Source organism: Rhipicephalus microplus, chromosome X (genome assembly GCF_043290135.1).
Source record: "Rhipicephalus microplus isolate Deutch F79 chromosome X, USDA_Rmic, whole genome shotgun sequence".
NCBI classification, from domain to species: domain Eukaryota; kingdom Metazoa; phylum Arthropoda; class Arachnida; order Ixodida; family Ixodidae; genus Rhipicephalus; species Rhipicephalus microplus.
This window is the reverse complement of record NC_134710.1, coordinates 149,728,171-149,979,331: the sequence shown is the minus strand read 5'-3', so window position 1 is coordinate 149,979,331 and position 251,161 is coordinate 149,728,171. Positions and strand designations below refer to the sequence as shown.

General features: G+C 45.1%; 3 protein-coding genes across 9 annotated transcripts in view; 2 read left to right on the top strand and 1 right to left on the bottom strand.

Moving 5' to 3' along the window:
• Window positions 1-60,867, bottom strand: part of LOC119177026 (TOX high mobility group box family member 3) — a 564,847-nt gene extending 503,980 nt beyond the window's left edge. For 3 of the 5 annotated variants that reach the window (XM_075877987.1, XM_037428377.2, XM_075877992.1), the window contains exons 1-2: window positions 60,649-60,864; window positions 55,447-55,545 (exon numbers count right to left, since the gene is read on the bottom strand). The gene's annotated coding sequence lies outside the window, so the exon portion shown is untranslated. Of the gene's footprint in view, window positions 1-55,446; window positions 55,546-60,648 lie in introns of all 5 variants that reach the window. The other 2 variants (XM_075877997.1, XM_075877993.1) reach the window with 2 other exon arrangements.
• Window positions 60,868-89,252: 28,385 nt separating this feature from the next.
• Window positions 89,253-210,125, top strand: mnd (L-type amino acid transporter minidiscs). 2 transcript variants are annotated; one of them, XM_037428374.2, is made up of 10 exons: window positions 89,253-89,962; window positions 170,528-170,653; window positions 172,850-172,949; window positions 173,298-173,342; window positions 179,251-179,374; window positions 180,598-180,701; window positions 185,953-186,049; window positions 189,287-189,436; window positions 194,960-195,137; window positions 209,813-210,125. In XM_037428374.2, exons 1-10 carry the CDS (start codon window positions 89,461-89,463, stop codon window positions 209,881-209,883), a joined length of 1,497 nt encoding a protein of 498 aa, XP_037284271.1. In that variant the 5' UTR covers window positions 89,253-89,460; the 3' UTR covers window positions 209,884-210,125. The 2 variants fall into 2 exon arrangements, with proteins under 2 accessions (XP_037284271.1, XP_075734099.1); XM_075877984.1 differs by lacking the exon at window positions 89,253-89,962 and adding an exon at window positions 169,184-169,816.
• Window positions 210,126-215,039: 4,914 nt separating this feature from the next.
• LOC119177025 (uncharacterized) lies at window positions 215,040-236,984 on the top strand. Of its 2 annotated transcripts, XM_037428375.2 has the most exons (5): window positions 215,147-215,400; window positions 223,480-223,491; window positions 230,049-230,329; window positions 234,910-235,069; window positions 236,131-236,984. In XM_037428375.2, exons 1-5 carry the CDS (start codon window positions 215,381-215,383, stop codon window positions 236,576-236,578), a joined length of 921 nt encoding a protein of 306 aa, XP_037284272.2. In that variant the 5' UTR covers window positions 215,147-215,380; the 3' UTR covers window positions 236,579-236,984. The 2 variants fall into 2 exon arrangements, with proteins under 2 accessions (XP_037284273.2, XP_037284272.2); XM_037428376.2 differs by lacking the exon at window positions 223,480-223,491 and having other exon boundaries at window positions 215,040-215,400.
• Window positions 236,985-251,161: the final 14,177 nt, after the last annotated feature.

Sequence of the window (251,161 nt, the reverse complement as noted above, 5' to 3'; positions counted from 1 at the left end):
GAGAGCCATAGTAAGACGTCGGGAAGCCTTCAGGGAACACAGGTATTCTAAACACTGGGGTGAACCGGAAGATCATGACAAAAGATTGATTAGTATATGGGGTTTAACGTCCCAAAACCAAGATGATAACAAAAGAAAATGGGATAACTTTGTTGAGTTGCAGAAGGGAAGCGTTCAATCTGAGCAATGAAAAGATTAGAAGAAAGGGGGCTCAATGGATGGCGGAAGTAAGCAAAAAAGAAGGGAAAGGCACCTGCAAAGTTTTGGAACGATCTCAATTCTCTGAGTGATAAGACAAGCATGGAACAGAGGTTTATAACTACAGTTCAAGAGGTGAAACTAGAGATGAGGCAATGGAATATATAAGAACAATGATGACAGAAAAGTTTGAACATCAAGAAAGCACTGCATGCACCGGACCAGAAGGGGATGGACCAATTAGCGCAGTTGCTCCACTGGGACAACGAGAGTGGGAAAGGGCAGAGAAAAGGGTTCCCAATAGCACATCAACAGGCCCTGACGGCATCCCAATTATGCTAATAAAGAAACTAGGACCAAGCTCTAAGCAAACATTAAGAGAGACAGCGAGCAAAGCAATAATATATGGTGAAGCCCCCAAAGGGTGGAAAATAAGCAGTATGAGCAGGATCTCTAAAGGAGAGGGGGCAAAGCTGATATAAGCAACGGCCATTCTATAACAGTTACAACAGTAGTTCACGGGCTGGTGATGCAGATAATAAAGGAAAGGCTACACACATGGGTGGAGAATGAGGGGGTACTGGGAGAACTAAAAAATGGGTTGCGTAAACAAAGGAGGTTGGAGAACAATCTGTTTTCATTGATGAAGTGTATTGGAATAGCGGAAAACGAACACAGGTCCCTATGTCTGGCATTTCTAGATATCAAGGGAGCTTACGATGGTGTGATTCAAGCAGACTTGTGGGTAATACTGCACTGGATGTGGAAGGTGAAATAACTAATCTTCGAAAGGATATCTATAAAAGTAACAAGAAACTTATAAAATGGGAAGATCAGGTATCCGAACCTATAGAAATACAACGCGGGCTTCGACAGGGATGTCTCTTGTCACCTTTGTTATTTATGCCGTATCTACAGGGACTATAGACGTCAAATTAGAAGGCTAAATCACTCGCGAGTATACATAAGCACCAAAGAGCGGCGAGAACCACGTTGCTTCCACATGAAAAAAAAAAATGCTGTACAGAGCGATGCAAGCTACAACAAAAGCAGTACGTGATCTAGGCAGAAAATAAGTTTATAAAACTTGGAGAACGCTTGAGCTTTTGCTTCAAGAGTAGAACGCGATAGCCCAATCATACACCGTACGCATCGCCTCTTCGTTCGATAGCCCGGCCTGGATTCTCGGCGGACGCCTCAACAGTGTCGCAAGGAAAGGAACGGCTGAGTTCGCAACATCGAAAGTTATCCTAGAATGCGCACTGCAAGTACAGTAGCGAAGTGCCCACTACACCATATTTATCTTTTTGTTTTTAGGGGCGGCGACAGGATATTTTTACTGAGAGGGAGGAGGGGGCACCCAAGACAAGCGAGTGCCTTGAAGGTAGGCAGGGAACATGTGCGTTGTATTTCGACAATGCTTGCTTCAAGGGGGCCAAGAGTTGCGTGCCCACTGTGCATTTTTGAGGCACCACGTGCACCTATACGCAGCTGCACACTTTGTTGATGCTGCTGCTGCTGCTGCTGATAACTATAATTGATTGTGCCTGAGTGCTTTGCAGTGCGTGGGCTTTTGAACTACAAGGGTGAGATTGGGCGAGTTGGCTCATCGTACCTCCTTTATCGTATAATGCGCTACACCAGTTTAAGCTTTGAACCACCCACTCGTTTCGCAATTCCCATGATGTGACGTGTGGCGCAATTCTACGCTTCTGCGAAGCAATATACTACAGGCCTTAGCACGACCCTTCGCACTAAATGACACTCGTAAAAGTTTCTTTTTCGGAACAGTAATAAGTCCACTACTACGCTGTGGAAGAACAACTGCTTGCCACGCAGAAGGCCTCGGTTGGATTTCGGATCGAACTGATGACATTCATTACTTTCGTCAATCGCGATTTTTCGCTCATAACCAACGACACTTACACCTGAATTACTGAGAAACGAGCTCTAACATTATTTTGTTAATATGGCAACGTTATTCCATATATCATGCTCTGTAAACATGACCGACTCATCACCTTCATCTCCCCAGAAAATTGTCACTTGCACATCTTTATCATCATATGTGTGCACCATCATCGGCGGGACGGCTTTATCTCCCACATCGAGGCTCGAGTTCGGCTCGAACAAAGCGGTTCTACGTATAAATGGTGAAAATGCGGAACAGAACATGGAATTTGCGAAGTTATAAGACCTGTGGTCCGGCCAAGACATACGAGACAACCTTTTCGTGCGCAAGCTCATTTAGTTATGCCCATCACAAGTAAATGCGTGAAATATAGCGAGTACACCATATAAAAAACAAAAAGTTTCCCAAACTGTCAACTCATAACTAGGCGAACACCACTTAAGAGTTTAATTAAATCAAAGACTCTCTCTACTTGCACTTGAAAACAAGCACGGCTTCTTGAGTCAATAAGAGGGTACAAAAAGAGTTGCACGCGGAACTGAACAAAGAGGGGCGGAATAATGCAATGCAACCGAAGGAATCGGTGGGCGCTGACCGCGTTTCTTTCGGTCGATGTCCCTCCCGGTGCTGTTTGCCCCGTGTATGGCCGCGATGCGAGCGCATCCTTTAGCTGTAGATTATGGCTCCTCAACGCGACAACGTGGCCGAGGGCGGTCGTATTTACTTCGCAGCAGTCGAGGTGAGCCGGCCTCGCTGACGCCGGACTTTTGTACCTCCCGTTGACAAGTGAGATCAATATTCATGCGCGCGACGCCGTCGTCGATCCTGGCCACAGTCGAGCTCGCGTCGGAGATAGCAGGCGAGCGACTTTGTTCTCTCTTGCCGACTTCACACGCTGTGAGCCCCGGTGAAAACCTCGAAGTGCCCGAGGCACAGCGCTATGGCCAGCGTCGTCGCCGCCTTTTTTTTATTCGATTACGGAGTGCGCGCAGGGTATCACGCACATACGCACAAGTTCACCGGTTTTAAAAAAACTGACGCCCCGCTGCTGTTTACCAGGACCGGTCCACTCCCCAGGGACGTGCTTAGCCGAAAGAAATCGCGGCCGTCAAGTGAGCGAAGAGCATACTCCGAAGCACGCGTGAGCATAGGCGACAGCAAACGCGAGCGAGGCGGCATGACGAAACACCCGGCGGCAAGCGCCCCCTGGACGTACGCCGAGATTGGGCAGCTGCCGCACAGGTTCTGTTTGCGGCGCAAACACCGCACAAGTTCCGTCCTATCGGTGGCTCTGCGCTGCACGATCGCTAATTGTGAGCGGCCATTGTCGTGTGCGCATCAGCTCGGTCGTCCGGCACATTTAAGTCGCCCACAACAGAATAATTCGGGCGTCACCAACAAACACACACAAGGGTAGAATTATTGGAAGAACTACCGGGACGTAAAATCGAAACGAAGGCACGCATAAAAGAAAAAAAAAAGAAATAAAGAGTGGTGGAGACAGGAGGTAGTGGTCAGCTTCGATCTAAAAGTTCCTTGGAATTAGCGGTAATAAAAACAGGCGGTGTTGAGTTCCCGGCATTGCACCACTCCCAACTTCTAAGGTCTGTAATGAACGAGAACGTATGCTTAAAAGGGGGCCCTGCAACGCTCTGGCGGCATGGTCAGGAACACTGCCGATGGGTAGTCGAATCTCCCGAGAACACGCGATCCAAATATTTTAGCGCACCACCCGACCTCAAGTTTACAATTAATTCTCAAAGTTAGCCAGAAATTGTTCCCCATTCTTTCTACAAAGGATGCCATATACTCCGATGACCGCGCCATACACTCAAATTCACGGCCATTGATTGATTTGAGAACCGTGAGCTGCATATAGTTTCCGTGGTTGCCGCGGGAGGCCGCCCCGTGCCCGCGCACGTTGACCGGTAAATACTTGGAAAACAGCAGGGGGCCAAACCAAAAAGAATTATCGGTTAAGAAGAAGGTGAAGGAAGCTGAGACCGATATGTGGAGAATTGGCATGATTAAGAAGTCCGCACTAGAGATCTATCGAACTTTTAAGCAGGAAATAGCCAAGGAAAAGATCTATGATAATAGTCGGGGTAGTTCTCTACTGTTTGAGGCCAGGACGGGAGTATTGCGAACAAAGAAATATCGGGCCAAATACGAAGAGGTAGACACGGTATGCAGTGCGTGTGGAGAGGAAGAAGAAACTGCCGAACACTTGATAATGTTCTGTAAAGGGCTTCACCCTGTAGTTCAGGTTGATGGCGCAGAGTTTTTCAAAGCACTGGGGTTTAGGGACAGTGAGGGCAAAATAGACTTTAAGCGGGTAGAATTACCTAGAAGGAGGTTATCTGATTGGTGGCTAAAGTCAAGGCACGAGTTAAAATTAAACCCTTCGCTGCAAAGGATGAATCCTCAACCTCACTATTTAAGGGAAAAAAATAAATCTAGTTTTCGGTTCATTAAGTATTACGGCTTGGTGGTGCTAGCCACCACCCGATCTAAAGGGTACAGCCATATCCATCCATCCATCCATCTGTGCTCGCAATCCCACTGACAGTAAGCCACTTCAAGAAAAAAGGAGTAAAACCTGCTCAAAGTGATGACGCGCGTTAAACGTATCTTCTTTCTGCCGTGCCGTCCCCTATACTTGCTTAGTTTCCAGCGCACTGGATCGGTCGAGAGAAGAGAGGAAGCAGTTACAAGAAGTCTCTCCCCTCGTGGCGACTTCAAAAAAATTTTTGTGGCCATGTGAGCCAATTCACTTCTTTAATGAAGTCATTCAATGTTTCCTTAAAATGGTATTGCAGTGTTTCTTTAAGTCCCGCATATAGCACGCATGTCAAGGCCAAAAAATACGTCTATGTCACATTACTAGGCTATTGAGAAGTGAAAAAGCGGATAAACTAACAATGCGCACCACCGGAATGTCACTCATTCAGCCATGGCTTAAAGGAGAACTCCGGTGCGTTTTCGATCATACTGAGATAATGCTGTTTTCAAATAGTATTGACGTTCCAGCTAAAACTAGGATGGCTCATTTCGCCCAGGCACTCGTCAGTAATTTTAATTAAGCGATAAACGACGACTCAAAACACAAACCGAAACAGGGAGCTGCTTCGTGATTCATGGTGGGTATCGGATGACGTCACGAGATCCGCTACACCCCGCTACGGATGGCCAGGGTGTAAACATAGCTCACGTGCCTCTTCTGATGCGCGAAAAGCAAGTTGGCGATGTCATCTGACGCGGAATCAAGCTGTGCCAGCACGTCTTAGTTTACCAGTGACAAGTTCAGCGATCATTGCAGCTACCGTCTTAGCATCGCTTTTTGATTTTGACCGACCGGCACGTGAAGGTTCTGGCATGCCCCTAATCGATTTCCTCGTTGCTGAATATAGTAAGACCCGACGTCAAAGACTTTCACGCTGCATACAGCTGACAAAACTGAACTATGCTCGAACTGTCGTCGCTGGCCGTCACCTCGTAGAAGAAAGCGGACACTGCATACGTCTGGGAAAGGCGGGGTTGTTTGAAACAAAAAAAAAAGGCCATCGTTTACAAGTGTGATTCCAGAATCAGCTACCAAATTCAAAACTTGTTTTCTAGAAAACTAAATGAATTGCGGTTGCATAATTTGGCACATATTACCATGGTACCGACGGGAACACATGTTCAAGGTTTTATTGAACAGCGCACGCGGGACGAGGACGAAGGACAAGAGCACAGACAAGCGCTGTTCAACCAAGATGAACCCACACCAACTCACTCAAGCTTCTATTCTTATGCAGTTTTATTGAAATCGGTCAATATCTAAAAAGCTCAGGAGTTCCCTTTACCTCACGATGACTGGAAGCATCGGGGACACGGTTCCACGGAGAACAAAGAAGACCCATCACATCATTTTCATGACGTTCATCTTCCCCATCATCATAATAATATTATTCAGCCTATATTTAATACACCACAGGACGAAGGCCTATCCCGATGATTAAGTCACCCTATATGCCGCGTGAGCTGATTCGAGCTCACGCCTTCCTACGTCCTGGTTACGTCACACAACCTAACCCTCTGCCGTCCTCGGCAACGTCTCCACCTCTTGGTGTTCATTCCGTAACTGACCTGCAGCCATCAGTCATTCGCGTTAACTTACATGACCTACCCAATTCCTCTTCGTAATGTCAGCTACGATAGCAAGCCGCCGTTCGTTTCATGACCGATCACCCATGGTTGGTAGCGCAGTTCAAAAGGGTCAATATTTCAATCACTGTTCGCTGATCCACTCAGATCTTTTACTGTGCCTTACTGTTTGTGATGCTTATCACTTTCCAGCGAAACTGTGCATGTCAATTGATTGAAAACATTTATTTGAAAACAAAAGAGGGGTGCCGCCCTTAAAAGGGCCCTAAAACACTTTTTCAAGTAACCATAGAATGAATTTACTGGAAGAGCTTATTGCCTCACGAATACCCCGCCGCAAAAATTTTAAGAATCCGTCCAGTGCGAGTGGAGTTACAAAGGTTTGCCGCATGCTGCAATTGCATTCTCTCTTCTCTCGTGCTGACGACAGCGCTGGAAGCTAAGCAGGGAGGGATGGCAGGGCCACATAAAAACGTCACGCGCGCCTCGTGATCTTAAGAACTTTTTCTTTATTTTTTCATCGAATGCGGGACTTTTCAAATGATCGCGCGCGCACACGTGGACAAGTAGCAGCCTCCCCCGGTGATTTCTGTAACGAACAAGCGCGACATGCTCAAATCAGCCAAAGGCTGATAGTCGGCCTTTTTACGAGTGATTTTTGAGCGTCTTCCGTGGTTTGTCGAGAGAAGAGAAAGCAATTTTTAGCTGACTTCGATAATTTATTGTGAATTTCAGGTTGCGTGCTGTGCTATAATATTTGGCTCGCGTGTGGTCGGGAGCCTCCACTACCGATCGGCAGCGTTTTCTGACCATGCTAAAAAGTGTTGCGGGGCCCATTGAAGCCGCTCCGAAATAGGCGGAGTCCCAATTTCGGGACCCCATTGGTATCAGTCACTAGCTTAGCTCTCGGGAACAAGTCCCCTTGGGCCCGAAGCTCTGAGAAACTGAGCAGAGCCGCTTACCACTCCTCTCGGGTTGGGTTAGGGTTGGGGGGGGGGGGGGGGGGGGTGTAAGACGCTGTCCTACGAATGTGTACACAACTGAAAAAAAAACAACACATTACTTGACATGATTTTTGTCGCGAGGCACTGCATGATGGGTTCTCTTCCCCTCATGACTGCAAAGCACAAGCGAAGGCTAGGCGATAAGCGAGAGCAGGAAAGGCTAGAGGAAAGGGTGGTGGATCGCGCGGGAGGCTGGGTAGGGAGCATGTGGCTGGCATTGTCAAAATACAGGAGGCACTGACTGGGCAGACCCGACTCCTCACCACTGAACCAGTGTTGGGAAACGGAGAATTCGGCAAAGAACTGTACGCATGCTTCTCAAATGGCTCCTCAAGATTGTGCACGAAACGCCCATCGCACGCCGGCAAGCCAGAGAACACGACACATGTCACGCCATAAAATTCGGCAGATCCCACGTACCTGGGAATCGACGTTATGTGAAGCATGCGGAGGAAAGGTGACCATGTTGCACTTTTTTGGTTGAGCGACACGTCATGAAATTATGCTAAATATATGTACAAATGTTGCACGCACAGACATATGTTGAAGAGTCGCAGATGTTTATATCACCAGTTGTTTGCACGTGCGCAACTATGCCGAATGGAACATGCGTATTGGCAACACCAGAAGCTTATACGAAGCGCTGATGCTCGCGAAGATGCTGGCCCTGGACCCTGCTACATAAATCAACTTCGGCGCATGCCAACTAACCTTAATTGACGTTAACCCGACGTGACGGCTGTATTAAAAGAGTACATATGTAAGGTTTATAAAATTGGGTAGGCAGCACCGCAACCACTATTGACGTTTCACAAAGATTGGCGTATATTTGAAAAGTAGTTCCGAGACCTGGTGTAGCTCTGTGATAAAATGCTTCATTGTAACGCAGAACGCTTAGGTTCAATTCAAGCTGGGACCCCGACATTTATACTTTACATTCATCTGGTCGACGCTACGGATGTCGGGTATTTCCTAACGCTCGTGCGTTAAAATTACCCATGTCTGTTCTCGTCGTTCCTGGGTAGATACTAAGTGTCAATCACCTGTGACACATACCCGCATACCAGCGGCACATAGCCACCCATGGGTATGTGCCACTGTCTGGCGAGAAGTGTTTGACGACGTACGCGACGGGATTGTGACATTATTCATGTCTTTACCAGCGCGTCATATTCATCAAACCATCTTAACCTCCCATGCTGATTTTGGTTCACGCCAAGTTAAAGGGGTGACCACGAGAGCATCCAAACGTAAGCGGCTAGATAGATAGGTACGCTCAAAGTTGCCGAAGTTCGCTAAGAAATGCTTCGCATTTAAAAGACGCCTGCTGCTCTCGAATGGAAAATTTTAAAGGAGCTACATTCAAAAGGGACTCTCTGTACCTTTTATGAAAAGTGTGTGAATTTCTGTACCTTCCGTCAAAATTTAGTGTCCCCTCTAAGCCATGTGCTACACAGCTTCACTTGTCATCTTCACTCGCATAGTGGAATGGCTCTGCGTTGGACATAAGGGCCGCCGCTTCCAGCTTCGCTAAAGCGAAGACAGACAACAATCTCCACAGGCTGTGTAGGGGCGGTAATTTTTACGCCCCATTGCGTTGTTATTAACTTCATCTAGAGTTTCTCCTTTATACTCTGATGATTGATATGTGGGGTTTAACGTACCGAAACCACCATATGATTACGAGAGACGCCGTAGTGGAGGGCTCCGAAAATTTCAACGATCTGGGGTTCTTTAACGTGCACCGAAATCTGGGCACACGGGCCTACAACATTTCCGCCTCCATCGGAAATGCAGCCGCCGCAGCCGGGATTCGATCCCGCGACCTGCGGGTCAGCAGTCGAGTACCTTAGCCACTAGACAACCGCGGCGGGACCTCCTTTATACTTTAAGTTACCGCCCAATATGGCAGCACGAAGGTATTGTGTACACTTCCCACGTCAGAGACAGCGCTAGATTGCCTATGACTTTCAAAGTGAAAGGATGCGAGCTCATTGGTACGGATCCTTCTGAAAAAAGCAGCACTGATTCGACCACGAACGAAGAAACATCACACGAGCATAAGGACAGCGCCGGTCCTCGTGTGATGTTTCGTCGTCTGTGTTTGAATTAGGGCTATTTTGTTTTTTTCTTCAGATTGGCCATCTTTATTTAGGAATGTCTGCCGCAAGCGCTCCAACCCCACGCTTGTTCTTCGGTATATCTTCGGTATATTTCCGTTTCATGAGCAGTCACGACTATAAGGTCGAGGTGCATAAGATACTTTTTCATCTACAATGTTGTGGAGAATTTATATACGAATGTGCCCCAGGCCATTCTTAAAATTGGTCACACTACATGCGCGCACATACACACACATACACACACACACACACACACACATACATACATACATACATACACACACGCACATACATACATACATACATACATACATACATACATACATACATACATACATACATACATACATACATACATACATACATACATACATACATACATACATGCATGCATGCATACATACATACATACATACACGTACATACATACATACATACATACATACATACATACATACATACATACATACATACATACATACATACATACATACATACATACATACATACATACATACATACATACATACATACATACATGATGTCACGCAGTTTATTTACGTACAGACCTACTGGAAGGCCGAGGAACGCCAGAAGAGCGAGGAACGCCAACAGGCCGAAAATACAAAACAAACGCAAGCTCGGGTCGCGCGTGCACCAACGCTGTGGCTTGCCGTTTCATGCTGCTTCGTCGTCGTTCGCATAGTTCCCTACACTGGCCCCCGGTGAATAGCGTAGCCAACCTGGCGACTTAAGGCGTAGTCACTATAGCGGGGTCGTAATACGGCTTCAGGCGACTCACATGCACAATTTCTCGGCCACGACGGCGTAAGTCATGAGACTGTGTCAATGGCTCAATCTCATAATTGACGGGTGACGTACGGGCGAGAATGCGGTAGGGCCCGTGGTATCGTGCCAGTAATTTCGACGAAAGGGCAGGAGTGCTCGGTGGAACCCAGAGCCAAACGAGAGCACCAGTCGTGAAAGTAGAGAGATGTCGGTCGGTGTCAAGCCGTAGCTTCTGGTGGCCTTGGTCCTCGGTTGTCAGAGAACGGGCCAATCGTCTGCAATCTTCTGCGTACCTGGCAACATCAGAAATTGCAGTGTACACAGAGGAGTCGGGCGTGTATGGGAGGATAGTGTCCAGCGTACACGATGGTTCGCGTCCGTACAACAGAAAGAAAGGGGAGAACCCTGTTGTCGCGTGCGTAGCGGTGTTATACGCATACGTGACGAATGGAAGGACAGTGTCCCAATTAGTCTGGTCTGAAGCTGTGTACATCGTCAACATATCACCGAGAGTGCGATTAAATCGTTCTGTGAGGCCATTCGTCTGCGGGTGATATGCTGCCGTCAGGCGATGACCCATGTTGCACTGAGCGAGCAACGCTTCAATGGCGTCAGACAAGAAAACACGCCCCCGGTCGCTCAAAAGTTCGCGGGGAGCACCATGGCGAAGAACAAAGTTGCGCAAGATGAAAAACGCAACTTCCCTCGCGGTTGCTGCGGGTAGTGCTGCTGTCTCCGCGTAACGCCTGAGGTGGTCCACGCCGACAATTATCCACCTATTTCCAGAAGACGACGTGGGAAGTGGTCCGTATAAGTCAATACCGACGCGGTCAAACGGACGCGCTGGACAAGGCAGAGGCTGAAGTGTACCGGCAGGGCGTTGAGGTGGGACTTTACGTCGCTGGCATGCAGTACAAGCACGTACGTACTTGCGGACAAATGTGTACATGCCGCGCCAGTAGTACCGCTGACGTAGACGGTTGTACGTTTTGAGAGCGCCAGCGTGAGCGCTTTGCGGGTCGTTGTGGAAAGCAGTACAGATTTCCGAGCGCATGTGGTTGGGTATCACTAAAAGCCACTTCCGACCTTCAGACGTGTAATTCCGCCGATAGAGTAGGTCGTCTCGAATAGCGAAATGTGTGGCTTGACGGCGGATAGTTCTTGACACTAAATTAGCTAACGGATCAGTGAGAAAGGCGAGGAGTTGGGAAATCCACACATCTTTGCGTTGTTCCGATGTCATGTCTGTGAAGTCGATTGGTGTTATGACAGCTGAAGAAGGTGACGAGGAGGCTGGGTCAACCGGTAGCGGCGAGCGGGATAGCGCATCAGCGTCGGAGTGCTTGCGGCCGGATCGGTATACAACACGAATGTCGTATTCCTGTAGGCGAAGCGCCCAACGACCAAGGCGCCCCGACGGGTCTTTGAGCGATGATAGCCAGCATAGAGCGTGGTGGTCCGTGACGACTTCGAAAGGGCGGCCATAAAGGTATGGGCGGAACTTCGTCAAAGCCCAGACAATTGCGAGGCACTCTTTCTCCGTGACGGAATAATTACACTCGGCTTTCTTGAGGGTTCGACTCGCGTAAGCGACCACGTATTCTTGGTACCCTGGTTTTCTTTGAGCCAATACAGCACCAAGACCGACACCACTGGCGTCGGTGTGGACCTCCGTAGGCGCATCAGGGTCAAAATGACGTAGTATTGGAGGTGATAATAATAACCGCCGAAGCGCGGTGAAGGATTCGTCGCACTCTTTTGACCAAGCAGAAATGCCTTTGGAAGTTGTCAACAGGTTGGTAAGAGGCGCGATGATGGAAGAGAAGTTGCGCACAAATCGACGAAAGTATGAGCACAGGCTGATAAAACTTCGAAGCGTCTTGATGGAATTGGGCTTCGGATAGTCGGCCACGGCGCGGAGTTTCGCCGGATCCGGAAGAACACCCTCTTTGCAGACGACGTGACCCAGTATAGTGAGCTGACGTGCGGCAAAATGGCACTTCTTGATGTTAAGTTGAAGGCCAGCAGAGGTGAGACACGCGAGAATAGCACGAAGACGAACAAGGTGAGTGGAAAAGTCGCGAGAAAAAACGACGATATCGTCTAGGTAGCAAAGGCACGTGTTCCACTTGTAGCCGCGAAGGATGGTGTCCATCATCCGTTCGAAGGTGGCTGGGGCGTTGCAGAGTCCAAACGGCATGACGTTAAACTCATACAGCCCATCAGGTGTTACAAATGCCGTCTTCGATCGGTCAGGATCAGCCATTGGAACTTGCCAATATCCTGAGCGTAAATCTAAAGAGGAGAAATATTCTTCCCTACAATACATACATACATACATACATACATACATACATACATACATACATACATACATACATACATACATACATACATACATACATACATACATACATACATACACACGCACATACATACATACATACATACATACATACATACATACATACATACATACATACATACATACATACATACATACATACGTACACACACGCACATACATACATACATACATACATACATACATACATACATACATACATACATACATACATACATACATACATACATACATACATACATACATACATACATACATACATACATACATACATACATACATAAATACATACATACATACATACCTACATACCGAGAGTTTAAGCGACGACGGTAAACTACTAAATACTAAGCGCACGCACGGAATGACAGCCTTCGATATACAAGGTTAACTTTATAATCTTAAAGTTCACAACACAGGCGGGCTAAACAAGTCCCAACATATCATTTCGTAGCCATTTCAACTAAAATTCGTTAAACATCAAATTTTGCAGTATTCTTATAACTATTCAAGGTATCTGCCAATATGAAAATGGGCCGTCAATGCCAATTGTACGTTTGAACCTCATGACGAGTTCATAAAAAAATTAAGGCTTCAAACGAATAATGTTTATTAATAGTCGAGCAAATGTGATCAGCTCGGTCCCATATTGCGCCCGAATATCCCCGCATCAGGAGAAGGCGCATTACGACATCCTAAAATGTCCACAGACAATGAGGGCAAAAAAAACCATTACAGAATTTGTCTTTCTTATTTTTTATTCTGTACAATAAGTTAAAGATGGGAATCGATAAAGGTCATTTCCAACGCTAATATTCTTTGCGTCTCTGCTCTATGCAACAGCATTCTGTACTTAGAAGCGCGTGTGATTGACGAGCACTCCTCACGGATTACGCAAAGAAACCAGTTCGTGAAGTTCTCACCGCACATCTAGAAACGACCCACACCATCACGACTCGAAATTTTCGAAGCCTGTTGCAAATGAACACATCATTCGGCCAAATTGTAGCAGCTAAGTCAACAGTAGGGAGTTTTATAATAGCGCACAGCGAGCCCTTGCGGTGCGGTCGCTGCCACTGCGCATGCGTTGTAACGCGAGTCGGCGTTCGCGTTCGCGGACCGTACACAAAAAATCCGAAATTGCGTGCGGTAATGGCGGCCCGTATGTGGCCCGCAAGCGCTGGTTTCGAGGCTACAGTGTCGCTGCGATCGTGCGTTGCGGATCGCAGCAGGGCAAACGCTATTACAAAACTTATATGGCGCCCGCTACGCCCGCAACGCCCGCAACGCCCGCAACGCCCGCAACGCCCGCAACGCCCGCAGCGCTTGCAAACGGTATTCTAGAACTCCCTAGTGATGAAGACATTATAACGCACACCGGCGGTGCTGGAGGTAAAGCGCAGCTGTTTCAATCGGGCCGAGAAACGAAAAGAGTTCGAAGTGTAACCCCAGTATATATATAGGCGAATCTATCTATCTATCTATCTATCTATCTATCTATCTATCTATCTATCTATCTATCTATCTATCTATCTATCTATCTATCTATCTATCTATCTGTCTGTCTCTTCGTCCGTCCGTCCGTCCGTCCGTCTGTCTGTCTGTGTCTGTCTGTCTGTCTGTCTGTCTGTCTGTCTGTCTGTCTGTCTGTCTGTCTGTCTGTCTGTCTGTCTGTCTGTCTGTCTGTCTGTCTGTCTGTCTGTCTGTCTGTCTGTCTGTCTAGCTGCCTAATACATTTAGCTCTCCTGGGCGTTTAGATAATGAGATCTATACCAAAATTGGTATGGCAAGACATCACTGTACAACGAGCATAAGTGATTAGTCATAACATGAAAATCATGACATGTATTTCATGAATGTCATGATTTACATGTCCTTGTGTTTCTGCTCCTGCGTTGGTTTCGTTATCATGGTATATTGCAAAACTGGTATGGTATGACATTTTATTTATTTATTCACAGATACTGCTGTCTCATGTTTGAGACATTGCAGGAGTAGTTACAATAAACGAACAAAAACAGCAGAAATTAAAAAAACATAATATTACGTAATTAGACACCTGTTCAACAAACAATAAATGATTAAAAAAAGGAACAATAGCAAAAGTTAAAAACATCAATTTACATAATTGGACACTTGTTTAACAAACAGCGCATGCGGTAGTCGTTTCAAAGTAGTGTCCAGATTATTCCAAGTGTCAAATGTGCATGGAAAAAAAGAGTATTTATAACAATCAATCTCACATGACTGCATGGCAAACATAAGTCCCAGGCCCTTAAGCAGAAATCATGACATGCGTGTCATGTAAGAACATGACTACATGCCATGCTCATGATGCGCTCGCGGTCGTTTCGCTGACTTCACATATACCAAATTTGGCATTACGTGACGTGAATGAATGAATGACAAAGGTATGTGACTGGTGCAAACATGATAATCCTGACATGCGTGTCATGTGAGAACATGTCTACATACCACGCTCATAGAGCGCTCACGGCTATTTTGCTAGCTTCACATATACCAAACTCGGTATTACGTGACGTGAATGAACGACGAGCACAAATGCCAGGCGCAAGCATGATAATCATGACATACAAGTCGTGTACGTCATTATTTACATCCGCCTCCTAAGCTGTGCTAATTTTAATGTGACGATTCAACCTTCCTCATTCGTGCTTCGCATATCACCGATTCCCGCTGTACGTGGGATCTTCAAATTTGTATCATTTTGTAATACAACCGACTACTTTTAGGGGCGAAGCTCCTTATAGCGGCACCCGTTCGTCCCCCGTAGTTTGTAACAAGTATAACATTTTGACCTCCAAGGTGGTGCCCGTGAGAGACTTCTTTTGTGCGTTGTTGAACAATAAAAAATAGTGCTCAATGTACATGTCAATGGCTGCTAATGGGGAATGAGAGACAGGAGCATTCGGATTTTAGTTAACGCGCAGGCTGCGATCACCATTAGCAGCCATTGGCATGTACATTGAGCACTATCTGACTGAAAAAGTTTGCTACGTCATACTCGCTGGGCGTAACCTCCTTGGTTTTCTAAAGGTTTAGCGAGCGTTCGGCCGCAGTGCCATGAATACAGTGAACTAGTATATACCATGAACTCGAGGTGGTTAAAGGTGGGAAGTGGACACGAAGTGCAAGCTGTAAGAAAGTGTGCGTGAGCCACCTCTCGTTTAGTCCTTGGAATGTCCGCTGGATGGCGGTGCTTCTATATGGGGAATATATGATGAAAAGACGCGAGATGGTGGTACTTGGAGTGTTGAATAGATGGACGAACGGACACATAGACAGATGCATGGATGGACGCATGAACGGACGCAGGGGCGGCTGCATGGACGAACGCAGGGACGGACGCACGAACAGACGCACGCACGGACGGGCTGATGGACGCACGGACGGTCACCCTGACGGACGCATGGATGGACGGAAGCAAGAACAAATGGACGGACGAATTCTTCGCCCCACTCTCCATCATTCACTCCGTGGATATGCTGCCATTTTTTTTTGATACTGTAGCATTCTGAGTATTCTGAGTAATTAAATTTCATTTTGCAATAATTGAGAGCCGGTCAGCAATTATATATATATATATATATATATATATATATATATATATATATATATATATATATATATATATATATATATATATATATATATATATATATATATATATATATATATTATTTGAGAGAGCATTGAGAGAGCGTTCCCTGTACAGCAGCTGAGGAACGTGGAAAAAAACAGCGACGACAATTGAAAGCAACTCTGACTGAAAGACAACACTATATGACAGAAGCCAAGGTAATTAAGGCTTCCAGCCTTGATACAAGTCTCCAGTCTTCTCTCTACCATACAAGGGTGCACGTTAAAGAACCCCAGGTGGTCCAAATTTCCGGATCCCTCCACTACGGCGTCTCTCATAATCAAATGGTGGTTTAAGGACGTTAAACCCCACAAATCAATCAATCAATCAATCAATCAATCAATCTCTCTACCATGCAAGCCACAGTACTTCGTTGTAGTTTAAGTGAAGAATATTACGTTGTCACAGCAATATTTTTTTAAGGAAAGCAATGCGAAGTAATCAATTGCATTTCTGTAATTTCTAAGTTACTTTCCTAGAGCTGTAAATAACCACTGTAATCAACTACATTTTAAAGAAAGTAATTGTAACTGCAATTTTACTCGATGCACGTTTTCTGTAGCGTGTACAAGTCTGGTTAAAAGTACGCCGATACGACACTGTAGAAGATGTCCTAACCACCACAACGAGGGTGCTCAACGTTATATATATGAATCTATATTAGGCGACAATATATGTGACATATACATATGCAAATCATAAACCCCAGCACGTCCCGCCACCACTGTCTGTCGAAACTTTCCAACGTTTTCCACCATGTAATCGAAGCGTACATACGTTACCGTTGACGTCGCGAAACTACGTCGATAGCGTAAAAGCACAACCAGTATACGCCCGAAAAACGGGGGGGATGGGGGGATGATTGTCACTGCGCTGCTCAAATCAGCATTCCCTTACGCAACACCATCGCACGGAGTACGTATATATAAATATATATAAGTGCTCCGTTGCATATAAATATACATGCATGGAGGATGGGGCTTAAGTAAACGGGGATTGCCATAGAACATCATGCATCAGCAGGGTGATACAAGCTATGAAAAATGAGCAGAGTAGAGATAACGCACTCACTGGGTTGCGAGCGCTGTCCTGTATGTTGCAACGTTGCGCAAAAAAAAATTTAAAAAGAGCGCTGAGACTTTAAAATTGTATATAGCTGTACATGCGTCAAGCCCTCCGTACTAAGTCTTTTCTAATAAAATTACATTTCCAGACAGGCCGATCTCATTTTAGTTGGCGAGTTCGGAAAAAAGAAAGCTTTAACGGCATAACGCGAAAATAGGAAAGAAAAAATAGGCCCACAAACAAACACATGTGCCATGAAATGGCATACTCGTAGAGCCGTGCGTCCGAGGCTTCTCGTTTTATTGTTTTCTTTTTTTTTTCTCTCCTCCCCGCGTCCCACTATGCCCAGTTTTATCGCCGAGCAGTATTTCGTGCGCGCTTTTCCTCTATAAGAATTTCTCATGACTAAGGTTTTATGACATGCTCTAAAAGCACCTTGAATATAGGATGCAATAAAAGGGCTTCGAAACGATGAAGCAAAGCACAATGCACGAAATAGCAGCCAGGAGGAAACAGGTAACGACTCCGCGAAACGAGGAAAAGCACACACGGCACTTTTTCATTATTATTTCATCCCATCGGTGCTATTCGCCTGAAGAGAGGAAGGGAGGCTTCGAAAAACATCGTTCTTAAGACGCAAAAACGACGAACACACTTATCGGAAAACTATACCGAAAGGTCACTCATAGCCGCCGAGCCGTTGTAGTAAATGGATTTGTGCCATTCGTTCCTTATACGGACACTGGATAGAAGAGATACAAGAGATTCCACTGCGCAGCTGGAAGCGCTCTAATGTATTACGTTCCGAAGGTTTGCATTCGTAGTCTCCAACACGTATATGAAATGCTTATCCCATGCTATACGTAGTGCCTCTGCATCGCATATACCGCAAAACCGCCCTGTGTCGGAAATGTGAGGGCCCGTTGATGAAAAAATTGTCACAGATAGTTTTCTGGTTTTTCCCGTATATATGAAGACGACCTTTCCGGACTATTTCTTTTTTTCACGTGTGTCATAGATGCACTGAGAAGAATTAAAGCAAGACTCCACCTTGATGCGTCATTCGCGATCAGTATAAGTAGTCTGCATCGTCAATGTCTTATGCTGCGTTTCGAAATGACACGGTTTCTTTAGCAGGGATTGCTACAGGACAGGGTAGCTTAAAAGGCAAAAACGGCGTTTGCCAAGAGTATAATCCGATATACATTGCACGTCTTTGCTTTGGCCGGAGAAATTATGCAACAGAAAGGACAAATTTCGCGCCCTTTTCACCAAGTAAAGATGAGCGATTCGGCGAAAGCGGACATCGCTCGAACATTGCCCAATCGCTAGCACAAAGGGATTTTGGGTTGAAAAGAACACTTTTACTTTGTTTCCTGACGTCACTCTTGTTTCATGTAACTGCACTGTTTCGCGCTTGCTGAAGTAAATCGCGCTCATTTGTTGCACCAGTTTGACGGCAGCAATCAACTAAGCAGACGCAGATAGATACGGGAAGACGCCCTGTACTGCCGCTATCCTCTCTCTGTTAGTCGGGTGCGCGTGCTCTTTCTGTAGAGAACAAAACTAGGCAAATAAATAAATAAATAAACAAATAAATAAATAAATAAATAAATAGGCTAATGCGCGCAGTCATGTCGAGGGATAAGACTAAATCCTCTTGGCGCACGAGGCAAGGTCGCAAATTCAGCCAAAGCAATCCTCTTCGACTTTAATCAAGGAAACGGGCCCCGACGCGGAGCGCCCGGGCGCATTACGGGAACGAAGCGACCGGGCACAAATGTTTAATCAACGCAGCAGCGCTCGTCGCCATTGGAAAACAGGGACGAAGGTGAAGATTTTCGGCGCGGGTGTCGGCGCACACGCGAACTCTCTTCGGCGCAGCGCGATGCTAAAACGCGGCGCACCCATCGACGCCAACGCTGCGGCGCATGCATGAAACAAAAATGATCGCTGCCGGTGTGAACGATATGGTGCGACGACAAAAGACGCCCACTGCATCGGAAATGCTCCGCAGCCACGCGCCGCGTCGTCGTTTATTTGCATGATTTACCCGCATGCGTCGCTCATCGAGCCAGCTAGAACGTGTCCGCAAGTCACCGCTGGTATGCGAAAAAAGAAAAAAAAAAGAAACTATCACAGTTCTTGCGTCTTTGTCTACGTTGGCGCTTCTCCGGTTTTACTTTCGTGCGCTCTCCATACGGAGAGTGGCCACACAGCTTCGCGTAGCCAGGCGCCCTCTCTCTCTACAGGGAGAAATCACAAAGCCGCGCCAAAAAGCCCCGCGCTGACGCGCTGCAAACAGATGCGTATGGTCGGGCCTTTAGTGGTGCACACTGCACACCAGTGGCGCAGCCTGTTGGTGGAACACCGGGACCGTGCCCCCTCCCCCTGAAACTTTCCACTAAGGCATACATAGCGCAAACTAATCATTTGCCTTCCTGGTCCCCACGTCAGATAAAAAAAAAAAAAATCTAGCCTAGGTACACACTTTCAGAATGACAGAGAAGTGGTGCAAACAATGCACTCGCATTACGCGGTGTTCCATTGCGCTATATACGTGACGAATTCACCGTTGCGGCGAGTTAGGTCACCGTGGACGTAACTATCGAGGTCTGCGTTGAAGGCACTTCGTCGAATACACGACAATATCATTTTAGAGGAAGGGAGGGGGGGGGGGAGATTTTAAGCTTATTTTAAGCGATAAGAGAAAGCGCGGATGGCCTCCACACCAACAATGCACTCCGTACCGCCGCGCCATAACGGGAAAGCGGCCCGGTGTGGCCCCTTACAGAAAATAGCCCAAAATTCATTTCGGCCCAAAGGCCAGCGTTGATATTTAACCTTTGTTAAAGAGGCAAGCAAGAGGAAACATCACAAGGGTAAATAGCAGCCATCACCCGCAGACAGAGCAGAAATAATCTGGATCTCGATCACGCTAGAGGTGCTTGCTATATCGCGGTAGTGATTATTTCTTCAGCTTACTAATTGTACACTCATATTATAATCTCACAATGTACTAGTTAAACATTGACAAAGTTAAGTGTCACGCTGACCGTCAAATATTTTCACAAGACCCAATAAGTAGCTGCTTTGATAGCGAAAAAAACTCTCAAGCACATTTAAAATATACTCCAGTTTTTAACGGTTCCCAGATAGACTTTTAATATATAACCCCCGCATTCGGCAACGCTGCTTGACTCTAACTTGGCTCGTCACCGCCTTCAATGCAGCATGAACGCGTTTCAAACGCTGCCTTGAGATGGTGGCAAGTCAAGTCAGGGAGCGTTTCCGAATACGGAGGTAAGTAGGACAAATATTTGCGCATTACATATATATATATATATATATATATATATATATATATATATATATATATATATATATATATATATATATATATATATATATATATATATATATATATATATATAGCGTTTCTTGATCCGAAACTTGAGAATGTAACATCTTTTTACGGTGGTGTATCCATACACCAAACTTTAAGCACTTACTATATGTATTAGGATACCGTATGCCAGCGATTCACGTGCACCCTAAACAAAAATGAGTAACCTGACCCCCCCCCCCCCCGCAACAAAAAATAAGTTTACCACCGCCATTGAACTATATGACATCCGTGGATCACAACACATGGCAGCGCCTCCATATCGCATCAAGCAATCGCAACCATAGAAATTCAGCGGATTAAGCTCAACCACTCACAACATTCATAGGCGTTTTGAGAGGAGCAACGAATTCATTTGTTGTATTACTGTAGTACGTGGCTTCCGATACTTCCGATCGCGAAAAACAAAATACCGAGCGATCAATGCGCCCGCATACACCTAGTGCCGCCATCTAGCCATTTTGCGCCGAACTCGTTAGCAGCCTCCGAAACCTGGCGACGCGCCCGCGCCTGCCATGTTGTCGGAATATCAAAACCAGAAATTGCAATCTCGGAGGCCAGAACTCTGTTCCCGCAGTTGCCGGCAGGATGTGTCTGGTGTTAAGCTACACTAGAGTAACTATATGCTACCTGTAGAGGGCATATACAGTTACTATAACCTACAAGTACTAAAAAGGCGAGCGCGCAGGTTTTCCCAGCCATATTAAGAGCACGAATAGCTCAAAACTATGCGTGTGTGCGAGCCTGCACGCAGTCACGCTATAATTTGATTGATATGTGGGGCTTAACGTCCCAAAACCAACAGATGATTATGAGAGACGCCGCAGTGGAGGGCTCCGGATATTTTGACCACCTGGTCACACTATAATTTAAGGACTGCAATTGCATGTGAGCGCTTTCGCGCGCCTGTGTCCTGACCATGGAGGGAAAAGGGGACTATGGGAGCGTCACGTGAAAATTTTGAAGCGCAGCCATGAAGTATGAAAAAGGAACATGCTGGCAATTGTGACCAGCGTACGGAGAGGGGGGGGGGGGTGCAGGGGCGAGGAAGCGGCATCCGAGGAGTTTGGCTTGTGGACGCTAGGCGCGCATGCACGTCAATTTTTGTTTTTGTTCATGAGCCAGCCAAAAAAGTAAATGTAATAGGAGCGTCATAGGAAATGTGACACGGACGCGGCAAGCAAGCGGGTTCAGGAGAGGTTGTCTTGTAAACACTAGGCGTGCTCCAATTTTCTTGCTTCATGGTCTTAACAATAACTATGCCACTCCCCTTATTTGTTAATATACAAACATAAAACAGGTGCAAATGGCTTCTTAACTACAATTACCTGTTATGCCAATGATATGTAAGATGGTGATAAAGGAACCGGTGCTGATGTAAAGCAAAAATTACGTCCTGCTAATCAAAAGAAAACTTACATTCCTGCTAGGCAATAAGGCTAATTAGTGAACTTGAATTCAAAAAGGACAACACAATAAAACGAATAATTGGAAATAGAATAGGTCTACAGACAATGACAGACTAGAAATTTGGCAGCCAATAAATTAAAATCATTCACGAAGACAGGGCATATTTAAAAAGATGTCATGCATAAATGCTAATTGTTATACTTTTACAGCAAAGGAAGAAATAAAACAATACACAGGTGATTCAAAACATGCAATAACTGGAAAGATCTGGTAGCAGCTTTAGAAGAATCATTGAAAGGTGCCAAGATAACATTCGTGACACTAGAGGTATCATGATTACCGAACCGCAATATAAGAGAACCAGTATATGATATGCAGCCTTTCTGAATATTGTGGGTGCTGTTGTGCAAGAGGCATTGTCTTCATGCGGGAGCCCTTCTTCTCACAGAGACGGCCGGCGAGCCACTCACAGTTCCGGCGAAGTCCTCTCTTCCACCCACCCCCGCACCGGGAACCGGCCTTGGAGAATATACTGGAACCTTCTTTAGGCCGTGCTGGCCCCATGTTTGGAGGATTCACACCAGTCGACGTCGTCGTGCTGGCCGGCTTTGTACCAACAATAATATGCTTTATTAACGTTGCTGTTTTCAAAATGACTGCCTCCCTATTCCCCGTCTGGGTAAAGGCTTCAGTTAACGTCTGGCTGCTCGCCTCTCTCGGCGACCGCTACCACCGCAACACAGAGAAATCCTAACAGTGGTTGGCGGCACTGGGATACGCTACCCTACATTTGGAAAGCCTGATGAGATCCCTGAAAGCCTGAGATGACTGCCATGATAGCTTTTGCTACACTGGGATGCGCTACCCTACGTTTGGCAAGCTGGATCGCATCTCTGGAAGTTGGAGGACGATTGCCCTGTTATCATCCGGCAAGCTTGGATATGCTACCCCGGATCTCAAAATTGGCAAGTTAGACCGGATCCCTGCTGACCCAGAAGACTCCCACAGTACTGTTTGAAAGCGGCTACGAGATGGACCAACGTCGGCTACTTTGGTTGGGTGGGTTCCTAACATTTACTGTTCATTTCACCAGACCTCTCGGGCACAGGCAGATGTTAGGAGTGTGTAGTGTTTTTTGTTGGCTGTAATTAAATATTCACCCGCTTTAAACAATGACACTAGTTTTGAAGTACAGGTGAATATCAGCAGAAGAGCATCATAAAGAATGGAATCACAATGGAGAAGTACCGTGTGCAGGACCTTTTTGAAATGTGCGAATCCTAACAGTGTGCATGATAATGTATATGTATGAAGTTTTGTCGAACACTCTCGAACAAAGACAATGTGAATTGGTCAATGTTAACACAGTGGGCGTAACTGAATGGTGCAAATCATGGGTGTCATGAGGTCCTGACACCCTTGTGTGCTCAGGCTGTGGTTGACAACCCTCACATGTGCCTCCCCCCCCCCCACCAAGATTTATCTTTCAAATATCAAGTTAGAATTTCTTGGCAGTTAAATATAGAGCATTAGCTCTTTGTTGGAAATGGCTGCAAAGTACGATGGGGGAGGAATGCATGAACTGTATGGCTGTGGCACATGTTCTTCAAAACATTGAAAATCTCATACAGCTGCTACAGTTGATAAAACGCTTCATCAGCATGTGCAAGAACCATGCTCTTCTTTATGAAGCCTCTGAAAATGTCAAAATCAAGGAGATCCAAGGACTATACTCATCCAATGCATATTTTGATCTCCTAGGTGTTCATTGCTTGAATTAGATAGCATATAGCTTACTCCATTTTTTTAATGCCTATTTATTAACTGCAAAGCATTTGTTTGCATACTGCAGACACTTTAAACATCTGTCTGTTCGTCTGTCTGTCTAGCCGCCAATGTCTGTGTGCTCTCGTGATCACCCTCTAACGTGGGGTGAATCAAAATTAGTACGGGAGGGTAAGATAGTTTGACAAACAAGACTCGTTGGTCATGACATGGATAATGTCACAATCCTCAAACCCTTTAAAGCCGCCACCTATAAGGCACATACCTGAGGGCGGGTATTTGGCACAAGTGTGCGAGTATGTCACAATGGCTCACCTGACCCACCTGGGTCAAGTGATTGCGTACCTGAGTGATCTACCCAGGAATGGCGAGAACAGACATGGGTAATTTTAACGCACGAGCATGAAGAAAAAGCTGACATCTGCAGCATTGACCCGATGAATGCCAAGAAGAAATGTCAGGGCCCCAGCAGAAATCGATCCCCAGCATTCTACGTGGAAAACAAGTATTCTACCACAAAGCCACATCAGATCTTTGAGCTACTTTTTGCATAGACCCTAATGTTTGTGAAACGTCAATTGTGGTTACAATGCTGCCTATCCAATTTTATGAATATTACATGAGTACTCCTATGATACAGCCATCATGTCGGGTTAACGTCAATCGTAGTTAAGCACCATCCCCTCAAGTTGATTTATGTAGCAGTGTCCAGGGCTACCATCCTCACAAGCACCAGCACTTCGTCAGCTTACTGCTTCTGACATTGCTAAAATTAATGTTGCTGGTGGCATCGTTATGCGACTGTTTAAATTGTGCCTGTGCATGTATGTGTACATATCTTTAGTGCCACTTCGTAACGTTTCATTCAACAACAAAAATTACAACAAAGTCACCTTCCATCCGCATGCTTCACATAACATTTATTCCCAAGGTACATGGGATCTGGCAAATTTTTCGTACTGTGTATTTCTGTTCAATGCCCCTTCAGCCACGTAAGACTGTATTTTAAAAAAACTGCAATTGAAGTTCAGCCAGTGTCCAAAAAGGCTCACTAGCACCCAAAACATCTGAAAATAGGTATGATACGCATAAGCATAACCTCTGGTTAAAGGGACACTAAAAAAAAAATGATGACTTAGTTTAGATTGATAAACTACGAACTCTGATGCCATAAGTTTCATTGTTGTAAGTTTATTATTAGCAGAGAAAATCAAACTTGTTTCAGTTCCAAGTTTCATGCGAAAATCTTCGTGCGTGACATAACAAGTTTAGAAATATATTTTTCATAATTTTGCAATATTGGCTTCAGATAAAATTTACTAAAACTTTGTATGCCAGGTCTATGGCACCCACAGATGACAATTCACTTCAATTTTATCGATTAGAAGCTACATAGGCCCCAGTAGACATCTTCAAAGTTTATGACATTACAGTGTTTGGTGTGGAAACCTAGGTGGCGTCGCCACTTGCATTTTTTTTTTTCGCGTTTCTCGCTTACTAAGCATCATCTCGTGGTGAGAGAGATGTTCACGGGTTTTTGAAATTGTGCTTGACTAATATGCGAAAAATCAATTTGCTTTTTAGTGTTTTTTTGATACCTTGATCAGTAGAGGCCGGATTTATAGGCACTAAAATTGGGTTTTAGGCAGCAGAAATAGACAGGCAAAACACAGTTTTAGGCCCCCAAACTCGTAAATACAGGCACAATAAATTTTTTCATAAGTTCAAATTTTCGAACAAAAACATGTGTGATGTACCTATTACAGGAAAGGAAACACAAATGCTATAGTTGACGAGGGCACGAAGGTGCCAATGGTTCAGCATAGCCATACAATCGTCCTTTTTCTTGCATTGTTTGTAGGACACAATCTCTCCTTTTATAATTCAGCATGGTGAGTTAGGTGTCCACCATCAAATAAACATGCTCCTGGATTTCCTTTTCGGCATAGCTTCAAAGGGCAGCATAGGAGAAAATAGCCGGACTGTTAAAACGCCAGAAGGGTCATTTAGCATTGCATTAACCGAGTCTAATCTCACAGGGTCAATATCCCCTCTGTCTGTCAACACCTTAAAGGGCCAATCACTAGGTTTGAGCATTTCAAGCAGGCAAGATAAATGAATGCACTGAGCACTCACAATCCCGTCTACCAAGAATTGGAACGCCACGCACCCCCGTAAAGAGGTGAAATATCAGACTGACCACCACTTGCCCTTCATCTCACGGGCGCTCACTCCAACATGATGGAGGTTATGTACAACAAGGAGTAGTCCTGCGTACGTCACAGAAGTGCGTGGCACTGCGGCAATTATTCAAGGGGACATGTGTAATGTGTACAAGCTGTTGCTTGAACACAAGAGTCAAAGTTGATAGAAATATTTTAAACATACAACCGATCTCTGTGTGCATTTTCATTTTTTTATTTCAAATCGAGCAAGATGTAACACTGAACTGCTTCTATTTCATTTGCGTTCATGTTCTCGCCGTTCCAACAGCGAGCTGGCCCTAGCACTGAAAACGCTTGGCATGTTTTTGTGCATCGTTCCTTAGAGCAGAGAGCAGTCCCAGTGGTGCGACGCTCTGTATTGTGGTAAAGATACGCGATTCATGCTAGCCTCCCCAAACGTGCACACATAGAGGGATCCATCACACAGAAACAGGCAGTTGACTACAAAGAATGCCGAAACGACACAACACCGCTGGCTTGCAGGACCTGGCTTGAGCATGTCATGCGAATGTAACCGTGCGTGCGCATGACATGTTGATGCGTGTGCCACGTAGAATCTTCCAGCTCCGAGTTGCTCTGATACCGAAGATGGAGAGAAGGAATGTGGCTTGCAAAGGCTACACAAAGGGAGCGGCTTTGTGTAGCCTTCTTCTTTGAAGCTCACCTTCTCGCATCATGCTTTCGCGGCTCATAAGGTACCAGTTCAAAAATTATTGTGATACAAAGCTCTTCACTGGGCATGCAACAACATTCAGAGTCTAAAATTTTAAGATTTGTCATGGGACCTGGTGAAGCACCCTTTAAGATGTAAATTACAAACAAAACAAAAGCAACATAGGCATCTGATGTTTTTTTTTGACCAGCAGGATTTTTTTCGACCAGCAGGATACTTTACCGGGATGCACTTCACAGTTTCGCATTCATTCTCCATCTTCCTGCCACTGCAAAAATGCACCTCCTGTTGCCCTCCCCCCCACACACCCACCCATGTTTTCAAGGAGGTGCTTCAAGTCTTTGGGAACACTGGACTGGAACACCCGCTGCAAAAGCTGCCCGCCATGTCCTCAGCCATAAAGGCCACTCTCTTCTTCCCCTCTCCTCTTCCAGTCTTTATTTTTCTCTCCCCATTCCACTGTATACGCTGGTACGTGCTCCCATTTAGGATTGCAGAAACAGTGTCTTTTCCTCTCTTCTTCCGCTTCCTCCAGTATCTCACACCATATCAGTGCGGCGGTGGCGGGTGGCTGGCACGTCCTAGTTCACTGCTGCTAGCTGTTGCTTTCCGAAAGTTTGTTGAATTTTAGAACTAGGTTGCACCTCATCAAGTTCCAAAAGACCAATTTTGCCCTGTAACATGTATAACAGTCTCCAGCTGTACTCGGAAGCTAAATTTGGGGTTAAATAGTGTTTATATAGGCACCAATTTTCACTTTTATATAGGCACCAATTTATATGGTGCCTATATAAACCACCTGTTTATATAGGCACCAATTTTCAACCCTTCACTTTTATGTATTCACTGCTGTCGCCGTCGGCGACTCGGATGCACATTCAAAAAAGCGCTTCTCTAAGTTGTGATGTGTATTGATGCTGGCGCGATGCTTGTGATAAGTGCAAGCTTTCGTTTACCACAGCTTGTACATAGCTTCACCTCATGCCCCCAGCCCCACCCTTTTGCACTACTGTCCCCCTTGTCTAGACACATGGATGCCTTTGACTGAAACTGCACAAGATATGTGACCAAGCTACTATCCCTCGACTTGTGTAACGTGTTTTGCGTACTTTTGCAGTTCCTAATGCATCTGATGACATCACTTTTATAGGGCACTTATTCTTAACACCATAAACTACCGAGATGCCTTTCCTTTGTTGAGAAATTAAAGGAATGGTATTGAACTGCCCGGCCATTGTCAGAGTGGGAATGGGCTCAGTTTTTTCATTCCAAGGAATTGAAAGGAATAGAATTGTAACAAGTTCATATTCCCTGGAATGTAATTAGAATGGAATGAAGGCGCCCATTCCGCAACACTGGTAAAAATATGCCAATGAATATGAAAACTTGGAACCTGAGAATTATAAGATTTCCAAACTCAACAAGTGGCTAAAATTTGCATCTCGAGAAAAGCACATTTTAAAGGCGAAATTGAAAGCTTGTGTACGCTGCGAAGATGTATTCCTTTACTATTTCTTCCTTCGCGGCAGCTTGAGAATGATGGCTATTTTGAGAATGCAACTTTGATTTGATTGGTTGATATGTGGGGTTTAACGACCCAAAACCACCATATGATTATGAGAGACGCTGTAGTGGAGGGCTCCGGAAATTTCGACCAAATGCAGCCGCCGCAGCCAGGATTCGAACTGGCGACCTGCGGGTCAGCAGCCGAGTATCTTAGCCACTAGACCACCACAGCGGGGCGAGAATGCAACTTTCGTGAACTCCTCGCACGAACTACAATGGCAAGCACACACGGTGTTGGCCAGGGAGCACTACAGAATGTGCATGGAAACTTGGGCAAGTTGGTTGGACATAACTGAATATACGAACAGCACCAACTAGAAGTAGTTACAGTGTAACTATGGAAGCAAAAAACAAGGATATAAAAGAGTGCTAGAAACTGCCCTTTCCAGTTTTTAATACCAAGCTTGTGCTCATTAAATGCAATGCTAACCTATCCCCAGTTTCAATTCAGCTTTGATTTTTATAGTCATGAAAGTTGACAAACCTGTATTTACAATACAAGTAAAGAAAATGATGCAGCTTGCACTAAGCCAAGCAAGGCTTGAAAGAACAGAGCTGGATGATTTTGCAGTCTAATCTGGTTGCTTCTAAGTTATTGTCATGCTTTAGCTCGGCCATACTAGATTGCTTCTAGGTTGCTTTTAAGTTGTTGCTAGGTTTTTGCCATGTTGTTTCTAGGTTGCTCTAATAGCAGGGAGGTTTGAGGTAAACAAGAGATAGCCACTGACACAACATGGATGTCCAAACTCCAGAGACAAAAATGAGTGCTGAAATCAAGCCTTTCTTTCTTCCGTTGATCTACGGCACCGTCACTGTTCGCATGGGGCTTTTATCGCTTCATGGTCTTTTCACAGCAGCCACTCTTTTCCCGTTTCCTAGTATTATCTTCCTGTTTCCTAGTATTCTCTCACTGAATGTACTCAGGGTCTTTGGCGCCTTGCCGTAAATTCGCAGCCATATCTTGGGCTAAACGTGCCAGATATGTTAGTCGCCGACACTGACATTGCCAGTTGGCAGCATGCCGCAATTCTCTGTAAGTGGCTTCTTCCTCAACAGTGCAAACCTTCCTTTGCTTCCCAAGGCTGATTCTAGTGCGCCACCACCCGTGCACAGGCCCTTTTACGGAATGAAAAAAAAAAAATAGTGCATTTGCAGTTGCCAGTGACGTCATGACATTCAGAGAAAAACGAGTACATGCAGTGTCGAGGTCAGTGGGCGGAGTCGCGAGACGGTTTCACAGAGGAAGTGTGGCGCAGCTGTGGCATTAACGGTTGCTATGCACCACAAGGCGCTCCTAAGGGTTTCTTCTACATACCAGTTTTTATGGCCGGCTTCAACAACTTCGCTGTTAAAGAGCCGCAGTTTGGCCGCAAGAGTGAAGCAATAAATAGAATATTAACAAATTGGAATGTTATACAATGTACGACTGGCAGCCAACTTTAGTAGCAACCAACCGGGCATAACTCAAGAACGGAGACATAAAGAAACATGACCGATTGCAGCAACTTATATGCAGTCTATCACTTTATTATAAACTGAGAAGATAACCTTCTCAATTTTCATTAACAGTATTGTTGGAGTGTCAAATGGCCAGATTGGCACGTACAGTCTCTTGATTGTTATTAAAAGTACTGTGCAAAGATTGAACGACCGAACAATCAGCGTCTTCTAACAGCACAAAGCGAGGGAATCAGCAAAAGCACCATGCTCACTTGTAACGCAAGCTTTATCTACTAGGCTCTTCAAACAAGCATGACAAAGCCTCTGGTGTTGGTGAGAGCTCGATGGCTTGTACCACGAGCATGTGGCCTCGGCTTGCGCTGTTTTTTTTTTTCTTTTTTAGCATGGCTGCTTTCGTATACATGCACAGGCAAAAAATGTACATTTTTTTTTTAAATTGGCAAAGCTTGCACCAAGTCGCACAAGGCTTTAAACAGAGAAAGTGGACCATTCTGAAGAGTAATCAGGTAGCTTTTAGGTTATTTTTGGGCCTTATGGTTTTTTCAGGTAGTGGCTTCTGGATGATCGCTATGCTTTAGCTAGGTGATGCAAGGTTGTTTCTATATTGATTCTCACTGCAGAAAGGTTTGTGTAAAACCCAGACAGTCACAGACACAACACGGATGTTTAAACTCCAGACACAGAAACTCCCACTCAAACAAAGCATTCACACTTCTTATAGATCTACGAGCATGTCGTCATTGGCGCAGGCTTTTCATCGCTTCAGGGTTTCCTCGCAGGCGTTGTTGCCTTTCGCGTTCTCTAGTATTCTCTCATTGTACATACTCAGTATCTTTGGCTCACCAATGTGACTTCACAGCCATTTGTCATTGGGCTAACTCCAGCTTTCTTCGTTTTACAGCGAAAGCTGTTATGAGATAACAACTCAAGTCATGCGCAGTTGTCCACCACCACTGCCACTGGTGTTCGTAACCACATCGCGCGAAATTAGAAAAAAATCTAGCACCAAAGACCAGTGGGCCTCAAACCCGGGTCCACTGGGTGCCAGCCGAGTTTTCTACCACTGAGCTACGCTGATGCTTGTGATGTCTTGGAGAACTTGCCTTAGGCAGGCTTTACGTTGGGCAAGCAATCACGCTGATACGACTTATAAAGTGTTTTAAGACAGCGAAAGAACAACCAGTTGTTGCACAATGCGAATAGCATAACATGTGGGCCATCCAATGCTCCAACCCATTACAAAAGCTTGTTCTTGTTCCCTTATTAACTGTGACGCATACCCACTTCAGTCATATTTCCTAATTATTGTCAGCCACTGCATGAACAATTGGCACAAAATTCCTTGCAAGTGTTTAGCGGATACCCCACATCTCAGAAGAATGACAAATACTAGCATAGTGAACGCCAGCCTACTACCCAAAAATTTATTATTAATGCCCTAGTGGGTATCAAGCAAGTGTGCTTGTAGTAGTTACCCAATGAGTGTTTTGAAAAGGCTCTGAAAAAGTTCTGACTGTTCTGAAAAAGGCTTTTCTAGCTTTTGCTGTGACTGTGCTGCGCCTTCCATGCAGGCCTGGCGTTTTTCAGGAGGACTAGTGGTGATTAGTGCGATTTACCTAGTTTCTATGGCACCTACCCATTTATGATGATAATAGTTTTTTTAGCTTGTCTGACAAGGAATAATTTGCTGAAGAGCTTCCCTCTTGTAAGACACATTCGGATGCTTGTCCACTTGCTGTCTCCAATGGGTAGCGGAGCTTTCTACTAGGAAAATCATGAGGGGTTGTGTGATGCCTGTATCAAGAGCCTAGCAAACAAGGCTTGCGCTACAAATGAACTTGGTGCCCATGCGCTACTGCTGCTGATCTCGTTGTTTTCCACCGCCAGAAGGCGTTGGCCGTCCTGTCCTTCTGCAGACAGTGGGTCAGCCTATGCTTGCTCTGTACTACTACAGAGTTGAAATACTACAAAGTTACAAGCCACCTGCTGATGACTGTTAAGTGTGAGTGACGGCACCCGGCTAAACAAACTGTGGAGCCCAGCATCCGCACCTTCACCCCCTGGGCTTTTCACGTGACGAGAGATGGCCAGCGCATTTCCTCCCCACTGGACATGCTACTAGATAAGCATTCGTCACAGGCATTCACACCATGCTTTCACTCGCACATAGAACATACACCACCCGAGGCAGTGTTACTGATTGTAACTTGATACGGAACATCACGGTGGCGACGGAAAAAATCCACTGACAGTTTCTACATAAGTGTTATCGCAATAAAAATCTGTCCTTTTAAAGTAGCAGCTGACCTTACACACATTCATCTGAAAGTGGACATCTCAGCTACTCAACGTCCATCCCACTGTTTAAAGGGACCATGAAACTGTTTTTTGAAGTTTTGTCAGCGTTTAGGCTAGAGCATGATCAAACTATTCACACCACAAATTTAGCGACATGCCATGAACCAAGACTGCTATGGACAATCCTATCGTAATGTTGTGTCCCAAGCCACCCTGGGTTCCAACAAGCGAGCCTCTGAGCGGTACACAATGAAGCAGTGGACGACCAGTTGTAAATGACTACACTCATTAAGACTCCTCCTCTTCCTCCTCCTCTGTCCCCCGCTCGACACAATGATTTGCCGCTCACTTGCCCACGGCAGTTCGGCTGCCGCCCCCGTCTGAGTACGAATAAAGAAATTTTAACCGTTCGAGGTTGCCTATGCCTTTTTACTACTGTTCCAGGAGTACGTGTATGTAACGACGACAATCCCGGACATAACAGTGGCGACAAGGTAGTGGATTTAGACCTGCACTACGCAACGCTCTTGACAGCAAGCCATGGCTACACACGGGCTCCAGAATCAGCCACCCGAATTCAACGGCTCATCCTGGTCATCGTGGTTTAGACGCCTGCAATTTTACTTTGAGGCTAACAACATCCGTGATGCAGCAATGAAGAGAGCCAACCTGCTAACGCTGTGTGGGGAGCAGACATATGACCCCGTCTAGGCCCTGATTCAGCCACGCACTCCAGCAACTGTCGACTACAACGACATCGTAGCTGCGCTACAAAAGCACTATGATCCAAGGCCATCGGAGATGTACAGCCGAGCCCACTTCTAACGGCGAGATCAACTGAAAGGCGAAAAACCGAGCGATTACGTGGCGGCTCTAAAAAAACTCGCAGCTGACTGGAATGTCGGGACGCCGACCTCAGAAACTTTGGCCACTGCGCAGGAGGGAGGATGGAATACCACGCCTGCTAACACAACTACGCTCCCCTTGGACGTTTTGTTGCGGGACCGTTTTGTGTGCGGACTGCATAACGAAGGCCTACAACAACGCCTGTTTACAGAGACGGGTCTCACATTCTTCAAAGCGTAAAAAATCGCCCAGCAAGCGGAGAGTGCTGGTCACCAGCAGAGGCATATCCGACGGATCGTCGAGCCAGTGCACCACACCAGTCAGCAGCCAGGCCATTCTGCTATTACAGCCAACTCAAGGAAAAAAACACAGCGCTGTTGGCAATGCAACGACATGCGCGATCCCCAGGTATATCAATTCAAAACAACTATGTGCAATTTTTGCCAAAAACAAGGACACATCGAAAAGGCATGCATAACCAAGCGCAAACAGCCCAGGCCGGAGGGTTCAGCGCAATGTAACCACAATGTCGACGCTCAAGAGGGCCAGACACAAGAAAGCACAACCATAACATCCCTAATATCAGTGGCTCTATATGACTTAAACGCCGTTGCAAATCTCGGCATGAGACCAAAGATAATGAAAGAAATCATAGTACACCATCGCCCAATCAAGTTTGAGGAGGATTCTGGAGCAGCATGCACGCTCATTAGTGACGACACTTTTTGAGCTACTTGGAGTGAGAACGCATCAACTCTCCAGCAAGACGACAAGCAGTTGAGAACGTGGTCAGGACATTCCCTTCCACTACTGGGTTGTGCAAAGAGGTCTACTACAATGGCCAGACCTACCACCTGCCATTGCTAGTCGTCCACAGCTCTGGACCAAGCCTTTTAGGCCGAAATTGGTTCACCCATCTTGGAATGGTGGTTGGCGGAGTTAACCATGCATCCAGCTATCCGTCAGTAGAGCAGCTCCAAGAGAAGTACAAGGCGGCTTTTTTCGAAGAAATAACAGGCAGCAACAAACCTCCAGTCACACTAGAGCTGCGAGAAGATGCAACGCCGAAATTTTCGAAAGCTAGGTCGGCACCTTTTGCTCTATGAACGTCAGTCCAGAATGAGCTTGACCGACTGCAGGAGCAAGGGATCATCGAACCGACGCAACATTCAGAATGGGCTACACCACTTGTTGTCGTCCGAAAGAAGAACGGTGCCCTACGCCTCTGCGGAGACTACCGGAGCACCGTCAACCTGTCTGCAAAGGCATCATCCTACCCACTGCCGACACCGGAAGAGGTTTTTAGCACGCTTTGGGGTGGAAAGATCTTGAGCACCTTGAATTTGACACAAGCCTATCAGCAACTGAAGGTGAGCGAATCAACATCTGAACTGCTCGCGATAAGCACCAGTAAGAGTCTCTACAAAGTGAAAAGGCTACCATTCGGCATAGCTGCAGCACCAGCAATCTTCCAGAAATTTATGGAGTCTACACTTAGTGAGATCCCTGTAGTTTGCATCTACTTAGATTATGTTATTGTCGGGGGCGCCTCCAATGAAGAGCACACAGAACGTTTCGAGCTTATTCTTGAAAGGCTATGAAATGCTAACTTGCGCATCAGCAAGTAAAAATGTGTTTTTGCGGTGCCTGAACTGAAGTTTCTTGGACATCAGACTAACGCACAGGGTATTCACCCCACTGAAGACAAAGGGCGAGCAATCACTGAAGCATGATCGCCTACTAACAAACAAGAATCACAGTCGTTCTTAGGGCTATTATCGTTCTACGACCAGTTCTTGGAACATCGAGCTACAGTGGCCAACGATCTATACAAGCTCCTGCGGGAAGAAGTCCCATAGACTTGGTCGCCACGCCACCAAGAGTCATTCGTTGCCCTTAAGAAACTGCTACGGAAGTTTACTGCTCTGCGACATTACGACGAAAGGAGACCCCTACTGCAAGGCTGTGATGCACCACCATACAGAGCGGGAGCAGTCCTCTCCCAAGCTGACGACCAGGGACAGGAAGCCCCGATCGCTTTCGTGTCGCGCACCCTATCACAGGCAGAGAGTTATTCCCAGCTAGACAAAGAGAGACTTGCCATCGTCTACGCAGCACATACCACTTTCGACAGTATATTACTGGCAGAAAAGTGACCTTCATAACTGATCACCGGCCCTTATTGGGTACTATGGGCCGCCAGAGACCAATGCCACAGACGTCGCCGCGAATGACACGGTTGTGTATGAAGATGTCGGCGTACGATTATGAACTCGTACATCACACTGGAACCCCAGAACACCGACGCGCTAAGCCGCCTGCCGCTAGACACCACAATAGACGAACTACCCCCGCCAGGTGATATACTCATGTTAAAAGCACTGCCGAACCCTCCACTAAAGGCTAATTCGGTAGCGGCATCAACACAGGAGTGCATGGTCTTGAAAGAAGTCTACGCAGATATACAGGAAGGTAACATGCACAAGCTAAATGGTGAGCACTTCAACGCTTAACGCAAGTGAGCTACAGAGTTGAGCACTCATCGTGGCTGCGTCACTTTGGGATCAAGGGTGGTGATTCCTGCGGCACTTCGCGAACAAGCCATGTCACTTGTCCACGCAGGTCATCGAGGCACTGTTGCCATGAGGAAGTGCGCCAGAAGTTACATGTGGTGGCCGGGTATCAACCGTGACATCGAATCAACAGTTTACGATTGCTAGCCTTGCCAATGCAACCACAGACCCTCACCAAGAGCTCCTATACCGAAATGGGAAAGACCAGAAACGCCTTGGCGCACCCCGCAGATTGACTTTGCTGGACCTATCGAAGGATGCTCATTCCTAGTGGTTGTTGACACATACACCAAATGGCTGGAGGTAAAACAAATGGCCACAACGACATCAGCAGCAGTTATCGACACTCTGCGGTCGTTGTTTGCAACATTCGGACTACTGCGCAAGGTCGTCCTGGACAACGGCACTTCGTTTGAGTCCACAGAGATTTTGAAGTTCTATAGAGACAACGGCACGTCATCTATTACGTCATCTCCATACCAACGGCAACCAATGGGCAAGCAGAGCGCTACATGGCAGAACTCAAATGTGTCCTGGCTAAAGATCAGACTGGGACAATGCAACGCTCCATCGCGCGCTTTCTCTTCATAAAGCACAACACTGTTCAAAGCTCTACAGGAGAAACACCAGCGAAATTGATGTTTGGCCGAGAAATGTGAACCCAGCTGACAGCAATTGTCTCTGCGCCCTCGGTGAAGACATTGTTAGAGGAAGAAAAGCTCCCGCATAGCAGGAGAATTGAAAGTGGGCAGTGCGTATACGCCCGCCAGTTTAACAGAGGGCCTGCCTGGGTTGAAGCGACGGTGCTCAAACGCACAGGTTTGCGGTCATGGCTTGTCGACATTGGAGGAAAGGCCACACGCCCCCACCTTAATCAGCTACATTGTCCAGGTATTTTGTCAAGGAAAGCTTCCATTCAAACAAGCACCCTAACAGTAGCTTCATTCCACTTAGCCTCTCATTTCGCACTGGATGAATCGGCGCCGCCGCCGACCGGCACTGAATACAAGAGATATGACACTCAGCAAGCCGAGGCTCCTGTTCCCCCCAGAGCGCCCACGCGACAACAGCAGCCCCCAGATCACTTCCAAGCGACAATTTAAGGAGGGAGGAGATGTGTCCCAAACCACCTCTGGGTTCTGAGCAAGCCTTCGAGCGGTACACAATGAAGCAATGGACGACCGGTTGCAAACGACTGCGGTCATTAAGACTCCTTCTCTTTCTCCTCCTCCGTACCCCGCTCAACACAATAATCCGCCGCTCACTTGCCCATGGCAGTTCGGCTGCCGCCCCCGTCTGAGTAGAAATAAACGAGTTTTAACCGTTCGAGGTTGCCTACGCCTTTTCACTACAGTTCCAGGAGTACGTGTATGGGACGACGACAACCCAGGACATAACACATACCCTCCTTCTAACTTATGCCTTGCCTCCTCAACTCACGAGACGTGCTAGCATTGCTGGTGATTACAGAGCTTTCATGAGCGCAATCGATTATTTGAGCTTTGTCCAGTCTATACCTCCGAGATCACATGCCGACAGGTTGTGCGCAGTCTCAGTGGCCATCACACAACGCACTCAGCAGCACGCACGCCGTCTGGAAACAGAGACAAAGATTGTGGAGTGGTTGATATTTGCTCTGATAAGTGCTGCTACCCTACGAAACAATCTTTTGCGCATTCTACAACCAATCAGATCAGCATCCTTGGTGACGTCGTGTTACCAAAGCATGTCGTTCTGTGAATGGGCGGTTGAAAATGCGTTTGGCCGAGTCGCAGTGATCTACAGCGATTCCCAGCTTTAAAGCGTTCTAATAAATTACAAAGTTCATGATCTGTAAATGACCCTTAGACCTTAGTCTATTGGTCCAATGTGTTTGTACAGAATTGTCAAAAGTATATCAGTGTTCCTGTCACAATAGCGGCAATGTAATATGGCAAAAATAGTGCTATATAAATGGCTGCAGTTTGTTAGACTAGAGCAAGAGCTATGAGAAAATTCACATAAATGATGAGTGCTTCACAATGCTCAAAACTTTTTATTCTGCGGTTAGGCATAGCAGAGATCCTTATGATAAGTTACCTGCCATAGTAATCTAGCAAAGCAATGCATCTGCGGACAAAATTAATTATGAATGTATTATTTCCCAGATAAAATAAAAATCCACATACCCCTAGGCCATATAGTAGTGTTAGTATATAAATAAAGGTCATATAGCATCTGTGTGAATAATTAGTGTGGAGTGCAACTAGGGCATAAACGGGGTGTGGGATTTACCTGAGTTCGCAGTCCAGTAATGCAAGGCTTACTGACAAATATAAAATGCTGATTACTTAGCCATTCATTTGCTTATGACAAGACTACAATGTAATATAAAAGTTGCCATGGCAATCACTGCAGATAAAAATTTGTATCAGACTGTAAATTAGCAATATCATTGAAGTACTTGTGTAAAATACACATTGCAATGCAGAACCTGATTCTGCAGATACAACAATCACAGTTTTCAGAATTCGAAAGCTGATATAGCTTTTACAAATAAATTGCATCAACTTACCAATTACTATGAGTCTGCTAAGCATATTGGTAGCTTAAAGGTCCATTAAGAAATGCTGGTTAATCAGATGCTACTTATAGTGGCATTCATCACCCATCACCACACAGCTTCCACACGCCTCCAACAAGACTGCAACTTCATTTCAAATTGGCTCTACATATTCAAATATTCCTTATTTAATTGACAAAAATACTTATTGCATGTCTATTACCAGACACTAGTATGCTCAATAAAGTTTTTCTCTTTAGCATCCTGCTTTGATGCCCATGAGCAAATACAATCTTAATAACATACAGGAGAAGCGCTGACAATGTATGGACTTATCAAATCTTCAATTGATTCCACTCGTAAATGCCATGTCCACAAGAGTAGTGAAAATTTGTCTGGAGATTCCTGCAATTGCTGCAGTAATACAGTGCAGTCCACTTATAACGATACCACATATAACGATATATCGGTTATAACGATGGGTCGACTTAACAGTCTCATTTTATGCATTGGGGCTATGGGGAAAAAAACCATATATAACGATATGTTATCCACCGCATATCGGATACAACGATGAAAAGTTTGCCGTGGACGGCATGTTTCATTCAGAATAATCGTAACATTTAGATTGATAAGTTCCTCTGAAACGAACTATGCCGAGACAAGACGAAAAGTTAGCGTAGGCGAGTACGTATCTGCCGCCACTGCAGCACAGCGCCGGCAGCGCGTCCCGGCCGTTCAAAAAGCCGAGGAGAGCATCGCGAGTTGGCGCGACGCGCTACAGATGGCGCCAGCTGTGTCACGTTTTGCGCCTCGCCGCGCGTCGACCGCGGAGAGGCTGAGAGAATTAAAAAAAAAAAGCGAAAAGCAAAGCGCCGCGATCCGCGGCTCCCCGCCTTCTACAACGGCAAGCCGGCAAGCTACTCGTAGCTTGCCGAACGAAAGCGGGAAAGAGATAGAAAATAAAAAAAAGCGAAAAGCAAAGCGGCGCGGCGGCATCGGGGCGGGGCCTCGTTGGCATTCCGGCTGTGTACCTCTGGCTGTGCTTTCTTCCTCCCACTGCTCCCACCCCGCCGTCGGTCAGTCTCTCTTCCTCAGCGAACCCGTGATGCGTTCTTCGGAGTAAGAAATAAAGTCTTCTTGTTTTTGACATCCTACTATCTACAATATTTATTAATTGGTGAAAATAGCGAAATGAAGCCTGGAGCTACAAAAGGTACGTCCGGCGACGATTTTTTGGCGGCAGTCCAGATATAACGATCACCGGTTATAACGATCATATTTTTAGGTTTTCTCGATATCGTTATAAGTGGACTGCACTGTAAAAGCTGCTGATCAAGTGCATACACACATACACACACAAAGGACACACAGTGACACACACACACACAATTTTTATATAACAAAAAACTATCTACATATATCCAGCTGAATATAGAGACTGAGCAAGTCTCTTTTCAGACTGATAGGAGCCTAACTTTCTAGCATTTACATGAAATTCACTGATAACTGCAAGGGTTCTGAAAAGATAGGAGAAAAGTTGAGAATACACACAAATGCTGAGCTTGAAGGATGTGTATTTATGCATTAAATATGACATCAGCCATACTGACGTGTAATATTAACTATCAGGAAAATTTTCGACAAAGTCGTGCCAGCATTTCATGAATAATTCGAGAATAGGTGAGAGAGAAAAAAAAGGTAGAGAAATTAACTAGATGGATGTCTAATCAGCTACCCTAAAAAGTCAAGAAGGAAAATCATATTTAGCGTAGGTATATAATGAGTGATTGGCTATTAAGCTAGTGCGGCAAAAAAAGTGCAGGTGAAACACATCCATAGTTCTTTTCTTTAAAAAACAGCACCTTCAGCAATGTTGGCTTAGAATGCTTGCTGCTCTCTCACTACTGTTATAATTATCCCTTGCACAACTGTTTTACAGGATGAAAACTGACAGCAAACACAATGAACAATCGGACCAACAGTGTGACGAGTGCAGTGCGCACGTTAAATGAGTGCCTCGGAAAAGTGCGCGGCACTAAAAGTAAGAAAACGAGCAGTGCACGCGTAAACATAAAGCGGGTGAAGATGATGATGAGGAACAACGACGCGGGAGCGTTACGCCAACAACGAAAGAGGAAAATCGCCTAATCAGCCGTTACCACAGAGATTTTAAGGATCAATGACCAGTAAACACGGCAACCCAAAAAGCCCCAATAAGAAGCAGCCGAGTCTACCTTGGCTGCGGCCCCTGGTCCACGCATCTGAAGAGAACACTGTCTGACTTCGTCGGCCCTATCTTCGGAACCTACCTGCTCCGTCATGCCAACATCTGAGCGTCGCCCTGCTTTTAGCCGGGGACATCCGACGACGGCATCCCCGGGCTAGTATATGCTCATTGTAGACGTCCCCGAAGCTTTCATTGTAGTCCTCACCGGTGAGACTGTTTCAATTACGCTTGGACTAGACTTTTTTTTGCTACTTTTGAGCTCGGTACATAGGTTCTAAGATATTTTGTTACCATTAGTATGTGATGTGTTTTTTATGTTCGTGTGTTGTTTTGATAAAGTGAGGAAAACACAAAACTGCCTCACCAATTTTATTAAGAGCATTGCTGTCCCCAATGCAACATGCTCTTATAGGTCTATTTATTCTAAAGAACCTCATTACAATGGTGCCCAACGTGGGGCAAGGCTGATTTCTGTTTTTTCAAGAGGAACATAACGACCGCAACATAGATTTATGTGAGCTGAGTAGCATCGCTCACAAGTTAAGCCTAAATGTAGGCCAACTGAGGGAGTGAAGGAGAGAGGAGAAAGCTCGTGACACCGGAGCAGGCCACCGATAGCTAGACCCGATGCGAGCAGGCGAAGCGCAAGGCACAAGCATGTTAGAGCAAGCAGAGTGCGATGACCATGCACAAGAACCCATGCACAAGAACCCACGCTCAAGGTCAAGTAATGTGTGTCACCACAAGGTCGCTTCATGTAAGAAAAAATATCACCAAAAACATAAGTGACATGTGACCCAGATGATGGACCTTCTTGCCATGATGGTGGCCATTTTCCTTAAAACACATTTTACCCAAGGCACATTCTAGACTTCCAGTGCAGCATCGAAGCATAAAGATCCTCCATAATGCTGTTGTTTTGTAAAGTAACCTCACATCTGCCCGAGCCCTGTCAATGGGTGTATCTGGTTTTAGGTTCAACCTCAAGGGACTAACGACACACCACTTCGTAGCACTACCCAGATTCTAATGATGCACAATTAAGAGGTTTGCTGTATTGTACCAGCACATTCAAGGTTTCCTCAATTTTGAATGTGAGGCTAAATGCCAAGCAGGAGTTCTAAATGTCTAGCTGGAACTTCCAGTTTCACACTTCAAAAACTACAGAAATTCATGCTTTTATTCTGAACATGTAAAGAAAAGGCTTCCTTGTAGTTGTTTCATGGCTGAAAAACAGGACGCTGGCTCCATGGCATAACTTACTATCTCACATTGGTAAGCGATGTGAAAATGCAAGTATTTGCCATCTCTTTCACTCCAGCAAGTTTTTCCTACTAGAATGTTAATGTTATGAACTTTAATGGATAGATGGAATAAACTTTATCTTGTATCCGGCGTGTTAGTGGGCTGGGCTCCTGCCTAGGTGTCGGCTAGAAGGTCTTGCCTCCTAGCGGCTTCTTCGGCCCGCTGGATTGCCCATAGCTGATTGTCCAGGGCTGTACTGAGCAGCGCGGCCAGCCAACACGGGCGGAGGCTGTCGGTGGAGGCCACGTTCTCATTACTGTGTTTTAATCTCTGGCATTCCCATAGTGTATGTTCTAAGGAAGCTCGTGCCTGACAATCTTCGCATTGAGCGGTCGCGTAGATCTCTGGACACAGAGCATGTAGTAGCGCTGGATTACTATAGGATCCGGTTTGTAATTGTCGCCATTGGACATACTGTACCCTATTGAGTTTATGGTGAGAAGGGGGGTAAACACGCCTCTGTATGTTATAATGTTTCGTAATTTCATTGAATGTTATCATTTGGCCCTCCAACTCCTACACATTTAGGAATTCTGACGAGGGATCAGCATTTGTCATAGCCCAGAAAGTGAGCCCTCGAGCTACGTTGTGTGCCACCTCATTAAGGTTGATATCTCCTGTGGTGTCCGGTATGTGAGCTGGGAACCAGAGAATGGAAACGCATCTGTCGTCTTGGTTAATTTTGCCTGTTCTAAGAATACGCAGTGCTTCAGGGGAGATTCTGCCATTGGCAAAGTTGCGTACAGCTACTTGTGAATTGCTGATTATATAACACACGTCAGTTTGTGATATGACCAAAGCTATAGCTATCTATTCTGCCGTTTCAACGCGTCTTGCGCGTATAATCAGACTGGTTCTGCATTGTTTCTTGTGGTTAACTACAGTCGCGACGAAGCAGCTTTTGTGTTTGTAACGAGCGGCATCTACGAAGACCGCTTCTTTGTTGTTTGCATAGCTCTTAGTCATTGTCTTTGCTCTGCTTAGCCTTCTACCTGCGTTGTGCACGGGCTGCATGTTTTTAGGTAACGGAGGCACTGTGAGCTTAGCTGGCACGTCACGAGGAATGTCGCATTTGGTGCCATATTGTGTGTGGTAAGTGACGCCTAATTTTTTCAGGATGTATCTACCAGTCTTGCTTTTAGAGAGGTGCTCGTATTGTGCAATACGTTGCACCTCTATCAGTTCCTGAAGTGTATTATGTAAACCTAGCTCTAACAGCTTCTCTGTACTTGTGCTTTACATGAGCCCCAGCACTTGCTTGTAGGTTTTTCTTATCATTTTTTTTCTGCTGCGAACCATCTATGGTATGCAGAAACATACGTAATGTGGCTGATGATAAACGCATGGATGAGCCTTATGCATTTGCCTCTTTTATGCCGCTATGCTTATTCGTAATTCTTTTGGTTAGGCGCATCGTTTGAGAAACCTTCGCTTCGATATTGCGTACCGTTTCCCCGTTGGTGCCTTTGGCTTCTATTATTAACCCCAGTACCCTTATCTTGTCGACAATGGGAATCTCGTGTCCATCTTGTGTTTTAAGTTGTATGTCTGTGTAAGTATGTGTGTTGTGGTGCTTGGCAGGTCAGCCTTTTAATGTCGGTCTATATAGTAGCAGCTCAGACTTTTCGGCTGAGCCCGTGAGACCAGTTCCTTCTACGAATTACTCTACAGTGTCGATCACTTCTTGTAAACGTTGTTTGATTGCCCCATCGCTGCTGTTGCTTACCGACAGAGTGATACCATATATACCATATGCATATATTGTATGGTACAAACCTTCCATCTTTTCTAATCTACTTGGGCCTTGGGGTGTCCCTGCACTACCCATAGATATTTCCTTGGATGTGAGCCCACTTACAACGACTTTGGCTTGTCTATCCGTTAGGAAGTTTCGGATGTAATTATACGTCCGCTCACCTAAACCTAAGTTACTGACATGATTCAGTATGGCTTGGTGGGTGACATTATCAAATGCCTTTTTTAGATCAAGCCTGAGGATGGCTTGAGTTGATCTGCTAGGGTCATCTATGATCTGGTGTTTTAATTGTAGCATGGCATCTTGTGTACAGAAATTTTTCCGAAATCCTATCATTGTACATGGGAGTACGTTGCTGTCCTCTAGGTAGTTAGTCAATCGAGTCAGTAAGGCGTGCTCCATTACCTTACCCAGGCAGAAAGTTAGTGAAATAGGTCTTAGGTTTTCAAGCTGCAAGCGTTTGCCAGGCTTGGGTATAAGCACGACGTGCGCCGTTTTCCATTGCTGCGGTATGTGACCTTGTCTCCAGCATTCATTATAAAGTCTGTTAATTTGCCAATGGACGTATCGCCTAGGTTTCACAGTGTTTTGTTCGTAATGACGTCAGGGTCCGGTGCCGACGTAGTATTTAGTTTTTGTAGAACTGCTGGTATCTCGGCTTTGTTGAATTCTTCATCAAGGTCAGGATTCGGCACTCCTATGTAATCGGCGTGAGTACATGGTGGTGCCTGGGATATGTATTTAAGCGCGACCTCTTTGAGAAAGTCTTTTTCTGTGCCATTACAGGCATGCAGAATTTTGTTCATATTTTGTTTGTGTACCATTTTTGTGTCTTCTGGGTTTAGGAGGTGTCAAAGTAAATTCCACGTTTTGCCTAGGCTCAGTTGATTGTCCATGGGGGTACATGTTTCTTCGCATCGTTGGCAACAAAGATGCTGTGCATATTGTTCGATTTCCTTGTCAAGTGTGGCTATCTTTTTTCTTAGTGTTCTATTATGTTTCTGCGTTTTCCAGCGTTTTTGCAGCCCTTGTTTGGCTTCCCACATATGTAATAGCCTGCTGTCAAGAATTTCAACCTTAGCTTCCAGTGGGACTATTCTTTTTGCCTTTGAAATATCCTTCTCTAGATTAGCTGTCCATTGGTCAATGTTTGTAATGCTTTCTGTGATGCCCTCCTCTCGTATATTTCTGAATTTAACCCAGTCAAGTAGCCTAAGCTGTTTGCTCATGTGTTTGACGGGCCCCTCAATAAGCTGGATTTCAATTACAGAATGATCGCTTCCAAAGTCTTGCTGTGCATTCAGCCATCGCGCATATTGCGCGTTCTTTGTAAAAGTAAGGTCGGGAGTGGTGTCACCACAGACACTATTTCGTTGCGTAGTGAGCATTGTGGTGTCAGTGATGAGTGTTCGGCCTTCCCGCTGCGAGTCGAGCCAGAGATTCCTGCCCTTGGGGTGAACGTGTTTATGACCCCATGTACAATGGGGGGCATTAAAGTCCCCTCCGATTACTAGAACTCGGTCGCTCACTATGGTAAGCGTGCGCTTAAAGAGAGTTAAAAATCTGTGCAGTGTGAATTTCGGGTTACTGTACACGTTTAGGGTGAACACACTGTCCCCTGTTTTTCTTGTGGGTATAATTTCAATCAGTATATTTTCTATATCGGTAACCTGTGTGCTGTGTTGCACTACCCTGTGGCCTCTCGACACTAAATTGTAAGGGCTTTAGTCTCCCCCTTGGCACTGCCGATTGAGCGGTAGCCAGACAACTTAGCGAGGCCATATGCGTCTCCTGTAAGATGATGCTATCTGGTTTTTCTTTATCTTTAATGTAGGATGGCTTTCTTAATTCTGTAACTTCTACTATTACATTGCCATAATACGTATTTGTTGCGTCTGTCCATGGCAGCAATTATTGCTGAGGAGGCGCCGGGTTAATAATAGCCGGCTTTAGTAGCGGAGTTTTGATGATTGTTTTAATGGGCACTACTCCACTGGCTTGTAGGCCTGTAGCAGAGGGGCATTTTTCAAGTTCTGTTGCCCTAGTAGATAAGCTATCTAGTTGCTGCTAGTGAATCTGCTGTTGTTGTATAACTGTGTTAATTTTGCTACATGATAGCCGTTCCCCACTTTTTGATTTGCACTCCCATGGTTTCCTTAATGTCGTTTATAGTCTCAATTTGAGTTTTCACAGCTTCTTCAACTTTGCTTATTCGTAAATCTACGCGTTGTTCAGATTCCTCTTGACATTTGTGCAACATGTTAGCAGTCTTGGTTTTCTTGTGCTTGCTAGTACCATCGTCGTTGTTCTCTACAGCCTTACATTTTAGAAGAGGGGAATCAATGCTCTCCTCCATATTGGTTACACTATCCTGTGTTATAAACATTGCGTCATTGCACTGCACCATGCCTGTTCTGTAGTTATGAATTTCTTCCCGTAATTTTTTTATTCTCCTCCCTTATAACGGCAATTATCTGATTGTTTTGCAGAATAATTTGTTTCAGTTGCACTAATTTTGCCTCGAATTTGGTGACTTTCTGGTCAGAAGCAGCCTCCGTGCGCATCCCTTTGACCCTGTCTGCCCAGCTCACCTTGAACGATGTATCGGCGCCGGGGTTTTGCAGTTCCTTGGCCCTTGACTGAGAGCGTGGCTTTGACCTGGAGAGGTTCCTGGATGTGGAGCGGTTCCTAGACCTTGAGCGGCTTTTCCTAACATGCGGCAAACTGGGGAAGGACTCCAATGTGTTGTCCCTTGCTGCTTTGCTGTGAGATGGCCTATCTTGTGCAGCGAAGTACACATTCTCTTTTTCTTGTCTGGCTCTTCCCCAGCGGCGTTTCCGCACTAGGAATGGCGTCTTATATCTTGCTTTGCAGGTTCGGTCTGCTGTGGGGTGGTCTTCGTCGCACAGCTGGCACCTGGCCTTGCATCGTGGCTTTTGGGAGGATTTGGCATCCTGCAGCCCCGGGCAGATCTTGTCTTTAGGGTTGGGGCAAACATCCGCCCTATGCCCCAAGCGTCCACAGTGGTAGCACACGTCCAGTTTTTTTCTGTACAACGAACATCGTAGCAATACCCCGCCGTATTGCACGTAGCTTGGCCCACGGTAGCCATCGAATAGTACAATTACATTGGTGGCATTGCCCATTCACTTGGCCATGAGCGCAGTTGGGTTCCTGGTGCTTACGACGTTTTCAGTTATATCTTGGGCAGTGTCTTCTAGCGGTATTTCCCGGATAACTCCTCTGGAGGTGTTTTCTGGGGCTGCTTCATAAGCGCTGGCTTCAAAAGCTTGGGTGCCTATTTTGATACAGGCAATTCGCTGGTACCTGTTGGCATGTTCTTCTACAGGAGTGCTCACCACAACGATGTTTTGTAGGTAGTTGAGGCAGATTGTGTTTTGCTCTCGGACTTCCCTTGGTATAATGGCCGCTTCATAGACGCTGTTGGCAATGCGGGCGGCACCGTGGTCGCTGACGCGAAGTCCCCCACGAGGTCGAACAATTATCTTGTAGTCTTCCCTTGGAAGTGGTGGCATTCTGCTACCTCTCATGATTTGGCGAAGCTGTTCTCTCAGTTTTTTGTCCTTCTGCCCTGTCGAATGCTGCTCGCCTGGCTGCTCTAACATTTGCTCTGTAATTTTTCGCTGTCCCACCGATCGCCATCCGGTATTATCCTCAAATTCTTCTTGCGACGCCAAACATGCGCATAAAAAGAGTGGTTCACACTCGTCGCTTGGCTTATAGATGGCGCTAAAACGCTTTCTCCCTCCACGGTCACTTCCATCTGGCCAAAAAACTCGACAGGCAAAGCGTGCAGGGCGCCGCGTTCTTCGTGGTTCCTCGCGATGCCTAGCTGCGTCGCAGCGGTGGAGGCGGTGTCTACGGTGAACGCTATGAAGGTGGCACTTCTGCCGGCGCAGCGAACACAAAACAGGCGTAAAATTATCAAATGTGAGTCCTCCCACCTGATTTTTCGTCAAGATGGTCGCAATGACTTGTGGCGTCAATTCGTTACGAGAAATCCACTGGATATGGTGGTTTCCGCAGAGAAGCATCCAGAAAACACGGAGCCGACAGGATGAGTGACTGCTCCTGCCGGGCACCTCCCCAATTCATCTGAACTTTATTAATTGTAATACATTTTTAGAAAGTTTGCATTAGCGAGACTATGATTTAAAGAGTTTAGTGGCACAAGGGCCATTTTTTGTCAAAGATTGCTATCAAAGACATTAAGTGTCATGTTTCATCAGTGCATGTCCTAGGAACAGTATGTAGATTACATAAAAAATTAACATTGAAAATTCATGGATATCATACAAATATATCAGTGCATACTGCCTGCCAGAGCCACAGCATCATATATATATATTAGTTTCCATTCTTCTTGTTTGCATAACTTTCATCTAATTTAATTTGGCTGCTAATACCGAGAGACTGTAGCCCAACTTAATAATATGCACCTGACTTTTTGTGAGCAGAAATTTAAAATAAAATGTCCCTGGCTGTAAGAAAGCAATATTTATTACATTTGGTTATTCTCTAATCATGTCTATAGACTCCGTGCACTGAGACTGGCGGGCCGCCATCAGAGAAGACAAACGTTGAGAGCCCGAGCAGAACGAAACACTCCCCTAACGTTCGCTAGCACGTAGTTTATCTGAATCATGAACTGCTGCGTAGTCGATTGTACCAACAGGTACACGTCGTGTCCTGCGGGAAAGAAGTTTCAGAGTTTCTCAACTTGTCCCTGCTTTATTGGGCAGCAAAATAAGTGGATCACGGCTGTTGAACGTGAAAAGGTGTTTAGTTCTCGTTCCCTCTGCCATCTCGCGTTCCGCCGATGCGTGTTTGAATTGGTCTGAGACACCCCCCCTACAGGTGTGATGATCTTGTGTGATGTTCCTGCTGTCATAGAGCTGGTGAGAAAAGAAATGCTTGCAAAAAATTTTACTTCAGATCAAGGCTGATGCGACATTTTAATAGACCTTATTAATTACTACCTTGCCTATACCATTTGCAGTTTTGAGGAATGCAATGCGAGGTCAATTAGTGCTTTCCTGAGTTGATGGGTCCATCAGTGAAGGGGCAAACTGAGTTACATAGCATTTTATCGTAAACACAAGTAGCCACCCGACAGCGTATGCACACTCGATAGGATCAAGCTAGGACGTCAGTTGATTGGTTGGTGCTTATTAAACTGGCGCAAGACACCATGGGGAATCGGCCATGAAATAGGCGATGCCTTGTTATTTAAATGATTTTGTTCATAAATCTAAAAATCTTTAGCAACTGATCATTTTCTAAATAACTAATTAGCTTAATTCACGAAAAAACCATAATGTCATTGAAGAATAAGTTTCACTCGCATAACCTTACAATTAAATTCGTTTCGTCTCGCGTAGCAAATAACACATGGCATCACAAACGCTCCTGTGTCTAAAACCAAGTGCTGTAGCTCCAAAGGAAATAACCACTGGAAGTGACGAATTGAATCCCATCCTTCGGATTTGGTTCATTCAAAAAGCCTTTTCTTTGATGGCTAAACAGGCGAAGCGAAAGACGGAACTGAGCATGCGCCATTCTCTCTGGACTAAATCTTCTCGCGTTCTCTTTCTCGCCCACCCCTCAAGCTTTGCATGAGCTGCGCGAGCGGCGAGGTAAAACTATGATCATGATGAGCGACGATGATGCTGCGACAATTTTAAGCAAAGCACTTCGTGAGACTCGGTGGCTGAAAATCGCCGTGGCACGATGCCGCAACAAACGAACACGCCGAATTCCACGGCGAGTGGCCGTGGAGCCTTCGATATTTCTAAAAGCTTCGAGTATTTTGCAAGTACGCGGGCAGTGGGCAAGCACCAATAATAATCTAAGTTCAAAAGAATAGCAGCTTGCCACAATAGTTGGGCAACAAGCCTCATGCTTTACGCACACCTGACACACGCGTTAAGCCATCATTCCTGGCGACGGGAGCAAGGTGCTCACTAAAGTGGAAAACGTGGCCGCTTTCGTGCAGATTGTCCCATTTATTCATGGTGGTATCGCAGAAGATTGTCCCCCTGCGATATCTTTATATTCAGCTCGAAGCACGCGCTAACATGCCGGCTACGGGCGCTTGTGCCACCATAGCTATCAAAGCAATTAGGAACTGCTGTCTGCTACGACTCTCAACGTTGCGCGCCCGCAACACAAGTGGCGCTGCGCGTGCCTATCAAGGCGCCCCTATAGAGTACGGCACGGAGTGTATAGAGCAAGTAAAACTGAGATCTAATTTCAATTTTGCTGGAGGTGCAAGAAGAACATGAATGAAGCCAATGACAAAGCATCTCTAACCCTTTTCATCTTGTAAATAAATCCATCGCATCGTCACAGCTTTGGTGGAAGTGCTGAGTACATCACCCTGGACGACTGAGCTCTACCACCACCTCGACGCAGTAAATGGTTGGCCAGGCTACCACCAGAAAACGTTGCCATAAACAACGCAGACAGATGTGATGGCATTCGAAAAGGAGTCCCGCAAGAGACTGCTCATCCCAGACAGGCGGGCTGCACACCTTATCAGGATCCCCGCACATTCTCAGGAAGCGAGGATGAGGACGTCGGTGACTGGCTGAAGCACTATTAAAGGGTGAACCGCCTCAATGAATGGAATGCTTCTGCACAACTCACTCATGTTGTTCATTACCTAGCCGGAACAGCACTTCTGTGGTTCGACAAAAATTAGAGTGCACCAACAACTTAAGAAAACTTCGTCGGCGAGATAAAGAAGTGCTTCCATGACTCGTTTTTGAAAAAAAAAAAGTTGAGCAGACACTTTCCCGGCAAGCGCAGTTACCTGGAGAGACATGCACGACCTACGTAGAAGAGATCCTGAAGCTCTGCGGAATAGTGAATCTAAATATTACAGACGAGGATAAGGTAGGCCATTCGCTGAAGGGAACAGCCAAAGATGTCTATAATTTTTTTTATTTTCAAGGAAGACATCAGAACGCCACGTGACTTAAGGCTTCACTGCCGTGCGTGTGAAGCGCTCAGAACACGGCGGATATTTCCGAAGTTTGGTAATCTAGACAATGTCACAACCATAGCAAGCGTGGAAGTCTCTCTCTCTGAAAACTTTGCCACAATAGTATGGCGTGTTGTCAGAGACGAACTAGCTAACCTACACGGCGCCAATGCCAAATGTGTGTGTCACCAGTGTGGATTGGATGAGCACTATTTGGAAGTAACACTCACCTGATCCCGACCAGCATATACCAACCACCCAGACGGCGATGAAGTCATTATAGAGGGTACCATGACACCCTCGAGCGATGAGTTTTACATGTTTTCAGGACGTGCCGCCTCGGCGAGTGCCTCCCGAATATGCAATGCGCCGAAGCCCTGTGTCCTACAACGAAAACTACCGCAACCCACGTGTCTGCTTCAACTGCGGAATTCCTGGACACATCTCGAGGTACTGCAGATGTCATTTGCAATGCAATGCAAGAGATCGTGTGTAACCGCCTCACATGCGAGGTGCTGCACCCTGGCGACCATCTGCTCTTTTTCATCCGCCACCTCGAGATTACATGCCCAGGAATGCGTCGTCTCTCGTGTCTGATCATATCCTGACTCTGCCGCCATCCCAGACGCATCGATCACTATCACCACATCACTGCCTGCCTACACCACCCTAGCTGGGAAACTAGCTGATGCAACCGGTGGAGGTGAGGTCGCAGGACGGTCATCTTCGCCGATTCCTCCCCCTGTCATCATGTCAAATAACAGTGTGTGTTTGTGTTGATGGCATTAGTACTGTAGCCTTGATACATACTCGTGCTTCCGTGTCTGATGTCCTTTGCTTCCCAGAATTGCCTAGGACAGAAAGTGATGTTTGCTTAGAACAGGTACTCTACGTTACGGGGAGTTGGCGGCGAGCTGTTGCGACCTGTCGGAGTGTGACCAGTTTTGGTTACCGTGGGTAAACAGGCATTTCAAACTGCATTTATCGTACTAGCAAGTGCTACCCATGATGCAATTCTTGGTATTGACTTTATGCGAGCCTATGGAGCAACACTAAACTGCAGAGCTAGTGAAATTTCTGTGAGAGCTCATACACTGCCACATGTTTTCGACGATGTGTCAAACAAGAACGCTTGTTCCAGTGATTTCATCTCGCCAACGTGAAGGTCTGTCCTGTGGATTGATCAACCCAGTCTATTCAAACCCATTAAAAAAGCAGATTATGGTGCCTCGTTCACATGTCAACCTCGTTGGCAGCTCTACTTGTGCACGGATGGTGATTGTGTCATCCAAGTCGATTTTCCTACCTGCTGGGTTTAAGCTAGCGTACTTTTAAGAAAATACGGCTGTGAGTATCCGTGCAGTTGCTGTCACGACCAACAATACTTCGTCGCTGCCTGACCACATGTTGAAGCACAAGGGCATGATTAACAAATCGCTCCACTCGTCCGACCAGCACATCCTCCAAGAGCTTCTTGCCCAAGAGCTTTCTGTGCGCTATTCTGCCGTCTTCAACATTTCCCAACCTGAACGCCTGCCTACACATCACAATCCCGAGTGCACCACTGCATCGATACCGGAGCTGCGACCCCCCCTCGATAAAACCCTTACCGCGTCTCCCCTGCTGAAAGAAAATTCATCGATCACCAAGTAAAGGAAATGCTACATAAGGGTGTCATCCGAGAGTCCTGTACTTCTTAGGCTGCTCCAGTTATATTAGTGACGAAAAAAGATGATTCGTGGCGATTCTGCATCGACTACAGAAGTCTGAACGCAGTAACTAAAAAGGACGTCTACACGCTTCCACGAATATACGATACCATAGACTGCTTGCACTCCGCTTCATACTTCTCATCCGTTTATTTGCGCTCAGGCTACTGGCTACCTTTGAACCCACAAGACAAAGAGAAGAAAGACCACTTTCAGTACCCCGGATCGCCTCTTTGAGTTTAATGTAATGCCCTTTGGTTTGTGTAATACTCCAGCGATCTTCAAGCGGTTCATTCACACGATCCTTCGCGGACTCCAATGGGAAATATGCATGTCCTACCTAGACGACATGGTTGTCTATGGCAGGACGTTCCACGAGCATAACCAACAGCTTGAACTTGTTCCCAACTGCATCCATCGTACGGGATTCATTTTTAACTCGAAAAAGTGCCACTTCGGTGAGCGTCAAACGCTCGTACTAAGATTTCTTGACAACAAGGAAGGTATCCGTCCTGACCCTGGCAAACTTGCTACCGTCCGCGACTTCGAGCAACCAAAGACAGTGAAAGACTCCCGTAGCTTCCTTGGATTGTGCTCGTATTTCCCCCGTTTCATCAAAGACTTTGCACGTTTAGCTCACCCACTCACGTCGCTGCTTCACAAGGACACACCTTTCACATGGACTGCTGAGTTTGAGTTTGCGCTCGGCGAGCTAATATTTTTACTTACCTCTGCTGGAATTTTATGCCATTTTGATTCTGAAACCCCAACTGAATTTCACACCAATGCTAGTGGTGTGGAAATTGGAGCGGTCGTTGTACAGATACACGGTGGAAGCCAAGAAGTGATCGCTTTTGCAAGCCTTATACTCACAAAGACAGAACGTAATTACACTGTCATCGGAATGGAATGCCTCACTGTCGTGTTCGCCATTCAAAAGTTTCGACCATAACCGTATGGCCCTCACTTAAGTACAGTCACTGACTACAATTCACTTTACTCGTTGGTCGGATTATGCGACCCCGCGAGCTGCTTAGCTCGCTGGTCCTTACGGCTACTGGAATACGACTTTTCTGTCACATACAAAAGTGACCACTGTCACACCGACGCTGACTGTTCATTAAGACTTACATCAACGAGCACTAAAGGTGGAGACGAGACTTGTAAGAATATCTTTTCGCGATATGCGATAAGTTTCCCGATGCGGCGGCCTTCAAGCACAAACAGGAGCAAGGCCCTTCAATAAGGGCTTTCCTTGATGCCACTCGATCAGCACCACAGAGTTCACCTTTCACCATATCTGCAGGTTTACTTTGCACGAAAAACTATACCACTGAAGGTGCTCCACTTCTTCTCGTCGTGACCCAGAACCTTGACTGAATGACTGACTGACTATTGAACTTGAACATTATTTCACATCTATACAAGGTACAGATACCATGTATAGATGCGAGATCTACCGCGCCATCCACGATGACATCACCTCAGGTCATCTTGGCTTTACTCGGACGCTGCACCTAGTGCGTCAGCGTTTCTACTGGCCCAATCTCTGGAAAATGACAAAACAGTACATTGCCATCTGTGCTGTTTGCCAAGTTTACAAATAACCAACGATGCTTTAGCGTGTGCCTTGCAGCCAGATAAACCACCAAACCTTCTCTTTGAACAGAGCAGCGTTGACCTACTTGGCCCCTTACTTAAGTCATCTACTGGGTGTCACTAAATTATTGTGTGCGTGGACTACCTGACCCGATACACTGTGACCGCAGCACTCGTTTCAGCTACAGCAGCTGATGTCTTGTTCCTCCTACACTCTGTCCTTCTCCGCCACAGCGCTCCACATGTTGTGATTAGTGAGCGGGGACGGCAGTTTACAGCGGATGTTGTTGAGGAACTCTTACGTCTCTGTGGGTCTGACTATTGGCACTCGTCACCTTACCACCCTCAAACCAACTACATCACTGAGCGAACGAATCACACATTGACCAACATGCTTGCCATGTACATGTCCAATGATCACAAAATTGGGACTCCATCTTGCAGTTTCTTACGTACACATACAAAACGGCGAAGCACGAAGTCACTGGGTATGCCACTGTTTTCTTGCTTACGCTCCCCATTCGCAAAGTTTTATTGACACAATACTGCCCTTGTCTACACACGAAGACTTCTCAAGAACCCGGACATTCTCTCGCGCTGAGGAAGCTCGTCAATTGGCTTGCCTCAGGACTATTTCAACGCAAAACCATGCCAGAACTCGTAATAACACTCGACACATGCCTGTAACATTTTCCTCAGGAGAGTTTGTTTTGCTTTGAACGCCTGAGAGGAAAAAAAGGCCTATACATGAAGTTTTTGCCCAAGTGTACCGAACGATATGTCATATTGCAGCGTTTAAGTGATGTAACGTTAGTCATTGCTAAAGTGACTTCTGACAACCGGCGGTCACGTCGAACCCAACCACGGGATGCTGCCCGGCTGAAGCATTGCCACCATTGGTCTACATTACTCGCTCGGAGAGCTTCGTCTGCACGCGGCAGGAATTCGCCGGAGCCATGAAAACGAGGAGGAAGAAGGGGGCGCAAGGAGCAAACAGTTGTGGAAATGATCGTCTTGTCCTTTGCGTTGGACAAAGCATCTCTAACCTTTTTCATCATGTAAATAAACCCGTAAAATCGTTACAGTATTATCCCACAGAGAGATTATGGAGATAATTCGCAACTAACGATTGCAGACTTCAAAACCTAAATGGCCTAAGTACTCAGGCTTGAATGTTATCATGCTGAAAACTAAATACTGTTCAATCGTGTGATTAGCAACAGAGGTCTTCGAACTGACAGCTTATACATGCAGAATGGGTACACAAAATTGACCAAGTAATAAACGAAGACCTTCATCACAAGAGACCCTGGGTAAAAACTCAAACTCATTGAAGTGCGTGGATTAACTACTAATTCATAAATACTAGTAGTTGACCTATTCACTTGAAACCTAAGTATGGGATGACTGCTCTCTACCGCTACTAATATACAAGCGCTTGAATTTCAAGGTAAGAAAAGGAAGTGGAAATTAATCTATAAAACATGTTATGAGCTTCTAGTGTTATGAGCAAAATAAAGAAAAATGGTAGTAATATTGACAAGACAAAAAAGTAAGCATTGGCACAGATTGTTAATCAATGTGAATTAGAATGATCATGCAGTTGGGCTTGGTAGTCGGTTAGAATAACAGAATGGGTAACTAGGGAAGAGAAATGCTGGCAAGAGAAACAGACAAGTGCACGAAATCATGACGTCAGGAAATTATGGGCAGATAGAATAGGTTAAATTTGTATAGGACTAAGAGGTGTGAGCGTACATTACAAAAGCCATGCAGAAAGGAATCCTTACTGGAATGCTGAAGGAGGTGCACTTTCCAAGCCTGGCCTTGGGGAGATTGCAGTGAGAGCAGGAGTCAACTGGTAATCAAAGTTGTCGGCAAGCTATGCCCTGTGTAAGTAAAAGAGGCAATAGCTAATAAAGTTGCATCAATGCATGTAACAAACTTGCCTAATTGCTCACGGAACAAATACCCGGGCTGCAATTATGTAGCAATGCCTTCCAGTTGAATTTATATCCTTTCTATTACCCGTTGTTCACAGCTAGACAACCCGACAAATAATGTGGGTAGAGCAACTCTCTGAGCAGTGAGGAAGCACAGAAAGTGCAAGAATAAATGGTATCAGGACAGGCACAGCTGCAGTATTCCAACCCAGACTAACAAAAATCTTATCCGCAGGTGTGGCTTGTGTTCTGTGTGGTTTCTTTATCACTTTGTTCATAATATCACCACGTCCTGGTGCGTCTGCAATGGACAACACAGCAATTTTCGCATAAGACAAACCTTGTTTATATTAAATACTCTGAAGAGTATAAAAAAAATGTTGGCACTGTAAAACCTTCTTCAGCATGGCACACTGAAAATCTTAACCTTCAAGCACAAGTAACAAATCAGGCAAGTTGGGCTTGCACTGCTTAATTTGTCTATTAGTAGAATCATGAACATAAATTGTTCACATGACACAAAACAGTAAAGTATGAAACTACTCGAAAATCTGGACAGGGAAGCAATGGAAGTAATCTCATCAAACACACAACATCACTGAATAATTTATTAGATAATGCTGATCTTCTATACTATAAATACTGCAATTTTGCAATTATTATTATTAGAATTGTAAGTAGTGAAAGTAATTCAAGCAATAGCTACATTTGCGGCATGTAAACAAAAAGCTTACAAGAGAGTCGAACAGTGTTTGGTCATATACTAGCTCTGAATGCAAAGCTAGTAGTCAAGACCACGTTGAAACTCATTGTGTTAACTTTTGGTGCAGATTAGGTGAACTCATTCAGTGGTGCCATAGCAGTTGAGAGAGATTAAGATTAACATACATAACATAGCAATTCTTAAGTTAACCATTTCCCATTTTTCTATTTCAAAACCTACTGTCGATCCTAAATGTTACAAAGTGGCATAAAAAGCTTGAGGCAAAAGGAAATTATGATAGATGCTCCGTTTTTTTTTTTCTTAGCTTCAGTTTGCTGAAAGTGGTAAATGTATTTCATAAATTAAGATGCATCATTATTGTGCAAGTTACATAAATGATTGATTGATATGCAGGGTTTAACATCCCAAAACCACCATATGATTATGAGAGACACCGTAGTGGAGGACTTCGGAAATTTTGACCACCTGGGGTTCTTTAACGTGCGCCCAAATCTGAGCACACTGGCCTACGTCATTTTCGCCTCCATCGAAAGTGCAGCCGGCTAGCCGAAATTCGATTTCGCGACATGCAGGCCAGCAGCCGAGTACCTTAGCCACTAGACTACCGCGTCGGGGCTGCAAGTGACACAAAGAAGCTAGAAATATAGCACTAATATTTATAGACGAAAGGTTCATTAGACACCCAATACTTGTGGATCTTTTTGCGTCTACCGGAACACGAGAGCTGCCAAAGGAAAATGCACAGACCATCAGGTATTACACATGCTATGCAGATGTGAATGTAAACATTCGACAGAAGTCTGTCTGGTAGGGTATGAAACTGAGAGATGATTTAGACTCCAACCAAAAGTTTTGAAAAAACCCGACGTTTCGAAACCGACTTGGTTCCTTCCTCAGGGGTGACAGCGGAGCTACGTAGCAGCGGCGTCTTCAAAGCACTCGCGGGCGGATAATGACCCCCTCTCTCTCTCTCTCCTTATGCCGTGGAGCGCAGTCCATGTGCATGTAGATGTCGATGTGAAATACTACTGATCACAGTGTTATGAAGGGTTCCTTAGTATGTTTGTGTATCTCCCATGTCGAGAAAGCCAGTATACACTCACAAGTGGAAAGCCCACAATGTGCTATAAACTAAACATGAGAGCTGTTTCAAAAAATGAAGAGGGAGCCAAAGCATCACCTCTACAAAACAGTGTGTTCAATTAGAAAGTTGACTTGCAAAGCCTTGAAGTTATTTTACAAATTAATGCCCTAAGTTGAATAATGGAGGGTCACAAAAATTTCTTATGGTGCAAGTAAATGTAAAGTTAGCCTTGTCATAGTGTTGCCAGGCCAGTGACTCAGTGGACAGAAAGGGAAAGATTGCAGCGGTGATTGTGCAACACCGTGACAAGCAAAGAAGCTGAAGTTAAATATTGAAGTGGCTGCAACAAGCATGAGAAGATTTATTAGCTAGAGATAGAAAGGGTAACAACTTCAGCCTTATCTTTCAATTTTGAAAAGGTACCAACTGTATTAAAAGCTGTGAAGAAAAAAAAGAGCATTATACTTCATCTGTTCACAGAAAGAACACTGTACTACAATGAATGCTGACTTACAGCATGCAAGTTCTGTGCAAAAATGTGAAAATCCCTACACAGCTAGAATACTTGAATCCAAAAACATGCAGTTTCAGTAGGAAAAGTGCATTAGGTGCCAGAGCTCGACATCGACATGAGTCCAATTAATGCATGCGAGCAAGCACAGACATATACATATATAACACATGCACACATTTGTACGACAACCTAAATACGTAAACAGTGGAAGTAGGAGGGCATTCTAATTTTGAATCCCTGAAGAACTAATTTGATATGCAATAATGCAGAAAGAAGCAATATAATGAGATATAATACTCAAAACATATCAACTCATAAGAAATGTGGTCAGCTCAGCTTAGTCTCACTGCTTCAGGTTTTTCACTTTTTTGTTTATGCTTTATTGCTGAAGTTGTTTAGGTTTTATATCGGAAAACAAGAGGCTGCTAAATATTTTCCTGCATGTATAATATAGAACGGAGACAGTCAAACTACATTCATCATTACACATGGAAATATCTATTGAATTGTGCATGTGCTAAAATAGGAAGCAGCAAGGAAGTAGTAAGATATGTACAAAAGTCACAATAGTTTAATGCCACGTTCTATTTCTATATTCAGTTTGATAGACTGCAGTCACATGGCTGGATTAATCATATCTAGAAGTGACAAGCTCTCTTACATTGCCTTTAGCAGCACTTATCTTTATTCCTGAGAGGGAGACCCCTTGAAGATGATGCTGGCCCAACACGGTGGTCTCGTGGCTAAGGCATTCAGTTGCTGACCCTCAGGTCATGTGATCGAATACCGCCTGTGGCGGCTGCATTTTTCGTGGAGGCGAAAATGCTCTAGGCCCATGTGCTCAGATTTGCGTGCACGTTGAAGAAGCCCAGGTGGTTCATATTTCCGAAGACCTCCACTACGGCGTCTCTCATAATCAAATGATGGTTTAGGGACGTTAAGCTCCACACATTATTATTGAAGATGATGCCTAAATAGTATTGAGTAAAGATGTTTATTCTCTCTCTTTCTAGGCAGGAAAGCTACAACAACCATAAGCTGTACTGCAGCATTGACCTGTGTAGAATGAGCACTGCTTTGCGCAGCTTTTCTTGAATAAACCATTTTGGCTTTGAACAAAACTGTGGGAAGCATAGCAATGCTTCAGATGTAACCGTGTAATGCCCTGTTACCTTGGCAATGCAAGCTCATTAAAACAAAGCAAAAATTCTTTTTTACATCAATAATATCATATGTATGCACCATAAAAACTATTAAATAAGACACAAAGAATATGCCACAATGCATGCTTCATCCTAACCATGCTGCACACCAGTTATTATGCTACACACTGTTATCTAATGCAAAATATTTTAACCAACTATCTTAAAGCTGTTGATTCTATAATTTAAAAAATTGTAGCAGCAGCTTGAGGTCAACATTAACAGTTTGAGAGAGGATTACTTTTTTGTTGCACATACACTTTTTTTTTTTTGTAACAAGCGATTCTTTAGCCACTGTGCTCCCAAGAAGTTTTGCGAGATAATTTTATAATTGTAAAAATTATGGCACTGACTACTTAATGTTACAGGACAGAGATCAGCGCCAGTTAACTTTTAAATGTAAGCATCACTCATACAAAACTGCAGCAATGCTGCAACAGAGCCCTACAGCACTGTGATATTCCCTTAGTATCAAGGCGATATGGTGACTTGCTTTGCGTGTAAAACAAAGGAACTGCATCGACTATGATAATATAACTATTCCACTACTTCCATTGAAAGCTAGAGTGGATTACGTGAGAATAGACTTCTGTCGTTAGTTTTCTTATGTATGAAACTTACTGAATATGACTAAAACGTATCAAATTGACATCGTGAACACTAGTGCTATTGTGCTACTATCAAAATATTGCAGTCAAACAATGTCGTGCAGTACCTTAGTTGGGCTAAAATAATCAACAAGCACGCACTAAGAAACTGCACCACCACTGCAGAATTTCTTATGCTGGCGAATGCGAGGTTGTATTAAGCAGGTATGATACTAGGAAATCACGAATACTTGATATATCATTATTTAGAGGTATCCACTGGAATGAAATCACTCGGAAATCTTTCGAAGACGGGCTGTGCCTTCATTAAATTGGTACAGGGAGCGTGCCGCGCATGCACACCTTCAGAAGCCCAGTAAACTTCATTTCATATTCACTCAAGACCACACACATACTATGTGAACGTACAGCCTTAAATATTTTTGTGCCTGCCCTCAATTTAACTTCAAATATGATAAGGAAAGTTTACGAAACAAACTCCTCGACCCCCTGCATAAAACAGAAAAGCCCCTTGCTTCACTGACAATGCAAATGATATTAAGCGTCATCTGCCACCGGTACTCTATTTCAGTGAATAATTGCCACATTATTTCACAGACTGTTTATTGACTCCAACTAAAGCTCCGCAAAAACTTTGCACACACCACAGCGCCAGCACCGCCGCTGCTGGCAGAAGTGGAGGAAGCAACAAAAAGGGAGAAGGCAGGGAGGTTAACCAGAAAGACATCCGGTTGGCTACCCTACACTGGGGGATTAAGGAAGGGGACATGAAAGAAGTGAGGTTGTGCAAAACTCGTATGCCTGGCAAAGGTACTTCCCTTTTCAGTCAACAGAACTTAACGAGACTTCGTGGCATGCAAAAGCAGTTTGCTCTTCATGAGGAAATAAACGTATGTATACAACCAGAATAAACGTACACGAACACAGCCGCTATCAACGCGCGTCTTGCGGCGTCACCAAATCGCACCACGGGCGACGTTGTTCGGTCAGACAAGCTTCTGGCACTTAACAGGATAACCGACCACTGGCACAAAAGTTCTCAGCAAGTTCCTAGCCTATTTTATGCTACTACTTTCAGTGCGGCAATGAATGAAGTACGGCAGACCGGCAAAACGTGGTGGAAGCACAGGAAAGTGGCAGCCAATGGTCGTAGGCGTAGCCACCGAGCCAACACAAAGTCGGTATCGATACAACACGACCATAAAATCTAAAACTTTCTCAGCTCTGCAATTTTTTGTAAAATATATTTATGTTTTGATAAAAAACTTTAGTTTAGCACACACGTATAGTTACCATAAAATTTTGTACTTACTTTCAGTTTTAGTGACGTCATATGGCTCTTTTGTTGTCTGCTGCACTAAACGTACAGGGTGATTCCACGAGAGATCGACACGGGTCCAAAAGTTGATATTTTAGATTTCATAGAGTATTTTACATTTCGTGCTGCTCTCACCAGGTAGCCCGAAAGTCAACTTCGTTTTATGATTAACGGCATAACTTACGAGAAAAAAAAAAATATCAAACTTCCCCAACACGGAGGCACCAATTTCGTCACCTGTCATTTTCGGAAATTGCAGATGTTATAAAAAGACAAATATTTTTGTTTCAAGGAAGATATTTTTTACCTGAAATGCATGTCTAATGAAGAATGAATTCATACGGTTTCAAGTTTGTAGACCTTAAGAAAATAGCTTTTAAAAATGTCTAATTTTGCGACAGTTTAAAATAAGTTACGTATTCCCCATTTTTTTTCTCCGAAAGTAATGCAGGCAGCGTTTTCAAACTTGACACATTTTAAGGATATAGTGAGTTAATTAGGTACATAAATTATTGCTGCAGTAGGGCAAATGTAAATTTTTATATATTGCCTCAAATTTCTCATATTGGCAAAGGTGTACTCCACTGAAATTTGAATAATAAAAAAAACGCCATCTTCGATTTTTTTTAAAATCTATTAAATAGACAACCGAAGGCCATCATACAGTAATATAGAAAAACATGTTGCATTATTTTGTTTTTAGCGACAATATTCGTGGTACAAATCAGAGCTTTTCGAGAATGCGCTGATAAGTTGAGAAATCTACAAATCGGAACGGAAAAGCGGCAATAAGCTTCAAACGCGAGTAAACGTGACCGCATTTGGTGAAGAAAGGCTGTTTTAGCAGATAGGAGTAACTATTTTGAACACTGTATTCTACAGTATCTGAATTCACTCTTATACGTAAAGCACTGAGACTTCTAATAAATAGACAACCGAAGGCCATCATACAGTAATATAGAAAAACATGTTGCATTATTTTGTTTTTAGCGACAATATTCGTGGTACAAATCAGAGCTTTTCGAGAATGCGCTGATAAGTTGAGAAATCTACAAATCGGAACGGAAAAGCGGCAATAAGCTTCAAACGCGAGTAAACGTGACCGCATTTGGTGAAGAAAGGCTGTTTTAGCAGATAGGAGTAACTATTTTGAACACGGTATTCTACAGTATCTGAATTCACTCTTATACGTAAAGCACTGAGACTTCTAATATGTGGTGCCCCTCCATTACTGACACACTGATGGTGCTGCTGTGACGGCCATGTGTTTGCAACACGTTGGGTAAGAGAATTGAATGTTGAATGAGTTCATAAACGATTCATAACAAATTTTTATCATTTGGGGCACGAAGACTGCCGCATTAGACTGAAAAACACGCTTTAGGGCAAGTTGTCATCCGTCGTCTGCTCTACAGATGAATTGCTGTGCGCCGCATCTCGGAGGCAATGCTTTAGATTATATGGTTCAAAGTAGGGACAAAGATTACGCCTCCCGTAATTTTATCGACGAAAACATTGTGAAATTCATTTTAACGTACTATACTTCAGTTTTGCATTCACACTGTGGATACTTGCGCACAAGTATCCACAGTGCGAATGGAAAACTGAAGAATACACTCTTAGAAAAAAGGCGGTATACTTGCTAACCTTGGGGTAGTAATGGTTTGTCAGATATGTTACAACCCTGGTAGTAAGCGCAGTTAGTAACGGCGAGGGAGGTAACGGTTACCACCTTTGCTGTTACTACCAGCATTTAGTAACTGTTGCTACCCTAGCCATTACCACCAATGGATAGTAACTTTTAAAGGCTTCAAGAAAAAAAAGTAATATGGGTACTTGTTCATTCATAGTCACACTATTCCTTTACTGGTCTTTACTGGTAATGTTGGTCAGTCATTGTCTCATTACCAGACATTCGGGTAAGGAAGTGTGGTGTGCAATGAATGCGAAGAAAGATTGATTGATTGATATGTGGGGTTTAACGTTCCAAAACCACTATATGATTATGAGAGACGCCGCAGTGGAGGGCTCCGGAAATTTCGACCACCTGGGGTTCTTTAACGTGCGCCCAAATTTGAGCACACGGGCCTACAACATTTCCGCCTCCACCGGAAATGCAGCCACCGCAGCCGGGATTTGAACCCGCGACCTGCGGGTCAGCAGCCGAGTACCTTAGCCACTAGACCACCACGGCGGGGCCATGCGAAGAAGGAATGGACCGAACAAGTTCCCTACTTTTTACGTATACACGTAGTAAGAAGTAAGCATGGGGTATACATAGCCCCTACTTTGCAGGGGCATGTTTGGCACAAGGGAGCACGTGTGTTTCAGGATAAATTATAACTAATTTAAACCTATAGCACTATGATATACTACATGTTTACGTGTGTTTGGTGACGTAGCACAATAATTTTAATCAATATTACTTATAAAAAATATATGTTATATTTATTTATCATAAAAGAGCCACAAAAAGGCATTATGTACAGTAGCCAGAACAAGGTACCGAATTCAATCTCGGTGCATTTGAATGCTTCACACGGCTAATTTATCAGCGTTTAAACGGTAATAATCGTTTTTGGGGTTTGACGCGCCAAAACAATGATAATATTTGGAGACACGTCGCAGTTGAATAACTGTGACTGTCCTCGGGGCTGATTGTGACCGTCTGGTTATTTTGATCTGCCGGTCTTGTTAATATGTGCTGTAATTTACTAAGTTTGTTGTAATTGTCGCGAAGTCGGAGCTGTTGATATATTTGCCCAAACGCCGGGGTGCCAAGCCCAAAGGGTGGAAACCTCCGGCAGAACGCAATATCACCCTCCACACCAGAGATGGTCGTACTATACCCAGGGTGGACACCATCAAGGTCCTCGGCATGATCATCCAGTCCCGCGGAACCAACACCCAAACAGTGCACAAGCTCAGGACTAAGACTGAGAATGCCATACGACTCGTACGTAGAGTAGCCAACAGGCACCATGGTCTCAAAGAAGACAACCTGCTGCGTCTCGTACACGCGTTTGTTTTGTGCCATTTTACCTACGTTGCCGCTATACACAAGTGGCTGCGTGCTGAGCGCGATACACTCAATGCGCTTATTCGCAAGGTGGTCAAACGAGCCCTTGGCCTCCCTATCACCACTCCAACGTACAAACTCCTCGAGCTTGGCGTACATAACACGCTAGAAGAGATCGCCGAAGCTCAGGAACGTGTGCAATTGACCCGACTCACTACCACCAAGGCGGGCCGCCATATTCTGCGCGAGCTCGGCTTCTTCTCCTCGAGGGCCAGGGACCCCCCAGAGTTGACTATAATTCCCCGTAAAATCCGCGATCTTATCACGATCGCTCCCATACCACGAAATGTACACCCCGAATACAACAGAGGCAGGCGCCTTGCGCGGGCGACCGCAATTCTGAAGCGCATAGACACGGAAGCGGACAACGTCTTGTTCGTGGACGCCGCTGCCTATCGCAACAACCAAGCATTCGCCGCGGTCGCGGTATCATCCGCGCAGCAGACTCTTAACTCAGCCACAATCCTCACCCGAAAACCCGAAGTAGCGGAGCAAGTAGCTATAGCTATAGCTATGCTCGACAGCAAACGGGAATTCATCTACAGTGACTCCAGGCCGGCCATCAAAGCCTTCGAACGCGGAGTCATCTCCGATCAGGCGTGTATCCTGCGCAATGCGGACCCGAGTGCCCTGAAGCACCACACTGTCATCTGGTTCCCCGCCCATCTCGGCCAGGTGCCGGGTGCCCTATCCAACCTCAACGAGATTGCCCATGATGCAGCGCGCGCACTTACTGACCGCACTGCCACAGGGCAACCTCATCTTGCTGGGTTAGATACCAATCGGGATGCACCAATTACGTACAATGAAATCACAAAGCACTTCTACTTGGAACGCCGCATTTTTCCACCCCCACATACGAAACTTAACCGACCGCAGGCATTAACCCTACGCCTATTACAGACACACACGTACCCAAACCTTGCGACGCTTCACGTTTATTATCCCGATGCATACCCCAGCAACACATGTCCATTATGTGGACACACAGCGACACTCGCACACATGCTCTGGGAGTGTGGAACAACTCCTCCCGACTCTACTTCAAGCAAGTGGGAGAGGTCCCTCAGGAGCTCACTTCTCGCCGACCAGCAATGGGCCGTCCAGCAGGCCCACGAAGCGGCCGCCAGGTACTCCCTGTCGGTCCCTACGTGGGAGACGCCCGCTACGCGCTAAGCGCGTCCTGCAGGACTTAAATAAAGTTTTTTCATTCCATTGTAATTGTCTATTACAACGCATGTAGCACTTGCTTATGGTTCGTTAACTTGTACTTTTCCGTTTCGACAATATCAGAATGACGTTTACATATCTACGTTGCGTAATTTAAAACAAAAATTATTTTCTTGATCTATGGACACCTTCTGCGTCATTTTTCTGTTTAATTATAATACGTCGAGACAATTCCTCTCATAAATTATCAGAATCGCATTCACACACTATTGTGGAAGCTATAGTCAAAAGCCAGGTATCAAAGAGGTAGTAACAGGGCAAGATAGGTAGTAACGACTGCAGTTACTATTTCTTTCATCCCAGTTACTAACTGTTTACTGAGGTAGGTAGTAAACAGGTCGCAAAAAGCTAGTAACGGTTGCAGGTAGCCACTGTTTACTAACGTAGGTAGTAAACAGGTAGCAAAAGGTTAGTAACGGCCGAAGAAAGGTAGTAAGCACTGCAGTTACTACCTATTTGCTTGCAGTTGCTACCTTTTTACTAACTTTTGTTTAAGGGTGTAGTACGTTAAAAACAATTTCACAATGTTTTTGTCGATAAAATTACGGGAGGCGTAATCTTTGTCCCTACTTTGAACCATATAATCTAAAGCATTGCCTCCGAGATGCGGCGCACAGCAATTCATCTGTAGAGCAGACGACGGATGACAACTTGCCCTAAAGCGTGTTTTTCAGTCTAATGCGGCAGTCTTCGTGCCCCAAATGATAAAAATTTGTTATGAATCGTTTATGAACTCATTCAACATTCAATTCTCTTACCCAACGTGTTGCAAACACATGGCCGTCACAGCAGCACCATCAGTGTGTCAGTAATGGAGGGGCACCACATATTAGAAGTCTCAGTGCTTTACGTATAAGAGTGAATTCAGATACTGTAGAATACCGTGTTCAAAATAGTTACTCCTATCTGCTAAAACAGCCTTTCTTCACCAAATGCGGTCACGTTTACTCGCGTTTGAAGCTTATTGCCGCTTTTCCGTTCCGATTTGTAGATTTCTCAACTTATCAGCGCATTCTCGAAAAGCTCTGATTTGTACCACGAATATTGTCGCTAAGAACAAAATAATGCAACATGTTTTTCTATATTACTGTATGATGGCCTTCGGTTGTCTATTTAATAGATTTAAAAAAAAATCGAAGATGGCGTTTTTTTTATTATTCAAATTTCAGTGGAGTACACCTTTGCCAATATGAGAAATTTGAGGCAATATATAAAAATTTACATTTGCCCTACGGCAGCAATAATTTACGTATTTAATGAACACACTATATCCTTAAAACGTGTCAAGTTTGAAAACGCTGCTTGCATTACTTTCGGCGAAAATATGGGGAATACGTAACTTATTTTAAACTGTTGCAAAATTAGACATTTTTAAAAGCTATTATCTTAAGGTCTACAAACTTGAAACCGTATGAATTCATTCTTCATTAGACATGCATTTCAGGTAAAAAATATCTCCCTTGAAACAAAAATATTTCTTTTTATAGCATCTGCAATTTTCGAAAATGACAGGTGACGAAATTGGTGCCTCCGTTTTGGTAAAGTATTATATTTTTTTTTCTCATAAGTTATGCCGTTTATCATAAAACGAAGTTGACTTTCGGGCTACCTGGTGAGAGGTGCGCGAAATATAAAATACTCAATGAAATCTAAAATATAAACTTTTGGACCCGTGTCGATCTCTCGTGGAATCACCCTACAGCGATATTTTCGGGTACAGTTTACTCGTTCACTGAACATTGTAAGCCTGCCTTGCAAGCCATCACTAAAGATGTTGGCCTAAAATACCGAGAAATAATGAATGTGTGGAGTATAGGGTTAGAAAATCTTGTTGTTGGAAACTATACCACATTGAAAAAACATGAGTCGAAATCAGACTTACAGACACACGAAATACAAACGAAAACAAAATTAAAGCTTGCTCGAATTCAGGCTATCAATGTAGAAAACAACTTGTGGCTGCTGTTATTCCTACAGTCTGTGCGACCACGGGGAACAAGTACACTGAACAATGATATTGAAGCACAGCCTGCACGGTTCAAACACACGCTATCGTACGCCTTCTCCCAATTATTTTTAAAAGTTCAAAGACTGCGGCTGGTGTACAACTTGTGCCTCTAGTTATAAGTACATCTTGTTATCTCCCTTGGATAAGCACATTAGTATCACAACGTTCTCCTGCAGCAAGAAGGGCTCATTGCCTTCTTCGGAGGTCTGCAGGGACAACAAAAACACGTTCGCATGGCGCTGTTACCATGGCTGTCAAACAGGAAACCACCCATGACAAAAGCACAGACATGGAAAAAGCGCATCCAGTAAAAAAAAAAAAACCGTCTGCATCTTCCCGCCGGGGAACTTGAGTAAATGCGTCGCAGAGTGGTGGTAGAGGTATCAGGTGAATGTAGCGTTATGGGGTATGGTTTGGGAATGCTTAATGGTTATTTGGTCTTTATTATTCTTGTTTATTCAACAAAGTAGAAGTAGCCTTCAACGAGGTGTGGGACGCTAAAATTGGGTTGTGCCCCGCTACTGGTCGAAGATACTGCCAATTGCTTCCGTCGCATCTACTCGAGTCAAGCGAAAGCCAAGGAAACACGCCCTTGAGTGGGTTCCGAACGCGTGATCCAGTGCCTACATATACGGGGTTACCAGTGAACGGAGAGTTGCTCCGAGGATTTCAAGCTTAACGGTTGTACCTCCGCGATCTCCGACGCCAGCGTAGCTCCCGCCGACTCTTTCGCCCTTCGGGGTCTCCTGACGCCGTGAAGCTCTTGCCGGGTGGTGCCCCATCCTCGGACTTCTTCGACCGGCTCCCAACTTTCATATCTCCTTCTTTTTACGTCGCTTGCCTTTCCTATCTCTTTACTTATTTCTCTACTCTTCTTTCAATCATTCAGTGTATAGTGAACAATGTGCAGCGCGAGCAGTCGGTTTTTTACTAGCAGACGCTGCCTGCGTCGGCCTTGTGAGGCGAGAGAGGGGAAGGGGAGCGACAGCTGGCACGAGCAATGGCCTCGAGACGCGAGCATGCGCAGTGGGAGTGGGGATGGCACCGCCGACGCCGGATCCGCGACCTCGTGTGACTAAGAAATGCTCCACATTTAGTATTGTATAAGAGGAGGTGGCAGTGGGGAGTCTGCGCCTCTTATATGCATGTTCATGCATGTGTCTGCGTTTGCTTGCATTTATAGACCTCGACACCTTATATACGAACGATTTCGCTCCGTTCTACTGACTGTACTGTCAAGACGTTTTCTTGCCATAGCTTTCACTTTTTCCTTCTTTCCTCTCTTATTTCTATCATTTTTACTTCCCCTTCCCCCATCTCTAAAGGCGTGGAGCCGTGCCCCCACGACGGGAGGCAGAAAAATAGCGTCCTTTTATCTTTTCCTCTTTCATTAAGCCCCCTCCCCCCTCTCGCTCTTGCATAATTGTACATATAAAATGTAAATATTTCAGTGGGCTGGATTTGAACCTCCCAAACTCCACCTATGGCCGAAAATGTCCCCGGTGGCCGCTGTCTCAGAACTGTGGCCGTCTGTGCGTGCGTGTGCAATACATTTTTGGACAATTAGCTTGTCACTGTAGGATATACTTGTGCTAAATACTCTATTGTTGTTTTTACACTGAAAACAATTGAAAAACCCACAGCATTCACATGTCAGAGAGGTGAACCGTAAAGGAGGACATAACTGAAAAAAGTAATAAATTCATTTATTCACTGTAATAATTAATTTCTTAATGGAACCTACATGGTTTATATTAGAGTTATGAATAGAATCATCACGAAAAATTCTCATAAAATATATATAGGCTCACGATGGCGATGATGGTTTCCCAGTTTATAAAATGGCCATCTAGACTGAAATAAGTGGCGTACAAATACTAATTCAGTCCGTCTTGCACACATCTATAGCCTTGTTGATAAATTTTGGACTTTTGGACTGTCCAGCAGGTGAAGGAAGCCACCAAAACTGAATAGCTCTTGGCTGTCGCCTCCAAAGGCAGAACTTTTTGCCCATCCCACAAACTTGAAGGACGTTTCATTAGAGTTATTTGTACGTACGAATGCATAATTATACATCCAAGAATGTGAAGCATAGCTTGCTGTGTAACACCATGTCGTATCTGTATGAAGCTTCGCTGCTGCGTGAAGGAAGGAAAAAAAAGTGTGCGCAATCTGAGTACAGTGGGTAAAGGCAAGCTTCAGTATTGAAGTCGATTGTACGTGAACATATACGTCTAAAAGGACAATTGTGAAAAAAAAAAAAACTAGGTGAAATCAAAATACTGCTTCACGGAAGGACTATATGAAGTCTGATTTCAAATATTCATTAATGAGAAGATGTAGGAACTTCGAAGACATGTAAAGGGCTGCACAGGGTTGACCTTCATACAATATCGGAGTCGAAGCCTAAGAAGGGAGCACAGCCGCCACAACTCAAAGGAAAGGCTCTATTTCACTCATGTGAATTCCGTACTTCAGTGCACGTGTATCAGCTGGGATCCCCATACTCGTCAGTTAGTCGACCTACTCTAAAAAATTCAGAATAGGGTTGTTCGATTCGTCTTGGGAATTTACGACAGCAGCCCTGAAAGCATGCGCGAAAGTAAGCGCGACCAAAGAAAGGCCCTGCGACTCAAGTTTTTTCACAACGCTTGTTATTTATTGATTTATTTTATTTATACATACGACAGACCAGCAGTTTGGTCCAGACAGGAGGGGCATAAAAAACATCAAGTGATTCGTAACACAAAAAAGACCAAAAAAAAAACACACATGTATCTATACGATAACAGAGGTCGCATGTTTGCGAAACAGCAACAAAATGTATAGCACATTTGAACACTCTAATCGCCAAGTGGATAACTTTCCAGCGATCGATATAGAAAAATTGTCAGCCGACAAAATCAAATGAGGCAGTGAATTCCAGTCATGAACTGCTCTGGGAATATAACTGTATTTGTAAGCATAAATTTTTGCAAATATAGGTGCCAAGGATCGATCATGTTCACGGCGGGTATTCCTAGCAGTGGCTGGCTGAATGCAACAAGCCACATTTAACGCAACTTTCCCTGATATAATTTTGTATAAAACCGTTAAACGAGTCAACTTTCGTTTTGTTTCTAACAAAAGAATTTTGTGTAATTTCATTAACATGCTATGGTGAGTCATGTCTTCGATACTTGTCAAAAAATAAATCTGATTGCCTATCGCTGTACTTGTTCAAGAAGCATAACACATTTTCTTGTACAAGAGTCCCATATGACTGCAGCATACTCTAGTTTAGATAAAATGGTGTTATAAGCCAAAATTTTTATGCAACAAGGAGCTCTTTTTTACTTCCTTTTCAGAAACCATATTTTATGATGCACCTTTGTGCAAGTATCTGTTATGTGTGGTGTCATCATTCAAAAACAGGCATAAATAAAAAGAAATACATCAAACTACCTTCATATATTTCGCGTAGAAGGAATCATGTCTTGAATGTTCAAGAATTTTCTTTCAAAGGTGACACTCTTTGCTATTCGTTCTTTTGTAGGACCACGAACGAGTGGAATGCTTTTCCGTCAGATATTGTTGAAATAAAATACAATGAAAATTTTTACTGCGCTTCGCCTACTGAATATCAATGACTGTTCACTTATGATGCATATACCCCCTGCTGTAATGCCTGCTAATGGTGATGCAGGTACCTAATAAAAAATCAATAACATGTGTTTGTGTGTACATATTGCATGAATATTCTGTTTCAACCTGTGTCGTCTGTTAGACAGCCTTGTTGGCCATCACTTTTCAGAGATTAGAATTAGTTATGAATATATTGTCACAAAGAAGGTTTATGACGTGGCACACAAATGATTCAGATAGGAAAATAAATTTTGTGAAAATTGGATGAGCTGGAGTCGATCGCATTACCTCTTGGTGTGTGACAACGGGATGAGGGCCCACACACACGCTATCCGCATATCTGCAACGCATGTGACACCTGCCGCACCCAAGCGGAGGGCGAAAGAGCGTCGCCGATTCGCTCATAAGTCCCCGGCTTGCGCGTGGCAGGTGTCCCGCAACGTGCTTTGCGATTGTGCGGATAGCACAGGCCTTTACGCATTACGAAACAGACGCGCATGCATGGTCTTTTATAAAAGCGTCTGAAGTAGAGTGTACACCTACCTGATGTATTTCATATCTTCTTTTTTTCACAGTTGCTTTGTCGACGCGGGGCGGTGTCGCCATTTCGGAGAGGCAAAGTGAAGTACTGCCTCATGACACCAAAGGCGCGTTTACACTAGGGAGAAACAAAACTGATTTTGGTCTGCGGGCTGTCCTTAAGAGTGTCTTTTCTTTTGTCGTCGGCCTATGTTCACTGCAAAGGCACAAATAGTCCCCGGGTGGTCTTCCGAGGACCCCGCACACGCCTTGTGGTTCTCACAGTATTTCGTTGGCCAATCGTGCAGTGACATTGGGGGCACACGCAGCGACACCGACTAAACTTGCACACTTCATTTTCAGCCATGCTCCTGGCTCTGCCATTGTCCCTATCCGGATAAGCGGCGCAGCCCCCGCCAAAGTCCATGGTAACGAGAGGCGGTGTTGGGGATACACAACAGGGTAGCGAATAAAAGACTTCTGGTGGGGGATTGAGCTGCCTATTAAGACTCCGTGGAAGTCTCGGAGAGGGTATTGTTGACTCCACCAAGATTGCCTGCTTCGTGGTGGTTTGAAGCAAAGACAGGGGGCGAATTTTCGCTCAGCCGCCGATCTCCCGACGACACGCCGACGACAGGTCTGTGGATGCGTTTTGCAGTGGTTTCCGGTCTCTCATCATGTTACACTACGATGAAATGCCGTCTTTTGAGGCGGCGTCGTCGGCCTAGTGTGACCATGAGGTCTGGCGACTTCGTCGGTGGGTGATTCATTTGCCAATGGTTTGCGCCTGCCTCGTGTCTTCGTCGGAGCCATGTCAGTGTCCTGTCTCTCTGGTGTAAACGCGCCGAGAGAGCACCATCGAAACCATTCACAACGCCCATTTCTAAATTGATCGGTTGGTAAACTACTGTTATCAATAGTGTGCCCACGTGAATTAAACATTACCGCTTGTGGCGTTGTGTTTGATCAGGCCAGCAGTTCAAGCAAATCGCAATATATACGGCCACATAACGCCTGGTGACTAGCTGTTTAGAAGAAATATTTACTGAATTCAAGTGCACTATCATCTCAGCATTTCCCTGCACGTTTTGTGTGTGACCGTATACATTATGGATATATTAAAAATTATGGCAGATCATCCAACGTCTCCTTTAGCAAAACGCGCAACTTTTGTCAAATCCCCCGAACGGTATGCCTATAAAAATGCGATGTTCATGGAAATTGGAAACACCCTACTTTTAACATTTGTAACTTTTCGGGGCACATTTTATAATCACGGAGTGCAGGCCAAGTTATAATGAAGTTAGAATCACCAGCGTAAAGACTTTTAGTACCAGTTCCTTGGCGTAAGCAGTGACAACAACGAATGCTTTGCTGTAATGCACCACCATTTTCACGAATGCTTTGCTGTAATGCACCACCATTTTCACTATGAATCTCCCGTTTAGGCGGGACTTTGCACTTTAGATAATCAAAACTTTCTGCGGCTCACTTAACTTTCGATAGCAGTGCGAAAAGCCGCCTTCTACCTTGGTAGATTTGCATCGCAACAATGAACTGTTATCACCACCGCATCGCGTAAGAGCGGGCACACGGAGGGCGCCGAAAAAGGCGATACTCGGCCGTGGAGCAAGCGAGTCCTTGCCGTGACGTCATTTTACCGTGACTGCCGCGCCACCAGAGTTCGTTCAAACGGCGTTACTTAAGACACCATCGATGCGATTTAAATATTTCTTGCCGGTTCAATAATTAGCGTGTCAAGTTTACTGAATTTAATTTCGACTTGTTCTCAAAAAACCCAGTTATGTATATCAGCGCCAGATACACAAGGAAACACTACGCTGCGAAAAGAAGTTTAAACGACGTGCAATTCGCCACTACCTGTGCATGACTTGCTCTTCTGCCGTAATATTGATGGTGAGCGCACCCAGTCTTGCTGAGAAAATCAATGCAGGAGAATGATTACGTAAAGCCGCATGCGAGGCACGGCACACGGCCACGGCTGTACAGGAGCGGCTGTAACTAAGGCAGCAGCGGCGGCGCGCCACCGGCTCGAACTGAGCAAACTGCAAGCTCGTGGCGCGTTACAAGGGGGCGCCACTGTCGCAAACAAAAGAGAAAAAAAAGGAACTCGCTGGATAGGAGGCGGTAAGAGGGAGATCAGATAGCGGTAATTTTACCACGAGGCACTGCGCCGTGTCGCCTGTAGGCAGACAGAAATTAGGTGCCTTCTTCCTTTTCCTTACGAACCACTAACCAACCAACTTTTACCACGACCGGACTGCTCCTGCACGCGAAGGTGCAGTCTAGCCCGGCCGTGCTTTTTCTGGAGGCACACTGACGCTCAAGGCATTCTCACGCATTGCCTCCGAATACCATTTACCGATCTTCTTGCGAGAACATCAAATGAACGTTTTGTTCACTATTATATCGTCTGTCGATGACATATGCAGTGTAACATGCAGATACGGGGCCAATTATTTCTGCTTAAATATCTTGGAAAAATTCTGCACAAGTAATGGTGACGTACATGTTTTTTTTTTTCAGGAGAAATATATATAGATTTTGGTCTAGCACCATGTTGTGAGAGCTGGTGGAAAATAATCCGTGAACGAGTGAAACCAGCTTATATACAAACAAAAAACGTAGTGACAAAGCATTCATAGTGTCAGGAATGCCATTGAATAAATCGACAGGCCTAGTGGGATAACTGTAAGTCTTTGTAAAGAAAATTTAGACGCCCTCAGACCGGTTTAGTGCAGCCATTTACTTTTTTGTTATAAAACTGCAAAGGTTATTTCAATACATAAGAGTTGCGATCATTCTCAACCGTCTAACTATAGGCGAATCTCTGTTTCGAGCATAACTAACATTATCTTAAAAAAATTCTCGCCAATTGTTTCCATAAATTTATTGGGAAATATAGCCTATGCTCTCCAATCAGCAACATGGATTTAGACCAAACTATTCTACGTCAACCGCTATTTTGACCCTTACGCAATTTATAAACACAGCATTGAATGAAGATAAGTTAGTAGCAGTTATCTTTCTGGACCTAAAAAAGAAAAAAAAAAACATTTGATACCATAGACCACAGAATTCTGATAGATTACCACATTGCGGTTTCTGTGGAACCACTTTAAAACTTCTTTCGGACAACCTGAAAGGTCACCAACAGGCTGTATTAATTAATGATTTAATGTCTTCTATGAGTCACTTCAATAATGGTGTTCCCCAAAACTTGGTGCTGGGACCATTGCTATTCCCCTTGTTTATAAATGACCTTCCGCAAATATCGCAGCCTTCTAACGTACTGATGTACGCTGACGATACTTATGTCATAGTAACAGGTCAAAATCTAGGTGATCTTGAGTCGAAGTCTAACATCAAATTAGATGAAGTTACTCATGAGTTATTATATAGTAAACTATCTCTAAATACCAATAAAATCAAATATGTATTACGTTTCACTATACGTTAAAATTCAGTAATGCCATTGATATACACATGGAAATGAATGCGTTTGTGATCAAGCAAGTAACCACAATTAAATATCTTGGTGTCACTATAGATATTAACTTATAAATTGCAGATGAAAACTAAGAAAGTGTGTTCCAAATTACCTTCAGGGTGCCATGCACTTAGGCTCATCAACATTTTAATAGCACTACGTTACGAATGCTTTATTACGCTTTCATTCATTGTCACATCTCATATTGCATTGAGTCTTTGGGTGGCTCGTACACAACTTACCTGCATGCACCCAGTTAGACAACTTCAAAGACAGGCTGTAAGAATTCTTACTCATTCCAAGTATAATGAACCCACTAAACCTTTCTTTCCCTATTACTTATTTTGCCATTCGATAAGCTATGAAAAGTAAAACTAGCCAAATATGTATACATGGTCATTAATTACAACCAATCTTTTAATGTACCGTTGTTTTCCTCCCATTTTCGTTCTACCCGACAATTAACATTTGTTAAATGGAATATTACAATAACTAACAACGTACATAGTGAACGAATTTTACAGTTCACTGGTATTAAGATGTGGAATGCGATACCTCTTGAAATAAAGGTGTGTACGAATTTCACTAAGATTCTAGAAAAATATACTATTTAGAAAAATGTTCTTATTTAATAATGACCAACCGTGCTTAGCGTGATGGATGTCTTAATTTTAGTAATTAGATGTCTTTATTTCTCTTCTTTTTCCTGTGTTGTAACAGTTCTCTTTTTTGCTCTTTTTGTGGTTACGTGATGTACTCTACTGCTTGTTTTCAGATTCTTTATTAGATGTTATGTAACTTCCTTAGTTATGCTTTTCCGAAGTGCCCTTTTAGAATGTTTTTTTTTTGGGGGCCCAAAATGGCCACTGGCTGTGGATCCATACATGTGCGCAAACTTTATGTAACAATTGTGAGCAATAAAATTCAAATAAATTCATTATAGTTACAAGCAATGTGACACAATAATGCAGTCACCTTGCAACATTCGTTGCACAAGCAATATAGAGTTCAAACCCACTCATATGCAAGTATAGAACGCGCAGTCTACGTTTCCAGGAAGAGCTATTCAAAATCTTGTTCATATGAAGACTATCGTACATACCCTCATAATCTGGAGAAGAGAGCTTGCTATTTGGTGATCTCAGCACGTAGGTTTGTGTAGCATGAGTACGCGCCCGGGCAAAACAGTATGTGCGTACACGCCAGTTTCCTACGTCAATGACGCACGAATAAAATCACTGCCAGTAACGCGATCGTCTCCTCGTGACACTGATGGAAAAACGCTGTCGCACGTTTCCGAATGCGCAGTGTGAGCGATGAAGAAGGACGCCAACGAGTCGTCATCGAAATGGTCATTAGGATGTGCGATCTTCATTAAAATGTGCAGCACGCCATTTAATCTCATAATGGTGCATAGTTGGTCTTGAAAATCACGCACATATGGTGTCACGACTGAAAGAAACATCAGCTGGGCGTCCTTTTCCAGCGAAAGCTGTTATGAGATCCCAACTCGGGTCACGCGCAGTTGCCTGCCGGCGCCGGTGTCTATAACCACATCACACGAAACTAGAAAGAAAAATAATCACAGCATATCCACGGAGTGAATGATGATGAATGGGGCGAAGCGTTCGTCAGGCGGTCCGTGCTTCCGTCCGTCCATTCGTTCATGCTTCCGTCCGTCCGCGCGACGTACCATCCGTGCGTCCATCCATGCGTCCATCCGTCTGTCCGTGCGTCCGTCCGTGAGTCCATCCATCCGTCTGTTCGTCCGTACGTCCATGCGTCCACCAATCCGTCCGTCTGCTAGTCTGTCTGTCCGTCCGTGCGTCCATCTAGTGAACACTACAAGTACCGCCATATCCCATCTCGTATCCCCTGTGGAACATACCCGCTCCAGAGCCGGTATGTGCTACCTGTGGCTATCTACTACTACTACTACTACTACTACCACATACATCAGAGGATGTACAGACCCACGCCTTAAGGAGCTTCGCCCCTAAAAAAAAAACCTAGCACCAATGACACAGCTCGAACCCGGGTCCGCTGTGTGCAAGCCCAGTATTCTACCACTGAGCTACGCCAGTGCTTGTGTTTTCTTTAATGCATGAAAGCATCACCAGTAATAGTGAACTATACACAATACCTTCATTAAAAGTCAGGCAAACTCACACAAGCGTCCAGAAGGGGGAAGCAACTCCAGAATGGGGTCAAAGTCTCAACAGCACTGCGCACTTCAGCAGCTGCTTCTCGGAAGACAGATCTCGTCGACCGTGGTGGCTCGGTGTGTCTATCAATATGCGACTTATCCATAGTGAATAAAGTCCCAACAACATAAACAGGTCATATGGAGTATTATCAGTCAGACTCTTTTTGAATGGGAGAAACCTAATACCCTGAGCTGTGATTGGAAGTTCTTTTCTTATTGTTCTTTTTAGAATGTCCCAAAAATAAAATGCATCATGACAATGATTAAAACAATTCTCTATCGTCTCAGGTTGGTTGCAGGGTCTACAATTCACTGTTCAGGGTACATATATTGAGTTTTCATTCAGCCGCGTTTTAACTGGCAGCGTGGAAGTGTGCAGTTTAACGAAAAATGTTTTTGCTGAAGGAGATATCCGCATTCTAGGTCCACGAAATAATACATCGTGACCAGACAAAAGCGAATACGGCTTTTGATAAATGGGTTCGGGGAAAAGGTTAGTAGAGCGGTTAAATTTGTTCTGCTAATAGTACACAAATTTTCTAAGCTAAACCTGGCTTTCAAAAAATTGGCAGTATCAACAATTTCGTTTAGGAATCCCCAATACGTCAATCCCCCAGCAACGCCCGTTGTGACATGAATAAAAAGAAGGTGGTAAGATAGACGGTTTTGAAGAACCGCTAAAATGTATCCCTATCCTTTTTATTCCTCCCTATCTCTTTTATTGCATCCTTACCCCCATCCCTCGTGAGCCACTGTTGAGGTGTCGCACCATGATGCAGACAGTCACAGGGTTCACTTTTCTCTTCTTTACTCTCTTTTAGGAATCACTTACAAGAAATATATTGCACGCTTTCACTCTCACAAAAATGCATTGCACGCTTTCACTCTCACAAAATGGAAAGCTCTCGTCCGTGCCATGTTGCCACCATTCGGCGGGTCGTAGTTCTTGTGACTTGTTGGCAAACATGCCTTAGGGAGGCTTGATGTCGGGAAGCAATCGCGTTAATGTGACTTATAAAGCGTTTTAAAACAGCGAAAGAACAACCAGTCGTCACACAATGCGAATAGCATAACGAGTGGGCCGTCAAATGCTCCAAACCATTACAAAAGCTTGTTCTTGTTCTCCTATTGACTGTGCCGCATAGCCACTTCAGCCATAATTCTTTATCGTCGTCAGCCACTGCATGAACAATTGGCACGAAATTTCTCGTGATAGTTTAGCGGATACCACGCTTCTTAGAAGTATCACGAAAAATAGCAAGGAGAATGCCGGCCTACTACACCGAAAAATCTATTATTAATGCCCTAGTGGGTGTCAAGCAAGTGTACTTGCAGTAGTTGTATACCCTGTTTTGAAAAGTCTCATGAAAGGCCGCTCTTCTAGCTTTCGCTGTGACTGTGCTGCGCCTTCCGCGCAGGCCTTGGATTTTTCTTGTTTCTCTCTATTTTTCTTTCTTTTTCTCTTCATTTGTCTTTCCCGCAGTTTTTATCTCCTTTTTTTGTCTGTATTTATCTATCTATTTGTTTATTGCTCTGTCTATACATTTCTTCCTCCCGATCATCCCACAATCACTCATTGCCACCTAATAAACGTTTTCTCTCTCTCTCTCTCTCTGTCTCTTTCTTTCTCGCTTTCTCTTCTTTCTATGCATCTCTCCCTTTTTTTGTCAACGAGGAAAAGAAGGAGCACTTTATGGTGAGCTGCAATCCGATGCAGTTTTCCGACGACGTTAATGGAGCTCAGACACCCTTCCCCACATACTAGACCACTACCTAAATCTTTTTCTTCCCTTTCTTTCTAGCTACTTCTGCGTTGCTCTTTCTTTCTATCTCTTTCTTTTTCTCTAGCTACTTGCGCTTCGGCTGCTACCGCACGGCGGAACGGGTTCACAGACAGTCGAGACGGGGAGACCCAAACTGCCGTCATTGCCCGCAGGCCGAATCACTCCATCACATTATCTTCAAGTGTGAGGTGTATTCGGACGCGCGCAGATCACTCTTCGATGCTTACAGCAAACTGGGACTCTCCACCACCACTGTTGATGTGATTCTCTTTCCCCGTGTGCACGCATGCCTGGTAAAGCGCGCGCAAGCTGCTGTCATCTCCTTCCTCAAGACTTCTGCGCTATTTGAGCGCTTGTGACCTGAAGGAACATAGTGCCTCCCCATTGAGGTCTACTGGACTCCTATTAGTGAGTGCTACGGACCACAATTTTTTCCGTACAGAGATTACGCGCTTCGGCGAGTGCTTCACGAGCTTTCTACGACGCGCCAATCCAACCCGTTGTCATCCTCTCGATGACGATACCTCTCCGGCCCTTGGGAGCTTTCCTAGTCATGGCGCGTGGGGGCTTGTGAGTCCGTTGCGGGAAGCAGATCGAACGACCCTCACCTCTCTTTTTTTTTTCTCTTTTCCAATCTTACCCTCCCTGTATCTTTTATTCCCCATACCCTATTCCTGTGCTGACCTGTTGAGTTGTCCTTGTAAGGAGAGACAGTTACGGGTCGGCACTTTTCTTTTCTTTTGTTATAAACACTTATATATCTCTCGCTACTCGTTCTCTCACGCATTAGAGTTTGTGCGTCCCACGACGGATAAATAGACGCACGTGTTCTGCGAGCGAAGAAGATGAGGACGAAAAGAGCGCGTACCAGTTCAAGGTATTTTCGCTCGCGAATAACCGCGTTTTGCGAGCTTAAACAGCTACATTGTTGAAAGAAAAAAGAGCGTGTACGGCGGCGTCCTTACGACAGCGAGAGGTGTGCGTGAAGCGCGTCGACGAAGGCGATGGAAGAGGCGACTCTATAGGATTTGATCCACGTATCCGAGAGAGTGCTCGCAAGGACACATATACGCAACTTGGCCCTTGTTCGGGCCGAGTCGCTTAGACTGGCCGGGCTTCCGTTCTCTATAACTAGGTCAGGCCATTGTTATACGAGCAATTTAATAAATCGTGTGCTCTGTTTGTTACGAAGCGACATTGCTCTGAGGACGGCCGTCGGCGGTGAAAACTTTCCTATAGTCGTGTAAACAATGGCGTTGCTGACTGCATACGGAGGGACGATTCGCAATTGAGGGAAGAAGAACAAGAAACAGTAATTCACAGGTGATTGCGCTGTCGTCGACGTGGAAGATGTCGAGGTGAATTCAGGTTACATTTATTGGTTTCAACTAAATGAAAATTGACCTCATCATCTGGCATGAAGTATATATACTTTATGTACGTCATATGCACGCTTAACGGACATGCTGTATTTATGTGTTAGTTAGTTCTCAGCACCGTCATTCTATCTATAAAGAAGTCTGAGGATAGCACGGTGCAAAAACAAAACTGATGCGTGGTTTCAAAGTTTAATATACTGGTTTTAGAGTGCGTGCTGTGCTTCTGGTTATGCTTCTGCGGGTTATTTCAGTATTCCTGAAGGCAAGGGCGAACGCATGGGCGCGCAGGTACGAGTTTTCAGTTATTATGCACAAATCAGCGTAAAAGGAACAATGAGAGAATCTAAATAAATTTTAGCCTATAGGCGTATCTTTATAACGTCACGCACTTTGTGGGGTGGCTCACATGTTATATTGCTTGAATTTATATAAACAGTGGTCAGAGTTAAGTAACTGTTGGCTCCATCATCAGACAGACTGCTACATCAGCTCTTGCCGTTCCGGAACTATATACATGAAAGATATGCGTGCATGGATTGGGTCCTCTCTCGTAGCCGTCGTCAGGCAACGATGTCACCTCATTCATGTATTTTTTTATTTCAGCAAAAAAAAAAGGGGGGGGGGGGGCAGGGTTAACAAAGTCGGGCTGTACCCCTTTTTTCTTCTGTACTTTTTCTGCCGTTGGCCCGAAGCGACTTGGGTAGGGAGAATACAGAGAATACGAAAGGAGCCTGTTGACGCTACGGATTTCAGACCCATATTGTCCGTCGTGGGAGAAGACCCCCAATGTTAATCCGATTAACTCTTCGCATTTGACCTTCGGTCAGCATATGTAGCAAATGCAGCTCTCTTGTCCAAGTGTCTCTATTAGCGCACCCACGTGGAATCGAGTTTCTTTTTGTAGGAAGAATGCGCTCTGTTAAAGAAAAATGTATGCAGCCTTTGACTCAGGAGAGAAGTATTATCTTATGAAGCGATTGCTTATTTATTTTTCTACAAAGTGGGCGATAAATAGGCTTGCACTTACTGGCTCGTTGAATACGAGGTGATCAGCTTGCCGTGTCTGGACATCGAACGAATTTGCGAGTGACGTGAAGTAGCGCGCAACTGCGAACGCTGTGCAGGGCAATGCAATGTAGCCTACAGAGGCCATATTCTTTACTAGCACGGGACAAGGAGAATAACAAATTGTGCCTCTGTGTAAGCCTTTGTAATTTGGTCGGCTGGGACGCGCATCATTATTCAAGTACAGCCAGACCCAAATATGAATTAGTAACGCATCACTGGTTAGCAAATAAAGGCAAATTGAGTTTAGGAAGAACACTTCACCCTTTTGAATTGCTATACGCGGGCTTTAAATGTGTACAGGTATTTTACCTGCGCAACATACGAGTTCTCTTCAGAGGAATTCGTGCCCTCTGGATAAGGTAGATCGGGTGGATAGGCTATTGTAAACGCAATCATTGCCCCGCCGCGGTGGTCTAGTGACTATAACGTACGTACTCGGCTGCTGACCTGCAGGTCACGGGATCGAATCCCGGCTGCGGCTGCTGCATTTTCGAAGGAAGCAAAAATGCTGTATGCCCGTGTGCTAAGATTTGGGTGCATGTTAAAGAACCCCAGGGGGTCGAAATTTCCGGAGCGCTTCACTACGGCGTCTCTCATAATCATATGGTAGTTTTGGGACGTTAAACCTCCCATATCAGTCAATCAAAAACGAATGCAGTTTGATCATTGGGTACCAGCAAATACTGCCTGAAATGGGAACAAGTGAACCGAACATTCGTTACCGACTTGTAGCGGAGAGCACACTTTTTTTTTTTTTCGTTTCCACGCCTCCGAGCTGCTGACGGCGTCTTCGCCATGCACGTGGTGGATGGTTCGCTCTTCCTGAAACCCCAGAGAAAAACAAATACGTTTGCGTGACTTGAGCAGCTTGGATGTACGCAGGCTTTTGCCATTGAATCTTGTCATGTTATTCTGACACATGTACTGGCTGAAAATCGATTTCTTCTTTGGAGTATTTGCAATAACTGCCGCGTATTTTGCTGCGCGGCCATGGTACACATCTAGATAAGCGGTGTTAATACTATTTAGGCTGCAGCGTTCTTGTTTATTGCTTTGACAGCGTTCCTAGTCTAAGTTATCTGAACTGTTGTGTATACTTCGTTGTTTATTTTTTCTATTACTTTAAAATCAGCAGTAACTATTCGATGAGGACTTCTTGTCCGGCTAATTAATGTTTGGGCTAGTTTGTGCTTAAATATACGCCATTCTTACCATTTCTCAACCCCCCCCCCTATTTCTGCGAATGAGGCCTCCTATTAGGATGATGAACGGTAAAAAACTATAAAATTTGCCATTATAAAATTGATCATTACGATAACCACCCTCCTCGCTTTAAACAAGGAACGAGCGCACCTCCCAACGATTTCCATTTGCCCCTCAGTGTATTGTGCGACTTTGTTTAATCTTGCGTCAACAAACTTCGAAATTTCATGACACCACGTAGTTGTGGGCAATCCTCGATAGCGCTACCTTTACTTCCATGCTATAACTCTCTCGTGTGCAAACGACTCTCCCGTGTGCACACGAGAGAATCGGCTATTCCTGTTCTCCCTCTCCCTCTCTACTCTCCACTCTGAACAACCGCCTGTAGACTGCGTGTGCTTACCCAAGTGTGCTCGTTATTGTGTGTATTGTGTGCATCTTTCTTCTCTCTCTTCTATTTCTCTTTTCCGCCTTCCCCCGGTGCAGGGCAGCACATCGGACGTGCGTCTGGTTAACCTCCCTGCCTTTCCTTTCATCTCTCTCTCTCTCTCTCGTGTTGTTACTCCAACAGTTTTCACTCCGTATCACTTCACTGCGTAGTCTTCAAATTATGCGGTAAACATCTAAACTTTTCCACAACATGATGAAACCACTAGAACGCAATTATCGCACACTTTTCCACTGAAGGACAGCGGCCAGCTGCAGGTCCTAATTTGGCGGGACAGACACTCCTGGTGTTTTTCTGTACAATTTTTACAATATGTTGTACCAACCAGTCATGGGCACTTTACCATGCAGTAAAATATAACAGTGTTACAATTACTGTTACATGTATGACAAAAAAGTAACACTGTTGCAGAAATTGTTACCGAGTCTCGAAAAATAATGTGTTACAGTGGCATATTCCGTGAGAAAGTAACGTCGTTACTTTTCCGTCACTGCAAAAAATAAATAATAGATAACAAACCAACTGATATAATTTATTTATTTGAAATTTCCTGATGCTTACGATGCTGCCCAATGCGAATTCTAAGCGCAGCTGTTCAAGTGTCTTTCTTTTGCGATAAGTTGAACAAATGGGCATGCGTGAAAGTGGCGCGGCGCTTTGCGAGTTGGCACTCGCTCGCTGAACTTCGTGCCGACTGGTTGTGCCCCCGCGATCTCCGACGACAGCGCAGCTCTGGCCGACTGGGCTGCCCCTACGCCATCTCCTGGCGCCGACAAAAGCTTTCACCGAGTGGTGCCCCGTCCTCGGACCCCTGCGACCATGTCCATCTTTCCTATCTCCTCTTTATACTTCCATCGTTTTCTGTCGTTCGCTGTCCCTGCGCCTCGCTCTCTCCTTCCTCTATCTATTTACCTTTTAATCCTATCCTTTTAATCCCTCCTCACCCCTATCCCCTTGTGAGCTACTGTTGAGGTGTCGCACTCTGATGCAGACAGTTTACGGGGCTCACTTTTATCTTCTTTAAGAATCACATAAAAAAAAGTTACCAATGCTTGGTTTTCGCGGCAACGTAGTTAACCTGGCATCGCCAACTGCCGCCGCCGCTGGCTAACGCGAACGCTGCGGCGGACTGTAAAGGACCCTCGTCCCACTCGCTAAAGTGTCCCATCCACCAACGCAGGTCTTTTCCCAAGGCTTGCAAGTCAACCCACTTCCTCGTGGCCTCGCACGAGAGGAATGCATTGTGCTGTTACAAGAAGCGCGAGCAGGCACGAGACATTGCAGACGCTAACACTGCATCTCGCTGGCTCTCGAGGTGGAAAACTCATCGGAACAGTCTCTCTTTCGTTCTCGTTCGTTCCATTGGTTACGCCAACAGCGACGCCGCTCACAGCAGGAACGGGTAGCTAAGAGCTGAGCTCTAAAACTTACAAAGGCACATGGGTAGTCGAAATTGCACGTGGTAATACCTATAGGCAGATGAAACCAAAAAGATGGCCTAACACAAGCAGTTGTGGTGCACGTCACGTATTGCCGCATCAATAAACGTCTTTGGATTCTATTTAATTGAATAAAGTGATTGTTGCATTGGAACGACAGCGGTATCCTGCGGCGTTCAACGCCACCCCGAAGTGCATGCGAGAAAGAACGGGGAGTGCTTCACGAGCAAAGATACGCCCATTGTGTCTATTTCATATGTTGTTAAAGTGGATACAACTTTTTAAGTCCACGGCATTTCCTCTTCAATGGTCGATGCACGCAATACTTGCACCAACGAGTGCAAATATTGTGGGCTTGCACTAATTGCAAGCCCACTGGAATCGCACTGGAAGCTCACTGAGCCGCAATAGAAAAATCACACTGGAAACTCCACCACTGGCAAGCACACTGGAAATCACACTGCAAAAACATTGGAAAATCCTGCAAGCGTGGTTCACTCGTCGCGACGTAACGGCTTGCAAGAACATAGACGGGCACTTAGCGGACGTTGGGGGGGGGGGGGGGGGGTTGGAACCTGCATTAGACGTGAACCATCCATATCATTTTATTAATAACTGTCGTGTTAAGTACCATTTAACTACCAGTTCCAAAAAAATGTTAGCAAAAGGTGCTTTGCTAAATCACGGCATTTATGGCCCTCAACCACTTCGCACCCTGCTGCCTTCGAGTCGCCTGTCAAACAAGGTTACTTCGGAGCCTCGGATGAAAAAGACAGCGTCCTAATGTTCCACCGGCCCACCAAGAACACAAGTGGCAAAAAAAAAACAATTAAATAAATAACGTGTACAGCAAGCTGTTCAGTTGCAACATGACTGATTTATGACATGTATTTTACAAGTAAACTTGAAGTTGCATAACCACTGACGTCGGTCTTTTGAAAGGAAGATAATATCAACGACTCCTATCTTAAACTCCGTGAGGATTACTATTGTGTAAAGTTGAAAGGGGGAGAGGATATGGTAAGAAAAAAAGTTCCATAAATATAAATCGATTTACGTCGGCCTTCAAGGAGTGTTGCTGCTGAATAATTCTTCTATGAAAACAGAAGTAACTGTAACTGTATTTCCGTTATAGCAGGGTTGCCACCTTTTCTAGAACAAAAACCGGCCCTTCAATGGGGGAGGTGGAAAAGGGAGGGGGGTGAGCTATCAGAAGATGAAATTATAGTGTTGAACCATAGACGCCATGTCAGGTTTTTGGCCTGATTGCTTTCCTTGAGCCTACTAAACCTGACGGCATAAAAAGACCTATTATCAGAATGACGTTTCGTTTACTGCTCCAAAAAAAATTAAAAAAAAACTGGCCAATGACGGCGGGTGCGGACCTGCAACTGGCATGCTGTCTGAAAAACCGACCAATCCGGTCTAAAACCGTACAGGTAGCAACCATATGTGTGGAAAAGTAACAGTGTAACTGTTGCAACTTCCTCTGACTTAAGACTTGTTACAGTTGCAAGTTAGTTAAACTTGTCAAGGGGCTTGTCAAGCTGCAGATAACGCAGCTTTTTTTACCCTGCTATCCTCACCATGTATGATACTTTTCCTCTCTCCTATTCAACCTTTGTTTAAATTGTATATATTATTATGTATCGATTATTTATTTATTTATTTATTTATTAGAATACCCTCAGGGCCCGTAGGGCATTACAGAGAGGGTGGGTACAACATTTTATAACACACAAGAAAAAAAGACAAAGAAAAGAAACAAGTGTCAGATGCGCAAATCACGAAGGCAACATAAATCAACTAAAAGTGTATAAGTAAGAATTCAAGCACATACAAGACAAAGATAGATAATGGAAACTGCGTATAGTTACAAACATTGCTGAGAAATTGCAGTCTTGAATAACAAAGGGTCTGTTATTGTTACAACGGAAGAGGGAAGGTGGTTCCAATCGGCGGCTGTTTTCGGTAAGAAGGCTGCTGAAAAGAATTTGGTGCGGCAAAACGGAATGGCAACCTTATGCTGGTGATCAATGCGCGATGAGTGGTATGACGGTTGTGAAATGAGGTCTCGCTTCATTGATGGATTGTGAAAAAATATCTTATGAAAAAAATGCAGTCGCACCAGTTTCCTCCGGACAGTTAAATTGGGCAGGTCAAGGTTAGATTTCATTTCTGATATGCTAGCAGTACGGGAATAATTAGAACAAATGAACCGAGCTGAGCGGTTCTGAACAGATTCTAACGCGTTGATTAAATTTTGCTGCACGGGATCCCATATAGCGGACGCGTACTCAAGCTTTGGGCGAATTAGTGATCGGTATAGTAGAATTTTGAGGGACAGCGGAGCGCGAGAAAAGTTGCGGCGTAAGTATCCTAGCGTTCGGTTAGCGTTATTACAGATGTAGGTAACATGCGTGTGCCAAGATAGATTGTTGGTAATGTAAACGCCGAGGTACTTATATGAAGAAACATGCTGGAGGGGAACTGCGTTAATTCTGTAGGTACAGGGGGGAGAAATAGATCGCCGGGTTATTGACATGCATTTAGATTTGTTAGAGTTGAGAGTCATAAGCCATTTATTGCACCAGGTTGAGACAGTGTCAAGGTCTGACTGTAGAAATTGGTTATCTGATTCATTGTTTATTTCGCGGTAAATTACACAATCGTCTGCAAATAGCCTTATAGTGGAGTTAATGCTGTCGGGGAGATCATTAATATATATAAGGAAAAGTAAAGGGCCTAATACGGAACCTTGGGGTACTCCGGATGTTACTTTAGAAAGAGGGGAGTTATAGTCATTAGTTGTTACAAACTGAGTGCGATTAGTCAGAAAGCATTCAATCCATTTAAGAATGTTCGGGTCGATGTTTAAGGCACTAATTTTCAGGAGGAGTAATTGGTGAGGTACTTTATCGAAAGCTTTTTGAAAGTCAAGAAAAATGCAATGCACAAGTGAGCCGCGATCTAAAGCCGATGCTATGTCATTAGTGAAATAAAGAAGTTGGGTTTCACATGAGTAACTTTTTCGGAATCCGTGCTGGTAGGGAGTAAAAAAAGAGTTTGATTCTAGGAATGAGACAAGGTTGGAGTAAATTATATGTTCTAACATTTTACAAGGAACACTGGTTAGGGAAATTGGTCTGTAATTGAGAGGAGACTGTGTGTTACCAGACTTGTGCAGAGGGACCACCTTCCCCACTTTCCAGTCAAGCGGCAAAGTGGAGGTCTGAATAGATTGCGAAAAGATTAGGGACAAGTAAATTGATGAATACAATGCAGTGTTTTTTAGAAACTTTGAGTTTATTTCATCTACGCCACAAGAAGGTGGTGAATTATGGTGAAATAAATCAAATCTCAAATCTCAAGAAACTAGTCATCAGTAACTCGTTACTAGTAACTGCTTACTGCCCAAGACTGGCACAAACTGGATCAGCAGATCACCATCGCTAACGCTCTTACCGAACTGATGGAGCGCAAGCGTCTCGAAAGGTGAATGCGCTCCAAGAAAGAAATGGAGTATTCGGGGAGTAGTGCTGCTACACTACAATAATAGCCATCTGACTCGCTCGTGTTTTTTTCTTGAAAACCCGGCGCTGGCCACTTCCCTGTCGTGAATGCTATGTCACACTGATAACGCGCGCGCCGTTAGTGACTGCGAACTAGCGGAACCGGGGTGATAACGTGAGGAAAGTACTGGTAGATAACCATTGTATTTGTGTTGCAGAAACACTTCCCAAATGCTCAATTTTTTTAGAGTGTACGCTGTCGGTACCACAGGCTTTCTAGAGCTGAATCTTACACTCAAAGAAAAGATCGAGTAACAAGGGCGTCTTATTGTACCACAACAACAATCGTCATCTGCCTTGCGTTCTTTTCCTTGCACTATCCCCGCGCGCCTGGCACTTACAGGTCACGAAAGGCATGTGGGTTATCAGCCTGACATAGCTTTCTTGACAGGAAAGTGGTCAGCGCCGAGTTTTCAAGGGAGGAAGCGCAAGCAAGCTGGAAGATGATTATAGTTTTGTGGAACAAAAAGACACCCTTTTTACTCGATCTTTTTCTAGAGCGTAATATTAGGGTGGTGCTGTTAGGTACAGTGAGCGTCTCACGAAAACTATGCTGACTTCAAATTGTTGCACGTGCCAACAGAATGCATGCTTCTGATTTGCCTATTTGTTTCAAAACGTTGCAAAGTGTTCTTTCTTGCAGGCTGGAACACAGTTGCTTGACAGTGACAAGTAACTTTCTGTCTCCCTTTTGTAGTTCTACTTATACACCATGCATGTTTCGTTGCGGCTTTCTAAGGCACGTGAGAAGACAGCCGTGAAACGATGTAGCAGCCTGTCTGCACGATTATCAGCAGTAAGATCATCAAAGAGACAAACTGTTAGGGTACATGTATTAGGGTAAAACACGCTACCTTGTCATAAACAAAACGTGTAAGCACAAGAGTTCGTGACAAGAAAAACAAAAGCCACCTTCAATTACAGACTGGCAGCGTATAAAACCGAAACCGAAACAGAAAAGTGAAACGTGTTTCAGCTCGCCGCTAGGGAGACCTTCATCGCGAGCGATAAAAAGAAAGGGCAAGAAGCAAGAGCAAGTGAGTTGAGAGGGAGAGACAAGCCGTATTCGGCGCGGTGGCCTTCTCTCTCTATGAAACTCTCTTCCATCTACTAAAAAAAGGCTGAGACTAGGGTTCACCCTCTCAAAAGTGCCTGACGCAACTTCTATCACCCGGAACAGAAGCGGCGCGTCGCAAGGCCTTCCATGTGCTACAGCGTGTCTCCCTCAGCGTCGACGGCAGCCGATCTCAGCACGGAACCGCGTGCCAGCTTGCAGCAGGAGCCAAACACGCGCAATTGCAGCTAACGCACGCGGCGCGAAGACGCCTCGCAGCGACGACCATGCCGCCGGAACCGAGCGCCGAGTCGCAGTTAATGAACCCCGACGTCCAGGTGCGTCGGGGTTCCAGTGCGGAGTCACCTAAAGGAAATTCGGTAACACTGAAGAAGGAGCTGGGTCTCATGAACGGCGTAGGGATGATTGTCGGGGTGATCATAGGCGCCGGTATCTTCGTTTCACCCACGGGAGTGCTTCGGTACGCCGGCTCCACCGGCATGGCCCTCGTGGTATGGGCTGCGTGCGGTCTCATATCGATGGTCGGAGCCATGTGTTATGCCGAACTAGGGACGATGATCCCAAAGTCGGGAGGGGACTACGCCTACATTTTCGCCGCTTTCGGTCCGCTGCCGGCATTTCTCTTTTTGTGGGTCGCGCTCCTCATCATTCAGCCCACGAGCAACGCGATCGCCGGCATCACTTTCGCCAACTACATCTTGGAACCAATCTACGCCGGCTGCTCACCACCGGACAACGCGGTGAGGCTCGTCGCTGCAGTGGTCATATGTGAGTATACTTCTCAGCCGATAAAGTACCTTTTTTTTTTGTTTTCTATTAGCTGCGCGCGCCTATCACGCCTTGCGCAGGCGTTTCGCTTGCTGCCAAGCACGTGTTATGTAAGTGCTGACTACGCGGCATCAACGCTAGGCGTCAACATGTCTGTTCGATGCCTGACTGGCGCATTTTGCTGGCAGCTAAGCCATGCGATCGGACAGATATAACTTGCCTGCGTGGAGTAGACCCCTTTTTTTGTTGTTGTTCTCATTGATGTTTGTATCAGCATTTGTGCTGAGGCTTCATCCGACTGAATCAGCACCAGGCATAATCACTTCCCTTTGCTCAAGCGAATTATAGCGTAAATGAAACTTATTCAGCATTGATTATGCTTGAAACTTGTTGACATTCCTTCCTCGATGTTGTTGACTGTGCGTGGTGTGTTTCCATATGGTAATCGCGGTGGAGTCACGAAAGCAGTTCCACTCATCCGCTATATCAAAATATGATGCAGTGCCCTACACATCACCCTCACTCACCTTGTCAGCGTACACAAACCACATCCGAAACTCGAAAGCGTTTTCTTTCTTTTTATTTTTTTAACTAAATTACGGAATCTGGATTTATTAATATATGTCAAGTTGTGGAAACTAGAATTATTTTTTGGGTCATTAATTGCCATAGGGAAATAAAGGGCATGTCTGTCCGTTATCTTGCGGTGCTTTTCTTTGCTCTTTTTGTTTTTAAGCCTGCTTTAAAAGTAGCCGTGCTAATTGCATTGTACAAAAAAAAAAGTTTAGTTTCGTCACAGTAGCGCAGAGCTTTCATGAAAAGGAACTATTTTGTAGCCTCTCGTAAGTATACTCCACAGCTAATCTTATGCAGATTTTTTTAACCCTTCATTATTTTTGCGTTTTTTTTCCTTACTTAGAGTAAAAGCCAAATTATAGCATAATATCGCTAAGCATATTCCCACCTACCTCGGGAAAATCAGTGGGAAATCGGCGTGTTCAATACCCGCTGCGGCGGCCGAATTCCGATTGGTACGGAAAGCTAAAATCGCTCGTGTGTTGTGCATATTAAGGAAGGGTTGGAAAAGGAGGAGGTACTAGAAAAGCCCAAGCGATCAAAAGGAATCTGAAATCTTCCATTGTGGTGTGTCATCTTCATGGAATTGTGATTATGACTCTTCAAGTGTCAGAATTCATTTAAGTATAAGCATGGACTCCAACAGCCTCTTCCCAATTATATATGAAGACATATGTGAGGAGGAAGTGGTCGCTCTATGGGTGATAGTCGCAGTTCAGAATCAGAATCATTTACTTCAAGTCAAACAAAGGAGCAGATACATCACAAGAATATACGGAAGGAGGTCCCGTAGTTACAAACTGAAATGAGACCTCCTCTGAATTATAGCATGGTGAACAATATACTCTAAATGGCGATATGGATACTTGATAATGACAAAATCTAATATCATACAAGCAAGCCTACGAACCTACAAAATGCGCCAACAAAAAGCGTTGAACAAGTAAAGGAAGACAGTTGATTTGCTCAAGGAAATGACACTGCTGTCTAGAATTTGGCTGTCATGCAGGTGATAATCGCCATCAGTTCACCTTCACTGCCCAAAAGTCGGGTCACATGACCGATGTTGAGCGCCGAGTAGAATGTTACCGATTTATTAGTATACACACTGGCGCAGGTGGTGCTTGTAACTGAGGAAAGCACACGAATCCGACGTGACTTGAACGTTAATATTACTGTTATTCTAGTTATGCGGTGCAAGGCTTATCTGATAAAAAAGAAAGTCAACAAAACGATGGACTTGTTTTTCGTTCCTTCCGCGCCGCGCGCAGACATTGCTCGCGTGCGCACTTGTTTTTCGTCTGAGCTAGCGAAATGAAAATAGAGAAAATGAGAAACTCATTCACAAAGAAATAGAAACCCAGAAGAGCCGCGTGCCGCAGCAATACTTTGTTGCAAAAAACCAGCATATTTATAGGTTGAAGCACCTGCGAAAGAAAACTATGAATTCTTCCTCGCATGACCCTTATAAAAAGAAAAAAAAGAATGGTAATCGGAAAGGAGAGAAAAATATCGCTGGGAACCGTTAACCTTGTTTTAGAAATACAAGCTGCTTATCGTGAGAAGCTGCTGATTAACATATGCGTGTGCTAGTCCATGTTGCTTTGCATGTTTTTACTGCCTTGTTTTCCTTGCCCCTGAATTAAGTTGGGCTACACCTACTCGCCCATGCACCTTCGTGTGATTTCTCGATTGGTGGGGCTGGCACATGCGAGTGACAACCTGGCTGCGGCCTTCACAAGAGTGTTGGAGACAGCTCGGCTTTGTGATGCGCGCTTTGGTCTCAAGGCTATAGTCTGTTATTTATTCCGAAAGGCCGTGCGATGCGACGTTATTATTGAGATGCTCACTGTCAAACTGCGTCTTAGCCTGCGGAGCTTGGTTGCTGACTTTTTTCACCTTGATGGGCATCTGCTACTAAATGGTCGGCGCGATGTTCCAGTTGTTTGCGACATCATCTGTCGGAGCCGATCCCGGAGAAATGTGAGAGGCGTTTTCCCCCGGTTTTGTGGACTGTGTACGCAAACTTTTGTCGAGCTTGCCTGCCGCGACCTAACAAACGCACGTACGCGAAAAGACTCGATGTTAAAGTGAGGGGAATCGGCCTTCTTTCGGGAGCCTTGGTCTGCGCATGCGCATACAGCGGTGGTGACGTCACGCGCACCATAATTTTGGGGAGTCACTGGGTGGCGCCGTTTGCAAATTGTCACGAAAAATACCTGGCCCAGAGAATTTCTACTGATAACTTCGGAGGCCACTGACCCCCCAGTTTCGATTTCGGCGATCTCCATTGGAGGCGCTGTTCAGGACCTGAAAAAAGTTTATTGCTGATTTAAGTGCCGTCCACCGTACAGAAAACGAATTATTATTATTATTATTATTATTATTATTATTATTATTATTGGTGTTGTTGTTTATTTAAATGTAAAAAAAAACAAGACATGGGAAGGTAGGCTACCTTACAGCCGGCGATTCCATAAACACGATAATAGTATTGAAAACGCTGAACTAGGAAATCTAAAACAAACGAAATGATAATCAAAGAGAAAAATTATGTAATCACTATGTACTTACACTATACGTGGCGTATAAAGAATTAGCAGACTCTAAATGCAGAATAGGATAAATAGTGTTGTTCTTAATGTTGTTGTAGCATTTTCAGAACGCTACTTCTCATAGGAACACATTGGTGTCCCTCTTTCTTTTTCTTTTGAAATACTTTTTGGAGAAGTTGCATGCGTAGGAGCTCCCATATTAACTCCATATGTCGCCAGTGTAGTGTACGCCCGTTAACCGTTCGAAGACAGCGTGGAAGCCACGGGTATAGTGGGCAAAGGTTGTGTTACCAGTGGACCTTTCCATTTTGGCATGCGGCGGTTGAAGAGAGTATTTACATGGAGACATCGAAAACCTTTTGCAGCATCGTCCATGGTTTTTTATATGATTAACACTATACACGGCCGATTCGTGTTCCCTTTGACACTTAACGAGCTTTCGTTCACCAACTTTGCACGAAGAACGCGATGGCGCTTTCTTATCATGGCAAGTGAGCATCCAGCTAAACATCCAAGTTGGAAGCACGATCTTTGAAGTTTGCAAAGTCCCTGAAGATTTCCGAATCTGCATTCTCAGTTTATGAAAGTGTTGAAACTTGACATGTGGTATTTGCGGGAAAACTACTGCGCATCAGCATTAACGGCACAGGTAGCGGCCTCTACCGGCGTTTTGGTCGGAAAACACTAGCCCGGCCGGTCGCCGGTTATACATTCGTGTCCCGTGGTTCAGCGGCCTTGCTTTCGTAGTTGGGGCGAGTATGCCACCACAATGCGCGAATTATTTTACCGAGATAGAAGCCTGAAGAGCTGGGCCTGATAGTTCATGTTTAGGTGCGATAAAAGCCTACGAAAACTACCGGTGACTGTGTGTGATTGGTTTCGCCGTCATCGTCCTTGAGTTTGAGTGAAACCACCATTGATTATGAGAAACTCCGTAATGGAGGGCTTCTGAAATTTCGACCACCTGGCGTTTTGTATCGAGCATGCACCCAAATCTGGGCACACGGGCCTACAGCGTTTTCGCCTCCATCAAAAATGCAGCCGCAGCAGCAGCGATTCGATCCCGCGACCTACGAGTCTGCAGTAGAGTATCCACCGCGGCGGGGCAGAACCAACAGTTTTGATTTAGACGATCTCCACTGGAGGGGCTCCTCGGACCCGGTAAAAGCTGATTACTGTAAATTTATTTGAAGTTCAGTGATGCTTTCTCAGTGTTGGATAGCGTGGATGATTGAGTCTGATATGGTGTATATGTCGCATTGACAGAAAATGGCTTCATCATGTGCCGCTGAGTCATAAGCCATCACATGTAACTACAAGCAAATGTAACATTTATAAGGTCATGTACATTTGTACAAATAATACTCGTTCAACGAGCATCTTGAATATAATCCTTGTTTGAGTTAGATGTGAGACATGAATTCGAGATATACAATGTTCTTATTCTGGCCTCCTGTAGCCAAAACATTAAAATTAATGATTGTGTAACAGTAGAGGTAACGGTAACGCTCTATCTTTTTTTTTTGTAGGTAACTTAGAGTGGTAACGCGTTTTCTTTTGTTGGAGTGACGAGTAACGTATTTAGTTGCTTCTTCTTCGGTGACGGATACAACACTGCTTGGAAGCAGCCGGCTTTCTCTGCGCTCTTAGACGATGCAAGTCGCGCCTTCAATGATGGAAGGTGACGAAGAAAAGGGGGCCACCGATAATCTCGGGCGCTTTGAGCAAGTATCGGTGCGATATCTGCTTCTCACTTTGCGGGGAAAATATCGGTCAGAGCTGTTATCGTCGCGCACTCAATGCTGAGTGTTCTCCATGCCGTTTTTTTTTTTTCTCTCGTGTATTCTTTGGTCTCGAACTTCACACACTGCCACGATATGAAACTCATGAGTGGTTTCAAATGGCGAGGCATCGTGTGCCCGCGTGCCGAACGTCACGAACAAACTGTCTTGACGCGCACCCTTGCACGTGCCCACGGATCAGTGTCATGTCAATGAGTGTCCGCTCAACATTGCTGGTCAGGAGGCATGACCGCAGTGGATATTTGACACCGAAGGAGTGGAGCTGCTGAGCTCAGTCAGTGGTTGTTTGCTTGGTTGTCCCTTGACGATGTTTGATGAATCGGCCATTAGTAGACATGTGGGTTCAAGAGAGTGAAAACATTGTGTAAATTAACCTAAATTAAAAAAAATGGAAACTGAAAAATGTGAAATGCTTTATTAGTGCATACCCAAATTTGATCTATTAACATAGTCGATCCTGACCATGGCAATGACATTTCAGTTGGGGTGTAAGTACAATAACTCGCATGCGCCTTAATTAGCTGCATGTTAAGGTACCTGAGGTAATCAGAAGTAGTTTGGAATATCCCGCGTTCTCTCTCGTCCATTTCGTGCTTTTGGCACGGGAAACAGCGAAAACTAACTAACTAACCAACCAACTAACTAACTAACTAACTAACTAACTAACTAACTAACTAACTAACTAACTAACTAACTAACTAACTAACTAACTAACTAACTATTTCGATGCTGACCATCGTCCTTGATAAACAATAGGTCGACGATTCGCGTGCACGTTATTTAGTTAGCTTCCTTGTCCTGTGCGGCCGTAATGTATGCCGATGCCTGTAACGGTCGCTCCTTTCGCCACACTCTGCGCGCGCTGTTGCTTTGGTCGAAGCATAGTTGAGTTCTAAAATACGGTATCGCTTGAGCAGAATCGCGTGATTTTATTTCGTATCTTGCAGGCTTTCTTTAAACGCCTGAAACAATCAGTAGCAGTAAATGCGTTACCACAAATTTAGAATAACCTCTACGACTTAGATAAACGAACTTGTCTCTAATGTGAAGATGAAAATTTTTGTATCGCGATTAGTTAATTAACTAAATAAGTGCAATAAAAGATACCCTATCTAACGCCACCTGATGGCAAACCATAAGTTGTTAGTTTCGTTCAGTTGCGTTCAGTTGCGGTTAACCACTTTTTTCAAAAGCTCTGGTTCTGGTTAAATCAAGCCCCCGATGCACATTAACTGCAGTTTCTCTTTCTCTCATATTCATATATTATTCTCATCGTAATTGACAGATGTCAATTACGATGTCATCGTAATTGACAGATGTTTTTAATTGTTATAGTTGGCGTACTTCCCCTTCACTTCTTCTAATTAAAGCGGATCTCGAAAAATTACAGGAGAGAAGAAGAATGGAGAGGCTGAAGCTTTTTTTTACCTCATTTTCCACAACGAAATTGGTATCAACAAAATAGTGCACATTAGACGAACAAGTGAATGTGCTGTGTGCTCACAATATTCAAAGAAAGTTTTAGAGTACGTAAACCGCACAGACACATTCATGTATTCATTTTTTCCAAAAACTACCTGTGAGTGGAATTGCCTATCACCCGATACTGTACAGTGTCCAACAGTTGATTTATTTCTACATGCTCTCAATAACCACTAACAGTTTTTTTTGTACAGTCATGCAGCCCAGAGTTACGCAATGCTTTCATTTTTTAGTACGTTTCAGTCAGCAAAGCTAGGCCACTGTTTAATGTTTTTTCTTTAGTTTTTCGTAAATCAATACAAAAGTGTTGAATTGTAACCACAGTGTGCTGTGTGATGTTAATTATGTTTTTTGTACTAAACATTTCTGTATGCCCATTCCTGCTTAAGACTTGATAAACAAGTCAGCAGTATGTAATAAATAAATAAATAAATAAATAAATAAATAAATAAATAAATAAATAAATGTCAGTATTCAGCAATTTTTTTATGGCTTATATTTAGACACCCCATTCCGCGACATCAGCGTACTTAAATAATAAAAAGAAAAACAAAAAGACGAAACAAGGGTCTAGCCGAAGCATCCTGACGCATCTCGCGAAATGATTTTCGTGCCATTTTAGAGCGAATAGAGATTTTTTTTGTGTGACAGCAAGATTGATCCGACGCGCAAGATTGATCCGGCCCAGCCGCATGCACGCGACTTTCGAGTGACAGCGACGAACGACTGGATTTGCTGTCGCGAAGGCCCACCCGTATCCGTCGCTTGTCACGTCGCGCGTTTCCGGAAAACTAGCAAATATCGCTTGTCGCCAGCTCGGCCATTTCTGGCAACATGGCTGCACCCCTGATCCTCGCTTCGGTTCCGATTTGCTCTCGATGCTCGTTAAATCCGCGCGTACTTCAAGGAATGCGAGGTATCGACCACCTTCGTTACATCTCTCGCGGAGAGTGAGACAGCGGCCGTACTTTGTCGTAACTCTTGTTATTGATGTTATCGATAGTGTGTTTAGGTGGTAGCTTGCGGCAATTATGGTAGCTTGCCGCAATGTGAAATCGTCATGCGAATTGCGTCGTACCCGTTGTAGCGTACGCTTCCGGGCATTCTGTCGCGGTTAAATGAAAGATTACACACATAAAAAAAAAAGAACGTGAAACGCTTTTGTGTTTGCCTTATGCCCCACAAGACAGTAATAAATTTGGCATGCTGTTATCGAACTACTTTTAAACTTATTTTCTCAATTCATGGGCACGCGCGCGATAGTTTTCAATCTAGCAACAATGACACTTTGTCGCTCACAAGTGGGCTCTTTATTCTATGGCTCACGCGTGCATGGTTGCAGCCTTCGCGACGCGACGGAGCAAGTTTGTCGTTGTCGCTCCGAAATCGCGTGCATATACGACGGCTGTGCGGTATTTAGTTACCGTATACGGTAAACCGGCACCGTTAGAACACCCTATTAACAGTAGCTTTTGTAAGTTACCAGATAGGGAAGGCAATAACCGTTACAAATAAGGCTCCGCGATGAGCAAGAATACATTCTAAGCACTAGAGACTATTCCACAGTTTTTGATGATTATAGTTCGCGCCGTAAAGTATACTCGTGTGTATTTTGAGAGATATTGTGGGGTCGTAAATTTATGAAGCGTTTACTGTACCATCGTATGCGTATAATGAGCTATAACGTGCGTTAATCTGAAGTAATAAAATAGGCTATGATTTATTAGTGGCATAGTACACTGCACGGGCAAGATGAGATAGTAGCGATCTTAGTCATACTTGGAAGCTTTTCACGTTTATAAACAGTGGAGCAGAAAAAAAAAGGGAAAGGGGGATCCTTAAGCTTCGCCTTTAACAGTAGAAAGTGACTGCGATATCCTGTTTCTAGTGCGTACTTTACGCACTTAGTGCGTACTTCTACTATTTAATGTTACTCGAAAAGTTTACACCGTGAATTACTACAGAGTAATCGATAAAGTTGTAAATGGCTTGTGTCAGTGAAGCTTTCGCATACGGCTGCATTCTGTGTAATTGGTGGCATGATTGAAGCCGCCAGCGCGTAAAATGTTTTCGAACTTTCTATGCAGCCACTATGTGGTCTTACGGGAATATTCCGGCAGTAACGTGCGGGCCTTTTGTAATGGGGTGCGTACTCGTCATGATAGTCACATGTTCCGACGCCCGATGACATACACTTGTACCACGCAATATTACTGCGATATACAGGCATTTCGCAGTAAGCTTGTGTACAGGATGCGTGTGTGTAGAACATGAACGCTATTTTCACTTTATTTTCAAGCAGACGAAGTTTTTTTTTTTTTACTATATATCCAAACAGGCGCATGGCTATGTGGTGGAACACCTGCTTCGCAGCGGCAAACGACCTGTGCTCGATACTCACTCGGAGCGAGGAGAAGGAGAAGGAGGAATAAACTTTATTATAAGAAACCAGCAGGTTTAGGTGGCTGGGCCTAGGCCTCCCATGAGGGGACGTCAAGGGCTTCCCAGCGAGAATTTATAATTTTTTTTATTTGTCTCTTTCTCGAATTTCCGGTCACGCACAAGATTATTTTTTTACTCACAGCCAACGACTCCGACGCTGGAATTTCTGCGAAACGAGCTCTCTAACGCTCGTTAAAAGAAAAAAACGAGTCAGCATATGTCAGTGGCACGTAGCAACTCTTGTCGTTGCTAATCATTTGCTGCAAATTGAAGCTTTTCATAACTGTGTGTGTGTGTAATAATTGCATGCAGTCGACGCGCTCGTGGAGCCGTTGGCCCACGTGCACACGTGGCGAGTCGGCCACCACGGCCTGCAGGTGCAGATGAGGCATCGGTACGTCCGACATTTGCTGGGCCTTCGGTAATTTACGCTTGCGCCAGTGCGTGACTGGGTCCCAGCGCATCAGCTTTATGTGCGTTGCATGCCCCCCAGTGGACCGCTCCTGCACGCTGAAAGCGAGGAAGTTCGGTTCCGCGTGACGCACCTACATCGGTAGCCGCCGTGACTTCCAGCCTCGTAAACTTATTAGTAAACTATGGCGTCGAAATGAAATGAAAGGACTAGGACTTCTGGCCAACACTTGTGTGTGCTCTACTCAGCAAACCTATTTAGCATCTGCTGTGCCAGAAGGGTACGTATACGCTCTCAGCTGAACGTTGCATATTTATCAACATGAAGCAGTGCCGTGCCTGTCTTGGTTCCGGGGTTTTACGTCCGTAAAGCACGATGTGATTGAGAGACGCTGTAGTGGAAGGCCCTGGAAATCTGGCCATCTGGGGTTCTTCAGCGTGCACTTACATCGCACAGTACCGGGCCTCTATTATTTCGCCTCTACCGAAATGCGACCGCAGCGGCTGGGAGTGAAGCCGTGACCTTTGGGGCACCTAGCAGCCGAGCACTGCAGCCACTGCTCCGCCGAGGCCGACTTTGTAGTCACTTGAGAAACGTACACGCCATGCATACATGCTTCCGTGCTGAACGGTTGTGTCCTCCGCGATCTCCGACGCCAGCGTAGCTCTCGCCGATCATGCCCGCTGTCCGTGATCTTCTGACTCCGTGTAGCTCTCGCCGATCGGTGCCCCGTCCTGGAACTCCTCGACCGCGTCCCTCGTCTTTCCTATCTCTTTTCTCTTCTTTCTGTCGCTCCTGTGGGCTGAGTGCTCTCTGTTATTTATCTCTCTGCTATTATTTTTAACCCGGCTTCTCCCATCCCCTACAAAGAGCTTAGCCGTGTCGCCAGATTAGGCACACAGAAATGTCTTTTTTTCCTTTCTTCAAAAACCACGCAATGTATAGAAGGGGGTCGCCCCGCCGCGGTGGTCCAGTGGCTAAGGTACTCGGCTGCTGACCCGCAGGTCGCGGGTTCAAATCCTGGCTGCGGCGGCTGCATTTCCGATGGAGGTGGAAATGTTGTAGGCCCGTGTACTCAGATTTGGGTGCACGTTAAAGAACCCCAAATGGTCGAAATTTCCGGAGCCCTCTACTATATACGGTGTCTCTCATAATCATGTGGTGGTTTTGGGACGTTAAACCCCACATATCAATCAAATATAGAAGGGGGTTCTGAAAAACGTGGTACCTGAACAGCGATCCGCTAGCTGCTCCAAAAGTTATCTTTTGGAGCAAGGAGCATCTCCAGCTATCTTGGAGATGCTCCACCTGGTGTTCCAAAATTGCCTCAAGCGTTAATGTTGCCATTCGAGTGTACAGATCGACTGCATCTTGGAAAAATAGAATTTATGCTGCTTGGTGCTCAATTAAACAAGTTGCTTGAATTATATTTTTTGTGTTGATGTCAGTTAGCTATGAAATGGGTAGTATGAAACGCGTCTATTATAACGAAAGCCGATGTTCATGACCATATTTTTGGTAATCACGCACTATGAACCGTGCAGAGAGAGAGAGAGAGAGAGAGAGAGAGAGAGAGAGAGAGAGAGAGCGGGAAAAGAAATAAAAGGAAGAGACAGGGAGGTTAACCTGGAAGAACTGGTTTGCTACCCTGTGGAAAACGTGCAAATTTTCCTCTTATCTAGAGGCAGGACACCCGATCGAATGTCAGCGACGATGTCATCATGACTGCTGTATATGTGTGTATTACAGCGAAAGCTGTTATGAGATCACAAAAACGGTCGCGTGTAACGTTGTCTGCCGCCGCCGGTGTCCGTAACCATTATCGCGTGAAATACGTAATTTAAAAAAAAAACACCAAGGACATAATGGGATTCGAACACGGGTTCCCTGCGTGCCAGCCACGCCGGTGCTTGAAACTCAGCTGTAAACTAACCTTAGGCAGTTTTTTTAAAACATGGCATTTAATACAATGCGTATTAAAATAGTACACAGTTCGCACAGAGCTGCACTTTTGCAGTTCTATAGCGACAATAAACTTGCAAGCACTGCTTAAAAAAAAAAAAAAACTCCTGATTTCGGGAAACGAATCGCGGTAATATGAGCAACAAGACCTTTCAGAACAGCAAAGAAACAACCCGGCATCACACAATGCGAATTGCGTAAGGAGTCAGTTGTCTAATGCTCCAACCCACTACAAAAGCTTCAGGCATAATTCTTCGTCGTCATCGGTCACAGCATCAAAAATTGCAAATTGTTCAATGCAAGTTTGTAGCGGGTACCACGCTTATCAGAAGAATGACGCAGGATGGCGAATGCCTTCCTACTGCACAAAAATTATGATTATGGAGTAGCGGGTACCCTACAGATGTGCTTGTGGCAGCTATCGAAAGAGTTAATAAAAAGGCTCTGAAAAGCCGCTTTTGCAGCTTTTGCTGTGAGTGTGCTGCGCGTTCTGCGCAGGCCTGGCAGTTTTTAAAAATTTAGTTAAACAAAATTTAAAAGAAGAAAACAGTCACTTCATAAAATATGCAGTGGACTGAGCAGCAGACGAAGAGGGTAAAGCTTAACAGAATTACCTGTAAGCTTAAAAGCTGAATAAAACAACATACACTCCTTAAATGACTTGGCAGTTAAAATGTCATGTCGCTGAACACGAGGGCGCGGGTTCGATTCCTCGTCGTGGCCATTGATTGGCGCGAAACCCAGCAGAATGGTCTGCGAATGATGTCGTGGTCTTGGCACATAAATCCCGGCATTGAAAATTGGGAACTTTCCAGAATTTAAGATCGAGTAATTGATTTGCCAGTATTCATAATTCATGTTTCGTCACTTCCTTACCACGTGCAGTTCCAGTCTTACGTAAGAGAGAGGTCATGTATCGTGCGCACCGGGCGCGTTTCAGTTTTGGTACCGCCCTTGAAATTTGATTATGAAAATCTCAAATTATGTACATTTTTTTTTGTTTCTTCTAAAGGTATGGGTGTGCGGTAAATCGTCAAGTACTGCAATTTTCTGATATTATCGACTACCATTAGGTAAATAAATAATATCTAATTAACGTGGTTTGTTATAACTATAGACGCAAACAGTGTCATTCCAGCGGCGGCTAAGCGTTTTCGCCACGAAGCAGACTTTGTGTGCGGAAATAACAAGAACCTTACTGTCCTGGGATTTTTATAAAATATATGTGTTATCTAAAAGAACCAACAACAACGTGCATGTGATTGTGTGTAGAAGAGATACCTCACTAAGGTGCAAACTTGAGGCTGTGCACAGAGGGATTAATGCCTGTCGCGCAGGTGTTGTGTAACGTTTTAAGTACAATACTGAAGTTTCAAGTTATGTGTTGAATTTCTCTCAAACATTGCTTGTGCAGAATACTTTGAAGTTTAATACTGTTTTGGGGGACTATATTCCCACTCATCATTCATCTGTTTACCATGGTTTTAAAATCTGGCGTCGTTTATTCGATCAAGTAAGCTATGACGATTTTATAAATATATTCGCTTCTTCAGTCAAGTTCAACTGCTCGAAGCTGTCTGACTATCAGCTCAGAAATCGTGCTCGATGAAGCTGGCACTCTTCCCACTTCACGCCTTGAAAAGCAAAAACGAACACGTCGAGAAAAGCGAAGCGGCCTGCTTGAAGAGCCCTCTTTGCGAACGCTCTGCCCCAGTCAGTCGGAAGCGGACCGGCCCTTGCCCGAGTTCCTTGAAAGCCTTGAATCCTTTTTCCTTCACACACAGCTGATTGCGATATGCATCGCTGCTTGTCAGACGTTTTTGATATGGACCAGTTATCTTGTTTTTCACGTCCTTCGTTCTCGCGGTGCGCATGCGGCGGTCTCGGAGTGTAGCGATCGCGTGCTGCGTTTGCACGCGCTTCGTGGGGAACTTATCGCGCCACTTGGCGCGCGCGGACGGACGTGGTTTCTTTCTTTCGATGAAACGGCGCCGCGATAAAACGTCTCAATGGACGTGCCAAACAGCACTCGAGAGCGCAGCTCCCGTTTCTCGAGATACTCCCGGCGCAGCCAGTCCGACGTGTTGGTGGCCACGAAACTCTGCCATTGTTTTTTTTTTGTTTCGTGGAACTAGTTAATGTTGCCCGAGAAGATTGCAGGCTCATCCAGGAACGCCACCGTGGAAACTCGGGCCAATGTCTCCAGACGGTTGCGTTCACCCAGCGACGGACCGCCGCAGATCGTTAGATGCGCCTAAGGGGTGTGTTTATATATATGATGTGCTTGTCTATAGCGTAAATGCGCCTATGTGCGCAGACATGCCTGACAAATCGCAGTGTCAGCCCCGTAATTACTGTTGCAAACCAACCCCTTTGGTACGTTTGTTATTATTTTTTCAATCTCACTGGACGTGCTGCTCGAGTTCGGGGGGGGGGGGGGGATGTTCCTATGTAAGCTGCGCCATGTACGGGTCAGTGACGCGCTTCGCGACCGACTTGAAAGGGCTGCAGCGATGCATTTACCGGAGGCATTCGGAGCCAGTACGAGGGGTGACAGAGGATACGGGGTGAACCTTGCACTGCTACTTGCTCGAACTCCCGGCATCATTCCTATGTAATTAACTTGCTCGCGGGAGCGACCTGAGAATGTGCATCATCATCACCAGCTTGACTACTTCCACTGCAGGACAAAGGCCTCTCCCATGTTCCGCCAGTTAACCCGGTCCTGTGCTTGCTGCTGCCAATTTATACCCGCAAACTTCTTAATTTCATCTGCCCGCCTAACCTTCTGTCTCCTCCTAACCCGCTTGCCTTCTCTGGGAATCCAGTTAGTTACCCTTAATGATCAGCGGTTATCCTGTCTACGCGCTACATGCCCGGCCCATGTCCATTTCCTCTTCTTGATTGTGCATGCTATACCACTTTTCTCTCTTTCACGTGACGGCGCGAATTTTCTGGTGCTGGGCGTGGGGCTAGCCTTGAAGTATCATGCTTCGTGCAATGTATGGACCATTGTGGATTTTCTCACCCACGGTAGAATCGCTTTCCTCGTGAATGGTAATTCGCGAGCCAAATAAAGCCAAAATGACTGCGTTATGAACACAAGGTTCGCGGCCACTAGCTGAATTTAGCATCGTGAGCTACATGGTTACCGCGGCCGCCGCGGGATGTCCTTACAGGCCCGCGGGCTCTAAAAAGCGGGCTCGCGAAACTGCATGGGCGCACGAAGGAAAAAAAAAACAAAACAAATCTCGAATCGCTTCAGGTCATGACGCGCGCTGACGATTGGATGCAGCTTCAGAAAAAAAAAAAACGCGTAATGCGGTCGACAAATTACACCGATCTTAGTTGATGGATTCTGAAAATTTTTGTCGGCTGTCGCTTCGTGAGGCAATCAACTACTTTCACCACGCCGTTCGATGATTACTTCGAAAAGTGTTGCTGGGGCCCTTTAGTGTTCACTTAAGTGTCCTGAAGAGCGGTAGTCCCTAGAGTTTTGTTCGTGAACGAGTGCAAAAAGGGTGCATAGTGAGCTGCCGCGGGTAGCAAAAAAAAAAATAAATAAAATCGCCAGGCCTGCGCGCAACGCGCAGCACAGTCACAGGGAAAACATGAAGAGCGTCCTTTCAGAGCCTTTTCTGAACACTATTTCGGTAAATGCTAGAAACACTCTTGTTTGGTACCCACTACGCTGCAAATAATCATAATTTCAGTGTAGTAGGCCGGTATTCACTATGCTATCCTTCGTCTATCTTCGGAGAAGCCTGGTATCCGCTAAACACTTGCAACAAATTTTGTGTTGCATACAGTGGATGCCGACGGTGAAGAATTGCGCCCGAAGTGGGTATGTGCCATAGCAATAAGGGATGAAGGACAAGCTTTTGTAATGTGTTGGATTATTGGACGACCCACTCGTTACGCGATTTACATTGTGTTCCTTTGTTGTTCTAAGATGCTTTACTACTCATATTAACGCGATTCTTTTCACCACATCATGCTTGCACAGGGCAAGTTTACGAAAGCTTCCGGTTCACTGGCGCGGCTCAGCGGTAAAATACTGGCCTGGCACGCAATGGACTCGTGTTCGAATCCCACTATGTCACTACATGTCTTTGGCGTTTCTTATTTGAAGTTTTGTTTTCTAATTTCGGGCGATAGTGATGATGGACACCGTCGGCAGCGGAGGTGGTGGTGGCGGCGGACAACTACGGGGCCGCGCGTAACCCGTGTTGTGATCTCATAACAGCTTTCGCTGTAAAATGTCAAGGGACACGGGCGCGCCGCCAAGCGAGCACATGGAAACTGCAGCCCTTTAAAAAAAATTGAGTGTTTGGGGAGTGTTTCTGCTACGTGCACAACAATAATCGTCATCTACTTTGAGCACTTTCCTCACGCTATTACCACGGTTCCGGTAGTTCGCGGTCGCGAACGGCGCGTGCGTTATCAGTGCGACATGGCCTTCCCGACAGGAAAGTGGCTGCAGTGCCGAGTTTTCAAGAAAGGAAATTCGAGCAAGTCAGATGACGATCTTTGTAGTGTAGCAGAACTACTCTCCGAATACTCCATTATTTCTTAGAGTGTGCACTTGCTGTGGTTCAGTTGAGTAAACTTTGGTTATTACTACTGGCGCCCGGGGCAGGGTTACCTTGTCAAAAGGACAAAAAAAAAAAATTAGCCAAGACATCAAATAAAAAAGTCTATATAGACAAACACTAGTCAGCTTGAGCCTAGGACAGTAAATGTAGCCATGGATAAGTAGCCACACAACCAAAACAGCTGCGACGTTGTAATGTTATAATTCCAATAGCCTTTTGGTCTAAATGCAAAGTACAACAAAAACCCTTCATACGAATAATTTCTGAGAAAAAAAAGCACGAATTGTCAAGTTTAGTAATCATTTGGAACAAGATAATGCAGTTTCTTGAGTTGTAGCGAAAATGACTTTCATTTCAAGTACTTTGCTAGACTATTCTTTCCAGGGCTATAAGTACCAGCGGCAAAATAAATAGCACTTACTCCATCAGTGTGCTAAACCGATCGCTGTGATTTCAGCATAAATTGTAGTCGCTTCCGCCGTCGTTTCTCTTGTGATGACGAAGTCCTAGCAATCATTATTTTTGAATCGCAGTCTGTACCTTATACTGAAAAATGACATCAGCAGTTCCTCAGATATCCGATTCCTAACGTCGGTGAGTGAAGCGCGCCTTAGATGCATACAGCGCTTTCGTTAGTCCTCGTCGCTTCCAATTAGCTTTAAAGTTGCGGTCAGCAATACTCTGACTGCGAAATGAGGCACCCTCCTTATCCAGGAGACTTTTCTTTTGCATAATGCAAGCGTCAGTTTGGAGGCTGGAAACACGCATTGGGTCACCATGTTTTGACACCACATACTCGAACGCCAGCGACTGCGGTGTATCAGTATATTGATAATTTGGTTCTAATGGAGGCAAGAAAAAAAAGTTGCCTAACTGGTGCAAAGTAGCCAAACATGACAACCCTGGCCCCGGTTTCGGTTGTCATGTTTCCATCGCTCGATGAACATGTTCCGAAGTCCCCTGCGGTGGCCCTGGCCTACTATAGAAGTGCACTCCTAGTCTTCGGGGGCCTCGCATTCTGAAACGGCCAGTGTTACGCGCACAGGCGCTCCTATTTACTTCCGGCACCAAGTTCACCAAGAAGCAAAGCTATAGGCTAATGATTGAGAAGGTGTTGCATCGCACGGGCTCCGATTACGATATCGCGTTCTACTCTGGAAGGAGAATTTCGCCGAGAACAGAAGCGGAGAGCATATTTTTACCCGGACAGCCGTCTGGCCGACCTGGCACACTGTGGTCACTATGCAGGCAACGGCCGCCGTTTATCGAACGCCGAGTGCCGCGAATTCACACCCGAGTTCATTGATCTATGTAGCGGCCGACGCTGTGGTGACCGAGAAGAGGGATCGCCCTTTTTCTGCCTTTGGCTCCGCCTCTCAGACAATCGCTCTCCGGGGTTTTCCCAGTAACAACGTCAGCACCGTGATTTCCTTTCAACTTGAAACCTCGTTCTCACCCGAGGGTTCCGGGATTGCACTTCCAGTCCTTCTTTAACCCATGCACGACTTTTATTGACGCTGAGCTTTTGTTGTTTCGGGGGGGGGGGGGGGGTGAAAGCTTATTTATGAGAATTACCGTTTTGTGCTAACGCATCTTGTGCTGTAACAGCTGAACTTTTTCGCAAGGCTCATGAACAGAGGCGGAAAAAACTAAACTTTTAGTTATAATTTTGTTAAAAAGTATTCTCGGTAACGATAAACGAGGCATCTATTAGTCTACCCTCGCGTACGTGTAGCTACAATACGTGCATGCCAGTGAAGGGAAGGTGAAACATTTGATGTAAAAGCAATTTATCTAACAGCTTTACCAGACGAGAAATTAATATGTATTATTAACTCGTTATTGGCCCACTGAAACGTACACGAGATACTCACGCCATGGTAGCTTTCATAGTAGGCACGTTTCAAACGTGCGGACGATCTTGGTGAAGCGAAACAGTCGTGACATTCGCGCCGAAATTCATCGGAATGCGATACCCTCTCGTTTCCTGGCACGGGCGCAGTGGAGTTACCCACTCGAAGTTTGCCTGACGGCTTGATAGTGCGCCTTGTCCGAGAACCCCGTTCCGCCTGTGTCCCTTGGGGCGTATATAGACGGCGAGGTTGCAGGAGTGTGTCAAATGACTACGAGACGGCGGGAAAGTGTCTGTAGGTTATTTGCCGTTGTTTTCGATGTTACCCAGTATCTTAAAGACTTCTTGGCTATGATAAATGCAACAGTGGGTTGTGCATTGATTCTGGCCTAAATTGTGCATAGCTCACGGTCGCATTTTCTTTCCGTGGGTTATCGGACGCGTGACCGTCGCGTCGCGGTCGGTCGTAGAATATGCTACTTTCTGGTTAGCAGCAGAATGGCCGCCGACCGATAGCGATGGATAATGACAGAGTTGACAGAGGTCAGCCGCCGTATTCTTGAGTCGTGCATGGCCGAAATCTGTTTCGTAATGAGACCGTACAGCGAGGGCCTCGGTGCTGAACACACAGCTCGGCTAGTTCCTGGCGGGGGTGTTAGTCCAATCCACTTGACGTCTGTGGGCGCGGCGACTGCTCGACGACCGCCGTGCCTATGACGGGCTCGATGGGCACTGATAGGCTTCTGTGTCGTTGGAAGCTTGCCGCCTTTTAAACCAAAGGCGCCGCTGGCCAGGTGATACGCTAAGTGGCACATGGAGTGGGTGGGTGTCGCCTTCCTGCCCCCTCGCTTGACGTTAAACGGCGTGATTTCTTCCCTGACGACCGCAGGTGTAGTGGCGGATGAATGGTATTTCTAACGGCTGGGCTGGCCACCTGTGTTCGCATTTCTTCGCTGGCAATGGGCAAGATCCCTCGTGGCGGTCGTTCACCCCCAGCTGAGTCGACACGTCAAAAGAGCCGCGCCTTCCGCCACGGTTGCTGAGATCGCAGTTCCGATACTCGGTTGTGGCGCAGCTTCTCGCACGTGCTCTATGGTCGCGGGCTGTGTGATGGAAGCGAATGACGGCGCACTAGAACGAATTCAGGGGGTTCTAAATTGAGCTTGAGCTTTCTCATCCGCATCGAATTGTTAACGCTTCCTGTACACGAATAGTTTTTTTATGCAGTGAAATACAAAAAAAAAACTGGCGAATTCACTTGTTATGAGTGATTTATATGCTTAGCTGACTTGCAACAGATGCATAGAAATATTCGTTCCGCAAGCATCGTGTATGTGGGGACGTCAACTCGAGATATTTGGAGTACATGAACCGATCATAAGAAGGCCGATCGCAGCGTCTAACCTCAGTAGGTGAATCGTTCTCCTTCTTTTGCGGAAGTAAGCATCGCAAGCAAGGTCGTTTCCAACGTTTCTAAAAATCGTGTTTTGGCACTAACAGTAATACCGTATGTTTATACGCTACGACATTTCTGTTCCGTTTCAAAGTTCACCGAATCCGAAACCCTATATACTGCGCGAGTTACTCCATGCTTGCGCTATGGTGTTGAGATGATTACAGTGCCCAAGGCAGATATTGCAGATTAAAAAAAACGCTAAGCCCCTCCCCCATGGTGTAGCGTTTCCGTACTTACTGTACTGATGAAACACCCCATTAAACTGTTGGGTTTAACGTCCCAAGGCTACGACCAAGGCTGTGAAGTGGCTGGGGAAGAAGACGTGATTGGTATGCTCCTACTCAATATCGTCCAGCTAATGTGTTCTTAATGTGGAACGGAGGCTCGGTTGGTTGGTTGGTTGAGAAACTTTATTGTGGTCCTTGCATGACGCGCGTCAGCGCGCAGCGGGCGACTGTCACGTATAGGGACCGTTAGGCCCAGCCTATCGGCCGCTCCGCGGGCTTGCTGGATGGCCCCAAGTTGGTCGGCCAGGAGGGAGCTGCGTAGGACCGCTTCCCACGGGACCGAAGTAGTGTCGGGGTTAATGTACATCGCCTTGCACTCCCAGAGCATGTGCGCCAGTGTGGACACATCCCCACATGCGGGGCGAGCGTCATCGGGGAACACGTTAGGATAAATAGCGTGAAGGGATCTCAGGTTATGGTACGTGTCGGTCTGCAGTAGTCTGAGCGTAAGGGCCTGTGGCCTATTAAGTTCTAGATGAGGGAGTGGATATAGTCTTCGTGCGAGGTAAAAATGTTTTGTTATTTAGTTGTACGTGGTAGGCGCGTCCCTGTTTTCCGCAACTCCGACGGCCCCGAATTGTTGCCCGGAACCGGCGTGGTTGGTTATCGCGCGCGCGGTCTCGTGAGCAGACTCGTTGAGGTATGTGGGAGTGCCTTGGACCTGTCCAACATGTGCAGGAAACCAGATCAGTACGTGGTGCTTGATAACGTCGCGGTCGCCGCTCTGGAGCACGCGCAGGGCCTTCTTGGAGGCGACACCGTGCTCGAAAGCGCGAATAGCTGACCTGGAGTCCTCCCTTTCACCGTCCAGGATGGCCAGGGCGATGGCCAGTTGCTCGGCGATTGTCGGGTCGTCAGTGTGAACCGATGCGCAGTTGGTGATTTGCTATTTGGAGTCGATGACGACTGCGGAGAAGGCGCGGCTTCCGCGATACGCTGCCGCGTGGACAAAGCTTACGCCGCGCTCCTCACTGTGGATCTGCTTGAGAAGAGTGGCAGCTCTAGCCCGTCGCCTACCACGATTGTGCTCGGGATGGACTCTCTCGGTATAGGTGCCACGGTGATGAGGTAGCGAATTTCACACGGCAGTCTCATCTTCTCGTCCACTTCAGCCGGAGAGTGACTGAGCTCTCGGAGTATATGTCTGCCGGTCTGGGAGCTCGAAAGGCGCGCGAGCTGGGCCCGCTCCTGTGCTTCGGCAATCTCCTCCAACGTATTGGGTACTCCGAGCTGGGGCAGGCGCTCGGTGCGCGTCCTTATCGGGATACCGAGGGCCTGCTTGGTAATCTTCCTGAGCAAGACGTTGATCTTGTCACGCTCGGCACGCTGCCAATTGTGCATGGCCGCGACATGTGAAAAGTGGCAGAGCACAAAGGTGAACGAGTTTTTTTTGCATTCGCAGTAATGCGGAGGGAATCGGAACGCAGAGCCTTGTGCTCAGTACCAGAACACAAGTAGTTATACATCTCGTCGATGGTGGCTCCGATGCAGAACGGATGTTCATTTATACATTCTCTTTCGAACTGCTCAAGCGCCGAAAGTGGCCTCACAATATTTTCGCTAAACATATTCTTTTCCTCAAAATAAAAAAAAAGAAGAAAGAAGTGGGACGTATCGTCTTCTCTTAAAACTAGATTTGGCTTGAAAGGCGAACACAAATAAGAGGGGAAGGCATGCCACAACATGAATCACCATAAGCATGACAGACGGGAATTCTTGTACCGCCTTGTCTTCATGGGAGTGCATAAACAGTGTGTGGGGCTCCTGTGCAGCTTAAAACTAGCGGTAAAAATTCGCAGTTGTTCCAGTTAAGGCCTTTAACAAACTGCCTTTTGTGCATTGAAGTGCAAAATCAACTGGAACGCACTCGTAAATTTCGTCGCACACTTTGGCAGCGAGTATGTCGAAACTTGTGTCATCCTGAAAATTGGTTGAAAGTGGATATGGTTTGTGAATTCAGAAGCTACAATTCGTTCATTGCAATATGTGACGTACAGTGACTACAGTAAAACCTCGTTGCCCCGCCGTGGTGGTCTAGTGGCTAAGGTACTCGGTTGCTGACCCGCAGGTCGCGGGTTCAAATCCCGGCTGCGGCGGCTGCATTTCCGATGGAGGCGGAAATGTTGTAGGCCCGTGTACTCAGATTTGGGTGCACGTTAAAGAACCCCAGGTGGTCGAAATTTCCGAAGCCCCCCACTACAGCGTCTCTCATAATCATATGGTGGTTTTGGGACGTTAAACCCCACAAATCTAATCTAAAACCTTTTAACCGTAGTTGGCCGGAGCTCGGAAAAAGTATGTACTAAACGGTAGTACTCCTTAACCGAAATAGCGTCAGGTCGCTCGCTTACCTGTCAAAAAAAGAAACCTTCAGGGAGTGCGATGAAAGAACAAAAAAAAAAAAACGTGCAGTAATTTATTAACTTCGCGTGACAAAGTCTGTAATCTTCATTTGACGACGCGGCGGTCTAGCAGCAACGACAGAGGCCTCAAACTCACTTATGCTGTGAGCCAGCTTTTCCGCCAGCCCCCTGTTCTCGGCAAATACCCGCATGACGCTGACGCAATGCGTAGCTTCGGCCACTGTCGGACCTGGATCACCCGTGTTGTCGCTTTCCATGTCGTCCCCATCACTATCATTTGGCGACACTTCGACAAACGAGGCAACAATGGCTTCGTCGGACATGTCCGGATATGTCTGCACATCGCTGTCTGCGTCTCTGAAGTCGGGGAAGGAAATGCCTTCCGTAACGCCCTGCCGCTCCAGCACTTCAGCTAGCAGAGTTTTGCAAGCTTCGTCTACGATGTCCGAAGTCTGGTCGATGGTGTCACTGGCGTCATCTGCGTCGCCCGCACACACACTGAAGCCAGCCCGCTTGAAGCAATTTTGAACTGTCGTTGCTTCAACCTGCCGCCACGAGTATTCGAGCAGGTGAATCGCGCAAATCAGGTCGATGGAGAATAATTTGCCACATTCAATGGCGAGAAGAAATCTGCGCAGCAGATTATTCTTGTAGAGCTGTTTTACAGCTCGAATGATGCCTTGGTCCAAGAGCTGGGCAATCGCTGTTGTGTTTGGTGGCAGAAACGCCAACTTCACAGCCGTCAGGTTGTCCAGGGCGACGTGCGCCGAAGCGTTGTCTAAAATAATAACAACTCTTCTGTTCCTAGCCGCAAAACGACGATCGATGAGGCGCACGTACTCCTCAAAGAGTTTTGCCGTCATCTATGCTTTGGTGTTGCTGCGATAGATGACCTCTGATGGCAACCGGGCGCCTTTGGAACATCGATAGGCTTCGCCGACTTTCCAATCACGAGGAGCGGAGTTTTGTCGGTTCCAGTCATGTTTACGCAAAACGCCACTGATATTCGGTCTTTTGCATGCTGGCCGCCGGTGCACGTCTCGCCTTTGAACGCGAGCGTTTTGCCTGGTAGCAGCTTAAGGAATAGCGCCGATTCATCCATATTAAAGATGTCATCAGGTGCGTAGTCTTCCAAGATGTTCTTCAGCTGACCATTTTGCCACTGCTCCGCGCCATCCACGTCCGCAGCAGCACCTTCTCCCGAAACAGTCCTCGTGGTAATGCCGTGCCTCGCCTTAAATCTGGCCAGCCAGCCATTGCTGCACACGAAGTTGTCATGGTTGAGCTGCGAGGCAAAAACCAGTGCCTTCTCCACGAGCAGGGGTCCGCTGATCGGCAGATTTTTTGACCGTGCAGCTTTTAGCCACTTCACCAACGCTTCCTCTACATCCGAAAACGCCGAACCGCGTAGCCGGCACCTTTTCGCAGTTGCAGCAGCACTGCCGAGCAACTTCTCTCTGGAATTCCAAATTCCACACACCGTGGTGAATGGCAGGTCCTTTTCGCGTGCCAGCGCCGATTTTTTCGTGCCACTTTCAATAGCACAAATTATGTCCAATTTCTCCTCTATTTTCAGCACTCGATGCTTTTGTCCCAGCTTCGGCATGACGCAAGTACGAAGCAGCACACATGCACAACACGTGAAAAACGACGCGAGAGCTGTACGGCACGGGTCAACCAGAGAACACCTATGCACGGCGCCAAAGGAACATAAGGTCCGTTCGATTCATCTGCACCGGTCGGAACAGGTTCACGGCTGTGCACGCGAAGTTCAGAAATTGTGCAGGGTGAGTTCAGCGGTGCAGGCACAGCACGACCCCCGAAACGAATGACGATGTGCCAACAGTGTGCAGGCCTTATTTCTTCGCTTAATTTACACCGTACAGCTAACACTGAACGATGGTGAACCACACATGTGGACAGTTTATGAGGCGCGAACATATTGGCAAAACACACCGCGTTTGTAGAGGCGGGTTTGACGCCTATTTAAGCCACCTACGCCAAAGTGCTGCCTCGTCTGCTCAGCTGCACATGCGGCTGCACCAAGCCGGCACCGTCAGCGTAGGAGGTGCAGGAAAATCTTGAACCAGTGCTGCACCTTTTCTGCACCTTTTGAAACGAATGACAGGGTTCAAAGGTCGTCAATGCTGCACCACTAAAACGAATGGCAAAGTGCAGCCCCACGTGAACTGGTTCACGTGGTGCAGGTGAATCGAACGAACCTATAGAAAGCAAAGCAAGCGCACTAGAGAGGCTGGAACTTCTAGCCTCTGTAAGCGCACACCGTGTTTGCGTGTTTGTGCAAAGCGCCATCGCGTGGACTACACCAGAAGCCTAGCCGGCCGAGGGCTTCTTGTTGCAGAAAAATCCAAGAGATGGCGCTCACCAACACAGCCACCATTGAGGTGGTGGAAGTAAACAGACAGGTGCATAGGTGGGGTGGTTTTCAACGAGACAGAATTAACTTCTATGGGCGGCTAGGTCATGAGGTGGGCTGGCGACTTGCAGGACGCGCAGTCGCTTTTTTGGGGGGCAAGCGAGTCCTTCGGGGTGCAGGATAGCTAGTAACGAGGAAAACAACGAGGGAGACTCTTCGACAGGTGGTATGGACAGATACGATTCCTAAGTGGCACCAATATCTAAGATAGGTAGAGTCCGGGGCATAAATAGACGTAGCCACGAGCGCCGAGCCAATTCAGACATAGGGTATATTAACATGCAGGGTGGTAGGAACAGGCTGAAGTGGGAAGAGATAGAAGAACAGCTAAGGGAAGAGAGGCCGATGGTATACGGTTTTGTAGAAACACATCTCAGGGACATGGAACAACCTCCGAACAATCCGGACTACGCGTGGGAATATTGTAATAGAACAGAAGGCAGCAGAAAGGGGGGTGGTATTGGGGCATTCATTCATAAAAGTACAGACTGGCAAAGGGTCAAGCAGGAGTGCAAGGAACATTTATCGCTAAAAGGGAAAGTGGCAGGTCAAATGACACTCCTTGGTTTCGTGTACTTGTGGACGGGAGCAAAGGCCAGAGAGGAAAACCAGACAATGGTAGAGTGTATATCAAAGGACATTGAGGAGTTAGGAAGAGAGTGCGAGATAATTATACTAGGAGACATGAATGCGCACATAGAAGATACAGATGGGTATACCGACCCGACAAGCAAAATGATCATGGATATGTTTGAAAGGCTTGATTTGATCATTTGCAACAGTACCGAGAAGTGTGAAGGGCAAATAACAGGGGAGGTAGAAAGGCTTCAGTCGACGATAGATTATGCACTGATGTCACATAGGATGTATGATAAGCTCAGGGGAATACACATAGATGAAGGTGGCTCCAGAAGTCTGGGTAGCGATCACAAACGTATCAAGCTAAGTTTTGGAAGAGCAGTGAAAGTGGGAAGGAGACAAGGTGAGCAACTACAGGAAAATTTTTATCCAGAAAGGCAAATTGAAATAGCCACTAAACAAATTGAGAAAGTAATCACGGAGGATAATAAGACAGTGTGGACATACACGAATCTAATTAGACTCTTTCAGCTAGAGCTTGCTAAGACGCGTAACAAGTCACCCCGGAAAAGAAGACACAAACCCAAAAGTTGGTGGGATGAGGAAGTTAAGAGAGCCATAGCAAAACGTCAGGAAGCCTCTAGGGAACACAGACATGCTAAGCAGCGGGGTGAACCGACAGATGATGTTGAAAGAAAATGGGAAACCTTTTTAAGCTGTAGAAGGGCTGCATCCCTTCTGATCAATGAAAAGATTAGAAGAAACGGAGCTCAGTGGCTGGCAGAAGTACATAAAAAAGATAGAAAGGCAGCTGCGAAATTTTGGAACTATCTAAACTCCCTAAGAAATGAGACGAGCCTAGAGCAGAGTTTTATAACTACAGCCCTAGGTGCCAGGCTAGAAAGGGACGAAGCTATTGAATATATAAGAACAAGGGTGACAGAAAAATTTCAACAAAGAAGTACTTTATGCACCACAATAGACAAGGACGAATGAAGTGGTGCAATGGCTCCATTTTCACAACCAGAGTGGGAAAGTGCTGAGAAAAGGGTTCCTAGTAGTACATCAACAGGCCCAGATGGCATTCCAATTAGGCTGATAAAGACATTAGGTCCGAAGTCTAAGCAGGCTTTGAGAGAGGCAGTGAGCAAAATAATAATCGATGGTGAAGTTCCCGATGGATGGAAACTTAGCAGGATGAGCATGATCTATAAAGGAAAGGGGGACAAAGCTGACATAAACAACTACCGTCCTATAACAGTGACATCAGTGGTCTACAGGCTGGCGATGCAGATTATAAAGGAAAGACTGCAGGCATGGATAGAAGATGAGGGGGTGCTGGGGGAACTGCAGAATGGGTTTCGGAAACACAGGAGGTTGGAAGACAATCTGTTCTCACTGACGCAGTGCATCGAAATAGCAGAAAAGGAACACAGGCCCCTGTGGCTAGCATTCTTGGATATCAAGGGAGCGTACGATAGCGTGGTTCAAGAAGAATTGAGGGGAATACTGGACACACTAGGCGTGGAACATGTAGTCACTAATCTTTTAAAGGGTATCTATAAAGGTAACAAGGTAGTTATAAAGTGGGAAAAACAGGTATCCAAGCCTGCAGAGGTAAAACGGGGGCTTAGGCAGGGGTGCCCCCTGTCACCCTTATTATTCATGATGTACCTACAAGGATTAGAGGCTAAATTAGAAGGAAGTGGGCTGGGCTTCAACCTCTCTTTAGTCAAACAAGGAAAACTTATTGATCAGGCTTTACCAGCATTAATGTACGCAGATGATATAGTGCTAATGGCCAACAACAAAGAAGATTTGCAGAGATTGATGGACATCTGTGGTAATGAGGGAGATAGGTCAGATTTTAGATTCAGTAAGGAAAAATCAGCAGTCATGATTTTCAATGACAGCGAAGGTAGTGAGCTTAGGATACAGGAGGTCACGCTAGAGATAACAGATAAATACAAATATCTGGGCGTATGGATAAGCAATGGGACCGAGTACCTGAGGGAACACGAAATATACGTGACAACTAAAGGTAACAGGAATGCAGCAGTGATGAAAAATAAGGCACTGTGGAATTACAATAGGTATGATGTTGTGAGAGGAATATGGAAAGGGGTCATGGTTCCTGGGCTGACGTTCGGCAATGCGGTCTCGTGCATGAGATCAGAAGTTCAAGCAAGATTAGAAATTAAGCAACGTGGAATAGGTAGGCTTGCTTTAGGAGCTCACGGAAATACACCAAATCAGGGAGTACAAGGCGATATGGGATGGACATCATTTGAGGGCAGGGAAGCTAGCAGCAAGATAAAATTTGAGAAGCGATTGAGAGAAATGAAGGAGGAGCGTTGGGCTAGGAAGGTTTTCAGCTACTTGTACATGAAGAATGTCGATACAAAATGGAGGAAGCGAACCAGGAAGTTGACTGGTAAATACTTAGAAAACAGCAGGTGGCCAAACCAAAAAGAACTATCGGTTAAGAAGAAAGTGAAGGAAACGGAGACTGACATGTGGAGAATGGGCATGATTAAGAAGTCCGCACAAGAGATCTATCGAACTTTTAAGCAGGAAATTGCCAAGGAAAGGATCTATGACAATACTCGGGGTAGTTCTCTACTGTTTGAGGCAAGGACGGGAGTACTGCGAACCAAGACATATCGGGCCAAATACGAAGGGGTAGACACAGTATGCAGTGCGTGTGGAGAGGAAGAAGAAACTGCCGAACACTTGATAATGTTCTGTAAAGGGCTTTACCCTATAGTCCAGGATGATGGCGCAGAGTTTTTCAAAGCACTGGGGTTTAGGGACCGGGAGGGCAAAATAAACTTTAAGCGGGTAGACTTAACTAGAAGGAGGTTATCTGATTGGTGGCTAAAGTCAAGGCACGAGTGAAAATTAAACACTTCACTGCAAAGTATGAATCCTCAAACTCTTTTTTAAGAAAAAAAATAAATATAGTTTTTGGTTCATTAGGTATTACGGCTTGGTGGCGCTAGCCACCGCCCGATCTAAAGGGTACAGCCATATCCATCCATCCATCCATCCATCCATCCATCCATCCATCCATCCATCCATCCATCCATCCATCCATCCATCCATCCATCCATCCATCATCATCAACACAAACAAGCGAGGCGTGTTTCGATCTCAGGGGCTTGCTGTTCTGTCGGGACGCCCAGTGGGGGACGACATGCCGCGGCGAGTGCGCAACGAAAATTGGAAAAACTACTTATTAACCGATACATACGCGATAAGCTGGTATGGCTTATGCGGATACAAAATGCATTATGTTCAATGGCCGCCGAATCGGGGATTTGACTTCACTACTTTAAAAACGAAACTGCTGTTTACCCGGGTACAATTTAACGAGGTTTCACTGTATTTGATGCACAGTGAGGGACATCTGGTTTCCATTATGCATTTGGATCTCTCGCGAACGTAATGTCTGTCGCTCGGGACGCTGACTGCTGTCACAGGCAATGTTTAAACACACACACACACACACACACACACACACACACACACACACACACACACACACACACACACACACACACACACACACACACACACACACACACACACACACACACACACACACACACACACACACACACACACACACACACACACACACACACACACACACACACACACACACACACACACACTCACTCACTCACTCACTCACTCACTCACTCACTCACTCACTCACTCACTCACTCACTCACTCTTTCTTTCTCTCTTTAGAAGGAGAGAGAGAGAGAGAGGACGGTTCTCTTGTTATGGCGACCCTAGCTACGCCGAGTGACTTCAGTGAAAGTGTCCTACTCGTGGATTTATGATGTTGCGGAGCATCTGGCTGTTGGTGTAGTGAAGCGCGCAGAGTCACCGCAACATGCAGTCTGCTCTCACATGTGCAAGTTGCTCGGTGCGGCTTCAGTGACCTTTTTCTATTTAATTTATTTTCTAAATTGGAATCTTGATGCCGTGTCGCAGATTTAGAACGCCGTCGCACGGTAATTGAAAGCATTTTGCTGCAGGCTTTGTCGGAAAACACTGTACGCAGATGGATGACGTGGAGTTCGTCTGTCAAAGTAACGCGCATCAGTCAATCAAAGTCTTCAGTGCTTGCGTCGTTGCGCTGTGGCCCCGGGGAGTGCATACACGTGCGCGCTCCAGTCGGCGGCGCCGGCTGCGCGCCCGTGGGAATTGCGTGCTTTTTTTTTGTTTTCTTTTCTGCGGGCGGCGGCGGCGAGTGTGTTCTTTCAAAGGTGCGACTCGATGCTCGCGGTGGTGAAATGAGCCCCAGCGTTCTGGGACGTAGGCGTGCTTTTGCAGGGCCTTTTATTTATTATTGTACACTCGTGCTCGTAACAATACGAGGTTTCAGAACTACGAATCCTTAGCCTTCTGATTCACAACAGAACAAAAAACAGCACCACGCTAGACAAGCTACGGAAAATTGGAGAACAGGTAGGGCACATGATCCGCCGAGTGTCAAACAAGCGCGGGGGGCTACGAGGAAGGGACGCGATTCGGCTCGCCAATGCTTTTGTAACTAGCAGGATTCTATATTCAATACCGTACTTTCGAATGACTAAACACGAAGAGAACATAGTCGATGCTATTCTTAGGAAAGTAATTAAGCGCGCACTTGATTTACCCATCAGCACTTCAAATCAGAAACTCTATGCATTGGGAGTCTTTAACTCTATACAAGAGCTCCAAGAAGCCCACCTCACAAATCAATATACGCGTCTTACGCAGACGCCCCCCGGGCGGCGCCTACTGGACCGCTTCTTGATCCGGCACGAATGCGAAATCGAAAACGCGGAGCGTATTACTGAGCTTTGGAGAACAAAACTCTGGGTGTCCCCGCTTCCCCACAATATGACCAGGGAGGCGCACCAGGGTAGAAGGCAAGCGCGCGCTGAGGCACTTGAACAACGGCTTGGCTCCCGTAATGGGGTCTATTACGTCGATGTGGCCGGGCCGTCACCTAGGGGATACTACACGGCGGCGGTAATACATCAAGGAACGCAGGTGGACGGCCTCACTTTCAAAGCCACAAGCTCAAGTAAGGCGGAGGAGGTGGCCATTGCACTGGCAGTATCCCATCCAAACTCAAAACAAATAGTTACAGACTCTCGAAGAGCCTGCGAGAGCTATCTTGCAGGAGAAATCTCTCCATTGGCTAATAGACTTTTAAAATTCAGCATCAGGAACCGTGATCCTACCCCAAAACGTCTTATATGGACTCCGGGACATCAGGGTCTACAGGGTAACGAGGCTGCACATGCAGCGGCCCGCGTGCTTACTTCCCGGGAAACTCCCCGTTCCCCCGATAGACCTGAACGGCCCACACCTTTAACACGGTTTCGAGAAATCGAAGAATACTACATTGAGCAACGCCGCTTGTATCCCGCACCAGCGAAGGGACTCTCGAAAACGGAGGAGCGCATCCTGCGGCGCCTACAGACAAATACGCTGCTCTGTCCAGCCATGCTAAAATATTACGACCCTAAAATAAGTGGGCAGTGCCAGTACTGTGGGGAAGTGGCCAACACTTACTATATGGTCTGGGCCTGCCAAATGAACCCAAAATTAACCCCCTTTCCCAACCCCACCAAAGAGGACTGGGAGACGACCCTACTCAATAGCTCCACACTAGAGGAACAGCGAACTCTAGTGCAGCGGGCTCGGGTGGCGGCCTCGACTAATGACGTCCCGGACTAGGGATGTCAACCAGCCCGGTGGGGACAAGGGCTATCTGGCACAGCCAGCATCAATAAAGGTTTTTTCCTCCTCCTCGTGCTCGTACCTTGGTTGATCGAGGCGTATGCGATTTCTCGGCGACGCATTTTACTTCCCTAGGGAAAACTGTTATGAGATCGGAACACGGATCACGCGCGGCGCCGTAGTTGACGGCCGCCGCCGCCGCCAGTGTCCGTAACCAGTATTGAATGAAAAAAAAAACTTTGTAAATAAAAAACAATAATTACACAATGGAATTCGAATCCGGGTCCGCTCCGTGCCAGCCCAGGAGTGTACCACTGAGCCACGCCTATTGTTTTTTTCTTCCTTACATGATATTTAATACAAATGCGGCTTACATAACGTACAAAATACGTAAGGTCGATTTGGCAAATGTGCAACGGACGTTACCAAGCAAATCCCATACAACACAATGTATAAAGGGGTATTTGAGCAGCACACTTCATGAACTCACTATACCAGTCCGGCGGGAATCGCAGTTGGTCATAATAGTATTTTAGCTGCACAGTCATTTGTACAAAGTGGCATCACGAAGACACTAGTGGTTCCGCATGCCTGTCCAACATGCTAGTTTTCCATACTATGCATGCCCATCAACAAAAGCATGTCAACGCATAATATTGCATTTCGGGGGAGGGGGTGCTAGATAACGGATACTATAAGAATTTAAATTTCGACCACCTGGGGTTCTTTAACGTGCACCCAAATCTGAGTACACGGGCCTACAACATTTCCGTCTCCATCGGAAATGCAGCCACCGCAGCCGGGATTCGATCCCGCGACCTGCAGGTCAGCAGCCGAGTACCTTAGCCACTAGACCACCGCGGCAGGGCATCTATCTATCTATCTATCTATCTATCTATCTATCTATCTATCTATCTATCTATCTATCTATCTATCTATCTATCTATCTATCTATCTATCTATCTATCTATCTATCTATCTATCTATCTATCTATCTATCTATCTATCTATCTATCTATCTATCTATCTATCTATCTATCTATCTATCTATCTATCTATCTATCTATCTATCTATCTATCTATCTATCTATCTATCTATCTATCTATCTCACCGCCTACGACATTTATCTTTCATGGTCGTTTCGATAATGGGATCTATACCAAAATTGGTATGGCATAACACGGCTGTACAACGAGCATAAGTGAGTTACTAATAACATGAAAATCATGACACGTATGTTATGAATGTTATGATTTACAATTCATGGTCTTGCTCCTCCTGCGGTGGTTTCGTTCATGTGACATATTGCAAAACTTGTATGGTATGACATGACTGAATGGCAAACATATAGCGTGAAAATAATGACATGCTTGTCTTGTAAGTCATGACTACTCGACACGCTCATAATCCGCTCGCGGTTGTTTCGCTAGCTTCAATTATGCCAAATATGGCATTACGTGACGCGAATGAATCACAAAGGTATATATGACAGATTCAAACATGATAATCATGTCATGCGTGTCACGTAAGAACATGACTACATACCACGCTCAAGATGCACTCGCAGCCATTTCGCTAACTTCACATATACCAAATTTGATGTTACGTGACGTCAATGGATGACGAAGCCCTTACGATGGTTCAAACAAATATGACTGGTGGAAACATGATAATCATGACATGCGTGCCATGTAAAACATGGCTACATGCTACGTTCATAGTGCGCTCGCGGCCGCTTCGCTAACTTCACATATACCAAATTTGATGTTACGTGACTTGAATGGACGACAAAGGTAAATGACACGTCCAAACATGATAACCTTGACTTGCGTGTCATGTAAAATATGACTACCTGTTACGATCATAGTGCGCTCGCAGTCGTTTCGCTATCGAAATTTGGTATATGTGAAGCTACAGCCAAACAGCAGCGAGCGCACTATGAGCGTAGCATGTCATATTTTACATGGCACGCATTTCATGATTATCATGTTTGCACCTGTCATATTTGTTTGCAACATCGTATTGACTTCTCGCATGTGCCAAATTTAGGGTTACGTGACGTGAATGAATGACGAAAGTAATTTGCACGTCCAAACATGATAATCATGGCATGCGTGTCACGTAAAACATGACTACATGCTACGCTCATAGCGCGCTCGCGGCCATTTCGCTACCTTCACATATACCAAATTAGGTGTTACGTGACGTGAGTGAAAGACGAACACAAGTTTCGGGCGCAACCATGATAATCATGATATGGAAGTCATGTACGGCATAATTTACGTCCGCTTCGTAACGTTGTGCTGATTTTAATGTAACAATTCAACCTTCCCCATTCGTGCTTCGCATATCATCGATTCTCACTGTACGTGGGATCTGCCAATTGTTTTTTGCTCAATGTATAACTTCATTTCGAAACAATTCAATCGCATCTGTTTACTTGACAGCTGTTCATAAGCTGTCGTCTCCCCATCCCCCTCCCATGCGCAGGGTAGCAAACCGGCTGCCTATAGGCTGGTTAACCTCCCTGCCGTTCTTTTTCTCATATTTCCCTTCCCTCCTTGTTCATAAGCTGCGCTGTAAGTGCTTTTTGCGTGGCACTTTTCGCTGCTCTACTTGGCGACGGGCAAGCGCGTCGCCGTCCAATTGCAATAACTTCGACAAGAAGCCTCCACAAGATGACGATAGTTATAGCGCGAGAACAAAACGACGACACAGAGACAAGAAGGACGCGAAAGACACGAGCGCTAACTTCCAACTGAGCTCTGCGCAATAAACTCAGTTGGAAGTTAGCGCTCGTGTCTTTCGTGTCCTTCTTGTCTCTGTGTCGTCGTTTTGTTCTCGCGCTATAACTATCGTCATGCCATACCAACTATCCCAAGCTGCCACACTCCACAAGATGACACAAATACCTGTGCTTAGCTTGTCCGTATAGGCGTATAGCTTTCGTATTATGCCGCATCACTCGACAGTTGTAGAGTAGCAAAAGCAGTGGTAGCGGTATTTTTGCGGAACATCATGGGAAGACGATAACTACAGTCAACGATCACAATTCACCGAGAACACCAGCGATTTTTCATATTCTGCACAAGTGTAAAGCACTCGATAAGAACATATTCATAAACATGCAATACATTTCAGATTTTCTTTCCGAGAGAACCTGTGCCACCAAGTATATAGCTTCCCAGATGTATTGTACGTGGCAAAAAACGTCGCAGGATATCACTCGTATTCACCCTGCTGTAACTAATAGCCCTGCTTATATACCTGCACATTTGTAACACACAGAAAAAGAGAGACAGAAGAAGATAAAGGACAGTAAGTTTATCTAAACAAGGAAAGCGAATATACCTAAGTGAGATAGCGAGGCAGTTTCGCATAAAAAATGATAATGAACAAGTATATAGTTGTTCACGTAAGTAAATCCAAATGTTTAAAGAAAATAAAAAAGGCGGACCCCACGTGCAGGGGGAATCGATGATATGCGAAGCACGAATGGGGAAGGTTGATATGTCACTTTAATATCAGCACAACGTTACGAGGCGGGCGTGAATTTTGCTGTACATGACTTGCAGTCATTATTGTCATGTTTGGACGCGTTATTTACCGTCGTCGTCTATTCACGTCACGTAGTATCAAATTTCGGATATGTGGAGCTAGCGAAACGGCCGCGAACGCGCTATGAGCGTGGCATTTCGTTATGTTTTACATGACACGCATGTTATGATTATCATGTTTGGACATGTCATTTACCTTCGCATTCCTTCACGTCCCGTTATACCAAACTTGATATTTGTGAAGCTAGCGAAACGACCGTGAGCGCACCATGAGCATGGCGTGTAGTGGTGATTTACATGACATGCATGTCATTATTTCCACGTTAGGGTATGTCACTCATCTCCGCCATGCAGTCATGTCATACCAGTTTTGCAATATGTGATGTGAACGAAACTACCGCAAGAGCAGCAAGACCATAAAATGTAAAGCATGACATTCGTGAAATACAAGCCATGATTTGCATGTTATGGCTACTCACCTATGCTCGTTATGCAGCCATATTATGGCATACCAATTTTGGCATAGATCTGATTATCTAAATGGCCAGAACAGCTAAATGTCGTAGATAGATACATACATACATACATACATACATACATACATACATACATACATACATACATACATACATACATACATACATACATACATACATACATACATACATACATACATACATACATACATACATACATACATACATACATACATACATACATACATACATACATACATACATACATACATACATACATACATACATACATACATACATACATACATACATACATACGGCCAAAGGCTGCGTATTTGGCCAAGAAATGCTTCGCACTTAAAAAAAAAAACATTGCACACCTTCTGAATTCCAAAGTGTCTTCGGCGAAATCCTGTCACCATTCATATAACTCTGGCATGTGTATTTTTAATTTTTTTTGCGTGTGTAGAATTCAGTATAGCCTTGATAGCCTTTGAAATCGGGGGAACCCACGTTCCTGGGGGGCGCTTCTCCAAACCGTTTGCTTTGGGATCGCTTGCCGGCACGCCTGCGCTTCCCCTGTGACAGCAGCGCTAGTTGGTTTCCGCTCAAACCGCAAGTATTAGTTGGCAGCAAATATAGGCACTACACGTGTTAATAATTAAAGGTTATTCGTTGCATTTCATATTGTTTTGTTCAGTTAATTATAATAGTCAAAATACCGTTTAAAATTTCCAGGATGTTCAAGTTTTCCTAAATGCAACCAGCGACAGAATAGTGGGTCTCTATTATGAGACAACCAAAGAACACCTCCGACGTGGCAGGTGTATCCGTAACCTTACTACCTATCGAAGAACGGCGGGACGGCTTTAAGCTCTCCCATAGTAGAGTACCCAGTACTCTAAATCATGAGGCAGTTGTATCCGTACTGTTCGACTTTATAAGGGACGGCTTTAAGCTCTCCCATAGTAGAGTACCCCGTACTCTAAAACGTTACCCACTTTTTTCTACCCCCCCCCCCCCCTTTCACTCATATTGAGGCCCACGGGACGGCTTTGTGCTCTCCCGTAGTTGATTACCAAGTGCTCAAAATCGTTAAATCGTTAAACGTTTTCTAAATACAACCTTCCTTGCGCAGGCTTAAGGGGCAGCCTTTTAGGGAGAGCTCGTTGCTCTCCCATAGTTGGTACGAAGTATACTTGAAGTACCTTGATGCTTTTAGAAACACACTGTACCACAACAAGAACACTCGTGGCATCGTTGCAGTGAAGCCAACAAAAAACTTGTAACATGCGGTTTTCGTGAACACAACATCCCGTTTTCGTACATAAAAAAAATGGCAATCCCACGTACAGTCTGAATCGATGATATGCGAAGCACGAATGAAGAAGGTTGACGTGTCACTTCAAAATGAGCTCAACGTTACGAGGCGGACGTGAACTATGCCATACATGACACGCATGTCATTATTATCATGTTTGGACGTGTCACTTCCCTTCGTCGTCCATTAACGTCACGTGATACAATATTTGGTATATGCGAAGCTAGCGAAACAGCCGCAAGCGCATCATGACCGTGGTGTGTCGTCATGTTCTTACATGACATGCATATAATTATTATCATCTTTGCACCAGTTTATACCTTAGTCATCCATTCACGTCGCGTAGCACCAAATATGGTATATGTTAAGCTAGCGAAACAACCGCGAGTGCACTATGAGCATCGCACGTAGTCATGCTATGCTCATGGCATGCACGTCATGATTATCATGTTAGAACGTGTATTTTACCTTCGTCGTCCGTTCGAGTCGCGTAATACAAAATTTGGTTTATGCGGAGCTAGCGAAACGGCCGCAAGCGCATGCATCATGAGCGTGGAATGTAGTCATGTCCTTACATTACATGCATATCATGATTATCATCTTTGCACCAGTTATATACCTTAGTCATCCATTCACGTCGCGTAGCACCAAATATGGTATATGTAAAGCTAGCGAAACAACCGCGAGTGCACTATGAGCATCGCACGTAGTCATGCTATGCTCATGACATGCACGTCATGATTATCATGTTAGAACGCGTCTTTTACCTTCCTCGTCCGTTCGAGTCACGTAATACAAAATTTGGTTTGATCTATCTATCTATCTATCTATCTATCTATCTATCTATCTATCTATCTATCTATCTATCTATCTATCTATCTATCTATCTATCTATCTATCTATCTATCTATCTATCTATCTATCTATCTGTCTGTCTGTCTGTCTATCTGTCTGTCTGTCTGTCTGTCTGTCTGTCTGTCTGTCTGTCTGTCTGTCTGTCTGTCTGTCTGTCTGTCTGTCTGTCTGTCTGTCTGTCTGTCTGTCTGTCTGTCTGTCTGTCTGTCTGTCTGTCTGTCTGTCTGTCTGTCTGTCTGTCTGTCTGTCTGTCTGTCTGTCAGTCAGATCTATCTGGCCGCTTACGTTTGGGTGCTCTTGTGGTCACCCCCTTAGCCCCGCCGCGGTGGTCTAGTGGCTAAGGTACTCGGCTGCTGACCCGCAGGTCGCGGGTTCGAATCCCGGCTGCGGCGGCTGCATTTTCGATGGAGGCGCAAATGTTGTAGGCCCGTGTGCTCAGATTTGGGTGCACGTTAAAGAACCCCAGGTGGTCGAAATTTCCGGAGCCTTCCACTACGGCGTCTCTCATAATCATATGATGGTTTTGGGACGTTAAACCCCACATATCAATCAATCAATCACCCCCTTAACTTGGCGTGAAGCCAAATAAGCATAAAAGGGTAAGATGGTTTGACGAGTGTGACACGCAAGTGAAGACATGAATAACGTGACAATCCTGTCGCGTGCATCGCCAAGCACTTCTCGCCAAACAATGGCACATACCCACAGGCGGTTACGTGCCGCTAATATGCGGGTATATGCCACAGGTGATTCGCACCTAGTATCTAGCCCTTCAGGAACGTCGAGAACACACATGGGCAATTTTAACGTGCCAGCGTTAAGAAATAAATACCCGACATCGGTAGCGTTGACCCGACGAATGCAAAGAATAATATTCAGGGTCCCAATTGTAATTGAACCGAAACATTCTGCGTGGCAATGTAACATTTTACCACAGAGCTACGCCAGGTCTCGGAATAACTTTTCGAATAGACGCTAATCTTCGTGAAACGTCAATAATGGTTGCAGTGCTGCCTACCCAATTGTATAAACATTACATACGTACTCCTTTGGTGCAGCCGAAACGTCGGGTTAACGTCATTTGTGGTTAGTTGCCATGCGCTGAAGTTGATTTATGTAGCAGTTTCCAGGCCCAGCATCCACGCGAGCATCAGCGCTTCATATCAGCTTCTGGTGTTGCTGATACGCATGTTCCATTCGGCATCGTTGCGCAAGTGCAAACAATTGATTATATAAACATCTGCGACTCTTCAACATATGTCTGTGCGTGCAACATTTGTACGCATATTTAGCGTCATTCCATTACATGTCACTCAATCATGAAACTGCAACACGGTCAACTTTCCTCCGCATGCTTCGCATAACGTCGACTCCCAGGTACGTGGGATCTGGCGAATTTTTTTTTCCCGCGTGCTTCGTCTATACGAAACGCGCACCCTGCAATCCGATGCGGCGCGCGACCCCGCATGGGATTGGACCACCACATGGTGCAAATTGCGTCTCAGTGAGCTACGGACAAAAATGACGATTTTGTGAAATTTGTGATTTTTTTTCTCGTAAATTGTAGCAGCTTGAGAGGTCTAAAAATATCTTTTCTCGCAATATATCTTTTATGAAATAAGTATTCACTGTTCAGATATTCATACACAGTGCAGTATTGCAAGAGAAAAAATGCAAGCATAACACGTTTTAGGTAAATTCTTGGGGGCGTATCTGGCAGAAAAACTGCACTAATATTACTGAGCTTCAAATGCCTTTACACAGGCACATTTACTTAACATGTAGACCAAATTTGGTATAAAAAGAAGGAGTGGTACTTTTAAAATAAAATTTCCACAAACAACCAGATGACATTCCGGGATGTTCAGAAGGCAACCACGTGACCAACGTTTTTTTTTCTCGCCGAAATATTTTAGTAGTTCACTGCTTTCAAAGGAATAAGTCAGCACGATTTTTTTTGAAATACATTTGAGATGGTCGCCAAAATGGCTGGGACGCTTGGCATAGAATGACCCCATACGAGATTGCACGAGACCTGAAAAGTGCACGTGCACCGCACTACTCGTTATGGCTTGCAATTAAGATCCGCGAACATTCTTAAAGAGAAACTTTGCGGCAGGCGGGCGCATGTTTTAAGGGTCATGCATCAGATTAGCAGAAAATGCTGCTAATACTTTTGACGTACCCGTCCTCGTTACGTTATTACGTGCACTGTATGATGTGTTGAGAGGGTCATGGTGATGCCTGTTTTTCCGAGGAACCTTTGGAGATACCACACAAACGCGCCTGCTCGACTTCCTCTTACAGACGTCCGAGCTAAGGCCGAATTTATCTCGCGATTTTCTTGGGTCTCCTCCAGTTGAGTGGTGCGTTTTCTTTGAACATACAATGGAAATTTCGATATTGTGTTATGCCTTTTCACGTCTTTTTTTTTTTTTTTTTTGAGATTGTCGACTGCCGTGCCTTTCTACGAAACAAAAAAAAAAAAAAACGACAGCACTTCTAGCGTTGAAATTCCGTCGTCTAGAATACGACGCGTTCTATAATCAGCGAGCCGATGGCCTTTACCAGGCCCCCTGGCGCCTCGTCTATATGGATGCAACTGTGGGAATCGGACATCCTATGCGCGCTGTTCTGCGCCGCCTGGCGGGCGGCGTTTCGCCAGCGATGGCGGCGGCGACCTGACACCCTCCTTGCGTGGCGCCGCGCGTCGTAAATGCGAACGGGCACCTGTTGTGCCATGCATGCTTCTTCTTATGTTTTTTCTTTGCCGTGCTCCTCCTTATCTGCTGCGGTGTCGCTTTCTCGGCCGTTGGGAGCGCCAGTGGAATCTCACGTGGCGGTGGGAACGAGGCGTCTGTGCCGCACGGGAACGTGGCTCCCTCTCTTTCACCTCTGATAAAGGCGCCGTAGCACGCGCAGACTATCACGTGCGGCGAGTGGTTTATATTGCTCGGGACTGCGGCTGTTTTTTTTTGTTTTCTTTAACTATAGTGTACACGCACGCCACCGCCGGCATCCTGTGCATGTGGCGTGAGTGTATTACGGTGCCTTTTGTTTTCTTCTTTTTGGTGCACGTGGGGATCAAATGCGCATAAAGGGACGTCAAGAAGGTGAAAGCTTGCGTCCCGCTCTCGGTGTGCTTATTCTGGAGCGTCGCTGCAGTCGTTGCTACAGCGCGCTTTGGCCTATTTATTCAAGGTGGAAAGCCAAGGCTAACGCTGCGAATCTTCTGGTTATCTCGTATTGCATAGCCGTCAATCTCGTCGCCTACCGATCGGCCTTTCAGAAGCTATGTCTGGTTGTGAACCAAGACAAACTGCGTGTTGCGCCGTACTGTACGAAACTAATCAGTTACAATGCTGCAATAACACCAACATTTCAATGCGCAAGTGTATTTCGGGAGCCGTACAGTGACGACAGCTTTGAGACAACGTATCTCGGAAGAATTCACGGAATGCGTCCCGTGCGCTCAGAGCTAATGAAAGACAACTATATCGAGCCACTCCGCTTGCGCAGGAATTCTCACCAGATTTTACTCTTCCTCCTGACTATACCATGTTGCTATCTACCCCAACGAGTGTCCGCGCCTATTAGTGAATAGAGTGACTCTATATGTCAAACATGCATTCGTGCAGCCAGTGGTGGTTTGGCATTTCGAGGAAGAGCATCATCTCCCCTCAGAAATTTTTACACTTCGCATGTGCGTAACACGCTCGTGTACAAACAACCGCTCGACCGTGATATCTGAGGGGGGGGGGGGGGTACTCCCGATAAATTTCTGGACACGCCTCTGTCAACTATATTCCTTTTAATGTTATGACTGAGAACCGATCCGATAATAACCAGCAGTTGTTTCGTATTCAAATACTAGGGACAAGTGAAGCTCCTTATTCGCGGTGAGATCGGGCTATAGGTGGCAGCACCGTCCCCGCGCAAGTGTGGATAGGCAGTCGGCGGCGAGTATACAAATACACGCAGTGGTGCTTCGTTGCATGCGGTCTGAGCAGATTGTCGGCGTATACAACGCGTTGACTACAGTTTACTGATAATATCTATGCTCTTCTCTACTGAATGGATGCACGACGCCTATGCAACGTTAGCATTACCCGCGAGTAAAGCGCATTCTGTCTTTCATAAACATGCTCCCGCTGGGTGATTCTCACGCTTTCGCACTGAATCACGCCTCTGCTGTTGTTTGCACGTGGTTAGCATGTGTTCCGCCTGCTACGCGCTGGTGTAGCATGACTGAACTACTTATTTACGTCTTTTTCATCTGCATATAACAAAAAAGAGAGAAAGATCGTAGAAAGACCCCGTATCTTTGCGATTAGTTCACTACTAACGTTCGCACCTTATACGCATATGATTTTTTTTCTCTCTCATTCTGCTCATTATGAAATGTGGGACAGTCGATAAGTCTAGTCAGGAAAGCTTGGTGGCTGGCGGCGCTTTCCGCTAAATTGCGTTTACCACGTGTTCGCACATGTTCTTGCACTAGTAAAACTATAAAAATCTTATACAAGAGTTCAGCAGAAAGCTTTTATCGCTGGATTACGTGCATGATAGTGCTACAACAAAGGCCCGGTTAATGGGACAAGGATGTTTCGTTTTTCAGACAAAAAAATGACCACTGCCTTCCGTCGGTCACTAACAATGCCACACAAACGCTGAAGACAATGTTAAAAAGATGAAATTTTCAGCGAAATTATACGACATTGTGTATAAGGTATACCGTCTGAATTAATTTTCAACGTCTGGGCTTTTTAAAGCGTTCTAAAACCTAAGCACACGGTTGCGCACGGTAACTCAGTATTACAATGTAAGTACAGAGGTCTCACAGTTTGTGATAGGAATATTTTTATGTAGTGGTACCACGGTCAAATGAACGCAACTAAGGCCCCTCGCATCATCGATAAACTACAGTGCTGTTAGTTGTACACCTACCAACAGCGCGCAAGTGCATGTCCTAGAGCCTCCCCCCCCCCCCCCCTTTTTTTTTTTACAACCAAGTCGCTATGAAACGCTGCACGTTTGGGAGGATGCCAAGAGCATTTTGCACTTGACGTCCAATGGATAACCGCTGCGCTATCCCCTGCGCCACGGTCATTCATTGTAGCCGTTACAAACGCGCCTTTTAGATATCACAATTTCATTTCGCACTGTTATCGTACAGTGTGGTAGTGTCTACCACTGTGAGCGGTAAAGTAATGCATCATGCGAAAATCCTGAGGCCCGTTTGCTCAGATTTGGGTGCACGTCAAAGAACCCCAGGTGGTCGAAATTTCCGGAGCCCTCCACTGCGGCGTCTCTCATAATCATGTGGTGGTTTTGGGACGTTAAATTCCACACATCAATCAATTAATCAATCAATCAATCATCATGACCGTGGCTTCCACGATCAGCTTGTGCAGCGAATCTATACTATACGCGCACGTCCCATTCGACGCGTTTCCTATAGAAGTGCAATTTCGACAACGCCTTAACACACCGCAAAATGCTAACCTTAGCCCAAGCGTCGGTCTGGCTCATAGCATCCGTCCATGCAAAAAATATCTCTACCACGCGCGCCTGCCTCGCTTTGCTGTAACATCGTGTTCCTCGCTTACGTTCTCCCCGAGAAAAATCGTGGCTGGTCTACATGGGAGGCATGACGCGCGTTGCGTTTCCCTCGACCGTGGTGTTCATTAACTTCCACCACATGCCGTGGGATGGCGATCTCAGCCCAAGTTCTGCGTCTGGTCAGCGATGCTCTTCTGGCTGTCAGACCGCTTTCTCTGATTGCGCTCTCACCACTGACTACTACATCTACCTCGAGGGTTTGTCTAATCACTGGTCATGGACGTTAGTCGCCGGGGTGGAGATGTACCACCAAGCGTCAACGTCAGTGCGTCCTCATTAAACGATGCTACCAAACACCAACAGACGTTATGCAAGCTCCCTTATATCATGAAATGTACATTTACCATTCAATTACTTGTGTAAGGACACGTTTTACTTTCGTATTGTTCTGATTCCTTTTTCAGGAGATAGAGAGAGAAATGATCAACTATGTTTCAAAGGAGCTTGCTCCGTTTGCAGGGGGGGGGGGGGGGGTGTCTCTCGTCGTTGCGCCGGTGGCTAGTGCTCAGTGCTCCCGCTAGAGGCGCAGCTGTGCTCTTCGTTTCAAGAGTGATCAATAGATGGCGCTCCACGCGTGCTCTAATTTGATGGAACCACGCCTACATATAAAGCTCGCTCGTGCGCTTCCTCTCTTTCGCCGTACATCACTCAGTGCGCTTCGATACCGCTACCAACCGTGAACACAGAAGAACTAAGGTGGTGGAGCGGAGGGCTCGCAAGGCGGCTGCAGTGCGGGCTCCTCCGGGTCCGCGTGTTTGAGCGACGCGAGATGCATATAAGGTAGAAGTCATTCATTACGATGATTCTCTTTGGTTAGATATCGTATCGGATCTCGAGCTAAAACAGCTCTGCTGTTAAAATAAATGAAGCGAATTTATTCGATGCAGTACATCGGCTCTGGAGAGAAAGCGAATTTATGTGTAAGTGCATACAAAATCGGCGTTCCTTATCTGATCGTTTAGAAGGCGATGAACAGTTCGGCTTGTTGGTTTGCCAATACTCGTTAAATGTTGTGCGTAGAAGACGTCGACAAGAACAGAGTGACGCACACGGATTGCGCACAATGTACAGAACGCGTTAACTTGTATGCCTAGATACAAAACCACATCGCGCATGACAGCCAGTCGTGCGCAATGTGGTTAGTCATCTGAATGATGTGCTTCAAAATGCTCAGCACATATCGATTTCTTTTTAGATGTGAAGCTTTTTACCCCAGTATTCACAAACGCTCCTCCACTTGACTTTCACCCTTCACTTGACAGAGTTGAGCACTGCGCCACCACTCGGCTGAAAATGACGCTGCGCTACTCAAGAGTCGCAGCAGATCATCGCTGATATGCAGTGATTTTTTGTGCCTAGAGATTGCGCTCCCATCGGCCTTCTCAAGTGAACGCGAAGCATTGAGTGACGGGAAGTTCTAGAATACGGGGGTGAGGGTCGAGCTCAATTCGGTGTGGTGGTGGTGGTAGTGGTTAGAAGATGAGAAAAGGCACCTAATTTCTGGAACCCGGTCGGGAGCACGGCGCAGTGCCTGCGGGGAAGGGAAAAGGGAGAAAAGTGGAAAGAAGAGGAAAGATTAATTGAGCAGTGGAACGGTCGTCATCAACAGAAGCAGCAGTCGAGAAGCAAGGGTAGGGGTGGCAAGGACCCCATCCTCAGCGGTAGGCGATTCGGTGTGAGGTCACACCTCAATTCGGTGTGACACCTCAATTCGGTGTGAGGTGTGACTACACTTACAGCGCGTGCGCGCCCTTCCCACTCTCGCTATGCTACGTTCCCCTTCCCTCTCTTCCGAGTCGCCGGCAAAAGCAACGAAACGCCTCCTCGGTAGCGCCGCGTCCACACAACCACTGCGCATGTGCACCCATGCCCCTCTCTCTCCTATGCTTCTACCTCCTACGCTCCCCGCGGAAAGGCCTTCCACGTTTCCTCGAGACAGCGCCACTCTTGTTCGAGCTACCGAACAGAGCGGAGGTCTCTCTGCGCGTTCGGTCACGGCCGGGCTAGACTGCATGTGCGCTCGCTCGCGCAGGTGCAGTCTAGCCCGGCCGTGGCTCGGTGTGGGCTGTTAATTTCGCCAGCGCGTGTTGCCACCTGGGTGGCACGCTCTACTCGAGTACGGCTCGCGTACTCGTACCTTCCGCACCGGATCGCCTGCCTGTCATGACCTGCTGTCCGTCATGGAACAGACCTGCACCTTCAGAGTCCTCATCGCTGTGGTAGGCTCCCCGAAGAAGGGGTAAGGTAAGGGACAGCTGGCAAATGCCAATGCCTTTATCAACCTTCTCAACGCACTGCCGTCATCATGGAAGCCACCATCCAGCACACCGGCTCAGTGCAGTTGAACTAAATGTATTCGATCTCGGCCACGGCATGCCCAAGTTCCTGTGTAGACGCTATTTCCGTGCGTGTGCCTGAAGTAATGAAGACGGATGTGCGTACGCAAATGGCGTGTGATCTATGGCGAGCGCATTGCATTCTTTAATATTCACGTTGGAGCCCGCGTGCCGATCGGCGTATTTTGCGAATTGTCATGTGCTTTACACTACAGCTGATGATTGACATGTGGGCTTTAACGTCCCAAAACCACCATATGGTTATGAGAGACACCATAGTGGAGGGCTCCGGAAATTTTGACCACCTAGGGTTCTTTAACGTGCACCCAAATCATGAGCACACAGGCCTACAGCGTTTTCTCCGCCATCGACAATGCAGGCGCCGAAGGCGGGATTCGATCCCGTGACCCTTGGGTCGACAGCCGAGTGTTTTAGCCGCTAGACCACCGCGGCGGGGCTTTACACAACAGCTGAGATCGGCCGCTCAATTCTGACGCGTATTGCGGCCCACATGAATGCGCGTGCGCGCAAAGTTGAGCATCTGGTGTACAAAGTGCGTTAACATTCTATTGCGATCTGTCTCTAGAGGAATATTTTTGACCCCACTGTGTTAAGTGAGCTGCTCTGAGATGCCTTTTAAATCTGTCATTCGATCGCCAGTTCATTTTGCTCTCGATTTCTCTGGTATCTCGTCGTGCGGTTTTACCTTGTCTCCGTTGCCTGATGTATAATTTCCCCTTGGCATTATATTCTCTTGTGCCACGTGCATCTGAGCGCTTGGCATCGTCGCCGCCACAGTTTTTTTCGGTACAGCTCTGCACGGCCCCGTACTGCTTCTTATCCGCGCCTAACGCACAAAAATGCCATCACGCCATGGACGACGTCTTTCAGGCCGTGCACGGTTTTGTGTATGCTATGTATCTGCGATAAAGCATCCACGTGGCGTTCCACATCACAACTAACGTGCGGGAAGTGCGCCCCATGTTGATTTTGAAACTGGAGCGGAAGCAAAGGCAAAGCGCTCTGCTAAGAAAAATGAACCGTGTAATAATAGCAGCATCTTTTTTGTCTTCATTGTCCTACAATCAAATGATCATTAACGATAACCCGTCACGATGGTCTAGTGCTTGGTTCTGGCTCTCGACTGTTGACCAGAACGCCGCTAGATGGAATCCCGGCCGCGTATTTGGAATTGCTGGCCCCGCATCGCACGAAAGAGGGAAAAGAAAGAGTGCGAGGAGGACGCCAGTGCCAGCCTCAGGATTGCTCGCGCGCTATTGGTTCGCCTCTGGAGGTGACGTGCGCGCTGGTGACGCAGCGACACCTGGTAGGTGTTCTGTGGCGACACCGGCTAAACTTGCACACCTGCACCTCGTTTTCAGCCATGCTCCCCGCTCTGCCATAGACCCTCTCCGGCTAAGCTGCGCAGCCCCCGCCATAATGCAAACTGTATTTTCTCTGCATTTTTATCTTAAAAGCTGTATACAGTCGTCACCTATGCATATATTTTCTTCAATATATCCCACAAAATTTCCCGATCAACGTTGCCATACGCCCCAGTGATGTTCAGATAAGCTACGTATAATGGCCTGTTTTCTATTCATAGATATTTCTATACACTTACTAAGATACAGACAGGTTATCACCTAACCGCTTGTAGATTCGGAATCCATTCCGAATCCCCCAAAATATCATATTGCTCTGCCCACGTTTCAATCTTTAATTTCGCTGCCTGCATTACCAACCTGTATAGCACAGATGTAATGAATAGCGGTCTGTACGAGTGAATGTTATCCTTTTCTCTTTTGCCTTTATAAATTAGGTTCTTTCTACTTTTCCGCTCATTTACCGGTATTTCATTCTCCTGTAAGTACTTCTCTACGGATCTCAGCAGTGCTTTTTAGTGCTAAGTCCTAGGTAATTCGTGAGGTGGACGGGAACCCCATCTAATCCCGGAGGCGTATTTGGAATTGCTGGCCTCGCATCGCAAGAGAGAGGAAAAAGAAAGAGTGCGAGGAGGATGCCAGTGCCGGCCTCAGGATGGCTCGCGCGCTATTGGTTCGCCTCTGGAGGTGACGTGCTGGTGACACGCGCTCTGGTAACGCAGCGACACCGACTAAACTTGCGCACCTGCACCTCATTTTCAGCCATGCTTCCGCTCTGCGACCCTCTCCGGCTGAGCGGCGCAGCCCCTCCATAATCTGTGGTAACGAGGGACGGGGTCTGGGTTATACAATAAGGTAGGGAAGAAAAGACTTCAGTTGGGTGCTCGAGCTGCCTATTCAGACGCCGCGGAAGCCTCTGAGAGGGCATTGCTAACTCCCCCAAGATTGCCCGCTTCATGGTAATTTGAAGCAAAGACACGGGGCGAATTTTCGCTCAGCCGCCGAGTCACGGAAACACAGAGAAGTGTTTACGGCATTTCCATCCTGCCTCACCACCCTCGCCCCTTCGGTGTCTTGAATGGATCGCTACCGTGCGGCGCGGTGAGCGAGTGAATTTCGATAAGATGGCGATAGCACGGTGATGGTTTCGAAGAGCGAAGAGGTTCCGACTGTCAACGTGAAGTGCCTCCGGGACGCCTTCAGCACAGACAGCAGCAATGCAACTAATACGTCGTGGATCGTCCTATTAGTTGCTTTGCTGTAGCTGGCGAGCCACTCGTGCGCATCCGTCCGTGCAGAGGTCGACGAGGAGGCACTTCACGTCAGATGGGCCGGCCGAAATGGCGTCTATTTCGCACGTAAATGTGTGCGAGGCTTCCATTTCATTCGGAACCGCGTCATTGACCGAAACACGCTTCACGTTTGCTGTGTTGGCGTCTAATTCAGACGTGAGTGGGCGTCTGCTGTGATAGTCGGAATCGCGTTTCTGCAAGGGCAGTTGAAACTAGTATGGTGTGTGACAGAAGTGCGATGCATGTGATTGAACGTCAGATGGTAATTTTCAACTTTAATTCCCGCATGAGCGTCGACCATGCCCGCAGTGCCGCGTATGATGTAGTGGTTGATTGAATAAAACAACAAAAAAAGTCACTCTTCTACAACTCTTGCGGGTAGCACGGTTCGGCTCAGCTCTTACAGGGAGAGGGAAATAGAGATGCGGAAGGGAAACGTAGAGAAAGAGTGTGGCGGCAGGTGGTGGGTGCTTCCCTACGATGGAACAGCCGGAAAAACTCCACACATTCCATCGCGGGCACGTGCGTGCGTCACCAGCACGTCACCTACAGGCGTGCACGTCCCCTACAGAGAGGAACCAATAGCGCACGAGCAATTCTGGCGCTGGCGTCCTTCTCGCACTCTTTCTTTTCTCTCTTTCGTGCGATGCGGGGACAGCAATTCCAAATACGCATCCCGGCCGCGGCGCGCCCGCATTTCGATATGGAGGCGCGTGTGCCTATAGGTGTGTGTTAGAGATAACCAGAATGCACTATTTCCACAACCCTCCACTTCGGTGTCTATCACCATCATTTCGTGATTTTGGGAAATAAAATAGCAATTATTAATAATAATGACTAACATTAAACATATTGTTATGATTGCAACCACATTCAGTACGGGCTGTGTGGCTCATGCTAGTAGGGGTGTAACGCTCTCACACGCACACACACACGACGTGCGAAAACCAACAATGGCGTTTGTCCGAATAACATTGGTCGGTGAACTCGCTCAGATCTAGCCGTGAGTCCAGGTGAGTAACATTTTGGTGAGTCGTGTCCGAGTGAGTCCGGTTGAAGAAAATTTTTGTCATTATGAGTCCCAGTGAGTTCGGCTCGGTAAAGCTTTAGTAAGTGCAAAATGTATTTCTTGAGCGACTTCGACTTTCTTTTGCGGACCTAAGCCGAATAGTCATATGCATATACCCTTCAAAGTGATGTGCACTGTATTGAATGAATGGCTCGCATCACGGTGTATAGACTTGTTGCAATCAGTGATCCTATGCAGTGGTTGCTTTTGTTATGTAATCTTATTAGGAACATAGGCGCTATCCAGTGATCTGCTGCACACGGCACGGGTTCTCAAACACCTGTATAATTTCCCGTTAAGCAATGAACGCGCACTGAAACATATGTGCGCATCGAACTGCTTGCGTGACGGCGATGAACACGCTTGGGAACATGTGGAATCACGTGCAAGGTCGGTGTTTTGCTGCGACCGAGTGCAAGGAGGCCCGTCCTGGAGGTATGGCTTATCCGTGTAGCGTGCGCTGTGCAACAAAGGCATTGTGCTCTTTAAGCTGTATTCACACGGTGGGCGGATCAGTCATGTGACGTGGTTCTGATCCCTCGGCAACCAGCATTTACAGGACAGGGGACAGTTCACGCTGCAAGCGAGAATTTCGGCATTGCTTCCCGAGGATCTCAACCGTGGTTTGGGCCTTTGTCGTTTAACAACGACTCGCTCCGCGTGGACCGAAGCGGGGATGCGAGAAAGGCTGACGTAGTACGCACTCTCCCGACTTGTATTGTGATTTCGCCCGTCGAGTGAATAAAGCTTCTTGGGACTTATATTTATGGACGAAACTTCACAGGGAACTTGAGTAGCCACTAAACGCATCATGTTGATGGCGATGCGCTGCCAAGTCCGATAGCACTTGCGCTTGCACAGTGGTGGATCCAGAAAAAGCGGTCGCCCCCCGCCCCCTCAAAGCATGGGTTACGTACGACCCCTCTCGTCAGTGCCTTTCATCCACCTCCTACACTGTAAACGAAAATAAGCCAAGATGGGAGTAAATGACTTGTCCTGTAGCGCACGCCCAGATGGGGGCTTTAAAAACTCCGTTCATAGGGAGTAAAAAATTTACTCCCCTATAGAAGGGTTTTTTAAAGGATTGCGGGGAGTTTTTGTTTACATCCATCGGGGAGGTTTCTGAGGCAGCTATGGGAGTAAATGTTTACTTCCATCGGGGAGGTTTTTCAGGCAGCTATGGGAGTTTATATTTACATCCATCAGAGAGGTTTCTCAGGCAGCTATGAGAGTTTATATTTACATCCATCAGAGAGGTTTCTCAGGCAGCTATGGGAGTTTATATTTACATCCATCAAAGGTTTCTCGGGCAGCTATGGGAGTTTATATTTACTTCCATCAGAGAGGTTTCTCAGGCAGCTATGGGAGTTTACATTTACATCCCTGAGAGGGGTTTCTCAGGCAGCTATGGGAGTTTATATTTACATCCATCAGAGAGGTTTCTCAGGCAGCTATGGGAGTTTATATTTACTTCCATCGAGGAGGTTTTTCGGGCAGCTATGGGAGTAAATGTTTACTTCCATCGGGGAGGTTTCGCAGGCAGTTATGGGAGTATATCTTTGCATCCTTCGGGGGGGTTCTGCAGGCATGCAGCTATGAGGGTATATGTTTATGTTCATCAGGGTGGTTTTGCAGGGAACCGTAAAACTTTTGTTATGTATAACAGAGGTTATGAAGGATGATCTGTGAGCATTTGTTAGCATACATGAGTTATAAGCAGCTTTCAGAATCTTTAATTGATTTTTATGCTTGGCAATGCACAAAAAGTTTGCCATATAGAAATGCAAACGAAAACAAGTATTGTAATACATTGTGAAGTGAAATTTATTTCATATTTATTGCACACATGTATTACACATTGAAAAAAAATTAACTAAAATGGTAATAACAGTGTCACTTCTGAAGACGGAATTACGAAAAACAATGTTGTTGACTAGTAGAGGTCACAACATTGGAAGCTTTGTTCCATAGCATTCAAGAACAAAAATAAAAAAAATTGATAACACTATACCAATCAGAAACGCAAACTATGAATTACTTAAAAGAATCTACCCATTCAAACAAGGTATATGGAGAATAACTTTTATAGAATAATTGTTCATAATCATGCTGCAAGCAAATTTTGTCACTCCGAACACTCATTGCATTCCAGAAGTGTTTTGTCGGACTAGTTGGTAAAAGATGGTAAAAGGTAAAAACAGCACGAACTACAACTGCTGACGAAGAAAAAACCGACAGGACCAGTGCTGAATTAAATGCATTCACAATTGATGCAGCTACAACTGAGCATTACTCCCCTTTACAGCATTGCAGCGAGACAGTGAAAGCCTCAATGGCACTGAAGATATTGCACTACATAAATAGGTGAATAAGCAATGAAACCCGAAAAGCTCGTTAGGCACAGAGAAAGGTAGTTTCATTGTATAAAATACCTTTATAATACATTGGCTGGTAGCTTGACCATAAATGATTTGCCATAACTTCATCCCTTTACATTGCAATAAACTAGACACACTTAACCTTATAAATTGAAACCAATTTTGACAGAAACTAGGGCATTAAAGAATAGCTTTTTCCTGAAAACTATAGCAAACCGGAATCAACTTCAACACACTAAAGGAACCCAGTCGAAGTCCGATAGCGCTTGCTCAGTGGCGGATCCAGAGAAAGCGGTCGCCCCCCCCCCCCGCCCCTTCGACGCATGGGTTATATACGACCCCTCTCGTCAGTGCCTGTCATCAACCTCTTATTACCGATTAGGACCGATGAGCAGGATGAAGGCGAGCTCGAATGAACAGTATGGATGCTGTGTACAGCCGTGATGGAATTGTTGTGAATATAGTAACTACAAAAACAAAAGAACCATGATTCCCTCCCCAGTTATACATCAAGCGACTCCCCATGAAATGGTTATTTGAATCGGACACTGCCTCTGCATGATTCATATTAAAGATATATGCTCAAAGTTTCGTTCCCTACAAATGCATCGTCAGGGTATACCTACTTGTGTGCAGGATAATAAAACGACATAGACAATCCGAGTTTGAAATGAATTAAAGTTGTCACGGGACCTTTAATTATGAAAAAATTTAAAATGCTCGTACCACCATTCTCGCCTTGTCACTTTCATGAATTCGATCTAGTTCTCGTGGTTTCGCGTGTCTGTGCACCGAATGGCGGCAGTGCCTATACATGAGCAACAGCGTCCCTGGCAGTACACGAAAACTACAAGAAATGCTGATCACGATCATACGCCGGCATATCCGGTGGCGCGTAGCGCGAAATCTCGTGAAAGAGATCGAATTTCCGAACGTGCTTAACCGAGAATGCTTCTCTTGCGTGCTTCTTCACGTGACCGCTAACAATGTGCACTTCGCTTTACCGCGAGAAAGGCCATGCCTCTGCGTGGTAATTGGCACATCACCTATACACTCGCTTAACTTATGAGCAAGCTTGCGCCTTTTAGTTACACAAGGGTGCTTACGACCAATTGTGAAGTGAATAGTGTTGTCAGTTGAACAGGTCGGTCAGTGATACAAAATTTATGATGAAGATAGGGCCTTGCGCATTTGGCACCAGGGATACCGCGAGATTTTCATGGAGCTCTGCAGATCTCTTGTAGTTTCGCTGTGACATCGCGTGGTGCGAGTATGATAGCTTGTTGTGCCTCGCCCAAGTTCCACGTGGTCTTCGCGGCCTGCTGGCACCTGGCAGCTGTTGATGAGTCAACCCTGCACCGGGACGGCGACGGACGCGGACAATCTGGAAAAACCACGTCGCCGGCTCCTCTTGACACAAAAGTCGTTGGCCAAGCTTTTGTCAGCCGCCGAGAGCAACACTCCGAAGCAGCGTCGACCCAGCAGCTGTACGGGGTATTCTGCCTTGCTTGAGTCAACCTGGCTGCATCAGGGAGCGACTTTGCGCATGGGATTCCACGTCATCTCACTGTGGTGCCACGCTGGCGCGTGGGGGTCTCCCTCACCAAACAGCGAACTGGGCATGTCTTGCCCCTTTCCTAGGTTCAGAGGGAGGCGGTGTTTGGCTTTCCCTCTTCGGGGACGGAGAGGAAGACGACGATCTCATTGGAGTATCCTGCGCATAAATTTTCTTTGCAAGGGATCTTGGGAAGGCGGACGATGTATAAAAACGCTAGCGCAGAGGCGCTCGTGTGTGATTCTCTTTTCATGTTGTACCACGCTACCATGTAAATACTGTATATAAACATTTTTTTCTCCTTCTCCGGCTTCTCTACTCGTCCTCTCCGGGGACTCGGATGGCCCGAGTCCGCACCACGCTACCCAAAGGCGCAACAGTGGCTGGCAGCTTATGGGATTCGCCTGCGTCGGCTGCATTGAAGTGGTGAGTGCCGCGTGTTTGCTCTTCTTTTCGCCAGACTCGTTAGCGCAGATGGTCGGTAACGTGGTAGGGTGATTTTGGTAAATTTTGATTCGCAGACCAAGAATTGGGTGGCTCGTGGGCAAAATTACCTTAGAAGAGAAACGGTGTGCATATCTAAGATGGAGAAGTTTAAGGTCCAAGAACTCCTCGAAATTTGTCAGGAGCTGAATATTTCGGTCGGCTCGGTTAAAAGAAAACAACAAATTTTGGAGCACTTGGGAAAAGAGGAAGTGAGTTTAGAAGAGGCCATTGAGGCCAGAGAAACCATTTTGGCAAAGAAAGAGGAGCGTGAGCGCTTAGCCCGTGAACAAAGAGAGGAGGAAATAAGGAGGGATCGAGAGGATAAAGAACATGAAATCCGTCTGAAAGAACTGGAGCTTCGTATGTCCGTGGGAAATCAAAATTCAGGGGGTGGAGAATCAAAGATAAAGGATCTAATCCACACCTTCAAGGCGGGTGACGACATTGCATTATACCTCGTGCATTTTGAGCGAGCATGCGAAAATGCAGGGTTTAGTAGGGAGACTTGGCCACAAAAACTGATATGCGTACTACCAGGCGAAGTGTCCGATGTTATCGCAAGAATGAATAAAGAGGACTCCGAGGTGTATGACAGGGTAAAGGCTGCATTGCTACGAAAATGTCGCCTATCGACAGAGGCTTTCCGCCTGCGGTTCAGGCACTCTAAGAGGGGCAACGAATCTCATTCAGACTATGCCTACCAAATTAGAGCCAACTTTGAAGAGTGGCTCAAAAGCGCGCAAGTCTATGGCAACCATGACAAGGTCATTGAGTTGATGGTACTTGAGCAGTTTTACCGGGGAATTCCCGAGGAGGTAAGGCTTTGGGTGCAGGATAGGATGAAAGACGTAGACATGAACAGGGCAGCAGAACTCGCCGAAGAGTACTGCTCACGCCGTAGTCTCCGCAATACACCACGAACTTCGGAAAAAAATGAAAAGGTAGAAAGCTGGTCGGGAAACCAGGGACGCAAGAGGTTTGCAAGAAATAACTGGAAACCCGAAAATTCCAAGTTATTAGACAATCAGCAGGGAAAGGACAGTGAGGGGACTAAGGCGGCACCTTCATCAGGTTCAAAGGCGCCTGGTGACATAGCGCATGCGTTAGAAGCGCGGAAGCCAGTTGTTTGCTACAACTGCGGAGAAAAGGGCCACATGGCCAGGAGCTGTAAGGGGCACATGGCATTTGCCACAATTCAGGAGTCAGAGGATAGCTTAAAGCTGTTGAAGCCTTACATGAGGACACTCTCAGTGAACGGCCGAATGTGTAGGGTATTGAGGGACTCGGCGGCCACAATGGATGTAGCGCATCCAAGTTGCGTATCTTCCGAAGACTATATAGGAGAGTGTGCCTGGATTCGGCAAGTGGCAGAAAAGCAAAGCGTCTGCCTACCGATAGCGAGGGTTGTAATCGAGGGCCCTTTCGGCCAATTGTGTACGGAAGCAGCAATTTCAGCCAACCTCCCGGAGCACTTCCCTTACCTATTTTCAAATAAGTCTGAGGAAATGTTAAAAACACGTGGAGAATCATTTGCCACCGAAATAGCTTGCATGGCCCTTACCCGTTCGAAGGCGCGCGAGCTGACGCAACAGCTGAGCAGCTCACCCTCTGGGGAACAGACGTCCGAGGGCAGTGTAGGAAAACCTGAGGTAGTTGCGACGGAAAATGAGTCTGCCATGCGAGTTGTCGAGACGGAAACTGGGGCTATGGTCGACAACAGCGAGGAAATATCTCTAACGCCCGAAAACGAGGACTTGGTGACAGGCTCGGTGTTAACACCCGCGTCCACCAGTTGGTGTCAGCTAGCCAGAACCGACCGTGCAACGCTAGTGGTCGATCAAAAGGCGGATCTCGCACTCTCTATGCTGCTAGATGCCATACATAAGGAAGGTAACTCTAGGAAGAACGTTTCGTTCTACACCCAAAACGAGGTGTTGCATCGCAGGTATGAGAACGCTAAAGGGCGGGTCTACAACCAAGTGGTAGTTCCACTAAAATACCAGCGGAACATTCTCGACCTGGCCCACAGCAACGCCTGGGCGGGCCACTTAGGTATAAAGAAAACGAAAGCTAAGCTGGCTCAGGAGTTCTACTGGCCCGGGTGCTGGAAGGATGTAGAGATGTTTGTCCGTGGATGCGACACTTGTCAGCGGATAGGAAAATCAACAGACAAATGGAAGGCACCAATGAAACTAGTGCCAATAGTCACAGAACCCTTCCGTCGGCTCGTGATTGACATCGTGGGGCCTCTGCCTCCATCTAAATCAGGATATCGGTACGTCCTGACCGCGCTGTGCGTTGCCACCAAGTTCCCGGAGGCAATCGCACTGAAAGAGTTGAGTTCAGTATGCGTGGTGGACGCATTGTTGTCTATTTTTTCTCGGGTGGGTTTTCCCTCAGAGATACAGTGTGACAACGGAAGTGTGTTCACAAGCTGCCTTACGACTACATTCCTAGAACGCTGCGGGATAAAAATCGCGCATAGCTCTATTCACCATCCACAGTCGAACCCTGTGGAACGCATGCACTCGGTCATGAAACGCGTTTTGCGAGCTTTGTGCTTTGAGCATAAAAGTGACTGGGAGGGGTGTATACCAGCTGCGATGTTTTCTCTGAGGTCGGCCCCACACGAGAGTACGGGTTTTAGTCCGGCTGAACTTGTCTACGGCAGGAACTTGAGAGGTCCGCTGCACTTAATACGAGAGTCATGGACTGGATATGGGGAGGACCCTAATGTGGTTTCCTATGTACTGGATTTATTGGGGCGACTGGGGACTACACGCGAAGTGGTGGAGAGCAACATGCGCGCAGCACAGGCGCTTTCCAAGGCCCGTTACGATAAGTCAGCTCGAAAGCGAGTCTTTAGAGTGGGCGATGAGGTGATGCTGTTGTGCCCTTCAAGAAAAAACAAGCTGGACGTACAATGGGAGGGACCAGCGACAGTGTTGTCAGTGCTTTCAGACACCAACTACGAGGTAAAGTGGGGCCGGAAATGCCCCAAAGTGTATCACAGTAACCTAATGAAACCCTACATGCGACGAAAAGCAGTAGTAAACCTTGCACTCAATGTTCCTGAGGATGAGGGCGCGGAAATCCTTTGTCTTTCCGATGGCACGGTCAGCAGCACATTGTCCGATAGGGTAGACACAGGGAACACCCTAAGTAAGGCTCAAGAGGAAGATTTAGAGCTTTTAGTACAGGAATTCGCTACCGTTTTCTCCGAGAAGCCAGGCAAAACGGATGTGATTAAGCACGACATTGAGCTGACGGTTAACAAGCCGATCAGCTGTAAGCCGTATCGGGTGTCACCTAGACAGAGAGAGATACTAGAGGCCGAAATTCGCCGCATGATCGACCTAGGTGTTATCATCGAAGCAGACAGTGATTTCACCTCGCCTTTGATTTTGGTTGAGATTCCGGGCCGTGATCCAAGGCCATGCGTGGACTATCGCCGCCTGAACTCTGTAACAGTCGACCAGACTTACCCTATTCCTAACATTGAAGAGAGGGTAGAGACAGTGTCTAAGGCGAAATACATTTCTACGTTAGACCTTGTTAGGGGGTATTGGCAGGTCCCTTTGACAGAGCGCGCGAGTCGATACGCTGCTTTTATCTCACCCCTGGGCACTTTTCGTCCTTTGATGATGAGCTTTGGGCTCAAGAACGCGCCGTATTGTTTCAGCCGCCTGATGGATAAGGTTCTCCACGGGCTCGAGAAATTTGCGCTGCCTTACCTAGACGATGTGGCGATATTTTCGGACAAATGGGAAGACCATGTTGAACACCTTCGGATGGTTTTGGAACGGGTCAAAAATGCAGGTCTTACGGTAAAGAGAGGGAAATGTCATTTGGGCTGTGCTGAAGTAAGCTATTTAGGGCACATTGTAGGAAATGGGCGTCGTCGACCGTCCGAACTCAAGGTAGCCGCGGTGGTCGGTTATCGTCGTCCCAGCACTAAGACCGAGATGAGAGCATTCCTCGGCCTCACAGGTTACTATCAGCATTACGTCCCGAATTACTCCGAGATTGCCAGCCCTTTGACAGATAGTTTACGCAAGACCGAACCTGTGAACATTCAATGGGACTCTAAAAAGGAAGACGCTTTTCAGAAGCTGAAGCACGCATTGAGTGAGAAACCCGTCTTGAGGGCACCGGATTTTGCAAAACCTTTCACTATTCAGTGTGATGCAAGCGAACGCGGTTTAGGAGCAGTGCTATGTCAGACGGACCAGAGTGGAGAGGAGCGGCCGGTTTTGTATTTGAGTCGCAAATTGAGCAGCCGGGAAGAGGCTTATAGCACTTCGGAAAAAGAATGTGCTTGCATTGTTTGGGCCGTACGAAAACTAGGCTGCTATGTTGCTGGCTCTAAGTTTATTATAGAAACTGATCACTCTCCACTAACCTGGTTACACCAAATGTCACCTAAGAATGGTCGTTTGCTCAGATGGAGCATAGCACTGCAGCAGCACAATTTCGAGGTGCGCTACAAGAGAGGTGGCCTTCATACAAATGCAGACGCCCTAAGTCGAGCGTTTTGACTCGTCAAAAGACGCGGAAGGTTTGTTTGATTTTTTTTGTTTACCTTTACCTAGTTTAGGTGTACTTTTTTTTTCAATGTGTTACAGTGAGGGCGTAGAGAAATTTTCACTGACTCCCTCGTTGTCCCGAGCTCTACAGTTTGCTTGTTTAGCTTGATTATAATGTTATCTCGATTCCAAATGGAGTTACGTATGAAAGAGTTACTGGACACTTGTCCCGATTGGTATGCACATTGTTTCCTTGAGCTTAAGTTATTAAGATAAGATGTTTGCTTTGTAAAATCGGAGGCCTGGCGATGAGAGTGGCGTGCACGCGGTGCTTGTCGCATTGTGTGTGGCTGACAAAGGTCGTTTCTTGGAGCTTGTCACCCACTTTTCACCGAAGCGGGGCGCAGAGGCCAGCTCTTGGAGCATTCCAGTTTGACCAGGCCCTTCGAGAAAGCAAGAGCCTTGCCGGAACGTCGCCGACATCGACCCGGCCGAGCTGCATGGAACAACTCGACCTCCCGATGTATCATCTGGCGGCGGGGGTGCTGTTGTGCCTCGCCCAAGTTCCACGTGGTCTTCGCGGCCTGCTGGCACCTGGCAGCTGTTGATGAGTCAACCCTGCACCGGGACGGCGACGGACGCGGACAATCTGGAAAAACCACGTCGCCGGCTCCTCTTGACACAAAAGTCGTTGGCCAAGCTTTTGTCAGCCGCCGAGAGCAACACTCCGAAGCAGCGTCGACCCAGCAGCTGTACGGGGTATTCTGCCTTGCTTGAGTCAACCTGGCTGCATCAGGGAGCGACTTTGCGCATGGGATTCCACGTCATCTCACTGTGGTGCCACGCTGGCGCGTGGGGGTCTCCCTCACCAAACAGCGAACTGGGCATGTCTTGCCCCTTTCCTAGGTTCAGAGGGAGGCGGTGTTTGGCTTTCCCTCTTCGGGGACGGAGAGGAAGACGACGATCTCATTGGAGTATCCTGCGCATAAATTTTCTTTGCAAGGGATCTTGGGAAGGCGGACGATGTATAAAAACGCTAGCGCAGAGGCGCTCGTGTGTGATTCTCTTTTCATGTTGTACCACGCTACCATGTAAATACTGTATATAAACATTTTTTTCTCCTTCTCCGGCTTCTCTACTCGTCCTCTCCGGGGACTCGGATGGCCCGAGTCCGCACCACGCTACCCAAAGGCGCAACAAGCTCCTCATTTGTTATGGAGCGTTCACAACTGAAGGGATGACAGACGTGGCTATTTTGGAGCTACTGTCTTATGTTTCTGGACACTCATAAATCGTATACGCAGTGGTCAGAAATGTGGTGAGAGCCTCGTATGAGCCCTCGTGTGTATGCGATGCAGTATGTCACCTTATATATATCTTGTGATTGTGGTGGAAAACATGCACCCCCGAACTGTGCATCCACTCGAAGAGTAATGTTGGATGCTCATACACGTCTATTGCAAGTACGGGATGAAACGGAAAGGGAAAGAAAAAATCTGACCGCTTGTTAGCCGTTATCGAAAGGCTGTCCCTGTATGTAGAAATACTGGCGATGTCATTCTGGGATTTCATTGACTAGTGGGAAATGTTCATCCTTATAATTATGGTATGACGGGTAGCACATGTTATCATTGCTTCCTGACTTGGAGGAAAGCAGTGAGACCCTTTCATTTAAGGAATCTTTGATATGAGAGAGAGGCACGAAGCCGGGAAGAAACTCTAGCCCCTCGGATCGTTAGTCACGACGACTAAATAGGCTATGATGTACACACGCCCCGAAGAAAATACTTTTATCGTATTCTTTTCCTTCTCATTCTAAAGACACTACAGATTCATGCTAGAGCAAGTACTACTAATAATAATAATTGGATTTTCCCGTGCCAGAGCCATGATATGATTGTAAGGGACCCCGTAGTCGAAGGCCTATACACCATTTCCCCTTCACTGAAATGCGATCGCTGCGGCCAGGATCGAACCTGTGACCTTCGCGCTTGCAGCCGAGCTAACCGCTTCACCACCGCTGCTCACCCAATGCTAGAGGGATGTTTAACGTGTGTGAGGTGAGCGCGAATATCATTTAAAAAAAAAACGTGTATTTGACTGACGTGGAACTCATAGAAAAGCTGAGGAAGCTGCTGCCCTCACGTGTGCAATATGAAAAATGAACGAGAAACTCTTTGTGTACGTCCATACATCCTTCTCATTTCGCAGTTCCCCTTCCACCATTGCAGGATAGGTAACTGAGCACAGCCTGATGGTACCCATTTCACTTACTTTTTGCTCCATTACGTGTTCTTTTATTCGTGTATGAAGAGGGCCGTCTTTTGTAGGGAGCTTCCTTTCGGGATCAGTAGTTCAAACGGGCGCCTTCTTTCGAGGCTTCAAGGCTCCGTGGCTTAATCGGGCTTCCTTATAGAGTCCTTTGCTGAAAGGGAGCGTCGTCGGGCAGCGTTTTAAAGGGCGAAATGTACTTGCTGGGCGTCCTTCGGCGTGTGGCCCGACGCACCGGAAAGATACCGCGTTGCGCAATACGTTGGCTTTCTGTTGACAGCTGCACGTCCGCTAGCAGCAAAATCTATACGGGGACGGAGATGTTATCGCAGCATCCCGTTTGTCTTAGAGCAGGGCATTTGTATACAGCATATCTTATCGCTCGTATGCTGGCGGCCTGCTTAACGATGTATTAACGAGTGCCACTAAGTCTATTTTTAATGATGCGCAGTATTTACCCAAGCGCGCCACTGCGACGTACCTAAATAATCGGATCATGGCTCTTTAGCACGTGAAACCACCAAAACCTAAATTTTGTGAGTTTGTTCACCAAACATGTAGAAAAACGGCGTGTCGCGCGAGGGTGCTGATTTTGTAAGTTTCTGGTCAATTTATCAAGAAAAGTGTATATTTATGGGCTCGTTTTTTTAACGCTAAATTATTTTATGCTGGGGTCAACCCCGGCTCTGCTGACGTACTTTGGTCACGGAAGTGATCTTGAAAATATATATTCAGATAATTCAAAGGAAAAAAAAACTTGCAAGGCAAGCATCTGTCGCGCGGAATCGAACCCTGAACGTATCAATTGTCAGCGCGCGGCGCAAACTATTACGCCACAGAGCGTACGCTGTCTGGCATGCTAACGGAAAGCCATTTACACACACCGTAAACTGATATGCAGTCTTCAGAGCTCCGAAAACTTAGCGTGTTTTTGTTATTAGTTGCGAGATGGAGCAACAAACTCGCGTTGGGCGCGCTCTAACGGTCATCGTCTCCACGAAGCTCCGCCTCCACGGAGTGTGGTCTCTCTTGCTCGCGCCCTTATCAGACTCGTAGTTCGGGAGAGGAGGAAGGTCACTTCGCACGCTGCCACGGCGGCGTTTACGAGAGGAGAGCGCTGCTGACTCGCTACGCAGGAAGAGTTGCCTGTTCTACTCTCGGAATATGTTGTCAATAAAACCCATCGGACTATCGTTGAAAAATATTGTGAATTAAAATGTGGCAATATTTTCGATGTGCGTCTATGTACGATCTTTGGAACCGACACCCCGTTTCGTCTGAACTCGTGCTGTACTTCTCGCAGTTTAAACTGAGTGCTGACAGCGTCTTCCGTTGCGCGAGCCGTAGGAGAAAAACCTCCTTGGCCTTGACCGACGTTCTTCCTTGGTCCCGTACATTTCACTTGTTGGAAGTGCGCAGAGGAGCAGATGGCTGGATCGTAATTCTGCTCTGCAAGAATATTTGGTAAAAAAAAAAGAAACAAGAAACTATGACTCTTCGACTTCTATGAAATCCTCCTGTATATTTTTATTCGCTCTGTAGAGCATATCTGCCTGTTGAAATGCTGAACTGGAGAGCTGGGCATTAACCACCTACCGACAGTGCTTGTTTCATGTCGCGCATATTGTCAACAATATCTTCGCGAATAAAGTTCCACGTTACATGTTTTCCTTTGAAAAAAACATTATATATATATATATATATATATATATATATATATATATATATATATATATATATATATATATATATATATATACTGATAGCGATCGCTTTTCAAGAATCGTGAATTGCGTCATTCCGTGGCCTGCAGAATGTGCTAATAACTGAATATTTGTTTTTTTTTCTTCAAAGAACATGAGCGAACAAACTCAGTCATCGTTTTCCCTTGTTACGTTTTTGTTTTTTGCACCTACATGTGGACGACGCTACCAAAATCACGTACAAGGTCTCAATAACTAAATAAATTTGTTGATACAGACCTTTGCTCGTTTTGCAATGTGTTTTCGAATAGCTGCCGTGCGAAATTTTTGGTTGTACACTTCAGTTTTACCAACTGCATGGAGCTTATTTAAAGGAGTTGCGTGCTTAATCCGAACCCAACACGCATGATCTATACCTCGTATTTTCTGCGAAATATTTCTTGTGTGGGCATGCGCTCGCGTACTCGCCTGAGCAAATGCATGGAATATAGACGAACTATTCCGGGATAGATCCAACTGCCTAATACGATATTAATAACAGTCAGTCAAAACTTGGATTCGCGAAGTTTTGAATTGCACTCGTAAATTTTCGCTTGGTTGGCATGTGGGGTGTAACGTCGCAAAGCCACCTTATGATTATGAGAGACGCCGTAGTGGAGGGCTCCGGAAATTTCGACCACCGGGGGTTCTTTAACGTGCACCCAAATCTAAGCACACGCGCCTACATCGGAAATGCAGCCGGGATTTGATCCCGCGACCGGCGGGTCAGCAGCCGACTACCTTAGCCACTAGACTACCGTGGTGGAGCGTAAATTTTCACTTCGCGCGTCTCAGTTATGAATTAGTCAGGGTTCTATTTTTTTTTTTCAGCGAGCGTGTGGTTCTGCACGAGTATACTTTTCCTCACGAGGGTACGTGTGCTCACGCAAGTTTGCTTTGCATATTAGGTGGTGACCTTGCTAAGGACAGGTAAAAAATCGTGACTCGTTGAAAAACTATACGATGCACTGTCTGACACAAGTGCCAACCGTTTTATTTGTTTTCACTGACAAACATTCATATACGCCTTAATATTCTTTCAGAGGCATAAAGAAGTGATAACGTAGAAAAAGTTACAATTAAGGGCGCCGTGGGTTGCACACATTTTTGAAAGGGCCTTGCAACGTTTTTAAATGCGAAGCATTTCTTATCGAACTTCGGCGACTTTGCGTCTATCTATCTATCTATCTATCTATCTATCTATCTATCTATCTATCTATCTATCTATCTATCTATCTATCTATCTATATCTATCTATATCTATCTATATCTATCTATATCTATCTATCTATCTAATCTGTATGCACTATATGATATGTTGAAAGGGTCATGGTGATGCCTGTTTTTCCGAGGAACCTTTGGAGATCTTATACCACACAAACGCGCCTTCGCGACTTCCTCTTACAGACGTCCGAGCTAAGGCCGAATCTATCTCGCGATTTTCTTGGGTCTCCTCCAGTTGAGTGGTGCGTTTTCTTTAAACACACAATGACAATTTCGCCATTGTGTTACCCCTTTCACGTCTTTTTTTTTTTGGGGGGGGGGGGGGGGGGGATTGTCGACTACGGTGCCTTTCTACGAAATAAAAGAAACGACAGCACTTCTAGCGTTGCATTTCCGTCGTCTAGAATACGACGCGTTCTATAATAAGCGAGCCGATGGCCTTTACCAGGCCCCCTGGCGCCTCGTCTATATGGATGCAACTGTGGGAATCGGACATCCTATGCGCGCTGTGCTGCGCCGCCTGGCGGGCGGCGTTTCGCCAGCGAAGGCGGCGGCGACCTGACACCCGCCTTGCGCGGCGACGCGCGTCGTAAATGCGAACGGGCACCTGTTGTGCCATGCATGCTTCTTCTTATGTTTTTTCTTTGCCGTGCTCCTCCTTATCTGCTGCGGTGTCGCTTTCTCGGCCGTTGGGAGCGCCAGTGGAATCTCACGTGGCGGTGGGAACGAGGCGTCTGTGCCGCACGGGAACGTCGCTCCCTCTCTTTCACCTCTGATAAAGGCGCCGTAGCACGCGCAGACTATCACGTGCGGCGGGTGGTTTATATTCCTCGGGACTGCGGCTGTTTTTTTTTTGTGTTTTCTTTAACTATAGTGTACATGCACGCCACCGCCGGCATCCTGTGCATGTGGCGTGAGTGTATTACGGTGCCTTTTGTTTTCTTCTTTTTGGTGCACGTGGGGATCAAATGCGCATAAAGGGACGTCGAGAAGGTGAAAGCTTGCGTCCCGCTCTCGGTGTGCTTATCCTGGAGCGTCGCTGCAGTCGTGGCTACAGCGCGCTTTGGCCTAAATATTCAAGGTGGAAAGCCGCCGCATTTAATCCAAGGCTAACGCTGCGAATCTTCTGGTTATCTCGTATTGCATAGCCGTCAATCTCGTCGCCTACCGATCGGCCTTTCAGAAGCTATGTCTGGTTGTGAACCAAGACAAACTGCGTGTCGCGCCTACCTGCACGAAACTAATCAGTTACAATACTGTAAATCACACCAGCATTTCATTGCGGAAGTGTATTTGGGAAGTTGTACAGTGACGACAGCTTTGAGACAACGTATCTCGGAAGTATTCACGGTATGCATCCCGTGCACTCAGAGCTAATGAAAGATAACGATATCGAGCCACTACGCTTGCGCAGGAATTCTCACCAGATTTTATTCTTGCTCCTGACTATACGATGTTGCTATCTACCCCAACGAGTGTCCGCGCCTAGTAGTGAATAGATTGACTCTATATGTCAAACATGCATTCGTGCAGCCGGTGGTGGTTTGGCATTTCGAGGAAGAGCATCATCTCCCCGGCTCCGAAATTTTTACACTTCGCATGCGCGTAACACGCTCGTGTACAAACAATCGCTCGACCGTGATATCTGAGGGGGGGGGGGGGGGGTACTCCCGATAAATTTCTGGACACGCCTCTGTCAACTATATTCCGTTCAATGTTATGACTGAGAACCGATCCGATAATAACCAACAGTTGTTTCGTATTCAAATACTAGGGACGAGTGAAGCTCCTTATTCGCGGTGAGATCGGGCTATAGGTGGCAGCACCGTCCCCGTGCAAGTGTGAATACTTAGTCGGCGGCGAGTATAAAAATACACGCAGCGGTGCTTCGTTGAGTGCGGTGTGAGCAGATTGTCGGCGTATACAACGCGTTGACTACAGTTTACTGATAATATCTATGCTCTTCTCTACTGAATGGATGCACGACGCCTATGCGACGTTAGCATTACCCGCGAGTAAAGCGCATTCTGCCTTTCATAAACATGCTCCCGCTGGGTGAATTTCACGCTTTCGCACTCAATCACGCCTCTGCTGTGTTGTTTTCACGTGGTTAGCGTGTGTTCCGCCTGCTACGCACAGGTGTAGCATGACTGAACTACTTATATATATCTTTTTGGAATATTTATATTATTATAGGAATAATATTTTTATAATATTTATATTTATAGGAATATTTTTATGTAGTGGTACCACGGCCAAATGAACGCAACTAAGGCCCCTCGCATCATCGATAAACTACAGTGCTGTTAGTTGTACACCTACCAACATCGCGCAAGTGCATAGCCTAGAGCCCCCCCCCCCCCCCCTTTTTTTTTTGTTTAAAACCGAGTCGCTATAAAACGCTGCATTCACACAACATTTGATAGTCCTCATATTTGGGAGGATGCCAAGAGCATTTTGAACTTGTCATCCTATGGATAACCGTGGCGCTATCCCCTGCGCCACGGTCATTGATTGTAGGCGTTACAAACGCGCATTTTATATATTACAATTTCATTTCGCATTGTTCTTGTACGGTGTGGTAGTGTCTACCACTGTGAGCGGTAAAGTAATGCATCATATGCGAAAATCCTGAGGCCCGTTTGCACAGATTTGGGTGCACGTCAAAGAACCCCAGGTGGTCGAAATTTCCGGAGCCCTCCACTGCGGCGTCTCTCATAGTCATATGGTGGTTTTGGGACGTTAAACCCCACTTATCAATAAATCAATCAATCATCATGACCGTGGCTTCCACGATCAGCTTGTGCAGCGAATCTATACTATACGCGCACGTCCCATTCGACGCGTTTCCTATAGAAGTGCAACTTCGAGAACGCCTTAACAGACCGCAAAATGCTAGCCTTAGCCCAAGCGTCGGTCTGGCTCATAACATCCGTCCATGCAAAAAATATCTCTACGACGCGGCCTGCCTCGCTTTGCTGTAACATCGTGTTCCTCGCTTAGGTTCTCCCGAGAAAAATCGTGGCTGGTCTACATGGGAGGCATGACGCGCGTTGCGTTTCCCTCGACCGTGGTGTTCATTAACTTCCACCACATGCCGTGGGATGGCGATCTCAGCCCAAGTTCTGCGTCTGGTCAGCGATGCTCTTCTGGCTGTCAGACCGCTTTCTCTGATTGCGCTCTCACCATTGACTACTACATCTATCTCGAGGGTTTGTCTAATCACTTGTCATGGACGTGAGTCGCCGGGGTTTGGATGTACCACCAAGCGTCAACGTGAGTCCGTCCACATTAAACGATGCTACCAAACACCAACAGACGTTATGCAAGCTCCCTTATATCATGAAATGTACATTTAACATTCAATTACGGTGTAAGGACACGTTTTACTTTCGTATTGTTCTGATTCCTGTGACAGGAGATAGAGAGAGAAATGTTCAACAATGTTTCAAAGGATCTTTCTCAGTTTGCGGAAGGGGGTGGGGGTGGGGGGTGGGTTGTCTCTCGTCGTTGCGCCGGTGGCTAGTGCTCAGTGCTCCCGCTAGAGGCGCAGCTGTGCTCTTCGTTTCAAGAGTGGTCAATAGATGGCGCTCGGCGCGTGCTCTAATTTGATGGAACCACGCCAATATATAAAGCTCGCTCGTGCGCTTCCTCTCTTTCGCCGTACATCACTCAGTGCGCTTCGATACTGCTACCAACCGTGAACATCGAAGAACTAAGGTGGTGGAGCGGAGGGCTCGCAAGGCGGATGCAGTGCGGGCTCCTCCAGGTCCGCGTGTTTGAGTGACGCGAGATGCCATATAAGGTAGAAGTCATTCATGACGATGATTCTCTTTGTTTAGATATCGTATAGGATCTCGAGCTAAAACAGCTCCGCTGTTAAAATAAATGAAGCGAATCCATTCGGTGCAGTACATCGGCCCCGGCGAGAAAGCGAATTTATGTGTAAGTGTATACGAAATTGGCGTTACTTATCTGATCGTTTAGAAGGCGATGAACAATTTGGCTTGTTGGTTTGCCAATTCTCGTTGAATGTTTTTCGCAGAAGACGTTGACAAGAACAGAGTTACGGACACGGAGTGCGCACTATGTACAGAACGCGTTAACTTGTATGCCTAGATACAAAACCACATCGCGCATGACAGCCAGTCGTGCGCGATGTGGTTCGTCATCTCCATGGCGTGCTTCAAAATGCGGAGCACATATCGATTTCTTTTTAGATGTGAAGCGTCTTACCCCAGTATTCACAAACGCTCCTCCCCTTGACTTTCACCCTTCACTCACAGAGTTGAGCACTGCGCCACCACTCGGCTGAAAATGACGCTGCGCTACTCAAGAATCGCAGCAGACTATCGCTGATATGCAGTGACTTTCCGTGCCTAGAGATGGCGCTCCGATCGGCCTTCTCAAGTGAAGGCGAAGCGTTGAGTGAAGGGAAGTTCTAGAATACGGGGGTGAGGGTCGAGCTCAATTCGGTGTGGTGGTGGTGGTAGTGGTTGGAAGATGAGAAAAGGCACCTAATTTCTGGAACCCGGTCGGGAGCACGGCGCAGTGCCTGCGGGGAAGGGAAAAGGGAGAAAAGTGGAAAGAAGAGGAAAGATTAATTGAGCAGTGGAACGGTCGCCATCAACAGAAGCAGCAGTCGAGAAGCAAGGGTAGGGGTGGCAAGGACCCCATCCTCAGCGGTAGGCGATTCGGTGTGAGGTCACACCTCAATGAGGTGTGACACCTCAATTCGGTGTGAGGTGTGACTACACTTACAGCGCGTGCGCGCCCTTCCCACTCTCGCTAAGCTACGTTCCCCTTCCCTCTCTTTCGAGTCGCCGGCAAAAGCAACGAAACGCCTCCTCAATAGCGCCGCGTCCACACAACCACTGCGCATGTGCACCCATGCCCCTCTCTCTCCTATGCTTCTACCTCCTACGCTCCCCGCGAAAAGGCCTTCCACGCTTCCTCGAGACAGCGCCACTCTTGTTCGAGCTACCGAACAGAGCGGAGGTCTCTCTGCGCGTTCGGTCACGGCCGGGCTAGACTGCATGTGCGCTCGGTCGCGCAGGTGCAGTCTAGCCCGGCCGTGGCTCGGTGTGGGCTGTTAATTTCGCCAGCGCGTGTTGCCACCTGGGTGGCACGCTCTACTCGAGTACGGCTCGCGTACTCGTACCTTCCGCACCGGATCGCCTGCCTGTCATGACCTGCTGTCCGTCATGGAACAGACCTGCACCTTCAGAGTCCTCATCGCTGTGGTAGGCTCCCCGAAGAAGGGGTAAGGTAAGGGACAGCTGGCAAATGCCAATGCCTTTATCAACCTTCTCAACGCACTGCCGTCATCATGGAAGCCACCATCCAGCACAGCGGCTCAGTGCAGTTGAACTCAATGTATTCGATCTCGGCCACGGCATGCCCAAGTTCCTGTGTAGACGCTATTTCCGTGCGTGTGCCTCGAAAAATCTCCTGTGGTGGCCAAAATTTATTTGTAGTCAGGCCTCTACGGCATACCTGATAATTAGGCTGGGCTTATGAAACGTCTTTAGAGCCAATTATTTCATTTTAAGTAATGAAGACGGATGTGCGTACGCAAATGGCGTGTGATCTATGGCGAGCGCATTGCATTCTTTAATATTCACGTTGGAGCCCGCGTGCCGATCGGCGTATTTTGCGAATTGTCATGTGCTTCACACTACAGCTGATGATTGACATGTGGGCTTTAACGTCCCAAAACCACCATATGGTTATGAGAGACACCATAGTGGAGGGCTCCGGAAATTTTGACCACCTAGGGTTCTTTAACGTGCACCCAAATCATGAGCACACAGGCCTACAGCGTTTTCTCCGCCATCGACAATGCAGGCGCCGAAGGCGGGATTCGATCCCGTGACCCTTGGGTCGACAGCCGAGTGTATTAGCCGCTAGACCACCGCGGCGGGGCTTTACACAACAGCTGAGATCGGCCGCTCAATTCTGACGCGTATTGCGGCCCACATGAATGCGCGTGCGCGCAAAGTTGAGCATCTGGTGTACAAAGTGCGTTAACATTCTATTGCGATCTGTCTCTAGAGGAATATTTTTGACCCCACTGTGTTAAGTGAGCTGCTCTGAGATGCCTTTTAAATCTGTCATTCGATCGCCAGTTCATTTTGCTCTCGATTTCTCTGGTATCTCGTCGTGCGGTTTTACCTTGTCTCCGTTGCCTGATGTATAATTTCCCCTTGGCATTATATTCTCTTGTGCCACGTGCATCTGAGCGCTTGGCATCGTCGCCGCCACAGTTTTTTTCGGTACAGCTCCGCACGGCGCCGTACTGCTCCTTATCCGCGCCTAACGCACAAAAATGCCATCACGCCATGGACGACGTCTTTCAGGCCGTGCACGGTTTTGTGTATGCTATGTATCTGCGATAAAGCATCCACGTGGCGTTCCACATCACAACTAACGTGCGGGAAGTGCGCCCCACGTTGATTTTGAAACTGGAGCGGAAGCAAAGGCAAAGCGCTCTGCTAAGAAAAATGAACCGTGTAATAATAGCAGCATCTTTTTTGTGTTCATAATCCTACAATCAAATGATCATTAACGATAACCCGTCACGATGGTCTAGTGCTTGGTTCTGGCTCTCGACTGTTGACCAGAACGCCGCTAGATGGAATCCCGGCCGCGTATTTGGAATTGCTGGCCCCGCATCGTACGAAAGAGGGAAAAGAAAGAGTGCGAGGAGGACGCCAGTACCAGCCTCAAGATTGCTCGCGCGCTATTGGTTCGTCTCTGGAGGTGACGTGCGCGCTGGTGACGTGACACCTGCACCTTGTTTTCAGCCATGCTCCCCGCTCTGCCATAGACCCTCTCCGGCTAAGCTGCGCAGCCCCCGCCATAATGCAAACTGTATTTTCTCTGCATTTTTATCTTAAAAGCTGTATACAGTCGTCACCTATGCATATATTTTCTTTAATATATCCCACAAAATTTCCCGATCAACGTTGCCATACGCCCCAGTGATGTTCAGATAAGCTACGTATAATGGCCTGTTTTCTATTCATAGATATTTCTATACACTTACTAAGATACCGACAGGTTATCAGCTAACCGCCTGTAGATTCGGAATCCATTCCGAAGTCCCCCAAAATATCATATTGCTCTGCCCACGTTTCAATCTTTAATTTTGCTGCCTGCATTACCAACCTGTATAGCACAGATGTAATGAATAGCGGTCTGTACGAGTGAATGTTATCCTTTTCTCGTTTGCCTTTATAAATTAGGTTCTTTCTACTTTTCCGCTAATTTACCAGTATTTCCTTCTCCTGTAAGTACTTCTCTACGCAGTGCTTTTTAGTGCTTCTCAGCACTAAAAAGTGCTTCTCAGCAGTGCTTTTTAGTGCATCTCAGCAGTGCTTTTTAGTGCTAAGTCCTAGGTAATTCGTGAGGTGGACGGGAACCCCATCAAATCCCGGAGGCGTATTTGGAATTGCTGGCCCCGCATCGCAAGAGAGAGGAAAAAGAAAGAGTGCGAGGAGGACGCCAGTGCCGGCCTCAGGATGGCCCGCGCGCTATTGGTTCGCCTCTGGAGGTGACGTGCTGGTGACACGCGCTCTGGTAACGCAGCTTGCGCACCTGCACCTCATTTTCAGCCATGCTCCCCGCTCTGCCATAGACCCTCTCCGGCTAAGCGGCGCAGCCCCTCCATAATCCGTGGTAACGAGGGACGGGGTCTGGGTTACACAATAAGGTAGCGAAGAAAAGACTTCAGTTGGGTGCTCGAGCTGCCTATTCAGACGCCGCGGAAGCCTCTGAGAGGGCATTGCTAACTCCCCCAAGATTGCCCGCTTCATGGTAATTTGAAGCAAAGACACGGGGCGAATTTTCGCTCAGCCGCCGAGTCACGGAAACACAGAGAAGTGTTTACGGCATTTCCATCCTGCCTCACCACCCTCGCCCCTTCGGTGTCTTGAATGGATCGCTACCGTGCGGCGCGGTGAGCGAGTGAATTTCGATAAGATGGCGATAGCACGGTGATGGTTTCGAAGAGCGAAGAGGTTCCGACTGTCAACGTGAAGTGCCTCCGGGACGCCTTCAGCACAGACAGCAGCAATGCAACTAATACGTCGTGGATCGTCCTATTAGTTGCTTTGCTGTAGCTGGCGAGCCACTCGTGCGCATCCGTCCGTGCAGAGGTCGACGAGGAGGCACTTCACGTCAGATGGGCCGGCCGAAATGGCGTCTATTTCGCACGTAAATGTGTGCGAGGCTTCCATTTCATTCGGAACCGCGTCATTGACCGAAACACGCTTCACGTTTGCTGTGTTGGCGTCTAATTCAGACGTGAGTGGGCGTCTGCTGTGATAGTCGGAATCGCGTTTCTGCAAGGGCAGTTGAAACTAGTATGGTGCGTGACAGAAGTGCGATGCATGTGATTGAACGTCAGATGGTAATTTTCAACTTTAATTCGCGCATGAGCGTCGACCATGCCCGCAGTGCCGCGTATGATGTAGTGGTTGATTGAATAAAACAACAAAAAAAGTCACTCTTCTACAACTCTTGCGGGTAGCACGGTTCGGCTCAGCTCTTACAGGGAGAGGGAAAGAGAGATGCAGAAGGGAAACGTAGAGAAAGAGTGTGGCGGCAGGTTGTGGGTGCTTCCCTACGATGGAACAGCCGGAAAAACTCCACACATTCCATCGCGGGCACGTGCGTGCGTCACCAGCACGTCACCTACAGGCGTGCACGTCCCCTACAGAGAGGAACCAATAGCGCACGAGCAATTCTGGCGCTGGCGTCCTCCTCGCACTCTTTCTTTTCTCTCTTTCGTGCGATGCGGGGACAGCAATTCCAAATACGCATCCCGGCCGCGGCGCGCCCGCATTTCGATATGGAGGAGCGTGTGCTTATAGGTGCGTGTGAGAGATAACCAGAATGCAATATTTCCACAACCCTCCACTTGGGCGTCTATCACCATCATTTCGTGATTTTGGGAAATAAAATAGCAATTATTAATAATAATGACTAACATTAAACATATTGTTATGATTGCAACCACATTCAGTACGGGCTGTGTGGCTCATGCTAGTAGCGGTGTAACGCTCTCACACGCACACACACACGACGTGCGAAAACCAACAATGGCGTTTGTCCGAATAACATTGGTCGGTGAACTCGCTCAGATCTAGCCGTGAGTCCAGGTGAGTAACATTTCCGTGAGTCGTGTCCGAGTGAGTCCGGTTGAAGAAAATTTTTGTCATTATGAGTCCCAGTGAGTTCGGCTCGGTAAAGCTTTAGTAAGTGCAAAATGTATTTCTTGAGCGACTTCGACTTTCTTTTGCGGACCTAAGCCGAATAGTCATATGCATATACCCTTCAAAGTGATGTGCACTGTATTGAATGAATGGCTCGCATCACGGTGTATAGGCTTGTTGCAATCAGTGATCCTATGCAGTGGTTGCTTTTGTTATGTAATCTTATTAGGAACATGGGCGCTATCCAGTGATCTGCTGCACACGGCACAAGTTCTCGAACACCTGTATACTTTCCCGTTAAGCAATGAACGTGCACTTAAACATATGTGCGCATCGAACTGCTTGCGTGACGGCGATGAACAGGCTTGGGAACATGTGGAATCACGTGCAAGGTCGGTGTATTGCTGCGACCGAGTGCAAGGAGGCCCGTCCTGGAGGTATGGCTTATCCGTGTAGCGTGCGCTGTGCAACAAAGCCATTGTGCTCTTTAAGCTGTATTCACACGGTGGACGGGTCAGTCATGTAACGTGGTTCTGATCCCTCAGCAACCAACATTTACATGACAGGGGACAATTCACGCTGCAAGCGAGAATTTCGGCATTGCTTCCCGAGGATCTCAACCGTGGTTTGGGCCTTTGTCGATTAACGACGACTCGCTCCGCGTGGACCGAAGCGGGGATGCGAGAAAGGCTGACGTAGTATACGCAATCTCCCGGCTCGGATCGTGATTTCGCCCGTCGAGTGAATAAAGCTTCTTGGGACTTACATTTCTGGACGAAACTTCACAGGGAACTTGAGTAGCCACTAAACGCATCATCTTGATGGCGATGCGCTGCCAAGTCCGATAGCACTTGCGCTTGCACAGTGGCGGATCCTGAAAAAGCGGTCGCCCTTCCTCCCCGCCCCCTCAAAGCATGGGTTACATACGACCCCTCTCGTCAGTGCCTTTCATCCACCTCCTATTACCGATTAGGACCGATGAGCAGGATGAAGGCGAGCTCGAATGAACAGTATTGATGCTGTGTTTGGCCGTTATGTGGATTGTTGTGAATATAGTAACCACAAAAACAACAGAACAATGATCCCCTCCCCAGTTATACATCAGGCGACTCCCCCCCCCCCCCTTCCCATGAAATGGTTATTTGAATCGGACACTGCCTCTGCATGATTCATATTAAAGATATATGCTCAAAGTTTCGTTCCCTTAAAATGCATCGTCAGGGTATACCTACTTGTGTGCAGGATAATAAAACAACATAGACAATCTGAGTTTGAAATGAATTTAGGGTGTCACGGGACCATCAATTATGAAAAAAATTAAAATGCTCGTACCACCATTCTCGCCTTGTCACTTTCATGGATGCGATCTAGTTCTCGTGGTTTCGCGTGTCTGTGCCCCGAATGGCGCAAGTGCCTATACATGAGCAACAGCGTCCCTGGCAGCTCGCAAGACAACGAGGAATGCTGATCACCATCAGACGCCGGTGGCGCGTAACGCGAAATCTCGCGAAAGAGATTGAATTTCCGAACGTGCTTAACCGAGAATGCTTCTCTTGCGTGACCGCTAACAACGTGCACTTCGCTTTACCGCGAGAAAGGCGCGTGCCATTTGGCACATGACGTATACACTCGCGTAACTTATGAGCAAGCTTGCACCTTTTAGTTACACAAGGGCGCATACGACCATAGAGTTTCTTAATATACAATGGAGGGAACTCTGGCGCTAGTGTCTATGGGAGCTGCAACACGCGGTGCTTCAGCGAGCATGGGAATGATGGGTAGTACACACATTTGTGTAATTTTCGTACTTCTGGCTCCATGTGGGGTCGTGTGGCTTGAAACTGTTTTTTCACGAAAACATAAATAAGCAAATGTTCACCGTTTGCGCTTCACAACCTTATTCTTTTAGGCTTACTATTTCGAATTAATTCACTAAGTTCAAAATGATTCTTTTATTTATTTCAAAACAAAACCGTAACGAGCAATAAACAAAGCCGCAAGTACGATTCGCCACCCGCAATTACGAAGACTAGGCAAATGTGTGTACTACCCATCATTCCCATGGTCGCTGAACGATCGCAGCGCCAGAGTGCCCTCTAGTTATTTTGGGGAAACTCTATGCATACGACCAATTGTGAAGTGAATAGTGTTGTGAGTTGAACAGGTCGGCCAGTGATTTAAAATTTATGACGAAGATAGAGCCTTGCGCATTTGGCGCCAGGGATGCCGCGAGATTTTCATATAGCTTTGCAGATCTCTTACAGTTTGGCTGTGACATCGCGTGGTGCGAGCTTGATAGCTCCTCATTTGTTATGGAGCGTTCACAACTGAAGAGATGACAGACGTGGCTATTTTTGAGCTACTGTCTTATGTTTCTGGACATTCATAAATCGTATATGCAGTGGTCAGAAATGTGGTGAGAGCCTCGTATGAGCCCTCGTGTGTATGCGATGCAGTATGTCACCTTATATATATCTTGTGATTGTGGTCGAAAACATGCACCCCCGAACTGTGCATCCACTCGAAGAGTAATGGCGGATGCTGATATACGTCTATTGCAAGTACGGGATGAAACGGGAAGGGAGAAAAATCTAACCGCTTGTTAGCCGTCATCGAAAGGCTGTCCCCGTATGTAGAAATACTGCCGATGTCATTCTGGGATTTCATTGACTAGTGGGAAATGTTCATCCTTATAATTATGGTATGAAGGGTATTACACGTTATCATTGCTTCCTTACTTGAAGGAAAGCCGTGAGACGCTTTTTTTAAAGGGATCTTTGAGATGAGAGAGAGGAACAAAGCTGGGAAGAAACTCTAGCCCCTCGGATCGTTAGTCACGACGACTAAATAGGCTACGATGTACACACGCCCCGATGAAAATACCTTTATCGTATTCTTTTCCTTCTCATTCTAAAGACACTACAGATTCATGTTAGTGCAAGTACTAATAATAATAATTGGATTTTCCCGTGCCAGAGCCATGATATGATTGTAAGGGACCCCGTAGTCGAAGGCCTATACACCATTTCCCCTTCACTGAAATGCGATCGCCGTGGCCAGGATCGAACCTGTGACCTTCGCGCTTGCAGCCGAGCTAACCGCTGCTCACCCAATGCTATAGAGGCATGTTGTTCAACGTGTGTGAGGTTAATGCGAATATCATTAAAAAAAAACGTGTATTTGACTGACGTGGAACTCGTAGAAAAGCTGAGAAAGCTGCTGCCCTTACGTGTGCCATATATGAAATGAACGAGAAACTCTTCGTGTACGTCCATATATCCTTCTCATTTTGCAGTTCCCTTTCCACCATTGCAGGATAGGTAACTCAGCACAGTTTGATGATGTCCATTTCACTTATTTTTTGCTCTATTACGTGTTTTTTGTTTTCTTATTCGTGTTTGAAGAGCGGCGTCTTTTGTAGGGAGCTGCCTTTCGGTATCAATGGTTCAAATTGGCGCCTTCTGTCGAGGCTTCAAGGCTCCGTCGCTTAATCGGGCTTCTGTGTAGAGTCCTTTGCTGAAAGGGAGCGTCGTCGGGCAGCGTTTTAAAGGGCGAAATGTACTTACTGGGCGTCCTTCGGCGTGTGGCCTGACGCACCGGAAAGATACCGCGTTGCGCAATACGTCGGCTTTCTGTTGACAGCTGCACGTCCGCTAGCAGCAAAATGTATACGGGGACGGAGATGTTATCGCAGTATCCCGTCTGTCTTGGAGCAGGGCATCCGTATACAGCATATCTTATCGCTCATATGCTGGCGGCCTGCTTAACGATGCATTAACGAGTGCCACTAAGTCTATTTTTAATGATGCGCAGTATTTACCCAAGCTCGCCACTGCGACGTACCTAATAATCAGATCATGGCTTTTTAGCACGTGAAACCCCCAGAAGCTAAATTTTGTTAGACTGTTCACGAAACATATAGAAAAAACGACGCGTCGCGCGAGGCTGCTGGACCTGATTGTGTAAGTTTCTAATCAATTTACCAAAAAAAAGTGTCAATTTAAAGGCTTGTTTTTTAAACTAGAGAGTATTTTACGTCAGGGTCAACCGCGGCTCTGCTGACGTACGTCGGTCACGGAAGTGAGGTTGAGAAATATATACTAAGAGAATTGACAGGAAAAACAAAAACTCGCAAGGCAAGAATCTGTCGCGCGGAATTGAACCATCAACCTCTCAATTGTCAGCGCGCGGCGCAATTACGCCACAGAGCGTACGTTGTCTGGCATGCTAACGGCAAGCCATTACACACACCGTAAACTGATATGCATTCCTCAGAGCTCTGAAACCTTAGCGTGTTTTTGTTATTAGTTGCGAGATGGAGCAACAAACTCGGGTTGGGTGCGCTCTAATGGTAATCGTCTCCACGAAGCTCCGCCTCCACGGAGTGTGGTCTCTCTTGCTCGCGTCCTTATCAGACTCGTAGTTCGGGAGAGGATGGTCATTCGCACGCTGCCACGGCGGCGTTTACGAGAGGAGCGCGCTGCTGACTCACGACGCAGGAAGAGTTGCCTATTCTACCCTCGGAATATATTGTCAATAAAAACCCCCGGACTATTGTCGAAAAATGTCGTGAATTGGAATGTGGCAATATTTTTGATGTGCGTCTGTGTACGATCTTTGGAACCGACACCTTGTTTCGTCTGAACTCGTGCTGTACTTCTCGCAGTTTAAACTGAGTGCTGACAGTGTCTTCCGCTGCACGAGCCGTAGGGGAAAAACCTCCTTGGCCTTGACCGACGCTCATCCTTGGTCCCGTACATTTCACTTGTTGAAAGTGCGCAGAAGAGCAGATGGCTGGATCGTAATTCTGCTCTGCAAGAATAGTTGGTAAAAGAAAAAACCAAGAAACTATGACTATGCGACTTCTAGTGAACTCCTCCTGTATATTTTTATTCGCTCTCTAGACGATATCTGCCTGTTGAAATGCTGAACTGGAGAGCTGGGCATTAACCACCTACCCGCAGAGTGTGCGCGCATATTGCCAACGATATCTTAGCGATTAAAGTTTTACTTCACATGTTTTTCTTTTAATATAAATTTATATATATATACTCACTCATAACGATCACCTTTCAAGAATCGTGAATTGTCATTCCTTCGCCTGCAGAATGTGCTAATAACTGAATATTTTGTTTTTTATTACCTCACGAATTGACCGCTGCAAAAATTTTTTTTATAATACATCAAGTACGAGCGGAGGTACAGAGATATACCTACCTCACGTTGTAATCGCTTTCTCTGGTCTCAACGAGCGCACTGAAAGATAAGCAGGGGGGGAAGACCCGGTAAAAATATGTTGCGTCGCGCATGCGTCATGAGCTCGAGCACTTTCTTATCATAGATTTCGCCGCCTACTTTCAGTGTGAGCGCACGCGGGCATGGAGTGACCTCCCGCGGCGGTCGCGGTAACTACGTGGCTCACGTTGCTCAACTCTCGGCTAACTCAGCCAATGGTCGTGTATTTTGGTATACGGCGCAGTCATTTGCGTATATGGCATCATTTGTAAAAATAACAGGGGACGATTTCGAGCTGACTTTGAGAATTAATTGTCGATTCCAGGCTGCTTGCTGCGCTATAATGTTTGACTCACGTGTTCTCCTCAGAAGCCTCGACTACCGATTGGCAGCGTTATATAGCCATGTTGAACGAATTGTAAATGGCCCCGTTAATAACGCTTAAGCAGGAAGAACGCTTGCGCGTCATTTTATCCCTTGTCTGTGCGCTATTATTGGACTGTCACGAATATCCAAAAAAAAAACAACGCAACTCCAAATCTCGAATTTAAAAAAAAGTAAATTGTGATTGCCGTGAAGTTCGTCTTTGGTGTGGGGAGGGGGGAGACATAAAAAATACAGAAGTATATTTAGCTCACAGGCGTGGTGCCGTTTATCAGGAGGTCGTAAATGGGAGACAGCTTTCGTTCATCTCGAGTACCGTGACAAGAACAGCCGAGAAATATACGAATGTACAAAAACGTGCTGTGTGTACCTCTCACTCCGCGTTGTAAGCGGAGCCGTACTTGATTTGTGAAACTCTCTTCGCCCCGACGAGGAGTACGCCATCCATGCTTAACAGAGATTAATGGTTATCTAAGTCTTCTCCGATCGGGCGGGTCGTCGCAGTTAGTGATGCGTTATCGAAGACTAGTCCATTCACTGGTGTGACGAGAGGCCGTTGCTCCAAACGGCCACTGTTTCTGTCGTTTACTGCATTTTACTGTGATTACTTTTACTTGCACAGTCACAAGAGGGGGAGCCTCGTAACATTGACATGCATGTACACAACCTGTTCAAACTACCGCCGATAGGCATGTCACAAAAAAAAGCTGATGCCTGCCCCCCTCCCCACCCCCATGTCGGGTCAGTGTGACCTTTCCTCTCCTGGAAAAAAAAATTCCTGGCTACGGTCATGGTGAATAGTTACTTCGATTCAGTGATCCACTTATTTTTATGTGAGCATATATACATGCGAACAATACATATGTTATATGTACTTGCTCCGTAATTATTATGGTTCACAAGAATATGTGTCCTGCGCCTTATCACGATTTATTGAAATTTGTCGTATTCACTGACCGTTCATCACAATTAGTACCAGATGAGGATAGAATGTTTGAAATATGGTGCTTCCATGTATGACGTGCCGTGATTTAACAGTTGCGGTTGCCCGTTGCTATGAGCAGGGAACGCCTGTGCTATGATGGTTAGCGAATGCTCTAAACGTCGGTACAATAATGAACAAAAAGTAAGGATTTCAAATAATAATTAAAAAGAAACCCTTGGCTAGAAATCATGCTGTGAAGTAGCGCATATCTTGAGAGAAATAGGGACCCGTTTTCGTTTGAAAGCCCGTTCTTACAAGTGTGGCAGTTTGGGTTATAGTTGGTATGACATGACGATAGTTATAGCGCGAAAACAGAACGACGACAAAGGGACAAGGAGACTCCTTCTTGTCCCTTTGTCGTTGTTCTGTTCTCGCGCTATAACTATCGCCCGTTCTTGCATCGTTAATTTTTTCCTCCCTTAATTGAAGAGTGACGCGCCCGTTCTTACATCGTTAATTTTTTCCTCCCTAAATTGAAGAGCGTCGCGTTCAAACCATCTTATCGGAAAGTTGAAGTCATTGACGATTTTCTTCTTCACGCTCTAATTTGGGGCTTAGCCGTTCATCGCCGGTTTTATGATTCTTTTACTTATCGTGTTATCTTTATTATGCGGGCCCAACCGTGAAAGAAAGAGCGTTGGCCAAAGTCAGACGTAGAACCTATCAGCGGCCGGACGGAACTAGTCTTCGGCAGTTGATTGCTTGTAAGCAGCGAGCGCTGCCGCAGCCCAAGATCGATACTATCTTAACATCGCCCAAAGACGCTCGAAGTACTGTGTGTCCGGTCCCACATTATCACTTTCCTTGGACAGCGCTTAGTTCCGTCGAGGATCGCTTGCTCCTCACTGATCTGCTGTCGCCCGCGTGAATAATGGTTCGAAGCGAGTGCCCGAGCGAAACGTCGCCCCTGCTGCCCAAGTCTCCTGACATTCAGCAAGATTCGCTTCCAGACAGCCATGCATCAGGAGATGCCGTCCAGCTCAAGAAGAAGCTCGGCCTCGCCGACGGAGTGTCGCTGATCGCTGGCACGATCATCGGGGCCGGCATTTTCGTGTCGCCTGCTGGCGTCATGCGTTATGCCGGATCCATAGGAATGTCTTTGGTCGTGTGGGCACTCTCGGGAGCGGCCTGTTTCATCGGCGCGCTATGTTACACCGAACTGGGCACCATGATTCCCATGTCAGGGGGAGACTACGCCTACATCTTGACCGCATTCGGACCTTTTCCCGCGTTTCTTCAACTGTGGACGATGCTCGTGATAGTGCAGCCGGCTGGTAATGCCATCGTAGCGCTCACGTTTGCGAACTACGTATTGCGGCCCTTCTACGATGACGTGGACTGCATTCCGCCACCCATGGCCGTCAGGCTCATTGCAGCTATCGTCTTATGTAAGCACCGATCGAGTGTTTTCGATCAACAGATACGCGTTCGCAGGCTGTATGACTTTGTGACTCGGCCGCATGATTAAGCACATTTCTCGTTTTCATTCGTGAAACTGCATCAGCCAAAATTGATTGTCGCTGAAAGTTGGCGGGCAACATAAAAAAAAAATACCTATCTTACTTTCTCGTTAAGCAGAAAGTGTCTGAATGCGGTGGGTACAACGATTGTTACCTTATGCTGGCACCTTGTCTCTCTTGGCTTTTTGTCCCCCTTCATTTGCGCTAATTTGATGTTGAAATACCACCAATTTTGCTGTGTCGTCTGCTGTTCCTTATGTGAAGCACTGTCGATGCCCTGTCTCGCTCGGCGCCCGCCTGCGTGTCCGTGTCTCATCATCAGACGACCTTCGTCTCCTGAGCACGTTCATCCACAGTCTGTGTTCGTTCCGCACAGGATCTCTTATGCCTGCTGGGAGACCTTGGTAATATGCTCGCATAACATTGGGTGTGGGCGTATACGAGTCTCTTATGGTTTAACCGTTTGATGCGCCGTTTTAGCCCGATAACTTGTATTGCACGTAGGTTTTATGAATATACGAGTGCCGTAGTTAAACCTGAATTATTATTGTGCCTTATTCTGATTTCAAGCTTTCTTGCTAATGGTCTTGTCACTCCCCCCCCCCCTCCAATCCTATTTCCTTTCTTTTTTATTAATAGGTTTACTTACATTTATCAACTGCTACAATGTCAAGTGGGCAACACTTGTTCAAGATTCCCTCATGTTTGCTAAGGTCATTGCCTTGGTTATAATCATTATCGCTGGTGTCGTGCACCTTGCTCAAGGTGAGTATATTTTTTTACTTTTCAAGGCTTGTTCACAATATGTTCCATTTAATGCTGGATTATTGAAAGAGTGAGGTAATTCTAAACTGTGTGTTCCACAGAATTCATTTTATTAGAACAAACCTTGAATATATTGGAGTGCATATTATGAGATCATTGTAGAACACCCTCTATATAGAGCATGTTGAGCCTAACGAACTTCTACATGCAGCAAAACAGCCCCATATACTTGTGTGTGTTTCAGTTGTTTCCCAAATATTAGACTTCACATTATCATGATTGACATGTGGGGTTTAATGTACCAAAACCACCATATGATTACAAGAGGCACCTTAGTGGAGGGCTCCAAAAATTTTGACCCCCTGGTGTTATTTAACATGTACCCAAATCTGAGCACATGGGCCTACAGCATTTACGCCTCCATCGAAAATGCAGCTGCCACAGCCGGGATTCAATCCCGCGAACTGCGGGTCAGTAGCCAAGTACCTTAGCCACTAGACCACCGCGGCGGGGCACTTCACAATATCAGTCAAGTAACTTTAATTGGTGGGCATAAAAGTTTCTGAAAAGAAAGCAGCTGAACTAGTGTACTAAAAGCACTTTGAACTTGGTCAGCCAAGCTTCTCGCAATGAAACAGCCTGCAGTTTCATTTCCACACCACTTAATTTTATGTGTTTTTAGAGTAACTTCCCATGCATGACCAGCAACAAATGACCTCGCTGTTTTTGACCCATAGCAATTTTCGATGACCCACAGCAACTGAGGGTTTCTAAGGTGGCCCTTTGGAAATACTCTTGTGGATTTGTACACCAGTGGATTTCAGTAATATCTTCCCCCTTATTCTATACTACTCACATAGTGCGAGCAGGCTTATCAATTTTGTAGACATTGTAGATTTGGTAGAAATTAAAATGGATGCCAAGTAGTGGCGTAGATGTGTATATTTATGATAACTGTATTGTTAATTTCCTTAAAACTATTACTACTACTACTACGACTACTATACGTAATCTTGAGCAACCTAAATAGTTAACCTTGTCTGGTGTTCACCTGAAACAGATTATGTTGTGTTGGGTACATTGTGTTTCAAGCTGCAAAAGCAATTCGGACTATTAATGCCAGTGCACATATGAAATATATTTATTTGTCTGTATAGGATGGCTGTGTTGTGAATGCCATTTTTGTTCTCCCAATATTGCAGCTTTCATTTTGATGCCATAATCAAGTGTAGTTAATTATTCATGGCAGTTTTTGCAATGTAATAGTACCTCCACAATCATTGCATAACATTACTTTTTCCTACAATGATACGAGTAATCCTGCTGGAGCCAGCATTTTAACAATGGTACTTTCGTAGTCAGGCATGTCCTTGTGTCAAAGCATTGTTCCAGCAACACTTTGTTCAACAATGTCTCCTTACTTTAGGCCTCCATCTTCTCCCTAATTGATGTCCCATTTGAATGTCTTTCAAGAATGTAGTCTACTGAAGCATTCTGACAAAGTGAAAATCATGTGCCTTATACTTGTGCTTTCGTGACAAATGGAAAAGCTTAGCTTATTGTTCAATTCTTCCAGAGAAACAGATATGCAGTGGCAAGTGTGAAGAAGTGGGGACTGTTGCACACAGAAAACAGGTACACAAGAAAGAACACACACAGACAGACAGGGTGTTCCTTCTTGTGTCCCAGACCTGCCATGGTGGTCTAGTGGTTATTGTGCTCGATGCTGACTTGCAGGTCACGGTATCCAATCCTGGCAATGGGGGCCGCATTCTTGATGGCGGCGGTAATGCTCGAGGCCAATGTATTTAGATTTAGGTGCACGGTAAAGGGCTTCAGGTGGTCAGTTTTTGGAGCGCTTCATTACAGCATCTCTCATAATCATATTGTGTTCTCGGAATGTCAAACCCCTTCAATTGTTATCATTATTCTTGTGTTTCTGTTTTTTGTGCACAACAGTTCCTATTGAGATGAATCACCAGCAAGCCCAAGTTGAAATCCTTGTGAAGCAGTGCTATTCATATTTATTCCAATCTGTCTGCTTGTACTGACTTGTACTGACTTTTATGCAACTAGTTTAAGGTTTTCTGCATTTTTCAGTGACTTTTAGTGGTATTTGTTTGGCACTTAAAATGTACATAGGCATATTATGATTTTCTTTGCAGTGGCATTTACTCCATATTTTTCGTGTTGCAGGGAACACAGGAAACCTCCAGAACATGTTTGAAGGGACTACTAGGAATCCTGGGCTCATTTGTTTGTCCTTTTATTCTGGCCTCTTTTCTTACGCAGGATGGTAAGCTGAATAAATTGGCTATAAATTCAAATGCATGCTGACTCACAGTGCCAGTTCGAGGTGCTTGTTGCACATGGTTTGGTGGTTTACAAATGTTGAGGATGTGTACTGTTGCAAAGCAGTATGTAGCAGTAATGTCATTATGTGGCAGTCATTTCATGCAATTCGCTGAAAGTATACTATTTTAACACACAAATTGATGAACACGATCTTTGCTCACTTTTAAGGTTTGCGGGGAAGGTTTGTATTTTGTAGCCTGCACTGTGATATCAATGTTTCATCCTTTTCAAATATGGGAGACTTTGCTTGTTTGTGGCATTTACAACATACTTTTTTTTTCCTATGCAGGAACTACTTGAACTTTGTAACTGAGGAATTGAAGAACCCTTTTAGGTATGTGCTTGTTTACTTTGTTTTTGTTTGAACTTAAAAGTTGTGCCACTTGATTTTTACACATCATTTGATTGTATATGAGTGCAAGAGAAAAATTTTAACATTGTCCATGATAAAATGTTCCCTAATCCTGCAGCAAAACAGAAGTGGCCCTGAAAGACAAGTGTTGTGAGATGATTGAAAATGTTGGTTAGGAGTTCACAACATCTGTTTAACAAACCACTTTACAAACTGTTCTAGTCACCTAATGAATTACGTTGCAGCAAAACAAGCTGGTTACGTGGGTAGTTGGTAATTCATTGTTACACTCACAGCCACGACCGCTGGATCAAAGAGCGCATTGGTACGGCCTGCCGCGTGCTCCAAAACCGGCGTGACAGGTCTAGTTCCTGAACCACCGTTGCGGCGCCACAGGGGGGGGGGGGGGGGGGACAGTTTTCGCGAGCGCCCATAGAATCGCATGTGCGGCGCACTTGGGGTAGTTACGATTGAGCGTGGTCATCTTTTTGTGACCCGCGAAATCTTCTTTTAATATCCATTTGGCGTGTGCCCACCAGGTAATTACTGACCTTGCTTTTAGATACCTGCAACCCTTGCAAATTTTTCGTATTGTCTTACCCGAGAGGGAACCTTGCACACTAATCAGTTTTTGCGGAAGTAAGAATTGTGAGCACATTTTACTAGGACTTTAAAAGATCACAACTAACAGATCTGGAAGAGCTACACCTTTCTAATGCATCTAAATTGATTATAGTAACTGCGAGTACATTGGTTCAGAAAACGTTGCTCCAGATTTAATAATTTCATATAGAATAAGTAACCTCAGCAATTGCAGTTGCCACTGTTCCTTTAACACAAAATAAGATAGTTTTTACTTCCTCCAAGCACGTCTATAGTATTCATATAATACAGTATTAGATGTAACAGCCATGAGATATACTTGGCATGTGTGCGATCTCATAACAGTGGACTCGAGCCTCTTTGAAATTTCAGTGACTAACTTAAACGCTGGCAAGTGAGCGAGTAGTTATGAAGTGAATAATATTAAAACTATGAGACGAAAAGAGCGATGAGATGCTGCAAAATGCGGACACAACTCCTTGCGTTCCTGCGCTTTTAAATGTTCTTGCCTCTTTCTGTCCCTACGTTCTTATGATAATGCAACTAATTCAACAGTGAACACATAATCGGAACAAGATGCGTGAAAATATTTTATTCATTCCCAATTTAGGGCTGATCCTGGCATTTAAAAAAATTTTTTACTTTATATTTTTGCATATTAGGACGACTTCACAATTGCTCCAGCTTATGCGGCCAATTTTTGGCTTCTGTGTCTATCGATAATAAGACCATCTATTCGGTCTATTCACGTTAACCTCTTCATGGGCACTGGTGAATCTCGATAGCACGCCAACGCGCTTGTCTTCTAGCAGTCTTCGTCATGCCGTTCTGTCATTCATTACTGTTTATTTGTTCTACTATGTATCATCAACAAATAGGCACATGCTCTCTCAAACGAAGGGACGTCACGTGTACTCGACTGTCCTACAGCAGCTGCGATTTTGGGATGTGTACACATAATGAAAACGTTGATGTCACTTGACCCGGCTGTGTGTGTGTGTGTGTGTGTGTGTGTGTGTGTGTGTGTGTGTGTGTGTGTATATGTATATATATATGTATATATGTATGTATATATGTATGTATATATGTATGTATATATGTATGTATATATGTATGTATATATGTATGTATATATGTATATATATATGTATATATATATGTATATATATGTATATATATATGTATATATATATGTATATATATATGTATATATATATGTATATATATATATATATGTATATATATATATAACATGAGCAGCACATCACCATGTTTGTAGAAACCACTTTTATCCAGCATTTGAAGCTTACTTTTTGGACACCGTGTACCAGATAACATAAAAAATATTCAAAATATGTTTCTTTTATATGCTTTAAGCATGTAAAAACTATAAAAATCAATTGTCAAGTGTCCAAAAAATAAATTGTCAAGCATTCCAGCATAGAAAACACGAAAGTGCTCAATAGACATCCTGAAAATCAAAGTACATTAGTTCACACATCTTCATAAATAGAATGACTTTGTCATGCATTCAGTGCCATATTATTCAGCTTTATGCATTGTAGATTTTTCTTTCAGCTTCTAAGCAAGGAGCTGGTTCTGAAAAGTCAATTGGCTTTTTAACTAGATAGCACCTCATAGTCTTACTAAATACGCGATGTGTCATCGCTGTGATTAATGAGATTTAAAAAAAACACTGATTAGACCAACTGAGTGGGTCACTGTTGTGACAAACACCAGCTAATTTGCTGTGGCTTCTGCCCGGAGGGAGCCAACACCTCTCATTTTCCCATCCTTCCCGCCCCCGCCTCGTCGCGCTGCAGCGGCCGCAACTGACCCTATGGCTGACACGCGCTCTCCCATAGAAAGCCGCTCGATGTGGCAGGCCGTACCGTGCCCTCTTTCATCCAGCGGCCGTGGTACAGCATACAGGATGAATAGAAGTAATTCAAAAGGTGCGAAGTTGATCGACTCCATCCTTCTGAGCTTTGTTTACACTGTACTTTCGCTAGGTTTTTATTGTCTCTATCCTTCTTTCGTGAGGTTTTTGTACTGTACTGCAACTATGACGTTTTTTTTCTCAAGCAGCACCCTGTGCTTTCACAAGCAGCAGCCCTGGAACTTTTTTTATGTGTTCTTTGTACTTTAGCTCTATAAAAGTATATTGTGGCTTTATTCGGGGAAAGCAAGTAAGCCTCAAAAGAGGGACACAATTGCCTCAAAAGAGCGACACTTGAATAACTGTATTAAGTTTGCTCCAAAAGCTGCTCCTGGTGGATTTTGTACTTGGCTGTTTTATCGATTGTTTACCGGAAAGTGCAAGTGTGTCTATAATCGAAATCATTTCAGATTTTATTAATGGAATGAAATATACAGGCAGTGGCGCACACATGGTTCTGGTGTTTCATATGTGTGTGACATGTTGGTGATGTAATTGTTTTTAAAATAAGGTATGCGAGAGAAACATCCTACACTCATCAGTTGGTAGAGCATCGGACGAGGTATTTGAAGGTCACAGGTTCGGTAACTGCCCATGGCCAGTCATCTTTCGTCGACTTTTCTTTGTTCACATGTGCATTGCAGTTGCATCTAATATCATCCCCTATACTTTCCCGGTCATGATTGTCTGTTAGATGTCATTAATATTGTGTCTAACAAAGAAAAACAAGCCTTTAAATGTACACTTCTTTCCTTCATTCACAGCAAAGGTCTCGTTCTGGCAGACTTGGTTGCTTCAGGTAGTATACGAGGGATTATTAGTCAGCTGCCAACTCGTAATAATATCACGTACTACATGATGCCAAACAGGCAGGAAAAGTGTTCTACTCTTGCATCATGGCTACTGCTGGTGCCAACTCACACTCCCACGTTTAATGCACATATGTACCCCATAAACTGGAGGGGGATAGTCGCCGTGATAGCTTAGCTGTTAAAGCGTTGGATGTGTTATTCGAAGATCGCAGGTTCGGTCCCTGCCCACTGCAAGTTATCTTCTCGTTCACTTTTCTTTCTTCACATTTACATTGCAATTAGTACTTCTAATAACATACCCTATACTTTCCCGGGCATGATTATTTGTTAGGTGGCATTGATATTGTGTCGAACAAAGAAAAACGAGCTCTTGAATATACACCTCTTTCCTTCATACACCATACCAAGTGCTTTCGAATTGTCTGTCTCAAAAACCATTTACTACACATGCCAGATCATTAATGAAAGGAATATATGGCTAATGTACAAAATTTCAGGTTTCTATAAATGTTCATTAGTAAGACACTACTGAAAACCTTTATACTATCAAGCTTATGAAAGTTGTTTGTGCCTTCTTACAAGTTTCAACATATGGAGCTGAAACATGGAGAATGACAAAGAAACTGAACAAGATGAAGACCACTTAGTGTGCAATGTAAGAAAAAAATGGTAGATATCCAAGAAATAAGTGTGGATTAGAGTGGATCAGATGTTTTACTAAATATAAATAAAAAAACTATTCTTTATCTCGGTAAGCATGCTTGTATGCGTGCGCGTATACAGAAGCAGATACAAAATTGAAAAATTTTGGAATGGAGGGCTTCCCCATTCGCACCGTCACAGGGTTGTATGCAGAAATTTTTTTGGCAGGGGGCAGGGGAGCTCCTTCATCTAAAGTCAAAAGTGGGGGTCAGGCAGGCAAACGGCCATTTCGCGCTATATATCCATAGTGCGAAAAAATTCGGAGGGAGGGGGGGGGGGGGCTTAAGGGCTCGGGAGTGCCACCTTCTGGCTATGGATTCATCACGTTCATGCTCTCGCCACCATGTGGCATATATTACCGCTATCACCAGCACCAGCATGGAGTGGCGTAGCCAGGGGCTATGCCACTCCATGCCCCCCTCCCCCCAAAAAAGAACTTGTTTATCGCCATGGCATGCGGAGCGAAAAATGACTATTTTAGGGGAATGCCCTCCACCCGAAATGAAATAGTACATAATAAAAGGGAAAAAAATTGTCCGCTATCCTGCCTTGCAAAAGGAAATGCCCAGCGAAGCTGTGTAAAACACTATTATGATGGGAGGGAAGGAGGGGTGTTTGTATTATTACTTTGGAGTATAGGCCCTGAGGGGCTCTGCGACCATTTTAAGTTAGACGAGTTCGTTCCTTTGGTCGAGCATAATATTTAAATAGTTTATTAGGCGTCTTTAATGTCCACGGTCTACTCTTGACAATCTGAGAATTAACTGAATGAGCCACTAGACGCATCTCTTCCTTTATATACGAATGCGGGAAACGCATGACGTTTAGAGAAAGGACCGTTTAACATCATTCGAAGCCCTCCTGTGAAGTGCAAAGCAGGTGCAATCTAATCTGTACTGGGAACACATGGGAGGGTGTTGCCATCGTTCACGGGTGCCCTATGATCCAGCATGGAGCTATGATGCTTGTATTGTCATTTTTTTTATTGAAACAAATACCACTGTGCTGTATACCTCATTGCAAAAAAAGAGGTGCCATTTGCTCTCAGCAGTTAAAGGATGTCTAAACCACCAAGCGATGGAAATTTAGTTGAGGTGTTGCAGTTGTGCATGAGTCTACAGCAGACGTGTTCGCCAGCTTGCCTGTGCACCTCTTCGAATGACCTTCCTCAGCATTCGAGGGGATGCAACGAGTGCACGTGTCTGCTAGCAGAGGAGCATGCGAGCGCCAGTGTCTGCTAGTGGCTTAGGGGCCTGGCATTTTGTTTTTAGCCTACAGAGACGGAATCGTTCTGGGGTAGAGACATGAAGCTTTACTGTAAACATCGAGTTGTGAAAGTTATGTCATGAGAGGGTCAGATGTCATGAGAGGGTCAGATAAGAGATGGTCAGTTAGAATTTGAGAATTCAAGCCAAGAGATGGGAAACGAGGATGAGGATGGCAGAGGGTTAGAGTGATAATATGAGGAAATTCGGAGGCATAATGTGGAATCTGCTCATGCAGGACAGGTGGGGTTGTAGATCATTGGGAGAGGCCTTTGTCCTGCATTCGATGCGACAGGCTCATGATGCTTGTAATAATACGTCAACTAAGAGGACACAGTATCTGAATGGCCGAAGCATTATTATACGAAATTCTATGTTGGCTTGCTGCCATGAAGCTGGGACGGGACCACTGGTGCCCACGGGAAGGGGCAGTCGCTACAGGCTATGTGACGAAGGCATGTAGGCAGCCTCTCACTTTGTAGTTATGCTGGTCCTTTGAAATATTAACATGACCTCTTTATTAGTGCATTTTTACCACAATCCAATGCTCAAATATCTTCTTTCCATAGGAACTTGCCATTTGCCATCTACATTTCATTACCCATGGTGACAATCATATATCTCCTTGCCAATGTTGCATACTTTGTTGTCCTCACTGCTGACGAAGTTCAGTCAGCAAATGCTGTTGCTGTGGTAAGTGCACTCATCACACCATTTAGTAATTTGAAACCGTAGTTATTTATATGAATGTATGTCCATTGTTTCAGTAGAGAAATGGGCAACAGAAATGCACTAATTTTCTTGAAAATGCAGTATTAAAATGAGATCTACTCGGTGACAACTTATCTTGACATTGGAGCGAAGGCTATGGAGAAGGGGCTTCCACACATTGGTGTTTCTCCGCAAGTAGTACTGCTGCTTGCGGCTGGTTTCTGTTTCACTTACTCATATTGTTAAAGAGTTTAGAAAATATATTCACGAAAATTAATGTGAATGTGACAAACATTTCACTGTTTCAATGTATATTTTAGTGTCGTATAATGAATATATTATTCTTGGAGAACTAAACGGAGTATTCGCAACCACACACAGACAAACTACTGCATGGAGCCATGTTTATTTTGTAAAACTGGTCTGCTGAAAAAATGGAAAGAAAAAGAAGACATTCCTACAAAGTGAACAATTATTGTATTTTACCTATAACTTCCTACAACTGTACGAGTTTCATAATAAATAAAGCAGCATTTATTTTAGCAAGTCAAAGGAGGAAATTATCAGTTAACCTGAATACTCTTTCTTAGCTTGGTAGCAGGCATGCTCTTCAGTTTTGTAGCTTCCATAGTGCTGTCAAGAAAAGTTTTTGCCGAGTGTAATAACCAATCGAAAAGCTTGTTTTTAAAAGGTGAAAAATAATGAAAAGTAATACTGAAAGCCTGTACATCATAGCAATGGTAACCATGCTTAAATAGATAAAAAATTTATTTTGTCACAAAGAAACACTGAGATATTGAAGGAAAACGGAAAATAGACAGGTCACATAATTATTAGTTGTTTTTAATCTTTCTCATGGCAGGAATGATTTAGGGAATAGTTAACAATGTTTTAAATTTACAGTCTGGTAAATGTTTTGCTGGAATTTGTACATGTGTACCTCTGGGCTGTATACAGATATACTTGCTTGGGAAAGCTTTTATTGTATTTGGAACAATAGCTTCCTGTTATGATTGTAGAAATCTTTAAGCAATTTGTTTTTGACCCATCATTTGTATCTATAAATATTCTTGAGCAGATGCATGTCTACTAGCAAGAAGCTAAGAAACAGGATAAACACCTGGTGTAATTCTTGTTCTTTTATACTGGTTGACATTGAAATTAAGGATGTGTGTATGTTAATTTTTGTGATGTTTGAATTGCAGACATTTGGGGAAAAGATTCTTGGTGTGGTGTCATGGATTATGCCAGTTTCTGTGGCGCTTTCTACATTTGGAGGCCTCAATGGTGGCATTTTTGCATCTTCTCGGTAAGTTAATTATAGTTTCATACAGATGCTATAAAAATCAAGCCACCATTTTGATAACTGTGCTTTTCTGAGGAAGAACAGTGAATCAAAACTTTCATTTTCTTCACTTTCAGCGAACATTTTGAATATCACATTCAAACTTTCAAGTATGAGGCACAATTTCACTGCTGGCTGTTTATAAAATGGTTTGCATACACTTATGCCTATAAGTGATTTGTATTGTCCTAGGAGTATCAAACCCTTCTAGTTACATTTGCTAATTGCTGTCAGTTTTGGCACCATTACTAGATACAGAACCCCACAGGAGGTGCTGGCTTGAGTATAGGATTTCTGTTGTAAAACTAAAGGAACAACTGTCTCTGTTTGATAGTATTCACAGTAATGACAGCAAATTTTTCAGTTGCAGTTTTTCTGCATCAAATGAAAGGCCAAAACTTTAATAGCCTAGAAGATGTATTGCTAACTGTGAGTGCACCTTAAGAATGTAATTACAGTATGTTTTTAAAACCTAGTTTCTACTATACCCTGATTTCACAACACGATATGAGCTTCCTGTCACGTGCTCACACAAGACGTGACGTTTCCACATCAGTTCTGCACTGCGGCTCTGTTGGCGACGCAGAAGCGGCCATTTTGGAAGTTTTAGTACACGATGTCATCACAACTATCTAGGCTGCTGAATGAAGTCGCTAGAATTAGTACTGTAGCCTGACCTGAAGATAGTGCCGATGTCTTTATTTGCTCCATATGGTAGACATTACTTTGATATGGAAATAAAATTAAATATTTTATCAGCTTTTGCTGAGCTTCGCACTTGCTAAGAGTTCTCTACATACAAGAGATTTGTATGGCAGACTAAACTCGCGTTCGAAAAATGGTGTCAGTACCCCTTTAAGTGTGCAAAACAATACGACATCCAGAATGTCACACAGCTTGCCTGTATGTTGCTGAATTTGAAGCCTGTTGAAAATTGCCATGTGGACAAATACATAGATCATATACAGTAGACTCTCGGTAAACAGAACCTGGAGAAACCGGGAAAATATGTTTCATTTAACAGGAGTTCCGTTTACTGAGAGGTGAACATGGGTGCAGATTACAAGCCCGAAACCAAGCATAGCAGAGGCAATAGTTTCGTTTAAGCAGTAGTTCTGTTTAATAAATTTCCATTTACTGAGAGTCTACTGTATTAACAATTTTGTTTGTCATTCGAACTTTTCTTCTTTCTTAACTTTTACAGATAAAAAATGTACAGGTTTTTTGCACATCCTTGGCCTGAAGTGCCCATACATACTTTACATTAGTCCAGCTAAAAATTTTCTTTTAGGGTTGCAATGATGTCTACACCTAAATACAGAATTACTTAGCCATTAGAAACATTCTAAAAAAATATCATCATGGCTCGATATAAGCGTGTAAGCTTCTACCACCTTCATCTTGTACTTTTTGTTAAACTTAATTATAATACTTGCTAACCTCTCACTGATGCTATAATATTTCTCTATGTTGCCAGCGATATTCTTGGGTGGTTTCGAACTTCTGACCTTGCGAGCTCAGGGCGGAGTAGTGCCTTGGGTGACCCTCTTTCTCGCCTGTTTGATCTCTCGTAACTTCTTCCTGTCTCACTCAATTTTGACAGTGTTGGCTTCAGAGTGTCCTCTATATCAGAGTTTTGCTGGTTCCGAGTGGTCGCACCCCTACCTTGACGTTTCCTGTCAACTGACGCCTTGCATGCACCTGTTTTGCAACTAATCGGCTACTTCAATGTGCTTCTTATGTGGAGCATATACGCCGCGGGCGGTTGGAGTTCATGAAAATTAAACGCAAAAAGTTTCTAATTGCTAAAAAACAGACAGGCGCTGTCTTTAAGGCTGTATCCTATTTTTGTGACGTTTTGGGGTAGTAAAAACCATGGTAGAGAGATATAGAAGTAGACAGTGGCCCTCACACGGCAGTCAGGTATACATATTAGTATTTACATCTATAGTTAGCCTAATAAAACAAACGCTTCGTAATAACGAACGATTCTATGAAGATGTAGTGTCAGTCATTAATAAAGTAAAGACACAGTATACTATTTTGATGGGCTACTTTAATGCCAAAGTAGACAAGAAACAGCCCAGAGATCATGCAGTGGGGGAATATGGCATCAGCTGTAGAAATTCCAGAGGGGCGTTATTAGTACAGTTCACAGAACGTGAATACCTTCTTCAAAAAACGGGCTAACCGTAAGTGGACGAGGCGAAGTCCTAATGGCGAAACGAAAAATGAAATTGACTTCATTTTGTGTGCACACACATACATTGTACATGTTGTAGAAGTAGTTGGCAAGATTAGATACAGGGGCCATAGAATGGTAAGAGCTCATATTCACCTATATTTAAAAAAAAGCAAAGACAAAAAGTCATATGCGAGAAGCCAATTAATGAGCTGGCGGTGAGAGGAACACTACAGGAATTCAGAGTTTTGTTTGAGAATCGATTCGAGGCACTAAACGAGAGAACCGTCGTTAGTGTTGACACAATGAACGATAATCTTACTAGCATCATTAAAGAGTGGGCAATTGAAGTTGGAGGTACAGTCACTAGACACGAAACTGGCAAACTATCTCAGGAGACAAAAATCTTATTAAGAGATGGCAAACAATTAAAGTCTCAAATGCAACTGACAAAATAGAGCTAGTGGAGCTTTCGAAGTTAATCAATAGGCATTAAGTAGCCGACATCAGGAGGTATAACATGGAAAGAATTGAGCAGGCTTTAAAAAGCGGCAGGAACTTAAAAGCTACGAAGGCAGACTCGTGCTTGGGCAAAAATCAGATGTATGCATTGCAGAACAAGGAAGGCAATGTCATAAGCAACATGGATAGGATAGTCGAAATTGTGGAGGAGTTCTACAAAGAGCTGTACAGAAGCCAATAGAACTAGGATGAAATCATGAGAAACAATAATGAACAAGATGAATTCTACATCCTACCAGTAACCACAGGGGAAGTAAAGGAAGCCCTAGAAGGAATGCAAAGAGGCGAAGCAGCTGGTGAGGATAAGGTAACAATTGACCTCCTGAAAGTGGCGAAAAATCGTGCTAGAAAAATTAGCCACCTTATATTAGAAGTGTCTCTTGATGGGAAGGGTACCATGATCTTGAAAGAACGCCAACATAATCTTAATCATAAGAAAGGAGATGTCAAGGACTTGAAAAATTACAGGCCCATCAGCTTTAGTGTCCGTTCTCTACAAACTTACAAAAATAATAGCTAATAGAATCAAGGCGATACTAAAGCTCAATTAACCAAAGGACCTAGTAGGATTTCATGACGGCTACTCCACAATAGACCATATTCATACTATAAATCAGCTAATAGAGAAATGCGCTGAATACAACTAAATCCTGTACATAGTTTTCATAGATTACAAGAAGGAGTTCGACTCTGTCGAGACTTTAGCAGTAATGCAGGCACTGCGGAATCGGAGCATAGAAGCACCCAATATAAACATACTGGAAGAAATCTACAAAGGATCCACAGCCACCATAGTTCTCCATAAAAAGTGACAGAATCCCAATAAAGAAGGATGTAAGACAGGGAGACACAATCTCTCCAATGCTATTCACCACGTGTTTATAGGAGGTATTCAGGACCCTAAATTGGGAATAATTGGTGATAAAATTTATTGGAGAGTACCTTAGTAACCTGCAATTCGCTGTTAACATTGCCTCGATGAGTAACTCGGGGGACAAATTACAGGTCATAATTACTGAACTGGACATGGAAAGCATAAAGGTAGGTATGAAAATCAATATGCACAAAAGTAACATAATGTGCGACAGTCTCTGCAGAAAAAAGCACTTTGCGATAGGTGGAGAGACGCTAGAAGTTGTAAAGGAATATGTCTACTTAGGACATGTAGTAACCGCGGAGCCGAACCATGAGAGTGAAAGAACTAGAAAAATAAGGATGGAGGTGGGTCACATTCGGAAAGCATTATTAAATCATGAATAGTAATCTGCCACTCTGCCACTAACCCTCAAGAGGAAGGTATATAACAGCTGCATCTTGTCGGTACTTATCTACGAAGCAGAAACCTAGAGGCTTACAAAGAGGGTTCAGCTTAAATTGAGGACCACGCAGCCTGTGATGGAAAGGAAAATAATAGGTGTAACCCGAAGAGACAAGAAAAGAGCAGAGTTGGTCAGGGAACAAACCGGGGTCAAGAAGATCATAGTTGAAATCAAGAAAATGAAATGGACAATGGGCCGGACATGTAGCACACAAGCAGGATAACCGCTGGTCATTAAGGCTAACTGACAGGATTCCGAGGGAAGGCAAATGCACGAAGTGGAGACGGAAAGTTAGGTGGGCCGATGAGATTAAAAAGTTTATGGGTAAAACGTGGGAACGCAAAGCACAAGACCGGGTTGATTTGCAAATCATGGGAGAGGCCTTTACCCTGCAGTGGGCGTAGTCGGGCTGATGATGATGTTCATGAAAAAAATATATCATCTACACATAAATGTGCATACATAAAATAGTGCAAAAATGAAAGGAATTTACGGGTACAATGTGGGAACGCAAAGCACAAGACCGGGTTGATTGGCAAATCATGGGAGAGGCCTTTGCCCTGCAGTGGGCGTAGTCGGGCTGATGATGATGATGATGAAAAAAATATATCATCTACACATAAATCTGCATACATAAAATAGTGCAAAAATGAAAGGAAAAGCTAGCTTTCGGATTGAAATAAATATAGAAAAAAGTGTCAAATTCTGGGAGAACAAAAATTTTAAAAACTGCACCCTAATCATAACAAAGAAAAAAAATTTAGATCCAGCATATGAACACATGTCCATCCTTTAAGATGCACTATGGGTAAGTATTGTTGAGTCGGGGTGTATGTGAAAGAAAGGTTGAACTACTTTTCTTATGACTTGCTGTGCTGCAATAGAGGGGTGCTTTGCAATATGAATTTTGTATCACATAGACATTGCAACACTGCTTGTGAGCCTTTATTACCCGCGTAAATAACATAACTGTGTTTTCTGACAATATTGTAATTTGCCAATGAAAAGTCTGTGCCTTGTGTTATCAGATTTTTCTGTTAAAGTGAAATTCTGGAGTTGAGTGGTCGGGCATGGATATATCTAGAACGTAAGAATTTTTGTGTGTGATAGATCATTATATTGCGCTTACTAAGCTGCACTGCATCTGTTATTATTCTTCTGTTTCTGACTACAGATTGCATTTTTATTTCAGCTTATTTTTTGTAGGTGCAAGACAGGGACACCTGCCTACATGCCTTGCTATGATTAATGTGTCACACTTTACACCAGCTCCCAGCCTAGTGTTCTTGGTTAGTGGAAACTTTTATTGCTTGCTATAAGTTACAAGTTTCATCAATTTTTATGGCTTTCATGAACATGTGACTGGGTTGAGGATTGTAAACATAATTAATGAGGTTTTTTAATGGCACTGTACCGACTATGATATGCACAGATTCAAGTTCTTGTGGACACTTGTTGAAGCGGCCCTCCTGACTTTCTGTTTTTCTACATATTGCTTTGTAATGTGCATGCCCTTTTGAAATAACACAATTGATGCTCGCATATTTTTGCATTCCGTGAGCTATTTACGTGCAGTGATGTCCGTCGGCGTGCGCAGGGTTCCTATTCGGGGGGGGGGGGGGGGCGAAGGTTTGTTGCAGTTCCCCCCTCCCTGTTACTAGTTATCTTAATGTATGGGGCATATTTTTGTTCACCCCCCAATGTATGAAGATTTCATACATTGGGGGGGGGGGGGGGTGTATGAAGTCAATGTATATGAAGATTTTGCAAGCCCATTCTTAGATGACCAGGGGGGGGGGGGGGGGGGGGGGGTAGCCCCCTCCTGCCCCCTCGTGAGCATGCTTATGGCGGTGTCTTTATTGAAAAGTTCTCTAAGTGAATGTTTGATGCTTGCAGAGAGGTGTGTCATTGTCGGCTACTCATTTCAACATAAAAACAGTAGTATTAGGAAAACGAGGCTTCATATGGCCATGTGTAGCAGTAATTCTAATCAATTTTCATCAAAACTGGTTGATCTCGCAACACTTAAAGGGGCCCTAAAACACTTTTTTGAGTAACCAGGGAAATAATTCACTAGAAAAGCGTATTACCTCTCAAATTGAACGCGCAAAAGTTTTAAGAATTCATCCAGTACGAGCAGAGTTGCAAAGATTTGTCACCTGCTGTAATCATAATCTCTCTTTTCTCGTCCTGACGAAAGCACTGGAAGTTGAGCAGGGAGGCATGGGAGAGGCAAATAAAAAACGTCACTCGGGCCTCATGGCCTTGAGAATTTTTTCTTTTTTTTTTTCTTTGAATACACGGCCTTTTTAGTGTGATCTCGCGCGCTCGCGTGGACAAGTGATGGCCTCTTGTGACGACCTCTGTAACAACCGAGCGCACTATGTTCAAATCTTCCAATGGCTGATATATGGGCTTATTGGGCTTAATTTCCATAATTTGTTGAGAGAAGAGAAAGCTACTTTAAAACGACTTTGATAATTTATTGTGAATTCTAGGCCGCGTGCTGTGCTCTAATATTTGGCTGGCATGTTGTCGGGAGCCTCTGCTAACGATCGGCAGCATTTTCTGACCATGCTCAAAAAGTGTCGCAGGGCCCCTAAGGAGGATGATGGTCTTAAAGAAATTTTTATTGTCCTACTTTCATGAAAATTACCATGCATGAGTATAATTGAATGGAGTTTTGAATGGATCATTCAATGGATCTGCAAACAGATTTCAAACATTTCATTTAGAAAGAAGTTAATGACAAATTTCCACATAATAATTAGGTAATTTCTTACGAGTCATTATAGTAACTCACAATAAAAAAGTTAGTTTTCAAAACTGCATGTATTCTCTAAAAGGTTCATCTCACAGGCTAAAGCAAACTAGATGTCAAAATGACTTTCTTTGATCAGAAATAATTTTCAAATTTGGAAGGTAAAAATGAGCTTCCAGTAATTAGCTGGTAAATATTATATAGTTATAAATATATCAAGGTTGAGAGTAAAAGAAAAGCTTCAGCGTGTAGTTCAAGTGCTGCGGGAGAGAATGATACCAAGTTTGTTTAGATATCTTCGCAGAAACTTGCTGGGAACTTCTCTAAGGCAGATTAACTTCACAAGACTAACAATGCTAACAAAATTATATTTGCAGTTTTAAAAACATTTGTAATTTCATATATTAAGCTTTTAACAAAAAGAAATGGTATTTTTTTGTAATAGAAAATTTTTCGAAAACATATACTATAAATACCTCAAATCGCAATTTTCGAAACTCGGCATTTTTTGAAATTTTGTGCTATTTGAGAGGAGCACTGATATCAAATTTACTCAAGTCAAGATGGTTGTGTCAACGAGTAGCTATAGACCCCTAGTAGGGATTCGCGACCTATAACGCATCTGAGGTACGAATGAATATATGTAATATTCATTTATATATGCGCTATCGAACGTGGTTCAAAATGGGTCGAAAGCCTGCCAAATTGTAGTGCTGTCAGTGGTACCTCACCGCCGCATCGAGGCCGCTGCACAGCTGATGTTGCCTTCACAAAAATGGTCACGTCACACACACTGGCATTTCGTCTGCTAGGAGCGCACGTGCAGTCAGTCCAGCTGTGCCTGATGATGCAGACTGAAGCTCCTCCATGTGTTTTCCGCCGGCTAGGTTAAGTAGCGCCAACTCGTTCTTCCTCCCTCTTCCTTTAGCCCCGGCCTCTAGAAGGGGCCTTGTACGGCCAGTGAAACCCAATTCCTTCGCCAACACAAAATTTATCATTGGGCAGCTCGGCGCAAAGTAAAGCGAGCAAATGCGGCTGTTCTTCTTAGGCGTCCAGTCCCTCTGTCCATCCGCACGTACGAAGCCAACCCACTGGCTGCGTTGAGGTTCATGGCTTGGAAAGGCATGAAACCCTGTGCAATTTCCGCTTACGTGCAGGTTCTCGCTGCGCAGCGGTTCCCCGACATTTTGGCACATATTGTCCCTCTGAATGATTGTACTCGCGCTGTGGAGCACATGTCAAATCAGTCGATGCGACACGATGAATCGCACACATGCTTCAACACAGCAAGGAGAGCCATTAGTGAGAGCATAGCCAGGTGTCGGCCCCGAACACACTTATATCGTCGACGTCATTGTTACTAGCGTATCATCACTCAGAATGGTATTTGTAGAATGTGTCACACCGAACATGTAGCACTAGTGTCGATGTTGCAGGGCAGTCTGTTTTCCGTTTTTTCTTCTTAGCTTTTCTTTGCTGTTTGACATCGAATTAAATAACTTCCATGCAACGGATGCCATTCAAGTTTGGCCAAGAAGACCTATGCATACCGAGCAATCGAATGATGGGCACATCTCGATCTTGAAATTTGATGTCGGTGCTCCTTTGAGACCCCAGTCTACCTTTAAAGTGTGGCTTTCCTCGTTTGTGAATGTGCAGCTTTAAAAATGTTTGCGCTCTTTAGCCTTGAGGGGGTTTTTACCAGTGATAATTATTCTAAATGGTTGTTTGAAACATCTAAAAACTTCTTTCCTTATTCTTTCAGTGCCTTCTCAGCCTGCTGTACCTGACAAACACAGACGTGTTTGTTCTCATAACATACACTGCCTTTAGTGAGGCCATGTTCATAATGTTGTCTGTGGGTGGGCTGCTGTGGCTTCGGATAAAGCAGCCAAACACAAAACGACCAATTAAGGTATGTCTGTTCTTATTATATTTATTAGCATTGCAAAATTTCATATTTATATATATGATGTGATGTTTGAAATGATAGTTCTTGATGGAGACACTGATAGTTTTTGCACGCAAAAGCTGGTGCCTCCTGCAAATAGGGTAAGTGAACTATCAGTAATGATTACTTGATGACATCTGGTTAGTTACTTTTTAGGCATTGTTATAACTAATCAAGAATTTCGTTCTAGAGAATGATCAAATGTATACATTTTGAGTATTATACTACAGCTATATGTAAAATTTATGCTCAGTTGGAGTTCTCAAGGACATCATAGCTTTGTGCAGTTATACAAGGATGGTATGCCCAAGTATTACCAGACTCGAAAGGAAAATTTTTTTCATTTAGAAAAAAAAACAATACTGTAATTCCCCCCCACCAAAAAAAAATGTCCATTAGTCTATGCACCTTCTCCATCTTTTTTCTTTGCCCCACCGCGGTGGTAAAGTGTCTAAGGTACTCGGCTGCTGACTGACCCGCAGGTCATGGAATGGAATTCCTGCTGCGGCGGCTGCATTTTTGATAGAGGCGAAAATGCTGTAGGCCCATGTGCTCAGATATGGGTGCAGGTTAAAGATCCCCAGGTTGTCGAAATTTATGGAGCTCTTCATTACAGCACTACGGCATCTCTCATAATCATATGGTGGTTTTCGGATGTTAAACCCCACGAATCAATCAATCCATTTTTTTCTCCCACTGCTTGAGACAACTCGGGATGTTGTCACTGTTGTGGACTGAGGCTTCTCCCAATGATCTGCAATTTACGTCTTTTTTGCGCTGATTTCATAATTCTTATGCAAGCTTCTTAGTTTTGTCACTCTATCTAGCTCTCTATTATCCCTAACTGTGTTCCCACCTTTTGGTATTCATTCCTCAAACTCGCCACCTTTTACATCCTCCACATGTCTAGCCCAGGTTTTTTCTTTCTCTTGATGGCAACTATAATTTCGCCTGCCTTCATTTGTTCTCTGACCCATTTCGCTGCCTTCCTATAACTTAATATTATGCGTATCATTTTCTGTTTTGTTGGATGCTGCATAGTACATAACTTCTTCCACAGTTTCTTTGTTCTCCTTCCACCTTCAGTCCCACATTTTAGCACACAGTATGCAATGGTTGTAGACTTTTTGTTTTAGGGGTAGCTGCAGATTGCCTGTCATGATTGTACCGTGTGCACTCCAGCCCATTCTTATTCTTTAGCAAATTTTCTTTTAATGACTAAGCTTCTCTGTTAATAATTCACTATGCATTCTCTTCATTGGTGCATATTCTAAATCTACCGGAAAGAGGATGTGGGCACTTGATTGGGAAATGGCCCCTGCTCAGGATTTCACGGCAGATGGTGGTCACTTAATCAACAAACCATTATGCTCAATCTGATTTATATTTGTGTGTCCTTTGTAAAAGCAACCATAGCTCAAAGGTGCTTTGTCCAGAATCCTGTCGATATGGTATTGGTGTGTTTTATGAAATGTGTTATTTCATCCTTAATTTTACACTACTGTTTTGTTCACAGGGACGCCTCACATTTTTTCAGCTTATTCACAGCTCTGAAAACAATGTCAACTCCTATTTTTTTGGCCTGCGAAATAAGAAATTAATATGATGAGTACCTATGGCTTTATTTGTCTTAATTTCTGCAACAATATTTCCTTAAAAACCTAGAGTGAGGGTGACTATTTGGAAGGGATCTTAAAGTTTTGGAATGTATCTTAAATATGCAGGGTTATGTATGGTTTGTTCGGACGCGTAGACTCGTGGTGAAGAAAGACAACCGCACGGCATGAATCCCTATTTTCAACTGACTTCAGTCTTGTCTGTTCACTCTCCTCGCCCTTCCTTTCCCCGCGTAGTGAGGGAGCTGAGTAGGCTAAGGGAGAACCGGTTATAAATAGAAGTACGGCGTCTTCTTTGTGTCATTTGTCTGTTGCAACCACAGCACTCTCCCCCCCAACCTGGTGAGTTGCCAAACGGATTTGCCTCGCCGCGGTGGTCTAGTGGCTAAGGTACTCGGCTGCTCACCCGTAGGTCGCGGGATCGAATTCTGGCTGTGGTGGCTGCATTTTCGATGAAGGCGTAAATGTTGTAGGCCTGTGTGTTCAGAGTTGGATGCACGTTAAAGAACCCCAGGTGGTCGAAATTTCTGGAGCCCTCCACTACGGCATTTTTCATAATCATATGGTGGTTTTGGGACACTAAACCCTACATATCAATCAAATCAATCAAGCGGATTGAAAGATCCAGGCGAGTGGGCACTCTTGATAGCCGTTCACTGTGCGTTCACCACATCATGTTGTATGAACACGTATGGGCACAATGGAAGTTGCAGGTCAACATGCACTACGCACGACCCTGGAGGCAGTGGAGGTACCAAGCAAAGCTTAATCATGACATTGTGTAGGCAGAGTGTATGGTCACTGCAAGCAATGGATGGCTCCTCTTGCGTGAGAACTTTCCCAGTAGTTTGAATGTCATGCTATAGACCAACTCAGCATTGCTGCATACCAATGCCCTCATTTAAGGTGGGCCTTATGCTCAATAAGACGAGTGGGAGGGCTTCCACCCAGTTTGTTCCTCGGTTGCTGTGTGTGCTGCCATCAGCTGACAGTGAAAACACTCCACCATGCTGCTCTTGGGGTGGTATGCCATTGTACGTATGCGTGAGGCTTCCTTGAGCGGACTGATAGCAGTGAAAAGGATGGATTTGAACTGTCAGCCGCAGTCTGCTGTTATTGGGGAAGGCACTCGAAAGTGGGCTACCAAGTAGTAGAGGAAAGCACTCGCAATCGCCTCGGCAGTGATGCGTGATAGGAACAGCCTCCGCCCGGCACGTGAATCTGGCCATGCTGGTCAGCTGGTAAGTCTGTTCGTGGCAGTGGGCCAATGATGTCAAAGTGGACTTGATAAAAGTGAGAATACGGCATTGCGAGTGTTCTCAGTGCTGCCAGAAGGGGGATAGACATCTTGGTTAACACATGGCCAGAGAAATCCTGCCGTTACCAGTCTTTGGATGGCTTTAATTCTGGGATGTGAACATGTGCTGACAGAGGCTTACAGGCATGAATGGGCGAGTTCTGCTGATGCTTGTGTCGCAGCCAACCTTGTCCCAGGATCTGGGGATAGGGAACCAATTCAGATTAAGGGCAGCGGTCATGATCAACAGCTGCTCCAGCTTGTTGTCCTCGCATTGGAGAACTCTATCTGGAGAACTTTATCTGTGATGTAGGCATGATGGTGTTGATTGGCTGCAATGGCGGTGAGCCTCGTTTGGGTCTCCAATGTTGTGATGCACATATGTGCAGGGAAGACAACCGCACGGCATGAATCCCAACTCTCAACTGACTTTATTCGCGTTTCTTGCCTTTCCTTGCCTTTCCTTTTCTCGCTGAGTAGGCAAGAGGGGAGCAGGTTATGAAGAGAAGAACTACGGCGTCTTTTTTGCTTCATTTGTGTGTCCAGAGTTACATCCACAGGTCTATTGTTCTCTTTTCTGATTGCTTCTTGGCTCAGCATTTTTCCTCAGCAGGAGCAGCACTGATAGAAATTTTGACACCTATCTATCTTTTCTGTAATTCATGGTGCATTTTATTTGGTACCCTTTAATGTTCGCATCAGACAGAGGTGTCAGAGAGCAATGAAAAAGCAGTAGCAGGATGAGCGAGATGCAGCAGTGTCCAATTGTTGTTTGTTAGATTAATGGGAGAAATGTATTCTCTATTGAAAATTATTAATGAGCTACACCAATGTATAGCATCTATTGGCTCTTGCATTGGTCTGTGTTGTCGTAGGCAGTTCTTAATAGAGGGCACTAGTGTAGCTGGACGGTGTGCCCACTTTGTGGATATGATTCAAGTGAGGAACAAAGTGCCAGCCACGCATAGTTTTCGAAATTGCTGGTGTGCAGTGGCATAAGCAGTAAGGCTTCATGTCAATGATCACATGACTGTTATCAGTAGCATAGGGGCATGGGCAGGGAAGGGATGGAGCAGAGGGGGTGCCCCCCCCCCCCCCTGTTGCCAAAGAAGGGTGGGCTCGAAGTCTGTCCCATATATTCATATAGTATGGAGGGGGGGCACTGCCACGAACATTAGACCCCCCCACCTTCCTGAAGGGGTAGCCTGCACACGCTTACTCATTAATTCTGCAACTTGTCTGGTGTCGATCATTTTGGAGTGGTTATGGTGCCAGAAGAAAAAAGTTGGCGATTGAATGGATTTGCATTCATAGCATATGGTTTTGAAGCTGTCAGCCAAGCCTCTACAAACTATGAAGTGTGCCACAATATTGACTTGGGTCAGAAAATTCAAGCATGCAGCTAGCATAAGTTTTCTTAGTGGCCCATGACTTCACAAGTAATAAAATATTTGCGAGTGCTCTATACAGTGCTCTCATATTTACTTGCCTGTTACGGTTAGTAATGCTTTGTTAGGGTAAGCTGCAAGAACTGCACTGGTCTGAAGCATATTTTTTTTCATGAGGCAGCCCATGTGGCCACGATCTGTTGAAACATAACCACGGTACAAAATCGCAATTTCATAATCGACGTTCATAGTTCAGTCATTGTGGAGAAGAGTGTTGATAGTTTCTCAAATCCCCATGCCAAATCCCCTTCGGAAGTGATGCATATATGATATATGCCTTCTTTAAAATGACAACGTTGCGGGGCATTTTGTTCACACACCCCCCACCCCACCTCCTCTTCTAACTTGTTCACTGTCCCGACCCTTGCGGAACTGAATTTCATCAGTGCAGCTCACTTGCTTAGGTGAGCTTGAGATTCTTAAGTATTGTGGGTTCACTGTCTGCAAATTTGAGCACAGTCATTGAACATGACAGTGGCATTACACACTGTTAGATGCTGAACACGTCCCTATTGTTTTTGTACCGTTTCTTGAAATAATTGTGGATAAAGTTACTTGTAATAACATTGTTGAGTTATTACTCTTTGCGACATATTGGAAAGCTTACATTGAGTGGCTTGTCTTTTTAGCAGTAAAAAACAGCAGGGATATATTAATACAAAAACATTTGCTTCATGAAAAGTAAGTGCCTTGTAATCATTGTAATCAATGTAGGTGTAATCATTGTAGGTGTGCTGAAGTGGCAGCAGCACTTCGTAGCAGACATTGCAAATCAGCTCACTATTCCACACTTACAGCACATGTGTTCTGTACAGAACAATTTTATGTTTTTTATTTATATGATATATAAGCAAGTGTTGGCACCCAAGTAAGGTGCTGGCTACTCCTAAGTGCTTGAGTCAATATTGAGCATACATCTTAAGGAAAGAAAAAACAGAGTAGTACCTGTGGAAAGTAAAACCCACGAGCATGCATGAAAAAACACACACATTCTTGCTGCCTTGCATTCGTGGCACTCTGCCAAACGTGGCCATTAAACACTTTTGTGTTTCGTCCACTGTTAAACTGTGCATTACACTGCTGCCTACTGTGAAAGTGCTGGACTAACAGTTATTATGCATTGCAGGTGAACATCATACTGCCTATATTGTTCTTCCTCATTTCGCTGTTCCTTGTGGTGCTACCGTTCTTCAGCCAGCCTTTGGAAACATCTATTGGGGCCGGCATCATGTTGTCTGGAATTCCTGTTTACTTCCTCACAATCTACTGGAAGGATAAACCTCTAGCTTACAGGAGAACAATTTGTGAGTATTCGCTTCACTTTCGTTTGGCTTTGAGAGGCTTTCATGACCTTGTTAGGTATTCCCTTTTCTGTCTTCTCTGGTTATCATATTTTGTGCTGGTAAAAAAACGCACTTTGCTAGAAAAGTAACATAGACGAGGAGACTTGTACATAGAGAATTTTTGAGTGATTTATTGCTTGTCAGCAACTACATTTACTATACTTTTACTACACTGACAGAATATTCTGCGTGATGTGGCACTGTTACTTGCAAAAAAAAAACACATTTTGGTTTCATTTCTGTTAACTTTCTTAAATGGCATTTGTATACTGCAGCTTGCACACTCAAGTAATCATTAGTTCAGCTTTTTATCATAGGCTGCTGCTTTACATTTGCACTTGTAACTCTGATGACTGCTAACTATTTTGGCTCATAGTTACTTTCTAACACATCTTTTGTGGTTATAGTATACATCATTGATCATGGTCACATTTTTAATCATAAAGACGGTGTTTTTATTAGACAAAATGGGTTTGACATAAAAATTCTGTGACAGTCCCATTTGGGTTGTTTACAAACATTTACTTTGTGTCGAGGCAGAAATACTATTCTGCAGCTAAATTTACGTTGAAATTTAGTAAGTTTCTGTTAATTTGTCCAATCAAAGTATTGACTCGAGGGCAGTTGTTTATAATTGGAAGGTTATAGTGTGAGCCAATTTATGACATACCCATGACCTGCGTGCAGAAAACGCAGCCTCTTTGTTAAGTCAGACTGGAACTACCTGTGACAGGGAGGTGACAGTTTGTATCAAGGTTTGCCGAAGCCGAATCTGGTCAGAAAATCTATCTTTGCACATTCTAATGAAATACACAAGCAGACAGCATATTTGCGTGCGATGTGTAGTGTTTGTCTGTTTGTTTCTAAACTACAAGCAGGCATGAAAAGCTATTTCGCCTGTCTGCAAAAATGCACCACAGTGGCTGCCCCTGGGTTTCATGCTTGCGAAACATAGAAAAGGTTGTTTCTAAACTACAAGCAGGCATGAAAAACTATTTCGCCTGTCTGCAAAAATGCACCACAGTGGCTGCCCCTGGGTTTCATGCTTGCGAAACATAGAAAAGGTTGATATCATGGTTTTACTAGGCATTGCTGGAAAGAAACAGATAAGCACTGAATGCACAAGCAAAGATACGGTGATGCGCTGGCACAAGGAAGATGGCTTGCCACGTTTTGCGAAAATATATGGCAGTGGTGCACTTTCATTCAAGTTTCGTTGCTTCCTTACCACGTGTGTATCGAACATAACATAAAGGCTGTGCTTCTGCATGCCGGGCACGATCACTTTCCCTTAAATTTCAATGATGAATATCTCAAATTATGTGCAACTTTCATGATATCTAAAAGACTTTATTCATGATATCTAAAAGACTGTTATGCCATAAATTTTCATGCACTACAACTTTTTAGTATAATTATCTGCCATCATGTCAATAACTGAAAAGTTATTAAGAAGATCTGTTAATTAGTAGCAACAGTTTCATTTCAGCTGCAACAAACTTTCTCCTTGATCTGCAGCTTGTATGCGAACAGCACATCAAGAGAGACTAACTGACAGGAGACTTACTGTCATAGTATTTGCATGAAAAATCTGGGAGAAAGTTAGAAACATGCAAATTAACCATGCCTATTTCTGGCACTTCTGTATTTGCTTTTGTATTTGCTTTTTGTAACACTAAAAGTTGATTACATTTTTCAGTAAGCGAATAATCACACGTAGTGAGTTACTTTTTAAACAAAAGAAGCTGTAACACATGAGCCAGCTTTGAGAACATGAATACAGTTGTAATTACAATACAAGATGTGAACAGAAAATAAGATACTATACATCATTCAGTGGTTACAGTATCTTCGGTGAGAAAGGAAATGAACAGTGCAAAAATAAATATCATCAGCAGCAGCCGGACTACAGTCACTGCAGGGCAAAGGCCTCTCCCATGATTGGCCAATCAACCCGGTTTTGTGCTTTCCGTTGCCACGTTGTACCCTTAAACTTTTTAATCTCATCGGCTCACCTAACTTTCTGTCCCCCCTTCATGCGTTTGTCTTCTCCGGGAATCCAGTCAGTTACCCTTGATGACAATCGGTTATCCTGCCTACATGCTACGTGTCCGGCCCATGTCCATTTCGTTTTCTTGATTTCAACTATGACATTCTTAACCTCAGTTTGTTCCCTGACCCACTCTGCTCTCTTCGTGTCTCTTAATGTTACCTATTACTTTCCTTTCCATCACTCACTGCATCGTCCTCAATTTAAGCTGAACCCTCTTTGTAAGCCTCCAGGTTTCTGCTTTGTAGGTAATTACTGACAAGATGCAGCTGTTATATACCTTCCTCTTGAGGGTTAGTGGCAGAGTGGCAGATTACCAAGTACGATTTGAGAATGCTTGCTGAATGGGACCCACGCCCAGCCTTATTTTTCTAGTTATTTCACTCTCATGGTCCGGCTCCGCGGTTACTACCTGTCCTAAGTAGACATATTCCTTTACAACTTCCAGCGTTTCTGCACCTAACGCAAAGTGCTGTTTTCTGCCGAGGCTGTTGCACATTACGTTAGTTTTGTGCATATTGATTTTCAGACCTACGTTTCTGCTTTCCGTGTCCAGTTCAGTAATCATAAACTATAATTCGTCCCCTGAGTTACTCAAGGCGATGTCATTAGAGAATTGCAGGTTACTAAGGTACTTGCCATTAACTCTTATCTCTAACTATTCCCAATCTAGGGTCCTGAATACCTCCTGTAAACACGCAGTGAATAGCATTGGAGAGATTGTGTCTCCCTGCCTTACACCCTTCTTTATTGCGATTCTTTCGCCTATTTTATGGAGAACTATGGTGGCTGTGGATCCTTTGTAGGTTTCTTTCAGAATGTTTATATTGGGTTCTTCCATGCTCTGATTCTGCAGTGCCTGCATTACTGCTGATGTTTCGACTGAGTCAAATGCCTTCTCGTAATATATGAATGCTATGTATAGGGGTTTGTTGTATTCAGCACATTTCTCTATTAGCTGATTTATAGTATGAATATGGTCTATTGTGGAGTAGCCGGCACAAAATCCTGCTTGGTCTTTTGGCTGATTGAACTGTAATATCATCTTAATTCTATTAGTTACTATTTTTGTAAATAGTTCGTAGAGAATATAAAGTAAGCTGATTGGCCTGTAATTTTTCAAGTCCTTGACGTCTCCTTTCTTATAAATTGTTATGATGTTGGCGTTCATCCAAGATTCTGGTACCCTTCCCATCAAGAGACACTTCATATATAAGGTGGCTAATTTTTCTAGCACAATTTCTCACCATCTTTCATGAGGTCCGTTGTTTCTTTATCCTCACCAGCAGCTTTGCCTCTCTGCATTCCTTCTAGGGTTTTCCTTACTTCCCCTATTGTTACTGGTAGAATGTCAAATTCTCTTGGACTATTATAGTTTCTCACAATACCAGCCTGGTTCTTTTGACTTCTGTACAGCTCTCTGTACAACAACTTCGCCATCTCAACTATCCTATTGACATTGGTTATGACATCGCCTTCCTTGTTTTTCAATGCATACATCCGATTTTTCCCTATGCACAAGTCTGCCTTCGCAGCATTTAAGCTTCTGCCGCTTTTTACAGCCTGCTCAATTCTTTTCATGTTATACCTCCTGATGTCGGCTATATTACGCCTATTGATTAACTTCGAAAGCTCCACTAGCTCTATTTTTTCGGTTGCATTTGAGGCTTTCATCGTTTGTGGTCTTTTAATAAGATTTTTCATCTCCCGAGATAGTTTGCTAGTTTCCAGCATAGTGACTGCACCTCCAACTTCAATTGCACACTCTTTCATGATACTAGTAAGATTATCATTTATTGTGTCAATGCTAACATCGGTTATCTCGTTTAGTGCCTCGAATGGATTCTGAAGCAAAACTCTGAATTCCTGTACTTTTCCTCTCACCGCCAGTTTATTAAGTGGCTTCTTGCGTATGACTTTTTGTCTTTGCCTTTTTAAATCTATGTGAATACGAGCTCTTACATTCTATAGTCACTGCATCTAATCTTACCAACTACTTCTACATCCTGTACAATGTCTGAGTGTGCACACAGAATGAAGTCAATTTCATTTTTAGTTTCGTCATTAGGACTTCGCCACGTCCACTTACGGTTAACCCATTTTCTGAAGAAAGTATTCATAATGCGTACCGTAATTACTCAAATCTAGCGCGCACCTTTTTTCCGGTTAAGCGAGTTCATAAATCGGATGCGCGTTAGAATTGAGTACGAAAAAAAAATTATTACAGTCATTCTATTGCCATCGGCATTTCCGAAATGGCCGCCCCCTACGTGCGTCGGCCATTTCTGCCTATGTGTTTCCCCATGTGCGGCACTTCGTACGTGTGCTGAGGAGTTCGTCATCTTGTAGTGCATTAGCATCGACGGCATCGAAGGGGCCGACTCCAAAAACTCGACGAGTGCACCACTATGCCGCTTTTAAAAGAAAAGTCATCGCGTGTGCTGAAACGGACGGAAATCGGGCCGCATCGCGGTCGTTTGGAGTTCCCGAAAGGTGCGTGCGGGACTGGCGGAAACAAAAGCAGAATATTGTCGACAGCAAAGATTCACGCAAAGGCTTCAGTGGACCACAGCAGGGTCGGTTTTCACAAATTGAAGAGCTGCTCGGTGAGTATGTGATTAAGCAGTGAGCGGCACAGCGGCCCGTGACGACAGAACTGCTCCAAGTGCAGGCTATGCAGTTAGCCTTAGAAAAAGGGCTAATGTGGAGCCAGTTTAAAGCGTGCAGGTACTGGCTAACTAACTTTATGAAGAGGAAAGGCTTTTCCCTCCGAAGGCGAACAGGCATATGTCGAAACTTGCCGGAGGAGTACGAAGAAAAGCTTCACAGTTTTCAGGGGTTCGTCCTAAACTTGCGGCACAACAACAGCTATCTGCTTGGGCAAATCAGGACTGCCGATCAGACGCCTCTTTAATTCGACATGCCTGGCACCACAACCGTCGAGAAGAAGGGGGCGAAGCAAGTTCGCGTGCTGACATCGGGCCACGGTAAAACTAGAGTGACAGCAATGCTCCATTGCACGTCAGATAGGCACAAGCTTCCCCCGTACCTCATATTTAAACGGAAGACGCTCCCAAAAGGAAGTCGTTTTTCCGAGTGGTGTGATCGTGCGGGCCAACGAGAGAAATGGGTGCACGTTGCAATCGATGTCTTAGTTTGTTGTTTTTTTTTTTTCGTCGTGGAAACTGGGTGCGCGTTACAATCGAGGGCGCGGTAGAATCGAGTAAATACGGTAAATTATTACATTCTGCGAACTGTACTAATAATTTCCCTCTGGCATTTCTAGAGCCGATGCCAAATTCTCCCACCACAAGGTCTCCGACCTGTTTCTTGCCTACTTTGGCATCAAAGTCGCCCATAACAATATTATACTGTGTTACTTCATTAATGGCTGACTCTGTCTTCATAAAAGCGTTCAACCAAAAGATCATCATGGCTCGATGTAGTAGCATAGGCCAGCACCACTTTAGTCTTATACCTTTTGTTAAACTTAATTATACTTGCCACCCTTTCACTGATGCTATAGTATTCTTCCATGTTGGCAGTGGTTTCCTTGTGTATGAAAAACCCCACTCCTAGTTCTTTTCTGTCAAATAATCCACGGTAGCATAAGATGTGTCCATTCTTCAGCACTGTAGTATAAGCCTCACGTGTCCTTCCAACTTTGCTGAGCCCTATTACATCCCATTTAACACCCTCTTATCCCTCGAATAGCACAGTTAGACTAGCCTCATTAGATATTGTTCTAGTGTTGAAGGTAGTCATGTTCAGATTCCAATGGCAACTTGTCTGGACCCAGGGATTCTTGGCACCCTCCGCTGCATCGCAGGTCTGACCGCTGCCTTGGACAGCTGCTAGACTAGCCTTACTAGATAGTGTTCTAGTGTTGAAGGTAGCCATGTTCAGATTCCAATGGTGGCTTGTCTAGACCCAGGGATTCTTAGCACCCTCCGCTGCGTCACAGGTCTGACCGCCGCCTTGGACAGTTGCTTCGTAGCTGCTGGAAACTGAAGGCCAAGGGTTAATTGTTGTGTTCATGGGAGGTTGCGGCCAAGCACTGCACCAGGGTGGCCAGTCCTGCTCTGGAGAGGGAGTGCATTACTGGCAGATGGTTGCCAGTGAGGCCGCACTGCAGACCTCTTTTTCTTCTTTTTTAACAATTCCTTGCTCGTGCATCTTAAGTAGATATACTATTGGGAATGGTTTGACATCTCTATTCGAACCTAATTTTGTCACGGCATGCTTGGCTGCTGCGCTATCTCTAAGTAGATGGTCTGTTGCACATTATTAGCAATGTGGAAAACCACCGAACCACCTATAAGCTCCAAACGTCACCTGGCTCATAGCTCGCCTCATCTTTTTTTTCCTAAATGACTGAAAATCTAATTTTCCTTATAAAACAACCCTGTGTAGTTTCGAACTTCTGACTTTTTGTCAGCTTATGCCAGATTAGTGCCTTGAATGACCCTTCTTTTCACGCGTTTGATTTATTTTGACTCCTTCCTGTCTCGCTCGATATTGACATACTTGGTTTCAGAGTGTCCGCAATGTAGAAGTTTTGCTGATTTCGAGTGGTCGCACCCCTACTTTGACGTTTGCTCTAAACTGACAAGTTGTGTGCACCTGTTTTCCGACTCATCAGCTACTTCCATGTGATTTTTACGTTGAGCGTATACGTGGCGGGTAGTTGGAGTGCATGAAAATTAAACGCGAGAAGTTTCTAGCTGCTAAAGAATAGACAGGCGCTGCCTTCAAAGCAGTATCCTATTTTGCTGACATTTTGGAGTAGTAAATAAAAAAAAACACTCTAGTAGACAGACAGAAGAAGACAGTGGCCCTCAGCTGGAAGTCATCTACACGTATTAGTAATTGCATCAATGGTTAGCCTAATAATGTAAAAAATAAATATAAAAACAAAAATATAGATATGTTTAACAAAGAAAAGGGAAAAGGTAACACTAAAAAAAACAATGGAAAATTACAATACAAAAAAGCAGTATAACATGTACCAAGCAAAAATAAATTGCTAGGATGAAGACAGTTGTTGCAAAAGGTGTTTCTTGACTTGTTTTTTTTTTTTATATATGTTCTGTGGTGTATTATTCAATGATGTAAAGAAGGGAATTCCACAGCTTGATTTCCATAAACAAGGTGGTGAACTTGCCGTGGTTCATGTGAATCTTAGGCAGAAGACGATTACCTAGCTCAGAAAACCTAGTAACCTTGTTATTTACAAGGTTATCTATGATAATGCTATCAATATATACAATACCGCGAAAAAGCCTATACATCCCAATGAATGATTTCAACTGAAATAGTTGATTAAGAGAATGGGTATTTAAATTTTGATAAAGCGGCATTGCAATGGTTAAGAAATGGCTGAATGTCATTAGACAATGTGCTTGATTTCGCATGCATTGAAGTTCGTTGAAGTGGGTGAAATGGGCATAGCCCCAGGCTGATACGCAATAAGATAGATGGCTGTGAATATGTGCCTGATAAAGGGAATGGACAATATGTGGCCAAAAATATGTAAGAGTTCTGATTATGGCATATTTCGAACGCTATCTTGCAAATGAGTGATTGCACATGAAGATTGAACTTCATATGCCTGTCCAGGACTACCCCAAGAAACTTTGTGTGATCAGACATTGGTATTTAGTTGTACTTCAAATGTAGATATACATTTTGAAAGCACTGTCGGTAGGGTATAAAGACCATAAAAAACGGTTTTAGGTGGATAAATTTTTAACATGTTTTTTGGACATTATGAATTTATACCATGTAGATCAACATTAATTTTTTATTGGAGCTATTGATGTTATCAATGCAAGTAAAAATGGTCGTGTCATCTGTATACAAGATACAATCTGTAGTGTGCAAAGTATTAGTTAAATCATTAATAAACAGGAAGAAAAGCAGCGGGCCAAGGACCGATTCCTGAGGAACACTTTAATTTACTTTCTTAGCAGCTGATGCGGAAATGTTGTAGACCCATGTGGTGAGATTTGAGTGCACTTTTAGAACCCCAGGTGGTCGAAATTTCCAGACCCCTTCACTACGGTGTCTCTCATAATCATATCGTGGTTTTTGTACGTTAAACTCCACTAATCAATCAATCAATTCTATGCAGCAGAAACTTTACCGTCAATCTGCACAACACTAATACGGTTACATGAATAGCTTGAAATAAATTGAAGTCAGGGACCAGTTAAGCTATACCATTCAAGTTTATGTACAAGAATGTTATGATTACTTGTGTCAAACGCTTTTGTTAATTATATAAATGAGCCACAAACAAGGAAGCCTTAGGCATTTGATTTTTTTATTTTAGTGGCAAGAGTTGGAAGCGCGAACTCTGTGGAATAACCAGGCTGAAAGCCATACTGTTTATATGATAATAGATTACCCTTTGTTAGATATGATACTAATTGTGTATGCATGAGACGCTCAATTATCTTGCTAAAAAATGGCAAAATACAAATGGCCTTGTAGGTGTTGGGAAGTTCATGGTCAACTTTTCTTGAGAACAGGTGTTATTTTACCAACTTTTAGGAAATCGGAAAATACGCCTGTTTTAAACATCTTGTTAACAACATCTGCAATGACAGGGGATAGCCCTGCCGTGGTGGTCTAGTGGCTAAGGCACTCGGCTGCTGACCCACAGGTCGCGGGACCAAATCCAGACTGCGGCGGCTGCATTTTCGATGGAAATGAAAATGCTGTAAGGCCCATGTGGTCAGATTTGGGTGCACGCTAAGGAACCTCAGACGGTTGAAATTTCTGGAGCCCTCCACTAAATTGTCTCTCATGATCATATGCTGGCTTTGGAACGTTAAACTCCACATAGTAATCAAATCATCAATCAATGATAGGAAATAACTCATTAGAAAGTAACTTGATGTGGGATGGGGCAACAGAGTTGAGACCGGGTGCCGTAGACGTGAGCGAAGAGATAACATGAAAAACTTCCTCAGCATTCGTAGGTCGCATGAAGAAAGAGTGAGGTTAACGTAGCAATGTTGGCAGTGAGGGATTTTTCAGAGAATCACAGGTACTGCTAAGAATGGACACGTGATATTATTTTCAGTGTTGCTGCTAATATCTTTAGCATAAAGTGAAAAAAGATGCCATATTAAAATATTGGAAGCAATTTTTAGTTAAAAGAAAGCTGTCTGAAGATTTGCAGTGGACACTTTAAAGTAGCCAACATAGCACACATTATTTATGAAACTTGTACTATTTTTAATAAAAGCTGGGAATTGGGTAACATAAATGTAATCGATTACCTCTCAGTACTCAGTGCCTTTGTGAGCAATAAGTTGCCACCTAGTGAATTTTATCCTCTTAAAAAATGAAATAATACGTTCTTGCATTCTTTAAACATTTGTAACCCAGTGCTGCTGGCAGCTAGGCTGCATGTCTTAATTAGTGCACTTTCACGTAAACTCTTTGGCTTTCTTGTAAAGTGGATATTGTAACTCTCAATGAAGTTCATTACAACTTAACGACACAAAAGTGTCGAGGTACCGAAATACCGTTATTCTATCAGTAGTGCTCATAATATGTGCCTTTAGACTATTATGTATATTTTTTTGCTACTGTTATTATCTATATATTGGTATTTGTATTTTGCTGTTTTTTAGCAAGATAATTGAGCGTCTCATGCATACACGGTTAGTATCTAGATATGTATTCTTTTTGTGCCACAATGTTGGTTGACATTCAAGCGTTATCTCTTTATATCTGCTACGTAGAATGTAGTTTCCTGCGCTTCCTGTTTTCTGAATTGGACCCCAACACTAGACATTGGTCATTCACACTATAACTATCCATGTTGCCTTTTATTTTTACTTTCATCTTTCACCCTAATAGTCTGTAATAAGGCACAAAGTGTTTAGTTTGGGCAACTAATCCAGCCATCATAGGGCATTCTCTCAGTTTCTAAACTGCATAGTTATTGAGTGTTGTACAGACAGTTGTGTGTCCTGTGATTGCAAGCTCAAGCAGTCATCAGGAAGTTTTGAGGAACTCATGTTACTAATATAAAAGAGGGGGGCCTTGTCCTCACCTTTTTATTTTGTGTCATGGTCTGCGTAAAAGTGTTTTTTTTATTGGAGACTCGCATTTTAAACTTCATGGTGGCCTGTCATGCATCATCATGTAATAGGCTAATGGCAAGATCAGCAGGCTCAGCTTCAAGTGGTGGTTTATCTGAATCTGTATACTCTAAACATCCTCTCCTGTGCAGCTGGTCAGACAGCCACAGAGGATGAGGGATTAAGTTCCAGTTTCATGAGTATGCTAGTGGCCAGATATTGTTGGGGTGATTCCATGCACAAGCCTGTGGTTTTTAATTTTCTACATATGCACCGGCAATGCAAAATGAAAAAAAAAAAAATCCGTAAGGGTTAATTTCTTATGCATTCGCCTTAGACAACACGAAGACTAAAGTTATCTTTATCATCATCTTCATCTTAGTCCCCTTCTCTTCCTTCTCTGTCAATTGCATTGGTTCCAACCACCCCTCCTGACCAAAAGCCGTGCGAGTCACGTTATACGAGACCTTGGTACCATATAATTATCGTTGACAGCAGACATTGCCGGTCACTATCCACTTCTCATGAGCCGAAACATTACTGGCTCAATAAGAGCCACTTAAGGCTTTCCCTTGAAAAACAGCACATGCACACAGCACAGGTAGTGGAGACAAAGCATTCAAGGATATTGACATGAGTTGATTTCGTTTTGTTTAATTTCGAAAACCGGCCCTTAGACATAGCACTATGCCTAAGAACAGGCTCTTTTGAGAAAAAAAAAAGAAATATAGTACTTATTGAGAGCAACGAAGACAAGGACAAAACATAAAGGCTCATCATAGCTTATTGGGGCCTCCAAATGGCAGTAGGGTGCAAGTGACTTGCAGATATGTGTGGCATCAAATTGAAATGTCTTATTATTAATTTAACAGCGAGAAATCTGAAATTATGATGTTTAATGAATGTAGAAGTAATGGAGAGGTATCGGTTTAATGCCATGTCACACCCACAGTCATACCCGTTACACATACCTAGATATGCATAGGTGACATACCAAATTGAGCCGTATATAAAGGGAGAAGCAGGACATAGCAGTAATAAGACATGAAGAACTTTTAGGCTGCAATAAACATGATGTGGTGGTAAATTAAAAAAAATCGGAAAATAGTAATGATGATTTTAATATTTTTAACTGCCATTTTGCACTCGTAATTGGAGACCTAGATGATGTTAAAAGTTAACCATCGGTAGGTCGATTGGCAAGGCGGCTGACATGGAAGGCTGGCATGGGGTGAGGCTCTTTGAAGTCTTAGAAGCACTGAAAGTTGTATAATGTGTTGGAGCATTAGACGACCCACTTGTTACACGATTTGCATTGTGTTCCTTTGCAGTTTTAAAACGCTTTATTACTCATATTAACACGATTCATTTACCGACATCAAGCCTGCCTAAGGTAAGTTTGCGAACGAGTCCCAAGCACCGGCGTGTCTCAGTGGTAGAGTACTGGGCTGGTACACAGTGAATTGGGGTTCGAATCCCATAATGTCACCACGTGTCCTTGGTGTTTTTCATTTAGGTGCTTTTTTTTTTTCTTATTTGGTGCGGTAGTGGTTAGAGGTGGTGGCGGACAACTACAGCGCCGCGTGTGACCCGTGTTGTGTTGTCCCGCTATCTTTTTTTTTTTGGTGTGGGATGCAATAACTCTGATGGGTTAGGGAACGAGGGCAGAGAGAGGAAACTAAAAAAGACTGAAATACAGAGAGATAGAAGCAGATGCAAAAAGATACTTAAAACGGTGAACAAGGCAGAAAGTGAAAGGAAAAGAAATAAATTGAAAAAAGGTGGAAATAGAAAGGACGCAATAAAAAGGGAAAAAATCTTGAGAATAGAGCGAAAGCGAGGAAGAAAGAGAAAAAAAAAGAGAAACAAATCATGCTTTTAGGCCATCAACAAGGAAGGCTGCTAGGCTGCCTCAACCCTTTGTATGCCAGTCTCTAGACGAAACATAAGTAGTTGGTTCAGGCTAGCCTATCGCCTTAAAGTCTATTTGAAATGTTGGCAGTACTTTAGTATTTCATGAAAATATCTGTGTGCCAATTTCTATGAACTAATAGCGGTAAGTGCATGCAGAACAATGGCGTTCTTCTTATGTCACTTCTCGAAGTGTATGCCTACATATATTCAATAAGTTTAGTGTGAATTCGTAAAAATTTTAAAATTATTTGGCTTTACCCGAGAAAAGGAAGGCTTGATCTTATTGTTGTGCGAGTTTTGTCGTTTTATGAGCGGTGAAAAATTTGCAAGTTGAATCGCCGCTACGGTGTCCGCGTTTGTCGACGCGAGGAACGGAGTTCGTTCGAGAAGCTGATATGTAGCGACTCATGGTAGCAGGACCCACTTCGATTCCGTGTGGCTCTGCACAAAACATTATCTGCGGTATAGCTAAATACACTTTTTAGAAGTCATGTTTAGAATTTATTTGCTAGTGCCAGTGAATGTTTCCATTTGGAAAGCACGGATATTTCGTGCATTGATACTGAGCCATGAGCAAGCAAAGAACGCTTGAACAATTCTGTTGCTGCTGATGAAAGCGTTCAGTTCAACGGGGCAACGGACGCGTTGATAATGGTAGGAAGTGAGGATAACGATTATGACGAACACGTTGAAGTAGAGCCAACGTGTAGTGTGGGGGAAAAACAAATTGGCCTTAAACGGTGACAATGAAAGCGTTGGAACATGAGAATTGATGTGTTGATGATGTTGATAATGAATGATAATGGCAATAATGGACTATGATGATGAAAATGTTGAATCAGAGCCGTTAACAAGTGGCTGCGTGAACGCTTAATGGTGGTTATGGACGTGTTGGAATGAGAATTAATGCGTTGATTATGGTAAGTAGTGGTGATGATAAGGATTGATGCGTTGAGAGAGAGCCGTCAGCTGGCAAAGTACCTATCTACGATGAAGAGGGAGGATGAACCAGGTGTAACTCGACATAACCGGACACATTTTTTTTTCAAACACAACCAAAGCTAAATAAGCATTCTAGGTTTTCGGTTTAGTCCTATTGTCGTATGTATTGTTATTTCATATACGCATAAAAATAAAATAGAAAAATTGCACAACTTTCATGGCCATGGGATACAAAGGGTTAGTTTTTTTCATGAATAAATGATTAAAACACGCTGTAAATTTTTTTAAGACCCCAAAGTTTTCATGCGGCGTGTTTTCGAGCTTCCAGCTTTGCAAGCATACCAGTTTAGGTGCCTCTATAGTGTGCTCACAGTTTTTATGAGGGAGTGGATCGTGAGAAAGGATATTGCGTGGCCGATTCCTCACGTATAGCGTACCACTTTGGCCACAGCAGCAGGCGGATCTGGACGCCGGGTGCGGCATCGTGCGCTATAATGGACGGCCTGCTATGACGCTTTCATTTACCAACATATGCCGTGCGCTAGCATAAAAAGAAAATCAAGTGTAGCGCATGCTGCGCATTCAACACGCCGCGATGACAAAACTCCCCGGGTCGAATCAATTTCGTCAACACCACGAGCAGCACTACGCAAATATCTTGTGCGGGAACATAATTACTTCCCAAAACCATGATATGATCATGAGGGACGTTATAGTGGAGGGCTCCGGAAATTTTGACCATCTGGTGTTCATTAACCGTGTACTGGCATCGCACAGTATACAGGGGCTTCTCGTATTTCGCCTCCTTCGAAATGCGACTGCCGTGGCCTGGATCGTATGCTTGCCCCGCCGCAGTGGTCTAGTGGCTAAGGTACTCGGCTGCTGACCCGCAGGTCGCGGGATCGAATCCCGGCTGCGGCGGTTGCATTCCCGGTAGAGGCGGAAATGCTGTAGGCCCATGTGCTCAGATTTGGGTGCAGGTTAAAGAACCCCAGGTGGTCGAAATTTCCGGATCCCTCCACTGCGGCGTCTCTCATAATCATATCGTGGTTTTGGGACGTTAAACCCCACATATATATCTATGAATCGTATGCTTGGACATGTTTGCTACTGCAGGCAAAATTGTGGGAGCTTGCTAGGAAAGATAAACATACAAACACCAACAAATGAGCAAACAAACAGTAATGCAATGTAAGGTCGAAAACGTACTCGAAAGCAGTTGGTGGTGCTATACATAACCAAATGAACCGAAGAGACATTTATGCCAGGAAAAGCATAAAGGATGTTAGTTGTTGTCTTTAACTGTCTTTACATAAGTGGGATGTAAATTGAAGTGAATGGAAAATCGCCCCGTCGGTTGGATTCCACCGACGTCCATTTCGATTTGTTTCAATTTACGTCGCTGTATGAACGTAACAGCTATGACTACAATTAACGTGATCTATATTTTCTCTGGCTTAATTGTCTGTTCGGCTCATTTGGTTGTGCTGTCTAAACGAGCGCTTCGGAAAAATTCCCCTTTGTCTATTCATAGGGTTTGGTTCCCCGAATCGTTTTAGTCTCATTTAGTTCCCTTTCTTTAATCTTTTTTGGAGTGGGAATTACAACGTTTTCTCGTATTGTCATTGCAGGTGTGGTGACGGAGTATGTGCAGAAAATATTGTACAGCGTTCCGCAAGAAGATAAGGTGGGAGCGGATTAGCAGCGTGCATCAAGAAGGGTTTTCTCTCAGAGTGGCGACGCTTTGGTCCTCCTAAGCGTGGCGTTATTTTTTAGATGCTTTTTTTTCATTTGAACTTTGTGCTTGCGAGGTGCATCAGTGTCCATGCTAGCCTCGTTTACAGAAGAATGCATTTAAGTGTTTTCGTGATTGATTCGAATGCGAGAGCGCGTTTCCTGTGGGTAAAAATCCATTTTGAAATAGCAGAATGAGAGCGTGTTACATTTGTGTGTGTGTGTGTATGTGTGTGTGTGCACGCGCGCGCGCGCGTGTCTTTGCGTGGCGTTAGGAATCGTTTTTTCGAAACACTTATTTTATTTGTTGCAAGGCATCCTACATTTTTGTGCTTTATTTTGTAGTTGACATCTTTGTTTATGCACGGCGCAATTAGTCGTTTCTTGTTGACAATTGAGAAAGCTGCTGCTCTCTATATTACTATATATTGAGGTGGCGCATGTGAAGAACCGCTTTCGCGCCATATTCTTGTGGTACTTAAGGTTTTTTTTTTAGCTACTCGAAACCAATGCGCAGTTACCCAAATGATACATTTGCAAGGTTTAAGGTGAAGTTTTACGTGATGGTTGTTACTTTTGTTCGAAGTGGAGAGTTCATACCATATGGTGTTGTATATGTGAGCATGCGTCATTGCGTATCATGAAAAGAGTCTAAAAGGGCGACATTGCGTACAATATTCCAGTGTATTCACACACCCCCCTCCCGTCATTTTCTTTCGCGCTCTAGTGCTATAGGGCGCTTCCAATCCGGCGAACATCCATTGTGCGTATGTCAGTGTGCGATCGTGAGCATTTAATAGGAGGGAAGCGTCGTGAGTGTTTCTCCTCGTCTCGCCCACAGTTGATCGGCGCGTGAGAACAAGTAGCGCCGCAGTTATTTCGTAGATGACTGAGGCGCCGCGCGCGTCCAGTTGGTCGAGGCGAGCGAACGCTCAACTGCGGCTGAAACCACAGCCTGCGCGTGCGTCGACTGATCCTGGCATTGTAGCTAAACGAGATAACAACTTTGAGGATTGAGAGAATGACCATCTGTGTGGGATGAGGTGACACTATACGTGCGTGCGGTCATGAATGAGATTTAGCTTTATACAGTTATGTTCTATTCAGTCACCCCTCCTGCAACTATACGCAACTAACTACTGGGGATGTCTGGCAGTGTGTGCGTTCAATTGTTACATTAGTTTGCGGTGTGAGCATTGTGTTTTTGTTGTTTTGAAATTCGTGTTAGCCGTTCCTGCACCCCCCCCCCCCCCCCCTCCTTCGGAAGTCGCGAAGTGGGCGAAGTTTTTTTTTTACCAAATTGCATATGTGCATTCAGCATATTTGCTCAAACTAACCTTAGGCGTTTCACAACGAACCATAGTACGCTTTAGCTAGTTTAAAACCTACGCCAAAATTATTTTTGAGAAATTTATATTCAGTCGATATTGGATTATGGAGGCATTCTAATGCAATATATATATATAATGTGTGTGTGTGTGTGTGTCATTCTTGTGTGGGAGAGCACGATTGTTTATACACTTTAAGGTATACTGGGGACACTTCTTGCTTTTTATTATGTGTTTCTTTTGTAAATTCTATGTCTATTATGCATATCTACGCACTGGCCTGAAACAAACGTCGTAAACGGTATGTACTGAGCTCTGCAAATGAGCGAAATCGGTGTGTACGGTTGAGTGTAAATATTTGTCTTACTCGTTATTTTGCATGCCCACGAGCACCTTAAGCGTTAGGGAAAATTAATGCATTTGTGGACTATTCAAGCCACGGCACAGTGCTCAGTACTAATTTTTGTGAGCGTGGATGGTGTGTACGTATAATTGTAGTTGTGATGATGTGCTCGTAATAAGTCTTTGCTGAGTTACTTGTGTCTTGGCCACCCCTCCTGAAACTATACGCAATTAACTACTGGGGATGTCTGGCAGTGTGCGCGTTCAATTGTTACATTAGTTTGCGGTATAAGCATTGTGTTTGTTTTGTTTTTTTGAAATTCGTGTTAGCCGTTCCTGCACCACCACCCCCCTCCTTCGGAAGTTGCGAAGTGGGCGAAGTTTTTTTTTTACCAAATTGCATATGTGCATTCAGCATACTTGCTCAAACTAACCTTAGGCGTTTCACAACGAACCATAGTACGCTTTAGCTAGTTTAAAACCTACGCCAAAATTATTTTTGAGAAATTTATATTCAGTCGATATTGGATTATGGAGGCATTCTAATGCAATATATATATATAATGTGTGTGTGTGTGTGTGTCATTCTTGTGTGGGAGAGCACGATTGTTTATACACTTTAAGGTATACTGGGGACACTTCTTGCTTTTTATTATGTGTTTCTTTTGTAAATTCTATGTCTATTATGCGTATCTACGCACTGGCCTGAAACAAACGTCGTAAACGGTATGTACTGAGCTCTGCAAATGAGCGAAATCGGTGTGTACGGTTGAGTGTAAATATTTGTCTTACTCGTTCTTTTGCATGCCCACGAGCACCTTAAGCGTTAGATAAAACTAATGCATTTGTGGACTATTCAAGCCACGGCACAGTGCTCAGTACTAATGACATCGCTTTTGTTGTGAGCGTGGATGCTGTGTACGTATAATTGTAGTTGTGATGATGTGCTCGTAATAAGTCTTTGCTAAGTTACTTGTGTCTTGGTTTTGTATTATTCATGTAATAAGGATCGAGGCAGCGTTAAAAATTGTGTACGAAAATAATTTTATGTACTCCGTGGTCTGCGATGCTATTGTTTTGATGGTGTCAAGAGAAGTATATGGTTCTCACTTCGGGCAATTAATTCCAGTTTATTGAGTTTGAATTAAGCGTGGGTGTTCCTGAACAGACACCAAGTCGCGTCGTTCTTATTGATTTTGCGTAACCTTCCTTATGTTATGATACAATGTCGGCTCACCATGGAGGTAAGAAAGAAAGGCACTTCAGCCCACTTTAAGCTTGTGATGACATACTTCGTCGAAATTGCGGTATCCGCGAAAAGTTTTGAGTGGCACAAGACTTCTCTTTTTCTTTTTTGTGTTTTCATTCATAGTGCCTATATATTTGCATATTGCTATGTTTTGTCATATTTTGTTAGTTAAAAATGATATTGACAACATGAAAGCTTGGCATACTTCTTTGGGCTATGCTAGAAATTTCGAGACATTTATCTTGTGTGCTGCCTAATATTGACTTTCGGTGTTTTTTAAGGAGACACGGAATCCAAAGGGACCACGTGAATGTGACTATGTTCTTTTTCTATACACTGTGTTACCAAAGCGAAGTGCGCTGCTTCTTGTAGGGGAAGGTTGCGTTGGTGTTGCCTTTTTTTTATCTCACGTGTTGGTGACTTTGATGAAGCAGGTGGTGAATATTTAGTAAGAATGTTTCAGAAATGCCACATGGATTCTGCAGCTCTGGTCGCCCTTGTGCCGTTTCGAGTACGTGTCTACAGGATTCTGAGGGAACCTTTGACCCTCGGCTTGCTCGGGTAGCGCTCAGTCTTCCTGATGTGAAATTTGATTGCCGCAACCTATATAACGTACGAGGCGTAGCGGTACTTAGCGCTGGCGGGCAGCACTTGCTCGGAAGCTTCTCCAGCAGTGGTACGCTAGAGCGAAACACGATAGACGCCCACTATTGCATGTGGGCAACGCCTGGAAGTAACATTTTCGGGATGTGCCGCATGAGCCTTTCAACTGGCCGAAGGCTTGAGAGTATCGTCCAAGTGCCTAAGCTGTTTGCCTATATGGTACTTTTTTGTGTGCGCGTCACACTAAACTTTCTTTCTTTTTCTTTTTTTTTCATTTTTCACCGCTGTCTGCGGATTTCTTGTGCAAACGCTCTCTCTCTCTCTCTCTCTCTCTCTCTCTCTCTCGCGCGCGCGCGCGCGCGTGTGTGCGTGTGTGTGTGTGTTTTAACGTTTGGCTTTTGTCACTTATGATGCTCGTGAATGTTTCTCACAGAACAGAGCACGCTATTTTTTGATAGCACGCCTTTGTGCTGTCGTTTTTCACGATGCTTTTCAAGCTTTCTGTGTGAGAAAGTGTCTTGCGTGACTGACCGACTACCGTCATTGTACACTGCTGGGTTCTGAACGGTTGGCTTATGTACCGCCAAGAAATGTTGAAATGGACGTACGCGTGAGTTTGGTGTTTGCGCAGTTGTAAAGGTGTTTGCGCAGTTGTAAACACATTGCTGCCAAAGGTGCCTTACTGAGTGCGGGGTGATGAGTGTGTGATGACGGGCAATTTCATTTGCAAACGCGAGTCATACTAGGTAATGCCATGAAATAAATATTTGTTTTTTCAACCTACAAATGTTGGAGTTGTCATTTCACCAGTGGAGTTGTCATATCTTGTGATGTGTAACTATACGTTTTCTTACGCTTGCTGGCTAAGTTTGATTGAGAAATATGAGGTTTAACTTTCTAGCGAAAGTGGTTCTGAATGTGATGTTCTGAATGTGATGGTGTTTGGCATCGATTGGCGGTGACGGTGCGTTTTTCCTCGTCCTGCGAGGTGAAGGGTGGAGGAAGGGCGGTGGGAAACGGTTGGCGAGGGGAGGCCGCGGCATTGGGGTCTTTTGTTGTTTCTCCTGCAAGTCGGTACAACCCTCACCTCGCTGCTATCTATCCCTCTCCTTCGCTTCCTCTTCTGTCTCCTGCCGCCGAATTTTTCTCTTTTACGTGTGCTTTCCTTTTTTTTTTTGCATGCCGGGTCTCGCTCGCTTCCTTTCTCGCCCTTCATTCTCTTCGTGCGTTAGCGCAACCGCTTCTCCCTTGCACTTCGTCTCTTTCTTCCTAGACTTTTTTTTTCCTGCATCCCACTTTCCTCTCTCAACCGCCTTTCCTTCCCCCTCTGTTTTTGCTCGCCCCTCCCTTCTTCACATCGCAGTTCTTGCTTTTTTTTTGTTCTCTCTATACGGCGAGGTGGGTTTGTGCTCTCGCCTTCTCCCGCGGTGGTGTCGGCCTCTCTTGATTTTGTTTTTCCTCCTCCGCCTCCTTCCTCCTCGATGTCTTTCTGCTTCTCCGTTCGCTTGGCGTCCTTTCTCGCGGGGCTCTCTTTATGTTCGCTTTTTCTATCCGCGGCCTTTCGCGAGGGGCTCCCCTTTGGCGCGTACTGCGGCAGTGCGTCGTTGGTTTGCAGCAGCGGGATCCGCTTTTCTGACCCCTCTCCCTCCTTTGTCTCTTTCGGAAGGGTGGTGAGGGGGGAATCTAAAAGAAGAGACGAGGGGGGATGAGTGGTAGGGAGGGCATGGCCAGGTTGCCTGGGAAAGGGGGTTCTCAGCCCGGCTGGTGGGCAGGCGGGCAGAGACGAGGGAGGAAAAGTGCTGCTGCTGCCTGCTCGCGCGGGGGGAGGTTGCGGTGCTGCTTTGCTGGACGACGGCGTTTTCAAGCTGGAGTCTGCCGACGAAGCGACTGACTCGCCGCTCGCCGAGCGGCGCGTTCTCAAGCGCAGTGACAAGGGCGGCTACATGTACTACCACATCGAGAAGTAAGTACCGCACGTGGCATTGAGCGAAGCGTTGGCACTTAGCGTGCCTTGGCTGCGATAACGGGCTGCGGCTAAGCGTGCGCGCGCGTCATGGCCGCTTTCGAGTGGCTTCAGCCGCGCAGTTTCTTCTCGCGGCGCTAGAGGGCGCAAGGCGTTGCTAGCTTTTGTAAGGGCCTTATTTGTTTGCGCTGTGTGCGTCGCGTGCCTTTATTGCTGGCTTCTGTGACAGCCGGCCAAGTTCTTTGTTTTCCACTGTTTATTTAAAGTGAAACTAGCAACGGGCTTATTTTTATACCTGCCTATGGTATCTAATCAGAAAGTTTCGCTTGTTTCTTAGTACGAGCATTCTTCTGGATAAATTCAGCTTCTCCAGAAAAGAGCGTACATATATACTGCTCGTATGCTGACAGGATTGTTGCATGGATACTGGTTCTGGTATTTCGAGTGTGGCTAAGTGATCTTCCGTGTCTCGCAAAATCTAGAAATCTTGGTACAAGTAACTCAAACTTGCTTTTTAATTTATTTACTCAATCCGAAGATGATTACAGAGGGAAGTAGGGGAAAATACTAACGAAATTCAACTAGTAGAAATAACCATTAACAAATTCCCAGCTGGCTAGTCACACACTGGTTAGTAAAAACATCATTCATGAAATTTCCAATACGATAGTACTCATACAATGGTGGCTAGTGCCCCGCAAAAACGATCATTTTTGCCGGTTGATGCTATATCTCGGAGGAAAAATGGTGTGCGTGGTAGAAAATATTCGAAAATTGTTTTACATTTATGAAATGTGATGCCTACCTTATGGCGCATGATCAGTGCGATGGGACATATATTGTGGAGATAAAAAATAAATGTGTCGTGAAAACTGCTAGCATATTTTACGAAATAAGTTCAAACGGCATCAATTTCGACGCGCTGTTAGAGACTGGAGGGCGAGGCTGGCTTTCATGACTGTTATGCTAGCAGTGCCACTGTAGAGCTGAGTTATTCTGAAGAAGCTCCAGGACGACGTTTGTAGCGCGGTGCTACAAGTGTCGCTCTTTAGCATGCGAAAACGAGATGGTTAACGTAAATTGTTTACGAAGGCCTCGAGAACGTTAAGCAAGATATGACTCCTTGCATCTGGCGTAGCATGATGGAAGCTTCCTCGAGAGCGTAAAGAGCAAACCTCATAAGCGCGAAAATGCACGCAACAGCGACGAAACAGGGCGTTCGCGCGACGTGTCGCGTGCTCGTTTTCGCGCGATCGCTCGGTTCTCCAGATTTGGAAACCGTCGCTCATCGCCCGGAAGTGCTGGGCTCAAGGAGCCAATAGCGAAAAACCGGAAAAGACAACGACTACATAGGTGCACGTGACCCTGCCCGAGTCACGTATGCGCAACAAGAAATAACGCAGTGTTTACGCATGTGCATATATTAAAAAAAAACTGCTGCAAGGCATTCATACACACTTTTCGTTCCATTACGCAACAATATATCTTATTTTTAAATTGCATACCGCTCACTACGCGGTTTTCTTGGTGCGAGTAGACCTCCTCATGCCAGCAACAGTGGAGTTCGCTCGCCGAAGCCGTCGCGTGAATGAGGTTTGCCTGCGCTAGCGACTGATCGCGCAAAGACGATCTACGTTGCATCGCTCGTCGCTGTCGCGTGCATTTTCGCGCTTTGGGCTTAATTCAGGAGGGTAGCGCGAAGAAATTACACGGACGGCGACAGATCAAGACGGGACATAGCGCTGTGTCACGTCTTGATCGGACGACGTCCGTGTGATTCTTTGCGCTACGGTTCTGAATTATGAGCTAGCAACTAGCGCACAAGTCTGTCATTTTGATTACCCGAGAGCATTCACTTGGTGTACAACAGATGGGTGCCTACCTACAGGGTGTCCGCATCTTACGAACCGAATATTACCGCCAGTTACTAATCGCGACATATACTTATCGTTTTATGGTAGATAGGGCTCACAAGTGAGTGGGGACGCTGCTGTGCCTCTCCACCAAAACAAAATATACATACGTACTTTACTCCTGTACACATGCAAACTGCCCCTCTCCTTTCTGGAGCCGAGTTGAACACCCCTTGAGCAAGTGGACACTCAGTGTTGATAGCAAGCGACTTTGCGAAACTAGATAAAGTTATCAGTCCTCACACTGCTTGCATGGCGCACCAGAAAATGCTGAAATACTGTGCTGAAATACTATTCTTGAACAAAGGGTGCCGCTGGAGCTAACGTTTCGACAGTTGATCATACCATCGAGGTAGCAGGCGTTAGCGCGCTTTTGTGTCTGTTTCCTGCACTCTCCCTCGGCCTCAAAGTTGTGGAAAAGGGGAAGAGTGGAAGGAGTAAGTACAAGAAATATGAAACAGACAAAGATGGTCAAGGTGTTCTTTTTTTTAAATATTGCGCCAAAGTCTCTGCACGTGAACGTCAGCTCGACGACACGGATATTAGTGTTTGGAGGCTGCATTGGCTCAACAGAATTTCTGGAAGTTCGGTACGCCATGCCTTTGGCCCTCTCATAAAATGACCCTCTTTATTTATAGAGATTAGCACATTTGTAGGCCCCAGTACACCATGTTCACAGCAAGTTGTTGCGGGAACTTCAAGGTGGCGTCGTTGCGTTTTATCACAGCGCATTGTCTTCTTTATTAAGCATTTTGTCATGGATATGGTTCGGTCCTTGGTATTGTTTACTAATTCGAGAGAAATCGTTGTTTCCTTAAGTCATTTCTTTTAAAGGGACTCTGAAACGGGTTTCGAAGTTTTGTCAGCGTTTAGGCTGAAGCAATATCAAACCATTTGCAATTCAAATTTAGTGACACGCCGTGTACCAGGGCTGCTATGGATAATTGTATCATACCCTCCTCCTCACCTCGGCCTGGCGTCAACTCGTGTGGCATCGCTGGTGATCGCAGAGCTCTCATAAGCGCGCTTGATGTTTGGAGCTTTTACCAGCTTTAGACCTACAAGGTCGCCCGTCGATATTTGGCCGCAGCCTCAGAGACTATCACAGAGTGCGCCCGGCTACAGTGGCTATTACAGCCACTAGCCTGGCAGCACGCACGCGGTCTGGCAACAGAGACGAAGATCGCGGGGTCGTTCAAATCTGCGACAGGTGGCACCATCCTACCAGCCGATTTAGAGTTAATGTATATGTGACCTTTAGGTATAGCATATACAGTAAGTCTAAGCCGATCTTACTTTCACGCATTCTATAGCCCATGACAGCCAATCAGATAACCATCCACGGTGACGTGGCTGCTGACGTGCCCTGGCCTCATCCATCAAGCGGCCAGAGCATGTCGCTCTGGGAATGGTCGGTTGAAAACGCGTTTGGCCGAGTCGCAACGATCCGCACCAATCTGCTGCGATTCGCAGCTTTTAAGCGTTGCAGCGTTGTAATTTACACAGTTTACGCAGAGAGCTCAAATTGGTCTCTAAATAACCCTTGGAACGTGTTCTACCGGTCCAATGTGTTTGTGCAAGATTGCCAAAAACCATTTCAGGTTTGGAGTGAGAGCATTCGGAAGAAAAGCACTCTATCCGCTCAATTTTATAAAGGGACACTGAAAGTATTTCACTTTCCGTTTTTTTTTTTGCGTCAAATGATAGACCAAGCCCACGAGAGCGTAGGAAATGTATCGGTAAGCGTTAGTGCGTTCTGAAAAATTAATTACAGCATGCTTTTAAAATCTAGTTTCGGTTTCTGCTGTGCCCTGACGTCACAACATGGTGTGTGCAGCGGTACCATGCGGTATTATGTGCACGTACACTATTCCAGACTATTCCAGCAGACGATATATTCCACACTATTCCACACTATTCTACACTATTCCAGCAGACGATCGACACGGCGACGCGCAAGCTGCCATTTTGTGTGTTTTTGGTGCTTGACGTCATCACAACTAGCCACACTGCTGCGCGAAGTCTCCCGAATCAGTACTTTAGCCTGACATCAAGTTAGTCTCGATGTCGCTACGTGCGCCGCGATAAAATTTTCTTCAGTATTAAAATAACATATCTTATCGGCATTTTTCTGAGCGTAACACTTCCCCAAAGCCGTCTCAGTATACAAGAGATTTGTATGACAGAGTAAACTGTCCTTCGAAAAAAAAGATATCAGTATCCCTTCAAGTTGTTCGAGCAGCAAGCTCCTAATAAAGCATCGCAGGGAAACTGTAAAAGCCACACTAATAATTTATCGTGGCTGACGCTAAAATTGTGGGTGAAGGAGATTGGTTATGCTGATATTTTTTACAAAGTAAATTTAAAAAAGAAGATGCGTGGCGTTCGTAGAGTCTGTGTGTTCTCAACAAAAACATGTTTGATCCCTCATTCGTGGGAACTGGTAAAACATGAAAGTAAAACGTGTCCATACAGAAGTAGCTTAGTGTTTACTGTACGTTGATATTGCCACGTTCCATTTCACAAGTTTTTGTTATCGTTCCGAAACACCACACGATTCTCGGCGCAAACCGCGCCTGCAGGTTTCGAGAAGGTTCCGGACTGTAGTAGATCATTTCGATAAGATCACGCCCATTGTGCGAACGGTACAGATTGTTCTGGAACCTACGCCACCGCCAGCGATAACGCTAGAACATTCGACGGCAAGGGTATAAATGCCGACGCGCTTCGCCGCTTGTCAGTTGTTGATCGAAGGCCGACGCTGCGTTCGCCGCCATCAGTCCAAGACTGCTATTTGTGCAAGACTGATGCTGTAATTAGACTTTCCCTTTACCGGGCACAGGTTCGCCCAAATAAACAGTTAAATCCCAACACGAAGTTTCCTGTCTTTGGCCACGTCACGACCCCGTGACAATATATGAGCGCTTGATATATGGTACCATCCAACCATCACTTAATGTCCATCGTAGTCACTGATAGCCTGTTCAAGCGACCTTCTAGTGTGAGAAGCCTTCGCTAATTCGTTCAATTTACTTTTGAGGGCACTCAAAGCGCCTTGTCTTAGGCGGCAATCACGTGGTATTTTTTTAATTTCACGCACTTTAAACAAACCTTGGGAACAAAATTAACCAACGCTGTTATCTTACCGTAACTTTAAAGTTTTGTTATTTCTGGATAGCAGCTACAAGTCTTGTATTGAATTTTTTGAGAGTCAGTATTTTAAAAAAGTTCATTTTTTTGATGTTTTATGGCGCAAGGGCCATTTCACGGCCAACAAAAAGTTCATTAAGCAATCTTTGCTAATTACCGTGCCTGGCGGATAAAACTATTCTGACGTTCTACATACAGCTAAGAACAATACATCGCTAGCTGGAGACGCGTAGCACTTATTTATAATTTTTCATTGCTTGGTGCTTTTTAGCTGGAACACTTTGTATAAAAAAACGCCCAATGAGAGGGACGGTTAGAAACGACGCGTTGAAGGAACTAATCGCGGATCCCACGATCATGATGCATTACTGCACTTTACCAAAAACGCTGAGAGGGCTGTGGTAAATATAAAAGGCGTATTTTTAAAGGATTGAAACAATGTGGTTTTGGCGCAGTGAATAATGTGCCCGGCAGGCATTGCCGTGGACCCAGAGGCCACGCGTATTTTTTGACATCACTTCCGTGACGGAAATGCGTCATTGACGACGTCTTGGTGGGCCCCGGCATAAAACACTTTCGTGTTAACAAACGAGCAACTGAATGGAAGTATGAGTAGAACTTGACTGCCTGAACTAGACTTCATCGTCACAATAAAGAAATTTCCATGAATGCTAAACAATTATGGAGCGAAATCGATGAACAGGTTGCCATAAATTAAATTCAATGTTTAGTTCACAAAATCGTTCGTAGGATGGCTTCAAAGCTTTTTTTACTACCTTTATGAGCGTTAATTAGTAGTTGGCGGAAATATTCAAGGATATGTCATATATATGAGGGTTGCTGTCAGTAAAAAAAAAAAGGTGTACCTAAAGGATACCCTAATTTAGTTTGCACTGATAATGTATTAATTCGAAACGCGTTGCCTTTAATTTTGCGATAATACGTTCTTTAATTAGATGAGAAGAGAAAATAAAGCTAAATGGTTCGTTTTTTCTTTTGCCTCTGTATCGAAGCGGCGCATATTACTATGATTTCGTTGTTCTTAAGGTAAGTTTTTTTTTGTTTTCGTAGGCTGTGGGGAAACTTGTGTTCTGCTATTAGGCTTGTTAGTTGACGTACGTTTTCACGTAGGAGTGCCAGGACTATGTCAGACTGGAGCCTGTCCATTTATCGCTTAGTTGTCCACCTGTGTCTCTGTCAGAGAGCGGGACCCCTCTACTGGCTTGGGGCAATATTTTTAATCATCTAAGGGGGCGGAAAGTCGGTCCCTTACTTTCTCTTGGCCCGACTTGAGCTGCGGCTCTTCTATGCAAGTTTGAGGATCCATGCGCTTGTGTTGATGTATTCCACGAAACGCCTGCGGCAAATTTTTAACCCCGGAAAGCCGGGAACATGCATGGCAGGCCTTTGCCAAAAACACGTCATCGCTTCGCTTTATTTTTTTTTTTGCATCCATTGTGAAGCTGTGTTTTCTTTCGGACTCGACCAATGGGACGAAGTGGGGGCGCGCTGTTTGTGAAACTTTAGCCCGTCTAATGGAAAACTCTGCACACGCGCCTATAGACATAAAAAAAAAAAGCTTTCGATGACGAAGCTCGTTAGGGCGCATCATCTGCAAAGGTGTCACCGCGGCGCGAGGTCATGCCGACTGTCTCAAGCTCAGTGCAGTGCGCGGCGGCCGATATGCGTTTGCGTTTACCTATACTGCGCATTATTCGCCATTCTGTCGAATTGTGAAAGTGTGCGCGAACTGTTATTGTTTGCGGCTCAAATTTACGGAGGTCGGTAAGCCGTAACAGATTGTAGCGCAATGATGTTTAAATTAGTCGCTGCATTTCAAATTTTGTTGCCAAGTGAAGGCAAACGTCGTTAAGTTAAATGATGTACGAAATTGCTAAGTTGGGAACGTTCATCCCTTTAGAAACATTGGCTTCGATGTCGGTTGCTTGAACGATTGGTACGACACCAATAATTATGCTGAACTGTTCGCGCCTTACAGGTTACGACAATACCTATCGGTTTCAGCTAAAACACCACTTGGCGTGTAGAATTTTTCAGAGCGCATTATTTGACTCGGCTTATTCGTTGTTGTGGTAATGCAGCTTGTCGCGTTGAAATATAAATGCTATTCATAAGTTGTCAAAAAAAAAAACACACACACAAACATGTCATGCTTGTCAGAAAGCGGACATCGAGTGCCGATGGCATGGCCTTCTCGACGTGAATGAAACTTACGCTTTGCTGCACGGAGAATCGACAACCTCGCTGTTCGGATTAGTGCTGCCACGACGTGGATCAACGGAGAACTTTCAGTCGGTTGCTTCCGTACGGCGCTTGATTCAAGAGGATTGCAACGATTGAGGCTGGCATCGCGCGATGAACTAACGTGAATATAATAGGTTATATATGACTCCTTGTGGAATGAATGGTAAAGCGTGATACATGAGCAGGCCCTTTAATATCCGGTATAGTTAGTGTATAGTTACGATACGTGAATGGTATGTTTAGGTGTGACTCCGAAAGGCTGTAGATGCGTTCATAACCAGCACCATCCTACTCGTCGTACTTCGCTTCTTGCTGTTTCACTCTTTCATTCCTTTTTTTTGTTTTCTTTCTATCCTTACTGTGCTTAGAATACGTGAGGTATGTAGTTAGTGATGAGGCTTAATTATAAACGCTGCATTGACGACTCATCCATAACGGCCCTGGCGCTACTTAAAGTAGTGTTCTTTCATATTTTTTTTTCTAAATCTACGTTTTCCGCATAGCGGTAGCATAGTGTTATGCCAAGTGGGGCCGTACACGTCGTATCTAAACAGTGAGTTGGAGAAGTGAATGCAAACAGGTCATTTCCTTTGCCAACCGGTTGTCACGCGCTATACTCGTTGCTTTCGTCAAATTGAAGCTTCTTGTATCTGCACTCTAGCTCCATCTTTTCATATTGGGAGCCTCAAATGATCTTACGTTATTCTTTCTGTCCTTTCCTTCTTGCCTTTTACATATGGGAAAAACCCAGCTCGGCGCTCAGGTGAGTAATCACCCTTTGAGTCTTTTCTTGCTCTCTCTCTCTCTTATACTCAATGGCTAAATATCATTGGTAGTAGAGCCAATGTTAAAAGTGAACGCGTATTTGTGACATGTTCTATTGTGTTCTCAACATGAAGGTATACCACGGTGAAGCGCAAAAATGGTTGCATTATTGCCATTTGCGTCAAGCGAGGGCACGGCAGGGTTTCGAGTATTGCGATCGATACGATGGGATGGGGGCTTTTCACTTTGTTCCCGCGTGCGGGGTCGTTGCTTGCTTCTTCCCGAGTTTAGGAAAAGCGGGTATAACGCGCCAGGAAAAAAAAAAGGGGGGGGGGCGAATGAGAGCTTCTCGCAAGAGATTTGATGTTCGGTGCATTATTACCGGGCTCTAAAATAGCACGCGTGGGCTGAATGCTTGTGGGGAACACGCATGACATCAGAAATATGGCTGTTGATTTTCGCTACATTCGGTATCTCTCTTCCTCCTTAGCTGCTGGCCGCCGGAGATACGTACAAAGTGTTCCCGGACTCCTTATTTCTCGTTTTCATAAAAAAGAGCGCGAATGCAAAAAAAAAAAGGGCAGGCCAACATTCGGACGCATCGTTTGAAACGTCGATGACAGCTGCTCCTCTATGCAAGATTCAGACGTGAACTGGTATTGTGGTATACATGAAATACAAACAGAACCTGCAAAGGTCAGAACTGTCTATTTCCCGTTATTCGTCAAGACAACGTTTTATTGATTTTTCATGTAAATAGTTTTTTGTAAGGTCAGTAGCAGGAATAAATGGCGTTAATGTGTTCGCTAGCAAACGAATTTTTTTGTTTCTCTGGGTGCAATAAATTACATTCGGAAAGGAGTAGCTGCTTTTAGGTGCGAAGCATCTCTTTGACTAGCCTGTGGAACGTTGTCGCGTTTGTCAACACCCCCTAGATTCCCAAGTTATTTCCAATGGTTGCGTGACGTCACCCTGTGGGCCCGTGCGGGCGCTGCGTTCCGTTATTCCGGAGCGTCGCTTCTACCGGTGTTGTAATAGTCTGTGATGTGTGCGAACTACTATGTCATGTATTCGAGCTTGATTTGGGCGCACGTTAAAGAACCCCACGAGGTCTAAATTTCCAGAGCCCTCCACTACGGCGTCTCTCATAATCATATGGCGGATTCGGGACGTTAAACCCCACATATCAATCAATCAGTCAATGTATTTGAGCTTTCTCGGGCACAAGCGAAGCATTCTGAAAGTAGTTTTATTCTCGAAAAAAAAAACCATATGACCAAGATAAACTTTATTACGTTAAGCATCACTTTTTCTTCAGTGTTGCTCATTTCCGTGCTGTGGCCTTCCTCGGCGCATTGTCCTGGGTGCTGTCATTTTTCAGCCTGCAGGCGTTGTTCAAGACAACATTCGTTGCTGTGCGAACTACCAAGCGCAAAATAGTTTGTGCGGTGTGGCCATTTTCAGATGTATAAATGGCGGTCTGTGGTTCCAGCAAAGAAAATGCCAGCGAAGTGACGATATCGCGTTGGTCACTGCATGAGAAGAAGTCTTGGGCGAATTCTCTCAATGACAGTTTCGGCACAACTATATAGCTTCGTTACCAGAAGCATGTCACAGCGCTACCGGCTAAGCACAGCACTTGGAACAGCGCTACCACAAGGAAGCGATCGGAGTTGCACTCCGTTCAAAACAACAGAAGAACAAAAGCAACAGATCTGGGAGAAGAGTTAATTAGCATTTAACGTAAAAAGAAGGATTGTTTTCGATGGCAAGAAACCTTACGCACTCGTCACTGATAGTTGCTGTCCAAAAATTATTATTGCAGATCCCTGACAGCTTCGTCTTGAAGTCTGTGTATGAAACCACCTTGTTTCTTTTCTCAAGTGACCTCAAGACTCAAGTGACCTGTTTATAGCTTCTTGCAAAGCAGTGCTCTCCTTTCTTGCGATCCTCTGCTTGGCAGTGTATCTCACAAATCTGCGAGCGCAAAAAAAAAGGGCAGCTGTTATAAACTTGCTACACATGAAACACACTATGCGTAGGTATAACTTGAAAATAGCTGTTCCTTCATAATTATTTAACTGTGGTATAACCACGAAGTCGTTTAAATAAACAGCACAGTGATACACGTAGCGTACTTGTTTGATTGCTATAGCAACAAAATACATTTTTTTAAATGACACTAGGAATTTTGCTATTCATGGACCGGGGAAGTACTGCGCCTACGATTATCCTTATAAAAAACAAATGAAGCAAGAAAAGGAAAATACAATCCACCTTCGAAGGCGTGTTTTGACATCTGCAATGAAAGAAAATTACATTTTTTACTACTTTTGTTTACTTTCTTGCATCACATCATGAGAATGCCATTTTTATTGTTGCAACTTGAACTTGTTACATAACACGCTTGACATCGGAGGATGGTTGCACACATCAACATTGAGGAAACAAAACACAGAGACCAAACCAGGCGTAGTTTATGGCAGTAATAGCAAAATAGAAGTTATTTTAACTATACTGTGGGAAAGATATCTTAGGAAGGATATCTTAGCACTGCTCGTTACAAACGCATCACATGGATCAATGAACATCCACGAGAAATGCATGCTTCTTCATCATTGTGTTGAAGTATTCTCATTATGTACGAAAAGAGTATTCCCATTCAATAATTACAAATTACGGATGTTGCAGCTAAGAACGTTGATTCACACACCCGATAAAGCAATGTATAATTTTTTACCTTCGAATGCACTGTTGGGCGTGAAATCCTTCCGTAGGATAGCTCGAAGCCATGCTAGTTTCTGCGCGTCATCATTCGGGAATGAATACAGGCGAACTTTCGGCCCATTGTCATAATTTCTGCGGCACCCAGGAATACAACACCGGCACATTTTGCACGAAGTTGCAGTCGTTGCGATTCGCGCCAAACATCACATCGGGCATTAACACGTGCACGACGAAAAAAAAAAAAGAACGCTCACACGAACACGAAGAACACAAATTGCGCAGCAGCTTGGCACACACGCACTGACTTGCCCCTCTGCTTGACCCGGCAAGCGTGCCCAGGACAGATGTGGAGCCAGTGTAGTCAGACGCTTTTCCAGTTTTTCAGTTGGCCCCTCTGCGTGACGTAGTACGCGGTTAGAGGAGGATATGAAGAGGTCTGAAGAATTATTAAAGGATATTGCGTACTTCCGCAGTAACCCCCATCGCTGCAGGTGTTGGAGTGGTGCCAAGTAGGTCAAGTCGGCACTGTGCGTGGACGTCACTCTCTATCTCACCCGCAGCAGCTGCCGGCCCCTTCGCCCGCTCGCTACACACTTCTCTCTCGCTTCACCCTCTCCACCACTGCGCTTGACCGCACGTCGAGTTTAAACACTAGAGAGGAACACTAGATAGTCCGCAGCAGGCTGCGTCCGTATGGCTGCTGCGGACGCGCAACTAAATCTGTCTACTCTTTCGGCTCGTTTATCTGCGATAAAACACACACGACCCAATCCGCCTTCCGCGTCATGGCGCTTCAAACAAAAGTTTACTCTAGTAAACGCTACACCGGTCTGAAGTTTCGCTTCAAACTGTTCTTCGAGCACTCTCGTCGACGCCCGTTACCGGGTCAACGCCGTGCGCACCGGTTCTGCTTCGTATCCCGTCAGGGTTCCCTTCGGGAAGAGGGTCCATAATTTCTTTATGGGATGTCTATTAGATGCGGAGTACCTCTTGCAAGTATGTCACGCGTCCGGCGTGGTGGTAGTGGTTAGAAGATGAGAAAAGGCACCTAATTTCTGCAACCCGGTCGGGAGCACGGCGCTGTGCCTGGGCGTCCGGCGTCCGCACTCACACCATGCACGCATGGCTCTTCTTCCCTCTCTCCAACAGCTGTGCGTTGCTCTCTACACTTCTACCACCTGTTTGCACTCCCTCCCCCATTGCGAATGCGCGTCTCCTACCCTCTCTCTCTTCTCTTACCCCTCCTCTCCTGCCTCGCAACGCCGACGCAGGCAGCGTCTGATCGCAAGTTTCTTGATTGAAAAAAACTGATTGATCGCGCTGCACAGCCGTTCACTAGGCACTCCGTATGTATAGGCACTGGATCTTGACCTCCAAGGTCGTGCCGGTGGGCAATTTCTCCTGTGCGTTGCTGAACAACGAAAATTCGCAGCGTACGCGTAACTTAGGAATTACACCATCTCCCGAAGGGGACCATGGGGTGATTCAGAGCATCGTGGGAGTCTCCAACACAACGTTCACGGGATGCGTGGTAACGAACCAATTTGAGAACGTAATAACTGGCAAGGTTGATTGATTGATTGATTGATTGATATGTGGTGTTGATATGATTGATATGTGGGGTTTTAACGTCCCAAAACCACCATATGATTATGAGAGACGCCGTAGTGGAGGGCTCCGGAAATTTCGACCACCTGGGGTTCTTTAACGTGCACCCAAATCTGAGCACACGGGCCTACGACATTTCCGCCTCCATCGGAAATGCAGCCGCCGCAGCCGGGATTTGAACCCACGACCTGCGGGTCAGAAGCCGAGTACCTTAGCCACTAGACCACCGCGGCGGGGCTGATATGTGGTGTTTAACGTCCCAAAACCACCATATGATTGTGAGAGGCGCCGTAGTGAAGGGCTCCGTAAATTTCGACCACCTATGGTTCTTTAACGTGCACCCAAATCTGAGCACACGGGCCTACATCATTTTCGCCTCCATCGAAAATGCAGCCGCCGCAGCCGGGACTCGATCTCGCGACCTGCGGGTCAGCAGCCGAGTACATATATACCACCGTGGCGGGGCAACACGCAAGGTTAACTGGAAAGGTAACACCGCAAAGGTTGCACCGCAAAGGTAACACCGAAAACCGGTATACACCGTCGTTAGAAACATATTTGAAACTCCCCGCGATGCTCCGCATCAGTCCTTTTCGGGGAGATGGTGCAAATTTTTTCTTTGTTTCTTTATCATTACATTTTGACAATAAACAATTGACCAATGCATCATTTTTATCCTTTATCGAATAGGTGTTAGTGCCTGTGTATATGCCATTTGCAGCAGTCAAAAGCGAGCTTGCTTACTTGGCGTGTCGCTAGACGAACAAAAGCGTGAATAGGTTATGTGTGTAAGTGCATAAGTAGGTTCGCAGGATACTGTATACGGCAGGCGTATGTCATAAAACGTCTTTTAGCTGTGGTCACTTCTTTGCAGGGCAGACCGATAATCATACATTAATTGAACGCGAGAGGTTGCTAACCGGAGGAACACTGTCTTAAGCTTTAATTGCACTGCAGAATGCATTGTTTATCCACACCAAACTTCGGTGACAGTATAGTTTCATTCAGACGGGAACGCTGAATCGCGTCCTGTGGAGGCTTGCAATAATAGCGGAATAGTAGTCGCCTTATTTATGAAAGGAAACACGCAAGACCGTTGCAACTATAGTCTATAGTCCCATCGCGGTGACAAGATATGAAAGGAAGAGGGCAGTATCGTTCCATTTATTGACTGTTCCTTATTTTCTCGCGTTTCCGTCTTCTTTTGTTGATAAACCGCACATGAACGGGTAACGATGGAGGAATAAGGTGGGATGATTATATTCTTCGTTATTACCAGTGCTATACGCTCCTCACCGTTTCAGAAACTGTGACTGATACGTAGTGGGTCTATAGTTCGAATTTGAATAAAGTAATTTTGCCCGTGGGCGTACGACAAGAATGATGGTGGTTTAAGAAACATTTGGCACGGAAGTGCAAGCAGATGATGTTGCGGTGTCACCAGGCCTCTGTTTCAGCATTTCGGAGCGCTGACATATGCTCGACAGGTGGTTGGCGAGCTCGCATGTTTTTTTTTTCTTTTACATGAAGATGTATAGTTCGTGTGTTGGACACTTTTTGATTACCTCATGTAAAGATGACATATTACGCTTGAACAGGTGTCTCCCGCGTAAACCCGCTCGTGTACGTTACAAATATGGTGAGAGATGCTGTCATTTCTGCGCAGCGCAGAGAACATTTGCGTCTGTTTACTTTCTTCGATATGTGCGTGCTTGTGACTGAGCGGTATTTGCGCTGTCTATTTATCTTCAACTGGTGTCTGCATGTCGAACGCTTTCTTTCGTCTGTGAAATAATCCATCAACATTCTGTCGTTCTGTGAGTGCTCTAGGTCAACGCTTTAGAGTTTCTATACTTCATAGACCTGGCTGAGGCGCTTCCTGAGTGCCCTGTGAAAGGCTGTAAAAATGGTTCGTAATTGATTTCCTGCAATCAGCGTTCAACGTTGTCTTCGTCATGGAGCAATAGCAGCGCCAGTTAAATCACGTGTAAATATCCTGGGTTCTTGACCTGGTCATTTCGCAGAATTTTTGTCTTCAGTATACTGGACCCTGTACAAGAAGTCAAGAAAACAGATAAAAAGGTACTCAGAAGGAGAGTTCATTGTGTGTATCTTGTTACTTTAGTTCCTTTATTTGTACTAATTCCTCTAGTAGCTTTACTATAGGCGCTTCGCTTCATTCGTGGAATCATTCTGAGCAAATATCGTGCGCGCTTGCAGGTGCATGGAGAGCTTGGAGCCGAAGACGCCCAGCTGGACGGAGAACGACCTGCTGGTGCTGATCACCGAGTACTGGAAGCGGAAGGACATTCTGCGCGCCAAGGCCTCCGAAAGCGTGACTAACCTGCAGAAGCGCGAATGCTGGATCGAGATCACCGACGTGGTCAACGCGCGCTGCTTCACGCCGCATACCAAGAAGACCATGGACCAGCTGAAGCGCAAGTGGGAGAAGACCATCATGCTAGCCAAGAAGGCTGCGCTCAACATCCAGAAGCGATCCGGTACGGAGTGTGACTGAGTGCGAAATTAAGGGTCGTTACCCTTTGCTACCAAAGGAATACCAAAGGAATGTATGCATGTCGGGCTGTATACACGCATATCGACGGTTGCGTGTTTCCGAGTGGGTGTGCTTTCCCACGCGTACTGGCTTAGATTATTGCCCTGGAAACGTTGTTTGCCAACCGTTTGAAGAGCCGTGCATTACTTTTAGTGCTCCTATTTTCGTTTGTGTTTTTTTTGTCATATGGTTATTATTTTCTCGTCAGCCATGGTGGTGTAGTGGCTTCGGTGCTCGTCTGCAGAAACGAAGGTCGTGGATTCAGCTCTGGCCGCGGTGGTTACATTTCGGTGGAGGCGAAACTGTATAGAGGCCAGTAGGGTTGAGAGCTGGGCTAGTTGGTAAGACATCATTTAACCATATGGTGTAGTAGCGCAAATTCACGGGGACAAAAAGAACAAGAAAGCACGACACTCGCTACTCGAGTGTCGTGTTTTCTTGTCCTTTTTGTCCCCGTGAATTTGCGCTACTACACCATATGGTTAAATGATGTATAGAAGCCCGCGTGCTGTGGAGTGTTGGGGCAGCAGATATTATTATTTTCATCTTTCTATCATCAGCTTCTATTTATATTCGCTCGTTCCTAAATGATAAGCAGGGTTATCTGCTCTCGGTTACAACCTCGCTGTCTACCGCTTCGTTTGTTTACATGTATAAGTCTTCATAGCTAAATAGTAATGATTTTCAGTGTCATTTCATATTTTCTAACGTTGCAAGATGGCTTGTTCTGTAAAAGGCGCACTGACTTGTCATTTCTGACGTTTTCTTTTTTTTTTCGTAGTGTAAAAATTCTTTATCACCAAAGCCTATTTAAAATAAAACAAAAGAAAAGAAGTCATAGCTTTCCCGTAAAGGCGAAGCAATGAACGCGATAGCAACAAGTTGGAAAGTCACGCGCCGAATAGCGAGCAGATCGAAACGTGCTCCGCTTTTCTCACGCACAAATAACGAACGAAACGTACTCACAGGTACAGATGAACGCGAATAAGCGTATCAGTTGTTATTTCGCTGTGTCGGAAAAGCGCGCCCTTTTCGCAAACGGAGACTGTGCAACGATTGCAGTGACCTTTGTGCGCCCGGTAACTATAACAGAAACGTTCTAGTGAAAGCCCAACGCCAGCGAAAACGTACGATCGCCCCCCTCCCCCCACCGCGAAATAAAGGTGCGCGAGCGTGCCTGCACTCTGAGAGGCTAAGTACGCGTGGGAGAGTAGAACGCGCGGCCCCGCGCGCTTATGGCGCCATCTTGCTGGTAATACTGAAAACGCGATAGTTCCCCCTTCCCCCTGCCCCGAGATGCCCATCACCAGCAGTAACTGGTAGATATAAATAGCTTGCCGTTTGAGCGTTGAAAGACGTGCTCCTCGGTGGCTGAGTAGAGTAGTTAATGCCTCGCATTCATGACTCGTTCGATTCAGCGCGCCGGAGTCCTTTCAGCATAAAGTTTCATACAGTAATACCTAGAGAGGAATCTGGCGCTGCCATTGTGTACCTCCATGATAGGCTGTGGTCTGATACTTACCGTAGACGGCTAAATAGACAGCTAAATGGACGGCTGCCATCTTAAGTCACATTCCAATTCTCACGTAGTCGGCAAAGTAGACAGCTCCGAGAAGACCGCATCGTAGACAAATACGATGCAGGCTACTTTGCAGTCTAAACAAAATGGCGGCTCAGCGAATCGCTCAGATAGATCAAATGTCGCCAAAATGGTCGTCTGCACACAAGCTGACGCTTTCCCAGACGCTCAATGTAAGTGATGCTTATTTGTTTTTGATTTCAATGCGGAATAAGCCAGAAAATACAACTGTTACGTTTGCTTATTTTAGCTTTTTTTTCTCGACGCGAGGTAGCGCATTGTCGCTTGAAAGCACTCTAAATGTGTTCCATTTCTCGGACAGCGTAGGTTCAATGCTGTCTTTTAAGCAGTATTCGTAGACTGTCTACGTGCTGTCTAAGAATTTGAACACAGCCATAATTATAAAAAGTACAGGCTTCGGACTGGATAGGGTTAGCTAGCGAATCGTTTACAGACTTTTTTCTACAGTTTCAGTTTCGTTCTTGGCGCAGTGCGGGTAGTGCGGCGTGGTGAAAAAGGCTGAAGCAGTGCCTTTGTTGTTCGAGAAGGCTGAAGACTGCTAGATCTCCTGCTTTGCTGCGACGTTGGAGCTTTACGAGTTGTATTTGACAGTTTAAACGAAGCGTAGTCCACTCACCACTGCGCATAGATGTAGCGTCTCATGGCAGTGCAGGATATTGCATCGAGTTCATGTTTTTTTTCACGAGCGCGTCTTGCCTAAACTCTATTTAAATCGACTGCAACACGATGACGAAGCTAAGTAGACGCACCATCATGCTCCGCTGACTCGACTTCACTACAAACCATAGCTACAAACCATAGCAGCCCACTTGGATAGACGCACCTAGAATCGCAGAAGACGAAAAGTTAAGTGTTTCTCACTTGATACTATACTGTTATTTCCATAAATGTATAATTCGTACTTTCGAGAGAAAAACAAACTTGTTGTTTTCAAGCGTTGTAAAAAATAGTTCATTAAATCTTCATGCTAAATCTGGAATGCAATGGCAGAGCAGTGCCAATGGCAGGCAAATTTAACCCTTATGGTTAAATTTGCCCAGGTTTCACTTTTGCCATCTCATCACGAAAACTCTTTGCAATAAAGTTTGCATAGAAACAAATAAAGCAGGTTTCAATAAATATAATATCACCTTGTTTTACACTCGAAAAAACAAGCGTCACGAATCTCAAGTACTTAATCCATCCGAAGCGGATCCGAAGCCTGTACTTCCCATAATTCCCATGGGGGTACAAGCGCGGCTGAAGGAGCCCGCGTGGACACTAGCGCCAGATTACCCTCTAGGTACTATTGCATGAAACTTTATGCTTTTCAGGATTTTTTTCTTTCTTTTTAGGGTTTTTTTTGCTTTTTCATATATATAGATACGTACACATATACGGTGAGTGACGGCGATGCGCATGTCGACTCCGGCGGCAAATTCCAGAGAGTGTCCTTATAATTTCTATCGCAATAAAATGAAGAAAGAAGAGCAAATATTCCTCAGTGGCCTCCACATATTTTATTTTGATAGCCTTAACCCTTGTTTCTTTAAAAGTTTTTGTGACTCCATGATGCGGAATGTGGTCACGTGATATTAGGACGTTATAGCTCTTTTTTGGTGGTCTTGTATCCTGCTACAGTGACCTACGCGATTTTTTTAGTACTTCGATTTCGAAGTGAAATCGTCTTTCCGGGCGGAGTCGTCTGCGCGCGCGCTTATCTTGTGAGCGAACAGGGGGGGGGGCGCTTAAGTGGGGGGGGGGGGCGCTTATAGTTGCCGCGCTATCGCGGCAACGATTTGCGTGCGGCTTGTGCCTCCACAGCAGACAAGAGCGTCTACGGGCTGCGCTCTCAACATGAAAAAACGAAGGCAAAAGTGTACTTGCTTTCTTACACCAGCGTTTCGTAGTACGTGAGATAGGATCTAAATGAGTTGACTCCCAGCCTCACTTTATGTAATATTGTAATTTGTCGCTATGGCCGCGCCGCAGAAAACTTGGTTACTTAGCAAGCGCATGTTTACTATGACTTAATATTGCTCCTAAAAATGCGAGACTTGCTTCGTAGAACATTCGAATATGTTGCTATCGCATTCGTTGCTTCGCCCTTTTGGTGAAAGTGTGTGACTTTTCCTGGGTAGACTGGACTTTCGTTTCGAAAGTTGAAAGTTGATTGGTAGGGTTTAACGTCCCAAAACCACCATATGATTATGAGAGACGCCGTAGTGGAGGGCTCCGGAAATTTCGACCACCTGGGGTTCTTTAACGTGCACCCAAATCTGAGCACACGGGCCTACAGCATTTTCGCCTCCATCGGAAATGCAGCCACCGCAGCCGGGATTCGAACCCGCGTCCTGCGGGTCAGCAGCCGAGTACCTTAGCCACTAGACCACCGCGGCGGGGCTCGAAAGTTGAAAGCTACGTAACAATACTCCTGTTATTGGGACCAGATAAATAAGTATTCAAGAAGAAACAAATGAAAATAGACATAAGCAAACTATAAACAGTTATGTATTTTCGTTTTCTGGCTCAGTAAAATTGATGATTAAATAATTATATAAATAATTATATGAATAAATAAATAAATAAAAAAGAAGTTGCCCCCGAGAGTTACTCCTGCTTCATGTTGTACTTATTTCATTTTTTTTTTCATGAGTGTTGTATGTCTTGTGCTGCGTTACAACTACTACTCCTACTTTCGCGGCGTCTCTCATGATCCTATGGTGGCTTTGTAACGTTGAACCCCACATATTATCAATCCTACTTTCGTATCGTTTCTTTCTGTATTTATTTTGTCTTTTATTAAAATTTAGCTCTCTCGCCTTGCGTAAGCTTGAGCACACTTCGGAGTAACTGCTGTGGTTCATGTGCCTGGAAGAGAAGGTTGCTCGTCGAGCGAATCACACGACATGTGGCTGAGTGGCGATTCGTTGGCGTCGGTGCAGGTAATCTGTCAGACTTGGCACCGGCCTACCAGCTGGCTTTGTCCATCGTCTGCGAGGATTTTCCGGCGTCCCTGGAATGCGCGAACGGCCTCGCCGCAGCAGATGTGCCCTCTCTCGCTGAGCCACCGAATGCCGGCGGATACATCGATGAAGTGTCCAGGTACGACTGTAGGGAGGGGAGGGCTCGGTTTGATGTGCTGGCAGTTGTGGACCCGGGAGCGCAATGGCTTTTTAGCGCGCGCCACCATGACCGCGTGGGCACTTTTCATCCGTTAGTCGAGTGCGTGTCTCTGACGCCCAAATCTAGGCAAAAGTATGCAGTTAGCAAGCATGTGGGGAGCTGCTCTGTTTTTCACATGAACTCTCGCGCGGGTCTATAGAATGCTTTATTGGCCACCTCACGAAACTGGGTGTCTATAGAGTGCACAGACGCCTAAACTCATCCCGGTTCGTTTTTATTGGAAGTAAAGCTTTGTGACTGCTGCGCAATTTCACGACATCGCACATAAATTGTGGTAGCCTCCCGCTGCGCTTCTAATTTGAGATGCAAATAAACCCTAAGTATAATATCATAGTACTGATTTACAATTATTTTACGCATGAATGCGCGCGCTATTTTAAACACTCAGTCGGGAGCAATATAAAAGGAAACATTGAAATTATATTTTAAAGACCACAGTGGTTAAGCGCATTCGATAAGCGCAAAAGTGTTCATTATAGTAAATGCTCAAGCTGAAAGGTATCTCTTGCAGTTTAGTACTCACGTTCATATCAGTATATTACCGGTAATCGTTGATTAGGCTTGAATTCGTTGCGGTACTCGTTGATTAAATTCGACTTCGTCGTTCTTTCTAATATTGCTCACAAGTGCACCGGATAAAAGCGGTGCACGACGGTGTAAGCAAATAATTTAGAAGACACCTACGATACTTTCGTGTGCATTTTGACATGCTGTTAATGCAAATTCGCCAGACGCTCCCGTTCGTATTCATATGAGTGCATATGAGTGCACACATATGAGCACGCACTAAACTATCGTAAACGAGCCGCTTGAAAAACCTCAGGAGAATTGGTAGCGCATTGCGTGGGTAGTTAATCGTGAAGGCGCTTTCGGCAGATTGCGGGTCGTCGGGTTGCAACGGAATGAGAAGATACTATAGGTCTACTTTTACTGTGGTCGGTACCCGCGGTGACACGATCGGCGTGTTTTCTCTTTTACAGCATGGTGATCACAGAGCTTGAGGAAGAGTCGTCGGGCGACGGGCCACCGATTGCCAAGTGCGACAAGACGCAGCCGGTCAAGGCGGAGATGCTGAGCGAGGCTGCCGAGTGCGCCCCACACTCCTTGGGCAGCCGTGCGTTTCAGCCCGTCCTGTCCGGCAGCAGCACCCAGGATGGCACCACCGGCAACCAGCCACACCAAGACGTGACCGCCGACTTCATCAGCAACTTCCGGAAACGCAAGTGGGAGCAAGACCTGGTGGAACTGCAGAAGGAGAAAGTGCGCCGCCAAATCCAGTACCACAAGGTCCAGCACGAGCTCCAGATGAGCGTGCTCCGGTCGCAGATGGAATTCTGGGAGATGAAGAAGTCCAAGCTGGCTGCCGAGATACGCCAGGGTGGCATTCCCACGTTGCCGCCAACGTTGCCGACGACGGATGCCTCGTAGTCTGTGCTGCCGTCACTTGTGTTATGTTGCGAAAGGACGCCCCCGCAGTCGTCTTACGCGGCGTTGTGGACTCCTCCGTCAGACTCCGATACACCAGTGCTCGTAGAATGGCCATTTGACCAAACATCCGACGCACACAAATCGCCTTCATCCGCTCGAAGCGCGTGCGCAAACATTCGTTTATATACTATGTGCACGCGACAAAAGCTGTCTCGCCCAGCGATGCCACGCTTGATCTCGTCTCATCATTGTATTTTGCGGCGTTTTAAGTCGAAGCAAGATATCGATCGAACTAGTATCCAAAATCGTATGAGAGAATGTTCACCCCGCCTAGAGTGGAAATTCTAGAAATGAAGAACAGCGCCGAATTCTGAAGTAATACGCTAAAAGAGTGGTTTTAATTTTTCTTCCGTTTTTTGTGTGTTTTTTTTCGGCCGTGTTGTTGAGAGAGGGAGAAGCTGGAGCAGCATTCTCGGGCGATCACTTCCGGAGATGCTTTCGTGAGATTTCGCAAGAACAGCGCCGAACGCCTCGGCTCGTACGAGTGGCAGTGCTTTCGGGGATCGCCCGACAATACCGGCCCTATCATGCTCACCCTATAACTGCGACAATACGCATAGAGTCAGCGTTCCTTTTATGTTCGAGTCGAAACTACGAGATTATGCCAAAATCACGGTGTGTTCCTAGCTAAAGTATCGTATGGAATATTATATGCGGTTTTTAAGTGGCTCAAGGACCAGGTGTTGTCGAACATCTCCATGGTTATACCGTACAAATCAGACTAAATGGAGCCGTAAGTTCCTTACGACACAACTTACTTCTGTCACAATGAATGTCTTGAAATCGAGTAAAAAATATTTCAGTGGTATTTAGGCGTGTATGGTCACTAAGTGTAAACCTGCACTCTTCAAGAAACGCCTGCCCGCACACTGGCCAAACACTTTCGCGATGACGGATAATGTATTGTGAAGAGATGAACCTGTCTTCGCCGGATAAATTCCAGTAGTTCTGCTGTGTAAGTGATTAAAGAGTATGAAGTTAAGCGTGTTTTTAATACATAACTAACAACGCAGCGCGTAAAAAAACGAGACACAGGACAAGGGAAGAGATAAAGAGGAGGAAGATAAAGAGAAGGTGAAGGAGGATAAAGAGGTGGAGGAAGGTCCCTTCCCTTGTCCTGTGTCTTGTCCTGTGTCTGAGTGCAACGATTTAAAAAAATCATGGAGCGATCGAGAACCCTGATCCAAAGAATGAATGTTTTTCCTCTAAAACGTGTCCTCGTATTATTTGGAAAAAATGACGCCACGCAGTAATTCACGCACTGCACTCTTGTTTTTGTTGAATTTCTGAGGGAAAATGTGCAGCATAACACCCTAAACCATTTCACAATAATTTTCTTTAATGTCGTGGTAAGACGCTGATAATAACACACTACCAAATCGCGGGTGAACTGCTATTTTTTATATTATCCACTGAAACGTCAGTTTGACGACATTCACCTCAAGAATTTTCTCGCAGTTCATGCCGTTTTGACTTTTGGAACTTGCAAGCTCTGGAAACTTGTAAGCTTACCGTATTTCGTTTCTTCTATTTACAATGTAGCCCACTTTAACCAATAAGTAAACTAGTCCCATAGAAAATTTCCTCAATGCTCAAAACATCTTAGACAGCTGCTGCGGAAAATCCGATTGTGGCGTTGCCATGCATCCAGTAGTTTCTTCGTTCTTTGCCACCTTATCAAGCTCACTTTCTAGGTAAATGTTCCTTTTGCTGGGTATTCGAGAAAAAGGTAATTTGCTATTACAGGTTAACTTTTCTGGTTGGTGTCCTTCAAGGTTACAAACTGTAAGGCGCCATAATTATTGAGGCCAGTAGTGTTTCCGAAACGTGACGTCCTTGCTGGAACATTACGCAAAAATGTTGGGTATAATGAGCACAATAACAAAAGTGTTTTTTTGCACTCACGAACGCTAGCAGAGAACACCATTTAAACACTTAGAAAGAGAGAGAATAGTGTCAAAGTTACGCTGTAAGGGCGAAAGAACTAACGCGAGAGCAACAAATTTTACGCTGTGGGAAATAAGCCTAATATCTAACTCCTTTATCGTTCGACCTGGCGTAAAACTTGACTTATAAAACGTTAAAGTAACGCTAGCATAATAAAACGCGACCGCTGTCGCGTATCGTTTTAGTGCAGCCTTAGCGGTGAGAACACGGCATGTGGAAATGTATGAGCCTCCAGCTCGTACACTTGTGTTGCAGGGTGCACGGGACCGCTCCCGGTCGCTCAAGGGAGGCAGTTCATGCCGGGGCCACTCCGAGACACCCCACGGACCTTACCGCCGGACGGCCGACTCGTTTCCTCTTTACTTGAGCTGCGATCTTCAGCAGCCCTTGCACACTTTCACTCGCACATAGGACACAATAATTGGGCCCTAGCCTTAATACAGAACACGACGGCGATGACTAAAATGCGCATGCAGTGCATAACTTTCACTGAAATCAAATTCAAAAGACATGTGGGCCCTGCTATATGCAGGGCTTGTTATATCAGGTGAGGTATTTGAGGTGAAGGGAAGAGACGGAGAAAACAAAAGACAGTAACTCCATGAACACGTGTAAGCTGAAGAAGCGCCCTCTTAGGGGCTTATGGAAAACTGTGTGAAGACTTCTACTGCGTGTGTGTATCGAAAGTTGTGGTTTAATGTCGATACACCTAACTAAATACATTAGACCGTGGTCTATGAGCCGACAACAAATGTTGCAGTTGTCATGCACAGAATGACTGTGAGTTCTTTTTATTATTCTAATAAAATCAGTCCAAACTTCATTATGGCAAGGCAACTACAACCATGAGTCTGGGTAATCTGTGCACCATTGATAGTGAAATTGAAGGGCCAGCTGCGCTTGCTGGGCCGCGCTGATTATTAATAGTGGCATAACGCTTTTAATTCGATCCGAAAGGCTGGGAAAGTCCTTCATGATGGTGTAGCGGTTATGTGCTCGGCTGCAGACCTGAAGGTCGCTGGTTCGATCCCGGCCGTGGCAGTCTCATTCCGATGAAGGCGAAATACTAGAGGCCCGTAGACTATTTGATGACAGTGCTCGTTAGAGAACACCAGATGGTCGAAATTTTGGAAGCCCTCCAGTATGGCATGCCTCATAAAAATAGTGCGTTTTTGGTACGTAAAACCCCAGCTATTGTTCTTTTATTAATAATAACATGTTAGCGCTAAAGAGCACGTTCTCCAGAAGTTTCGGCGCCGACGTGGGCGTTGTTGGTTATGAGCGAAAAATAATCTTGTACGTGATTACGAAATCGAGAAAGATGCAACTAAAAATAAATAATGAAAATTGCGGGCCCGAGTGTATACATCGAGCCGAGGCCGTTTGTGTGGCAAACAGGGGAGCTATTCTCGTGGTGTCCATTTAGTGGACATGTCTAATTCACCAGAGCGTGTTCAGTTACGTAAACAAACAAACAAAAACGGTGAATCGTGACGCATTGGCGCGCTTAACCACGTGAGCGCACCTGAACCTACCAGCACATTATTATCAGCATAGAAAGAAACTAAGTGCACTTGACAAGTCTGCGTGTACATACGAACGTGTTCAGATGTTTGAACAGCAATGCAAGGAATGCGTACACACCTTTCAGGAGCATCAGGCGGGCGGCCGCGTTAAATCTAATTCAAGGACTAACGTGAATAGAGGCTATGCACGACCTCAGAGATGTGCACCGATAAGCGGATCTCTGGGGCAACATTTGTTGTGCTTAAACGCATTCCGTCTTCATCATTTGAGTGGAGAGTTGTGAAAGCTGCGTGGCGTCAAACTGACGTTGGGGGAAAAAAAAGGGCCTGAAACAGGCGGCGCGCTTCAGCCAATCACGGGAGGCCGAGTTGGACATGTCCACCAACTGGACCCCGCGAAAATAGCTCCCAAGGTGTTCTGCCACACAGCCATGCTTCGGCTTGGAAATGCAGTGAGAATAATTTTCATGTTTTACAAACACAGGCTTGGCAATACAAAAAGTAATATCACAGTAATATTACATAGTACACAGCGCACATTGCCGTTGGGCGTCTAAACATGTGATTATCATAGTAGCTTCGGGGCTTAAAGCCGTCCACCCATTACAAAAGGCACACACGTCATTGCGCGTATTTCTTAAGGCCACTTAGTAGGTGCATAGCAAGTTCGAACATATTTCACGAGCGTGAGCGCTCGTACGTACTTTAAAAGCTGCCTATTACAGAGAATGCAGCCATATGTGAAAGCTCCCCCCAAGGTCCGCTATTGCGTTGAACTCTTAGGCCAAGTATATGGGTCTGGGTCCCCCAATTTTTAGAGGCTCGGCAAGGCTTTAAAGTTCGTAATGCTGAAACAGGAACAAAAAAAAAAAAAACTTCATAACACTCCACCAGATGCGACGCATGACTAGGAAAACACGACCCCTAGATGTGCTGAGATCAATATCTCTCAGGCGACGTACTTTATATCTGATAATGGGAAAAGTTATGGACATATTCTGGAATGGGCTGGTTATTCGAAACTCGAAAGCGATTGTTCTTGTTAGAGAGTTTCTGGTTAGCGACCAATTAGCAGTTACATATGCTAGCTATCAAAATTAATCTGATTATTCTTTTTAGTTTATAACAAATTAGTCGGCGATGATAAAGAAAAAAATAATATAAGGTAGGGAGTTTAAATAAAATATATCTAGTTTGCCACCTTACACGTGCAGAGAGGGAAAAAGGAAATAAAAGAGAGAGATGTCCATTGCACACCACACATATAGTGCAGGGTTTCACTGGCGGTCGCTCATTGCCTTCAAGCATTGTAGAAGGGCTGGTGCGGCTTTCTGGGCTGATGTTATTGAAGACTATGCACCCAAGATCTTCTCCTTAGCAAAGCGACGATCATCCAGTAATTTTATATATATATATATATATATATATATATATATATATATATATATATATATATTAGTCCAGTAGATCCTCCGTGAGCGGTCACAACGTGGTTTATTTCGACGTTTCGACCTAGAGTCTGCCCTTCATCAGGATTAAAGATACAGTTTGTTGGTGCTCAGCTTTATACAATTTCAAATCAGAGGGCAAGGAAAGAGGAAAAAAAGACAGAAAAGGAAAAAAAAACAAAAAAGAAAAAAGAAAGAAAACGACGAAATGTTGACAGGGCGCGGAGTAGTTAAAGGCTTAGAACTTCCTAAAATGCCCGCTTACCAGCCTCTGCCACAATACGCGGCACCCCTCCTTCTAGGACGAATTGTTTACGGGACTCCGAGTAGTTAAAGGCTTAGGACTTCCTGAAAAGCTCTTTTTTGCCCCCCACCGGCCCGCCAATGCCAGGAGGGGCCGTCTGATCGGGAGGAATGCGTTAGTGAACGGAAACATACACAGACCGCTGACATCAGAAAGGTAAAGGGGAGAAGGGGGAGAGAGATGAAGGGGAAAGTGGAGGGAAGAGTGGAGGGGGAAGTGGAAGGAAGAGTGGAAGGAGGGCACCCGAGAGGCGTCACCGTATATTATTTCTCTCTTCTTCTTCTTCTCTTTTTTCTTCTTTTTCTTTCCTTTTTCTTTTTGTTCCATTTTTTTCCTTTTCTGTCTTTTTTTCCTCTTTCCTTGCCCTCTGACTTTAGATTGTATAAAGCTGAGCACCAACAAACTGTATTTTTAATCCTGATGAAGGCCAGACTCTAGGCCGAAACGTCGAAATAAACCCCGTTGTGACCGCTCACGGAGGATCTACTGGACTATATGCAACGCTACGGCCACTCAACCACCATGCCTGCCTATATATATATATATATATATATATATATATATATATATATATATATATATATATATATATATATATATATATATATATATATATATAAGTCACCAGAAGAAGCGAACGAGCAAACGAAAAACGATGCTTTATTGCCAACGTTACGGCCGGGGACCGGCCTTCGTCAGGGCATACGTGCATATTGCACTAACACGCACTTCTTAAAGACATAGCATGGGGGCCCCCAATTGTGAATCATCACTCTTAGCATCATCACTCTTGACATACATGTTAACAAAAAGATATTCAGACATGCGCAGCATTTTGTTGATAGCGGAGCAGCAACGCGCTATACAGAATATGGTAGGGCAAGGTGACTTGAAAGCATAGATACAAATAATATGATGGACACTTGTGATATCGCAACATTTGTGAATGAACAAAAAAGGCAATGTCATGGTAAGTTACGTTCGTTGTCAATGAAATATACATGAGCATAATATCACCATTGATGTCACAAATGTGGTAACAGAGTGTGCATGCATTCTGGTCAACTAACTAATGTGTCAACAATGACACCGCAACGTAATCACGGCCGTGGACAAACGTGTATGTGGGCTACGGCGGTTGATTTATCTGATTTGCTGGTAAAAACGTAAGCCTCCCTGGGTTTTTGTTTATTCCAGACGCTATGGCGTTAAATTTATGAATAAGAAAAGATTCACGAACTTCCCTTTCGTAGTGCGATTTGAAACCAGATTCGAGTATTGTGGCAGTTATGTTGTCGAAAGAGTGGCCTGGGGTAGCGAGGTGTTTGGACAGGGGAAGGGTAGGCAGGCACCTGACGTGTGACCTGTGATTATTAAAGCGCAACCGGAAAGCTGTCTCTGTTTGACCAATATATTGGAGGTCACACAACGAGCATTGGAGCAAGTAGATTGCATTGCTCGTGTCGCAGTCGAAATTGCCTTTTATCCAGAGAGTGAAGTTCGACGCAGAGCTCTTAACAATACGCGACGTGGTCATGTGGGGGCACACCTTGCAGCGTGCCTTGTTGCATGGGTGACACCCCACTGGGGCTGGCGTTGATAGTTTGGATGACGTAAGAATGTCTCGTAGGATTCTCGATCGGCGGTAAACTGCTCGTGGAGGCTCCGGGAAGACGTCTTTGAGACGATTGCTCTGCATTAGTATGTTGTAGTGCTTTTTGAGGATCGCGTTAGCATTTGGAATTGACGGAGAATGTGTCAGAATTAAATTGATGTGTTTCCGGTGCGCAGGTTCTTTATTTGATTTTAGAAGCGCTCTTCGGTCAATTGCATCGGCGCGCATAATCGCATTGTCGATAATCTGAGGCGGGTACTGTTGTACAGTTAGGGCATCACGAAGCTTATCACAGTTTTCAACAAAGTCTGAATTTTCAGAGCACAGTCTTTTGAAACGAAGTGCTTGACTGTAGGGTATACTCGTCTTACAATGTTTCACATGGCTGCTTTTGAAATGAAGGTATCGGTGAGCGTCGGTGGGTTTTCTGTATACTTTAGTAGATAATTTTTGGCCGCAAAGGGATACTGTTACATCCAGGAAACAGATGGATGCCTTCGAGTACGAATGTGACAATGAAATGGATGGATGAACTTTGTTAAAGTCTGCAATGAAAGTCATTAGTTCCGCTTCGCCGTGATGCCAGATAAAAAATATGTCGTCTATAAAACATTTGTAGTAATATGGCTGTAGTCTGCGCGCTGAAAGAAAATGATTTTCCAATTGGCCCATAATGATATTCGCGTAATTTGGACCAATTTTGGTGCCCATTGAAGTGCCACTCACTTGTACGTAGTGAACATCGTCAAACTGAAAATTGTGAAACTCCAGGATGAGTTTTAATAATGTGGCTAATGTACAGCTATCAACAGATTTGTCACATGATGAGTCGTTATAAGCATCCACTACTGCACGAATGCCGTCTTTGTGGGGAATATTAGTGTAAAGTGACGCAACATCTAATGTTACCAGATATGAGTCAGCAGGTATATTCAGGTCGATGATGTCAGCGAGGAAATGAGAAGTGTCCTTCAGATAGGATGGAAAAGTTGGAGGTAGTATACTAATCAGGCCATCGACATAGCTTGAAAGTAGTTCGGTGACAGTGCCAATGCCTGACACTATAGGACGACCGGGGTTATTGGGCTTATGTATTTTAGGCAATAGGTAAAACCTTCCTGGAACAGGGCTCAGTGGGACTAATGAGTACTTTGCTTTATCGGGAAGTTTGTCATCCAGTATTAAATGCTTGATTGTATCAGTAACGATGTCCTTAAATTCTTCGGTGGGGTTTTCACTGCGTCGCTTGTAAAACGTGTCATTATCTAGCTGTCTCTGAGCTTCACAAACGTAGTCCGTTGTGTTCATTATCACGATTGCGCCTCCTTTATCAGCGGGTTTTATTACAATATCTGTGCGTTCTTGTAAACAATTAACTGCATTCCGTTCTTTGAATGTGAGGTTTCCTTTGAATGAAATGCGGTTCCCATAAGCCTGCAGGATGTCACGCTGAACTGCAGAAATGTACATATCGAGAAATTTATCGCGTTGTGTAGGCGGCGTCCAGTGTTGATGGGAAGACATGTTACTCTTGGATGATGAACGTTTATGGAAGAATTCGCTTAGCCTCATACTGCGCGCGAATTCATCTAAGTCTTTCACCAAGTTAAATTCATTGTAGCCGCCAGTAGCTGGACAGAAATTCAAGCCCCGAGCAAGCACACTCATTTCTGAGTCAGATAAAACCACGTTTGAAACGTTTACTACGTTAGGTCTAGCTGATAGTTTGTCTCGTCTAGAACAGGATGATTCGACGGGAAGGAAATCTGCGTTGGTCAGTGGTTTCGGAAGGGTAATGTGGTCACGCGAAAACTTTTTTGCTTTCTTCTGCTCAATTTCTAATTGTTTTCTCTGTTCGTATTTAACCAGCGAAGCCGATTCAGAGGGATCCAACATACGAGCCTTGCGCAACTGTCGTTCACTGTTTAGCAACGCTTTGACAGCTGAATTAATGGTCGATGATGATGCGCATGAGAGCTAGGGACGCATTCTTTAACGTTTCGTTCCATTTCTCGACGTTGCGTTGTGACATTTGGGAAGTAGCTGGTTTGAGCGAAATCACAAGTCCTTTCGGTACAGTCAAGGCGTTTAGATAGGTTTTTAGCGTAGATGCGTGAAGTTTGTATTTTACACGTTTTTCCACAATTTTTCTAATTCTTAGAAAGTACCGACTCTGAATAGGGTTGTCGCATGAGGTCGGTATTAGTCAATTCTTTGAATATACAGTGCTTTTCTCACGATTGCATTTTCTTAAATGGTACCGGTGGGACAAAGAAATGTTTCCAGACCTTTCACGAGTGGAGAGTCCTTGGTTCTTTGCTTTCGCAGCAACTGTGCCGTAGGTAGATTTTTCTTGCGTCAGTGGCTCGGTGTAGATTTCGGGCACTTGGAGGCGTTGGGGTGAAGATGAGCGGGGCGAGGACGCAAGCTCCGCAAGACCAGGTTGGTAGGCATTGGAGGATTGCTTCATGGGACCACTGGGCATGTGGTCTAGCCAAGAGGAAGACGAGGCGTCCGTTGCGTTCCGGAAACACAGCTGCTTGATGTGGCCAGCCATCAGTGCAACACCCTCGAAGTTTGGGTGAAGGCCGTCTGCCGCGAGGACGCGCACCGAAGGAAATTATTCCAAGGCATGGTCCAGAAAGAACACCCGGTCAGAGCGACTGCAGAAGCTCCGTAGGCGGTCGTTGAAATCACAGGCTTCGCGATTACAGTGGCGGACAATTGCTTCATTGTGCTTGTCACGACGGCGGTTTAAAGCACGGGGTAGTAATACAGTTGCATAGATCCGGCTTATCATGGGGCGTTTCGACAGAATGAGTTGTAGCAGGGCCTTGTACTTGTGGAACGTTACACGTCCAGTGCTGTGAACCAAATCATTCGTTCCAACATGAAGAATCAGAGTTGTCGTTGAAGATGGCACGAAGTCCAAAAGGCCATGTACGTCCCGTATCACAGCTCCAAACTGTGTGATGAACGCAGGGGTGCCCTCTCGAAGAGGGTCGAAATGCTGAAACATATATATACTTCGTTTGGGAGTCGCCAATGGCAGCCGTAGAAACTGTCGTCTTCGGGAATTTCCATTTAATCGTTTTCGTTGCCGTCCTGCCAGAGTCCATAGGTATTTGGTATTTCTTGAAAGTCTTCCTGGATTCCGGTCGAGTTATAAGTCACCAGAAGAAGCGAACGAGCAAACGAAAAACGATGCTTTATTGCCAACGTTACGGCCGGGGACCGGCCTTCGTCAGGGCATACGTGCATATTGCACTAACACGCACTTCTTAAAGACATAGCATGGGGGCCCCCAATTGTGAATCATCACTCTTAGCATCATCACTCTTGACATACATGTTAACAAAAAGATATTCAGACATGCGCAGCATTTTGTTGATAGCGGAGCAGCAACGCGCTATACAGAATATGGTAGGGCAAGGTGACTTGAAAGCATAGATACAAATAATATGATGGACACTTGTGATATCGCAACATTTGTGAATGAACAAAAAAGGCAATGTCATGGTAAGTTACGTTCGTTGTCAATGAAATATACATGAGCATAATATCACCATTGATGTCACAAATGTGGTAACAGAGTGTGCATGCATTCTGGTCAACTAACTAATGTGTCAACAATGACACCGCAACGTAATCACGGCCGTGGACAAACGTGTATGTGGGCTACGGCGGTTGATTTATCTGATTTGCTGGTAAAAACGTAAGCCTCCCTGGGTTTTTGTTTATTCCAGACGCTATGGCGTTAAATTTATGAATAAGAAAAGATTCACGAACTTCCCTTTCGTAGTGCGATTTGAAACCAGATTCGAGTATTGTGGCAGTTATGTTGTCGAAAGAGTGGCCTGGGGTAGCGAGGTGTTTGGACAGGGGAAGGGTAGGCAGGCACCTGACGTGTGACCTGTGATTATTAAAGCGCAACCGGAAAGCTGTCTCTGTTTGACCAATATATTGGAGGTCACACAACGAGCATTGGAGCAAGTAGATTGCATTGCTCGTGTCGCAGTCGAAATTGCCTTTTATCCAGAGAGTGAAGTTCGACGCAGAGCTCTTAACAATACGCGACGTGGTCATGTGGGGGCACACCTTGCAGCGTGCCTTGTTGCATGGGTGACACCCCACTGGGGCTGGCGTTGATAGTTTGGATGACGTAAGAATGTCTCGTAGGATTCTCGATCGGCGGTAAACTGCTCGTGGAGGCTCCGGGAAGACGTCTTTGAGACGATTGCTCTGCATTAGTATGTTGTAGTGCTTTTTGAGGATCGCGTTAGCATTTGGAATTGACGGAGAATGTGTCAGAATTAAATTGATGTGTTTCCGGTGCGCAGGTTCTTTATTTGATTTTAGAAGCGCTCTTCGGTCAATTGCATCGGCGCGCATAATCGCATTGTCGATAATCTGAGGCGGGTACTGTTGTACAGTTAGGGCATCACGAAGCTTATCACAGTTTTCAACAAAGTCTGAATTTTCAGAGCACAGTCTTTTGAAACGAAGTGCTTGACTGTAGGGTATACTCGTCTTACAATGTTTCACATGGCTGCTTTTGAAATGAAGGTATCGGTGAGCGTCGGTGGGTTTTCTGTATACTTTAGTAGATAATTTTTGGCCGCAAAGGGATACTGTTACATCCAGGAAACAGATGGATGCCTTCGAGTACGAATGTGACAATGAAATGGATGGATGAACTTTGTTAAAGTCTGCAATGAAAGTCATTAGTTCCGCTTCGCCGTGATGCCAGATAAAAAATATGTCGTCTATAAAACATTTGTAGTAATATGGCTGTAGTCTGCGCGCTGAAAGAAAATGATTTTCCAATTGGCCCATAATGATATTCGCGTAATTTGGACCAATTTTGGTGCCCATTGAAGTGCCACTCACTTGTACGTAGTGAACATCGTCAAACTGAAAATTGTGAAACTCCAGGATGAGTTTTAATAATGTGGCTAATGTACAGCTATCAACAGATTTGTCACATGATGAGTCGTTATAAGCATCCACTACTGCACGAATGCCGTCTTTGTGGGGAATATTAGTGTAAAGTGACGCAACATCTAATGTTACCAGATATGAGTCAGCAGGTATATTCAGGTCGATGATGTCAGCGAGGAAATGAGAAGTGTCCTTCAGATAGGATGGAAAAGTTGGAGGTAGTATACTAATCAGGCCATCGACATAGCTTGAAAGTAGTTCGGTGACAGTGCTAATGCCTGACACTATAGGACGACCGGGGTTATTGGGCTTATGTATTTTAGGCAATAGGTAAAACCTTCCTGGAACAGGGCTCAGTGGGACTAATGAGTACTTTGCTTTATCGGGAAGTTTGTCATCCAGTATTAAATGCTTGATTGTATCAGTAACGATGTCCTTAAATTCTTCGGTGGGGTTTTCACTGCGTCGCTTGTAAAACGTGTCATTATCTAGCTGTCTCTGAGCTTCACAAACGTAGTCCGTTGTGTTCATTATCACGATTGCGCCTCCTTTATCAGCGGGTTTTATTACAATATCTGTGCGTTCTTGTAAACAATTAACTGCATTCCGTTCTTTGAATGTGAGGTTTCCTTTGAATGAAATGCGGTTCCCATAAGCCTGCAGGATGTCACGCTGAACTGCAGAAATGTACATATCGAGAAATTTATCGCGTTGTGTAGGCGGCGTCCAGTGTTGATGGGAAGACATGTTACTCTTGGATGATGAACGTTTATGGAAGAATTCGCTTAGCCTCATACTGCGCGCGAATTCATCTAAGTCTTTCACCAAGTTAAATTCATTGTAGCCGCCAGTAGCTGGACAGAAATTCAAGCCCCGAGCAAGCACACTCATTTCTGAGTCAGATAAAACCACGTTTGAAACGTTTACTACGTTAGGTCTAGCTGATAGTTTGTCTCGTCTAGAACAGGATGATTCGACGGGAAGGAAATCTGCGTTGGTCAGTGGTTTCGGAAGGGTAATGTGGTCACGCGAAAACTTTTTTGCTTTCTTCTGCTCAATTTCTAATTGTTTTCTCTGTTCGTATTTAACCAGCGAAGCCGATTCAGAGGGATCCAACATACGAGCCTTGCGCAACTGTCGTTCACTGTTTAGCAACGCTTTGACAGCTGAATTAATGGTCGATGATGATGCGCATGAGAGCTAGGGACGCATTCTTTAACGTTTCGTTCCATTTCTCGACGTTGCGTTGTGACATTTGGGAAGTAGCTGGTTTGAGCGAAATCACAAGTCCTTTCGGTACAGTCAAGGCGTTTAGATAGGTTTTTAGCGTAGATGCGTGAAGTTTGTATTTTACACGTTTTTCCACAATTTTTCTAATTCTTAGAAAGTCCCGACTCTGAATAGGGTTGTCGCATGAGGTCGGTATTTGTCAATTCTTTGAAGATACAGTGCTTTTCTCACGATTGCATTTTCTTAAAGGGTACCGGTGAGACAAAGAAATGTTTCCAGACCTTTCACGAGTGGAGCTCATCTTCACCGCTCATCTTCACCCCAACGCCTCCAAGTGCCCGAAATCTACACCGAGCCACTGACGCAAGAAAAATCTACCTACGCCACAGTTGCTGCGAAAGCAAAGAACCAAGGACTCTCCACTCGTGAAAGGTCTGGAAACATTTCTGGTCTGGCGGCTACAATGAATTTAACTTGGTGAAAGACTTAGATGAATTCGCGCGCAGTATGAGGCTAAGCGAATTCTTCCATAAACGTTCATCATCCAAGTGTAACATGTCTTCCCATCAACACTGGACGCCGCCTACACAACGCGATAAATTTCTCGATATGTACATTTCTGCAGCTCAGCGTGACATCCTGCAGGCTTATGGGAACCGCATTTCATTCAAAGGAAACCTCACATTCAAAGAACGGAATGCAGTTAAATGTTTACAAGAACGCACAGATATTGTAATAAAACCCGCTGATAAAGGAGGCGCAATCGTGATAATGAACACAACGGACTACGTTTGTGAAGCTCAGAGACAGCTAGATAATGACACGTTTTACAAGCGACTCAGTGAAAACCCCACCGAAGAATTTAAGGACATCGTTACTGATACAATCAAGCATTTAATACTGGATGACAAACTTCCCGATAAAGCAAAGTACTCATTAGTCCCACTGAGCCCTGTTCCAGGAAGGTTTTACCTATTGCCTAAAATACATAAGCCCAATAACCCCGGTCGTCCTATAGTGTCAGGCATTAGCACTGTCACCGAACTACTTTCAAGCTATGTCGATGGCCTGATTAGTATACTACCTCCAACTTTTCCATCCTATCTGAAGGACACTTCTCATTTCCTCTCTGACATCATCAACCTGAATATACCTGCTGACACATTTCTGGTAACATTAGATGTTGCGTCACTTTACACTAATATTCCCCACAAAGACGGCATTCGTGCAGTAGTGGATGCTTATAACGACTCATCATGTGACAAATCTGTTGATAGCTGTACATTAGCCACATTATTAAAACTCATCCTGGAGTTTCACAATTTTCAGTTTGACGGTGTTCACTACGTACAAGTGAGTGGCACTTCAATGGGCACCAAAATTGGTCCAAATTACGCGAATATCATTATGGGCCAATTGGAAAATCATTTTCTTTCAACGCGCAGACTACAGCCATATTACTACAAACGTTTTATAGACGACATATTTTTTATCTGGCATCACGGCGAAGCG

Excerpts from the sequence above, each read along its gene's own strand:
- mnd (XM_075877984.1), top strand. The coding sequence starts at position 169,300 with ATGGTTCGAAGCGAGTGCCCGAGCGAAACGTCGCCCCTGCTGCCCAAG. Across the intron at positions 179,375-180,597 it reads CAGCAAATGCTGTTGCTGTG|ACATTTGGGGAAAAGATTCT; the intron begins GTAAGTGCACTC and ends TTTGAATTGCAG. Across the intron at positions 180,702-185,952 it reads GGCATTTTTGCATCTTCTCG|CTTATTTTTTGTAGGTGCAA; the intron begins GTAAGTTAATTA and ends TTTTTATTTCAG.
- LOC119177025 (XM_037428375.2), top strand. The coding sequence starts at position 215,381 with ATGTACTACCACATCGAGAA. Across the intron at positions 230,330-234,909 it reads CAACATCCAGAAGCGATCCG|GTAATCTGTCAGACTTGGCA; the intron begins GTACGGAGTGTG and ends GCGTCGGTGCAG. Across the intron at positions 235,070-236,130 it reads TACATCGATGAAGTGTCCAG|CATGGTGATCACAGAGCTTG; the intron begins GTACGACTGTAG and ends TCTCTTTTACAG.